This window comes from Canis lupus, chromosome 27, assembly GCF_003254725.2.
Source record: "Canis lupus dingo isolate Sandy chromosome 27, ASM325472v2, whole genome shotgun sequence".
NCBI classification, from domain to species: domain Eukaryota; kingdom Metazoa; phylum Chordata; class Mammalia; order Carnivora; family Canidae; genus Canis; species Canis lupus.
In genome coordinates this window covers 37,726,551-37,997,947 of record NC_064269.1, presented here as the reverse complement: position 1 = coordinate 37,997,947, position 271,397 = coordinate 37,726,551, and the positions used below count along the sequence as shown (strand labels likewise).

The window sequence follows — 271,397 nt, the reverse complement described above, 5'->3', positions numbered from 1 at the left end:
ACACCACCTCGGCCTCTGCCAGGCTCCAGGAGTCATCACACACTGTGCCCCAGGAGCCTTCGTGCAAAACCCCCACTCGCCGTGAGCACACCATGTCTCCTCCCCTCAGTCGGAGCTTCTCCTTGCCTGAAAAGGCAGCAGCACCTTCTGTTACTGTCCCCAGTGGGAAAGAAGGAGCCCTTGGGAGCCAACAGGGGAGGCAGGAGGAGCTGATGTACCTGTGCAGGGGCCAGCGGTCGGACAGCTCTTGGGTCTCACTCCTGCAGAAGCAGACAATGGGGAAGGGCTAGATCAGGGACAGCTGGGGGTGGTCTTGCCCCAAGTAAGATGATCTAAAGTGCTTGGCTCAGTCCAAATGACAAGTGTAAATAACAGGCTTCGTAATTAATCTAATGGACTGAGTTATTGAGACGCTCGCTTGCTAAATCATAGCCTTTATCACCATCTGCATTATTTTATCTATTTACTTGTTTATCACTTTCCACATTCCACAATAAACAAAATACAGATGTGTACATGCACACACACATACACACACACACACACAATCTCCACGAGAGCAAAGACCTTGCATGTCTTATTCACCAATGTGTTTCTGCTATTAGAACAGTACCTGGTATATTGTATGCATTCATTCAACAAGTGTGCATTGAGAAACTTTTTATAAATACTAGGTATAGGGGCTTGATAGTTATTGAATGAGTGAGTGAATAAAATACGATAAAACAATTCCTTTAAATTCTTGTTAATCAGTAAAATAACAAAGGAAATATAAATTTTTTATAATAAATTTATTTTTTATTGGTGTTCAATTTACCAACATACAGAATAACACCCAGTGCTCATCCCATCAAGTGCCCCCCTCAGTGCCCATCACCCATTCACCCCCACCCCTGCTCTCCTCCCCTTCCACCACCCCTAGTTCGTTTCCCAGAGTTAGGAGTCTTTATGTTCTGTCTCCCTTTCTTATATTTCCCACACATTACTTCTCCCTTCCCTTCTATTCCCTTTCACTATTATTTATATTCCCCAAATGAATGAGAACATATAATGTTTGTCCTTCTCCAATTGACTTACTTCACTCAGCATAACGTGGATGGAAGGAAATATAAATGAATCATAATGGTTTGTGGTAATAAATATTGCACATTAAGCAATAATTAGTTCAGGGCACCTGGGTGGCTCAGTGGTTGAGTGTATGCCTTCAGCTCAGGTGATGATCCTAGGGTCCTGGGATTGAGTCTCACATCAGGGTCCCCACAGGGATCCTGCTTCTCCCTCTGACTCTTTTTCTGTCTCTCAAGCATAAATAAATAAAAATATTTTTAAAAAAGAAATAATTAGTTCGTAAGTTCATAGGTCACATATCTAAAATATAATTCCTATTTAGTGCAATTTATACAACATCATTACACACAGTAAAATAAATTCAGACACAGTAAGGTTTTGAATGTTCTCTAATGAAACTATACAATTATTTATGGAAAATAAAACTTGATTAAAAGTAATTGTGGGATGAAGAATGTCATTTGAAGCATTGCATTATAGGCCGAAATCCTAGGGGCGCCTGGGTTGCTCAGTCAGTTAACTGACCAACTCTTGATTGCAGCTCAGATCATGATCTCAGGGTAGTGAGATCAAGCCCTGCATCAGGCTCTGTACTGGGTGTGGAGCCTGGTTAAGTTTCTCTCTCTCCCTCTTCTTCTGCCCCTCTCTGCTCATTCTCTCTCTCTCAAAAATAAACAAACAAATAAATGCATAAATAGGCAGAAATCCTAAAGGTAAAGCTTTATAGGTTTGATTATGTAACCTATCCCCTCAACGCATGCATAACCCTAAAACATTAATATCCAAAAATTGGGTAAGATATGTAAGACAAATAGTAAATGATGTTAGTTTATAAAGAATTCCTATAAGTAAGTAAGAAAATGAAAAACATTCTAGAGAAAAATATAAATGGTATGACAGACATTTTAGGGATATGAGATAAGAAAGAAGATAATATTTGTGTGTAGAGGGTAAATATGGGTAAAAAATACACGATATAATGCACTATGGCAATGTAATGAAGAAAAGTATGTTCTCAGTTAATGTTATTGAAAATTAAAGCTCCTGAAAACTATTCTGATGGGCTATTAGGCAATATATATCAGAGGCCTTTAGAATGTTACCTTGAGAAAATAATAATGACTTTTCTATTGGGTCAGTGTAGGTATTCATAAAAATATTATCACAACATTGTAATTGAAAACATAAATATGCAACAAATGGGATTAGATAAATAAGTTATGATTCAGTAGTACAGTGAAATACTGGCAACCATACAAATGACATAGAAGATGTTTTAATAGGACAGAAAGAAATGTAAAATCTATTGTTAATTTTGAAAGTATATATAAAATGGCATATAGGAACTTTATGATCCAAGTATGAGTGTGTGTGTGTGTGTGTGTGTGTGTATGCACATGTGTGTGTAGAGACTGAGATTTAGTGTTCAGAAAGAATCTAAAGGGAGTTGGAAGATTCTGACTTGTATTGTACAAACTCTGTAACATGTGCCAGGCTTGGGAAATATTTGATGCTCTTTGACAGCATGATAGCAAGGTTGAAATTTCACAAATAGATGAGGCAAACTCATGTGAACAGATGCTTTAATATGTGAACATACTCTTCAAAAATATGATTCTAAAAAATTCCAAGAAAAAATACACTTGATGAAATGTGATTTCTTTTTAGCCTAATGAGAAATCTATTCATTGTTCTCAGAACTGGAGAGGCCAACCTGAAATGAGGGCATCAATTTTATATTTTATTTTGAGTCTACTTCAACACCAAAGAGCCTGCAAAGCCTAAAAAAGGGGATCCCTGGGTGGTGCAGCGGTTTGGCGCCTGCCTTTGGCCCAGGGCGTGATCCTGGAGACCCGGGATCGAATCCCACGTCGGGCTCCCGGTGCGTGGAGCCTGCTTCTCCCTCTGCCTGTGTCTCTGCCTCTCTCTCTCTCTCTCAATGTATGTGTGACTATCATAAATAAATAAAAATTAAAAAAAAAAAAGCCTAAAAAAGGATAACCATCATTAGCACTCCAAACTCAAGGAACTGAAAGTTCCAAGAAATTGAACAAGGACCTGGGGAGCAGAACCTCTTGCTCTTGTTTGGAGGCATAGAATTTCCCCAACAAGAGAGACAGGGACTTGTGGTTGCAGGGGTTTGAAACAGGAGGAAATGTGGTTGAGGGAAGGGACAGAGAGATGAGGAACATTGCTAAAGCAGCCAGGGACCAAGGCCCATACCTGGAAAAGCTGGCTTTCTAGCCACGTGATTAGACTGTTCTCATTTCAGGAGCTCAAGCCCTGATAGTTTGCATTCCCCTGAGTCAGGGGCCCAACAGAGACATGATTTCAATTGGGACCTGAGGAAACTACAAGGGAGAAAATTTACCAAAGGACATTCCTAAGCACAGAGTTCTTCCTAAATGGCAGATCCATTAGGATGTCACAAAACAAACTTGAATACCCCTCATGAGCAGAGGAATATTGACCAAAAGAGGCACATCCTGATGTCTGTAAGGCTAGATCCCTCTTCTGCTTTCAAGGCTAATATCAATCCATCTAAGAGCACCTGCATTTGGTATCATTTTTCTCTAGTGCACAATGAGGTTGGAGGATGATCAGTCCAAGAAGTAAGAAGGGAGAACATTATAGGCAAGAAGACAAAGTTCTGCCAAGAACCCAATGCTGGAGAAAGACCACAGTAAAGCAGAAAAACATCTGAGCTATAGATTTGTGGGGAAGAAAAAGAAAGTCAAAGTCAGGCTTATAGTGTCACTATAGTTCATATTGGGAGAACTGTCTTTATAGGCAGAAAGGTTTCCATATCTGCTCTATCATATACATATACACACATATCATCCTCACCACTACCACCTCCATCACCAAATCTAGCAATTTGTCTTAGAGAGTTATCTAAAAAAATTGACTTTTACCAGGCAGACATAATCTTACACATTTGGCCTTCACACATTCTTCAGACTCCCCTTCACTTGATTACTCTACTCCTCTCCCTGCCCCCTCTCTCATGTACATGCCCATAGTCTAAAGAGTAACAAAGAGTATAGGAAGGACAGACTGATCAGAGATCCAGGCTGTGTAGTCTCTCAGCCATAACCCACTATGAGAAGCCTTGGAAATGATCTGAGCTTTTAGGTGACTGGGGCTAACTCAGAAAACAAACTTTATATGTCTGCAACATCTCACTGCTGAACTTGAAAAACAGAGTCCTTTTCCACAAGAGGAAAATCAACATTCATTGTCACTAAAGACCACATTTGGTTAAAATCAAATACTTGATAAAAAGGCATTGTCTTTACAGTCCCAGGGATCATCTCCCCAGAGACTTTGAGCTAATCCAATATCTCTGCTGAATTGAAGAAGTGAGGCTATGCTTACCTTGAGCACTCACCAGGACCCTGAGGAGGAGAAAAGCAATTCTTTGGAGAAAGCAGAATCCAGTCATGGTTGTTTAGGTGGTAAACAAAAAGTTGAGATGGACAACAAGGAGACATGATTATTGGGTCTTAGCATTGGCTTCCTCTGATTTCTGGATGGTAAGTGAAAGCCTTGTAAAGATCCAGGGCTCCTGAGGTCAACAAGAATGAAGTAGGTCTTTCTTCTCTATCATATTATTGAGAACTTTTTGCCTCCAAGACTATCATGGCCAGCATACATGTCACCAAGGAATAAACTGTACTTCCCCAGGACATGTGGCCTACATATTACAAATCAGTTACAAAATGAATCCCTATTTTACACAGTGGCAATCTGTTCCTGACAATCTAGTCTTTAGTGGTTAGAAGATACATGCCCTCCTATGCTTAGGTCCTCTTTTCAACATTTCTGTCTCTATGACTCTCCTCCCTTTCTTCTGTTCATTTTCATATAAATCAGCTAGTCTACTTTCACACTCTTTCCAGGTCTCTGAGTAAGTAAATAAGATGGCTATCATTACAGTCCTTGGAAATGAAGTCAGTTTTACACAACTTGCTTATCATATCCTTGCTGTCAACAAAACAAGTACTTGTCATGTATTCACTTTTTTAAAAAGTTACTTTTTGAGATATCATTGACATATAATATTGTGTACACTTAGGTGTATTGATTTGGTATGTTTATATAATGCAATAGGATTACTACCATAACATTAGGTAACATTTCTATCATATCACATAATTATACTTTCTTTTTTGTGGTGGAAACAATTAAGATTAGTCTCTTAGCAACTTCGAAGTTCATAACACAGTATTGTTATCTATGACCACTATGCTGTACATGAGTTCTCCAGAATTTACCACTGGTTGCAAGTTTGTTCCCTTAAACCACATCTTCCTAATTCTCCCAACCCACATCCTCTAGTATGCACCACTGTACTCTCTGCTTATAAGAATTTGATTTTTTTTTGACTCCACAAACAAGTGATATCACACAGTATTTGTATTTCTCTCTGACTTATCTCAGTTAGCATAATGCCCTTTTCCCATGTAGTTTCATTTATTGTTTTTTGCTTTTGTTGCTTGCTCTTTTGATGTAATATTTTAAAAACATCATTGTTTGCCAAGACCAATGTCAAGGAACTTATTTCCCATTTTTTTTTTCTTCTAGGAGTTTCACTCTATCAGTCTTGTGTCAAAGTTTTTATTTCATTTTGAGTTAATTTCTCATTGATGTAAGACAGAAGTTCAAATTCACTTTTCTGCATGTCGTTAACCAGTATTCCCAACACCATTTGTAGAAGAGATAACTTCTTCCCCATTGAGTGTTCTTGGCTCCCTTGTCAAATATTAGTTGATGATATATGTAGAAATATATTTCTGAGCACTATATTCTGTTCCATTTTTCTGTGTGTTTTTATAATAGTACTGTATTGCTTAAATTACTATAGCATTGTAATATAGTTTGAAATCAGAAAGTGTGATATGTCTTTGTTCTTTCTCGTAATTGCTTTGTCTAATTGGGGTCTTTTGTGATTTCATATGAATCTCAGAATTGTTTTTTTCTATTTCTGTGAAAATGCCATTGGGATTTTGATAGGGATTGTGTTTAATCTAAAGATGACTTTGAGTAGTATGAACATTTTAACAATATTACTTCTTCCAATCCAATGAACACAGGAGATCTTTTCAACTGTTTGTGTTTTTTTCTTTTGTCAATGTCCCATAGTTTTCAGAGTAGATATCCTTCAATTTCTTGGTTAAATTTATTCCTAAGTATTTTATTGTTTTTGATGCTATTATAAATAGAATCCATTTCTTTATTTATTTTTCAGGAAATTCACTGTTAGTGTATAGAAATTACTAATTTTTGAAAAAAAAAAGAAATTACTAATTTTTGTATGTTAATTTTGAATATTACAGCTTTACTGAACTCATTGATGAGATGTAATCATTTTTTGGTTGAGTCTTTAGGATTTTCTACATAAAAATCATGTCATCTGAAAATAAAGATAATTTTATTTTTTCCTTTCAGATTTGGATAATATTTCTTTTTTCTTGCTTGATTGCTCTGGCTAGGACTTCCAATAGTATGTTGTATAGGAGTGGTGAGAGTGGGCACCCATGTCTTGTTCCTGATCTTAGAGAAAAAGCTTTTAGCTCTTCACTATTGAGTATGATGTTAGTTGTGGGCTTGTCATATATGGATTTTTTAAGGTTGAGTTATATTCCATATCTGATTTATTAAAAATTTTTTTAAAATTTTTATTTATTATTTATGATAGTCACACACAGAGAGAGAGAGAGGCAGAGACACAGGCAGAGGGAGAAGCAGGCTCCATGCACCGGGAGCCCGACGCGGGATTCGATCCCGGGTTTCCAGGATCGCGCCCTGGGCCAAAGGCAGGCGCCAAACCGCTGCGCCACCCAGGGATCCCTGATTTATTGAAAATTTTTATTATGAATGCATAGGTGTTAAATTTTGTCAAATGCTTTTTCTGTATCTATTGAAATGATCATATGATTTTATGGTTCTTTTCTTTCATTCTATTAATATGATGCTTCATATTTACTGATTCGAGGTTATTGACCATCCTTACATCCCAAAGACAAATCTCACTTGTTCATGATGAATGATCATTTTAATGTGCTGCTGAATTTGCTTTGCTAGTATTTTGCTGAGAATTTTGCATCTATATTCATCAGGGATATTGACCTTAGTTCTCTTTTCTAGTAATGTTCTTTTCTATTTGAGGTATCAGGAAATCCTGCAGGATTTCAACCAGTACCACTATTTGGAGTCCTGTAAAGTGTTTAACTTATTGATATGGGATCTTGAACCACACTGCTTCAGACCAAGAGTTCCATTTTATGGCAAAGGAGATTTGGCAGGGGTTATGTGACTGTAGGATCCAAGGACTCTATCATCTATCCACTGACAAGAGTGATGGAAATGTTTATTGAAGATGTAGCTAAAATCCAGCTTGGAGATGATACCCTGCAAGGATGGGGCCCACCATCCACAGTAGAATATATATTCTCAAAATCAGTTACCATTTTATGGTCCCCCATGATATAGCCAACAGGTAAGGATACACGGATCCAAGAATCAGTGGAAATAGGAGTGGCAATGCTTACCTTCATTCTCAGTGGTCCCCTTGAAGTATTTGGGATTTCCATCTTCCAAGTCCAAGCTTTGTAGATTTAGAAGCTCTGGTTCCCAGAAGGAAAAATGATCTACCAGGTGCCACAGTAAGCATCACATTAAACTTTAAGCTATGGCTGTTTTCCAGTCACATCAGGATATTCATGACAAATTATCAACAAGCAAGAAAACAGTAACCTCATTACTGGGGTAAATGATCCTAATTATCAGGACGAGGAGAACTGCTGCACAATAAGTGCAGACAAGAATATACTTGGCACCTATATTTGAGTATCTCTTGGCATTCCCTTATCTCATTTTGATAGTTTGGTGCCAGAGTTTTAGATCCCTCAGGGTGAGGGTCAGGATCACCCCACCAGCTAAGCTACCTAGATGAGCAGAGGTGCTAATAAAGAATGAAGGAAATCTAGAATGTGGTAGAGGTGGGAGATGTTGATTTATAGTTATGGACTCAAGACCCAACTGCAGTGGAGGGAGTCTGTAGCTTGTCTTAACCTTCCTCTTACAGATTACTCCAGAAAAAGAAACATACAGCAAGATTATTCTCATACTGAATGCATAAGGTGAATGAACTGGAGAGATGCAAAAGATGGCTGTGGTGGAGGCTGTTATGTGACATTCTTTCTGACTAAGGCATTCATTTCCCAGCTGCTGTAAGTGCTGGTGGCTGTCCTCTCCTTGGGACCTCATCCCATGACTCAGTGCCTGGGTCCCTTTGTCTCTATTTGGGACAACTACAAAGGACCACCGCAGCTCCCTGTGGTATCAACTGAGCCTCTGTGTGACTACATTATATTTCAACTTATCCTTCTGTCTAATCTGCCTCCTTTGGTCTCCTAAAAGAGTATTCCTCAATAAATTTCCTGTCCTCACATCGTCATCTTTTTTGTTGTTTTGTTTTTGTTTTGTTTTTCTCACATCGTCATCTTAAGCCTATTTTCTGGGGGTACTCAACTTGTAACAGCTATTTCTTTATAGTGAAAAGTTTCAGAATGACTACTTAAAGTGTTAGTTCTTGGTCCTTATTTTGGTATCAGGTATGAAGCTTTGGAAGAGTTGGCTCAGAGCTTACTAATGTGTGCATTTCTATAAGCTCTAAGGTAATATTGATATCCTGCGTTTTGGGTCACTGCAGGTCACAGACTACTGGTGTCAATTCTATTGAGAATCCCAAAAAAGATTAAACAATTTGCTTTTATTATACAACTCATGATGCTGTGCAGGATGTATTTATACAGAATAGTGGATTCCTGAAGATGTGGTTTCTCTTTTCTCTACTTTCTATCATGGAGTGCATATAACCCCTCTGGCTATTTGGAGAGGCTGTATTTGGTCTGGGGAATGGAAATGTCTGGTGGGTTGAGGTGCAGTACAGGGGTAGCCAGTATTCCTCACAAGCCAGTGCTTGCAGTCACTGTAAGACAAACTGTAAGGGCAAAGAGAATCCTTGAGTGATGTTGTTTGATGAGTGAGAGGGGGTTATAGACTGAAACTCTGTAAAGGAAAATAGTTTTGATAATTTTGGGGATGAGTTATATATTGGATTGAATAGTATTGCCCCCAAATTCATGCCCATTCATAACTTCAGAGTATGACCTTATTTTGAATAGCATCTCTGTAGATATAGTCAAATTAAGATGACGTCATGTTGAATTATGCTGGGCTGTAAGCCAATAACTGGTGCCCTTATAAGAAAAGGGACATTGAGATCCCTGGGTGGCGCAGCGGTTTGGCGCCTGCCTTTGGCCCAGGGCGCGATCATGGAGTCCCGGGATCGAATCCCACATCGGGCTCCCGGTGCATGGAGCCTGCTTCTCCCTCTGCCTGTGTCTCTGCCTCTTTCTCTCTCTCTGTGTGACTATCATAAAAAAAAAAAAGAAAGAAAAGGGACATTTAGATACAGCACAGAGAAGAACACTGTGTGAAGATCAAAGGCACATAAGGAAAATGTCATGTGACTAAGGAGGCTGAGATTGGAGTGATGAATTTACAAGCAAAGAATGCCAAATGTTGACAAAACCCACCAGACATTAGGCAATACCTAATACTTAATACCTCCTGAGAGAGCATGGTTCTGCTGACACTTTGATTTTGGACTGCTAGTCTCCAGAACTGGGAGACAATAAATTCTTGTTGTTATGCAGTTTGTGGCAATTTGCTATGGCAGCTGTAGAAAACTTCGTAGGAATGTAAAAATGCTCTTTCAAAAAGTGCTTCAATGGAACTATAAGAGTTCTTATACCAGGTGAGGCTCTGTACCTAAATTGATGGGTTTCTCCACACACTCGAAAGAGGGAAACCTTGGGCACCTCAGGAACAGGGTGAAGGAGTGGGCATAGTTGTCCTGGTGATAACTAGACAACCGTAAGCCCTTTCTTTACTGCCCAGGCAATAGGGAAAATCTGCCTCCTATTCACTTGGATACAGTGTTCCTTTCTTTTTGTTCCACATGAAAGGAGAGATATTCTAAGATTCTCTTTGGTGCACACATTTTAGACAAGATTGGATGTGCCCTAAGGAAACTTTGACCCTTCAGGAAAAGATCAGGAGTCCCTTTTTTGGGAAATTTTTTCCTTCCTTGGGTTTACTTACAATAGAAAATTTGGGAAAACAAACCACTTGCCATGCATGTGTGTCTTGTTTGCTTTGGGAATATTCTTATCCTAAATAAGAGAGCTCTGAGCTTTCTCTCTCTCTGCTCTAATGTGGCTGAGCTCTATCCTTGGAAAGGGCATTGGATATAGTGCTTCTGAACCTATGAGTCTGTGGCAATTTGAAGTTTCCTAATATTCCTTAGCATTCTCTCATGTAACTTCACAGGATAGTACTTGATGGTGTTGAGCTCCCAGCAGAGCAAAGGCCAAGCCCATACCAGCTAGGCTCTCACAATCTCCCCATTGTGCCTGTGCTATGACTTCACCAACCTGAAAACCCAACAGGTGACAGTATGGGCAGGATTTCCCCATGTCCTTTCCCACCCCGAGGATATGTTTTTTTCAGACTCCAATTTAGGCTCAGATCCTGGCCCTGGAATCTTCTTTGTGACGGGTATCCTCATTTTCATCTTTGGGCCCTGTATCTTCCTTTTTCTCATTTTCCTGATGATTCAGCAATGCAAAAAGAAAATAAAGTGCCAAGGTAAGCTCTAAAAAGGAGATGAGTATGAGAAGAGCTTGTGGGCAGTGGATGAGAAGGGACCCATTGTTATGTGGGATACTGAAGGTGCCTCTTGTCCTTATTACATTTTCTGGAAAATTGTCCTTGTACTGCTCTGGACTTGAAGCTTCAATGACCTTGAACTAGGAGGGCCAAATAAATATGGAATTATATAGGACAGTAACGAGTTCAGCACCAGGGATAGGGACACAGGTTAGGACTAGATCAGGATATGCCCATAAAGCATGAACAAGAAAATGGCTCTGATGAGCTGAGAGCAGCCCCATAGATTTCAAAGATGGCTTTATGGGAAGGTGTTTGAGGATGTGAGCCTCTGACTCAGAACCTTTGTATCAATCTTGCCTGCTTATAAATATTATCTATATGAGGACATTGATATGATTATGAAACTAAGGAGGAGAAACAGCTGGAGTCACGTGGATGTCCCCACCCTCTCCAGCACGTTCTGGCCATAAAGCACCATCTGGGGTGATTCATAGCATCTGTGGGTGCAACTTCTATACATGGCATTTCTGTATCCCTCCTCAGAACCATATCTTTTCTCCATGCTCTAAGGCTATCAGCAGTTTTCTCTGATCCCCAGTGAACACTAAGTCTTCTCTCTGGAAGGAAATTATTTCAGCCTGGGGTTCTGTTCTGAACCCTTATTTAGTTTTCACATGTGCAAATTTATCTTTTCTTGTCTGTTCTTGGAAAGCTTACCTGACAGATAATTCTGTGGCTAAGCTGCCACTGTGTGCCAAAGAGTATGAAGACAAAGTTGGTTTGGACATGTTGTAGACAAGGCAGGCCAATCTGATCTTGGGATTGGGGTCAAGGTAAGGAGGTCTGTTTGGAAGAGACACTGAAGGAGGAATAGAGCCTTGGGAGATTGCAATCTCAGGCCTCCAAGAGGGCAAGTCTGGTTTCCTGGGGACCATTCTCTGAGGAACTGAATTACTGTTTCTCCAGCTTGCTTATATGTGTACATAGCTACTCTGATAGTTTCAAGCATATGTTCATATGGTATTTCTCAAACCAAGATATCTGGTTCAACAAAACATTGTAAAGCCTCAGGATGAGAGATAAGTGAGAAATATCATTTTACTGAAATACATTAGGATTTTGTGAAAATTTTGGTGTTTTATGGAGATAATGCTGCCACAATTTTTTAAGCTGATATATAGACCAATTATCCAGAATGTCTTTAATTATAGATCCTGGATTATTGTACTTGAAAGGAATTGCATAGTCAAATACTATTAAATAAATAAAGTAACCAAAAGTAGATAAGGTGTGACTTTCTCAAAGTTATGCAAGAAGTCACTATTAGATCCAGAATGACCCTATTCTGATTCCTGGGGTTAGGTCCTCTCTACCTATATGCACCACCAGAGGCCGTAGCCTGTTAGTAGAGAGAAAGAGAGAGATGGTCTAGAATAAAGCTACAAAAATGAAGGATTTTCTGTATCTAAAATTCTACCTGAGACTTACTTACATAGAATGGATGTGATGGACCTGTTTGGGGTCACCCTCATGAACATGTGATATATGCAATTACCCAGCTTCCCAAACTAAGAAGGATCTCACACTCGGTTTGTTGTCCTCCTGTTGCTACCTTGAACTTCTTGATAATGTGTGAATAAGAGGCTCTGTATTTTGTTTTGTACCAGGCCCCACAAATTGTATAATCCAAAGAATAGTCCTCACAGACAAGTAAAAAAATAGTCCCTTATATACAAGTAAAAGAATATTTCTTATTTAGAACCAGAATTATATTTCCAAGTAATTTCAGTTATTTCTTGATATCTTTAGGGAGGATGGGAATAGACTGGAATCCGTGAAAAAGACTTTCCTGCAGTTATAGCCATGCATGTATTTTTTGATGCTGTGATCCTATTTTCCCAATCACAATAATCACATAGATTACCAAAAGATTTTGGGGGGTAATTCAAAATGTGACAAAGTGGGAATTGTAGTTAAAATGGCAAAAAATTGATGTTCAACTACATTTTGATATTTTATGGCTACTAAGATATTTAGATTACTCTGCTAAGTTATGTGTCTTCATAGGGACAAGTTTTGGGTGAAGGGCAGGAATTACTCCATATTGATTGATTGGTTTCATAATTTTCTGGGCCCAATGGAAAATGAAAATGTGGGATTCCTTGTTCAAAAATTATTAAGACTTTGAAGATGGCTGAGAGTGAGATTAGGCCAAGCACAGGGCCATCCTTAAGATGCAGTTACATGTTCATGAAGCTTTATCCATACAACTACAGAGTTGGAAGACCTAATGAATCATCTGCTACCATAGCCTGTGAGAAGGTGATGGGATCACTTGGCAGGAGAAATACAGTAGAAGCTGAAGCAACTCTATCCATCAGAGGACTTTCAGGAAAGCCTGAGATTATCCTTGTGGACATTTGGGAAATCAGGATCTGGTCCCTAAGTGACCTTATGGGACAGGTGGTAACAGAGTTGTACCTTCCTGTCACCAAATTCCTGTTTATTCAGCCCAATCTAATAGGGAAAAGTAGGATACTTACTATTCCTTTCTCCAGGTTCATGTCTTTCCTGTTTATATTGGCTGACTCTTCACAGAGTTCTTTAGCCTCTATACAGAGATTTCCTAGACAATGATCTGAAATCACCAGTTTGTATTTGATGGCTTCCCTGATGTGTTTTATATTGTGCAGAAATCATCTCAATCTGGGTCCCTGGGGATGCTGCATTTTCCTCTTGCGAATGACTCTGATACCTCTAGAGGGCTCTGTTTAGTCTTCAAGATATAATTATAACTAGGCCCTAAATTTGCTCTTGCAGATTGGTTTTCACATCCTTCATGGAATGAATGTGTGGAAGAGGAGAAACTCCTGAGTGAAGATGCACTTGTATGTGAGGATACTGAGATTAGAGGCACCGGGGTGTCATATGAAGAACAAATATGCCTGTATTGAAACTCCTGTTACATTTTGGTCCAGACTAGAGGTCCAGAAAGTAGCACTGTCTATATCCAGATAAGATAGTGCCAACTTGTGTTCCATTTCTATATAAATTGTCCTTTCAGACCAGTTCTGTGTTATCAAGAAATCTTTGTGAATATTTAGAGACTTTAACACAAACTGCTTTTATAGAATTCATACCCCAAACTGCTTTAATCCAAACACATTTTCTTCCCCTGAGTGAAATCCTAGGTGATTGATCCACGCTCAGACTGAAGCAGATGCTGAATCCAGCTCCGGATCTGAGATTTCTTTCCTCAGGATGACTTCACAGTGAAAACATGTGAATATTCCAGAAATGTTCTAATTACATCATCTTTTCTTACATAATTTCAGCCCCTCCCCCCATGGACTTCAGAATGTGATTTCATGGGAGTGGGGGGATAGATGTGTGTATTTCAGAAATATCTTAAATATTTGTAAAAATAAACAAATCTGAAAACTTCTCAGAGGCATAATTGGAATAGTAAAGCACAAAATTCACTTGGAAGTGGAATGTTTTTGTGTTAACTTTATGACTTTGGCTGTGAAGATATCTAAACCTCATCTTGCTTCTAAACCTGATATGCCTTTTCATGGTTGAGTTATTGGGTTACTAGGTATAGCACACACAAGTTTAATTAAAATAAATATTATTTCCTGTGTCCTCAGTCCAGTAATCTTTGAAAATATAAATTGGTTCAAGTTACCCCATAGGTGAGATATCTTATAGGATATGATTTGAGAAGACTATCCACATTCACCATGACTATAACATGCTGAGGGAATAATAATGGCCCAACTCCTAATCAACCATCACTAAACCTGACTCTAATCCAGCTTCCAGCATTCCCAATATTCACCAAGAGATATGTAATTTCTGATCTTTTTTGATAGCCTGGGGAAGTGAGAACAGGTGCATGACATCTTGGAAAATAGTTGTTATAAGTAGTATACTGTTTCTATAAAATTACTCTCTACAACACTATGTCTGAATTACTTGTTTTGAAGAAATTAAGTAACCCCTTAGATTCAAGCTAGGAATATTGGAAGGTCAAATGATAAGTCCTGAAAAGGAAAAAGTACCCACTTTCACTCCCAAATTCCATCTGAATGTGTGCTTATCCATCAAAGGGAAAAAGAATGAAATCCCTTATTTCTGGCCTGCTGTGTTAAAGTCAACAGGATCACATGTGATATATACAGTCTCATATATACAATATGAGACTCATCTTCTGAGGTTCCTGAGAAAAATCATTAGAGCTCACACATCTGCTGGGGACTGATAGACCATCTACATATAATGTGCTCAAGTTCTCAAGTCCTTTGGAAAATAAGAAATGAAATAATTTGAATCATTAGCTCTGCATACTGTTCCCAGTATTTCTAATGGTTCTTGAGTGAATTTAGGCTATCATCCTTCTCACTACTACATCCTTAAAGAGTCCTTTTGTTGAATTCTCCATCACTGTTTTCTTCCTTTTTTTCCTATGCCTCTTATCTTCTTGCTGTCTCATTTCATCAAATGTAGGAGATTTTGCTGCTTCTTCCTCCTCCAAAACATTATTATCAAAAGCTTATGTAATCAGCATTTGCTGAAATTTAGTGTTGAGGGAAGCAGTGAGGAGGGAAGGTAGCCTGGTGAAAGATGCAAATAATTGCCCAATTTGACATCATCTTTTTTTTTTAAGAGAGAATCTTAAGCATGCTCCATGCCCAGTGCAGAGCCTGTCACAGGGCTCAATCCTCCAACCCTGAGATCATGATCTGAGCCCAAATCCAGTGCTTAACAGACTCATCTACCCAGGTGCCCTTAACTTGATCTATAAATTAACAATATTTTATGTAGTTTGGCTCAAAAATACAAATATTTATATTACCCTCTCAAAATATTTCTTCTTCAATGGGATGGTTTGTTTTATGTACCCCCGATCCTATTACTGCCAAAATGATAAAAGAAACAGGGGCTGCCAATTCCCAAAATCCACTCTGGAGAAATAATAGAGATAAAAGGGAAATGAACATCCAAAGAATTAAACACACTAGAATGAGACCTTTTCCTGAGCAGACTGAAACCTAGATTGAATTGGTGACCTGAGAACAGTGGACTGGGCAGAGGGTGGTCAATGCCTGCAACCCTGGTAGAGAGCTGTCAGGGGAAGAAACGAGAGTGTAAACAGGAGACAAATTCTGATCTTGCATTCCCCACAATTTGTTTTATTACTTATTCTAATTTCATAGACACAGAAATCTGTGTCAGTGATCCAAGCTACTCACTGTGCCCATGACTCCTATTAGGCAGGTACAAAAGTGCTACTGAGGTAAAAAGTTAAAGAAAACAATGAAGAAATAAATAATAGGATAAATATAGATGAAGAACAAATTGCTGATTTGAAAAATCAATTTCAGGGATGCCTAGGTGGCTCAGTTGCCCACCCTCTCTCTCTCAAATAAATAAATAAAATCTTTAAAAGAAAAGAAATATCAATTTCAGTAATTTTCCAAGAAGGAATGAGAAATATACAAAGACATAGAAAATATAAAATGCTAAGGGAGATGGAGATAGAAGAAAAGCCCTGGCATATACTTAAGAAGGGTCTTGGAAGTAAGAAACACAAAATTAGAGGGGAAGAAGGCACTGAATAATAATAATAATAATTCTATCAATAGAAACTTCACGGAATAAAAAGAATAAGTAAGGTCTCATTTTGGAAGCACTTATAGATTGGCACTGAAGTAAGATAAGGAAAAATGTTCACATGCAGACAAACTATAGAGAAGTTTAAAAAAAAAAAAACCACCAAAGTAAAATTTCCAGAAGAAAGAGACCATCTTCTGCCAAGGAACAAGAATCCGATTGACTCTAAACTTCTCAGTAGCAACATTACTACGAGACAAAGTAATATTTTTTTAGTTTTATTAAGTTATCTCTACACCCCAGGTGGGACATGAACTCACAACCCAGAGATCAAGAGCCGCACACTCCTCAGACTGAGCCAGCCAGGTGCCCCAAAGTATTATCTTAAAAGAAGCAAGAACATTTAATTTGGAATTGTATGTGGAGCAAAAATATCATCCCTAAGTGAGAATGAAATACGCTATATAAGCCACAATTTTATGAAATATATAAAGCTGCTATTAACATAAGAAGAAACGATGAAATTGAATCTAACAATAAAGGCCTAGATAGTTTTATTGGTAAGTTTCATCAAGCTCTCAAGCAATAGTTACTATTTTATACCAAAAAAAAAAAAAAAAAAAAAAAAAAAAAAAAAAAAACAAGCAGCAGAGAATAAAGATAAAGGGGGGGAAAGTCCCAGCTTATTTAAAAAGCCTAGTATAGTATTAATTTTACTTTTTTATGGAGTGATAAATATACAGAGAGTAAATGTCATAAATGTCACAACCCAAGAATTGTTACATACCTATATGTGCATATATATGTATGCTGAAGAATATTTTCTGTGGCACAAGTTTCTCTCATGCCTGCCTCCCCTGCTTAGCATTCTATTGACCTCTTACCATTATAGATTAGTTTTGGCTGTTTTTGACCTGTTTGAACAGTGAGAATTCTTTTTTGCCTGCCCTCTTTCACAAAACAGCATACCTATGAGATTCAGAGGTATGCATATAACAGTATTTCTTTGAAATTGCTATCCAATATTCCTAGGGTGCTTGGATGGTTCCATTGGTTAAGCGTCCAACTGTTGATCTTAGCTCAGGTCTTGATATCAGGGTTGTGAGTTCAAGCCCCACATTGGGTTCCACACTTAAAAAAATTGCTAATATTTTAATGCAAGACACCATCACAATTTATTTATTTATTCTACAGTGTTTTGAGCATTGAATTACTTTCAGTGACTATTATAAATAGAGCTGATAAGGAAGATTAATGGGAAAGCAAAAAAATGAGTTCCTCTATCTACCATTTATATAAAGATATTCATATTAGCAGATATTACCCAAAGTTGATGAAAGCTATTTTTTTTTTTTGAGAATTCTCAGAAAAGGAACTGCTGCGTTATAGGGTATAAATAAAGCTCCAATGACTGAAACTAAAGATATGGAGATCTATAAACTGTCTTACAAGGAATTCAGAGAATTTATTATTTATTTATTTATTTATTTATTTATTTATTTTTCCCAAGTTTTAATTTAAATTGCAGCTAGTTAAAAGAATTCAGAGAAAGCTTCTTAAAGAAATTCATGAGCCACAAAAAACACAAATAATCAACAAGTAAAGAAAATTAGAAAAACAATGCATAAATGAACAAGTTCAACATAGAAATCATTAAAAATAGAAATTCCTTTTTTTTGTATTTTTTTTTTATTGGAGTTCGATTTGCCAACCAACATATAGTATAGCAGCCAGTGCTCATCCCGTCAAGTGCCCCCCTCAGTGCCCGTCACCCAGTCACCCCCAGCCCCCGCCCACCTCCTTTTCCACCACCTCTTGTTCATTTCTCAGAGTTAGGAGTCTCTCATGTTCTGTCTCCCTTTCTGATATTTCCCACTCATTTTCTCTCCTTTCCCCTTTATTCCCTTTCACTATTTTTTATATTCGCTGTATGAGTGAAACCATATAATGTTTGTCCTTCTCCGATTGACTTACTTCACTCAGCATAATACCCTCCAGGTCCATCCACATTGAAGCAAATGGTGGGTATTCATCTCTTCTGATGGCTGAGTAATCTGACATTGTATACATAGACCACATCTTTATCCATTCATCTGTCGATGGACACCGAGGCTCTTTCCACAGTTTGGCTATTGTGGACATGGCTGCTATAAACATTGGGGTGCAGGTGTCTCGGTTTTTCATTGCAATAAACAGAAATTCTTAAATTAAGGAACACAAGGACTGGGATGCCTGGATGGCTCAGTGGTTGAGCGTCTGCCTCAGTGGTTGAGCCCTACCATGGCTCAGGGCATGATTCTGGAGTGCCAGGATCGAGTCCCACATTGGGCTCCCTGCATGGAGCCTGCTTCTCCCTCTGCCTCTCTCTCTGTGTCTCTCATTAATAAATAAATAAAATCTTTTAAAAAATTCAATTCTCTTTAAAAAAAAAAAAAAGGAACACAATGACTACACTGAAGAATTCAATAAAAAATTTCAATAGCAGAATCAGTCAAGCAGAATGGTTGGGTGGATTAAAAAAACAAGGCCCAACTATATACTGCCTACAAGAGACATGGACTGAAAGTGAAGGAATGGAAAAAGGTATTCCATTTAATGGAAACCAAAAAAGAGCAGCAGGGTAGCTATGTTTATATCAGACAAAATAGTCTATTAGCAAAAACTGTAATAAGAAAAAGAGAAGGTCATTATAAATGATAATGGGTCAATTCATCAAGAGGTTATGACAATTATAATTATATATCCACCCAACATCAGAGCACCTAAATATTTAAGCACATACAGATCTGAAGGGGTAATACAATCATACTAGGGATTTAAACAATGGATAGATCTCCAACAAAAAATTGATAAGGAAATAATGGACTTGAACTGTATGTTGGACAAAAGGGGCCTAAAAATAATGCAGAACATTCCATCTAACAGCAGCATATGCCCATTCTTCTCGAGTATGTGGCACACTTTCCAGAGTAGATCATACATCACAAATCAGTATGAGTAAATTTAAGATGATTGAAATCACACCAAGTATCTTTCTCAGTCAAAATTTTACAATAGGAGAAGAGTTCTTAGCTAATGAAAGACTTGCAAATTGATTATATTGGCCTCCTCCCACCGAATGAGGGTTCTAAACATGTTTTGGGTTGTGTGGACACTGGGTCTGACCTAGCCCAAACTCTCCCTGTTGTCATGTACACCAAGCTGCCACCAATAGGGTTTTAGAAAAGCTGAGTACCATCCATGGATACAGCATCAAAGAGATAGTGATTGAGGGTCACATTTCAAAGATATTGAATGGAGATTTCATATTCCCTATAACCCACAAGCAGCAGACTTGCTAGAAAGGAAAAATGGAATATTAAGGTACCAAATTATTAATAGGTAAAACCACATTTGCTATATGGTGGAATAAAGTACTGTTCCGGGCTTTAGTACATTTAAATGACCAACCAGTAGGGCCTACTGTCCCACATGCCAGACTGGGAACTCCAGCTGAGGCACCTAATATTGTGAAGGTATGGAAGTCACAAGAGACAGCCACTGCCTTGACTTTCACCGAAGATCAATGTGCAATGCTGCTGAAAACACTATGCTCCAACACACCTGGGAAAGGAATTATCTACTGGAATTTACACTGGGACATCCTACCAGGGTAGGATGGATGAGTTACTTTGTACCCCTGGGTGAAGGGGAACTACTTAGTCTCTGCGGGGATCCCATTATCTTTGCTGCAAGCTTGTTAAAATGCAATATAGTTGGAATGGAACATGTCCCACTGAAAGAAGGGAATAGGTGGGGTCCTGGTCTGGCATATCCTACCCCAGTCCAGTTCCTCACACCTGGTAGTGCAGCCTCCATCAATCAACATGTATGGTTCACACAACCAGGTCACATTTCTAAAGCTGCCAACCTCCCTCTCTTCAGGACAAGGGGGGGAGCATTTTATTTTCCCACTGGTGTGATCATTTTGGTGTGTCTTCGTCCCCTCCATTGGCCTATGGAATATTATAACTCACCCAGCAAGCCTTGAATGATAGCCAACAAAGCTTGTCCTTACCCAACACTGACATGTCTCTGAGGAGAAAAGCTATCCAAAGGCTCATGAGCCTTCCTTCTGTGTGAGGGCATCAACACAAACAAAATAACATAGTCATGTAGATTTTAGTGTAGTTATTAGTGATGGTAACAGTAAAATAATACCAACATTTTTTTTGTTTCAGCTTCTAGACATTAATTCTTATCCTGGTAAGTCTTTAAAAAAGCTTGGGTTCAAGAATTTAATTTCTGAGACTCAACCAGAAATGAAGCCAATAAAGGCCCACAGGCATCTTAGTTCTCTGTTTATACTCCTCGAAACTGGGAAGTCACTTGGACCCTCAGGAGCTCAACACCTGTTAGTGCCATTTGTTTAATAGCTATTTTTCTTCTCTAAAATTCTATGAGGAATCCTCTGATTTTCCCAGCCCATAAGGACCCTTGCCTTTTCAGTCTGGGATTTTATTTCCTCAGCTGGGTGAGAAACCCCCTGAGGGCAGTATTAATGCCTTGGATTTCTTTTCTTTCTTTCTTTCTTTTTTTTTTTTTTTTTTTTTAAGATTTTATTTATTTATTCATGAAAGACACACGGAGAGAGGCAGAAACATAGGCAGAGGGAGAAGCAGGCTCCCTCCAGGGAGCCTGTTCCGGGATTTGATCCCAGGACCCTGGGACCACAACTTGAGCCAAAGGCAGATGCTCAACCACTGAACCACCCAGGTGCCCCAAGACCTTGGATTTCTTGTGCAAGCCAGCACTGGGTACAGTTTTTGTTCTTAGGCAGTATTGTGGTGTCAATGACTTCTCTTTGTTGTTCTGAGTGAGCAAGAGGAAGGACCTTTGTGGACCTTGAGAGGAAGGACATACTCATGGCAGATAGAGATTAGGCATGAAGGCTCCTGGAGATGGTCCATAACAAGCCTTGGGTGCTGGCAAAGACTGTGTAAGCACACACGCATCTTGTCAGGGGGTGTGTACTAGTCATGTTAGAGAAGGAGGAGTTCAGACCAGGATCTGAGATCCTTGTGTGCAGGGGGAGTGCTGCCCGGATGGCGTGTCTCCTGTGGCAGGGGGCTGGGAATCTATAGGAAGAGTGGCTTGAAGCATGAGACTATTTCTGCCATCAGGTGCTCTTTTGAATGGGGGAGAATTGATTGATCTAAGTTCTTTGAAACATGTTCGTTGGATTTGTGTAGTAGCATAGGAATCAGGAACTATTAAAAGAACAGTGATATTCAGAGAAACCCTGCAGCCTAATGTTCTGTTTAATTTAGAAGAACGTAGCCCCCATCATAGAAAATAAACTCTTCCCTCCCATTGACATTGATTCATGGGAGAGGTTCCCATGATCCTTGTGATGCACAGTCCTGACATGATGAGCATACAGAGTATTTCAGAGCTTCTAGGGAAGGGTCTGAAATCTCTCCTCAGGAAAATTTGGTCTTTCGACTTAGACATCATTCTGCTGACAAAGATTAGCTCCAGGGCTGTGAAGTGTAGGGAAGTAGTTCCTGTGAATGGGTAAGGTTCCCATGCAATGAACCACACATTCTGAATATGTGAGTAGCAATCTACCTCCCTGCTATAGTCTGTCCTGATAGTCTAGTATTTTTGGTTCAAGAGAGCTGCAGTAGAAGGGAAACTCCCGGAGAGTCCTTGTTTCTATACAACATGTATAGAATGAGACTTAGCCAATCCCCATCCAGATCCTCATCACTCCTATTGTGCCAGAAGCTGTGACTTCATCACCTTGATCACCTAGGAGGTGAGAGAGCTGGGGCAGGGAATTCCCTGTCATTTCTCAAATCTCAATGGCGGAGGTTGAACCAGGGGCCAGTTTACTGCCAAATGGCGTTCCTTGGCTCTATGCCCTGTTTGCTATGCTTTTTGTGTTTTTTCTCTTTGTCATGTTCTCTCCCTTTTTACTTGAGATAGACCAACATATAAAGAAATGTAAGTACCATGATGGGGGTGGGGGGGGGGGCATAGGGCTTAGGAGAACTGTACCAGAGAGAGTATGTATAGAGGGAGGAGAAGGTATACATTATAAGGTGAGGAACATGGAAACAATGACCGCTCTTCTATGGGCTAAAGGTCTTGGAAACAATATATATGACAGAAGTACCCAGGAAACACAGGTCAGGACTGGACTAGGCAGCCCATTTGTGGTACACCTGTGGAGGTATAAGGAGGTATCTAGGGCCCTGCCTGAGTTGACATAAGGCTCAGGTATAAGGATATAGGAAATCCTGTGGAATCTGGGACTATGTGAAGGAATTTCCAGATGCTGGTCTCTGATCCACCATGCTTTGTCTCAGTCTTGCTTAGATGCAGGTATTCTCTGCGTAAGGTTGTGCGTAAGGATAAAGAAAATGAGATAAAGATGGACCATCTGGGAAGGCCAGGTGAGTATTCTTCGCCCTTCACTTCTGGGCTCTTTATCTCCATAAACTGGCAACTCTAGTTACTTCCATGGTCCATGTGTGAGGTGGCTAAGAACTCTACACTCAAATCTTGTCTCAGTGAGACAGTCCCCTCATATTCTGTTTAGCGTAAGTTTTCTGTCTTCTCTCTAGGGAGAACATTTTTCAAGTGTAAGTTTGGTTCTGAGCCCCCATTAACTTCATAATCTAGGGTCTCCTGTAGGTGAAATAGTTTCTCTTTTCTCATATGTTCCTGTGATATATCTCCTCTTATCAGGGTTTTCTCTCAAGTGATTCAGTGACAAAGTTATCATTTTTTTCATGCTAGCCCATGAAAATAAAGGACTTTATAGGGATAGAATCATACAAACAGTTCAAGGAAACTGGAAGTCCATTGTTCTGGGGGACATTCTGAGCACTGGGTGACCATAATTCCTGCAAATTGTGTACTTGCCTCTCTAGGTAAGGTGAACTCTTCTCCTTTGTGCTTTTCTGTGATTCCCTTGTGAGATTACAGAAAGAGAACACACCAGATTCTTGGCTTTGTAGTCCTTCAACTCAGATATCATTGAGTTCCTCATATCTACCATATGACTCCTTCAATATGAATATTACATATTAAGCTTTTGTTTTCTCTGGTGAAAGTTGTGGGCTATTTGTTGAGGATTGACTTTTAAAAGCCTATGTAACATCTCTCATTATATGATTATTATAACAATTATTATATAATAATGCAACTATTATATAGAAGTAACATTATATATAGCTTTATTATTAGGTGGGATTTCTGCACACATATGTTGAGAATCAGGCCAAAGCACAAGAAAAGGATGGTCACTGAGAAATCTTTTTCAGCTTAAAATAGTTCTTATAAACTCACCTCAAGAAAAAATAACCTCAAAAAAAAAAAAAAGAAAAAAGAAAAGAAAAGAAACAATAACCTCCTGTGACATGTATTTCCCAGACTATGGGTCAAGAGTCATATATACAGTCCTTTGTGACAGGGTTTTTCTGAGTGGTTAATGTTGTATGGAAGATTTTTTAATCTGTATCTCTTTCACTGTTCTGCTGTCCAAAATGGGAATGCCATTCTGTTGGGTCACAGGTATAATTAAACAATTTTCTTCTTGTTCTAGGCTGTCCTTTGGAGTCACCAAGGAGAGAAGTTCTGGGAAGGAAGGAAGATGAGGTGGGAAAAGATCTCTCACTACTTGTGAGGGTAGCAAGAGACGCCAGAGGTTCTGAAGTTGAGATCTGTACTCCTGGACCATCAATTTGAGAGTGGCTAAGCCTGCAAGGAATCACCTGTGACATCATATGCGAGATACAAGAGGGCTTCTTAGACCCTCGTTATGTATGTTTATACTGGAAAAAAAAAAGATAATAAATATTTGAGACTCTCAGAAAAGTTCTATAATACCAGGAATTTTTTGTTGAACTTATAGTTTCTTATACTCAGTTGCTTATAGTCAATCCAAATCTCAAATTTTCCACTTCCAGGTGAAATCCCAGGTGAATGACTTATGCTATCTTATTCTCCTAAAGCAACATGTAGAGTCATTCTTTCAGGAGAATAAAAGCTCATGGTCCCTATTAGACTAAGCAAGCACTTAATCCAGGGCCATGGCTGAGTCGTCCTTCTCTCTATCCAAGATTATCATGTGGCTAATTCATCTGAGCATTCTAAAATGTTCTGTCCAGATAGTTTTCTTATGTAAGTGCCATGCTCCTTTTACACCTTACAGTAGAATATAGGTTCATGAGGACAGATGCATAGAGAAGGAATTAATATAGATTATCTCTTTCTATCCAAAGCCTCATGCCCGCCTCCCAATGCTTTATAATCAAGTAAAACTATTTTTATCTAAGTTCCTCCACATAATTCTCTCATTCTTACCTACCACATTTATCTACTTAACTGCTCTTCCTCTCTGTTCTCCTCTTTTAACCATTTTTGTCATGATAGGTCAATAAGAATCCATGTAGAATTTTCTAGTTGGAGAGGTGTATAAGAGACTGTGGAGAGAGAGAAAGAGAAGAGGGAAGGAGGAGTTGGAGGAAGGACAAAAGAGGGAGGAGTGGGGAGAGGGGAGAAAGAAGGGAAGGCAAGGAAGAGGAGGAGAGGGATATCTAAGAGGCCAGGAATAGGCTGTTTTGAGTATCAATAGAAATTCAATAGAAATCAATAGAAAAGTCTGGCACTATCAGAACAGTTAGGTGAGGGATTTCTGCACTGAATGGGAAGTTAAAATTGTCTGGAAAAGTCCTTTTATTGTCTAATAATTACAATAATTTTTTTTATTTTTTATTTTTTTAATTACAATAATTTTTGATAAGGAACTGTTAAATCCCAATTCACTTTGATGTTGATAAAACTATGTGGATATCTATTAAGATGCTATTCAAAATGGCTGGGGTAGTTATTTGTTTTTTTGTGTCTGCATCTTTTTCTTTGGAGGAGGAGTCTCTTGGTATGTTCTTTTTTTTTTTTTTTTCTTCACAAATGCTCTTGCAGTTTCTGGGGACATTTCTTTTTTTCCTCATTTTTCATTTTATTCTCTTTTTATGGATTATTAACTTTTATTGTTTCTTTTTTAATATCTGATTGTTAAAAAAAAGTTTAAAATTTTTCTTGTCTTCGTCTCTGGGCTTATGTATGTTTTTCCTTTCTGATTTTTAAATTTCTGATTATTTCCTTCTGAGTCGGATTTCTTTCACTTTCTCTTTTTTCTTATCTGCCCAACAAATCTCTTGCAAATATTTCATTCTTCATGTTTCACTACTTTGGAATGAGAGAATACAACTCTAAGGCCCTATTTCCCTGCTCCCCAAAACATAATCCTTCCCAGTGTTGGATGAATTTAAGGAGACCCAGGGCTCTAAAATTAGATATCAAATAGAAAGTCCTCTAGGTATTTAAAGCAGGAAGTGGTTTACTACAGGAAATTATGTGCTTACAAAATCCTCATCATGAAGTTTCAAAAACCCCAGGAAACCACCACTAAAGGTCACCATGCTGCAAAACCAAGGCTGGCAATTTTCAGGGCAAGTACAAAAGCCCCTACAAAATGAAATTGCCAGTAGACAGGATAACCCAGCATGGTGACCTAGCCCGGATTCCACCTGTATGGGCTATGGGAAGTGTAGTGCTCAGTCTTCCATCCCCTGCTGTTCAGGGATATTCCAGCCTTTGTTGTTCAGGAATTGGTATGAGGTAATGCAGCTCAGTTGCCTGCCTATCCAGTGCAAAGAGAAGCTCTCTGCTTACGTTCAGGAGAAAACCTAATGATGACATGACAATTCTTAGCTTCTTTTTCGGTTCTCCACAGGGATTCTTCTGGCTGCTGGGTAAGAGGGCTTAACAATTGCCCAAGATGAGATCCTATCCTTTTGACATTAATTCCAAGGAGGAAAACCCATCGTCTTTCTCACCTTTCTATAATCATACCACAATCACAATAGCTTTCCATTTATTTTCCCCAAATCTTAGTTATTTAAACCTATATATCTTCATGTGTGTTCTGTTCTATACATCAACAGTCTTAATGTCCTTCCCAGAAAGCTATTGCTCTTTCAAATTGCTCCCTGAGTGGTAATATGCCTGACTTATTAATAGATATACATTGTAACTCAACCTCTGGGTCTTAAGTTGAGACTTACACTAGCCTAATAGTTTTCTTCCTGAGCAAAGGTAGTTACTTCCCTTGCATTTGTACAAAGAGTTCATCATGGTTCATTTCCAAGTCGAAAGGAATAATCTCTTCTGCTAATGATGCCCTGGAATAACAGTTCCAGAAAGTTGTTCACTCCTCAATTACCACTCTGTTGAAAAAATAATCCTAAATATCAAATTTTAAAAAGGTTCCATTAAACTTTTATTATTATTGTCTTTCTATATAATCTTCATATACATTTAAATATCAAAAACCCCACTTTTTTCTCCTTTAACTACTAGTATTAAAGGAGTAGTATACTAGTTATCTTAGGCCATTAAATTAATCTTAAAATTTCAAACATTGGTTTTATTATTTATTTATTTTGAGAGAGAGACAGAGAGGTAGAGACGGACAGAGGGAAAGGCAGAGAGAGTATCTTAAGCAGACTTCTCACTGATCACAGAACCTGACGTGGAGCTCAATCTCACAGCCCTGAGCTCATGACCTGAGCCAGAATCAAGAGTTGGGCACCCAACCGACAGAGTCACTCAGGTGCCCCTCAAACATTGTTTTTAAATGGAAAGGCAAATATTTGTTTTTTAAATATTTCTTTTGTGATTATAAAATGGTATTTTTCCCCAAAGTTTATCTAGATGAGGTGACACAAACAGACTTTATATTTAAAAGAATAAAAATATCGAAGAGTTCTGCATCAAGAGGAAAGGCCTTTTTCATATCTCAATACATCTTTTAAAAATCTAGGTTAAGACACCTTCAATTTCTGAGAATGTTCTCAAAATGAAGCCCCTCAAGGCATGCAGGCATTTTCTGTTTCCATCTCCTGTAATCAGGGAGCCACTTTGAGTCTCAGGAGATCATTGCCTGTTCCGTTTGTTTAATAGTTATTTTTCTTCTTTAACATTCTATGAAGAATCCTCTAATTTTCTCAGCCCATAATGACCCTTGCCTTTTTGGTCTGGGGTTTTTATTTCCTCAGAGGGGTGAGAAGCTTCCAGGATTAAGGCTTCATATTTCTTGTCCAAGCCATCACTGGGCACTGTTTTTGTGTAATAAGTTAAAACTTTGGAGGTATTGCTTCAGAGAAAATTCCATTTGTGAGCAAGGCTGTGTTCATGTACCAGTTAATGCTATGGCCTTATCCCTTGACTCTCTCCTCAGTGTTCCAGAGCCACTGCCAAGGGGCAAGGGAATGTATTCTGGTGATGTTCAGAGTAACGCCTCTGCCAAATAATTTGTTTAGTTCAGAAGACAACATTATAATTATCTCAGAAAATAAAGATTTCCCTCCCCTGATGCCTGTGACTGGGGAGATGGCCCACAATCAATAGGATACACATTCCTGACAGGAATTAGTACACTGAGACAGGGAATTCTGGAGCTTCTAGGGAAAGATATGGATTTTCTGTTCAGGAACATTTGATATTTCTTCCCTTTCCAACTTAGATTTCCTTTTCTCTAAATAAAGCTGGTCCTAATTCTGAGGTGTCTGAGGAAACAGGCCACTCCCTTTGTATACAGACATGATTCCAATGCAGTATTGTGTATGAGTCTTCCCTCCTCTGCACTGTGTTTAGATATGCTAGTGTTTGGGGTGGGGTGTTGCCCCCTATCTTTGCAGAAGCGAAGATAACTGATTTTCCTCAGTGTTTGGTTTTTGAAAGGCTTGGCCAATCCCCACTGAGACATTCATTATTCCCATTGTTGCTGAAACTGTGACCTCATCATCTTGTCACTCAGGAGGTGACAGAGCTGGGACAGAGAATTCCTTTATCTTTATTCACATCTTCATGGGTGGGTTTGAATCAGGCACCGGCTTTCATCTGAATGTGGCCTTTTGGCTCTATATCCTCTTTACCATGACTGTTCTTTCCATCATCTTTTTCTTATTTTCCCCTTCTTCAGTGAAGCTGATGAACACATAAGGAAATGCAAGTCTTAATGTGCAGCCTAGAAGAGGAGGGAGAGATCCACTAAAACGTGAGGTACTTGAAAATATGTTCCTTACTACATGATCTGGGAGAACAATTCTTATCTCTGAGCTTTAAAGCTTTTCAATGACCCCGGGCTAAGAGTTCTTAGAAACCATACTGTCATGTATGTTGGAAATACTTGATGGACAGAGGTCAGGACTGGGCCAGGAAGTCAGTGCCTGGTATGCCTGTGGAGGGTGAGGAAATATGTGGGTCCCTGACTGAGCTGAGCCTAATGCCCAGGTTTAAGAATATGAAAAACTCCATAGAATCTGGGGATCTATGAGACAGTTGCCAGGAACTTGCTCCTGATCCAGGGAACTTTGTCTTAGTCTTGCTCAGATACAGATGCACCCTGCATAATGCTGTGTATAAGAATAAAGAGGACAACATTATAAAGATGGACTGTTTGGGAAGGCCAGGTAAGTATTCTTTGCCTTTAACCTCTTTTTCTGCACAAAAAGCTGGTAGCTCTGGTGGGTTCCAAAGCCCACAAACTAGGTAGTTTAGACATGCACAAACCTGGTCTTGGTGAGAGGGTCTGCAAATAATCTCCCCTTCCTTCTTCAGAGCGTTCTTTCTAGTGAGAACATTTGCCAAACTGAGTTTTTGTTCTGAGCTGCCATTAACTCCTATGGGTGGAAACTTGTCTCCTTTTTGTCTATTTCTGTGATGTTTCTATTAAAGGGCCCTTTTAACTCCTATGAAATTTTTCCATATTATGTTAACAGTGAAAGGAAATGAAAGATTCCTTTTCAGGAATTCATAACCAAGCAGTAGTTGTAAATTTGATTTTGAAATAGAAATAAAGATAGAAGGATTCTGGCATCTGTAGAGATGAGACCTTTAGAAAAAAATTGAAAATGATTCTGATCATCTGTTGACCATAGCTCCCACAAACTGTGTACATGAGGCAGCCTACCTCTCCAGGTAGGGTCAGTTCTCCCATCCTTTGTGTGTTCCATGACTCTTCATGGCATCACAGAGAGAGAACACACCAGATTCTTGAGTTCTCTGTGTCTACCATATCTTACACTTGGTATGAATATTACATGTTCTGCCGATGCTCTGACCAAGTTTCCCTCACACAAAATTGAAATGTCTGGTATATAAAAGGCTCTTGTATTGCTTTGATGTCAGTAAAACAGATGGGAAATAAATTTTTGGTGGGATAAATGGTTGGATTTAAGAATATTTTTCATCAACTCAAGAGAAGAGTGGTTAGACCATGTGTTTGTATTTGTCCCATTCCCAACATAACCAAAGTGTATGGTGGTATTAATTGTAAACAACCACAACGTCTATCCCAACATTGCCATTAAGTAAATGAGAACATAAAATTTGTTATTGTAGTTGGAGAAGTTAAGTGAATTGCCCCAAATTTCATGTGAAGTCACTGTAGCTCTCGGTCATTTATATAAATGTCTCCACTTTCCCAATTCGTGTTTCACTTCACCACTCTACTACCGTCCTTGAGACCTTTGCTTGCCCATAGAGCCCAACGTAGAACAACAATAGCTCAAGTGATAATTTTAAAAGAGTCAAATGGGTGGCTTTGTCTAGGATTTTTCCCTATTGAAGCAATGAGAGGTATTGCCCTCGTGGAGGGATGAAGAGACACAGCTTTATCATCCACGGCCTCTTGTAAGTGGCCAAGGAAAGCTGAAGTTAGTACAACTATCCTTTCTGAGAATTCAGAATCTGAGTAGCTCCTATCTCTCTTTTACATCAGCTTTGCCCTTTGCAAGGCATTACTGTCATCCCCCTTTATCCTCACAGAGGCTGGCTAAAGCTTGGGTTCAGTGGTTATCCCTCTCTCCTGCCTCATTCTTGGTCACAGATGCACACATTCTTAAATTCAAATGTTAGTTCCTTGGAGTGTCACAATTTTTTTGTGTTAACTCTATGTGTGATAAAGTGTGGGTAATTAGTTTAGATACTAAAATACTGGCACATTTGTGATATGTTTAATCCTTATAATTTTGATTAAAACCTTCCTGATATGTAGTTTCAATAGTTAGACATCAGATTTTAGGAGAACATTATCACAAATTTTCTTTCTTTCTTTTTTTAAGATTTTATTTATTTATTCATGAGAGATACAGAGAGAGAGAGGCAGAGACACAGGCAGAGGGAGGAGAAGCAGGCTCCATGTAGGGAGCCCGACTTGGGACTCGATCCTGGGACTCCAGGATCATGCCCTGGGCAGAAGGCAGGCACTAAACCATTGAGCCCACAAATTTTCTTATTCACACACAGAAAGTTAGAGCTAGGTGAGACCACCAAAAATATAAACTCCCATTTTTCCATTTACAGATGAGAAAACTCTCTTTTCCTCTTAGTTGTATGGATGAGAGTTGCATGGTTTTTGGTGACTTTATTCATGAAGCTCAAGTAATCACTACTATTGGGGAATAAACAAGGCTGAGGTTATCCACATGGAAATTTTGGCAAATCAGGAGAGGAATGAGGGATCTCCGGAGAATAGAGCTATGTTTTCCTACCTTCCATTCCTTGTGAATTTATTCATGTTTTGCAAAGTGATATGTTTGCATCTCTATCCTTATGTTTTTATTGATTATGTAGATAGGGAGATAGTTCTATAGTTGTTATCTGGCTATATCTCTTATGGTAATTACTTACCAGAATATGGTCCATGAGCCACATATTTCTATCCTGATATAAAGGCTGTGAGATATTTGTTGATACCCTGAAATATCTGCAATCTGAGTCTCTTGAAATTGTGTCTGCCTAAATAGGGTTCTGTCATTTTGCTGCATTAAGCTGAACCAAGGAGTGTTCCTTTTGCTTTAGGCCATCCTCTTCAGCCTCCAGGGAGAGAAGCTCTGAGAGGAGAGGAAGCTGAGATGAGACAAGATCACTCACTGTGAAGGTGGTAGGAGACAGAACCCAGGAAGTCTGCCCTGTAACATCAGTTTGACAGTGGCTAAACCTGTAAGGGATCCTCTGTGATGTCATGTTTCAGGCAGGAAAGAGCTTCTCAGACCCTCTTTATCTATTTGTACTGAAATGAAATGGATAATAAACACTTAGATATTCTCAGAAAAGTGCTATGTTATAAGGAATTCTTTGCAGAATATCTATCCTCTTTCATATTAATTCTTTTAATAAATCAAAATCCCAAACACACTTCTGTTGTCCTACATGAAGGAACTGTGTTACTTCATTTCTCAAGGCAGCATGTGGTTTTACTCGTCCAGGTGAAGAGATGCTCATGGTTTTTATCAGAATAAGAAGACGCTGAATCCGGGACCAGAACCGAGCCCTTCCTCCATCCACCCAAAATGATTTCACTGCCAAATCGTACATATTCTAAAGTGTTTTGCCCAGATTAGCACTTTCTTGTACAAATGTCATTCTGCTCTCCTGTCGTACAATGGAATATTGTTTCAAGGATAGATGCGTGGGGAAGGAGTTTGCTGCAGCTTTTAGGGTCTCATTCCTCCCTAAACCTCTTGTCCTCCCCCCCCAAATATTACTCCTCTATTACCAAGTTAAACTAATTTTATCTCTCTTCCACATAAGCACACACTTCTTCATCTTCACCTACCACATACATTTGTTTACCAAGTCCTACTGTTTCTTTGCTCTTGCTCTCTGTCCACCTTCCTTAACCAAAGGCAATATCTTTGTCATGGTCCTGAAGCACTCTATTGTTTGCCTGTGCAATTATAACAGCTCCACAATTCAGATTATGGAACTAAACTGTCCCCTTTTCATGCTATGCTCCACATTTCATTATAGTTAGCCTAAAAATCATGTTTCACCATGTCCTTGCTTTCTAAAAAGGTTTCTGTTGGCTCTTCACCAACTCTATCTGTGCTTTTATACTTTGGCATCTACCGGATCCACTTCCAGACTGAAAAAGAATGAAGATTCCCTGATGCAATCTCTGTAATTTTGAAGAAGCATATTTTAAGAAGCACATGTGACAAAGACTCTTTGCTCACTCCAAAATCTGTGCTTTTCTTCATCCTGAGCAAATGGCTTTTTAGCAAGAGATTATGCTTCTTAACTTACCCTGCAACAAGTAGCAGCAATGTGATAAATGTTAACCAATGGAATGCTAACAAATGATCCATGTTAAATCCATATCATTGGCTAAAAGGAAAATGTTTTCTCTGTTCTTGAGGTGGAAAGGGAACCAACTGAGGTCACCTTAGAAGTCCTGTTTATTTTATTATTTTTAAAAGATTTTATTTATTTGTTCATGAGAGACGGAGAGAGAGGCAGAGACATAGACAGAGGGAGAAGCAGGCTCCATATGGGTAGCCCAATGAGGGACTTGATCCCTGAACCCTGGGATCATGACCTGAACCAAAGGCAGAAGCTCAACCACCCAGGGACCCCAGAAGCCCTGTGTAGAGGAAGGAGAACAGCTTTTCTAGCCAGGATTCTTGGGGTAATTTGTAGAGTAGAGGCCACCTCTTGCCCCTGCACATTTCCCTTAGGGAGAATAAACTTCTTTGTTCATTAATCACCATATTTTTTGTCTTCTTTCTTAGAGTTGCCTGGCCTTTACTATAACTTTACATTCTTCTGTTCATGATGTTTAGTATATCACAAGAACTGTTGACCCAGGGTTTCAAACACCACCGTTCTTAAAGGACCACCACAATCTGACTCACCTAACATGTAGCTTAGGCACCAACAGTATACACACACACACACACACACACACACACATACACACACACACACACATTTTACTATTACCTGAGCACTGTAGTCCTTTACTCAATTTTTTTAAACTTATTTAACTTATTTAACTTATTTTCATACCAGTGTGCATTATTCCTTTCCCTGAATGGTCTTCCCTTATAAATGTCCCGTACCTTTCCTTTTTCTCAGATATTCTTTTTTCACTTAAGAGTTTACCTTAAAAACTGTTGGATCAAAGAGGGCCAAAAAATGTTTAAAGCTTAAAAACAAAATTAATTTGGCTTTCACTTGCATAGCAGATTTATTTGGTGCTGCTGGCTAATGGAACTTCTTCCCATCCTATGATTCTTCCACCCACTTGGGTGGTCAGTCATCTGTATTCACTCTGTGAAAAGGAGAAAGAGGATGAACAATGCATAGAAGTGGGCCACATTCTATTGGTGACACTCAGTCACATAATCACACTTATTTGTAATAAATGCTGAGAAATATAGATGGAGTATATACTAAAAATCATATTATTTATAAGAAGGGGACAGAATATGGTGTACCACTAACGATCTTGTTAAGATGAAAGAGGACAATGTATAAAGAACTCCTCACCTTGACATATCACAAACTGTTGAAAAACAAAGAGAAAAATCTCAAAAACAGCAAAAGAAATATGATTTACCATGTATTAGAACACTATGATTTCTACTAGAGTTAATGGAAGTTCAAATGCAAATTATGTAGTACGAGTGAAGAATCCTTATCTCACATAAATGAACAATATACATTCACTTATATTCTAGATACAGATAAACAAAAGACTGAAAACATTCTAAAACATTAGCAGTAATTGTTGGTAGAATTATTAGCGTTTATTATTGCCCTTTTAGTATTTTCCACATTTTTTATGAAATATGTATTCATTTTCTAATAAAAGAACTAAAGTTTCCATAAATAGAAATATATCAACAGGGACACCTGGGTGCCTCAGTGGTTAAGTGTCTGCCTTTGGCTCAGGTTGTGATCCCAGAATCCTGGGATTGAGTCTCTCATCAGGCTCCCTGTGGAAAGCCTGCCTCTCCCTCTGCCTTTGTCTCACTTCTCTCTGTCTCTCATGAATAAATAAAATAAAATCTTAATATATATATGTATATGTATATATATCAGCAATTTTAAATAGGAAAACTTTTAGTGAAGGACAAAATGTTAATTAAACATATCTTAATAGGTCAGCATTAAATTTTATTTATTTATTTATTTATTTATTTATTTATTTATTTATTTATTTATTTATTATTTTAGCATTAAATTTTAATATTTAAACTCTCTACTACATTTCCTCACAATATTTACTGCAAACGTAATGCATGGCTAGGTCCTGGGATTTACAACAAATCTAAGGGATGAAGATTTTGCTCTCTCTTAAGAAGAAACTTTCAAAACAAGCTTCTCTCTTGGAACTGGGATAATTATTCTTTCTGACCAGATTCATAGACCAAAATATCCTGATTTACAAAATCCCTCACTCCTTGAAAGCAGAGACCCTAAATGAACAAAAGCTGTTTGGAGGCTTAAAGATTTAAAATTTTCCCTTATTGGGGCACCTGGCTGGCTTAGTTGGAACAGCATGGGACTCTAGATCTTGGGGTTGTGAGTTTGGAGTTGTGAGTTCAAGCCCCACATTGGGTATAGAGATTGCTAAAAAAATAAATAAACTTAAAAAAATAAAAATTTCCTTTATCATAATCTAGTCTTCATTTTCTCTATTACATCCCTTATAAGAGCTCCATGAAGCCTCTTGCTTTTTTCAAAATTATTTTACTTTTGAGACTGTAATTTGTTACAATGACTATGGGAAGAACAATATACTTAAAATCTGAGAAAGTTAAGCTAGAAGCAAGGGCAACTGACGAAACTCATCATGAATAAATCTAATAGGGATAAAAATAAAGATGACAATTCTGATATTCAATTTTGAAAATGGTGCTTTCTACATTCAAGTCTCTATTTCCATAGAGAAACTACACACACTTGAACCATAAGAACAGCCATTAGTTGGCCTCAAATAATGTTTTTCATTATTCAGTTTATTATAGTAGAAGTCTTAGTGATTGTCTTAGGCAGTTCAGGCTACTATATCAGAATACCACAAACTGGGTGGCTTATAAAAAGAGAAATTTATTTTTCAAGTTCTGGAGGTTGGAAGCCTGACATCCAGGTGGCAGCATGGTCAGGTTCTGGTGAAGGCCTTCTTTCAGGTTGTAGACTGCCAACCTCTCACTGTTATCCTCACATGGTGAAAAGAGAGTAAGAGTGTTCTCTGTGATCCCTTTTATAAGGGCACTAATTCTTGCCATAGGCCCTACTTCCTAATGCCACCATCTTGGGAGTTAAGATTTCAGTATACCAATATGGTGGGGTGGGGGGAACAGGTAACAAACATTTTGTCCATAACAATGATACAAGTAATTTAACTTTTATTATTATCAGTCTTTATCAGTTTAGCTGTTCTTTTATTGCTCGGTAAATATTGTTTGGACCAGCTTTCTATAGGGTAAGTTGACTTCCTCCTCTTCATTCAAAAGTTACTATTTCTATCAAAGACATTTGGAGGCTGATATGAAATTATAAAAGAAGGGACAATAAGTTCCTATTCTAGAAGATTTTATTTATTTATTTATTTGTTTGAGAGAGAGAGAGATAGCACAAGGGGAGGAGGGGCAGAGGGAGAAGCAGACTCTTGTCTGAGCACAGACCCCTCGGGGGGCGCGATCCCAGGACCCCAGGATCATGACTTGACCTGAAGGCAGATGCTTAACCAACTGAGCCACCCAGGCACTTCAATAAGTTCCTATTCTGAATAAAGCTGCTTGTATATATATATGAAGATGAACACACAAACAGCCCCCCCCCCCCCCCCCCCGCATACACCCCTCCGCACAAAGAATTGATCACTTAGGACAGATTTAAGTGGTCTTCTTTTTTAATATTACCTTCTATGCCAAGATCTTAAGCAATTTTCTTCATGCCTTGGTAGTAAGAATTCTGAGTCCCAGGATGCGAAAACAACTTACTTGACAAAGAAAGTTAAATAACATCAGAGTGAAAGAGGAAGGCAAAATTATATATAGTTTTGCTTTTGAAATTTTTCTGGAAATTAATCTTTAAAAAGTCTTTAGTTTAGACTCTAGTAATTCTGAATTTATGATTAATGGGGTTTAGACAGGGCAAAGATGCTCCTTTGTTTCATATGATAACTGAGTACAGGTACTCCCTGTACCTCTGAATATGTATTTGGAGATAGGGACTTTAAAGAGGAAATTAGGTAAAATGAGGCCATCTGGGTGAGCCCTAATCCAAGATGACTGACATCCTTGCAAGAAAGGAAGATTAAGAGGAGGCGGGGCAAGATGGCAGAAGAGTAGGGTCCCCAAGTCACCTGTCTCCACCAAATTACCTAGAAAACCTTCCAATCATCCTGAAAATCTATGAATTCGGCCTGAGAATTAAAGAGAGAACACCTGGAATGCTACAGTGAGAAGAGTTCGCGCTTCTATCAAGGTAGGAAGACGGGGAAAAAGAAATAAAGAAACAAAGGCCTCCAAGGGGGAGGGGCCCGCGAGGAGCCGGGCTGAGGCCGGGGCGAGTGTCCCCAGGACAGGAGAGCCCCGTCCCGGAGGAGCAGGAGCTGCACCGACCTTCCCGGGCGGAAAGGGGCTCGCAGGGAGTTGGAGCAGGACCCAGGAGGGCGGGGATGCCCTCAGGCTCCCTGGGGCAGTAAGAGACACCTGCGCCCCGGGAGGAGAGTGCGCCGAGCTCCCTAAGGGCTGCAGCGCGCACGGCGGGACCCGGAGCAGCTCGGGGGGCTCGGGGGCGGCTCCGCGGAGGGGGCTGCGGGGCGGGAGCGCGACTCCAACAGCGCAGGCCCCGGAGCACAGGGCGCCGGGACACAGCCCAGGATCCTGCCTCCCCCCGGGACAGGCAGAGGCCGGGAGGGCCCAGGACAGCGAGGACGCTCCTGCCCCAGCTGAGCACATCAGCGGCCCCGCCCCGGAGCCTCCAGGCCCTGCAGACCGAGAGCTTCGTGGTTCCTGCCGGAGCTGAATCCAGGTTTCCAGAGCTGGCCCCGCCACTAGGGCTGTTGCTCCTGGGGCCTCACGGGGTAAACAACCCCCACTGAGCCCTGCACCAGGCAGGGGCAGAGCAGCTCCCCCAAGTGCTAACACCTGAAAATCAGCACAACAGGCCCCTCCCCCAGAAGACCAGCTAGACGGACAAGTGTCAGGGGAAGCCAAGGGACTTAAAGTACACAGAATCAGAAGATACTTCCCCGTGGTTCTTTTGTTTTGTTTTGTTTTGTTTTGCTTTTTGATTTGTTTCCTTCCCCCACCCCCTGTTTTTTTCCTTTCTTTCTTTTTCTTTCTCTTCTTCTTTTTTTTCGTTTTTTTCTTCCCTTTTTTTTTCCTCTTTCTCTTTTCTTTCCTTCTTTCTCTCCTCTCTTTTTCTCCTTTTCCCAATACAACTTGCTTTTGGCCACTCTGCACTGAGCAAAATGACTAGAAGGAAAACCTCACCTCAAAAGAAAGAATCAGAAACAGTCCTCTCTCCCACAGAGTTACAAAATTTGGATTACAATTCGATGTCAGAAAGCCAATTCAGAAGCACTATTATACAGCTACTGGTGGCTCTAGAAAAAAGCATAAAAGACTCAAGAGACTTCATGACTGCAGAATTTAGATCCAATCAGGCAGAAATTAAAAATCAATTGAATGAGATGCAATCCAAACTAGAAGTCCTAATGACGAGGGTTAATGAGGTGGAAGAACGAGTGAGTGACATAGAAGACAAGTTGATAGCAAAGAGGGAAACTGAGGAAAAAAGAGACAAACAAAAGACCATGAAGATAGATTAAGGGAAATAAACGACAGCCTGAGGAAGAAAAACTTACATTTAATTGGTGTTCCCGAGGGTGCCGAAAGGGCCAGAAGGGCCAGAATATGTATTTGAACAAATTCTAGCTGAAAACTTTCCTAATCTGGGAAGGGAAACAGGCATTCAGATCCAGGAAATAGAAAGATCCCCCCCTAAAATCAATAAAAACCATTCAACACCTCGACATTTAATAGTGAAGCTTGCAAATTCCAAAGATGAAGAGAAGATCCTTAAAGCCGCAAGAGGCAAGAAATCCCTGACTTTTATGGGGAGGAGTATTAGAGTAACAGCAGACCTCTCCACAGAGACCTGGCAGGCCAGAAAGGGCTGGCAGGATATATTCAGGGTCCTAAATGAGAAGAACATGCAACCAAGAATCCTTTATCCAGCAAGGCTCTCATTCAAAATGGAAGGAGAGATAAAGAGCTTCCAAGACAGGCAGCAACTGAAAGAATATGTGACCTCCAAACCAGCTCTGCAAGAAATTTTAAGGGGGACTCTTAAAATTCCCCTTTAAGAAGAAGTTCAGTGGAACAATCCACAAAAACAAGGACTGAATAGATATCATGATGACACTAAACTCATATCTCTCAATAGTAACTCTGAATGTGAACGGGCTTAATGACCCCATCAAAAGGCGCAGGGTTTCAGACTGGATAAAAAAGCAGGACCCATCTATTTGCTGTCTACAAGAGACTCATTTTAGACAGAAGGACACCTACAGCCTGAAAATAAAAGGTTGGAGAACCATTTACCATTTGAATGGTCCTCAAAAGAAAGCAGGGGTAGCCATCCTTATATCAGATAAACTAAAATTTACCCCAAAGACTGTAGTGAGAGATGAAGAGGGACACTATATCATACTTAAAGGATCTATTCAACAAGAGGACTGAACAATCCTCAATATATATGCCCCGAATGTGGGAGCTGCCAAATATATAAATCAATTATTAGCCAAAGTGAAGAAATACTTAGATAATAATACACTTATACTTGGTGACTTCAATCTAGCTCTTTCTATACTCGATAGGTCTTCTAAGCATAACATCTCCAAAGAAACGAGAGCTTTAAATGATACACTGGACCAGATGGATTTCACAGATATCTACAGAACTTTACATCCAAACTCAACTGAATACACATTCTTCTCAAGTGCACATGGAACTTTCTCCAGAATACACCACATACTGGGTCACAAATCGGGTCTGAACCGATACCAAAAGATTGGGATCGTCCCCTGCATATTCTCAGACCATAATGCCTTGAAATTAGAACTAAATCACAACAAGAAGTTTGGAAGGACCTCAAACACGTGGAGGTTAAGGACCATCCTGCTAAAAGATGAAAGGGTCAATCAGGAAATTAAGGAAGAATTAAAAAGATTCATGGAAACTAATGAGAATGAAGATACAACCGCTCAAAATCTTTGGGATGCAGCAAAAGCAGTCCTAAGGGGGAAATACATCGCAATACAAGCATCCATTCAAAAACTGGAAAGATCTCAAATACAAAAGCTAACCTTACACATAAAGGAGCTAGAGAAAAAACAGCAAATAGATCTTACACCCAGGAGAAGAAGGGAGTTAATAAAGATTCGAGCAGAACTCAACGAAATCGAGACCAGAAGAACTGTGGAACAGATCAACAGAACCAGGAGTTGGTTCTTTGAAAGAATTAATAAGATAGATAAACCGTTAGCCAGCCTTATTAAAAAAAGAGAGAGAAGACTCAAATTAATAAAATCATGAATGAGAAAGGAGAGATCACTACCAACACCAAGGAAATACAAACGATTTTAAAAACATATTATGAACAGCTATACGCCAATAAATTAGGAAATCTAGACGAAATGGACACATTCCTGGAAAGCCACATACTACCAAAACTGGAACAGGAAGAAATAGAAAACCTTAACAGGCCAATAACCAGGGAGGAAATTGAAGCAGTCATCAAAAACCTCCCAAGACACAAGAGTCCAGGGCCAGATGGCTTCCCAGGGGAATTCTATCAAACGTTTAAAGAAGAAACCATACTTATTCTCCTAAAGCTGTTTGGAAAGATAGAAAGAGATGGAGTACTTCCAAATTCGTTCTATGAGGCCAGCATCACCTTAATTCTAAAACCAGACAAAGACCCCACCAAAAAGGAGAATTATACACCAACATCCCTGATGAACATGGATGCAAAAACTCTCAACAAGATACTGGCCAATAGGATCCAACAGTACATTAAGAAAATTATCCACCATGACCAAGTAGGATTTATCCCCGGGATGCAAGGCTGGTTCAACACCCGTAAAACAATCAATGTGATTCATCATATCAGCAAGAGAAAAACCAAGAACCATATGATCCTCTCATTAGATGCAGAGAAAGCATTTGACAAAATACAGCATCCATTTCTGATCAAAACTCTTCAGAGTGTAGGAATAGAGGGAACATTCCTCTACATCTTAAAAGCCATCTATGAAAAGCCCACGGCAAATATCATTCTCAATGGGGAAGCACTGGGAGCCTTTCCCCTAAGATCAGGAACACGACAGGGATGTCCACTCTCACCACAGCTATTCAACATAGTACTGGAAGTCCTAGCCTCAGCAATCAGACAACAAAAAGACATTAAAGGCATTCAAATTGGCAAAGAAGAAGTCAAACTCTCCCTCTTCGCCGATGACATGATACTCTACATAGAAAACCCAAAAGTCTCCACCCCAAGATTGCTAGAACTCATACAGCAATTCGGTAGCGTGGCAGGATACAAAATCAATGCCCAGAAATCAGTGGCATTTCTATACACTAACAATGAGACTGAAGGAAGAGAAATTAAGGAGTCAATCCCATTTACAATTCCACCCAAAAGCATAAGATACCTAGGAATAAACCTAACCAAAGATGTAAAGGATCTATACCCTCAAAACTACAGAACACTTCTGAAAGAAATTGAGGAAGACACAAAGAGATGGAAAAATATTCCATGCTCATGGATTGGCAGAATTAATATTGTGAAAATGTCAATGTTACCCAGGGCAATTTACACGTTTAATGCAATCCCTATCAAAATACCATGGACTTTCTTCAGAGAGTTAGAACAAATTATTTTAAGATTTGTGTGGAATCAGAAAAGACCCCGAATAGCCAGGGGAATTTTAAAAAAGAAAACCATATCTGGGGGCATCACAATGCCAGATTTCAGGTTGTACTACAAAGCTGTGGTCATCAAGACAGTGTGGTACTGGCACAAAAACAGACACATAGATCAATGGAACAGAATAGAGAACCCAGAAGTGGACCCTGAACTTTATGGTCAACTAATATTCGATAAAGGAGGAAAGACTATCCATTGGAAGAAAGACAGTCTCTTCAATAAATGGTGCTGGGAAAATTGGACATCCACATGCAGAAGAATGAAACTAGACCACTCCCTTTCACCATACACAAAGATAAACTCAAAATGGATGAAAGATCTAAATGTGAGACAAGATTCCATCAAAATCCTAGAGAAGAATACAGGCAACACCCTTTTTGAACTCGGCCACAGTAACTTCTTGCAAGATACATCCACGAAGGCAAAAGAATCAAAAGCAAAAATGAACTATTGGGACTTCATCAAGATAAGAAGCTTTTGCACAGCAAAGGATACAGTCAACAAAACTAAAAGACAACCTACAGAATGGGAGAAGATATTTGCAAATGACATATCAGATAAAGGGCTAGTTTCCAAGATCTATAAAGAAGTTACTAAACTCAACACCAAAGAAACAAACAATCCAATCATGAAATGGGCAAAAGACATGAAGAGAAATCTCACAGAGGAAGACATAGACATGGCCAACATGCACATGAGAAAATGCTTTGCATCACTTGCCATCAGGGAAATACAAATCAAAACCACAATGAGATACCACCTCACACCAGTGAGAATGGGGAAAATTAACAAGGCAGGAAACCACAAATGTTGGAGAGGATGCAGAGAAAAGGGAACCCTCTTACGCTGTTGGTAGGAATGTGAACTGGTGCAGCCACTCTGGAAAACTGTGTGGAGGTTCCTCAAAGAGTTAAAAATAGACCTGCCCTACGACCCAGCAATTGCACTGTTGGGGATTTACCCCAAAGATTCAGATGCAATGAAACGCCGGGACACCGGCACCCCGATGTTTCTAGCAGCAATGTCCACGATAGCCAAACTGTAGAAGGATCCTCGGTGTCCATCGAAAGATGAATGGATAAAGAAGATGTGGTTTATGTATACAATGGAATATTCCTCAGCCATTAGAAATGACAAATACCCACCATTTGCTTCAACGTGGATGGAACTGGAGGGTATTATGCTGAGTGAAGTAAGTCAATCGGAGAAGGACAAACATTATATGTTCTCATTCATTTGGGGAATATAAATAATAGTGAAAGGGAATATAAGGGAAGGGAGAAGAAATGTGTGGGAAATATCAGAAAGGGAGACAGAACGTAAAGACTGCTAACTCTGGGAAACGAACTAGGGGTGGTAGAAGGGGAGGAGGACGGGGGGTGGGAGTGAATGAGTGACGGGCACTGGGGGTTATTCTGTATGTTAGTAAATTGAACACCAATAAAAATAAATTAAAAAAATAAAATAAAATAAGATAAAAAACAAACAACCAACCAAAAAAAAAAAAAAAAAGAAAGGAAGATTAGGACACAAAAACACCCAGACCAAGGGGTGAATATGTGAGGACACAGAGATATGGTGGTATATATAAACCTTATCTATAAACCAGTGAGAGGCTTCCAAAGAAACTAAAACTGCTGACACTTTTATCTCAGACTTCTAGCCTATAAAACTGTGAGAAAATATATTTATGTTATTTAAACCTCTCAGTCTATGGTATTTTATAATGGCAGCCTTGGCTCACTGATAGACTATGCACAATAATAAACTAAACAGAATTCCTGAGGAAAAATGTTTTCTAACATAGAAACTTAATTTTAAGTCTGTTAAAAATAACATTTGTAGTATCTATTTGCAAAGAATAATTGTGCTAATACAAATTACTGGTTATTAAAATTGGTTTAGAATAATCTAGACTTAATCCTTTGTCCTTCACATCATATAGATGGAAACATAAGGTACACATTTAAAGAATACATTTCAGTTTAAACTTTTCAATGAGTTTTTCCAGATAGAGAAATTAATATCATCATCAATAAATAAGGAATGGCATATGACTAGGAAGGAGGCTGCAACCATATATACAATTAAGTTCCAGTATTACTTAGAATAGTAACTACTACATCATATCTGATCTAGTTACCATCTAAATGGTTTTCATGTACTTCATCTCTAATTTTTCTTTTTTTCCTTTCGTAAGAAATATTTATTTCTTTATTTTAGAGATGAGTGGAGGGAGGGGCCGAAGGAGTGGGAGAGAGAAGCCCAAGCAGACTCCAAGGTCAGTGTGGAGCCTGATGTGAGGCTCAATCCCAAGATCCTGAAATCATGACCTGGGCCGAAAACAAGAGTCAGATGCCCAACCAACTGAGCCACCCAGGTACCCCTTGCCTCTGATTTTTCTAACATTTTTCTCTTATTTTGGTAATTTATTTTTGAGAGGAAAAGGAAAAAGAGAAATGCAAGCTCATTCACTTGAGTGCTTGGGTCAAATCTGGAATAGTTTTATGCTGATGATGCCTGAATATTCTATAACAAAAATCAGGAGATATGACTTACATCTGCACCCTAGTATTTATCCCCATAAAAACATTCAGAACTGGTCCTGGATGACATAAGAATGAGCTTTTCAGAATTGCTACTTTACCCATGCTGGGAATTAGAAAGTTTTCTCAATGCCATTTTTAAAGCATCTAGTGCTTTCTAGTGCAGTGCTTTCCACAAGTTCATTTCCTTTCTCCATTATGCTTGGACCACCTACTCTACTCTGGGTGCAGGTAATGAATGAATGATCAGATCTCATTAAACTTTCTGATTCCTTGACACCTTAACAAAAATCATGAACAAGCTGTAATTTTAATAAGTGATGATCTGAGAACTTGAGAGAAAACATGGCTCTTTTCACAGCAGAACTCTATGTTGACTTTGACTTTCTTTCTCATTGGGTACTGTTAAGTGTTTTAGAATTGCTCTTTGGGGATCCCTGGGTGGCGCAGCGGTTTGGCGCCTGCCTTTGGCCCAAGGCGCGATCCTGGAGACCCGGGATCGAATCCCACATTCGGGCTCCCGGTGCATGGAGCCTGCTTCTCCCTCTGCCTGTGTCTCTGCCTCTTTCTCTCTCTCTCTGTGACTATCATAAATAAATAAAAATTTAAAAAAAATTTAGAATTGCTCTTTATAAATATATAAATATCTGTGTATATATTTTTGAATATGTGTATATATATGTTATATATATGACATTGTATAATGAGCACTGTTTTTCTAAATCTTCAGAGCTTGTTTATTATGCTAATGATTTCTTATCAGACAAAGCCACCTACATTTAACAAATATTGAGCCCATATCATGTGGTAGGCACTGGAGATTAAAACAATAAAGAGCAATTTCAGTGCACTGAATCTGGATTGTACTTAAGAGAAGGAAGTGTGAATATCCTATCCTGTGTAACAAAAATAAAAAGAACTCCTGGAAAGTTATTAATGAGTAGTATTCAAAGCTGAGATCTAATTATCCTCTTCCTTAGTGATAGACTATCCACAACTTCAGCCAATGCTCAGAAACCAGTCCTGATAAATTCTGTAAGCTTTCTATAAGAATAACTTCCTCATCACTCATACTCTTCCAGAAGGAAACTTTGAATGTTTAAAAGACTGAGGATATAAATCGGTCCTATAATATACATGGTAACATTAAGATAGGGGAAAAAAAAGGATGCCAAATTCGGTGAGAGTAGATCTGTGTGTTGAGTTTCATTGATCGAGTAATACCTCTCAAATTACCCAGTAAGCTTAAGAAGCCCGAAGTCATTTTGAGGCTTCCAAGGCAGGAGGAACTTCCAGCAAGCAGAGCTATCATGGATGCTGATGCCATCTAAAAAAAAGGCAAAATTATCTGTATTACCTAGTAGGAGAATACTTCCCTACAGAGGGAGGAACTGTTAGGTGCAGTCTTTGAGCAGCTCGGAAAATACAATAGAGCAAGAAATGCATATCACATAACTAATGATCATGCTCAGATATTGTTTCCTTTTTCTGTCTTTTTTTTTTGTCAGTCTTTTTTTTAATTGGAGTTCAATTTGCCAACATATAGCATAACACCCAGTGCTCAGCCCATCAAGTGCCCCCCTCAGTGCCCATCACCCAGTCACCCTCACCCCCTGCCCACCTCCCTTTCCACCACCCCTTGTTCATTTCCCAGAGTTAGGAGTCTCTCATGTTCTGTCTCTTTCTGATATCTCCCACTCATTTCTCTCCTTTCCTCTTTATTCCCTTTCACTATTTTTTTATATTCCCCAAATGAATGAGACCATATAATGTTTGTCCTTCTCCGATTGACTTACTTCACTCAGCATAATACCCTCCAGTTCCATCCACGTCGAAGCAAATGGTGGGTATTAGTCATTTCTAATGGCTGAGTAATATTCCATTGTATACGTAGACCACATCTTCTTTATCCATTCATCTTTCGATGGACACCGAGGCTCCTTCTACAGTTTGGCTATTGTGGACATTGCTGCTAGAAACATCGGGGTGCAGGTGTCCCAGCATTTCATTGCATCTGTATCTTTGGGGTAAATCCCCAGCAGTGCAATTGCTGGGTCGTAGGGCAGATCTATTTTTAAATCTTTGAGGAATCTCCACACAGTTTTCCAGAGTGGTTGTACCAGTTCACATTCCCACCAACAGTGCAAGAGTGTTCCCCTTTCTCCACATCCTCTCCAACATTTGTGGTTTCCTGCCTTGTTAATTTTCCCCATTCTCACTGGTGTGAGGTGGTATCTCATTGTGGTTTTGATTTGTATTTCCCTGATGGCAAGTGATGCGGAGCATTTTCTCATGTGCATGTTGGCCATGTCTGTCTTCCTCTGTGAGATTTCTCTTCATGTCTTTTGCCCATTTCATGATTGGATTGTTTGTTTCTTTGCTGTTGAGTTTAATAAGTTCTTTATAGATCTTAGATACTAGCCCTTTATCTGATACGTCATTTGCAAATATTTTCTCCCATTCTATAGGTTGTCTTTTAGTTTTGTTGACTGTTTCTTTTGCTGTGCAGAAGCTTCTTATCTTGATGAAGTCCCAATAATTCATTTTTGCCTTTGTTTCTCTTGCCTTCTTGGATGTATCTTGCAAGAAGTTGCTGTGGCCAAGTTCAAAAAGGGTGTTGTCTGTGTTTTCCTCTAGGATTTTGATGGAATCTTATCTCACATTTAGATCTTTCATCTATTTTGAGTTTATCTTTGTGTATGGTGAAAGAGAATGGTCCAGTTTCATTCATCTGCTTGTGGATGTCCAATTTTCCCAGCATCATTTATGTAAGAGACTGTCTTTTTTCCAGTGGATAGTCTTTCCTGCTTTGTCGAATATTAGTTGACCATAAAGTTGAGGGTCCACTTCTGGATTCTCTATTCTGTTCCATTGATCTATGTGTCTGTTTTTGTGCCAGTACCACACTGTCTTGATGACCACAGCTTTGTAATACAACCTGAAATCTAGTATTGTGATGCCCCCACCTACGGTTTTCTTTGATAATATTCCCCTGGCTACTCAGGGTCTTTTCTGATTCCACACAAATCTTAAGATGATTTGTTCCAACTCTCTGAAGAAAGTCCATGGTATTTTGATACGGATTGCATTAAATGTGTAAATTGCCCTGGGTAACATTGACATTTTCACAATATCAATTCTTCCAATCCATGAGCATGGAATATTTTTCCATCTCTTTGTGTCTTCCTCAATTTCTTTCAGAAGTGTTCTATAGTTTTTAGGGTATAGATCCTTTACCTCTTTGGTTAGGTTTATTCCTAGGTATCTTATGCTTTTGGGTGGAATTATAAATGGGATTGACTCCTTAATTTCTCTTTCTTCAGTCTCATTGTTAGTGTATAGAAATGCCACTGATTTCTGGGCATTGATTTTATATGCTGCCACACTGCCAAATTGCTGTATGAGTTCTAGCAATCTTGGGGTGGAGACTTTTGGGTTTTCTATGTACAGTATCATGTCATCTGTGAAGAGGGAGAGTTTGACTTCTTCTTTGCCAATTTGAATTCCTTTTATTTATTTATTTTGTTGTTGTTGTCTGATTGCTGAGGCTAGGACTTCCAATACTATGTTGAATAGCAGTGGTGAGAGTGGACATCCCTGTCTTGTTCCTGATCTTAGGGGAAAGGCTCCCAGTGCTTCCCCATTGAGAATGATATTTGCTGTGGGCTTTTCGTAGATGGCTTTTAAGATGCTGGGGAATGTTCCCTCTATCCCTACACTCTGAAGAGTTTTGATCAGGAATGGATGCTGTATTTTGTCAAATGTTTTCTTTGCATCTATTGAGAGGATCATATGGTTCTTGGTTTTTCTCTTGCTGATATGATCAATCACATCAATTGCTTTATGAGTGTTGAACCAGCCTTGCATCCCAGGGATAAATCCCACTTGGTCATGGTGAATAATCTTCTTAATGTATTGTTGGATCCTATTGGCTAGTATCTTGTTGAGAGTTTTTGCATCCATGTTCATCAGGGATGTTGGTGTGTAATTCTTCTTCTTGGTGGGGTCTTTGTGTGGTTTTGGAATTAAGGTGATGCTGGCCTCATAGAATGAGTTTGGAAGTACTCCATCTCTTTCTATCTTTCGGAACATCTTTAGTAGAATAGGTATGATTTCTTTTTTAAAAGTTTGATAGAATTCCCCTGGGAAGCCATCTGGCCCTGGACTTTTGTGTCTTGGGAGGCTTTTAATGACTGCTTCAATTTCCTCCCTAGTTATCAGCCTGTTCATGTTTTCTATTTCTTCCTGTTCCAGTTTTGGTAGTTTGTGGTTTTCCAGCAATGTGTCCATTTCTTCTAGATTGCCTAATTGATTGGCGTATAGCTGTTTGTAATAAGTTTTCAAGATTGTATGTATTTCCTTGGTTTTGGTGGTGAACTTTCATTTCTCATTCATGATTTTATTAATTAGAGTCTTCTCTCTCTTCTTTTTAATAAGGCTGGCTAATGGTTTATCTATCTTATTAATTCTTTCAAAGAACCAACTCCTGGTTTTGTTAATCTGTTCCACAGTTCTTCTGGTCTCTATTTCGTTGAGTTCTGCTCAAATCTTTATTAACTCTCTTCTTCTGCTGGGTGTAGGATCTATTTGCTGTTTTTTCTCTAGCTCCTTTAGGTGCAAGGTTAGTTTTTGTATTTGAGTTCTTTCCAGTTTTTGGATGGACACTTGTATTGTGATGTATTTCCCCCTCAGGACTGCTTTGGCTGTATCCCAAAGATTTTGAACAGCTGTATCTTCATTCTCATTAGTTTCCATGAATCTTTTTAATTCTTCTATAATTTCTTGGTTGACCCTTTCATCTTTCAGCAGGATGGTCCTTAACCTCCACATGTTTGAAATTCTTCCAAACTTCTTGTGATTTAGTTCTAATTTCAAAGCATTATGGTCTGAAAATATGCAGGGGATGATCCCAATCTTTTAGTATCAGTTAAGACCTGATTTGTGACCCAGTATGTGGTCTATTCTGGAGAAAGTTCCATGTGCACTTGAGAAGAATGTGTATTCAGTTGCATTTGGATGTAAAGTTCTGTAAATATCAGTGAAATCCATCTGGTCCAGTGTATCATTTAAAGCTCTTGTTTCTTTGGAGATGTTGTGCTTAGAAGATCTGTCAATTGTAGAAAGCACTACATTCAAGTCACTAAGTATAAGTGTATTATAATCTAAGTATGTCTTAACTTTGGTTATTAATTTATTGATATACTTGGCAGCTCCCACATTCGGGCATAAATATTGATGATTGTTAGGTCCTCTTGTTGGATAGATCCTTTAAGTATGATATAGTGTCCCTCTTCATCTCTTACTACAGTCTTTGGGATAAACTTTAATTTATCTGATATAAGGATGGCTACCCCTGCTTTCTTTTGAGGACCATTTGAATGGTAAATGGTCCTCCAACCTTTTATTTTCAGGCTGTAGGTGTCCTTATGTCTAAAATGAGTCTCTTGTAGACAGCAAATATATGGGTCCTGCTTTTTTATCCAGTCTGAAGCCCTGCACCTTTTGATGGGGTCATTAAGTGCATTCACATTCAGAGTTACTCTTGAAAGATATGAATTTACTGTCATCATGATACCTATTCAGTCCCTGTTTTTGTGGATTGTTCCCTTGGACTTCCTCTTTCTATTACAGAGTCCCCCTTAGTATTTCTTGCAGAGCTGGCTTGGTGGTCAGATATTCTTTCAGTTTCTGCCTATCTTGGAAGCTCTTTATCTCTCCTTCTATTCTGAATGAGAGCCTTGCTGCATAAAGTATTCTTGGCTGTAGGTTCTTTCTCATTTAGGGCCCTGAATATATCCTGCCAGCCCTTTCTGGCCTGACAGGTCTCTGTGGAGAGGTCTGCTATTAATCTAATATTTCTCCCCATAAAAGTTAGAGATTCCTTATCACTTGCTGCTTTAAGGATCTTCTCTTTATCTTTGGAATTTGCAAGTTTCACTATTAAATGTCAAGGTGTTGAGCGGTTTTTATTGATTTTAGGGGGGGATCTCTCTATCTCCTGGATCTGAATGCCTTTTTCCCCTCCCAGGTTGGGAAAGTTCTCAGCTATGATTTGTTCAAATACATATTCTGGACCTTTGTCCCTTTTGGCGCCCTCGGGAACCCCAATTAAACATAGATTTTTCCTTCTGAGGCTGTCATTTATTTCCCTTAACCTATCCTCATGATCTTTTCATTGTTCTTCTCTTTTTTCCTCAGTTTCCCTCCTTGCCATCAACTTGTCTTCTATGTCACTCACTTGTTCTTCTACCTCATTAACCCTCATTGTTAGGACCTCTAGTTTGGATTGCATCTCATTTAATTGATTTTTAATTTCTGCCTGATTAGATCTAAATTCTGCAGTCATGAAGTCTCTTGAATCCTTTATGCTTTTTTTCTAGAGCCACCAGTAGCTTTATAATAGTGCTTCTGAATTGGCTTTCTGACATTGAATTGTAATCCAAATTTTGTAACTCTGGGAGAGAGGACTGTTTCTGATTCTTTCTTTTGAGGTGAGTTTTTCCTTCTAGTCATTTTGCTCAGTGCAGAGTGGCCAAAAACAAGTTGTACTGGAAAAAGGAGAAAAAGAGAGAAGAGAGAAAAAAAAAGAAGAAGAAGAAGAAAAAAAAAAAGAGGAAAAAAGGGGGGAAGCAAACAAAAGAAAAAAAAAACAAGGGGGAGTATCCTCTGATTCTATATGTTGTAAATCCCTCGACTTCCCCTGGAATTTTCCAGTGCTGCTTGGTCAATAACTTGTTTTTCCCCTGTCCTTCTAGCTGGTCTTCTGGGGGAGGGGCCTGCTGTGCTGATTCTCAGGTGTGGGCACTTGGGGGGAGCTGCTCAGCCCCCTGCCTGGTGCACGGCTCAGTGGGAGTTGTTTATACTGTTTATCCTGTGAGGCCACTGTGAGGCTCAGTGGGAGTTGTTTATCCTGAGACCACAGGAGGAACACCAACAGTGGCGGCGGCCAGCTCTCCAGCCCTGGAGTCAGCTCCCGTAGTAACTACCACAACTCCCAGTCCGCAGGGGCCTGGATGCTCCCGGAGCGAGGCCACCGATCTGCACAGCTCGGGGCTGCCTGGCAGCAGGAGCGTCCTTGCTGCCCTATGTCCTCCCGGCCTCTGCCTGTCCTGGGGGGAGCGCCGGATCTTGGGGTGTGTCCCCCAGTGCCCTGGGCTCTGGGACCGCACAGCCCCCTCCAGTGGGAGCTGCTGCCTGAGCCAATGCGGAGCTACTCCTGGGCCAAACCATGCCCACGCTTCAGCCCTTTAGGGAGCTGGGCCGGTGTGTGGCCGGCTCTCCCCTGGCGCACAGGTCCTCTGTTAGTGCCCCTGGGAGCCTGAGGGCATCCCTGCCCCTCCTGGGAGCCTGCCTGAGCTCCCTGTGAGCTCCTTTCCATCGGGGAAGATTGATGAAGCTCCTGCTTCTCCAGGACTGGGCTTTCCTGTCCTGGGGGCACTTGCCCCGGGCCTTAGCCTGGCTCCTCCCGGGGCCCCTCCCCCTTGGATGCTTTTTTATTTCTTTATTTTTTCCCCGGCTTCCTACCTTGATAGAAGTGTGAACTCTTCCCACTGTAGCATTCCAGGCTGTTCTCTCTTTAAATCTCAGACCGAATTCATAGGTTTTCAGGATGATTTGAAAGTTATCTAGGTAATTTGATGGGGACAGGTGACTTGGAGACCCTACTCTGCCCTCATCTTGCCTCCTCCCCCAGATATTGTTTCCAAGTAAAACATTTAATTACCAAATTTAAAAGGGTAAACCATTAAGCCAGTATCATCGATAAAAGTGAAGTTATAATTAGATGATCAGATTTGCTCCCAAGCCTAAATATATATCACAGCCTAAATATATATCACAGTCCTGTTCATAGCAGAATCAAGAGTGATGAAGAATTGCCCATAGATGGAGACATTTAAATAACTGAGTATTAAGGTTGACTATGACTGGATCTATTAAGAGTGACTGTCTTAACTTCTGGCTTCCCATCTGGCATTTAAGAAGCTTGGATGTCGTGCAGCCCGGGTGGCTCAGCGGTTTGGCGCCTGCCTTTGGCCCAGGGTGTGACCCTGGAGACCCAGGATCGAATCCCACGTCAGGCTCCCTGCGTGGAGCCTGCTTCTCCCTCTGCCTGTGTCTGTGCCTCTCTGTGTGTGTGTCTCTGTCATGAATAAATAAAGAAAATCTTTAAAAAAAAAGAAGCTTGGAGGTCATCATTGCTATTCATACAACAAGAAAAAAGCTGAACAAATTGAAAACCAACAACTTTTTCTGGATTTGCCAGAGCATAGAAGTTGCAGGGCAAACTGCTGCCCCCCAAATTAGAGACTGGTAGGCAGAGGGAGATCACAACTTACTGGAATAGAAGTCCAGGAGCAGAAAGCTCTGTGGGAGCCAGTACAGTGAAGGAACACCGAAACTGCTATTGACAAATTGCTGGAGGCTCATTGTGGACAAACTTGAATGTTAAGGACTTCAGGGGTCCCACACTTCTGTGAGTTTTACCTTTAGGAGCTCTATCAGCTTCTCACAGTGAAGATGAGAGAAAAATCCCCTTGTGATTTCAAGCAGGAATAAAAGGAAAAGTAGCCATTTTGAAATATGCCTGGAACATTTGGGTTTTTTTTTCTTTTTTCTAATTTAAACAAACAAAAATTTTTAACAAGGTCTGCCCTTAAGGGAAACTAATCAGAACCTAATGGACTGGAATTTTACCAGAGCCTAAAAGACCTGGGGGAAGAGTAATACTCAACTTCAGCCCCATCTGGCCTTCCTGTCTCATCTAAGAAAGAAAGAATACCTGAGGACACAGGCTCACTAAAAATTTGAGACTAAATCATAGGCCTGCAGAATGATTCCCCTCCCTGCCCCCACATTACTGTGGCATCACTGGGCTGCTAAATACTAACAAGGGATTACAACTGAAAGAACTGCACATATGAGACATTATTGATGAAGAAGTCACTAAGGAACCCCAAAGATATAGGATCCAAAAACACTGATGGAAATTTTAGCCTCTGACACCTATAGTTTATAGTTAACAGTCAACACGGTTTAACCTCTAGCCAGATAAACATAAAACCATACACTAAAGGCTTATTTGCCTCAATTCCTTTTACCTAGAACATCACATCTGGCTTTCAAGAAAAGATTACAAGGCACACTGAAAGATAAAAATATAGTTTGAAAAGACAGAACAAGCATCAGAATGAGACTTAAATTATGGCAGAGGGATTAGAATGGTCAGACTAGGAATTTAAAATGACTATGATTGAGGCACCCAGGTTGTTCAGTTGGTTAAGTGTCCAACTCTTGATTTCAGCTCAGGTCATGATCTCAGGGTCCTGTGATCTGGCCCCACCTTGGGCTCTGCAGTTAGTGGGGAGTCTGCTTGAGAAGTCTCTCTCTCTGCCCATCCCTCTCACCCCTCCTCCTACCCCCACCCCTTATTCACGTGCTCTCTGTCTAAAAATAAATAAATAGGGACCTTGGGTGGCTCAGCAGTTGAGCATGTGCCTTTGGCTCAGGGTGTGGTCCCAGGGTCCCAGTATTGAGTCCTGCATTGGGCTCCCTGCATGGAGCCTGCTTCTCCCTCTGCCTGTGTCTCTGCCTCTCCCTCTGTGTCTCCCATGAATAAATAAATAAATAAATCTTAAAAAATAAATATTTAAAAAAAATAAAATAACTGATTAAGATGTTAATGGCTCAAATGGAAAAAGTGGATAACTGCAAAAGCATATGGATAATGTAACCAGAAATAGAATTCTAAGAAAAAGTAAAAAATAAATACTAGAAATTAACAACACTGCAATAGTTATGCCTAACGGGCAGGGTCAGGAGATAAAAAACCAAAGGATTCTCTCATGCTTCCTGGTTCTTCCTTTCCTGGTCTTCTGGCCAGTAAGAATTGGAAAAGAAGAATTAAAATAATTTCTGTTTGCAGATGACATGGTCTTTTATGTAGAAAACACTATAGGCTGCACAAAACAAAAAACAAAAAGCAACAAACATCAAAACAACAAAAAAAAACAAACCCAACTTTTCAGAGCTAATAAATTCAGTCAAGTGTCAGGATACAAAATTAACATGCAAGTACTAGCTGTTTTTCTTTGCACCACGATGATCTAGCTGAAAGAAAATTAAGAAAACATTTATGACATCCCATTTTTTATAGCATCCAAAATAATAACATACTTTAGGAATAAATTTAACCAAGGAGTAAAAGATCTGTACCCTAAGAAGTATAAAACATTGACGAAAATGATAAAGGATAGTTGGAAGGCAGGTAGGCAGGGACAAGTGACCCCCTGCCCTAAGAGAAAAACCACCCTTAAAAGGATTTTACACCATCCTGGAAGGAGGCCTCCACCCTTTCCCATGTAATATATGGGTGACAAAAATCTGATTGGATGGGAATCCCTGAGTGGCTCAGTGGTTTAGCGCCTGCCTTTGGCCCAGGGCATGATCCTGGAGTCCTGGGATCGAGTCCCACATCAGGCTCCCTGCATGGAGCCTGCTTCTCCCTCTGCCTGTGTCTCTGCCTCTCTCTCTCCTCTGTGTCTTTCATGAATAAATAAATAAAATGTTAAAAAAAATCTGATTGGATGTCAGGCACAGGGAGGATTAGTCAGATTAAAACAGTCTGCTAATAAGTCTATAGAAATCCCAAGACTTAGAAACTCCAGTGGCAACCCTCTGGGTCCCCTCCCTCTTTGGGAGCTTTGTACTATCACTCAATAAATTTTGCTCCACTATACTCGAGAAGCCTTGCTTTGCTGACCACCACTGCCTGGTCTGCCTCTTCATTCTTTGAAGTGGTGTGACCAAGAACCGCAGGTATCAAGGGAAGAAATCCTGTAACAAAAGGAGTTGAGGAAGGCACAGATGAATATGGAGATACTCATGTTTATGGATCAGAAGAATGACTATTGTTAAAATGTTCATACTAACAAAAACCATGTATAGATTAGGTACAATTTTATCAAAATCCCAATGGCATTTTTCACAGAAATAGAAAAATAATCCTACAATTGTATGGAACCATAAGATCCCATAGCCAAAACAACCATGAGGGCAAAAAAAAAAGCCGAAGGCATCACACTTCCTGATTTCAAACTATATTACAAAGCTATAGTTAGTAATTAAAACATATAGTAATTGCATAAAAACAGACATACAAACCAGTGGAATAGAATAGGGAGCCCAGAAATAAACACAAACATATATAGTCAACTAAGTTTCATGCAGGTAGCCAAGAATATACAATGGAGAAAGAATGGTCTTTTTAAATATTTAAACGGTGTTAGCAGATCTGGATATTTATATGCAAAAAAAAAAAAAAAGGTGGGGGGGGGGAGAAAGAATGAGAAATTGGACCCTTATTTTACACCATACACAAAAATCAACCTAAAATGGATTAAAATATATAAAAATAAGACCTGCAGCTATGAACCTCTTAGAAGAAAAGAAACATTGACCTTGGCAATGATTTTTTGGCTATGACACCAAAAGCTCAGGTCAGGTAATAAAATAAAAAATAAGTAAAATTATATTAAACTTAAAAGCTTTTGCCCACAAAAGGAAAAAACAATCAACAAAATGAAAAGACAATCTATGAATTGGGAAATTCTTTTGGTATCATTTGCAAACTATATATCTGATAAGGGGTTAATACCCAAAATATATAAGGAACTCATACAACCGAATAGCAAAACAGAAACAAAACCAATTTAAAAAATAGGCAAAGGATATAGATAGACTTCTTTTCCAAAGAAGACCAAAGGCCAACAAATATATGAAAAAGTTTTCAACATCACCAATTATCAGGGAAATGCAAATCAAAACCACAATGAGATGTCATCCCACACCTGTTTGGATGGCAATTATTGAAGTGACAAGATAATAGGTATTGGTAAGGATGTGGAGAAAAGGCAACCTTTGTACTCTGTGAGTGAGAATGTAAATTGGTACAACCATTATGTAAATGGTTCTATTCTTAAAAATAGTACTCCTGTAAGATCCAGCAGTCCCTTTTCTGGGTGTGTATCCAAATAATAATAATAATAATAATAATAATAATAATAATATATATGATAATAATTATTATTATTATTTGTATTTTAAGCAGCTTTATTGAGATGAAATTTTCTTTTTCATTCTATGTCCTATGGTATCCATAGAATGTTAAATCAGTATCTGGAAGAGATATCTGCTTTTATGTTCATTGCAGATCCCATTATTCACAATAGAATAATGTGAATAATCCCTTTATTTACAATAACCAAGGAATGGATGCAACATAAGTTTTTGTCAACAGATAAATGGATAAAGATGCTTATATATGTGTGAACATATATGAATATTATTTTTTATATGAATGTTATTCAATTTTTAAAAAGAAGATCCTACCATTTATGATAACATGGATGAAACTTGAGGACATTATGCTAAATGAAACTGAGGACATTATGCCAAGTTAAATAACCCAGATAAATGTATTCTGTGTATGAAAGAGCATGAACCATTGGGGGACAAGTGTCAATTTGTAATAGACTCCATGGTATTCCCCAAAGATCCTGGCTTCCAGATATCCATGTACTTATGTAATTTCTTCCTTTTGGTGATTCACTTCTAATCAACAGAAGAGAAAAGAAATAATGGAAAGTCACTTCTGAAATTAGGTTATAAAGACTGTTTCTTCTGTCTTAAGTTGTCTCTCTTACTCTTTTGTGTTTTTACTCTTTCAAAATAAAAATTAAAAACTACATTAAAAATTATACTAAATTCAGCAAAAATATTTATTTATTTTAAAGATTTTATTTGTTTATTCAGGAGAGACACACAGAGAGAGGCAGAGACAGGCAGAGGGAGAAGGAGGCTCCCTGTGGGGAACCCAATGTGGGACCTGATCCCATGACCCTGGGATCATGACCTGAGCCAAAGGCCAATGCTCAATGACTGAGCCACCTAGATGTCCCCAGAAAAAATATTTAGAAAGTCAATAAACTTTAGGTTTACCTACAGTTAAGTTTGGTTTGAAATAGAGAAATCTGATTATTACAAACCACATAATAGATTCAGGGCTAAAACATCCATTTAATCATTTCAATGATATAGTAAAATAATTTGATAAAAATTTTTCATAAACTAGGGATAAAAATAAACTCCCTCCTTCTAAGAGATATCTGACAAAAACATATAGCAATAATAATCCTAAAAAGGGATCATTGGAAGTATTCCCTGTAAATCACACACAGGAAAAAAATATCTTTTTTCATGTTTCTTTCTTTTTTTTTTTTTTTCTCATTAAACTTTTGTTTTAATGGGTCTCAAAATTCTGTGACAGATTTTTGGTCGTTGTTTCCATTAAAAAGTACTGATTTTAAAAACTAATAACTTAAAACTGCCACACACGCACAAAAAAAAAAAAACAAAAACAAAAAACAAATGGTCCACAAAACATTCTCCTTTCCTTCTGAAGGTTTTACGATGCATTGTTATCATTAACCAGTCTTTTACTATTAAACTTAAATGGCCAATTGACACAAACAGTTCTGAGATCGTTCTTCCACCACTGATTAAGACTGGGGTGGCAGGTATTGGGGATAATATTCATTTAGCCTTCTGAGCTTTCTGGGCAGACTTGGTGACTTTGCCAGCTCCAGCTGCCTTCTTGTCCACTGCTTTGATGACACCCACAGCAACCGTCTGTCTCATGTCACGAACAGCAAAACGGCCCAGAGAAGGATAGTCAGAGAAGCTCTCAACACACATAGGTTTGCCAGGAACCATATCAACAATGGCAGCATCCCCAGATTTCAAGAACTTGGGACCATCTTCCAGCTTCTTTCCAGAACGACGATCTATCTTTTCCTTCAGCTCAGCAAACTTGCAAGCAATGTGAGCTGTGTGACAATCCAGCACAGGTGCATATCCAGCACTGATTTGGCCTGGATGGTTCAGGATAATCACCTGAGCTGTGAAGCCAGCTGCTTCCATTAGTGGGTCATTTTTGCTGTCACCAGCCACGTTGCCACGACGAACATCTTTGACAGATACGTTCTTGACATTGAAGCCCACATTGTCCCCAGGAAGAGCCTCACTCAAAGCTTCATGGTGCATTTCAACAGACTTTACTTCAGTTGTAACATTGACTGGAGCAAAGGTGACCACCATGCCAGGCTTAAGAACACCAGTCTCCACTCGACCCACTGGGACAGTACCAATACCACCAATTTTGTAGACGTCTTGGAGAGGCAGACGCAAGGGCTTATCAGTTGGACGGTTGGTGGCAGAATGCAATCCAGGGCTTCAAGCAGTGTGGTTCCGCTGGCATTCCCATCTTTACGGGTGACTTTCCATCCCTTGAACCAAGGCATGTTAGCACTTGGCTCCAGCATGTTGTCACCATTCCAACCAGAAATTGGCACAAATGCTACTGTGTCGGGCTCGTAGCCAATTTTCTTAATGTAGGTGCTGACTTCTTTAACGATTTCCTCGTATCTCTTCTGGCTGTAGGGTGGTTCAGTGGAATCCATTTTGTTAACACCAACAATTGGTTGTTTTACACCCAGTGTGTAAGCCAGAAGGGCATGCTCACGGGTCTGCCCATTCTTGGAGATACCTGCTTCAAATTCACCAACACCAGCAACAATCAGGACAGCACAGTGAGCCTGAGATGTGCCTGTAATCATGTTTTTGATAAAGTCTCTGTGTCCTGGGGCATCAATGATGGTCACATAATACTTGCTGGTCTCGAATTTCCACAGGGAGATATCAATGGTGATACCACGTTCACGTTCAGCTTTCAGTTTATCCAAGACCCAGGCATACTTGAAGGAGCCTTTTCCCATCTCAGCAGCCTCCTTCTCAAATTTTTCGATAGTTCTTTTGTCGATCCCACCACATTTGTAGATCAGATGGCCAGTAGTGGTAGACTTGCCCGAATCTACGTGTCCAATGACGACGATGTTGATGTGAGTCTTCTCCTTTCCCATTTTGGTTTAGGTTTAGCGGTGGTTTTCACGACACCTGTGTTCTGGCGGCAAACCCGTTGCGAAAAAAAAAGCCTTTTTCATGTTTCTATTTAACATTATACTGGAAATTCTGACCAGTGCAATAAACCAAGAAAAATAAATTAAAAGCTTAAGAATTGTAGAGAAAGAAACTGAATTGTCTTTATTTCAGATACAGTTTTTTTTGCTTACAAATGTATGTCCAACACATTTTTAGATATAATAAGAAAGCTGTGTGAGGAATTGACTAGAATCAATATACCAAAATAATAATAACAACCATTGCATTTTTCTGTTTTCATTTCAGCCAGTGAATATAACTGAAAATATATACTGTTTATAATGGCAATACAATTACTGATGGCAAAGAATTAATCTAACAAAAATAAGAAAGATCCAAATCCAAAGAATTATATAACAAAAACAAAAACACTTGAATGGGCTACATATGGCATATTCACTAACAAAAAAGTACCCATATTCTAAAATTTAATTCTTCCCCAACTAGGTTATAAATTCAGTATCAATGAAAATGCTAACATGTGAATTTAGGAACTTGTCAAGCAGATTCCAACATTTATATGGAAAAGTAAAAAAGTGAGAATTGGCAGAACATTTCTAAATAAAGGGAATGCATTTGATGTACCTCACCTAGTATATATGAAAACATTAGAAACCAAAAGTAATTAAAATAGTGGAGTATTGATGTAAGTATACACAGCTGACTAATTGGAAGAAAATGAATTGCCTCTAAGAGACACACTATATGAAACTACAATATATAATATAGATAGTATTTCAAATTAACATAAAAAGGAGTCCATACAGTAAATTATGTGAAGAAAATTTATTACTTATTCGAAAAAATGAAGTTAGATCAGTATATTATTACATGAGTTCAAAAATCTAATTTGGGGGGCACCTGGGTGGCACAGTCAGTTAAGCATCTGACTCTTGGTTTTGGCTCAGATTATGATCTCAGGGTCATGAGATTGAGCCCTGAATTGGACTCCATGCTCAGTGCTTTCTCTTCAAGTGAATAAATAAATCTTAAAAAAAAAAGTTTTAATATTAAAGAAAGAAATAATTCCTGGATCCTATTATACATGCCTCAGAAGTATACTAATGATGTAAAGACAGATCTGTTCATTGGAAATCAGAAGATGGTAAAATTAAGTTACTGGCATTAGAAAGAAGAAGTCATTATAAAAGCTGAGGTTGTGTTTCCCTTGTTACTTCTTTGTCACGTTAGCATATGAAACAGCAAAGGAAGTTAAAGAATCTGCCTGAAAGCTCTCACAGAGTAAGGGGAACTGCAAACTGCCATCCTAAACTTCAAAAAGATTCAGATTTTGTGTGAAAAGGTTTGTGTGGACTTTACTTAAAAGGTAAACTATGTCATCGGGTTTGTTTATTTTAGCATATAAATTACAACTGGCTGTGGTAAAGGGCTTAGGTGGAAATTACAAGACTCACAGCTGGATTTTCTTTCTTTCTTTCTTTCTTTCTTTCTTTCTTTCTTTCTTTCTTTCTTTCTTTCTTTCTTTCTTTCTCTTTTCTTTCTATAATTTTATTTGTTTATTTGAGAGAGAGAGATAGCATGAGCAGGGTAAGGGGCAGAGGGAGAAGCAGACCCCCTGAGCAAGGAGCCCAATGTGGGGATCCCAGGACTCCAGCATCATGACCTGAATCTAAGGCAGATGCTTAACTGATTGAGCCACCCAGGTGCCCCTAAACATTGGACTCTTGATCTCAGCTCAGGTCTTGGTCTCAGGGTTGCAAATTCAAGCCCTGAGTTGGACTCCATGTGGGCATGGAGCCTACTTGAAGAGGAAGAAGAAGAAAAAGAAAAAGAAGAAGAAGAACAAGAAGAAGCAGCAGCCATCTGATTAAATCTCAGTGCTTGCTAGATATAAGATAGCTATACCTCTGATGTTGTCTCTTTTTCTCAGAGCAGAGGTAAATGACCAAGCCAGAAACAGGGAGAACTTTTTCTGGAAAAGCTGGAGATGAAATAAATATTGGAGAAGAAAATAAAAAAGAAGTGTTGGAGAAATATAATTTATGATCTAGCACAATGTCATATGATATAAAGAATGGAGGATGCAAAGGGAGGGTACTGAAACTTGGTCTGGTACCTTGTTTCTCAGCCACAACTTCCTGAAATTTTCAAAATACAGGGTGACTGGAACCATTTTCACTTCTTTGAAATTTTCAAGTTGACACAATCCAGAGTAAACTACAACAGATAAATAAGTGAAGTGTGAACTAAAAACATAGAACAACAAATACCTGGTTGTTGGGGTCCTTTGAAAAAACATACGTACTGATACTTGCCACCACAACAAATGTGCTCTGCTTTAGGCTTCCTCCATTTCCAGTCTCCCAAAGTTATCTCTCTCAGATTCTTGGTAACAATTCCTGATCTAAATGTTTGGGTCTCTTTCTCACCTTTATAATGAACAGGTATGTTGAATGTGATAACTTTCTCTTTGGGTAGTAGCTGGATACTCTGCTTTGACGTCTCTCATAAGGCTGTAATCCAGTTGTCACCTAGGCTGTGGTTCGCTTAAATCTTTCACTTAAAGATTTGACTGAAGAAAGATCTGCTTCCATGGTCACTTATTGATTGAATTGTGTCCTCCCCAAATTTATAGGTTGAAACTCTAACACACAATGTGATTGCATTTGGAGATAGGGCCACCAGGAAGATAATTAAGGTTAAATTGGATTATAAATGTAGGGCCCCAAACCAATAGGATTGGTGTCCTTATACAAAGAGGAGGAGATCCCAGAGAGCTGTCTTTTTTGCATGCATACAGGGGAAAGGCTGTGTGAGAACTTGATGAGAAGGTAACCATCTGCAAGGCAGGAAGAACTCTCACTACACACCAAGTTTCCCGACACCTTGATCATGGATTTCTAGTCTCCTGAAATGTGAGAAAATAAATTTCAGTTGTTTAGGACACCCAATCCATAGTATTTTGTTATGCAGCCAAGCAGACTAACACAGTCACTAATAAGATTGTTGGCAGGATTCAGTGTGTTATGGGATGTTGTATTTGAGAAATGCTATTTCTTGCTCAGACAGAGGCTGCATTTAGTTCCTTGCCATATTGACCTCTCCATAGAGAGAGAGTCTGAACTCTTGCAGCATGAAAGATAGAATACTACAAAGATGTAATTGTGGTCTTTTATAACTGAATCTTCAAAGTGACATCTCAGCATTTTTTGCCATATTTTTTTTCATTAGAAGCAAGTCATTAGGTTCAGCCCACCCACAAGGGGGGGGGATTACACAAGGCATAATTACTTGAAGACATAATTGGGGAATATTTGGGGAAGAATCAACAACAAGGACTGAACAAGATAGAACAGGATGTCCAAAAACTGCAGGATAATATGAAATAGTACAACATACTTATAATTGGAATACCAGGAGTAAAATCATGATGAAACTAGGCAGAAGAAATAATGATCAAGAATTACTTGATTGATTACTAATTATCTAATGATAGACACCAACCACAGGTCCAACATACTCAAAGGACACCAAGTGGAACCCTCTTGCTCGGTTGGTGGAAATGCAAACTGGTACAGCCACTCTGGAAAACTGTGTGGAGGTTCCTCAAAGAGTTAAAAATAGAGATATCCTATGACCCAGCAATTGCACTGCTGGGAATTTACCCCAAAGATACAGATGCAGTGAAACAGCAGGACACCTGCACCCCAATGTTTATAGCAGCAACATCCCCAATAACCAAACTATGGAAGGAGCCTCGGTGTCCACCAAAAGACGAATAGATAAAGAAGATGTGGTCTATGTATACAATGGAATATTACTCAGCCATTAGAAATGATGAATACCCACCATTTACTTCAACATGGATGGAACTGGAGGGTATTATGCTGGGTGAAGTAAGTCAATTGGAAAAGGACAAACATTATATGGTTTCACTCATATGGGGAATATAAAAAGTAGTGAAAGGGATTAAGGGAAAGGAGAAAAAATGAGTGGGAAAAATCAGAAAGGGTGACAGAACATGAGAGATTCCTAACTCTGGGAAACGAACAAGAGGTAGTGGAAGGGGAGGTGGGCAGGGGGATGGGGTGACTGGGTGATGGGCACTGAGGGGGGCACTTGACGGGATGAGCACTGGATGGCTATACTATATGTTGGCAAATCGAACTCCAATTAAAAAAAAATATACAAAAAAAAAAGGACACCAAATAAGATGAGAACACACCACACACTACTATACTTTGTATCCTATGTTCAATTGAGAAAGAAAGAAAGAGAGAGGGTGAGAAAGTTGAAGTCAACCAGAGAAAAACTGACATGAATTAGTGTTTCCCTATTCTTTGGGTATATATCCAGTAGTGGAATTACTAGTTTATATGATAGTTCTATTTTTAATTTCTTGAGGAATTTCCATATTGTTTTCCACAGTGGCTGCACCAGTTTACATTCTCACCAACAGTGCAGGAGGATTCCTTTTTCTCCACATCCTCACCAACACTTGTTTCTTGCATTTTTTATTTTAGCCATTCTGACAGGTGTGAGGTGATACCCCATTGTGGTTTAGATTTACATTTCCCAGATGATGAGTGATGTTGAGCATCTGTTCAGGTGTCTGTTGACCATCTGTATTTCTTTGGAAAAATGTCTTTTCATGTCTTCTGCCCAATTTTAATTAGATTATCTATTTTTATGTGTATGTTGAGTTGCATAAGTTCTTTAAATATTTCGGATATTAATCCTTATCAGATATGTCATTTTCAAATATATTTTCCCATTCAGTAGATTGTCTTTTAGTTTTCTTGATTATTTCCTTTGTTGTGCACAAGCTTTTCATTTTGATGTAGTCTTAATAATTTATTTTTGCTTTTTTTTCCCTTGCCTCAGGAGAAATATCTAGAAAAATGTTGTTTTGGTTGATGCTAGAGAAATTACTGTCTCTTCTCCCTTCTAAGATTTTTATGGTTTCAGGTATCACATTAAATGGTCTTTAATTCAGTTTAAATTTATTTTTGTATATGGTATAAGAAAGTGGTCCAGTGTCGTTCTTTTGCACATAGCTTTCCAGTATTTCCAACACAGTTTGTTAAAGACACTGTCTTTTTCCAATTGCATATTCTTGCCTCCTTTGCCAAATATTAATTGGCCATATATTCATGGGCTTGTTTCTGGGCTCTCTGTTCTGTTCCATTGTCAATGGATCTGTTTTTGTGCCAGTACCATACTGTTTGAATTATTACAGCTTTGTACTATATCTTGAAATCTGGAATTGTGATACCTCCAGTTTATTCTTTTAAAGATTGCTTTGGTTATTTGGGGTCTTTTGTGGTCCCATACAAATTTTAAGAGTATTTGTTCTAGCTCTGTAAAAAATGCTGGTGGTATTTTGATAGAGATTGCAGAAAATGTGTAGATTGCTTTGGATAGTATGGACATTTTCACAATATTTATGCTTCAATTCATTAGCATACAATGTCTTTCCATTTCTTTGTGTCATCTTCAATTTTTTTCATCAATATTTTATAGTTTTCAGAGTATAGGTCTTTCTTTTTTAAGAGATTTTATTTATTTATTTGACAGAGATAGAGAGCACAGGCAGCGGGAGGAGGATAGGGAGAGGGTGAAGCAGACTCCTCATGAGCAGGGAGTCCAACAAGGGGCTCAATCCCAGGACCCTGGGATCATGACCTGAGCCAAAGGTAGACACATAACTGACTGAACCACACAGGCACCCCAAGTACAAGTCTTTCGTCAACTTGGCTAAGTTTATTCCTAGGTATTTTATTATTTTTGGTGTGATTGTAAATGGGATTGTTTTCTTATTTTCTCTTTCTGCTACTTCATTATTAGTGTATAGAATGCAACAGATTTCTGGACATTAGTTTTGTACCCTGTGACCTTACTGAATTTATTTATCAATTCTAGTAGTTTTTTTGGTAGAGTCTTTGGAGTTTTCAATATATAGTATCATGTCATCTGCAAATAGTGAAAGTTTTATTTCTTCCTCACCAATGTGGATGCCTTTCATTTCTGTATGCTGTCTGATGGCTGTGGCTAGGACTTCCAGTACTATGTTGAATAAAAGTGGTGAGAGTGGACATCTTTGTCTTGTTTCTGATCTTAGGGGAAAAGCACTCAGTTTTTCACCATTGAGTATGATGTTAGCTATGTTTTTTTCATATATTATTACAAAAATAATATTTTATTATGTTAATATATATTCCCTCTAAACTTACTTTGTTGAGGGCTTTTATCATGAATGGATGTTTTACTTTGTCACATACTTTTTCTGTATCTATTGAGATAATCATATGATTTTCATCCTTTCTCTTGTTGATAATATGAATCATCATGTTGATTTATTTGCAAATATTGTACCACACTTTCATCCTGGAAATAAATCCCATTTGACTGTGGCAAATGATTTTTTTAAAAGATTTTATTTATTTATTCATAAGAGACACTGAGAGGCAGAGACATAGGGAGAGGGAGAAGGAGACTCCCTGGGTGGAGGCCAATGCAGGACTTGATCCCAGCCCCCAGGAACATGACCTGAGGTGAAGGCACATGCTCAAATGAGCAAATTATTATTTTAATGGGGTTCCTGCAAATGATTTTTTAATGTATTGTTGAATTTGGTTTGCTAATATTTTGCGGGTTTTTCTTTGTTTTTTTTTGTGCATTTTTTAAATTGGAGTTCAATTTGCCAACATATACTATCACAGCTAGTTCTCATCCCGTCAAGTGCCCCCCTCAGTGCCCATCACCCAATCACCCCATCCCCCTGCCCACCTCCCCTTCCACTACCCCTTGTTCATTTCCCAGAGTTAGGAGTCTCTCATGTTCTGTCACCCTCTCTGATATTTTCCACTCATTTACTCTCCTTTTCCCTATAATCCCTTTCACTATTTTTTATATTCCCCGGATGAGTGAGACCATATAATGTTTGTCCTTCTCCGATTGACTTACTTCACTCAGCATAATACCCTCCAGTTCCATCCATGTCCAAGCAAATGGTGGGTATTCATCTTCATTCCTAATGGCTGAGTAATATTCCATTGTATATGTAGACCACAGCTTCTTTATCCATTCATCTTTCGATGGAAACCAAGGCTCCTTCCACAGTTTAGCTATTGTGGACATGGCTGCTATAAACATTGGGGTGCAGGTGTCCTGCCGTTTCACTACTTCTGTATCTTTGGGGTAAATCCCCAGCAGTGCAATTGCTGGGTCGTAGGGCAAGTCTGTTTTTAACTCTTTGAGGAAACTCCACACTGTTTTCCAGAATGGCTGTACCAGTTCACATTCCCACCAACAGTGCAAGAGGGTTCTCCCTTCCCTACATCCTCTCCAACATTTGTTGTTTCCTGTCTTGTTAATTTTCCCCATTCTCACTGGTGTGAGGTGGTATCTCATTGTGGTTTTGATTTGTATTTCCCTGATGGCAACAGGACTGCTTTTGCTGTATCCCAAAGATTTTGAATTGTTATATCTTCATTTTCATTAGTTTCCATGAATCTTTTTAATTCTTCTCTAATTTCCTGGTTGACCCTTTCATCTTTTAGTAGGATGCCCTTTAACCTCCACTTGTTTGAGTTTCTTCTTGTGATTTCTTCTTGTGATTTAGTTCTAGTTTCAAAGCATTATGGCCTGAAAATATGTAGGGGACAATCTCAATTTTTTGGTATGGGTTGAGACCTGATTTCTGACCCAGCATGTGGTCTACTGAGAAAGTTCCATATGAACTTGAGAAGATTGTGTATTCAGTTGTGTTCAAATAGAAAATTCTGTATATATCTGTGAAATCCATCTTGCCCAGTGTATCAATTAAACCCCTTGTTTCTTTGGTGATGTTGTGCCTTGAAAATCTGTGATTTGCAGGAAGTACTGTGTTGATGTCTCCTACTGTTAGTGTATTATTATCTAAGTATGTCTTTACTTTGGTTATTAATTGATTGATATACTTGGCAGCTCCCACATTAGGGGCATAAATATTCATGATTGTTAGGTTTTCTTGTTGGATAGACCCTTTAAGTATGATGTAGTGTCCTTCTTCATCTCTTACTACGGTCTCTGGGATAAACTAATTTATCTGATATGAGGATTGCTACCCCTGCTTTCTTTTAAGAATAATTTGAATAATGAATTGGTCTCCAACCTTTCATTTTCAGGCTGGAGGTGTCTTTAGGTCTAAAATGAGTCTCTTGTAGACAGCAGATAGATGGATCTTGCTTTTTTATCCAGTCTGAAACCCTGTGTCTTTTGATGGGATCATTAAGGCCATTCATGTTCAGAGTAACTATTGAAAGATATAAATTGAGTGTCATCGTAATATCTATTCAGTCCCTGTTTTTGTGGATTGTTTCTTTGGCTTCCTCTTTCTTTTATAGGTCCTCCTTAATATTTCTTGCAGAGCTGGTTTGGTGGTCACATATTCTTTCAGTTTCTGCCTATCTTGTAAGCTCTTTATTTCTCCTTCTATTCTGAATGAGAGCCTTGCTGGATAGAGTATTCTTGGCTTCATGTTCTTCTCATTTAGGACCCTGAATATATCCTGCCGGCCCTTTCTGGCCTGCCAGGTCTCTGTGGAGAGGTCTGCTATTAATCTGATATTTCTCCCCATATAAGTTAAGAATCTCTTGTCTCTTGCTGCTTTAAGGATTTCCTTTTATCTTTGGAATTTGCACGTTTCACTATTAAATGTCAAAGTGTTGAATGGTTTTTATTGATTTGGGGGGAGACCTCTCTATCTCCTCGATCTATCTCCTGAATGCCTGTTTCCCTCCCCAAATTAGGGAAGTTCTCAGGTATGATTTGTTCAGATATGCTTTCTGGCCCTCTGTCCTTCTTGGCATTTTCTGGAACCCCAATTATATGCAGATTCTTCCTTTTGAGGCTATCATTTATTTCCCTTAACCTTTCCTCATGGTCTCTTAATTGTTTATCTCTTTTTTCCTCAGCTTCATTCCTTGCCATCAACTTGTCTTCTATGTTACTCACTCTTTCTTCCACCTCATTAACCCTCATCATTAGGACATCCAGTTTGGATTGCATCTCATTTAATTGAGTTTTAATTTCGGCCTGATTAGATCTAAATTCTGCAGTCATGAAGTCTGTAGAATCCTTTATGCTTTCTTTCCAGAGCCACCATATATTTGTGCTTCTGAATTGGCTTTCTGACATCGAATTGTAATCCATATTCTGTAACTCTGTGGCAGAGAGTACTGTTTCTGCTTCTTTCTTTTGTGGTGAATTCTTCCTTTTAGTCATTTTGTTCAGTACAGATGGACTGTAAGAGTGGGCTGAGTCAAGAATATCAACCACAACCTAAGTAAATTTCACCTTAGTTGATTCTTACTAGAAGTGAAAACCCTTCTTCTGTAGTGTTCTGGCTGTTCTCCCTTTAAATCTCAGGTTGAATTTGTAAAGTGTTCAGGATGTTTTGAAAGTTACCTAGGTAAGTTGGTGGGGCCAGTTGAGTTGAGGACCCCTACTCTTCCACCATCTTGCTAGTTTTTTTGAGGATTTTCGCATCTATGTACATCAGATATTGGCCTGTAGTTGTGTGTGTGTGTGTGTGTGTGTGTGTGTGTGTGTGTGTGTGATTTCTTTACATGGCTTTGATGTCAGAATACTGCTGGCCTCAAAGAATGATTTTGGAAATTTTCCTTTATCTTCTATTTTTTGGAAAAGTTTTAGAAGGATAGGTATTAACTCTTCTTTAAACATTTGGTAAAATTCACCTGTGAAAGTATATGGCCCTGGACTTTTGTTTGTTGGGAGTTTTTTTGATTACTGATTCAGTGTAATTGCTGGCAATTGGTCTGTTCAAATTTTTTATTTCTTCTTGATTAGTTTTGGTAGGTTATATGTTTTTAGGAATTGGTCCATTTCTTCTAAGTTGTGCAGTTGGTTGGAATATAATTTTTCATAATCTCATAATATTTTGTATTTCTGTGGCATCAGTCATTATTTCTTCCCTTTCAGTTCTGATTTTATTGAGTCCTCTGTGTGTGTGTGTGTGTGTGTGTGTGTGTGTAAGGATGAGTCTGGCTAAAAGTTTATCAATTTTGTTGATTTTTTCAAAGAACCAGGTTTCATTGATCTGTTCCATTCCTCCTCTTCTTCTTCTTCTTCTTCTTCTTCTTCTTCTTCTTCTTCTTCTTCTTCTTCTTCTTCTTCTTCTTCTTCTTTTTAAGATTTTTCATTTATTTATTCAGAGAGAGAGAGGCAGAGACACAGGCAGAGGGAGAAGCAAGCTCCATGCAGGGAGCTCCACGTGGGACTCAATCCCGGGTCTCCAGGATCAGGCCCCGGGATGCAGGTGGCACTAAACCACTGCACCACCGGGGCTGCCCCTGTTCCATTCTTTTTTATTTTTTAAAGTTTCCATTTCATTCTTTCCGCTCTGATCTTTATTATTTTCTTTCTTCTACTGGTTAGTCCTTTTTCCAGCTCAGTTAAGTATAAAGTTAGGTTTTTTATTTGTGATTTTTCTTGCTTCTTGAAGTAAGGTTGTACTGCCATAAATTTTCCTTTTCAAACAGCTTTTGCTATACCCCAAAGATTTTAAACTGTTGTATTTTAATTTTTATTTATCTCCATGTACTTTAAAAATTTTCCTCTTTGATTTCTTGGTTTATCCACTCTTTGTTTAATGGCATGTTGTAAACCTCCATGTATTTGTGTTCTTTTTCAGATTTTTTTTCTTGTGGTTGATTACTAGTTCCATGCATGGCATTGTGGCCAGAAAATATGCATAATATGACTTCAACTTTTTGAACTTGTTGAGACTTGTTATGTGGCCTAATACATGATCTATTCTAGAGAATGTTCCATGTACACTTGAAAAGAATATTATTCTGCTGTTTTGGGGATAAAATATTCTGAAGATAACTGTTAGATCCATTTGGTCCAATGTGTTATTCAAAGCCACTGTTTACTTGTTGATTTTCTGTTTGGATGATCTACTCATTAACAGACATTTTCATTAACAAAATCCCCTACTATTGTATTACTATCAATTACTTCCTCTATGCTTGTTATTAGCTGCTTTATTATTTCAGTGCTCTCATGTCGAGCATAAATATTTACAATTGTTATATCTTCCTGTCCCTCTTTGTCTCTTGTTAAGTGTTTTAAAGACTGTTTTGTTCAATATAAGTATTCCTACCCCAGCTTTCTTTTCATTTCCATTTGCATGATAAATGCTTTTCCATCCTGTCACTTTCAATCTGCCTGTGTTTTTAGGTCTTTAGGTCTGAAATGAGTCTGGCATAGGCAGGATATAGATTTTTTTTTTAAATCCATTTCATCACTCTACGTCTTTTGATTGGAGCATTTTGTCCATTGTATTCAAACCAATTATTGATAGGTATGTACTTACTGTCATTTGTTACTTGTTTTGTGGTTGTTTTTGAAGTTCTCTGTTTCTCCTGCTCTCTTCTCTCATGGTTTGCTATTTTCTTTAGTGATAGATTTGGATTCCTTTCTCTTTATTTTTTGCATATCTATTACTGGCTTTTTAAAATATTTTATTTATTTATTCATGAAAGACACGGAGAGTGGAGGGGGGGGACGGGGGCGGGGGTCAGAGACACAGGCAGAGGTAGAAGCAGGCTCCATGCAGGGACTCCATCCTGGGACTCCAGGATCATGCCCTGGGCCAAAGGTAGATGCTACACCACTAAGCCACCAAGGGACTCCCCTATTACTGGTTTTGATTTGTGGTTACTATCCAGTTTGTATATAACATCTTCTGCATCATGCAGTCTATGTTTAGTTGATGGTCATTTTTACTCCTCTCCCCACCATGTTTTAGGTATGTGATGCCATACTTTTTACATCGTTTTATTTTGTGAATCTCTTCACTGACTTTTATAGGTATACTTAAATTTTTTTTACTACTTTTGTGCTTCCTGATTTTCTTCCTACTACTTGTGGTCTTTCTTTACCACCTAAAGGATCCCCTTTAGATTTTTTTTTACAAGAAATGTAGGGCTAGATTAGTGGTGATGAATTCCTTTAGCTTTTATTTGTCTGGGAAACTCTTTATCTCTCCTTCTATTCTGAATGATAACCTCGCTGGATGTGGTATTTTTGGCTATAGATGTTTTCCTTTCAGTACTTTGAATATATCATGCCACTCCTTTCTGGCCTGCAAAGTTTGTGCTGAAAATCAGCTGATAGACTTATGGGGTTTCTGTTGTATATAACTGCTTTCTTTTCTCTTGCTGCTTTTAAAATTCAGAGAACATTATTTTTTAACCAAGTGATTTAAGTGGCCGAGTAATACCGACATGAAAAATGAGAGCATTTGAGCATCTTGAGAAAGTTAGACGGGACAGAGAAACATAGGCAAAAGTTGAAAGGACAATTTTGCTAATACAGATTTGGTCCTTTTTTCTGTGGATGTGGCCCATACTCTACTCTTGGCCTATTTCATCAGAGCAAACAGGTTCTCTACAAATAGTAACAGCATCACAAATTACACTTGAATGGGTATAAAAGAATGAAGTTTGGAAATGTCTTCACCCCATGAAAACTGAATTTCACTTCAAAAGTTGGCATATACCATACCATGGTTAAAAGCATGGCCTCTAGAACCAGAGTATCCAGCCTCAGATTTCAGCGTTGTCACTTACTAGTTGCATGTTTTGGGCAAGTTATTTAACTACTGTGTCCTTCAGTTTTTCCAAATCTAAAATGGGTATTAAACTCACAAATTACTGTGAGGATTTAGTTGTAAACTCATGTAAAACATTTAAAGTAGTTTCTGGTGTTAACACACGTTAACTATTATTACATGGAGTAGAATTTCACCATCCAGGGGACATGTTGAGCAACAGAAAGGGGAGGGTGCATTACTATTAATATATGCATATAATAATTTCTCTCAAAAAATTGTGAAAATTCTGGAAGTACCATCATAATTTTCATTTACCCCCCCATTTGTGTATTAATAACAAAGTGTTTTAACAATTAATGTCTCATACATAATTTTGATAAAATAAATCTAAATATAGGTAGAAATTCTATTCATATTATATATTATTGTAAAGTATGCACATAAATATTTATGTTAATTATTATATAGGTGGGTTTCCTATAAGTGTATCCTATAATTTGATACCTATTATATATAATTATTTATTATTGTAAATTCCAGACATATATTTGATGTAAATATATTAAATCATTTAATCATTCATGGTTTTATTCAACAATACTTACTAAGCACCTACTATTTGTCAGGTATTGCACATTAAATACTCAATTATATGCCATAAACTATTCCCCTAATTACAAGTCAGGTAATACATATTTGTGAGTAAATACATATATATATTAATGTGTTATTGAAAAGAGGAAGGAAATAATGGCAAGTGAGCCAAATTTCATGGTTCCACAATATAGTAGCTTTGAAGTCCTGAATGCCAGAAAAGAGTGTAGGCAATATCAGAATACTGAGAAAAGGCTACCAATCAATTTGCATCTAACACTGGGATATTTAACAAAAGACTCTGAGCTTAATGTTGAATTGGTATGTCTTTCTTTAAATATTATCTTCTGGGAAGGTTGGATGGCTCAGTCAGTTGAGTGTCTGCTTTTGGCTCAGGTCATGATCCAGAAGTCTCTGGATGAAGCCCCGTGTCAGTCTCCCCTGTTAGGGAAATCTTCTTTATCCTCTCCCCCTCCTCCCTCTCTCTCTTGCTCTCTCTCTCTCTCAAATAAATAAATAAATAAATAAATAAATAAATAATAATTTTTAAAAAATTATCTTCTATGCTAATACGTAATATGGATATATGATTTTTAGTAAAACATGAATTTTCATTATAACTTACATTTATATAGAAAAGACGTAATTTACACATTCATTTCAGTTTTAGTTACAATGTCCTAAGGAACAAGGAAGTGACTCATTGAGTCTTTGTACCTTTACCAGGTGTTGCTGTGCATATTTTGTCAGTGACCAGAATTACAATAACAAAAAACAATTAAGAACCAATGAGATTCATGCCTTGTAGAGGTAACAAATATTATTAACCTTTCAATAATCATTAACTGTCACTTTCTTAAAAAAAACTAAGGAAAAACAAATTTGTTTTGGTAATAAGAAGAAAATTATTGCTTGAACCAAAATAGAAAACATAGATTATATGCAGATGGAAACACTGTCAAATGAAAAGGCATCATGTTATATTTATGAAAGCCTTAAAAAAGTCAGAAAACCTACTCAGAGATTCATAAATCAAGAGCAAAATGTTGGGGCAGCCCGGGTGACTCAGCGGTTTAGCGCCGCTGTCAGCCCAGGGCGTGATCCCGGAGACCAGGGATCGAGTCCCACATCAGGCTTCCTGCATGGAGCCTGCTTCTCCCTCTGCCGGTGTCTCTGCCTCTCTCTCTCTCTCTCTCTGTCTCTATGAATAAATAAATAAAATCTTAAAAAATAAAAAGAGCAAGATGTTAAGGCAAATTCAAATCAGCAATATTCCTTTTTATTTATTCCCCTTGAAAGTCTTATAAACAACTTTTAATAGTCACATTCACCAATTTAATTTTTATAAATTCAGCAGCAGTCTTTGGGATACTGGGAGACAAAGGATTGTATTGTAATCTTCAGTGAATGAGGTGGATTCTTGCTCCATTCCGTAGTTCGGGTTTTCATCAAGGGATCTTAAAGGCTAAAGAGAAACCATAAATAGAAAAACTGTTATTTTCCTCTTTACACATACTTGCACGGAAGAATTACATTGTAATATAATATGTTATATTACAACACACACACACACACACACACACACACACACACTCACATGTATTATAAAGCATACTACATCCCTGAACAGAAAACTTAAATGCAATGCTTTGCAAACTTCAGCATGCATAAGAGTTATTTCTATTTCATAGAACTATGTTGACAGCCCAAAGTACCATTTTTTAAAAGTATCCCCATGTGATTCTGAAGCAGTGATTCAGCAGTGATTTCTCTTTAAGGAAAAAGTAGTTTAATCCTTATTCATTATAGAATAATATTCATATGTTCAAGGTTATAAATCAAAAGTCATTTGTAGTCCTAATCTACAAAGCTGTTCAATTTTTAATGTTCCTATATACATATATACACATATAATCTTATAGGTGTAAACATTTAATTATATTTGATATAATGGAATATAATGGAATGATACTGCATTTTTGTGGATTGTTTTTCCTTCTTCAGTTGGCCATACCATAATTTTTTAGCCACTGCCATTCATGCCGTTTCCAGCCTTTTGCCATTATTAACAATGCTATAAAAAGAAATCATTATATATAAGTTCTTACATACTAGTGGCTTAATCTGTATGGAAGAAACTCTCAGGGGTAGAATTTTGCATGAAAGGATCTGCGGAGCATTTTAAAAATGTTTCATAGTTGTTTCCAGATGGCTTTCTGCAAAGGCTACCACACTTCCCACTTCCAATTAGCAATGTTTCAAATTACGATTTTCTCTGTATTTCTACCAGCAATAAATATTGGTGCTGTTTTAAATTTTTGGTGCTCTGATTTACATAAAGTGACATCTCAGTGTTAATTGTAATTTGAATCGCCTGAACATACTGGTGAATTTGAGCATTTATAAATATCTATTTGTCATTTGAAATTTATTCTGTGTGGACTGTCTTTTCATAGCTTTGACCAGTGATGATCCATCAGAGGCTATTTTTTTTTTATTGGTGTTCAATTTACTAACATACAGAATAACCCCCAGTGCCCGTCACCCATTCACTCCCACCCCCCGCCCTCCTCCCCTTCTACCACCCCTAGTTCGTTTCCCAGAGTTAGCAGTCTTTACGTTCTGTCTCCCTTTCTGATATTTCCCACACATTTCTTCCCCCTTCCCTTATTCCCTTTCACTATTATTTATATTCCCCAAATGAATAAGAACATATAATGTTTGTCCTTCTCTGACTGACTTACTTCACTCAGCATAATACCCTCCAGCAGAGGCTATTTTTTAACAATTGTTAAGATATATATAGATATCTATATATATAGATAGATAGATGCATATATATGTATGTTGATACATGTGTATATTTATCATTTTCAAGCTATATAGAATTTATTACCTTATATGTGTGTATGTGTATATATATGATTTAATACTTTACATTTATATACTTTTAAGAGTCCCAGCTTTAATCCTGTGTCTCAATTTCTATTTCCTATTTCCACAAAAAAACCCATACTTTGGTAAATATCATTTCTAACTATACAGTCCTCCCAAATTGTTTCTTTTTAAAATAGAAACTATATCCACTACCTCATTTCACCATCTTTTCTTTTTGATGTATAACTTAACAAATTTCTTACCTATTCACTATTTTCTTCTGTTTTACTTTCTGCATGAGAGCAAATTATGAAATGTAAATCTGATTGTGTCTTGCCCCAGCTTAATTTTTCAAAGCCCATTGCCTCCCTCCCTAACAGTCCCTAAAATAAAATATGAATGTGAATATATAGCAGACAAGGCCATTCATTATAAGGCTCTATGCAGCTTGCCTTTTCAGCTTAGATTCTCACCACTTCCTTTCTTTGAGATTTACATTAAACAATCATGTCTTTGTCAATAGTATCTTTTATTTATGAACCTTCGGTGCTCAGAACACCACTTGTCACCATAAATATGTTCAATACATATTTTTAAAGATTTTTATTTTTAACTAATATCTATCTACACCCAGTGTGGGGCCCAAATTTACAACCTTGAGAGCAAAAGCTGCACGCTCTACCAACTGAGGCAGCCAGGCACAGCAGCTCAATACATATTTTTGAATGAAAAACTCCTTACTATTTCCCAACGATGTGGTTCTTTTCTATGCTTCCATACTTTGTACATGCTATGTCCTTGCACTAAAATTGTCTACCTTTCAATCATTTGATGTTTATTTACCTTGAATATCACATCTTCAGAATCTCCTCCAATTTCTCAGGAAAACTTTCTATCTTGTACTACCTTTACCATAACATGAATTATACAAGTGTTGATATGTCTTTTCTTTTTCCCAAAATGACCATTATAATATCTTGAAAAGATTTATTCATGTTAATGTACCCAGTTTCTCCTTAGCTCCATGATGTACCATTGTTATTGCTTAGAATATATAAATAAGAGTTGAGGTGCCTGGATGGCACAGTTGGTTGTGCATCTGACTCTTGATTTCAGCTCAGGTCATGATCTCAGGGTTGTGGGATTGAGCCCTGAGTCAGGCTCCATGCTCAGCTGGGAATCTGCTTGGGATTCTCTCCCTCTCTCTCCCTCTGCCTCTCCCCTCACTCTCTCTCTCTGTCTCAAGTAAATAAATCTTTAAAAATAATAATATATAACTAAGAGTTGGATAACAGTCACATTTATAAAGAGCTGTTATCTATTCTGAATATGGATATACATACATACATAAATATATATACAAATGTATGAAAGTATGTGTATACACATTCTTTCTTTTTGTTCTAATACTAGAGGAGTTCTCAATTTTCAAAAAAATGCACCTGTTTTGAACAACATAAATAAATTCTCCTCACTCACCTCCCTGGGTTAGAATTCTCATCTTCCTTTTCAGTGTACCTCAAAATGGTCTTCTTTTCATCCAGAAATAGGAAGAGATTTAGACACAGAAATTAGCCCAGCATCATTAAAATCATCTGACTCATTGGGATATTCTGAAAGGAAGAAAATAATTACTGGGAAATAAATCAGACCTCCCCTCAAGGGCCTTAGAACCTCTTTGAACATTGAAATGCATTGCCCACAATTAGGAAGGCAAACAAGTGTGATTTATGGGGCATAGGAAGCCTTTTCCATGCCTTAAATATGTTTTCCTGACATAGTTGCAGCAAATAGCAAGCCTCTGGGATTGAAGAAGTGAGGCAGGCATTTTTAGAAGGTAAGGAATACTGAGAAAGTGTTGAGCCTTCATGAAGCAAGTGGGTATTGGACTATTTCTTCCAACTCAGCAGAATTAGTCTACACAGAGGCAGAATCAGTGCATTGGTGCTAAACAGAAATTGGAGCACAAAGAAAGCAGAATGACATAATGGGAAATAGTGACGGCTTCTATGGGATAAACATGTAGGAAGGTTAAATTTTTAGATTTTTAGAGGAAAATATTCATAAATATCAAGTTAGAGAAAGGAAAATAGCAGGACATAAGAATGGAAAGAATTGGGAAAGAGATGTGAAAAAGTGAAACCTTTTAGATTAATTTGTTTCAGTAAAATGAGGTCCAAGTCATAGTATTCTACTTGCATGGTTCTTGTACCTCCACCAGTAATAATCACAAACCTGTAGGCCAGATTGTACGACTGCAGTTTTTATGTTCTCTAAGAGTCACTTGTAATTCATTCCTGCCTTTCTTCCCTATATGCAGCATGTTTCCAATTACATGTTTGAGATTTCTTTCCACTGCTAAAATAGAATGCCTCAGCTGCAACTGTAGCTGCTGGTCTGAACCCTAGGGCTGTAAGACCCTCAAAGAACCCACAGACCTGAGGAAGTCAGCACGTCCAGATCATCTGCTTTCAGGGAAGAATTCATTTCCCGGTATTGAATTTGGTGGACAGAATTCTCTCCTCTCAAGGAAACTGACAACAGAGGTCTTAGGTTAGGGATCAGCAGATCATAATAAAACTTATCCTCCCTCCTAGTGCTTTTACCCAACAATGCAAACATACTCCATCTTGATCCACGCCCTCGTCTTGTTTCCATCCTTTCTACTACCAAGCTTTTCCCTTATAATGCCACAAACTCAAGTGCAGTAGGGTAAGGTGAAACCTCCCCTTTTGCCATCGTATTACACCCTAGTTTCACCCCCTGAGCAAGTGGCAGTCTTCTCTAATTCATTGGAGCTTTAAAAAATAAATCTCTCTGAAATCTATCCATTCTCTCTTTTCCATGCTCATTATCAAGTCCTTTCCATTTTCATGTCAACTATTTCAAAATTCTACCTTGCCAATAATGTGGTCTTCCTTCAACCCTTCACAATCCTGTCATCAAATAGAACTTTCAAAAAAAAAACAGCTTGACTATTTTACCCACCCCCAACATAATACTCTTTGACTATTAATCTTACTATGGGGTATGTGACTTCATACTTTGCTCCCCCCTCCTTCTGCAACCTTATAAGTAGCTTCTCTCCTTGAACTCAACCTTTACTTCCCCTCAAAATGACACATGCACCATCCTTGAAGCTTCACTAGATTTGTACATGTTTTTCTCTTTCCCTGTAATGCACCTAATTGAGTTTTTTGAACTTGATTTTCAAAATGTCTCAAAAGCCTCCTAAAAGCCTCCAATTCTCCCTCTGCTCCCCCATTAATTACTGCCTTCTCTATTCCACTTTTGCTCCTTATACATATTAACATGCAATACAACATGGCACTTTATTTGTTTGCATATATATCTCTTCCACTAGAAATTCCACAAAGACTGAAACATTTGACTATCAATGTCTGTATCTTCATAGCCCAGTACATCGTTTAACAGAACAGTTAAATGAGTACTAAGTATATAGTTGGAGCAGATAAATATTTGGGCAATAAAGGATTCCTCCTAAACCATATAAGCATATTCATTCTAAACTATCAATTCTATGGTGTCCCAAGTAATACACAGATAGAATACAAGAATCCTCAACCAACCCAAACCCCTTTCTCCTCTGAAATCTTGTTTCCTCTTTTGGAGAAACTGTTTAAACCTCTTCTAGGTCCCATCCTTTTGGCTGTTTGATTCTTGAGTCTAATATGTGTACATTTGTGTTTTATATGTATATGCAGTGAGATAATATGTATTTTATCCCAAGAACCTTCTTATCCCATAGAGACATTAGATAGACCATAACTTGGCTCAGACCTGTAAGCCGCTGTTGCTGTCTTCGCCTTTGAGTCCACAAGAGGAGAGCGATGAGAAAGGCCAGCAGAATGACACCAAAGATCCCCAATGCAACAAGGGATGAGTGACCTAAGTGCAAGTAAGTATCACAGGAGATGATGTCTTAGCTAACAGACTGAGGTCCCTGGTCCCACCCCTCTCTTTGATATAGGATGGCTGAAATAAGTTTCCCAATCCTCAGGATGACCTCTAACCCAAAGTCTCTTAACAAAAAGGATTGTAAATAATACAGACAATTGGACCCGTGGTCATAAATCGCATGATATACCTCTAGGATTTGATGATCTTTGGGCCATTGCAATTTCTGTAGGAGAAAAGAGAAGGAGACTCAATTTGGGGAGTAATGTGTAGAACAAATATTTCTATTTTTTATATGAGCCTTTGGTGCCTCTCAACCAGGTCAACTACTCCTTCCCACCTAAAATGAGGATCCCCTTGTCTTTATGCCTTCTGTTTGGACATGCATAGAAGTTATGTGCTTTCCCTTGGTGAAGGCCAAGGTGTAACAACAGATGTTCTCATTGTTGTTCTCATTTCCAATTCCTTCAGATTGGAAAATCATCATTCTCTCCCCACCAGATCCCTGTGCACATGTGTCCAGTCTTTACACATTGCATGTCACTTCCCACCCTTTTTTGCTGCCAGAGATGCCAGCTCACTCCAGGCTCCCGGCACTCACCTGAGCACCTCACAGCAGCATCTTCCTTGTGGCCACAGTCACTGTGCCCCCAGGGTCTAGCAGGACAATCCCACAAGGAAGACTCATTCCCTTTGCACTTCACGTCATTGAGCCATATAGGCCCAGTCCCCTGACCAAATGCTGCCTCTTTTAGTGCTTCTAATGCTGGGCCACAGCCCAGCTGTCGACACACCACTTGTGCATCTTCAAGGTCCCAGGAGTCATCGCACACTGTCCCCCAGGAACCTCCGTGCCAGAGCTCCACACGTCCAGAACAATTAGAGGTTCCTTCTTGAAGTCTTATCTTGTCTGAAAAAATCACAGACACCTAGATCATTTCTGAAGAATAAAAACTTCTAAAAGCTCACAGAGGGAATGAAAGATTGGAAATTTTTCTTGAATCTCTATTTTAATACTTTGCTTATTTAATGTGTACTTGAGAATATATTTTAACAACATTTATCCTTTATGAAAGTATATGTCCTTTTGGCAAACTGGATGTATTTCATCCTGGACACAATAACATTAGTGTGATTTAGGAAATGTGGAATAAGGTTAACACTCTATGATATTAATTTTTCTCAAAGAGAAAAAGGTTTAGGAGATTGTCAGGTACATAAAAAACCTCTTCAAGGGTAAGAAGATGGAGAAGGGTGAAATACTTCAGGATTGATTTTTTTTTAACTGCTTCCCTTCTTATATTGGTAAAGCAAGATAATATTTGAAAGAAAAGTGGGAAAGGTAAGGTAAGGTTTAATAGCCAAATACTGAATTATATATCTTTTGCTCCTCATTTGTTCTCAGAGAAAACAATTGAATAAACCTTTCAAGAAGGCCATGTAGAGTGCAATGCTTCTTGGACAACTAATCCGTGATCCTGAATATCTATAAGCCAAATTAAATGAAACTAATTACATCATCTGGGTAGAATAGGTGGCAGAGGTTATTCATTCCTACTTAATGAGATCAGAAGATGATAATGGAATTACAACATGGAATTCTCATACAGGCCACCAGATACTCACTGGCACATGTGATCCAGGTCTCCTCTGAAGAACTGGCCACTCTCTGTTTCCATGGAGAAGATGGGCACTGCCATAAGGTGTCAGGTCCTTTTGGACACTGGACATTGTCCACCCACATGTGCCTGGACATGGGCTTGTCTGAAGATGCAGGGTTGATGCTCCCCTTGTCTGCACAACCCAGTTGCCTGCATACCACCTCCACAGTGGTTGCAGACATATTACTCTTGCCAACGCTGCCCCAAGCTCCATTGTAAAAAACTTCAAGACGCCCTGCACAGATGTCTCTGCTGGTTTCATCAATCAGTCTGAGAGACATGAACTCTGGGGTGAAATACAGAGTTAGTAGTTTCACATCTTCTCTCTGAAGATTCACAGGACTCCCTCCCTCCCTTTATTCTATGATAATGGTTTTAAAAATAGGCACAATATGTCAATTGCTAGTAACTCTTTGGTAACTTTTGGATGATTTTCTACACTAAATATGGTATAGTTCTGTAAATAGCTTATGGTTTTCTAGTATTGCGTTTTGTGCTTAGGGACCCATTTAGAAGGCCACCAATGATTCTAAATTGATTTCTAAATCTTAATCGAGCACTCAGAGCCTTTTACATCAATTGCATAGTTTAGGTTTGTCTCACTAAATTACTGCAATTTTAGCCTCAAGAAACTTATCTCATTAATTTTCTTTGCAGCTTTCTTGACAGTTAAAACTTAGTAAGATACTCAGACACTAAAATGAGGTGTATATTACCTTAAAATGAAATTTTTCCTTTTCTGACTCTTCAGTTGTCTGCCTATGTCCTCCACCAGTTTATGTCATTAAATGTGCATGATATCAAATGTGCATGATATCAAATTACTTCTGGCAGATAGAATTTTTCACTTCCCTAAGTAACTGAGTCATACTTCTGTTTTCCCCAGTCTGTTACCACTGAATATAGTTTTCTACTTCACAATAGTTTCCAAAGCTTGTCATGTATACAGAACAAAAGAAGAACAAAAGCATAACTTAGCCTCTTATGATCATTTTTGCTCCTACAAAAAGTAAGTTTCATTTGCCTGTCATAAAAAAATTACTTGGGTATGGCAATTATCTTTTGCTCTGTAGAATGTAGTGCTGGATTTTTTTCTTGTCCCTTTTAATTTACTTCTTTATACAGTGATATCAAGTGGTGCACTGAATGTAGCTCCATATATATTTATAAAAGATTTCTCTATCTTAGTTTTGCTGTCATGTTCATGATATGGAAGCCGATGTCTGTATTTTTCTCTCTCTGATGTTACCCTACCTTGCACATGGGATAGCATTAATCAATCAAATCCACACTTCTGGACCCTGACTCTAACAATAGTTCCCTCTAAACCTGCTTTCCAGGGAATTTTCTCAGGTTAATATCTTTCACTTCCTGGGGCCCCTTCTCAGTCCCTCTTGGGTAATTGTGACCAGAGATTATGTGCAGAACTCACCTGAGCAGATAACTCCTGCATCCTCCTTATGTCTGCAGTTGTGTTGCCCCCAGCCGTGTGAGCGGCATTGCCAGATATGAGATTCCTTTCCATTACAGTTCACCTCGTCCAGCCAGATGGGCCCTGTTCCTTCCCTAAAATGAGCAGAGCCAGTGGCATTAATGGCCACTCCACAGCCCAGCTGTCTGCACACCACATGGGCATCACTCAGGTCCCAGCTGTCATCACAGATGGTGCCCCAGGAGCCCTCATGGTAGACCTCTATTCTCCCAGCACAGCGACCGCCTCCATTTACCAGGCGAAGTTGCCCACTCGCTGGAAAGAGAAAATAAAATATTAATATTGCAATATTAATAAAATGCACTCTTAAGGATTAAGATCATTTTTATAGATTGGCCACTGATTCTCACCAATACAAGCAACAGCACTTTCTTCCGAAGTGGTAGATCTTGTTGGGTCCAGAGATGTTGAATTGCATGGGGATAGCGTCTGGCTCTGATTTCCTGCAAACACCAAATTGCTCAGTCATACAAGGTACAGCAAAGTTAGGGTGAGGAAGGGAGAACTGATAGAGCGTCAGACAGATGAGTTGAGAACAAACAGCTTCAGAGGGAGGGGAAGATGGTAGGTCAACCTGGCTAGGAATAAATCAGGTGCTTTGAGAAGGGCCAGTACATGGTAAGCACCAGGTAGGTAATTATGAGGTTTGTGAAAATTAAGTTTACTTTCCTTCTAAAAAGACACGTGAGGTTGATATCCTAGCATGCTCATGATCCCTTAAAATAGATCATGCCCTTTGGCTTTTGTCCTTCATCCCTGTAGATACACCTGCTCTAAAGGCATGCCACCATGAGAAGGGCTCATCATTGGCTGTCCTTCAGCCGCTTACCTGAGCAGATTACAGAGGCCACTTGCCCAGCAGAACACAGCGTCGCGCCCAGAGCAGTTACAGGGCAATCTCCCATGTGCTGCTCAGTCCCAGTGCAGTGAAACATGTGCCTCCAGATCTGACCACTTCCTTTCCCAAAATGTGCTCCTCCCGGAATAGAAAGGGCAACTCCACATTTGAGCTGCTGACAGAAAACATGGGCATCTTCTATGTCCCAGTGAGAGTTGCAGAGGGATCCCCAGTTCCCAAGTATCTTGAGCTCCACTCTTCCTTCACACGGGGACTGGCCATTCACCAAGCGGATTTCCGTGTATCCTGGAAGGAGATGGGGCTTTTAAAAAGATGTCTGTGATTACCTAACCCCACCCTCCTCGTGGTATGGGAACATATTGAACAAGTTCTCTGGGTCTCACTTGAGCAGACGACTCCAACATCCCTGCTGTGGCTACAGGTCCCATCTGGGCGAGAGGCTACTGAACAGAGTGAAAGATGGGACTCCTGCCCCTCACACTGGAATTCTTCAGCCCAGATCTGTCCATTTCCTTCTCCAAAGTGAGCTCCCCCTAGGATGGAGATGACTGTGCCACACTGTAACTCTCTGCACAGCACACTGGCAGCTTCCAAAGAGAAGTCGGAATCACAGACGGTGCCCCATGTGTCACCATGTTTCACTTCAACACGACCAGAGCAGGGAATATCTCCTCCAACTAGTCTGGGTTCCCTGTGGGCTTTTTTGAAAAAATAATAATATTTCAGTGAGAAATGCCATGATTCCCAGACTTACCTTCATGATGGGACTGGAAAGGGGAGGCCGGGATGTTTGATGATTTTCCATACTTGTTCCCCTTGGCTTTTCTGCCTAGAGTTGGGCATAGCAAATTCTAGATCTCCCCATTCCTTACTGGACCAATTCATCTGAGAGAATTTTAGAACCTTGCTTCTTGGCGTCAACCATCCCCAGAAGCATGATAACTCTTTCCTTTTAATATTTGTGTACATTATTCCTAAAACCATAAATTATATATATATATATATATATATATATATATATATATATATATCTTCTCTTTTTATTTTTTAGCTCTATATTCCACTCTGTACCCATCGCAGTCTGGTGTTGGCCCCAGCCTTTCTGAATGGTTTTATATAAAGTGTTGCAATATACTTCTTGTTTTCAAATTGAACCTGGGATTTCTTCTTCCTTTTGATATATGTTACACTTGATACATGAGATACTCCTGTTTTCTCCTTCCTGTCTAAACCTGCTTTACCAGAACCTTTCATATATTTCCTGACCAAAATTCTATCCTCAACTCCCTCACCTTCTCTTAACTGCCAATAAATATATTTTCATATATATGTTTTAAATTTCATAAACATACCTACTTGGACATCAGAATATAAGGTGTTCAAAATTGAAGGAATTATTTTACTGACATGGCCACATCTTCTTTACTCAATTAATGATATCCAGACCAAATTAGAATCACTTAAAATTGAACCACTTCTTTATCTCACTTCTTTATCTCATAATTAATGGTAATGATAATGACAGTAGTGAACATTACATGAGCACTTATTTTATCTATGGCACTTTATTAAATATCGAACAAACATAATTTCACTTAATCTTTACAATCTCCTCAGGGGATAATTATTAACATCATTCCAATTTTACAGACAAGGAAACTGAAACAGAGAGGTGTAGTAATTTGCTTTGATCATATAGAGAGTTACAGAAGGAGCAGAATTTAAAGGTCTACAGTATGTTCCAGAGCCTAGAATCCTGACCCTCACAATACACTGCTCATGTTAAAAATCACCAAGGTTGTCAGTCCTCCAGGATATTTCTCCTCCTTATTTGTTGCTACTATTTTTTTTAAAGACATTTATTTATTTGAGAGACAGAGAGAGAAGAGAGTGAGCAGAGGAGGAGCAGAGGGATAATGAGAGAGAGAATCTCAAGCTGACTCCCCACTGAGTGTGGAGCCGGACTTGGGGCTCGATCTCATCACCCTGAGATCAAAGTCTGAGCCAAAACCAAGAGTAAGATGCTTAAATGACTGAGCCACCCAGGAATCCCTGTTGCTACTGCTTTAATGTAATTTGTCATCATATGTCTTGTAAACCTTTGCAAGTCTAAGTAATCTTATTTCTAAGCCCTCTTTCTAATATATCTTTGGCATGACCACAGATATGTTATTACACTTCAAGTATTTTCACATGATTTCTTTGTCTTTGGGGCAGACTATTCAATGCATCTTTGCTATTTATGCAATAATTTATCCTTTCAGCAAATAGTTTTAAGGACCTACAATATTTTAGACATTCAGGTGGGCTAAAAAGTATGTCACATTTCAGTCCATCAGTGAAAATAGATACTACTTCTACTACTACTAATAATTGTAACCATAGCAGTTAACAGGTATTGGTCACTTGCTGTGTAATTCCTGTGAGGCAGGCATTATTATACTACCATTTTTCTTTTGAGGAAATTGAAGCACAGAGAGCTTTGATAGATTCTCCAATGTCACCCATCTATTAAAATTAAAGAGAGATGATAAATACTAAATCTTAACATTCTTTAAAATACTTTATGATGTCACCTTTAAAGCTTTCATGTCTATTACTTTATCAATTGTACCTGATGCTCCAGCCTTAAAGAATCCTGGTCATGCTATTCTTCTGTGCTTCTGCAGAAACTTACTCTCCATTTATAATGTTTTTCCCAACCTATGTACCTGGGGAAAAGCTACTTCTTTTCAAGGCTGCTCAATTTCTTATTGATCACCCTTGCCCTCAAGAACACAGGTGAGCATAAGACATACATGTTCAAATAATGATAAGTCCAGGGGCACCTTGGTGGCTCAATTGGTTAAGTGTCTGCCTTCGGCTCAGGTCATAATCTCAGGGCCATAAGACAGCCCTATGATGGGCTCTGGGTGTATAGCCTACTAAGATTGTCTCTCTCCTTCTGCCCCTCCCTTGCTCTCCCTCTTTAAAAAAGAAATAAAATTAAATGAAAATAAAGGATATAGTCATGAAATAGCATGGTGTAATTGAGGAATTATAAATAATTTAGTATGGATGGGATTTAAAACCTAAAGACACCAGAAATAAAGCTAAAGAAATGGAGCTCAGATTTTAAGACACTCTGCCAAATTGAGGAATACAATCATCAAGGTAAGTAAGAGTTTCTTTTAACATACTCAGAGATAATTCAAATTATTTGGGAACTACAAACTATTTCCTTTAATTTTTTAAAGAAAGAAAGTGCATTTGAAGGACCTTCTAAAGGGCATCCATCTTTTAGAAATGCCTACTGTCAAACATCACTAATTCCCTTGACATTACTCTCAGTATGACACAGATATCCTATCAGTACTTGCCACTTTCCAAAATTGTTTCAGATCTGACTATATTCTGTATTGTAGCAGTATAAAATACCCCAGCATGTCAAAATTTCACCACTTACCCATTTAATATGTAAAAGCAAGTTTCTATCCAAAAGTGAGTTGAAGAACATACTTTCTAAACACAGCTTCAAGTTTAAAGCATATAATGCCCCTACCCCACAAATAATGAAAAATTCTTGAGTTGAGTCCTTAATTTCTTCTTGTTATATCATTATTTGAGCATGAAATTCCTCTAAGATATCATTAGCTAGTATTGATCTGATCCGATTCCACTTTGGGAGAGATCTAAACTTTATTTTAAATAAAGGCAGTTTCTTAGACTGAGCCCAAGTCACCTTTCTTGTAACCTCTTGCTCTCTCATCTGGATCAAAATAAAACACAGCCTGTGTGAAAACAAACCAAAAAGTTAAACCAAACTAAATAATTTTCTCTCTCATGGTGAAAATGTGTTAAACACTTGAAAACAGGTCCTACTATAAAGATCCTCTTGCTTCCTTTTTCCTAAAATGTTTGAATCCTGGGCAAAGGGAAATTCTTCCATGTAGAAATGACTTTAAGATTCCGTTCCAGCTTTTTTTTCTTCATAAATCTGTTAGTAATACATTAATCTACACCACGAGTTGACTTCTTTATATCATTTATTCTGTGTACATCGTTAGAATATTCAAAATTTACTCCTTTAAGAGATTTCTTTCCTGCTAAACCTTTTTATTTTATTATAAAAGCCATTTATTTGATTTTTGTACCTGTACTTAGCTTCTTTGATCAATAACTTAAACTTCCCCCTGGCATAAGTAACTGAATTTGTATTTCCTTCTTTCTCTAGAATTAAATAAATGAAGACATGAAGAACAAACATGAGAAAGAATGCATTAGAATTACTTCCTTTTGTTTAGTAATAGATAAAATACACAGTATGATTTAAATAAGCATTAACACATTTTTATCATTTATTCCTTTCTAGACTATGAAGAAGTCTAAATCATTTTAGTATCAAAATGATTTCTCAAACCTTAGTAAATACAGCACAACTCATATGAACTGTTTAAGTTCTGATGGTCTCTATGACCCATGCACAGCCATCACAAACAAAATGTCTGGGATTCAAAGTAATTTTGTAGCAAATTTTCTTAGACCTGTTTGTGGCTGTTTGTAGAAACTGCACATCAGAGATAAAATGTTGCTTTATCCTTCTAGGCTTCCTGCTTTATTGAGTTTTTGGTTCTTTTCAGCCCTAAAGCCCTGTGCTCCACAAAACTAAGAACTTTAAGAATCTAAACAGATCATGGAATTTGTAGTTTGAACTTCACAGGCACAGAGATAGTATTCCATGATTTCCCCCACTGGAAATCTTCTGAAAGAATCAAGAAATCAAGAAATAAAATTATTAAAAAAAAAAAGAAATAAAATTATAGGTGGGGGCTGGGTGGCTCGGTTAAGTGACCAACTCTTGTTTTTTTTGGCTCGGGTCATGATCTCATGGGTCATGGAATGGAGTTCCACTTCCTGCTCCCCACTCAGTGGGAAGTCTGCTTGGGATTCTCTCCCCTGGCCCCTCTCCCATCCTCTCTCATAAATAAATCTTTAAAAAAAGAAACAAAATTACACATTCTATTTCTAACAAAACAAGAAGAGTGCTAAAACCTATTGTACCCATGTAAGTAGAAGAGCTTCTAAAAACTACACAAATATACAAAATATATACACAATACACAATATAACAAAATAGTTTACAAAAGAAGGCAAAGAATACACATGACACTTAGCAAAAAAATATATATGTGTGTGTATACACACACACACAGATATATATAGTTCTGTAAACAAAAGGGCTCCCCTATAGCTGCAAATTTACACTACTTGGGATTTTGATTAAATGTAGTTGAATAGAATCTTAAATAATTCAGAATATTTTACCAAAACTAAAGTGCTCAAGTAATAAAACCTAAATTTTGGATGTGGTTGAATGGAATGGATGGATAAAATATATAATAACTCAGATATTATAGTCTGGAAAGCTAATGCCTTGTTATTCATGGTAAGATATTGGACACATGTCACCTTGAAAAGAAAACCATGTACTCATTGAAGTTGAAAAATCAGGGAACATAATCACAGAAGAAAAAATTGAAAAAAAAAATCAGAATGTTAGCATGACATAAATCCTCCTTGCCATTTCAGCACTTCTAAGAGAGATGAACTCAGATTTGAAGTAGCCACACTGCAAGAAAAAAATGGAAGGAAAAATACCAATTTCATAAGGGAAGTATGCTCTGCCAGCAGCTGCTATACATAACTAATTGAGAGACCTATAATTTGGAACTTGCAGAATTGAAAAAAAAAAAAAATAGAACCCTAAGTATACAATCCCCCAAACTGAGGTGGTAATAAAACTGTAGGCTTAGCAGAAAATAGAATTCACACTCCACATACAAAGAATGAGCCTCCCAGCAAAGACAGGAGTCAGGTCTTGTTTTTCCTCCCAAACCCCTGGTTGCAAATGACCTTAGGGAGTGGCCAATAAATTAAGAGGAAGCTGGTCACAGCATAGGTCAACGCTTATACATATATTCCTTGATTGTGGTTATTTTCAGATGGCATTAGATGAAAGAAAATCAACTAGAAGTGTGCTGTTTGGAGAGAATTGTTTCACTACTTTGAGGACAGCTGACAGCAGCCAATGGTAACTCAACCTGTAAAGCAATCCAGGGGTCCCTGAACCAATGTCAGCAGAGAGTGAGCTGTGAAAGGTGTGCAGCCCCCAAACTGCACTCAGCTATGGCTCTGGAGAGCATGCAATAGAAGGAACTGGCCTGAGAATAGCATCTGGGCCTATGAAGGACAAGGAACAGAGGACAGCTTCTCAGATGGCAGAACCTGGTCTACCAGATGGGCTCACTAGGGAACTCACTCAGTTTTAGGACAACTTATCATTCCTGACCAATAGGATTTGATAATTGCCACAGAAAAATAATTCTAGGTACTTCTTGGTGACCATAGAACCACCCAAACAGCCTTAAGCTGCTTACCTATTTCACTTGTTTTAGTGAGAAAGGAGTAAACTTTTTCTTTATCTACTCTTATTTGGATTTCTTTTGGATGCTGCTGGACTTAATACTAACTAATATAAAATACAATTAATAGGAAAATAATTAGAAAAAATGATCAGACATACAATTATGCTATGCATGCCCAAACGAAGCCCAAGCGAAGTCCCCCAAAAAGTTGTGTAGAGAAATATAGTTCATAGTTAGTTGTAGCATAATACATGAGTTATTTTTAAAATAAATCTGAATTCTATGATGAATACAAGTGATGCACCTAGAACAAATGATTCATAAAGGTTGAAAATAAGAGAATAGAAAGTAAATGAAGCAAAAATTGTGATATTAATATCAGATGAGTTTGATTCAGAACAAAAATCATTCAACCATAGAAAAAGGGGAAACTTTATAATACCAAAAAAGAACAATTCACAATGACCACATTACAACTGTAGGTAGATCTATGTCCCAGATTCACAGAGCATCAGTTCATCAATTATATGATACAGTCACTGGTATACCCAGTAGAAAACCTATAATGTATTTATATTAATAACTAGGAAAGAATCAACATTAACTAGGCACTGAACTCAAGAAGTTAAATCAGTAGTAAATCAGAAAGGAATTAATAGATAGAGAAACAAATTTTAATGAATTAGGAAATGAAAACAACATTAATCTTAAAAAATCCAAATGCTGGTTCATTTAAAAAAAAAAAAGCAAAGCAAAGCTAATTTTACCTGATGAAAGAAATTAAAAATATAAAGTCACGGTAATAAATGATAAGAAGAGAAATGTATAGATAGAGAAGTCATTTCAGAAAGGTCTTTAAATATTGATATGAAATTATGGTCAGGATATTTTACTAAGTAAATACTAAGGTACAGAACAGTTAGAGCACTTGGGTGGCTCAGTGGTGAGTGTCTGCCTTGGTTCAGGTTGTGATCCTGGGGTGCTGGGATCCATTTCCCACAGGGAGCCTGCTTCTCCCTCTGTCTATGCCTCTGTCTCTCTCTGTCTCTCATGAATAAAACAATAAAGTCTTTAAAAATTAAAGAACAGTTTACATAATATGCCACGATTTGAGCAACAAAATGAACTAAAACTTATATATGGATTTGTTCGTATTTAAATAAAGTATCTCATAAAGAACATATGAATACCCCAGCCATGTAAATTGTCTGTGAAGAGTAGAATCAGATGCTAGGGATATCTTTCAGGAAGAGCTTCTTACACTTTCATTTCAGAGTGTGAACCATAAAACAAGAACAAGAACAAAATGGACACATGACAACACACAAACACAAAAACCCTCAAAATGTGAATATACTGCTTAATCAAGAAATCTCTTTAAAAAAAGAAAGAAAAGGGACGCCTGGGTGGCTCAGTTGTTGAGCGCCTGCCTTTGGATCAGGGTGTGATCCTGGAGTCCCGGGATCGAGTCCTGCATTGGGCTCCCTGCATGGAGCCTGCTTCTCTCTCTGCCTCTCTTTCTTTGTGTCTCTCGTGAATAAATAAATAAATAAATAAATAAATAAATAAATAAATAAATTATAATAAATAAAAAAGGAAAGAAGAACGGTTGAAAAGCAGATATGTATATTCTAATTTGTATCTTAAAAGATTATCTTTTTCCAGTCAGAGGATAATTTCTACGTAACTAGAAGAGACATAATTTATAACAACAGAGAAAGCACCTAGGAGCACATCTAAGGTTAGGATGTATCTAGGGTAAAGCCATTGGTTAGTGGACATACAGCATCATAGGACTGCATCTCTACATGTTTAATGGTTTTACTTATATGTTGCTTTCCCTAAAGTCTTTCTTTTACCATATTAATAATAGTTATGTCAATATGTTACCTTACAATTGTTGAAAAGGCATCACTTTTCAACAACATTAGCATGTGTATAAATGTGATTAGCATAAAATACAAGAGATTATCTGTAAGCCAGGCCAACTCACAGTTTACCTAGGAACTTCTAAAAGAGGTTGCAGTGAAATACACAAAAACATTCAGAAAGAAGAAATTCTTACATAGAAAGATAGCCTAAGGTTCAGTCATGCCAGTTTATCCAACATACTTTTAAAATCTTTTGGTAACATTCCCATGGAAGACATATTTAAGTTCTACCTTCAAAATTTTAATCCTTCTTAACCTTTCATACTTCCATGGATTTAAGAATGACTCAACTGTTTTGTTTTGTTTCTTAACAAACCAGCATAGGGAAAAGAAGAGAGAGAAAGGTAAACCAAGAAACAGATTCTGAACTACAGAGAACAAACTAATGGTTACCAGAGAGGGGGATGGGGCAGATGGGATTAAAGAGGGCACTTGTGAAGAGCACTGGGTATTGAATGTAAGTGTTGAATAGTTAATTGTACATCAGAAACTAATAATACACTGTTATGTTAACTAACTTTTAAAAAAACATATTTTATTTAAATTCAATTTGCCAACATATAGTATAACACCCAGTGCTCATCCCATCAAGTGCCCTCCTTAGTGCCCGTCACCCAGCCACCCCATCCCCCCACTCCCTCCCCCTCCACACTAACTTACTTTTTAAAAAGATTTTATTTATTTATTTAGAGAGACCATGCAAGCAAGCTGGGGGAGAGGCAAAGAAAGAGGGAGAGAGAATCCCAAGCAGACTCCACCCCAAGCACAACGCAGGGCCAATCTCATGAACCTGAGATCATGACCTAAGCTGAAATCAAGAGTTGGATGCTCAGCCAATTAAGTCATCCAGGCGCTCCCTTAACTGTTATTTAAATAAAAAACAAAAACAAGGGCAGGGCACCTGGGTAATGCAGTCAGTGAAACATCCGACTCAGTTTCAGCTCAGGTCATGATCTCAGGGTCATGGGATTGAGCTCCATGCTCCAGGGGGAGTCTGATTGGGATTGTCTCTCCCTCTCCCTCTGCCCCTCCCTCCACATGCTCTGTCTCTCTCAAATAAATATATAATCTTTAAAAGAAAAAAAAAAACACAAAAGCTAAAGTGAACAAAAACAAGTCACACCTGTGACCAAGGCACAAAATGAATTATAATTTCGACAGAAACTCCCATGATGGAATAGGTATTTTCTGATTTCTCAAGTGAGATCTAGTCATAAGGACCAATGTTTCTCATCAGTTTCAAGGATCTTACTAGAAACTTATACTCTTGGAATTCAGCTTCTTAGCATGTTCATTGAAAGTCTTACCTGAGGGGAACCTGGATGGCACAGTGGTTGAGCATCTGCCTTCAGCTCAGGTCATGATCCTGGGTCCTGGGGTCAAGTCCCACATGGGGCTCCCCACAAGGAGCTGCTTCTCCCTCTGCCTATGTCTCTGCCTCTCTCTCTGTGTCTCTCATGAATAAAGACACAAAATCTTAAAAAAGAAAATAAAGTCTTACCTGAGCAGGTAACTTTAGCTTCTTCATAGTGATCACAGCTCAGTCCACCCCACTGCCAGTTCTTGCAGTCCCAAAGGGAAGTTTCATTGCCACTACAGCGGCTTAAAAACAGCCATGTGTTTGTTGCCTTAACTTTGGAATAACGCTGATAGGACGTTTTGAGAGCAGATCCACATCCCAACTGCTTGCAAACCACATCGGCTTCTTTCAGTCCCCAGCCTCTATCACATACTTTCCCTAGCAGTTTCTGAATTTCAACCTCCACTGTCCCAGCACAGCGGCTGCCTCCACCGACAAGTCTCAGCTCCAGGTCTGATCCATCTGCAAATGAAACATAAACTTAGTTTACAGATGCATCTGGAAGTTAGCTCCCAAAGGATGTATTTTTTATCTTGTTCCTTCCCAGATACTGAGGCACTGGAAATCATGGCTTATCCATCTCCTGGCTTTTTATTTATTTATTTTTTTTCTCCTGGCTTTTTAAACAGCCACTATGGGCCATGAATTTGGTCAGAAACAGGATTATAGTTTCAAGGGTTAATAAAAATTGTCAATGGCAAAGAAATATGAGCAAGACAGAGATTTCTCTAAAAAGACATAACATTTTGTGTCTCAGAGCTCCAGGTAGACTTAGAATCTGAAATGTGGTTCCTAATAGCAGCCTGAATAATTACTGCAGGAAACAGACAACCCTCCAAACTAGTCAAATAAAGAATGAGGATGCTGGATGGTTCGGTTGGTCAAGTGTCCATCTCTTGGTTTTGGCTCAGGTTGTGTTCTTGGAGTCCTGATCTCAAGGTTGTGGGATCAAGCTCCATGTTGGTTTCTTTTTTTTTATTTTTTATAATTTTTTTTAAATTTTTATTTATTTATGATAGTCACAGAGAGAGAGAGAGAGAGGCAGAGACACAGGCAGAGGGAGAAGCAGGCTCCATGCACCGGGAGCCCGACGTGGGATTCGATCCCGGGTCTCCAGGATCACGCCCTGGGCCAAAGGCAGGCGCTAAACCACTGCGCCACCCAGGGATCCCTCCATGTTGGTTTCTGTGCTCAGTGTAGAGTCTGCTTGAAGATTCTCCTTCCCCCTCCCCACCAACACTTGTGCTCAATCTCTCTCTCTCTTTCTCTCTAGATAGATAGATAAAATCTGTTTAAAAAGAATGCGTTTAAGATTCCTTACAACAAGGAAATTATTAGATATTACTATCTCTCACATCTCATATTCATCCTTACTCCTAAAGAACACAGGTCTTTCCTTCACTGTTTTTCTTTTCACTTACCAGAACATGTCACACCAGCATCTTCATTATGATTGCAATAATGCTTTCCCCATTCATGGTGTCTACACTGCCAGAGAGCAGATTCGTCTCCTTGGCAGGAAAGATTGTCAAGCCAAATGTGTCCACTTCCCTCACTGGCGTTAACTCGACCAATGGCGGTGACAGCAGTTGGGCATCCCAGTTGTTTACATACCACAGCAGCATCATTACTATCCCAGCCATCATCACACACTGTCCCCCATTCCCCTTGGAATTTTACTTCTAATCTTCCTGAACATTCAGTGACTCCATCTACCAGTCTCAGGCTCAGATCTGCTCCATCTGTAAGAGGGACACAAAACAAATCAGTGATAAAAAAACAAGAATAAGGGGGAATATAAGCAGACACAGAGAAAACAGTGATATAATACCACTGAAAATCATTAAAGGTGGAGAAAGAATGGCTTAGGCAAGAAGACAGTACTTTTCAGACTGGCTAGTATCAAAAAGATAAGAAATAAGTCTTGGTGAGAAAGGGGAATCCTCTTGCACTGTTGGTGGGAATGCAAACTGGTGCAGCCATTATGGAAAACAGTATGGAGGTTCCTCAAAAAATTACAAATAGAACTACCTTATGATCCACAACTTGCACTAAGGGTATTTACCCAAAAAATACAAAAGCACTAATTTGAAGGGATGTACACATCCCTATGTTTATAGCAGTATTATTTACAACAGCCAAATTATGGAAGCAACCCAAGTGCCTGTTGAAAGATGAGTAGATATAGAAGGTGTGGTATATTATATTATATTATTATTCAGCCATAAAAAATGAAATCTTGCCATTTGCAATAACATGGATGGAGTTAGGATAATGCTAAGTAAAATAAGTCAGTCAGAGAAAGACAAATACCACATGATTTCATTTATATGTGGAACTTAAGAAACAAAACAAATAAGCAAAGGAAAAAAAGAGAGAGGTAGAGAGAGAGAGAAACCAACTCTTTTTTTTTTTTATTAGAAAACTGTAGGTAACTTTAATAAAATCACTTCAAGAATATAATTTGGTTGTAAAACCAATACAATGAGCTCTAAAAATTTTTCTATTCAGTTAATAAAGTCATCTGTAAATACTGTAATATGTTCATATTCACAAAATCTGAATGAAAAGCAAACACAACTTTCCATTTTACCGTGTTAGCATGGTAATTCAAAATTCACTTTGAAGGGACCCAAGAAGCCAACTCTTAACTATAGAGAACAAGTTAGCGGTTGCTGGAGGGGAAGACGGTGGGGGGATGGGCGAAAGAGGTGAAGGAGTTAAGAGCACACTTATAATGATGAGCCCAGAGTAATGTGTAGAATTGCTGAATCACTAATTTGTACACTTGAAACTAATATAACACTGTATGTTAATTATACTGCAATTAAAATAAAAAACAATAAAAATACTAAAAATAGAAATACCATATGATCCAGTAATTCCACTATTGGCTATCATCCAAAGAAAAAGAAAATGCTAATTTGAAAACAATATATGTACTTCTATGTTTATTGCAGCATTATTTACAATAGTTGGGATATGGAAGCAGCCCAAGTATCCATCAATAGATGAAATGGATAAAGAAGATGTGGTATATGTATGTGTATATATAATGGAATATTACTCAGCCATAAAAAAGAATGAGATCTTGCTATTTGTAACATGGATGGACCTACAGGGTATAATGTTAAGTGAAATAAGTCAGACAAAGAAAGGCAAATATCATATGATTTCATTTATGTGTGGAGTCTAAAAAACAAAACAAATGAAAGGACTCTTAACTATAGAGAACAAATTGGTGGTTGCCAGGGGTGAGGTGGGCAAGGGGATGGGTGAAATAGATAAAGGGGATGAAGAGGTACACATTCCCAGTTATAAAATAAATAAGTCAGAGAGATGAAAAGTATAGCATAAGGAATATAGTCAATAAAACTGTAATAACTTGTATGGCAACAGATGGTGACCACACTTATTGTGGTGAATGGCAAGTAATTTATAGAATTATTGAAGCAATATGTTGTACACCTGAAACCAATATAACATTTATGTTAACGATGCTTCAATAATAATTTTTTTAAAGGGAATTTTCAGGACAGAGAGCATGTACCATAAAAAGAGTTTCTGGGGCACCTGGCCAGCCCAGTTGATTAAGCATCTGACCTTGGCTCAGGTCTTGTCTCAGCATCCCCACTCAACAGAGTCTGCTTCTTCCTCTCCCTTTGCCCCACTCCCCTCAAATAAATAAAATCTTAAAAAAAAAAAAAGGTTCCTAACAAGAGATGCAGGGGCTCAATTTTATCTAGAGATTTGTTTGTTTTACTATCACAGAGTTTTTCTTAGAATTGTTTTTTTCTAGTTAAATATACGTTCGCATGTGTAGGTGGTACTCATACACTCAGGCCCAGGACTCAACATTGACTTTTGCCTCTGACTGCATTACCTATCTATAACTACCTGGTTTGTGTTATATGCCTGGTCCCTTTGTGACCAGTTCCTTAGTCAAAAAGCTAACAAAGAGAAAGGGGACCTAATCACTACCACTTTCATCTTCCCCCAATCTATATTCCTCAAAAAACAGAGCTTGATCCTGAGCAATATCTTACAATAAATAAGTTGCTCCTTTCCACTGGCAGTTTTAGTTTTTGCTGCTATAATACTGTCTATTGTGAGTCCTCAGCATTGAGAAGAAATGTGCTGATTGGGGACCGAGAAAGCTTTTGGTGGATAAATGGGAATGGAAGGCAATTCCTCTGCTTTTTTCTATCCCAAATCCCTTTTGCTTTCTTCAGCTAACAAAATCCATCTTTTTTGTAGGAATCCCATTCTTTATGGTTCAAACAATAGATGGTCATGTTGTCCAGCAACAAAAGGCCAATTTAAGAAATAGTAAAAGGACCAGAACCCCCATGACATTGTTTCAATGTTTGAATCTAGCTATGTATGAAGCCAACTGTACCTCCTGGATGTCCCAGTTTTCTGAGTCAATATTCTCTTCCCTTAAAGTTAATTTGAATGGAGTTTTCTTCATTTGAAAAAAAAAAAGATATCTGATGAATACAGGGACATTTTTACTCTATTTTATTTTTCTGAATGCTCTCTGGGATTCAGGACATGCTGGATCTGCTTCAAACTAAGAACTCAAGTGAAAAAAGGAGTGTCGCCCCTTCCCATATAAATCCACTGTCCCTGTGCAAGCATGGTGCATGAAAGTCTCTAGACACAGAGTCTGTTCATACCATAGCACTAGCATAATTTAGGTTTTAATAGAAAACCAAACTACTTTTTAACATTTGATTCTGTGAATTTGAACTAATATTTTGGGAAGGGGCAGGTTAAACTCTGCAGATAGAGGTTAATAAAGGCTGTGATTTGTTTTTAAAACTCATCCCCTCCCTGGGTGGCGGAGCGGTTTGGCGCCTGCCTTTGGCCCAGGGAGACCTGGGATTGAGTCCCACATCAGGCTCCCGGTGCATGGAGCCTGCTTCTCCCTCTGCCTGTGTCTCTGTCTCTCTCTCTCTGTGTGATGATCATAAATAAATTAAAAAAAAATTAAAAAAAAGAAAAAACTCATCCCCAAAGCACAACTTGCTAGTTAAGCTATTTTTTTTCTTTTTCTTTTTCTTCTCTTTTTCTGGGGGGAATAGGGGAGGAGGGAGGATTGGATTATTCTCTGAACACCTCCTTCTATCCTCATGACTTGGGTCTTGATTTCACTGTTCATCCTTACTCCCTAACCTAGTTATTTTCATTTCAGTTAAAGAAAAATCTCCACAGGTATCAGATGGGGAACCTGAAATTAGGTCACAATTAGGTGATTGAGGAAGCAGGCTTCATTATGTTGGGAAGAGTTCAGGCTTTTAAGAACCTTTCCCCCTTTCTTTTGTCCTCTCAGGAAGCACCGAATGAACCCAGATCAATCCTTACCCAAGCAAATCACTCCAACATCCTCAGCGTGATCACAGTTATGCTTTCCCCATCCTTCATGCTTGCAGTTCCAGAGAGCTGACTCATTTCCACTGCACACAAGATCATCAAACCAGATTGGCCCAGAACCTTCTCCAAAATTAGCTGAACCAGAGAAACTGACAGCACTTCCACATTCGAGCTGTTTACAAACCACAGAAGCATGATCTATGTTGAAGTTGTCATCACACACTGTTCCCCACTGTCCCTGGAACTTGACTTCTATTCTGCCAGAACACTGGTTTCCGCCGTTCATCAACCTCATCTCCAAACTGGATCCATCTAGAGTGGGGTAAAGACCGGAAGTCAGAAGTGACATTCTTTCAGAAGTGATTTTTAAAAATAAGATTCCTCTGGACACTTGAGATTTGATGCTGTCCTTAAAAATGATGCCCCATTTTGGAATCTTCCCATCTGTACATACTGGGGAATTTTCATCTTTTAAAGACCAGCTAGAAATTAAGGCTTTCATCTATGTCTACTTACCAAGGAAAATGTTTTACAGATTAAATTTGCTTTCTGTTTTGTTTTATTTCCTTCCATTATTAAGACAAAATAAGCACTCTTTTATGTAGAAATTGACAAATTTGTCTCAAAGCACTTACTTTAAAAAACTAGAAAAAATTAAATTAGTCCATCCAACAAAGTAGCAAAAATGGCAAACATTAAAAACATTTAAAAAATGTCATTTGCCGAACATTAAAAACCTTTATTTTAATCTTTCTTTATCACAAACAGTCAGAGCATGACGAATTGTCTGAAGTTGAGTGTAAAATTAGAAAACAATAAAAAGAGAAAAATAAAAATGCCTGAGCATGGACAACTGTTTGCAAAAGCATCCTGTACTATACCAAATTAATAAAAATTGAGGAAAAAATATCAAGAGAATTCATTTCTCACCAATCTCCTCTTTGAATCAAAGCTTCCCCCCACCTCCAAAGCATCTGGTACAATTTTTAGCAAAGAACAGCTTTTTTCATAAAGGAAATTCCCTCTATACATGTTTCCCTAGATTTTCTATGAGGACTAATATATCTGAAAAAAAATTTGGGATGAAATCTGGGGACACATGAAAAACAAGAACTGCTTATGCTTGAGCAAGTGTTTAGAGGCTCTTTTTTTGAGAGAGGAATTTACTTTTAAAAGCTCTACATACCAGGCAAAGACCTCTACTTAACAGGATTTTTTATTCTGGACAATTAATAACCATATAAATAATAGTTCACAATTAAGTATGTGTCTGGTGTTCTGAGTGTATCACATATGCTATTAGTCTTCACAACATTAAGCATTATGTATTCTTTCCATTATCCCTACTCCACAGATAAGCATTCTCAGTTTCCATAATTGTCATAGGATCATACACCTAGAAAATCATAGAGCCAGGATGTGAAAAGAAAAAGCAGTCTAACACTAGTGTTTATTCTCCTGACTATTATACTGTGTTGTCCCTGTGTGTGTGATAATAGTAAAATCTCCCAAGAGGCAGAGGCTCTGAGGATTGAGCATCAGTCAGGGTGGGGAAAATACAGCCTCTGAAACCTCATGAAACTAAGAAGTCCTTGAGTGGCTACATATACACCAATTGGAGCATTAGCTGTATAAATTTCAAAAAACAAATTTGATTAATTCTATCCTTAAGTATGAAAAAAACAGAAAACAAGAGTTAAAAGTGTTACACTGATGTCTTAGCTTAAACAGTGAGCTCTGTAGGTTGCAATGATTTTAGTAAGAGCCTGGCAAGATTTTATTTATTTATGTATTTGAAAGAGAGAGAGAGAGAGAGGAGGAGGAGGAGGAGCAGAGGGAGAGGGACAAGCAGACTCCCCACTGAGCATGGCGCTCGCTCTGGGGCTCTATTCCACCACCCTGAGATCATGACCTGAGCCAAAATCAAGTCTGATGCTCAATCGACTGAGTCACTCAGGTGCCCCCAAGCCTGGCAAGATTTATTATGATTTTTAACTTTACCGTAGATGTGTGACATAGATGTTACTATTGTTATTCCTATCTTCCCCTTGTAATGATTAACAATAAAAAACAAGAGGAGTAGGAGCAGGAGGAAGTGGAGGAGTTGGAAGGGGGAGGATGGAAGGAAGAAGGAAAAAGAAGAGCTCTAATGTATTAAAACACTGAGTTTTCAGAACCTGAAGTTCAGAAAAAATTAACAACTTGCTCAAAATAACATTCATGAGGTGCTGAACTGGAATTTAGTTCCGCATCTTTCTAGACACTAGCCTGTATTGTACCCAGTACACCACAATACAGGGGGAGAGATTAGTCCTTTCTAAAATCTCCTCCTTGGAGGAGATGGCCTCTAAGAAAGAGGAAAGCCAGTGAAAGGAACAAGGAGAAATGGGAAGTCCAGGAATCTGAATTGGGTCTTAACTATGACCTCATGATTTACAGCAAAAAGGTGTGACACAAAGCTTTCAGAGTTACTGTAAGGTCAATGGAGATAAAGTTCATGAAATTTTTTCTAAATTAAAACCACCATGGGGCACCTGGGTGGTTCAGTCAGTTAGGCATTTGACTCTTGGTTTCTGCTCAGGTCATGATCTCAGGGTCTTGGGATGGAACCTATGTTGAGCTCCGTGCTCAGCAGAGAGTCTGCTTGAGCATTCTATTTACTTTCTCTCCCTCTCCTTCTGCCCTTCCCCCTGCTTGCTCACTCTCTTTAAAATAAAATAAATAAATAATTTTTAATAGTCTTTTTTTTAATTTATTTATGATAGTCACACACACAGAGAGAGAGAGGCAGAAACACAGGCAGAGGGAGAAGCAGGCTCCATGCACCGGGAGCCCGATGTGGGATTCGATCCTGGGACTCCAGGATCGCTCCCTGGGCCAAAGGCAGGTGCCAAACCGCTGCACCACCCAGGGATCCCAATAATTTTTTTTTAAACCCAGAACAAACCACCATGTAAATGAAATGAACAGCACTGTACACTGGAAAAAAGCAATTCTACTCTGCAAAACATCCTTCCTGCAGCAAAAGGTTAGTGCTAGGAATATTTACTTTTTGATTCATTAAATTGATTATCAGTTAAGGGACAAAAAGGTTAATGCACAAAAGCAGCATGTTACTGAGAAGGAAGACAAAGAATTGACTTAGATATGATATTTTTATATGGGAGTAGAAACTAACGGTGGGATTACTGGCTCTCAAATTGAAGCTGGTCACTCCTGGACTACAATATTCAGAATCTCCTTTTTTTTTCTAATGGGATGTGTCATGCATTGTCTGGTCTTTTAGCAATAGATTGGGTGATTTTATATATGAACTAGGAAACTCACAGAAAAGTGCTCCTTTTCGTTTTTAGGCCATCTACATATTTTTTTCCCCCACAAAGCATTTGACTTCTGCAAGTCCTACCTGAACAGGTTACTCCAGCATCCTGTTGATGACTGCAGTTGTGCTTTCCCCATCCATCATGTTTGCAGTCCCAGAGAGCAGATTCATTCCCTCGACAAGAAACATGATCCATCCAGATTCGTCCAGAGCCTGCCCTGGAATTGGCCCATCCAGCGGCTTTGATAGCAGTGGGACATCCCAGCTGCCTGCAAATCACAGAGACTTCATCCATGCCCCAGCCATTATTACACACCGTTCCCCACTCCTCCTGGACTTTCACTTCCACTCTCCCGGAGCAATTGTCTTCACCATCCGTTAGCCTCATCTCTTTATCTGCTCTCCCTGCAGCAACAGGTGAAGGCAGCAATTGGTCAGGATCCAAAGAGCAAGCAGGGGATTATTATTCCCTGGATTACTTATTTATTTTTCCAAGCTAAAGGTCAGAAACATCCCCAGACTCATTAATGGTACGAGAGGAGAATGCTATTTTGTAGGAACAAAAATCAGCATCACAGGCTTCAGATGAAGCAAGGATGCAAAATCGGTAAAGCTAAGTAACACAGTTCTGAGATTTTTTTATAAAGTCGATTTATATAATCTCCATAGAGTTTACTATGTAAATAATATATTACAAAATTTTATAGATAGGAGCGATGTAAGTTTCTCCAAATTCCTAAGAGCCATAAAAAGAAGGTTCATGATGCAGATGAAAAGACCAGTCTTAAGGAATTTAACACCCATTACACACATATACGAAAAACACCATGAATTTTTAAAATACTAGTTGAAATCTGGCTGAAAGTTTTCTACTTTATTAAATGGGAGTTGAGATGGAGATATTTTCCTATTTTTTCCTACCATAAAATAATCCCTTGTCCCTCCTTCCCCCCAGACTCCAAATGTCTCAGCTCCCACCCTCTGATTACTTTAACCAACAGGAAACTGTGGTCTCTCTGATATATTGCTGGCTTCCCTCAATACATCTTAAGGTAAAATTTGGCATTTGAATTTTTAAAAGTTGTTCCTAAAATTCCACTTTATCCCAATAATTCTGAGCTTTTTCCTCTGTTTTGTTTCCTATGTTTTAGGTAGGCATTATTCAAATTTAGGCAAATGTACTTTTTTTTTTTCCTGTGAAAGTTTATTTTATCTTGGAGGAAACCATGCCTCAAGTTCATATTTTGGTGTTGCATGGTTAGGACCTCATTTTGTGCTTTTAATATCTGATCCTTTGAAATCATGAAGCATGTTTTCAGATGCTGTTGAGCCTTCAGAATTATTTGCGTTTGACCAAGCACTCACCAAGAGAATTGGTCATCAAACAGGTACTGAGAATGGAGACCACAGCCACAGCAGAGGGACACAAGAGGGCAAAACATCTTCTAAAGTCTGTGAAAAAAGAAACAAAAAAAGAACAAAAGTATTGCCTTCCCCAAAAGCAACTTTGGAGAAGACAGATGATTTCAAAGTTTTGAGATTAACAAGGAAAGTTGAGTGAAGACAAAGAATTCTTCTTTCTAAATGGCAAGGTGGACGGGAAACACACATACCTGGGATCACATAGTCTCAGTGAAATAGCTCTGGAAATGTTTGTGGTTAGAGGCGACTCAGCAGTGAGGAATTAAGAGCAAATTGGGGACAGAAAAGAATTTCAAGAGCAGAGCTAAAAACCTAGAAAATTGAGAAAGCATCCATGAAGCTTAGCAGGGGCAGGTCCCCCTACCAGGCCAAAACAATATTCAACTACTGAGGTCCCCGACTCCAAGCCCACTGGATCCAGACAGTTAGGTGGTAAATTTCACAAGGGAATGGATTCTATCAGGCTCAGCACTATTTCGCCAGTACCTGGCACAGTGCATGCTAAATAGTAGCTGAACATCGGTGGAATGAAGTGGTAAGGTTTATATTTGAAAAAAAACAAAATACTGGATCTTATCCCCAGATATAGCATAAAACTCTAAAGCTTTCATTACTCTCTCTTCTTATTCTTACCTTAACCCAACACTCACGCAACAGTAAGAATGCTTTGGTAGCCACATAAGAACATGCACTTTGGTATAAGTTACTAAAGTGTGGCCTTAGGACTTGTGCTTTCATGTGGCATGCTATACTGCCATAAGAAAGCTTTGAGGGATGCCTGACTGGCTCAGTGGTTGAGCATCTGTCTTCAGTTCAGGTCATGATCCTGGGTCCTAGGATCAAGTTCCGCATCAGGCTCCCCATAGAGCCTGCTTCTCCCTCTGCCTGTGTCTCTGCCTCTCTCTCTGTGTCTGTCATGAATAAATAAATAAAATCTCTAAAAATAAATAAATAAAATAAAAATTTTAAGATTAAAAAGCTTTGAAAAAATTTAAAATGCTAAATGAGTTTAACATATCCATATAAATTATGAAGTAGATTTCAGCCCTCAGGGATGTTATTTTAAATTCCCCTGCGTGATCAACTTTCAGTCAATATTCCTTCCCGTATGGTCTATCTTTTCTAAGAATTATTGTCATACTCAATAAAATTCAGTTCATTTCAGCTCCTTAACTTCACCTCAGCAGTTTTACAAACCTGATGCCATATCTAATCTTTCTTTTTTTTTTTCTAATGCCAAATCTAATCTTTATCTCCTATCTTCAATTGTGAATCTACAGCAGACACAAGTCACTGCCACCAAAGCTTAATGACCATTTTCCACTCCTTACTCTCTTGATGCCAATTACTATTAAATAAGATCCATTGACTATTAACTTTTTACTGCATTAAAAGGTAAATGTATAATAAATGAGAAATGTTTACCAGCAGATCCAGAGTTTCCATGTGGGACCATTCTGAGTTTGTCCAGTCCAGAGTTTTAATGATTTCTAAATCTTCTTGTATTATTCCTTAGAAGTGTTCTGCTAAAGAGGACCACTAAGAATTCTAAAAATCATCTCATTTCCACAAGACAAAGCAAAGCAAAACACAACAGAAAACCCCAGAAAGGCTACATAAAGGAGGTGGAGTCAATCAACGAAAAAAGGGAAGTCATTCACAAACTGAGGTTCCCTTTCATACTCATGTTTTCTTCAATTTGGGACATGAAACAACCAAAAGAAATTGAGAAACACTACAGATTTACAAAAATTAAGGGGAAATACTAATGCATGTTCCGTTGCTATTGAAATGAATATTTAGATTTCCATACTTTGTTTTGGAGTAATATATTAGAAATAAAAATGACTATCACTGTGCAGTTATGTCAAAAACTAAAGTGAAATAAGCAAAACATAATTAAATAATGTTTTATCAGTTTCATCACTTTTAATACTATTACCATAATCAAATGAGCTGAATGAATAATTTTGTGTAGACCATCTACAGAAGGCATTTGCTTTCTCTTTTCTAATGAGATGAAGAGTAACAATAAAATTAGCCATGACCATTACAGATTCTACAAATGGTGCAATAAAAATTTATAAGACGTAATTTTAGCTCTGAATAACTCAAATTCAGTGAAAGAAACACATACTGTGAGCAATAATCCAGAGCGATTCAAAGCACAGAGTGAAAAATAAAGAAAAACAGGGTCATATCAACTGGGAGACAGAAATGAATAGTCAGAAAACTCTTTTCTGTGAGAAGGTGCTTAAATTGTGTCCTAAATAATGAGGACTTTGCCCCCAAAGAAAAAAGATAAAAATATTTAAAGTATAAGAAAAGACATATACCAAACAATACAGGCATGTAAAAACATGGAAATTCGATGGTCCCTGATGGGATAAACATTCTCTGGTAATAGTGGTGCGCCAGAAGGGGGAGTTTAAGAAGCATCTCCAGTCTTGCAAGGAGACACTCACTATAATCCAGTGAAAAAGGTCACTCTGGCTTCTTTCTATTCCTTGGACACGACTAACCTCTTACACACATTGTTCCTTTTGTGTGTACTACTTTCTGCCACTGTCCTTCCTGAGCTCTTAGTCTTCTGTCTTTTATGTCTTTGGTTAAACACGACTTCACTAGGTAAAATAACTTGAACCTTGAATTATTCCAGAAACTGTGCACTCATGGCAACCTGTACATTGAGGATTATAACAACTCATACTTTTTATAATTATTTATTGGTCATCTTACTTGCTAGTTCTAAAACACAAAGGATAAGAAACATGTCTTCTTTTTCAACAAGACATTCACCAGCCCTTGCGGATAGCACTTGATAATACCTGTTCTCTGTTACTGTGACAAATGTTGTTGATAATGCTGTTACTGTTGCAGAGGTAAACAAGGGTTATATGAAAAAGGACATCATGTACCAGACTAGAGAATTTGAATTTTATATTATAAAAACCTATTCCTTGGCGTGGAAACTCTTTCAATGCAGTAAACTAAAGCAATCATGGGACTTAACTTGTTAGTTTCTCATCTTTTATGGATCACTGTCCTTTGTTGCCTGATATTCAGTGTCTAATAAATTGTCATTTTGGGACACCTGCATGGCTCAGTGGTTAAGCGTCTCCCACAGTCCTGGGATTGAGTCCCACATCGGGCTTCCCGCAGGGAGCCTGCTTCTCCCTCTGCCTATGTCTCTGCCTCTCTCTGTGTCTCTCGTGAATAAATAAATAAAATCTTAAAAAAACAAAAAGAAAATTGTCATTTCACCTATTTTATCCGTTTTCCAGTTGTTTCAGGTGGGAGAATAAATGCACTTCCTTTTTCTTCATCTTTAATGCAAGCAGAAATTTTTTGCTCACTAAGATTTTTGTCTTTTGAAGTTTGCACTGGTCTGTTCTTTCCATTCCTCTACTATTTATTTCAATTGGGCTCTCCTTATACTCTTAGTAGATTTAAAAAATAGGATTCTACAGTCACTGCATTGTACTCTTGCTCTCATTTCTATTACCACTCCTGCCTCCAATCATCCTCAATATTGCTTCCGAGATTAAACGTAAAATACAAAGCATCTTGGGGTGCCTGGGTGGTGCAGTCAGCTAAGCGTCTGACCCTTGGTTTCGGCTCAGGTCATTATCTCAGGGTCATGAGATATAGCTCTGAGTTGGGCTCTGTGCTCAGCAGAGAGTCTTCTTGAGACTCTCTCCCTCTGCCCTTCCCCCAACTTGCTTTCTCTCTCTAAAATAACTTAATTAAAAAAACACACACAAAAAAAACATTTTTTGATACTCCAATTTTGAAAACCACTTACTGTCATTATTATTCTATCATATAATTTGTACTTTGAAAATTGTAACGCATACTTTATATAATTATTGTTCATCTTACTTGCTAGTTTTAAGATACCAAGGATAGGAAGAGTGTCTTCTTTTTCAAAAGTTGAACATATGACTCTCTATTTGTTATTTCTTGTCACTTTCATTTTTTTCCCTTTGTCCTTCAACAAAGGACAAAGGATGCTGCCTGTACCCTTTTTTCTTCCCAGCCCTTGTGATGGACCAGCACTCCAATATATTTGAGGAAGATTCTCAAATATGCATACATGCAGCCTTGTAAAACGAGTTTTGCCTGCTTGTGTTTTTAAATTACCTAAATGACATGTTGTAATTAAAAAATAAGAAGGACACCTGGGTGGCATAGTCAGTTTAGCATCTGAGATGTCAGCTCAGGGCATAATCTCAAGATCCTGAGATCAAGCCCTGCATCCAATGTGGAAACTGCTTAAGATTCTCTTTCTCCCTCTCCCTCTGATCCTCCCCCCACCCCTCTCTCTAAAAAAAGGGGGGGGGGATGCACAGTCAGTTAAGTATCCGATTCTTAATTGTGGCAAAGGTCATGATCTCAGGGACTTGGGATAGAGCTCTGCATTGGGCCCCCCTCTCAGTGGGGAGTCTGCTTGTATCCCTCTCTCTCTGCCCCTCTCCCCACCCCCACCCCTGGATCTCACTCTCTGTCTCTAAAATAAATAAATCTTTTTAAAATACCCAGTGGACTGAAATTAGAAATCAATAACAAAAGTATCTCTGGAAAACTTTGAATACCTGAAAACTAAACAGCTCACTTTTAATAATCCGATGGTCAAAGAAGAAACCAAAAGGGAATTAAGGGCAACCCGGGTGGCTCAGCGGTTTAGCGCCGCCTTCAGCCCAGGGCGTGATCCTGGAGTCCTGGGATCGAGTCCCATGTCGGTCTCCCTGCATGGAGCCTGCTTCTCCCTCTGCCTCTCTCTGTGTGTCTCTCGTGAATGAATGAATAAATAAATCTTTTTAAAAAGGGAATTTAAAAATATTTAAGAATAAATAAAAATGCATAGAAAACACATCAAACTTTGTAGGGTGTAATTAAATTCTACATAAGGGGAAATTTATAGCACATGACTCCTAAATTAAGAAAGACATGACAAATAAATGGCACCAACTGTCACCTTAAAAAAAAGAAGAGAACTGGCATATCCCTCTCCAGCCAGTAACCTTTACGTGCCCTGGGTCAGCTTTTAGCTCGTGATAGTGTATCACCCCCAATGTGTAATGTAGTTCTAATGTCTGGAGGCCAGCAGCTCAACTGGGCACTTTATACCCTTTAGCTGGGTGAGCTGTTAAAACTGCATGCCTACCTCTCTCAGTCACCCCCATATCCTCCATTCCCCAGTGGTTTTGGAAAGGAAGATGAGGACCACCTCCCTCCTCTGTGACCAGTCCCCTACGACACCTCCATTTACTTAACTCACAGTGGTGCTCACTTGCTTGGAAGCAGTGGTTGCCCTCCTGTACATGATTTCTCTAAACATAATAGGACAGGGCATTGTTGTCATCTGTATCAGTGAGAAAAGTCTCAGACTAATGGCAGAAATTTGCACTTTGCATATGTGAGTTTTAGGTTGTGAAACCTAAGATCCTCATTTATTAATGGAATGTCTGATTTCTTTGCTTTGCTTTGTTTTGGTTTGGTTTTTTGTTTGTTTGTTTATTTGTTTGTGGTCTTCTTGCTCTATTTTGTGGCGCTGGAAGAGATTCAATTATTCTGACATGGGGTCCTTTCCATAAGAGGTACTTCTGAAGGTGGGATATAGGGTTGAAGAAACCTAACCACCCTCTAAAATCATAGCTCTCCAGTGACCTTTAAAGAAAGATGGTCTCTAGGACTTAACAAAATCATTACAGTAGCCTAGTGCTTTTCTTGGAAGCCTTTTTAGGGAAGGATGCGAAAGGTTTTTCAGTAATTATGCCCTTTAAGTTTTTAGAGTATTGAGGTTTAGGAATTTTGAGGGGATGAGAATGCCTGTTTGGGGACTGACTTGTAGATAAAAGATTTTCTTTTTATTTTGTCCTCATCATTTCTTTCCATGTAGCTTCCTACTGGCCCAACTTGGGCCCGGTGCTTTGTTTTTGGTTTTGCTTTGCTTTATCATTGGTTCATTCCGCTCCCAATTAGTGAAGTAAGATGAATTTCAATCCTTACATAATATGATACAAAAATTAACTCAGAATGGATCAGAAACATAAATTGAAGACCTAAAACCACAAAACTTTTCAAAGAAAATAGAGGAGAAAATCTCTGTAACCTTAGGTTCCATAAAGAGTTTCTTTCTTTCTTTTTTTTTTTTAAGATTTTATTTATTTATTCATGAGAGACACAGAGAGAGAGGCAGAGACATAGGCAGAGGGAGAAGCAGGCTTCCCATGGGGAGCCTGATGGGGGACTCGATGTTGGGATCATGCCTGAGCTTGAAGGCAGACACTCAACCACTGAGCCACCTAGATGCCTCTCTACAAAGATTTTCTAATACTAAAAGCATGAGTCGGGATCCCTGGGTGGCGCAGTGGTTTTGCGCCTGCCTTTGGCCCAGGGCGCGATCCTGGAGACCCGGGATCGAATCCCACATCGGGTTCCCGGTGCATGGAGCCTGCTTCTCCCTCTGCCTGTGTCTCTGCCTCTCTCTCTCTCTCTCTCTCTCTGTGACTATCATAAATAAATAAAAATTAAAAAATAAATTAATTAATAAAGCATGAGTCATAAAACAACAATTTGATAAATTGGACAGCATCAAAACTTAAAAATTCTGTTCCTCAAAATCACAAAAGAATGAAAGCCAAGCCATAGAGTAAGAGAGAAAATACTTGCAAATCATGTATTTGATACAGGACTTATATTCAAAATTTTTCAAAATTTATAAAGAATTCTCAAAACTCAATAATATGAAAACAACCATCCTTATTTTAAAGGAAAAACAAAAGTTTTGCACTTCACCAAAGAATTTACATGATGGTGAATAAGCACACGGAGTGATTCTCAGCATCATTAGTCCTTAAAGAAATGCAAATTGAGAAATCCACGATGAGATACAACTTATTTACCTATTTGAATGGCTAAAATTATAGAGACTGCTATGCCTAATGTTGTTGAGAATATTGAGGGAATGGGACTGTCCTATAGTCTTAAAGGGAATTTGAATAATTTATCCACTTTAAAACAGTTTGACAGGCTTTATTTTTTTAAACATTAAACAAACTCTTGAGTTTCTACTTAAGAGAAATAGTAACAGGGAAGCCTGGGTGGCTTAATGGTTGAGTGTCTGCCTTTGGCTCAGGGCATGATCTGGGAAGGGAGGATTGAGTCCTGTATCGGGATCCCTGCATGGAGCCTGCTTCTCTCTCTGCCTATGTCTCTGCCTCTCTCTCCCTGAGTCTTTCATGAATAAATAAATAAAATCTTTAAAAAGGAGAGAGAGAGAAATGGTAACATATGTTCATTTAATGATTTACTCATGAATGCCATATGAATGTTTTATTCATAATAGACAAAAACTAGAAACAAACCAATGTCTTTTAACTGGTGAATGGGTTAACAAGCAGAAGAATGAACTACTGATGCATGCTACCACAAAAATGACTCACACTTTGTGATTCTACTTCTACAGAATTCTGGAAAGTGCAAACCAGTCCATTGTGACTGGAAGCAGTGGTTGCTTAGGGGTAGATTGGGAAGCAGGAATTACAATAGGGGATAATTATGATGAAACTTTTTGGGGCAAGTAATATGTTCATTGTCTTGACTGTGTTGATGGCTTTAGGTATACATCTATATCAAAGCTAAAAAGCTGAGTAAGTCCGTACAGCTTAGTGTATGTCAATTATACATCAATACAACTGTTTAGTAAATTTTAGTGAGCAATTATTAGCGGAAGATAAAGGAAAGGAAGAAGCCAGCCCCATCTTCCAGGTTTACAACTCATGGTGCAAGGCAAACCCTCCAGCGAGAGTCAGGTTTGGGGGAACTGGATATGTTAAAAAAATGTAAGTGGATCTGGATGTTAGAACAGAATTTGGTAAGGAAATCTGTGACATTTTTACACAACCCTGTGCATGACAGATAGAAGAAGGAAGACAAATAGAGAAGGAGGGTGGCACCAGATTTTGAAACTTCTTTTGAATTTTGAGATTTGGGGCTTGTGAGTAAGGCCACTGTGCCCATATTCTCATTGTATCCCTTCTATAAATGAAGTCATTAGCTTCATCTACTGTCTTATGATGAAATAAGCTTTACTGTGGTGTTTTTTTTTTTTGTTTGTTTGTTTTGTTTTGTTTTTATGATAGTCACACAGAGAGAGAGAGAGAGAGGCAGAGACATAGGCAGAGGGAGAAGCAGGCTCCATGCTCCGGGAGCCCGACGTGGGATTCGATCCTGGGTCTCCAGGATCGGGCCCTGGGCCAAAGGCAGGCGCCAAACCGCTGCGCCACCCAGGGATCCCTTTACTGTGGTGTTTTAAATCTCTACATATAAATTGCAGGTTTATAGTATGATTATGCAAGTTAGGAACAAATTCATGCATTTTCCTTAGTCTCCCACCACCCACCCATAGAGAATATCTGTGTTCTCTTCCTAAGGTGACTTTTCTTTTCTTTAGGTTCTACCAGTCATTGAATAAGCAGTCACACTGATTATCTAGTCTTTGTTGCATTATGGAGAATGGCTATCTGCACTTGACTATCCTTTTTGATAGAGTAGTTTCAGATTTTTCAATTATTATTTTTTAGCCTTTCTGGAATGTTCTTCATCCCTTGCATCTGATTTTCTTTTCCCTTCAAAACCCCAGAGTGCAATGTCTTCTGACTCCTTTATGTTCTTGGCCCTCACTCAATTTTTTCACTTAATATTCCAGCATACTGAGCACAAATTTAAACTACATGTTTGCAAACTCATCATTTACATTGAACGTATAAATTGTGCATGTTGCATATGATTAGTCCACTGCAGACTGCTTATTGACTAATAGCTGGCTTTGATTCCATCATATTCTGATTTTTTTTCCCCAGTCCTAGTAACTGGACTTCTGCTTTGCTCTAGCCTTGTGAAACCACTGTCATGTACCAATTCCAGGAATTTGTTTCAGATGCTCTATTTATGCTTCACTTACTATCTTGATTACCTCTCCAAATCAACGAATTGCAAGATATTGTCTTCATACTATTTTACTACCAACCAGAGATTGGATATCTTTCTCTTTAGTCTAACAGGTGCTATGGCTAAGCTATCCAATATCCCAGGTTTTATGGTTTATAACTAGCCTATATTACTCCCCTATTGAGTCTAAATTATTTTTCTCTACAAAGTAACATGATAAATGCCCCTATACATTTATAGCCTCCTGAAAACTATCAATTTCTTAGCCTTTATTTTGTTCATGAAGCTGGTCAAACATAACTGCACTCTATGTACAGAATATTTTTTGAATTACATGTTATGGATATTCCCACACTGATCTTTCTCCTTGTTCGCAATCTTTTCTTGCTCTTTCTCCACATCTCCTGTAATAGAAACCTTTTGCTCTAACCCTGGACTCTGACTTTATCCCTGGGAGCTTAGATTTCATGTTGTACTCAATACCCTCAGCATTTGATATTTGAGTTTCCCAGTGTTCCTCAGCATAGACTTGCAATTTCAAGCTTTTCCCTTTTTTTATTTTTTAAAAAGATTTTATTTATTTATTCATGAAAGACAGAGTGAGAGAGAGAGGCAGAGACATAGGCAGAGAGAGGAGCAGGCTCCATTCAGGAAGCCCGGTGTGGGACCGGATCCCGGAACTCCGGGATCACGCCTTGATCCAAAGGCAGACGTTCAACCACTGAGCTACCCAGGTGTCCCTAAGAGTTTCCTTTTTAGAATTTATTTGTAAAAAATAAAGCAGTTTATACTCACAATTTGCTTTCCTTTCATCCAACTGGATCCAGTTCAATATGGCTTCTACTCCATATTTTATACTTTTGCATTTAATAAACAAATATATTTAAATGCTATTTATATCAAGTATTCTGTTAGTTTCTTGGAATACATTAGAAATTAATTCATTCAAGGTTTCTAATCTCATTGAACATATAGCCTAGAAGGAATGATAGACATAAACATAAGCCAATAAATTGTTCTGTGTAAGAGAGGGCAGGAGCACAGCAAGGGGACTTAACATCCTGCAAACAATTCTAAAGGATTTGTATGACACTCAGGAAAATTTTCCTTTAAGTTGAGCTCTGAAGGATCAGTTAGACAGCTACAATGGAAAAGTAGAACGTTTTCCAGGCACAAAGAAAAACATTTTTAAAGTTCAGGAGGGAGGTAAGAAAAGGACTGATGCACTGAAGGAACTAAAAATCCAGTATAATTGCAATAAAGAAACAGGATGAGATTGGCATTTGATGAGTACAGAGGCAGGGCAGAAACAGATCTCATAGAACATTTAAGGCCATGTTTAGGAGTTTTTCATTAAGGGCATAAAGAAGATCCTGAGTGGTTGCAAACAGAGTAGTAATATATCAGATTTCTGTTTCAACGATTATTCTGGCTACATTATAAAAAGAGCTTGCAAAAAGGCAAAAAGATAAAAAAAAAAAAAGCTTGTAATAATGCTAAATAGGAGGCTTACAGAGTTGAGTAAGAATGATATATGGTGTGGATGATGGGATGTGATAGTGGGTTCATCTGTATTTAATTATTCCTATAAACAAATGACTGACTAAGTTAATAAATAAAGTATATATGTGTACCAATAATGACAGAGTTCCACAGCCCAAGGATTATCACTGATTCAACTGTATGTACTTGAGATCCAAAAATGGAGGGAGAAGAAAACAAGTGGATATGGGCAAAATACATGCTGGTAGTTTAAAAGATAAACTTAGATGGTTGATGATGAGGGGTGAGAGGATTCAGCATGATGTACTGAACAGCCAATAAGGTTGTCATTAACTATGGTAAGGAATGCTGAAGCAATATACATGCAATTAAGAACTATAGAGGAGCAAACTAGACTGGAGATGTAAATTTTGAAGGGTTTAGCTGCCAATAGAAGATGTAAAGATCAAAGAGATCACTTATCCCAAGAGCATGGGCAGTGTTGAACATCCAAGAAACTCCAACATGGAATGGTGAGACAGAGAAGAAACAGTTATCCAGAGAAACAGAGAAGGGATGAAAATACTTTTGGAGAGTGAGGCCCTATAATCATGAAAAGAAAATATTAGGAACAAAAAAAGAGAACAGTCCATGTGTCAAATGACTTGACATATCAAATGAGGTGAAGACTGAAAAGACTTTTTTGGACTTGTGATGTTGAGGTGAATACTGATTTGATGTAGGATTTCAGTGAAGTAATTTTATTTTTGTGTCTGAAATAAACAGGTGACACAGCACAAATTGGGGGAGAGTAAGTGCATAACAAAACAGAAGGTTCAGATGAGGGCTGAGATTATTATTTAAAATTATTCCTGTCTAAAAAAAAAAATTATTCCTGTCTATTCAATTTATTTCCAGCAGTGATCACAGCCAGGGGAGGTAAATAAGACGAGCAATAGGAGCAGAGCAAAATCCAGCCTCAATGTCTCTCTGGGTCACCCACTCAGAACTTCCTCTTCATTGTGTAACAATTCATCATTATTACTAATTCCAGAAGCATTTACACTGCAATTCTACCAGGAAAAGGCTACTTCCCATTCTTTCCATCCCACCTTTTTTTTTTTTTTTAAGCAGACCATTGCATAAATAATTTCCAGTCCCTGTGAAAACATTCTAAAGAAACGCTAGAGATGACAAGTTCTTGTCTTACCCTTAACTGGTCACTGCAATTTCCAGGAACACACACAGTGTGGCTGAAAGGAGACTCAAAGGTTAGTGGTTTCAGGAAGGGGAATAATATGTGTCTTGAAGGAATGTAAAAAAAGTTCAACTTGTGTGGCCTCAGAAATTAAGAGAGGGAAGATTATTTTTAGCTTCTCAACAGACAAGTGAGGAGAAAAACCACCACCTGGAGCAGATGAAAAGCCCCACATAATTGCATTGATTTGGTCCTAACACCATAGCATGGGTGGAACTCCAGTGGGACCTGTAGAAACAGGAAAGGGTTTACAGATTTAAGCAATGCCCTGTGCTGAGACATGAACAGAATCACCATGAATAGGAGTTTAGGGGCACCTGGGGTGGCTCTGTGGGTTAAGCATTTGACTTCAGCTCAGGTCATGATACTGGGGTCCTGGGACTGAGCACCGCATGGGCTCCCTGCTCAGCAGGGAGTCTGCTTCTCCCTCTCCCTCTGACCCTCCTCCTTGCTTGTGCTCTCTCGCTCTCTCTCTCTGTCTCAAATAAATAAATAGAATCTTTTAAAAGAATGACAGGAGTTTGAATTCTTGGACTGCTAGTTGAACTGGTAAGAAAAGGGGGAGAAGCCTGAGTTCTGTTAATTTGCCACAGTACTGGAAGATCATTCAAGCTACCTGCATCCTTAAAAGACACCGTTGAAATCTGCATGCATATTTGAGGTTTATACCAAGTTCCACAACACTCTAAATCTTACTTCTTAGTATGTGAGAAATACTATATTTTAGAATCTTTTGCCTGTTTACTATTTTTAATTTAGAAAAATAGTTCCATAGAAATTTTTTTATTTGCTTTTTCTCTTACTTGACCCCCATTCAAACGTCTAATCAAACATGACTTTACCTTCTAGTCACTTTTTTACCAAACATTCCCTACAACTTACTTTGTGTTTATATATTTTTTAAAAATCAATAATTTTTACTAGAATGGCTTGCAGATATTAAAAACTTCATCTTTGGGTGAGGAGATATTTATAACATTTAACCATATGGATAAAACAATTTTTGAAATACATCAGATTTTACCTTTTAAAACATAAGGCTAGGGATCCCTGGGTGGCGCAGCGGTTTAGCGCCTGCCTTTGGCCCAGGGCGCGATCCTGGAGACCCAGGATCGAATCCCACGTCGGGCTCCCGGTGCATGGAGCCTGCTTCTCCCTCTGCCTGTGTCTCTGCCTCTCTCTCTCTCTCTCACTGTGTGCCTATCATAAAAAAATAAATAAATAATAAATAAATAAAACATAAGGCTAAAATATATAGTGTCTGAAGCAACTTTACCTAGGGAAAAACTTTATCCAAAGCAGAATATGTTATGGGGAAAAAAGGCATTGAGCTGATTCTCTTTTTTTCTTTTTAAAGATTTTATTTATTTATTCATGAGAGACACAGACAAAGAGAGAGGCAGAGACACAGGCAGAGGGAAAGGCAGGCTCCATGCAGGGAGCCCGATGCAGAACTCGATCCCGGGACTGCAGGATCACGTCCTGGGCCGAAGGCAGGCGCCAAACCGCTGAGCCACCCAGGGATCCCCAGAGCTGATTCTGAGATAAAAATATAAATATTATGTTGAGTAATAACATATAAATTCATTAATATCTGTTAATAATCTAACAAAAATTTCTTTACCAAATAAATAGCTAATAGCAAGTGAAACTCTGGGAAGGTAAAGAAAAGCTCAGTTCTTAAAAAGCCAAGATTTTGGAATAAAACACAGAAGAAGGTAGGACTGTGTCACTAAGATCTGTAAGGAAGGGACGCTGGGGTGGCTTGGTGGTGAGAGTCTGCCTTTGTCTAAAGGCATGATCATGGAGTTCTGGGATTGAGGCCAGCATCCCGCTCCCCCTAGGGAGCCTGCTTCTCCCTCTGCCTATGTCTCTGCCTCTCTCTCTGTGTCTCTCATGAATAAATAAATAAAATCTTTTAAAAAAACCTGTAAGGAAAATTGCTAAGGACAGAAAATGTCAATAGGCAGGTAGGCTATAAACCCTAGAACAATAGGGTTGTAATTATAAAAGTTATAAAAAACAAAATTTAGTTTTACAAAATGAATCACAGGAGTTAAAAGCCTCTCATATATCAGCAACTTTTTGAGCCTGGCAAATAATATTAAGCACTAAATGAAAATATGTTTACTGACTAAATGAATAAAAGAATGTATTTTAGTTTCAAAGTATTTTATTTAAAACTTTTTTATACAATCTTTCATTTGGTCTTGTTCTAAGATAACATCTGAGTATACCATGATGAAAATGTTAACTTAATAGATCTGTTAGAACATCCATTCTGTAACTTAGTTAATGTAACTTGGGCTATGCCAGCAACTGTGGTAAGTGCAAGAAATAAAATTAAAATGGTCCTTATCCTCAAAGAATTTACAATCTAATTTAGAGCATAGCCAATTACAATGTCCTAAGATGTATATACAAAATTATATGAGAGGATTTTTTTAAAGGGGAATCTATTAACTCTGCTCTTGGTACTTAAGGGTTCAAAACAAATTCTGGTTCAATAACTGAGAACTCTATTTTAAATGATGATATGAGTGAATTAGTAGTAAAATGAAAGAAAACTAGAAAATATTTAAGAGTATTATTATTTTTTTAAAGATTTTAAAAATGAGGGCACTTTCTTTGATTCATCAAAGTATGCTGATGCTATACACATGCAAGAAAGTAGGATTACCAGTGTGAGTGGGTTACAGGATAGGATATACAGAAGAGAAAACAGACATTGCAGTAGTCTTTTTACTTCCTGGAAAATGATAAGGTCTGGAAAATGGGTATCAAAATTGGGAAGAATTAGACCTTTTCTTTCAAAATTAAGAAAAAGTTATTTTAATAATCAGATATAGAGGAGCACCTGGGTGACAGAGTTGTTTAAGTGGCTATTGTTTTCAGCTTCTAAGGGTGATCTTAGGGTCCTGAGATTGAGCCCTGGTGGGGCTGGGCACTCAGTGGGGAGTCTGCTTAGGATTCTTTCTCCCACTCCTTCTGCCCCTCTCACTCAAGCTTTTTTTCTCTCTCTCTAAAATAACTAAATATTTTTTAAAAAATAAGATATTGAACATGAAGAAGCAAAACATTCCCAGGGACATAGGGGAATAGTAAGTCCTGAACTCTGATGTGTAATGAACAAAAGGAAGGAAACAAAGGCTTTAGTGAAAATCAAGCCAACCTTCTCTGCTAACAATTGCAGATGACCCATTCTTTACTCAGGTGATGTGTTGTACATTTGCAGGCAGGTTGCCTCATTTATTCTTGCCAACTACCTTGTGAAGAAATAATTTCTTCATCTTGCCTTAGAATACCAAGGCTTGGTTACTCTGTAAAAGAATAAGGATTAAAACTCACATTTTGTCTTCAAGCCCATTTTCCTTTCCATTTCAACATCTCCTCCTCGGAGTTAAAACACCTTTTGAACTCTTCATAAAAAGATCCCTAAATTTTTCAGGCAAGGCAAAAGCAAATTGCACAGTGACTTTCCATCCTGAAGAACACAATTCCAAAGACCAGAAACTTTCAATTAGGTTGAGAGAGTTGGATAGAAGGGAAAATCTACATTCCTAGCAAAACTTACATCCTTAAAAAAGTACCAGTACAAATGGGCAAATTTTAACTTGGTGGAGTTCTGAGGTATTTGTATTTTTTCTTATTGTAAGTACTCTTGGGATAAGGATGTTGTCACTTATTTTTGGTAAAATTAATATTTTCTCTAGAAAAAAAGTAGCAGTAAGTTAAGTGAGAACCAAACTTCATCTTCCTATTGAGTTTCAAAAGTGGTAAGTGGGCTCTATGTTCACAATTGTACAATTGCCTTATATTTGTCACAATTGTACAATTGCCTTATATTTTGTCAGCATAGAATTGAATGTTTTCATAAGTGGATTTTTTAAGGAGTATAATGTTCTTCCCTTTTTGAAAGCAGCTGTTTGCAAAAACCAGGAACATCATACCCAGTTATTTGCTGAAAATCTCAGTCTTATATTCCATAATAAGAATTGGGTACAAAATGTACACAACACAGACTTTCCCCCAACCATGTGTTCACTATTAAATCCTTCAGTCCAAGAAATTTAAGATTTCACTTAAAGATATAGATTTTAAGGAAGTAAATGGACAAATATGCCAATTTAAATATTCAGAGTTATTTAGCATAATGAAAAATTTGAAAAAAATTTTTATCTTCAAATTTAAATTTATTAAGACATTCAGATGTCTGTCAGTCTACATCCAAATTTGCTACTAAAAATAAAATAAAGTTACATCCCACATTAGGAATATCAAGTCTGAAAAACACTTTTTGAGCCAAGCCTATTGCATAAATAAATGACTAGTTTCTTTTCATATCAAAATTCCCATAAAAAATTACATTCCCCCCTCCCCAGTTCTACCTTTTGCCATGATGAATGTAAAAATTTAAATATGACACATCCTTGTCAAAGAAAAGGGTGCAAAGTCTATTAACAGCTTTAAAATTGGCATTTGTAGAGTGTGATCATACAGTTATGTACTCATTCCCAAAGTGCAAATATTGCCAAAAATTTAACACTGTTTTGATTCAGTTGCAAGCATGTATCCAATAAGAAGAGAAAGTTGTCAGCAAAATTTAGGACATCTAGGTATGCCTGGATGGCTCAGTCAGTTATGTGTCCAACTCTTGATTTTGACTCAGATCATGATCTCAGGATTGTGGGATTGAGCCCTGTGTTAGGCTCCCTACTGAGCATGGAGCCTGCTTGAGAGTCTCTCTCTCTCTCCCTCTGCCTTTAATCCCTGCTCACACTCTCTCTCTCTTAAAAAAAAAAAAAAAGAAATTTAGAACATCCATTCAATGGAATACTATGCAGCTGTTAAAAAGAATAATAGCACATTTTTCTGTATGGACTTGCAAAATCCATGCTATTTTATAAGTGAGAAAATCAGGATACAGAATATTATAGTATGATTACATTTTATAAATGTCTGCAAATCTTTGTACACATACTGTTATGCATATACTAAAAGTTCTGAAGTAATCAAACAAAAAATTGAGTTGTATTTATATTTATGACTGATATGCTACATATTTTATTTGTATATTAATGGTAAAGGAGCACCTTTTTAAAATAGTATGGGGCCCTCTAATTTCTTCATTTCTTCAATCACTTACTTAAGAAATATTTACTGATCATCCAGTAGATGCTAGTCTCTGGGACAGATAATATGAATTCATAGATGAACAAAGGGCCATAAACGAGAAAATCAGCAACTACAAGAGTGTGGCATAGATTTGGAGGGCAATGTATATGAGTACTTTAAATATCTCATAGCATCAACAGGGTAAAGGAAGCTCTGTCCTCTGCTAAATCTGAAGCTGCATCAATAGTAGTCATGCAGATAAGGGAGGAAATATTCCAGGAATAGAGATAAGTAGTACAAAGTTGTATTTTGAAGTTGTATGAATGAACTGTAAGCTATCTAAAGACACAGAAGGATTTAAATTTGGAAGTTAGGAACTAAAAAAACAAGCAAATAATCGTGACTTTGCATGGAAGATGAGAATGTAATAAAAGAGTTTAGTAAAAAAAAAAAAAGTTTAGTCAGAGAAATAGGGTTGTATTTGAAAGATAGAAAAATAACTCAGAAACAGAATGAAGAACAATATGGAAAACAGTATGCATAGCTCAAGTAAACACAAAATCTCCACACAACTAAAGTCAACTCTTTTTAAAAAAAATACTCAAGCATCTATAATTTGAGCCTTTACCTGTGATCATGCAAGGAATTTTAACCCCATGCCTAAAATTTCTGAAACTCTTCAGTGGATGTTTACATGTTTTAATGACTTCTCAATCTACCTCTCCTACCTTCTTTAGGATCACTTCTGTTCTTTTGTCATGTTTCTTCCCCATATTTCTGCTAATAACTCTCAATAAAGATTTAAAGAAATCACAGGAAAACAAAATAGAAACTTAAAATTGACTATCAGATCGTTCTTGCCTTGTGTGCATTAACCCTGCCTGTTCATAGGGGCTCCCACAATATGTACTGCTTCTCAAACTTGTTTCTACTCAGACCAGAGGCCTCTCTCTGACAATACTTCTTTACCAGGTCCCAGCACTCCTAAGAGCAAGAAAAAGAAAAACAATAACCCATAATCACTTTGCCAAATAGTAATCTTGACACCCATTGAAAAGGATTCTTTTGCTTTATTTGCAGAGCTTTTCCTAGGAATTTTAGCTAAGTGTCTTTAACTTTTGTAATCAGAGGGTAATGGGTTTTTCCAGATAAATGAACCCCAAAATGACTTGCACAATTCCTGGAATATTAAAGTAACCATAGAGAGCTTTTAAACCAATAATTTTTTCTGTATTTGCCACACAAGTAATTCAAGAACAAATGATACTAAGGGAGACCCTGGGTGGCTCAGTCAGTTAAGCATCCAACTTGATCTCAACTCAGGTCTTGATCTCAGGGTTGTGGGTTCAAGTCCTATCCAAGCCCAGCATGGAGTCTACTGAAAAAAAAAAAAAAAGGAAGAAGAAGAAGAAGAAAAAGAAAAAGAAAAATTAATATCTCTCAAAAAAGAGAAAGAGAGAGAGAAAGGAGGAAATACTAAGGGTGAATTAAAGTGGGGTGGTGTATGTTGAGACAAAACTAACAGATATAAGAATAAAGAAAAACTAATGGAGTTGTGTGGAGGACTTCCAGCTTTTCTGCCAAACAACTGGGTTACAAAGGAAGGTTTAAGGATCTTCTATGTGACTGCAATTACTGATACATGAATTTCATTATATGTTTTAGAGCCCCATATGAGATTAAGATTATTCTGGGAAAGTTAAGTCCCCAGGAGTCTGGCATTATAGAGTGGATACTGAAAAAGAAAGTGAAAATTGTCAAAATACAGATAGAAGAATTATTCATATGGTTCATGACCTATTAATCAATTCAATTTACATATACACAAACAAGTGCCCAAACAGTAACTACCAAAGATTGATACCTTTGATTAAAAGGTTAAATAGGGGCACCTGGGTGGCTCAGGCGGTTAAATGTCTGACTCTTGATTTCAGCTCAGGTCATTATGTCAGAGTTGTGAGACAGAGCCCCACATCGGGACTCCCTGCTGAGATTGGAGCTTGCTTAAAGATTCGCTCTCCCTCTCTCTCTGCCCCTCCCCCATGTCACACACACACACTCTCTCTCTCTCTCAAAAACAAGTTGATAAAAAGTAAAAATGTGATGGATATATCATTTGCAGATATGTCAGATACAGTATTATTTCATTCATATGTGGAATTTAAGAAACAAAACAAAAAAGCAAAAGGAAAAAAAAAAGAGGCAAACCAAGAAACAGACTCTTACCCATAAAGAACAAATTGATGGCTACCAGAGGGGAGGTGGATGAGAGGATGGGTGAAGTAGGTGATGGAGATTAAGGAAGGAAATTGTCGTTAGGAGCACTGGCTGTTTTATGGAAGTTTGGAATGAATATATTGAACACTTGAAACTAATATTACACTGTATGTTGACTAACTTGAATTTAAATAAAATTTCTTTTAGTAAAAAAAAATGTGATGGAAATCTTAAAGAGGTGTTAAAGAGGTGGCACAAAAATAAATCATTGTAATTATTTTGTGACAGCTTTTCTGATTAAGATAAATGATATCCATTATGTTGACTACCGAATAAAGAATTTGACTTAGATGCTAGAAAAGAATTGTTAGGGAACCAGTATGAAATGCTGGTTAGGAAATGCGCCACTTAGGAAATGCGCCAATGTACTGCTGTGAAGTCTGAATAGAATATTTCTTGGAGCTGGTTCTGATTCAGATTCAAACTCAGTTCTAATTCTTTATGCATAGCCCACTCCATAAAGGAAATTATTTTTTTTCATAAAGGAAATTAAAGGAGCAATCTGAAATAGGCATTACGATATTCCAGTGGAACACTCCTGATCTATTATTAGACATTACAGGATGTAAATAGGGGAAATCCATGGGTTACCAATACAGATCTTCGGTTTTCACTGTCATATGAAAGGCAGGCATGTTGATGGCAACACCACCAATTTTTGTTCTTTTGATCAAAAGTCTTGATATCATCATTGATTCCTCTCTTTCACCCACATTGCATATCCAATTCTTTGAGAATTGTATCACTTTATCAATTGTATCACTTTAATTGTATCACTATTTGTATTACTTTATATTTTTTAAAAAGATTTATTTATTTATTTTAAAGAGAGAGTGTGCACAGATGAGCAGGGGGAGGGGCAGAGGGAGAGAATCTTCAAGCAGACTCCCAGCTGAGCAAAGAACCCAACATGGGACCTGATCCCACTACCCATGAAATCATGACCTGAGCCAAAACCAACTCAGATGCCTAACCAACTGAGCCACTCAGGTGTTTCTATTCGTATCACTTTAAAAATAGATATCTGTTACAATCACTTTGGTCAGAGTCCCCATCAACTCATGACTATCCTGCCTCATCCTAACTCCCTTTACCCCTCCCAAGTATCTATTTTCAACTAGCTAACCAGGGTGAATCGTTTAACTTTATGTCAGGTCATAACATTCATTTGTTCAAAATTCTCCAAAGGTTCCCTATCTCACTTAGTAAGATCTTAACCACTTATAATGATCTATAGAGGACTAACCAGCTCCCACCACCACCACCACTCTCCTCATATCTCTGAATTGACTTTGACTCTTTCCCTACTGTTTAGTCTCCTGCCATACTATTGGCCTCCTATTGCCCCCCAAAGCACACCAAGTGTAGTCCTGCCTTGAGGCCATTGTGCCCAGTTGTTTCCTTTGTCTACAACATTAAATTCTCTCACCATCAAATCTCACTTGAATTTCTTAGTGAGTCTTTCCCATAATTATTTTTAAAAATAATTCCTTGGGGCAACTGGGTGGCTCAGTTAAGTGTCAGGTCATGATCTCAGGGTCCTGGGATCAAACCCCACATCAGGTTCCATGCTCATGGGGAGCCTGCTTCTCCCTCTCTTCCCTGCTCATCCTCTCTACCTCTCTTTCCCTCAAGTAAATGAAATATTTTTTTAAAAATAAAATAAAAAATAATTCCTCATCACTGTCTCTGCTGCTGTATTTATTTTTCTTTTTGTCTACAAAATTTTTACATTCTTGCATACAATATAATTTATTTATTTATTTGTCCTTTTTTTTTTCTTCTTCGGGATATCAGCCTTTCCCCTTCCTGACTAGCCACATCTGAACATATATGATCCCTATGGGGAGGGAATTCATGCTCTGGTATATTCCAAGCACTTCATAAACTACTTGGTACAATTTTTGAGACTAATAGGAGTCAATTATGACTTTTTCTTAATCAGCCAGTGCCAGATACTGCAATTAGTATAATTCATAACAGTCTGACCACTGCATTGAACAATGAATGCTATTCATTGATACTAACACTTGATTGAGGGTGACAGAAAGAGCCGTATGGCACTGCACCTTAAACCACTTTATGGGACATCATTAGTTTAATTTTAAAATTAGTGACATTAATCATATCCCTTGGGACCCCTTTTCAAAAGTGTTTAAAGAACCATCATTAGTTCAGATATTTTAGCTCTCGCACCCTTATAGGAACTGTCCCTATGCAGTTAAATAAATATTTCATTAATGGATAGAATATGAATTAATATGAATTAAGTGAAGAATTGTTTCTATAAAGATGGAGCATTTTGGGAAAATGAGTCACTAAAAAGATATTTTTGGATTAAATATGAATAAAAATCTTTAAAGATTAGCAAAAATCCTAAAAATCTGGGCAGATTTCACATACAAATTGTTTGAAAAAAAATATGTTTAAGCTCTGACTCTATTTGAAACAATCTTAAACTGGTTATCTTAAATAATGCTTTATAGATGTAAGATTATTCAAGAATAAGGAGGCAAAAACCAATAAAAAAGTAATAACCTTGGCCTTATCAAAGGACTGGAGAATGAATGTACATTTACATGTTTTTAGTTTTATATACTCTTTCATACAGATTTTATTTTCTCAACCATCTGAGAGTTAAGACATGATGTTCATTTTCTCCTAAATAGCTCCTTAAAACAGGCAAGTATTTCCTATTTCTTTATGTTTTCTAAAAATAATGATATTCTCTTTCATAACCACAGTACAATTATGAAAATCAGGAGAAATTTATAGAGTCAAGACATTAGCATGGGAACTATACATTATTTAATCTGCAAACCTTAATCATATTTTGCTAATTTCCTCAATAATATCTTCTATAGCACAAGAAAATCCCATTTGCTTTCATCATTTGGTTAAGTGATGTCTACAAGTTTCTCCACTATATAAATTTATGATTTTTCCTTTTGTGCTCAAGTAATCTGTGGAAAGACACTTTGAGAATATGTAAATATTCTTCTTCCCCTACCCTCCCAACTACCACCTGGTCTACTTTCCAATATCATTTTATACAGTTACCATGTCTTTTTTTTAAAGATTTTATTTATTTATTCATGAGATACACACAGAGGGAAGCAGAGACATAGGCAGAGGGAGAAGCAAGCTTCTTGCAGGAAGCCTCATGCAGGACTCGATCCCAGGACCCTGGGATCATGACCTGAGCTGAAGGCAGACACTCAACCACTGAACCACTGAGTTGCCCCTAGTTACCATGTCTTTTTGGTTTTCTTTAATCTAAAATAGTTCAGCAATGTTTCTTTGTCTTTGAATATATTAATAGTTTTGAAAAGTGCATGGCAATTATTTTATAAAATATCTATCAGTTTGGGTTTTTTATATTTTATAATAATTAACACTCAGTTATGAATACATGTTATAATTTTTAAAATTTCATTTAAATTCAATTAGCCAACATATAGTACATCATTAGTTTCAGATGTAGAGTTCAGTAATTCATCAGTTGCATATAACACCCATGCTCATCATATCATGTGCCCTTCTTAATCCCCATCACTCAGTTATCATGGACATTTTTCACACAACTGGAACAAATAATCCCAAAATTTGTATGGAACTAGAAAAATCCCTGAATAGCCACGGGCATGTTGAAAAAGAAAACCAAAGTTGGTGGCATCACAATTTCAGACTTCAAGCTCTATTACAAAGCTGTGATCATCAAGACAGTATGGTATTGGCACAAAAACAGATATATAGATCAACGTGAAAGAGTAGAGAACCCAGAAGTGGACCCTCACCTCTATGGTCAATTAATTTTTGACAAAGCAGGAAAGAATATTCAATGGAAAAAGACAGTCTCTTCTTCAACAAATGGTATTGAGAAAATTGAACAGCCACATGTACAAGAATGAAACTTACATCATATACAGAGATAAGCTCAAAATTGATGAAAGACCTAAACGTGAGACAAGAATCCATCAAAATACCTAGAGGAGAACATAAACTCTTCAACTTTGGCCACAGCAACTTCTTGCTAGACACATCTCCAAAGCAAGGGAAACAAAAGCAAAAATGAACTATTGGGACTTCATTAAGATAAAAAGCTTCTGCACAGCAAAGGAAGTAGTCAACAAAACTAAAAGACAACCTACAGAATAGGAGAAGATAAAGGGCTAGTATCCCAGATCTATAAAGAACTTATCAAACTCAACACCCCAAAACCCAATAATCAGTCAATAAATGGGCAGAAGACATGAATATTTCTCCAAAGAAGAATACAAATGCCGACATGTTATAATTTTTAAAGTCCAATCCATTTAACTGAGAGGCTTTTTCCAATAAAATTGTACTCTTTGTGTTTAATAATTACTTACCAGGATTTTGTTATGATTATTTTATTTTATTTGTGCACTAACAAAAATTGTAATAACAATGACTTCAGAAGAATCAGAGTTAGGTATTTAAAAAATTCTCAGGGGGCACCTGGGTGGCTCAGTGGTTGAGCATCTGCCTTTGGCTAAGGGTGTAATCCCAGGGTCCTAAGATCGAGTCCAACATTGGGCTCCATGTAGGGAGCCTACTTCTCCCTCTGCCTATGCCTCTGCCTCTCTGAATCTCTCACGAATAAATAACTAAAAATATTTTTTAAAAGTATAGTATGTATTCATAATTAATGTTATATGTTACTGTAATCTACAGGATTCAGCATAAATTTTTTCACAATGTTTTATAGATCAAAGTACTGAAAAATTTCATTCAGATAAATATGGAAACAGAAATAGAGAAAGTTTTGTTACAGCAATGCCATTTGATTTGTTGTTCTCCTTTTCAGTTATGTACCAAAAATTATACAAGAAACTATCATCAATTATTATTATCGATACCCCTTCAATTTTATTGAAAGCAAAGAAATGTAAATATTCTTTCAAATGTATTTGTCATCTATAAGTAGAGTAATCCCCTTTCTAAACATGCACCAGTATTTCATTTAGTGTTAATTGACCCAATGGAGTTTACAACACCCAGGAAATAAACTCAAGAGAAAAAAAAAGATATATATATATCTTTCTTTTATAGAGAAAGGCAATTTTGATGGAGAAGTTTGGAAAAGAGAAATTTTAGGCAAGTACATATGAAATTGAAGATTTAGACAATGAATCCCTTTATGCTATCTCTGTCAGCACAACCTTTGCAAACATCACCAAGATAACAGTACTCAAGTCTGAAAACGACTGAACTTAATCTTACAGAAGATCCTTTTTAATTTCTAAACATTTTATGAAACATAAATTCCAGGAAATTTGGAACAGTGCAATTTTTGCCAACTACTGGTAAGCAAATCACTGGGGTTTGTTACAGTAGTAAAAAAGATTCATATGAGTAAATGAGGTAACAGGGTATTTCAACTTCTATTGTTGAAAAAGTTAGTAAATATTATTAAACTATTTTACACTTTAAAGGGAACAGTTTGGAAGCCTTCAAGAGATTTGAGCAAAGGGCCTGTGATGGATTTGACTAGGCACATAGCTAACAATGATGAATTATGAATTATTTGGATCTGGTCAAAATCATTGTAGATACCAAAGATTTTAAATTATAATCATTAGTGATTGGAAAATTTTAGCTATGCACATCCCTATTTTTTTTTATAACTTGATTTAGTGCACATGAATTTAGACACAATAACACATGATTTTAAAATATTTCCTGGATAGGGATACCTGGGTGACTCATTGGTTGAGCATCTGCCTTTGGCTCAGGGCATGATCTCAGGGTCCCGGGATTGAATCCTGCTTCCTGCAGGAAGCCTGCTTCTCTCTCTGCCTGTATCTCTGCCTCTCTCTGTGTGTCTCTCATGAATAAACGAAATCTTTGAAAAAACCAAACACTTTTGTTAAGATCCACACTTCAAGAGGCATCCATACTGGAAAGGAAGAAATAAAACTTTTATGTCACTATTTGTGAATGACATAATACCCAAAATCAACAAAAAAATAGTAAAACTAATAAATGAACCCATTAAAGTCAGGATACAAATTAATACAGATATATGCTCCCCACAAGAAGTCTGCTTCTCCCTCTGCCTATGTCTTTGCCTTTCTCTGTGTGTCTCCATGAATAAATAAAATATAATAAAATTTTCCTGGAGAAAGGTGATCAAGCGGTACAAACCTTCAGTTATAAAATAAATAAGTATAAGGTATGTCATACATTTGTAACATGATATCTGTAGCTCACTTTGCTGTACAATATATATGAAGGTTGTTAGAGTAAATCCTAAGAGTTCTTGCCACAAAGAAAAACAATTTAAAAAATTTTCTTTTTATTGTATCTATATGAGATAATGGATGCTAACTAAACTTATGATAATCAATTCACAATATATGTAATTCAAACCATTATGTTTTGCACCTTAAACTTATACAGTGATGCATTTCAATTATATTTTGACACAACTGGAAAATAATATGTAAAATTAAAATATCTTCTGGATTATATTTAAGGGAAAATACTTATCTGCAAAAATATTTTATTATTTTTTGAATCCCTTGCATCTGGTTTTCTTTTCCCTTCAAAACCCCAGAGTGCAATGTCTTCTAACTCCTTTATGTTCTTGGTCCTCACTCAATATTGCCCTTGTTTTCATATTTTTTTCACTTAATATTCTTTTGATTCCATTATACTCTGATTCCCCCTCCCCAATTCCAGTAATTTACTCCAGTTTTGTGATAGCCTTTGTCAGGTACCAATTCAAATAATTTGTTTCATATGCTCTACTTAGGCTTCACTTGTACTCTCTTGGTTACCTCTTCAAAGTGCTGAGTGCTTCAAGACTAGGGATCCTACTTTACAACCAATATGTAGGAGACAGAAGCATGATATTGTCTTCATACTGTTTTCTTTTTTTTTTTAAAGACACATTTATTCAGCATCATGATCAGACTATTACATTTAGCAATCAACAGCATGGGTGCAAAAAAAAAATCTACATTATAATCCTTTGTTGGAATGCTTTACACTTTCCACAGAACAGAAACTAAAATAATCTGTTATACAATTAATCACAAATACAGTCCTCAAGTTTTTTGCCCATACACATGAGTATTGTCTAAAACATGTCTTCTTTGTAGCAGCTAGGCCCTGCCACCACTGTGCTTGGCTGAGTTCACAAATCTGTTGTAACCTATAGCTTCCTTGTCACTTCTCTGGCTCTCCTCTCCTGCTAAGCTTTGTTTCCTGGCGTAATTAAAACCTCTGCCACTGCCATAGCTGCTGCTGCTGCAACCACCATAGCCATCTTGGTTTCGTGGTTTGGCAAAGCATTGGTCTCCACCACCATAGAGGTCAGAGCTTCTGCCTCCAAAATTTCCTCCTTTCATGGGTCCAGAATTTGAGGATTGATTGTTGCAATTGCCAAAATCGTTATAGCTTCCACCACCTCCAAAGTTGCTTCCATCATCACCAAATCTGTTATAGCCATCTTCACTGCCACTGTATCCACCACCACCTCGACTGCCACCAAAACCACCTCGACCACTGAAGTTCCCTCCAGACCAAAGTTGTCATTCCCCCCAAAACCACCTCCATGACCACCATCAAAGTTTCCAGAACTACTTCAGCCTCTTTGGCTGGACGAAGCACTAGCCATCTCTTGCTTTGATAGGGCTTTCCTTACTTCACAGTTGTGGTCATTCACAGTATGGTATTTTTGAATGACAATCTTGTCTACAGAGTCATGGTCATCAAATGTCACAAAAGCAAAACCTCTCTTTTTGCCACTGCCTCGGTCAGTCATGATTTCAATCACTTCAATTTTCCCATACTGTTCAAAATAATATCTTAGATGATGTTCTTCAGTGTCTTCTTTAATGCCACCAACAAAAATCTTTTTCACAGTTAAGTGGGCACCAGGTCTTTGAGAATCTTCTTGTGAGACAGCCCTCTTTCGTTCCACAACTCTTCCATCCACCTTGTGTGGCCTTGCCTTCATGGCTGCATCCACCTCCTCCATGGTGGCATACATGACAAACCCAAAGCCTCTGGAGAGCTTGGTGTTGGGGTCTCTCATTGCCACACAGTCAATGAGCATTCCCCATTGCTCAAAATGGCTCCTTAGAGTCTCATAGGTTGTTTTGAAGCTCAAACCACTGATGAAGAAATTCCACAGCTGCTCAAGCTCTTTGAGAAACTCTGACTTAGACATGACGGCAGTGGGAGTGGAGACTTTAACGATGCTTACTTGGCAGCGTCCAGGGGGAGAAAGTTCATACTGTTTTCCTACCAGCCAGAGACTGGATCTTTTTCTCTTTACTCCAACAATTGCCATGGCTAAGCTATCTAATATCACAGTTTTATGGTTTACAACTGGACTATATTACTCCCATATTGAGTCTAAATTATTTTTCTCAACCAAGTAACATTATAAATGCCCTTACATATTTATGACCCCCCTGATAATTATGTTTAGCATTTTATTGGCTCCTTAAGCTAGTCAAACACAATCACACTCTATGTACGCAATAGCTATTGAATTATGTGTTATAGATAATCCCACACTGACCTCTCTCCTCATTCTTGATCTCATTCTTTCTCCACATCTGTAATATAAACCCTTTACTCCAAGCCTGGACTGATTTCATCATCTGTTAGCTTATTCATGTTGTACTTGACATCTTCAGCTTTTCATATTTGAGTTTCCCAATGTTCTTCAGCATAGACTTTCAACTCCTGCTTCTTTTTTTTTTAGAGTTCTTTGTGAGAAAGTAGTTTACCCTCACAGTGTGCTTTCCTTTCATCCAACTGAACTTGATACAATATGGTTTCTTTCCCACATTTTATGTTTTCACCTTTATTTAATAACTTACCTGCTGATCTCTAGAAAGAACTAGAAAAAACATGTTTGAACACCATACATCCTTGGTCTCAAGATATTAGAACTGCCTAGATCTATCCAGTCCTTGTAAGTAAATTGCCAGTCCTACAACTTATCAAAAGGACATTAGAATAAAATTAAGAGTTTTGAACGACAAGTCCAAGAACAAACATATTAATTTGTGTAAGGGCCACATAATCAGTCTCCTCTTTTTCCTCTTAATGTTTCTGTTATTTGTCCTGGTGATGGAAGGTGAAATAAGCTGAAAATTAGGAAGACATTTTTTAAAATGTAGATACTGGCTAAAGGATTTTATTTATATAAATGTTTGTCAAGGGACACTTGGGTGGCTCAGTGGTTGAGCATCTGCCTTTGGCTCAGGGCATGATCTCAGGGTCCCGGGATTGAATTCTGCATAGGGTTTCCTGCAGGAAGCCTGCCTCTCCCTCTGCCTGTGTCTCTGCCTCTCTCTGTGTGTCTGTCATGAATAAACAAAATCTTTGAAAAAACCAAATACTTTTGTTAAGATCCACACTTCAAGAGGCATCCATACAGGAAAGGAAGAAGTAAAACTTTTATGTCACTATTTGTGACATTATTTTCACAATTTCAAATAATTTGACAATTATTTTCAATTAATTGAAACCCCTGCTGCTTCTTAACTTTCCTCTCTGACATAATACCCTAAATCAACAAAAAACTAGTAAAACTAATAAATGAACCCATTAAAGTCAGGATACAAATTAACACACAGATATGCAGAAATAAACCTGAGTGACACACATTTGTATCTCATATATTGAATGAACAAAAAAAATCAGCTTTATGTTATGAAGGATTATTGGGTTAGACATGGAGTATCAACAGAAGGAAAAGCAACTCCTGAGAAGTTAGATATTTTGTCATCCTCAGTAGGTTTTCAGATGTTGTGGCCTTTATGAGATATGAACAAACAAATATGGGAAGTATGACAACATCAAATTATAATAGAAAGAGTTGAATAGCTTGGTGAAGTTAACAAGGTTTGTAGAATATTAAAACTGTTACATTATAATTAAAATCTGTATGGCAAGAAGTAAAGATGGTAATAGATGGTAGAGAAAAATAAATTTATAGGAGAAAGCTAAATCTGAGAAACTCTATTAGACAATTGAAGAGGACAAAAATGATCTATAGGGTATGAAGAGTAGAAATACAACCTAGGAAATAGAAGTCTTTTCTAATAAATGGGATAAAAGAAAATATCTGTCAAATATGTAATTGGAGTAATAAAACATTTCTAAATAGAGAAAGATAATGAAATATGTAGATTAAAATGGATCATTGTATTTTGGGAAATAAATAATAAAAAGAAAATCACACATATTAATTACTTCAACAACATGTCTTTACTACAAGGGGAAAAATAGGTAACCTATAAGCCAAAGGAACAAAACAACACTGACCTCAGACAGCAAGTGACAATGGATATGCAGTAATACACTGTTAAAATGTTTATGACCTGGGATCCCTGGGTGGCGCAGTGGTTTGGCACCTGCCTTTGGCCCAGGGTGCGATCCTGGAGACCTGGGATCAAATCCCATGTCGGGCTCCCGGTGCATGGAGCCTGCTTCTCCCTCTGCCTGTGTCTCTGCCTCTCTCTCTCTCTCTCTCTCTCTCTCTGCGTGTGACTATCATAAATAAATAAAAATTTAAAAAAATTTTGAATGTTTATGACCCAATAGTTCCACTCAATCAACTCATCTGTCATGTGCAAGGACAACAGAATATTTTAGTTATTTAATGTTTTTAAAAATGTATACTCACACACAATTCCAAAATTATTTCATAAAAGAAGAAACATAAATGAGTAATCAAGAAAGATATGGGAAAGCAGAACAGGAGGAAAGCAAGGGGAGACAGAAGAATATGTGTGTCAGCAGGGCTATGGGGTAAGTCCTTCTGGAATCAGCGAAACTAAGCGTGAGAGGAAATGCTGAGTTTATTACTTAGGAGAATTTGTGGTTGAATTTTTCACCTCTTGCCATGCTCTTCTTCCTTCCACAGCCCTCCTTCCCTGGCTACTGTCTCTAGGGTTAGCAAGGGAAGGAGAAAGTAAGCATGAAGAGGAAGTAAATTTGGAAGGAATGAGGAAATATAGTCAATGTGAGGACTATGACCTCTTCTTAAGCAGAGAAAGGAAGTAAAAGTGGGCAACTCTAAATTACAGCAATTAAAATGAAGGTTACAACGTGTTCACAAAGGCTCATGTGATTTGGAAGGCTCTGACTTTGGATTAAAAGACTGTTAATTTTCCATGTCATGTTTTGCTCTTATGACTATATTGTGGAACACTATTCAATTGACCTGACTTGAACATTACTGGTCCTTACACAGATGCAGTTGGCAGAAAAGGGGTTGTTAGCAAGAGTTGTGTAGGACAGGGGGCCAAGATTAAGCCCTTCAGACTGTTCCAAGATCTGAATACATTATGGTGCTATTTCATATACATACTTCAAAATAAGACTATGTTAAACATTTAAACACAAGTAAGGAAGCCCAATAAGATTCTAGATTATTTTCAACAATTACTCCTTCAATGGTTTGTTTCATATTTAGAATATGAAAAATTTCCCCCAATTGCATTAATTTGGCTATACCCTCAGCACATGTTTAGTCTGTTACATAAGCCTTTATTGGGATTGTACTCTAAATACTTTGCGTGTTGTCTAAATGTGAGCACAATGTGTCTCTCTTCCTTGATTCCTATCAGTGAAATTCACACATCCTTATTTAGAAAACCCCTGCTGCTTCTTAACTTTCCTCTCTGTAGGATTTCCTTGTTCTTTCCTAGGTCCTCATTTACGTTACTCATTTATGTTCCCATTTGATGTGCCCTGTCCTCTTATGTAGTTCCCACCATCTCTCACTTTCAAATAGGTCAAATTCTGTTAGTTCATAACAAATCTTGTATTTAGTTTATTCAGCTTGCTTACCTCTTTCTTTACTCTTCTAAGCCTACAAAAAAACTTGATTTACCAGAAAGGGTAACTTGTTTCCTTCTTCCTCTCTCTCTACCCTTAGACTGTTCCATAACTGTGTCCCAATGAGAGGGGCAACAATGAGTTGGCCTTATCCTATTTTGATGCCCCTCCTGCCTCATAAAAATGTTGTTGTTAACTAAGGCAATTATGATAAAGTGCTTACCACACTGAGACAAATCACACAAACATTAAAGTGTAGATCTGTTGTGTGTGCCCTGGAATGAGCTGGGAAAGATTGAATATGAGCATTTTATGCCATTGATACTCAACCCAATTTTGTTTTATGCCCTCTATATACATTGGGTTTAAGGCCCTATCATCAGATTGTAAAAAAGGAAAATGTAAAAAAGGAAGGGTTTAATACTCATTTTTGCAACATCAATAATGAAAAAATAAATAGTCCAAATATTTTAAAACTTTGAATATTTTGCTTCCTCTCTTTCCTCTTTACCTTTTTGCACATTTGGCATCTATAAAAAAAGATTCTATTGGGATGCCTGGGTGGCGCAGTGGTTAAGCATCTGCCTTCAGTCCAGGGTGTGATCCTGGGGACCCAGGATCGAGTCCTGCATCAGGATCCCTCAATGGAGCCTGCTTCTCCTTCTGCCTCTACCTGTGTCTCTGCCTCTCTCTGTGTGTCTCTCATTAATAAATAAATAATCTTTTTTAAAAAAAGAGTGTCAAACAGGTAAAGTGTAATTATGAAATTATGAACGTAGAACATGTAAACTGTACATTCAAGTTTCATATTTATCTTTAAAAATATATTATGTAGATAACTTTCCAATTTATTGTCTGGTATGTAAGAAGATTAGAAGATATCATTCTTGTCCTTACAATGAGAAAAGGGCAGAAAATCAACAACTCTTCTTAAGTCCTCAGAGAATTGAAGTCACATTGAAGTTGTCCCCAAAACTAGAGAGTCTGACAGGTAACAGAGAATCACAGCTTCCCAGAATCAGAAGTCCAGAATCAAAAGCCAGCAGTTGAAGCCAATATTCATAGAAACACTTTAAACTGTAATCGATGAAAGGCTCAAAGCTCAGTATAGACTAGCTTGAGAATCAAAAAAAAAAAAAAAATCTGAGAATCATCAGTTTTAAAGGAGCTTTCTTGAATTTAAATCTAAGAAGCCCTGCTGGAATCCTACTTTAAAAATCAAAGAAAAATCATCCTGTACACACAGCAGGGAGAGGGGGAAAGTAAACCATTTTGAAATATGCACAGAGCTTTCTTTTGTCCTTAACAAACTCTGTGCTTTAAGGGAAGCAATTTTACTCAAGCCTAATCTACTAGAGTTTTATTAAAGCCCAAGTAAACTAAGGGGGAAAAAAAGTCAACTCTAGATCCCTTTGCCTTCCATGCTGGGGAAAGGAAATACCAACTCAAGCTCACTAAAAGACTAAAACCTAGTCATAGAAAAAATAAAAAAAATAAATAAAAAATAAAACCTAGTCATAGGACATAGAATGCTTCCCTTCTTGCCACACCTCACCAATACATCAGGAGGGCTCCTGGGGATTATAGCTAAAACAATTGCAAGCCTTAGGAGCCTGGATGGCATAGTCAGTTTAGTGTCCAACTCTTGGTTTCAGCTCAGGTCAAAATCTCAGGGTCATGAGATTGAGCCCCACATCAGGCTCCATGCTCAGTGCAGAGTCTCCCTAAGACTCTCCCTCTCTCTTTGCCCCTCCCCACGACTCTTTCTCTAAAAATAAATGAATAATCTTTTTAAAATAACAAACACCTGCAGGCCTCCAACCCTAGTTTAAAAGTCTCTAAGAAAACTCAAAGGCAACAGGAAGACATTAACAAAGACACTAGGGGAAATCTTAGCTTCCAACACTGCACTACAGGAAATAGGAAACATGGTATAACTCCTAGCCAGATAAACTTAACATTTTACACTAAAAGTCTATCTACTTCATTTCCTTTTATGTGATACAACATGTCAAGCTCTCAACAACAAAAATTACAAGTCATGTTAAAAAGCAAAAATCAAGTCATCAAGCCAAAGTCAGCTATGGCAGAAATTTTAGAATTATTAGACTGGCAAATAAAAATAACTGGAAAAAATATGCAAGGACTGTAATGAAAAAGTGGGAAACATGCAAGAATAGATATGTAATGTAAGATATGAAAAAAATAATGTAACACAAGATGGAAATTCTAAGAAAAACTCAAAAGGAACTGTTAAAAATAAAAAACACTGTAACAGGTGCGTGCAGATGGCGTCGCCTGGGTCGTGAGCTGCTGCACGAGGGTATCGAAGGTGTGGTGAGAGACAATGGCCAAGAACAAACTAAGAGGACAGAAGTCCAGGAGTGTATTTCATATAGCCAGCCAAAAAAACTTTAAGTCTAAAAACAAAGCAAAACCAGTTACCACTAATCTTAAGAAGATAAACATTGTGAATGATGAAAAAGTTAACAGAGTGAATAAAGCTTTTGTAGATATACAAAAGGAACTTGCAAATTTCTCAAAAGGCCTTTCCCTTGAACCTCTGCAGAAACAGCTGATTCCTCAGCAGTGTCATGAAAATGAACCAGTTAATGTTGATGAAGCAACAAGATTAATGGCTCAGTTGTAATACACTGGAGATACATCAAATCCCCCCCAAAAGACCAATAAATTAAATGTTTTATACAAAAAAAAAAAAAAACACTGTAACAAATGAAAAATGCCCTTGGTGGGTTCATCAGTCCTAAATATGGCAAAGAACGAATCTTTGAGCTTGAAAATATGTTAATAAGAACTTTTAAAACTGAAAAAAAGAGAAACATGGAACAAAAGTTTTAAAATATCTAAATAAATGGAAATATATTTCATGTCCATGGATTGGAAAACTCAATATTATTAATAGATTGGCTCTTCCAAAATTGATCTATAGATTCAATGCAATCCCAAGTGTCATCCCAGCAAGTTACTTTGCAGATACTGACAAACTGGTTCTATAGTTTATATGAAGAAACAAAAGATCCAGAATGGTCAACACAATAGTGAAGAAGAACAAAGTCGGAAATGTACAACCTACCAAGACTGAATTAAGAAGAAATAGACGACTTGAAAGATCAATAACAAATGCAAAGATTGAATCAGTAATCAAAAACCTCTCAATAACAACAAAAGCCAAGGACAAAAAGCAAAAGTTTCACAGGTGAATCTTACTAAATATTTAAAGAATTCATACAACTATGTCATAAACCATGCAAACTTCCAAACTCATTTTATAAGGCCAGCATCACCTTAATACAAAGAAACTACAACAAAAGAAAACCATAGGGTAATATTCATAATGAACATATATAAAAACGCTCAACAAAATACTAGCAAAAGAAATTTGACAGCACATTGAAAGGATCATACACCATGACCTAGTAGAATTTATCCATAGGTTGCAAGGATGGTTCAACATATGCACACCAATCAATGAGTTATACTACAATAACAGATAAAGTGTCACCTGGGTGGCTCAGCAGTTGAGCATCTGCCTTTGGCTCAGGGTGTGATTCCAGTCTCAGGATTGAGTCCCACATTGGTGTCCCTTCGAAGAGCCTGCTTCTCCCTCTATGTCTCTGCCTCTCTCTGTGTGTATCTCATGAATAAACAAATAAAATCTTAAAAAAAAAAAACAATAACAGAATAAAGAAGAAATATCACATGATCATCCTGGCAGATGCCAAAAAAGCATTTGACAAAATTTAACACCTTTTTGAGATAAAAACTCCCAACAAATTAGATACAGAAAGAACTTACCTAAAAACAATAAAGGCCATATGTAAAAAGCCCATATCCAACATCATAGTAAATGATGAAAAGCTAAAAGCTATTAAGATATGGAATAAAGCAAAGATAATCATTCTCACCACTTCAAATCAACATACAAAAATCAGTAGAATTTTTTATTCATTAACAAAGAAATTTAAAAAAACAATCTAATTTACACTAATCTCAAAAAGAATAAGATGCTTGGGAATAAATTTAACAAAGGTGGTGAAAGACATGTACACCTAAAGCTATAAAACTTTGATAAAAACAATTCTAAAAGGTACAAAGAAATGGAAAGACATCTTTTGTTCATGAATTGGAAGAATTAATATAATTAAAGTCCATACTACCCAAAGTCATCTACAAATTCAATGCAACCCCTATCAAAATTCAATGGCAATTTTTACAGAAATGTCAACAGAATCCTAAAATTAATTTGGAACTAAAAGGACTCCAAATAGCCAAACCAATCTTGAAAAAGAACAAAGCTGAAGGCATCATTCTTCTTGATTTCAAAATATGTTACAAAGGTACAATAATCAAAATGGTATGACATTGGCATAAAAATAGATACACAGAGCCATATAACAGAATAAAGAACACAAAAGTGAATCAACACATTTACAGTCAACTGATCTTTGACAAGGATGCCAAGAATACACATGGAAAAAGGATAGCCTCTTCAATTCATGGTATTAGGAAAACTAGACATTCACATGCAAAAGAAAGAACATCTATCTTACATCACTCTCAAAAATTAACTCAAAATGAATGAAAGAAATATAAGGCCAAACCATAAAAAGCCCTGGAAGAAAGCAGAGGAAAAAATCTTCCTGACTTTGGCCTTGGCAATATGATCCAAAACACAGACAACAAAGCAAAAATGGACATGTGGGATTATATCTAACTAAAAAGTTTCTGCAGAAAATGAAAAGGCAATCTACAGATTGAGGGAAAAAATTACATATCTCTGATAAAGAGTTATATTCAAAACATATAAGGAATTCCTACAACTCAAATGATTTAAAATAGATAAAGGAACTGAATAGAAATTTTTCCAAAAAAGATATATAAGTGGCTGAGAGGTACATGAAAAGGTTCTCAACACTATTTATTATCAGAAAAACACAAATGAAAACCACAATGATCAATTCACACCTGTTAGAGTAGCTATTATCAAAAACCAAAAGATAAGTGTTGATATGGAGGAAATGGAACACTTAAGCACTGCTGGTGGGAATATAAATTGGTGCAGCCACTATAGAAAATAATGTAAAGTTTTCTCAAATCTTAGTTCTGGAAACATACCCAAAAGACATGAAGCAACCTAAACATCCATTGACAAATGAATGGATAAAGAAAATGTAGTATATTCATACAGTGGAATATTGTTCAGCCTTAAAGGAAATTCAGTAGTAAATAATATTGTGTTATATACTTGAAAATTTGCTAAAGGTAGATGTTAAGTATTCTTATCACAAGAAAATATGAATAATAATAAAGAAGACAAAGCAAAATTTTTAGAGAGAATGGATATATTAATAGCCTAGATTGTAGCCTAGATTTATAAGTAGATGGTATGGCACTTTTATGGGTATGGACTCATTAAGTTGTATACAGGAAATATGTACAACTTTTTGTATGTCAGTTATACCTCAATGAAATTATTTTTAAAAAGAAAAACAATAGATAAAATTAAAGAAACAAAAATTTGGTTCCTTAAGAATATCAACAAAGTTAACAAGTTGTTTAGCTAGACTAAAGGAAAAAGAGAGGACTCAAATTACTAAAATTAGAAATGAAAGCAAGACTATTACTAATAACCTGATAGAAATAAAAATAATTAAAGTAAAATGCTATGAACAACTGTACTTTAGCACATTATATAACCCAGAAGAAATAGACAAAATTCTAGAAACTTACGACTTATGAGGTTGCATATTATATGAAACCACTTCCATGACATTCTGGAAAACATAAAAACATAGGGATAGAAAACAGAAGGCATGGCAGAAGAGAAGCTAATTACAAAGGAGCATAAGGGCATTTTTGTTCTGATGAACCAGTTCTGATCTTGATTTGGGTGGGGGTTATACAACTCTATGCTTTTGTAAACACAGAACTATCCACTAAAAAAGGGAAGAATTTTACTGTATTTTATCTTAGTATGAGGATTTTTTTAAAAAGGTAAAACAATAAAGTTTTCAGTAGAAAACATAGCATTTTCAAGATATCAGAGTAAGTTGTTTCTTAAATAGGACACACACAACACTAACTTGAAAGGAAATAAACAAAAGTTTTAACAACATTCAGAAGAAAAGCCTCTGTGCATTAAATGATACTATTAAGAGAATGGAAAGGCATCCCTCACAGTGGGAGAAGACATTTGCAATTCACATATCTATAAAGGACTCCTCCAATTCAATAAGGAAAAGGCACGTAACTTACTAGAAAAATGAGCCAAAGACTTGAACAAGCACTTCACAAAAGACAATGTTCAAATAGCCAATAAATATTTGAAAATTGCTCAGTTTCATTAATCACCAGGGAAATACAAGCTAAATCCATATGCAATACAGCTACAGACCTAATCAGAATAGTTAAAATGAAAAACACCTGACAATGACAAGTGTGACAAGTGTTGTCAAATATGCAAAGGAAACAGATCTTTCATGTTATGGCAGTATAACTGATACATCAAAATACATGTACAAAATCATCATGATGGCACCACTTATAAAAGGCCCAACTTGAAAATCACCAGCATTAAAATGAAGCAATAAAATGTGCTGTATTTACACCAAGGAAAACTCTACAACAAAGAGAAGGAAAGAACCACAACTACACTCAACAATATAATAGGTAGATTTCACTAACAATATATAAAACAAAAAAAGTCCAGGTTTGAAAGATTCTATACTTTATCATTCATTTATATATGTTTCCAGAGCAAGCAAACTATATTGTTAGATGTTCAGATACTGGTTGCGCAATGGAAAATGGTAAGTGAATGAATGTACGAATGGGGCTTTTGGGATGTTTGTGTGGTTCTTTTCTCGATCTGAGTGACAATACTTGAGTGTATTCATTCTGTGAAATTCATAGAACTGAACAATGTGACTTGTGTACTTTTTCTATACATTTACACTCTAAAAATTAATTCAAAGTATACTAAAAATCTACTTGAGAAACTAGAAAAACAATTTTGAGTAACCTAAGAAGTTAGGAGGGGTTGCTGGGAATATTTCAGTCTGAATGCATCCCATTCCCCCTCCAATTTTAATTTCAACTCGTTCCATTCTCCTGACTGGAGCAGGAGCCAACACCTGCTGTCAGTAGGTTCTTCAAAGAACAAGTACGGTTTCAGCCTCCATAGTAATCCCCATAGGGTAAGTAGATACAAACCTGTCACTTCTCCATGTGAGATTTTTTTCAGATTCCCAGGGCAAGGATTAAGCATAGTGTTTTCTACAGAATGCTTGGCTTTCCAGTGACTGTGATGCCAGGGTTGAAGAAAGAGCCCTGCTATCTGTATGGCTTGTCTCTCAAGCTCTGAAAATCTGAAGAGGAGTATTGTTGGTTAGCTTTTCCAGAAGCAGATGTTGAGATACAGTTGAGTGTACAAATCATTTATTAAGGATTAATGTCTCTGAAAGGAAGCAAAGGGGCAGGGGTGTGAAAAACAAGATGGAATAAAGGAAGAAGTTAAACTATGATGCAGGCACTCCCAAAATCTCAACCATCTTGGTAAGGAAGGCCAGGGCAAGTATCAACTATTTAAGTATTGTAATAATAATTTGTCTGAAAACGTCTTTCTAGTTAATAGGAAGGGTAGTAAATTATAGAAACCACAGATGTCACACTCACAATAAACTTATTGGAAGAAAAGCACTCTTCACACCATCAGAATTTTTTATTAAAGTATATTTTTATGTTTAGTACTGAAGTATATGCTGAATATCACTAATCACTAGGAAATGCAAATCAGATCAGTAATTTAAGGCAAGAACTGCCTCATTCATTTTTTGGCACTCAGAATTGTGTTTGATGCTCAAAATATCTGGAATCAATGAAAAATTTCAAATGAGCAGCAGAATATAATGCAAATAAGAAATTGAAGCTGCTCTCCCAGTAAAAGTCATGAATCCTGAATGGTTAACCAGAAACAGATTTTGAAACTTGTAATAGGATTTGGGAAAGTTGACTTCAGGAAGAGCCTAACTGGGCACTTGGGAGATCAGCTAGACTAGCAGATACATACATCTCAGGGAGAAGTGATGAAGATTTACCTTTAAGCACTTATATTCAGATAGCTGTGGGAGTTCTATGACAGTTGGAACTATACTGTTGACACAGGTTGGTACATAGGTTGTAAAAAGAAGTAAATGCCACAGAGTTTAGCATGAGAGCAAGTGGGATAGCTATACAGAGGATTTAATAAACTGTAGGAAGAGGTTGGGAGATGCAATGGGGTTGGAAAGAGAGACTGGTATAAGGATAAGAGGTTAGCAGATGAAAGAACAGGAAATGTTATTCAGTGGGTATATTAATTTTGAACACTCTCCTAAGCTTTCTTTGGAGTTGTCCTCTCACCTAAGACCATTGAATGCCCTCACAGAGAATACCTAACAAGAGAAGAGCAGAAATTGTACAAAAGGGCTAAAACGGAATGACTATTCCTTCCCCCTGACACTACTTTGCTTTTGTCTTCCTAGATTCCAAGATGGCTGAGAGTACTAAGTTTTGGAGTATGGCCCCTATCATACTGAAGATGAGCAAAGACCCCACAAACTTCTACATAGGGCGACCACTGTGGTTCAGCATTACTTTTCTCTATATTTCGGTTGTGTATGTAGTGCAAAACATCTGGTTTGATCTGGTTCAAGACTTCCAGTGCCATGGAAACCTCTCCAAAGCCTGTCTAGCAGAATGCTATGAGAATCACTTCACGAGGCCTGTGTTTGGTGTTTGGTATGTGGTTGGCTTTGCCTTTTCCTCTGTCTTTTTTGTGATGGAGTTTTTTGTCTCCCAAAGTGTGCATAAGCAAACCAAGATATTTAAGAAGGAACATTTAGAAAAGAAGTCCATTAACACCAACAGCAATGTAGACCACATGGAGACAAACGAAGATGAAATTTTTGACTTATCCCGGGAAAAGCCCCTATTGGCAATGTATCTTGTCTACTTTCTCACACAGTTGTCCATACAGGTGATCTTCTTGGCCATTCTTATTCACTATCACCTACCACTGATTAAAAAACCCATTTGGTGCAGTACCCACATGTGTCATGGACCTTATGCATGTGTGGTATTGGGGACACAAGAAAAGATGATGTCCATCATACTTCTGGCTACACTCTCAGTGGTTATCATGATGTTTTGTATTATGTTCTTCCTGTACACCATTAACACATACCTAGTCATGGTACGTAAATCTGCCTGAGAAATATAGAGGCTCTTTAAAATCCTGATGGTAGCCTGATGATCACCACTGATTACAAAACATGGAATGATTACAGAGGAGCCCAGTAGCAGTCTTCTGCTGAAAAAAATATGTAGTTTATCATTGATCTCACATTCCCAGAACATTCTTCTCTTAGAAAAATAAACTTGGATGTGGGACAAGCTTGCTTTCTTCTCATCTGTGTAATCAATTTCTTTCCCAAATTAAAGTTAGAATAGGTTTCAGAATATTTCAAAGGGAGGAAATTTAAGGGCATTTCATCCTAGCAGTTTTGATATCTCAACACAATGAAATTTTAAGGACTATTTTTTTCCCATTTTGTTGAGTAGTCATTTAAGAGAAAGGTTAAGAGAACTTACATAATAGAATTTTAGAGGGAGGGACATAGTGTAAAATTACAGATAACTCAAACATCATAGCTTCTTTAACATAAAATAGTAGTTACTATTGACAGTGTTCTTAATATCTTCCAGGGTTTCCGACTTGAGTGAATTTAAGCACAGATGTTTCAAGGAGGTTCATATCATACATTTTGCCTAAGTGGAAAATATAAATGCATGAGAAAAAAAAGGAAATAGCATGTTCTTAAAGCTTTGAAGTATATGATTTAGGGAGAGAAAGAAAAATAACAAGTATATTTCTGTGCTTGTTCCATATCTTTTTTCCCTTCAGTACTTTATTTCATTACCAACTACTGACTTAGTTTTAGCAATCTGAACAAAGATATGTAGACGTGGTTAAATCTGAGATGCAAATTCTTCATAGAACCATTGAAGATTCTCCACATATACAACACATTGTATATTTTGAATAAATATTTGCAGATAAAATTCTTTAATGCAATATAGCTGTCCATTTAATAAAAGTAGCTTTAGAAATACCAGTATATCATATAAAGTAGTATTAGAAGAGGAAATAATTTTTCAAATTCTCTATACCCATTTAGAATACTAAAATTGAGGTCTTAAGAGCCAAGTTACACTTAAATGTTATGGAAAAAGACACATATGGGACCTAATTGCTTTTTTATGTTCCTTATTTATTTTAATATACACAACTTCATTCTTTTTGATGTACAGTTCTGGGTTTTGACAAATGCATAGAATAGAGTAACTATCACCATAGCCAAGATACCAAACAGTTGCATTAACCCTAATATTCCCCTCATGCTGTCCCTTTGAGTTAACCTCTCCCCCACCCAAAATGCTTGACAATTACTTATCCATGCTCCATATCTAGTTTTGCCATTTCCAGAATGTCACATAAATGAAATGCACAAAATATACAGTATTGAGTTGGGCTCAGTATTGAGTTTGCTTAGAATAATGCATTTAGGATTTATCTACACCATTGTATATCTCAAGTTTGTACTTTTTCAGGGTTAAGTGATAATGGATTTAGGATTTATCTACATCATTGTATGTCTCAAATTTGTACCTTTTCAAGGTTAAGTGATATTCATTGTATGAACTGCCACACTTTTTTTATCCATTCAACAGTGAAGGACATTTTGAGTTATATACAAAGTAGGCCATTGTGAAAAAACCACTATAGTTACTATAAGCGCTCATGTACAGGTTTTTACAGGAACATGAATTTTCATCTTTCTTAGGCAAATACTTTTGAATGGAATCATGGAGTATTTGCCCAAGGAATCTGGTTCTGCCCAAGAAATATGACTGTAAATGTATCACTTTATAAGAAGCTGCCAAACTGTTTTCCAAAGTGATTATACCATTTTGATTCTCACCAACAATATATGAAAGCCTCATATATTTTGTGTTAATCTTTGTGGAAATTATAAAATATGTAGAGCTAGGTTATTGGGGTTTTTTACCATATGAAAAAAACAGAAACATTTGTTGAAATAACTATCATTTCTTCATCGAATTGTCTTTGTTCATTTCAAAGATCAGTTGACTATATTTGGATAGGCCCAGTACTACATTCTCAATTCTGTTTTAGCAGTTTGCCAAGTTTTTATAGCTAACTTGTTATTTTTTTTTAAGATTTTATTTATTTATTCAAAGGAGACACAGAGAGAGACAGAGAGAGAAGCAAGCTCCCTATGGGGAGCCTGATGTGGGACTTGATCCCAGGACCCCAGGATCACTACCTGAGCTAATGACAGATGCTCAACCACTCGGCCACCCAGGTGTTCCTATAGCGAACCTGTTAGAAACAGAATTTGGACCCAAGGCATCTCATCCTAGAGGCTTAGCTCTTAACCACTGCAATATATTGTCTCTCCTATTGCCATTTGGCAGAAAATATCAAACATTTTAGGAGAAAAATCAATAAATGAATAAAACTCCCTTGACAGTAAACTTCTACTTTCACTTGTTTGAACTTTCCTTCATGCCAATTTTCATCCATTCCAAATTTGGACTATAAAGTCAAGAAAAAAACCTCTGGCTTATGTAGCTTCCTTCCATGATTTATAGCAAATCCTGCTTCTCAGGACCAACAACATTTATTTAAGCTTTTATATCTGACCCAAAAGTATGTTCCAAATTCCATATGAAAGTATAGAGCAGGCATGAATGGTCATTCACAGCTCTAGTTATGAACTCGTTTCCTATACTTGATCTTATGTTTCATCCTGTCCAGCTTCTAACTCTCCCTGCTTCACATCTTGAACTTTGCATCAAGCTCCATTTTCTCAGCAATATCCAGCTCTCTTTGGATTTTTGGTTCCCCTGCTTCTGGCTCTGTCTCACCTCCCTGTCTCTGGCTTCTTGGAGTAAATCCTCTTTTGGCTTGGTTGATGCTTGGACTCACCACTGCAAATAACGTATTCAACAGAGTCTTACTTCAAAAAGGTATTGTCCAGTATGGTTCCAATAACTAGAGTGCCATGCCCCAACCACATAACTGTTTTCAATCTTACAAACTCCATGAACTCTATTTGTTTGTGGTTTATAATCAGCTATACTGTTAATTTTTGATGTAATTGGTCATATAGTTTTCAAGTCCTTCACAATGGATTAGATAGAACAGGTCTGAAGATGTTGAAAGGAGAAAAAAACTCCAAGAAGTGATATCAATGAAAAGAAAGCCATCAACAGTGATACATCAAAAAATACAGCTATTTCAGTCTGAAATTAAATAGCAAAGGAGTGAACAATCTTACACACGTCAACATCCCATTTCATTATAGTTCCAACAGTGTACAGCAAACATCATTTATAATGATGACTCTGGGTAGTTAAAAAATGTCAAATTATATTCAGTATAGTCTGATTAAGAAAGAACGAATGAAAATAAATAACATTTTTATATTCACCAAAGTATTAAAAGCAGCAAAACAAAACAAAACGCTTAAAAGCACCTTATAACAGTAACTAAGTTGTTAGAAAGATTCACCTGGAGAAAAAAGACTATAGTCTATGAAAATAGATAAAGAAATGAGAAAGAGTAGCCTTGGTTTTCTCCTGTCAAACATAAGAAATTTCACAGAACATTAGCATTAGACAAGGCATTAGATGGATCGTGGTAAAAAAAAAAAAAAAGACCACTCCACAATTATGAACACACAACAAAAGCATAAAAGCATAACCATAAAAACCACACTATTCAAACCACAAAAATGACCATGCGTTCCCTCTATACTAGTTAATATGAAATGACAATAATGGTTAATAGAAATGACTACTTCTTCTCTACTACCTAAAACTTTAGCCTCTCTCTAGTTTTTCTTCCTTCCAGAAGAGATTTATTAAAATACACAATCATACAATTATTTTCCTTTCTTGCCAGCATCCAATCCAGAGCAAAGCCCTGCATCCAGAGCAAACTCTCCCTCAAATCACCCAGCACAGGCTCAAATCCTATAATAAATAATTTCTAACACCCCCATATGAAGTATCACAAGGTGGTGTGCATTTTCCCTCACTGCAAAGAAAGATAAATGCAACTTGTTTAACTTCAGGTATGTTCATGGTGGTTTATGAATGGAGGATATTGACAGAGGGCCCCATGGTTTAAGAGACTGGTTAAGAGACTGCTGTCCAGGGATGAGCACTGGGTGTTATACTGTATGTTGGTAAATTGAATTTAAATTTTATAATAAATAAATAAATAAATAAATAAACTGCTGTCCTTTGAATCCTAGCTTCACCCAATCAATGGCTATGTAAATTAAGCAAATTAAACTTCCTCAGCCTCAGCACCCTTACTTGTAAAAAAAGGAGGGGAAGGGACGGGGAGTAAAGACTATTTCTTTTACAAGCTGGGTTGAGAATTAAATGAGAGAATATATGCGTATCTGTTGCCTTATTTTATTTTTTTAAGGTTTATTTATTTATGATAGACGGAGAGAGAGAGAGAGGGAGAAGCAGGCTCCATGCCGGGAGCCCAACATGGGACTCGATCCCAGGACTCCAGGATAGAGCCCTGGGCCGAAGACAGGCACTAAACCGCTGAGCCACCCAGGGATCCCTGTTGCCTTATTTTAGCTGTTAGAATACCTAACTGAAATAGACTTTAAAAATAGAAGTTAGTATTGGTCCCACACAACAACTTTAGTCTGAGGTGGTCTAAGAGTTCAGAGTGGCATGTCAAATTTGACATGTCAAAATGCTTCACATCTTTCCACTGGGGCTTCTTCCTGTGTCCTCAGCTACAACCCATGGTCGTGGATGGTGTGGCCATTAGAAGTGCCCAAGGGAAAAATAAAAATTAGAAATATCTGGGGTAATGAGAATGGTGAAAATTAACAAGACAGGAAACAACAAATGTTGGAGAGGATGTGTAGAAAAGGGAATCCTCTTGCACTGTTGGTGGGAATGTGAACTGGTGCAGCCACCCTGGAAAACTGTGTGGAGGTTCCTCAAAGAGTTAAAAATAGACCTGCCCTACGACCCAGCAATTGCACTGCTGGGGATTTACCCCAAAGATACAGATGCAATGAAACGCCGGGACACCTGCACCCCGATGTTTATAGCAGCAATGTCCACAATAGCCAAACTGTGGAAGGAGCCTTGGTGTCTATCGTAAGATGAATGGATAAAGAAGATGTGGTTTATGTATACAATGGAATGTTACTCAGCCATTAGAAACGACAAATACCCACCATTTGCTTTGACGTGGATGGAACTGGAGGGTATTGTGCTGAGTGAAGTAAGTCAGTCGGAGAAGGACCGACATTATATGGTTTCATTCCTTTGGGGAATATAAAAAATAGTGAAAGGGAATAAAGAGGAAAGGAGAGAAAATGAGTGGGAAATATCAGAGAGGTTAACAGAACGTGAGAGACTCCTAACTCTAGGAAACGAACAAGGGGTAGTAGAAGGAGAGGCTGACGGGGGTTGGGGTGACTGGGTGACAGGCACTGAGGGGGGCACTTGATGGGATGAGCCCTGGGTGATATATGCTATATGTTGGCAAATTGAACTCCAATTTAAAAAAAAGAAATATCTGGGTTAAGAATTAAAATTAAATTCTTGGATCTTGATAAATGATAAATTATATAAGATCAGAATCTAAGTTCATATTCATTAGATAAAACATTTTGGACAGTGAAGTGTCCTCTCAGCAGTGGAAAATCAGGCTAATCTTTAATGATCAATGACATAGACAAGCCTTATAAATCTATGACATCCCAGTTCTTACATTCCTCAGAAAGATTGCCTTTAAGTATCCACAGGATTAAAACTTTCTGCCTCAATCAACATGTCAGAGGGAATTAACATCCTACCATAGAAAACCCCTTTTTAGGCCTTCAAAACCTCTCTAAAATACAACAGCAGAAAATACAAAAGGAAGTCCTTGTTAATTTCTAACAAAGCCATGAGAAGTCAGGGAGTCAGAATTAGGCAGGGACGACAGATGTGGTACAGTTACAAGAAACAGATATGTCTTAAGGGGATCTAACAGTGGTGATCAACGGTGCTAGGGTGTGTCTAGCAAAGAAGGAGCATGATTTGGTTGAGGGTATGGGATGAAGCATCAGGTAAGAAGGAGCAGAAAAATGACAGGTGGCAGGTGTTGTTGTAATAAACTTTAGCAACTTAGTAATTGTGCTGAGCACATCTCTTGTTGCCATATGGAGACCTGACTACGAAGATAGTATATTCTGAAGCGTTTTTATTGTTCTGATGAGAAGCTGAAGTCCATTCATTAGCACTGTTCTCACTTCTCTCCTGTTTCACTCTTCACCAGAAATTACCGTCCTTGAAAAGTAAATGGCCTCTGGTTCTGCATCTGCCTTCTATTAGTACCAAGGCAATAGGTGAAAAATATGTTTGGAATCATGCAAACCTCTAGGGGCAGGTAAACGTCCTCATTAAGCCTGAGACTTCAAAAGAGTCCTGAGCTGGGAAATTGCACTCTCTGTTGCATTATCAACAAAACCAAGGCCTCTGGCAGTTCAGATTATTGCCTAGCCCAAGAGGCTGAATAAATTAGGAAAGCTAAAAAAAAGTAAAAAGTAACTCTGACAAGTTACTGCGACCCAGAAAGCTTTGCAAGGTCACTAATGTAACAAACTGAGATCAATTAAAAGCAGTAAAAATAAAAATCAAACTACAGATTCCAAGAACATTTTATTCTAAAAGTCTTCATGATAGGCTTTTTATTTTATTTTATTTTTTTAAGATTTATTTATTTATTTATTTATTTATTTATTTATTTATGATAGACACAGAGAGAGAGAGAGAGAAAGAGAGAGAGAGAGAGAGGCAGAGACACAGGAGGAAGGAGAAGCAGGCTCCATGCAGGGAGCCCAACGCGGGACTCCATCCCGGGACTCCAGGATCGCGCCCTGGGCCAAAGGCAGGCGCCAAACCGCTGCGCCACCCAGGATCCCCCATGATAGGCTTTTAAAAAAGTAACTTTAGACTTTTTTTAAATAAATTGTGAATACAAAAAAAAAAAAATTGTGAATACAGCGGAGTTCCCGTATACCCTTTACCCAACTTCTCTTTTGTTAATATCTTACAGAACCATCAACTATTTATCAAAAGAGGGGCACTTGGGTGGGTCAGTGGTTGAGCGTCTGCCTTTGGCTCAGGTTGTGATCCTGGGGTCCTGGAATCGAGTCCTGCTCAGGCTCCCCACAGGGAGCCTGCTTCTCCCTCTCTCATGAATAAATAAATAAAATCCTTAAAGAATATATTTATCCAAAGAAATGCTGGTACATCGTAATATTGGTATAATACTGTTAACCAAATTTAAAACTTATTCAAATTTCACCAGTTTCTCCATTGCTTCTCTGCTTAAGATCTGATCCAGGATTGCACATTGGATTTAGTTTTGTCCTGTCTCCTTAGTTTCTTCCAACCTCTGACAATTCCTCAGTTCTCCCTTGTCCGCATGATTTGGAAGGATGCCCATCCATTATTTTGTACAATGTGCCTCAGGGTGGACTTCCCGGGTAATTTCTCATTATGAGATGAAGGTTATGCACTATTGGGTGGATGCCGCAAAGCTCATGTGATTCTCAGCACACCATATCACCATCAAGGAGTACTGGATCCTAATATGTATTACTGGTGATACTAGCCTTAATCAATCCGTGAAGGTCAACAGCAGGCTTGTTATCATCCTTTTTATAGATGAAGAAAGAGAGGCTTAATGAGAAAAACAAGTTCAATTATTCAGCCTAAATGCAGGGTCTGACTCTAAAGTTCATGGACTTTCCAAAATTTACCACTTTGTTCCTCTTTAGTTAGAACTATAGTGAAAATCCTACTCCTCCCCACCCCCCCTTTTTTTTTTTACTTCTCCTCTAAGATCCCTAGGTGAGTAAAGCTGACTGAACTATTGCTCATCATGTGTTTCTATGTGCTTTCAGAGTTCTAGAAAAAGTGAAAATATAATTCAAATAAAAACATTAGATTAAGAGACAAGGTCTTTCAATGAAAAGGGGTCTTGTCCTTTCTTCTCAGTCAGATTTATGTTTTCTGATGATCCTTAGGCAATCATAATTTTGTATTTGGGGCAGTAAAAACAGACAAAGAAATAAAACCAAAACAATGCTGTTGAATGTGGATATTAATATTTTCATCATAGAGAGATTTGGACACAGGCTGAGAAACAAAACTAAACACTTTTGAAAGAAATTTTCTTCAGAAAATCAGTAACAATAATTTTAATTTACCTCACCCCCATGTTTCCCCCATCAATTATATACCTGAAATAATCACTGTACCTGTTCTTAGAATTATCATATAGAATGGACTTCATATTCCATTGGAAAGAACTCTAGTCCATGGAATTAAAATGTTATACAAAAAACCAACTGAACATATTATATAGTAAATGTAAAATTGTTTTCAATCAAATTATATCTGTTTATATTTTCTCATAGCCAGAATATATTTCTTACATTGGAATAAATTAATGTATAAGTGCACCATCTCACACAAAGCTTCAAATTGTTCCTGGGTTTTTCTCACATTTGGACAAAGCTATCCTCAAATCACTGAGTTGAGCACTCCATTACAGGGGAAAAAGACTGACTAATCTCTCTTCAGAGTGTCCTGAGGGAGAGAACTTGAAACTATAAAGGATTTGAAAGAGTGTGGCCAGTTCATTCACTAAGTCATAAATATTTTTCAAGTTAATATAACAGAGCGATCATAAGCACGGGGGCCAGACTAACTGAGTTCAAATCCTGGCTTAATATACTAGTTGTGAGATCTTGACTAAATTATTGAGTCTTTATGGAGTGCCTAGGTGGCTCAGTCAGTTAAGCATCTGACTCTTGATTTCAACTCAGGTTGATCTCAGGGTGGTTAGATCGAGCCCCACCTCAGTTTCTGTGTTTAGGGTGGAGTCTGCTTGGGATCGTCTCCCTCTGTCCCTCCCCCCTCTAAAAATATTATTTAGTCTTTCTACATCACCATTTCCTCATTTGTAAAATAGAGAAAACAATGGTCTACCTCGAATCTGTAAGATGGGGATTACAATAGTAATCCCCTCAAATGTTGTAATGAAGAGCAAAAACAAGGAAATATCTGTAAAACACACACACATAGGTTTTGTAGACAGTTACACACAGAGCAACAGTGAGTCCTACTTTGGCTGGGACACTCTTGATTATTCCTATTGTCCTAGAATAATTATTAGCTGGGTCTCTGGTTCAATCTAGAAAGAGCCCCGGTTTGGAAAATAAATTATATAGCCATCCTAGTTACCAAGCACATAGTAAATACTATATAACCATTAGTTATTATCAAAACTTAGTCCTGAGAATTGGAGATTCTTAGCAGTGAAAAGTAACATCAATGAAACTCTGTCCTTGTGGATTTTTTATTCTAGTCAGGAGACATAACCAACCATCAAAATCAATCAGTAAAATAAATGTTAGATGGTGATAAATATAACGGCATTCAACAGCAACTGAATTTCTGGAAACTGCCATTTAGCTTACCTTCCCAAATGTATCAATAGGGGTTTTTTTTAAAGATTTTATTTTGTTTTTAGAGATAGAGAGTGTAAGTGGGGGGAGGAGCAGAGCAAGAGGGAGAGAATCCCAAGCAGATTTCACATTGAGCACAGAGCTCAGCATGAGACTTGATCCCACAACCCTGAGATTATGACCTGAGCAGAAACCAAGAGTTTCATGGTAACCGACTACACGACGCAGGCACCTTTATCAGTAGGATTTTTATACTTGTTTGAATAAAGAAGTATTAATTCAAAATGTGTTAAAGACCTAAATGTATGATCAGAAGCCATAAAACTCCTAGAAGAAAACATACGAGAAAAACTCCTTGACATGGGTTTCGGCTATTATTTTTTTGACAATGTCACCTAAAGTGCAAACTACAAAAGAAAAAATGAACAAGTGGAAGTACATCAAACTAAAAAGCTTCTGCACAACAAAAGAAACAATAAAAATGAAAAGACAACCTAAGGAATGGGAAAAAATAATTGCAAATAATATAACAGATAAAGAGGTTAAAATCCAAAATATATAAAGAACTCATACAACTCAATAATTCAATTTTAAATGGGCAAAGGACCTGAACAGACATTTTTCCAAAAAAGATATATGAGTGGCCAACAGGTACATGAAAAAGTGCTCAACATTGCTAATCATTAGGAAAATGCAAATCCAGAGCACAGAATCACCTCCTCTCTATTAAAATGGTTGTCATCAAAAACACAAGAGATAACAAATGCTGGCAAGGATGTGGAGAAAAAGGAATCTTCGCGCACTGATGGTGGAAGTGTAAATTGGTGCAGCGACTATGGAAACAGTATGAAGTTTCTTCGAAAAGTTAAAAATAGAACTACCCTATGATCCAGCAATTCCACTTCTGGGTATTTATCTGAAGAAAATGAAAACATTAACTTAAAAAGATATCTGCACCCCTATGTTCACTGCAGCTTAGCTTTATTTACAATAGTCAAGTCATGGAAACAACCTAAGTGTCCAAGGATAAATGGATAAATAAAAAGTGATATATGTGATACATAATCCACATACATGCACACACTAGAATATTCTTCAGCTGTGAAACAGAGGAATTCTACTTCTTACAACAACACGGATGAACCGGAGGGTATTATGCTAAGTGAAGTAAGTAAGATGGAGAAAGACAAATACTGAATGATCTCATTTATATGTGGAATCTAAGAAAGAGAGAGAGATCAGAGATAGAAAATATATAGAAAGATATAAAAAAAGATATCAGATTTGTGGTCACCAGAGGTTGGTGGTGGGGGCAAATGGGATTGGATGAAAGTAGTCAAAAGGCACAAACTTCCAGTTATAAGATAAAAATTATTAGGAGTGTAATGTACAACATGATGACTATATTTAATACTGCTGTATGGTATATATAAAATTTTAAAAGAGTAAATTCGAAGAGTTCTCACAAGGAAAAAAACACTTTTTTTCCCATTTTTTTTGTATCTATGTGAGATGACAGATGTTAACTGAACTTATTGTGGTCATTTCACAATATACGTAAGTAAAATCATTATGCTGTACACCTTAAATTTATACAGTGTTTATGTTAATCATATCTCAATAAAACTGGAAAGAAAGAAATAGAATAGGGGTTGTAATAAAGCAAAAATGTTGAGGACATGACTACTAGGTTGAGTTAAAAGGAGGAGATTAGAAGAAAAACCAAGAAAATTGAGACTCAGTTTGAGATTATCACAGTAAAAGTTCCTTCCAAATGGCAGACTTCCCACAACAGATAATCCAATCCCCTCACCCCAATCTTCCTGTGGTGGACTGTTGGTTGTATCCCCAAATCCATTCTTCCCTTCTTCCTGACATTTGGTAGAGGCCCAACTTTCTGGTTTTCTTAAATCTTAAGTGTGGCCATATGATTGAATACTTGACAATACCTGAGTGAAAGAACAAATACAATTTTGACCTTGTTTTTCCTGAAAGGAAATTACTTGTCCTGAACTTCCTTATTTTCTCTTCCTATGGGCTGGACCATGAATAGGGCAATGACCCCAGTTTGACCATGCAGACAAGAACAATGACTAGGACAGGCTTTACCAACATGGTTCCAGAGAATTCCTTAAAGAAAATTATTTGAATGACCATTTTTTCAATTCTCCCAAGCATAGTACATAGGTAAGACTACTTTATTTGCATAGGAAGTAAGTTAATTAATCACACAAGATGAATGTATTGGGCATTAATTCTCTTCCAGGGCTTCATTCTCTCCCAGAATTGGTTGAGAGGAAATGGTGGAGCTCTGAGATGAAGGGAACTTGAATCTTTGAATCACCTCATAAAGCAGGACTACCTGGCTAATTCAGACACGCCAGGCTGGTACTCTCATAGAGAAATAAAATTCCTATTTTAATTAGTCCCCATATAGTATTTATATGCAAAGATGCATATATATAATATAAATACTATATGCATCTTTGTTACTTCAGTGTAGAATTTATTCTCACTACCAAACATCCTTTCTTACTTCTTTTAAGGAGAATACATCTCACGGCATTGTAGTATATTGAGGTAGGGCAGATTGATTCAACATTCACTCATAAGTGGTTGGATACTTAGGTATTTTTACCCTTAGTCAATAAATGATTTTTGAATGAAAAAATCATTTCTGGATATCGACTGGGTATCAACTCTGAATCTAATTTGTCCCCTAACAAACAGTAGAAAGATAGAGTAAATTATTTATTTCTCTGACCGAACTTGTTACCATCACTTTCATATTTGCTTCTAGTGATAGATCATGATGATGTAATTAGTTATGATATCACAGGAACTGAGTACATTCATAAAGAAGGATGAAAAGGATAGAAGCCACACGGACCATAATAGGATAAGATGAAAAGTATGAAGAAGGAGTGCTTATGAGATCAGAGAGAAGAGAGAAATAGTAAAAAGAAAAATGAAAAATAGACAAAGCAGACTAATTCTTGGTAAACAAGGCAAAAAGCTGTGAGAAGCTAGAAAAACTTCGAGTTTAGTAGTTGTATTCAACAAGTGGTTCTACATCCTAACAAGAACCTCAAAGTCTCAGTGGCTTAAAACCATTTTAAAAATGTATTTCTTGGGGCTCCTGGATGGCTCAGTTAGTTAAGCACCCATCTCTTGATTTCAGCTGGGGTCATGATCTCAAGGTTGTGACATTGAGCCCCATGTCACACTCCACGCTCAGCACAAGGTCTGCTTGAGATTCTCTTTCCCTTTCCCTCTGCTCCTTCCTCTCTAAAATAAATGAAATCTTTTAAAAAATATATTCTTAGATTTTTTTATTTAAATTCAATTAATTAGCATATAGTGTATTATTAGTTTCAGACATAGAGTTCAGTGATTCATCAGTTGCATATAACACCCAGTGCTCATCACATCAAGTGCCCTCCTTAATGCCCATCACCCAGTTACCCCATCCCTCCACCTACCTCCCCTCCAGCAGCTTTCTGTTTGTTTCCTATGATTGAGAGAGTCTCTTATGGTTTGTCTCCCTCTCTGATTTCAACTTATTTTATTTTTCCCTCCCTTCCCCTATGATTGTCTGTTCTGTTCCTCAAATTTCACATATGAATGAAATTATATGATAATTCTTTCTCTGATTGACTTAATTTGCTTAGCATAATACCTTCTAGTCCCATTCACGTTGTTGCAAATGGTAAGATTTCATTTTTATGAAGGCTGAGTAGTATTCCATTGTGTGTGTGTGTGTGTGTGTGTGTGTGTGTATTACGTCTTCTTTATCCATTCATCTATTGATGGACATCTGGGCTCTTTCCATAGTTTAGTTATTGTGGACATTGCTGCTATGAACATTGGAGTCCAGGTGCACCTTTGTGTCCTTTGGGTAAATACCTAGTAGTGCAATTGCTGGGTCATAGGGTAGCTCTATTTTTAACTTTTTGAGGTCCCCCTATACTGTTTTCCAGAGTGGCTGCATCAGCTTGCCTTTCCACCAGTGGAAGAGGGTTCCCCTTTCTCCACATCCTCGCCAACACTTATCACTTCCTGACTTGTTCATTTTAGCCATTCTGACTGATGTGAAGTGGTATCTCAGTATTGATTTGTATTTCCCTGATGCCAAGTAATGTGGAGCATTTCTTCATGTGCCTGTTGGCCATTTGTTGTCTTATTTGGAGAAATATATGTTCATGTCTTCTGCCCATTTCTTGACTGGACTATTTGGGTTTTGGGTGTTGAGTTTGATAAGTTCTTTATAGATTTTGGATACTAGCCCTCTATCTAATAAGATATTTGTAAATATCTTCTCCCAATCTGTAAGTTCCTTTTTAGTTTTGTTGACTGTTTCCTTTGCTGTACAAAAGCTTTTTATCTTGATGAAGTCCCAACAGTTCATTAAAAAAGTTTATTTCTTATCCACATTACATACCCAGCAAGGATCAGTGGTGAGAGTAGTACAAAGCTCTACTTCACAGTTATACAAAGAGTTAGGCTGATGGACATTCTATTATTAATTGGTGTCAACATCTCAGCACCAGTTCTCAGATTTTGCTACAGCCAGGGGAATGAGTACTGAAGAGTCTCATCACTAATTTAATTATCTTTTCTTGGATAAATACTTAGAAGTAGAATGGCTGAGTCATTTTAAGCATATGTCTAACTTTTTAAGAACTTATCCAGTGTTTTTGCAAAGAGATTATTATTTTACATTCTCAGCAACAATACTTGAAAGTTTCAGTTTCTCTACATTGTTAACAATATTGGCATAGTCAAATTTTAAAATTATACATTCTAAAAGATACATAGTGATATTTCATTAAGGTTTTGATTTACATTTCTCTGATAACTAGTGGTGCAGAGCTTCTTCTCATCTGCTTCTTTACTATTTGTGTATCTTTTTTGGTGAAATGTCTAGTTCAAGTCTTCTGCCATTTTTAAAAATTGCATTATATTTTTACTTCAGTTCTGAGAGTTCTTTATATATCTGGATACAAGTTTTTTATCAGATATGTAACTTGCAAATATTTTCCCTTAACCTTTGCCTTATCTTTCACTTCCTTAATAGTGTCATTTGAAGAGCAAATATTAACTAAAATGCTCCTTTTAGGCTGCTGAAATGTTGAGAATGTAAGCAATTTTGGATTGCTTTTATGATGACACTAGGTTTTTCTTAACTTTATGCCCTCTCTCTCCCAGGTGATGATTGATGCTACAATAAAAGTACTCTTACAGCTTGGAGAGCTAAAGCAACTTCATTATTGGACTGACCTCATGACATGAGAGAAGCTGTCATGGATCTCCTTTCTCTGGGCTTAATGACAGGGTGGAGATTAGAATTACTCAAAATAAAAAGAACCATAAGAATAAAAAAAGGTGGAAAAATCTTGGGACAAATCAATTGGATGATAGCATGCAGATGGTTGATTAAAAGTGGCATAAAACACTTAGGATCCATTTTTTTTTTCTCTAATACCATTCTCTAACAAAATGTACAAGGGTTCCTCAGAGAAATGGATGGTTCCAGGACTAGAGCAGGATATATACGAGACGAGTACCTTATACTGTCAGAAAGTAAGAAAATGCTCAAACACAATAGTTGGCATATGTCAAAGGGACACAGGAGTCAATTGAACAGCTCCCAATGTCTGAAGCTAGAAGACTTGACCAACAAAGTAATGTGACCTCAAACTGTATCCCCCCCCTAAAAAAAAACTATATCCTGTAGTAGAAAGCAAATGTCCATAAGTCTATGTTGATACAAACAAATGATTGAATAAATGATTTGATGTGGGAGAATAGAAAAATATCCTATGCAGAAGAATCCCAAGTCATTTATGTAGATACATCACCTTCAAGGAGATGGAATATAACTCCCTGAATGTAAGCCAGATATAGTGACTTATTTCCAAAAAGCACAGTATAAGAAGGAAGAAAAAAGAAGAATTTCACTGTGAAGAAACCTGACACTCCTCAGCCAGTTGCTCAAGGTCAACATCAATAGTGATGTCTTATTGATAGTCAGTACTCTTGACATTATTTGATGAGAACAGCACTTTGCTTTTGTTGTTTTACCTCGAAAAACTCATAAACCTAGTCTCATCATGAGAAAAGTATCAATCTAACCCCAATTGAAGAATATTTTGCAAAACATCTGATCTGACCAATGCTCCTCAAAACTGTCAAGGTCACCAAGAAAAGTCTGAGAAACTGTCATAGCCAAGGATCCTAATGGGATCCTGGAACAGAAAAGGGGCATTAGGCAAACCTAAGGAAATTTGAATGAAGTATGGGATTATTATTATTATTATTATTATTATTATTATTCATGAGAGACAGAGAGAGAGAGAGAGGCAGAGACACAGGTAGAGAGAGAGAGAGAGAGGCAGAGACACAGGTAGAGGGAGAAGCATGCAGGGAGCCCGACATGGGACTCCATCCCGGGTCTCTGGGATCACACCCTGGGCTGAAGGTGGCACTAAACCGCTGAGCCACCTGGGCTGCCCAGTATGGGTTTTTCTTAATAATAATTGTCAATATTTGTCTATTACTTATGACAAATATGCCATATTGTTGTAAGATATTAATAATTGGGGAACTGGATGTGGGACATATGGGAACTATCTGTATTATCTTCATAATTTTCAGTACATCTGTAACTATTCAAAAGCAAAAAGGGTATTTTCAAAGTTATTTTAAATATCTTTTGAAATGGCAACAGAGGGGCAGCCCGGGTGGCTCAGCGGTTTAGTGCCAGCTTCAGCCCAGGGCCTAATCCTAGAGTCTCAGGATCGAGTCCCACGTCAGGCTCCCTGCATGGAGCCTGCTTCTCCCTCCTCCTGTGTCTCTGCCTCTCTCTCTCTATCATAAATAAATAAATAAATAAATCTTAAAGAGAGAGAGAGAGAGATGGAGCAGCTATAAAAGTTTTAATGGGGGCAGCCTGGGTGGCTCAGAGGTTTAGCGCCACCTTCAGCCCAGGGTGTGATCCTGGAGACCTGGGATCGAGTCCCACATCAGGCTCCCTGCATGGAGCCTGCTTCTCCCTCTGCCTGCGTCTCTGACTCCGTCTCTGTCTCTCATGAATAAATAGTATCTTAAAAAAAAAAAAAAAGTTTTAATGAATCCCTATAAAAGATTATTTGGTTCTGCTAGTCCCACCAACTCCTCAAACTACTAAAAGGACCACAACAGATTTGTTCAATGTATCTTAACCTTGATTTTAAAACCTGATGATTGCATGACGAGTAAAAGGGTATATAGTATCTTTAGAGCCAGTGTGAATTACAACAGTTCAAGATAAAGGAGAGGATTACGACTCTAAGTAGCAGGTGGTCCAGGATCTCCTGGCATGGTCCCCAGCAGAAGACACGAGACCATATGCATTGGTATGGGTAAAATGATCTGAGAGTGGTGAAGAAATTTTATTGGGACTGCTGGACACTGATGCTTGGTGTACTGTCCCTACCTAAACCTGCCAATGAAAAGCAAAAGGTCAATGTAATTAAATTAAGAAAATATAGGTGGTGCAATTGTAGAAAGTTTGCAGGTAACAGTATGACCAACTAGAAATTTGTGAATGAAAGAAATTATGTTTGCTTCATCCCCCCTAGAGTGTGTTATAAAGAGGGATGTGATGTCTAAATGGAAGACTTTTGCCTCATCCAAACCACTAGGAAAGAGATGTAAAAACTTGCTCCTCGTGCTAGTTTAATTGGTCTTGCTAGATGTATTTATCCAATTTTGTGTGTCTTTTATTCTAGGAAAATCCCTTTAGAAAAAAAAAAAAGAAAATCCCTTTAGAAACAGAAATATCTACAGGTTGATAGAAAACCAGTTACTGAGAGTCAGCTCACACCCAGTGTAGAGCACATGTAGAAAATAAAAACACTATATATAAGAAGAGGTTTTAACAAAAGGAATTTAAATACATATGTGCTAAAATGTCAGGATGACTGACATTCCTATAGTTTCTTGAAGTAGCCTTTTGAGGTCTACACTAAATGAGACATCTGTATCTCAGTGTGTCTGTAAAAGTGAAGGATACCTCAGCTCACTCAGTGGACATAAGCCTGGAAAGAACATGGCATGCAATCAACTGGCTCTGATGTAAAAGCTTAATTAAATTAAATTAAATTAATTTAATTTAATTTAATTTAATTTAATTTAGTGTAATATAATTTAATTCAAAAGCTTGATTTAATTAGTTCTGATTTAAAATAATATAGAGGACTGGACCATGGTGAGTTGCCCCAAAAGGCAAAGCCTGCCCATCCATGAGGCATTAGAAAAGCATAAAACAGAAATAAAGTCCAAGACTAAGAAAACACTTGCTAACAAACAGAAAGGGACCAGTAACAGAGTAATGTATCCTGCTGAAGAAAACTTTAGCAACTTCATAATTATGCCTAGGGATCAGCCTCCTCAGAGAATATACTTGAGCAATTAGCCTAACACCAATGCAAGAGTTGATACTTCCCACTGGTGTTATGCTATATGTTGGCAAATTGAACTCCAATAAAAAGAAATTAAAAAAAAAAAAGAGTTGATACTTCCCCACAGGGCCTGTTGACTTCCATTGTTCTTGATGAAAACTTTTAATCACATCATTAACATTACTCTCACTCCCACCCCTCCTTTTTTTTTTTTTCCTCTATTTTCAACTTCAGAAGAAAATTACAGTTCTGAAGAAATTCCTGCCCTGTGGCTCTGCACCTGCTTTCAATTAGAATAGAGATAATGGATGAAAAGTACATTTGGTATGTGCCAACCCTCTAGAGGCATCTGCTTTGGCAAATAAAAGGCCAGGAGAGTTGTGAGTGGGAATTCTAGCCTACTCCTTCAAGCTTCATCATGCCTGAAGTTTCACATTGCTGCCTCTGGAAGTTGATACTGAAGTCAATAAGTCATCAAGTGCAAGGAGTTAAAAGCTAAAAACTTTGAATCACCAAGCCAAAGCCATGAACTCATGTAGTAAATTTGGTTAAAATGGTCAATCCAATAGGGGTATAAAAAAAATGAAAGAGGCAAACATTTTTAGATCAAATGATTTCATTTTGTTGATTGGTAAATTTATTTCAAACAAGAATATTCTAGATCCTATTTCTGTTGAACCATTCTGGGAGCACAAGTTTACATAAAACACCAATTCTTTTTCTCTTTGAACAAGAACAAAACTATTACATAAGATAACCTATCCTGTCCCAATCCCTCAAAATCTAAATTTGAGGAAAAGTTTATGGATTGAGATTGATAATTTACTACCTAAAACTAGTAAAACCTCTGTTATACAAAACTAGATTCAAAGAGAAAACTGTTAGGCATTATTTCTGGGCATTAACGAACTAATATGTCACAGCAAAAACTATCCAATTGGAAAAGCAAAGTTGAAGACCAGGTAAATACTTCCCTCAGTGATGTATGTGAGCAGCTCCAGGTAGACTTTATACTTGCCTCAGTGGCCAAATAGCTAACATTTCACTATTAAAAATTAAGAAAATATATTTGGAAAGATAATGGTTATTCATTTCCACTTTGAAAGAAGTCAGGACATCACAAAATAACTGGTCGTCTTGAAAAATATGAGAGGAACTGAAAGAGAAAAAGGAAAAAGTTCACCTACTCTTCAAATTGTCCTAAGTCTTTGGAACAATCTATGAACAAAAAAGAAATACTGAGTTAGGGACACAAGGGGCTAGGCAAGGCTAGGTAGGGGGCCACAGAAGCAGGCTCACAAAATCCCAAGAAGGCTGAGGTGTAAGGAAACCAGAGATAAAGGAACAAGCCAGACCACCCTGCCCTAGGTGTGGGCTGGGAGGTATCTTTTTATGACAATCATCTGTGACCAACAATAGAATAACCAGACCCCAAAGAGGAAGTAAGCCATTAAAGTTGTTATCACTAGTCCTTAGTCAGTGGTGATATCAGTGGATATATTAAAAGGATTTAGCTTCCTTGATTAGGTTCTTAATAAAAGACAACCCTATAAGTCCTCAGGGGCAACCCTGTTGGGACCCCCTCTCACTTCTGAGAACTTTCTCTGTATCTTTACTTAATAAACTTCTGTCCCTTTACTCACTCTCCTGTGTCTGAGAGATTCATTCTTCGATTCCGTGAGACAAGAACCAAGCTCTCTCGTATCAATACAATTGATTGTTAAACAACATGGATTTGAACTACATGGGTCCACTTATATATGGATATTTTAAGATAGATATAATACTGTGCTGTAAATGTATTTTCTTTATGATTTTCATAATCACATTTTCTTTTCTCTAGCTTTATTATAAAAATATAGTATATTAGACATATAACATACAAAATACATGTAAATGAATTATGTTACTGGCAAGGCTTTCAATCAGTAGTACCCTAGTAGTAGTTAAGCTTTTGGGGAGTCAAAAGTTATACATGGATTTTCCACTGCACAGGGGTTCACCACCCCTAACCCCTACGTTGTTCAAGAGCCAAACGTATGGCTCCCATGTTCGGTGAAATTAAACTGTATTCTCAAAATTTATTTCATTTTTTAAAGATTTGATTTATTCATGAGAGACACAGAGAGGCAGAGACATACGCAGAGCGAGAAGCAGGCAGGCTCCCTCTGGGGACCCCGATGTGGGACTCGATCCCGGGACCTCAAGGTCACAACCTGAGCCAAAAGCAGACGCTCAACCACTGAGCCATCCAAGCATCCCTGTATTCTTAAAATTTAGAACATGAAAAAGATTCTGGGAAAAAAAAGTTCTGCTGTAAAGGAGCCCTTTCATCAAAAGTTAGGGACGCCTGTGTGGCTGGCTCGGTGGTGAAAGCGCCTGCCTTCGGCTCAGGGCATGATCCTCGATTCCTGGGATGGAGTCCCACGTCAGGCTTCCTGCATGGAGCCTGCTTCTCCCTCCGCCTGTGTCTCTGCCTCTTTCTCTGTGTCTCTCATGAATAAATAAATAAAATCTTAAAAAAAAAAAGTAGCATTAATTATCATAACCAAAGGAAAAAATTTAAAAACAAAGAATTGTTGCAAAGCTAACTCATTGGGTTCAAACCTGAGTTCTAAGTATGTCAAGTGGAGTAATGAAAATGCTTACCAAGGAATTTAGACACTTAGCTTATTGTTAAAATTTTGCCATTACCCAGTTGAGCATTCTTTTTTTTTATGATTTCTTTATTTTACTGAAATGCATTTGACATATAACACTGTATAAATTTAAGGTGTACAATATATTGATTTGATACATTTTCTATACTGTAACATTAGCGCCTCCATCACATTGAGTAATAATCATTAAGACTCTCATGGAGTCTTTTTTTGTGGTTGGAACAATTAAGTTCTAGACTCTTACCAAGTTTAGTGATTATAATATGCTATTATTGTCTATAATCACTGTGCTGAGTTCTTGAATAAATATAATTCAATTCCCATCTTTGTAAAATATATATAATCACACCTCATAGGAATGGCACAAGCATTGAATGGAAAAAGCCTTGTGAAAGCATTTGGAAAATTCAAACTTCCATAAAAACATAAGACTATGATGTTAGTGTCAATATTAATAATAATGATGAAATATATTGAGGCTTTACAAGAATTACTTTATTTAATCCTATAGCATTCCAATAAAAAAAAAAGGTATCATTAGCCCTGTCAGTTCCTAGAAGGAACTGAGATTTACAGTCTTTGGGTTGCAAGACAATGTCAAATACATGGCATTAGTATTTAAGAAACTGAAATAACATTGAAACATATCTTATAAAATCACATTTCTGATAAAGATAAAATATCTGTTCAAGAAGTCAATCTAGGGCCACCCAGGTAGCTCAGTGGGCTAAGCGTCCAACTCTTGATTTCAGCTCAGGTCATGATCTCAGGGTTGTGAGACTGAGTCTTGCGTTGGGCTCCATGCTTAGTGTGGAGCCTATTTCAGATTATCTCTCTCCCTCTCCCTCTGCTCCTGTCCAGCGTCTGTGCATGCTTTCTCCATCACTTTAAAAAAAATAGTCAATCGGTATGCTTGAAAATAATTTTTTGATTTATTGGTTTTTTGGGAGTCACAAAAGTAATACCAGCCCTTTGTTACAAGAAAAATAATATAAAAGTGTATAAAGAGGGATCCCTGGGTGGCGCAGCGGTTTGGCGCCTGCCTTTGGCCCAGGGTGCGATCCTGGAGACCCAGGATCGAATCCCACATCAGGCTCCCGGTGCATGGAGCCTGCTTCTCCCTCTGCCTGTGTCTCTGCCTCTCTCTCTCTCTCTCTCTGTGACTATCATAAATAAATAAAAATTAAAAAAAAAAATTTAAAAAAAAAAAAAATAAAAGTGTATAAAGACAGGATTAATGATAATGATGTTAAAACATGATGCATAGCAGTAGATTGGGTAAACAGTGTTCTGAGAACTTATATTAAATGAACTAATATTCCAAAAAAACTGATTAATGATAAGCACTACTTTATAAGCAAAAATTTTATTTAACTATCAATAGAAACACAAAAAGATTGTCACAAGTGTACAGATTGATGAATTTTCATGAAATTAACATACCTACATAACCAATATGCAGGTAAGAACACAAAAATGACACCACCACAGAAGACACCCTTGTGTCCTCAGATATCTCTCTCTCCCCAGGGTAACCATTTATATTGACTCTTTACACTGCAGATTATTTTGGCCTGTTTTGAAACTTTCAATAATACTTGCAATCATGCTTGCTATGTAATAGGTTGTGCCTGGACTCTTTACTCAACATAATTGTGATAGTCACTTCATGGTGTTTTCTGTAGTTCAAGTTCAGTCATTTTAACTTCTGTGTGGTATTCCATTTGTGAATCTACTACCTTTTTAAAAGATTTCTTTATTGAGAGAGAGAGAGAGCAAGTGGGGGACAGAGAGAGACAAGTAGACCTTACACTGAGCACAGAGCTTGATGTGGGGCTCAATCTCATGACCCTGAGATCATGACCTGAGCTGAAATCAAGAGTTGGACACTCAACCAACTGAGCCCCCCAGGTGCCCTGTGAATCTACTACTTTTGACGGACATTTAGATGGTTTCCAGTTTGGACCTACTGCAAAATGCTGCTAAGGACATTTTTATACATTACTTTAGGTGAACATTTGTATGCTTTCCTGTTGAGTTTGCACCTAGGAATGGAAGAGCTGTGTCAAAAGATATTTCTATGTGCCACTTTAGCAGGCACGGCCAAAGAGTTTTCCAAAGTGCCTGTACCATCAGCAGCAAATAAAAATATATATAATTATATATAACATCAAGTTGTTCCATGTTCTTTCCAATGCATGGTACTGCCTGCTTTTGTTGATACATTGGTATTCTTGCGGGCAGGTAGTGGTAGTGGTATATTGTAGTTTTAATTTACATGTCTTGATGGATAACAAAGTTGAGCATATTTCATTTATTTATTGGCCATTTGAATATGCTTTTGTGTAATGTCTGAGTTTTTAATCATTTTTCTACTGGATTGTCTTGTTGACTTGTGGAAGTTCTTTATATATCCTAGATATGAGTCCCTTGCTGAATACATATTTTTCACTACCTTTACACTGTGAGGCTTGTTCTTTACTCTCTTAAAGGTATCTTTGATTAATAGAAGTTAAAAATTTTTATATAGTCCAATTAATTAATATTGTTCTTTATGGTAAGTGATTTTTGTATACTTTAAAAACAACTTTCAGGGCAGCCCGGGTGGCTCAGCGGTTTGGTGTTGCCTTCAGCCCAGGGCCTGATCCTGGAGTCCTCGGATCGAGTCCCATGTCGGGCTCCCTGCATGGAGCCCGCTTCTCCCTCTGCCTGTGTCTCTGCCTCTCTCTCTCAATCTCTGTGTCTCTCATGAATAAATAAATAAAACATTTTTAAAAATAAATAATAAATAAATAAATAAATAAATAAATAAAAACAACTTTCTGTATGCCAAATTTATGGAGTTAGTATGTATCTAATCATTTTGTCTAAAAGCATCATTAAGGGGTGCCTGGTTGGCTCATTCAGTTAAGCCCCTGACTCTTGGTTTTGGCTCAGGTCAAAGTCTTAGGCTCATAAGATTGAGCCCCAAGTCAGGCTCCATGTTCAGCACAGTCTGCTTAAGATTATTTCCCCTACTCCCTTTCCCTCTCCCTTTATTACTCACCCCTACTTCACATGCCCTCTTTCTCTCTCAAATACATACATAAATGAAATTTTTAAAAAAGTAACTATCACTGATTTATTTTTACCATTAAGGTCAATCATACATCTGAATTTAGGCATAAGGATTCTTTTTTAACATAATAAACACTTTATTTTTAAATTTTGATATAATTGACATATAACATCATTTTAGTTTCATGTATACAGCACAATGATTTAATATTTATACATATTGCTAAAAGATCACCACAGTAAGTCTCCTAAATATTCATCATCACACACAGTTACAAATTTTGTTTTCTTGTGATGAAAACTTTTAACATCTATTTTCTTTGCAACTTTCAAATGTAAATACAGCATTATTAACTATGGTCACCATGTTATATGTTACATCCCCAGGACTTATTTATTTTATAGCTGGAAGTTATACTTCTTAGCTCTCTTCACCCATTTTACCTCCACACCACTAATCTGTTCTCTGTATTCATGAGCTTAGGTTTGTTTTTATGTTTGTATTTTTTTAATTTTAGATTCCACATATAAGTAAGATTATACAGTATATATCTTTCTCCACCTGACATATTTTACTTAGTGTAAGGCTCTCCAAAGTCCATCCATGTTGTCACAAATGGCAAGATTTCCTTCTTCTTTATGGCTGAGTAATATTCCATTGTGTATATACAGACCACTTTTTCATCATCCATTCATCAATGGACAGATTCTCTTGTTCCATAGGGATAACCAAAGACATATAGTGAAAAGTGTATCCTTACTGTATAGGAATGACACTTTTCTCATAAATCAGATAAATGTGTGAGTCTTTCTGGATGGCATAATCTATCTACTGGTTTACTTATCTGTACTTAGGTAAATGCTATGCTGGTTAGATTACTGTCATTTTATAATAGGTCTAATATCTAACAGTGTATGTGCCCCCACTCCATGTCCTTATGTCCTTATCCACTGAGATCACCTTATCTGTTTTATACCATTTACATTTACATATATGTTTTGGAATAACTTTGTCAACACACACACACACACGTACACACACACACACAACTTTGCTGGAATTTTCCCTGAGAATATTTTGAATTCATATATGAGTTTGTAGGAAATTGATATTTTTAAGTATTTTGAGGATTGATATTTAATATATTGAGTAATCCATAAACATGTATATCCTTCTATTTCCAGTGCCTATTTGTCTTCTGGTAAGAAGTCAGTTTTGGTCTTAGTTTTGTTCCTTTCAAGAAAAAATGTATTATTTTCTTTCAGATGTTGTTAAGATTTTCCTTTTGCTTCAATTTTCATCAATTTTATTAAAATGTAGCTAAGAGTCAGTTTTTTAAATATTTTATTTATTTGACACAGAGTGAGAGAGAGAGCATGAGCACAAGCAGGGGGAGTGGCAGGGAGAGGGAAAAGCAGACTCCCTGCTGAGCAGAGAGCAGGCTCTGGATCCAAGGATCTTGGGATCATGACCTGAGCTGAATTTAAGAGTCAGATGCTTAATCGACTGAGCCACCCAGGCACTCTCCTAAGAGTAGTTTTATTATTGTTTATCCTGTTTGAGAATTTTAGCACTTCTTGAATTTATCCATGAGTTAGTTTACTTCATAATTTGGGGGAAATTCTTAGCTATTTTCTCTTTTTTTATAAAGCTTTAATTTATTTATTCATGAGAGACACAGAGAGAGAGGCAGAGACACAGAGGGAGAAGCAGGCTCCATGCAGGGAGCTTGAAGTGGAACTGGATCTCAGGACCCTGGGACTTGATCCCTTGATCCCAGGACCCTGGGACCACAACCTGAGCCAAAGGCAGATGCTCAACACGTGAGCCACCTAGGAGTCCCTAGACATTTCTTTGCAAAAATTGCTTCTCCCTGATTTTCTTTCTTTTTTCTTCTGAAATTCCAAAGTAATGCATGTTAGACTTTTCACTATGTCTAATATGTCTCTCAAACTTCTTTCTATGTTTTCTTTTATTCTCTCTGTCCTTCATTCTGGACATGTTATATTGGTGTGGCTTCCAGTTTACTGTGTCTAATTTGTTCTTAAAACTAGCCCTTGAGTTCCTCATTTGAGGTATTGTGTTCTTCCACAACTAGAATTTCCATCTCTCCAGGGAAATGTTTTCAATTTCGCCTCTCTTTTCGTTGACTTACTTAACTATCTAGATCACACTTATTTTAAAGTCTTTATGTTAATTTCAATATTCTGATCACCTGTGGATTACCTGTGTTTATTGGACCCTTTATCTTGGTTTTCAGTCATTTCAGCATATAAAAACCAGAGAGAGTCCATGTGATATCTTTTTCTCTGGCAGACAGATTAGAGTGGGGTTAGAACACTTCAATCCAAATGAGATGCTGAGCTGAGTTGAGTGTAGGTCTCATTTTTGCTAAAGAACAGCCTATCTCTATTCGTCCTGTTCCTGAGATAGTCCTCCAAGGCTTTCAACTGAAAGCTTAGTATGTTCACTAGAGACCTTTTTGGTGAGCTCTAGAATCAAATCTTTGTCTCTTTAACATCACTAGGCTACAAAAACTTCTATTTTTCAGAAGACTTTGGGTTATTTTATTGTATCTGGCCCTGGCATGGTTCAGAATTTGCCCAATATTTTAAGGAGGAAATTGGCTATAGTGATAGGCACTATTGTACTCACTTTATAGAAGGAGATGTTAAGGCACAGAGAGGTTAGGTTATTGGAAAAGTCATACATGTTAGTTAATGGCTGAACTGGGATTCTAATTTAGAGAGTTTGGCTCAAGATACTAATTATTATCCTCTTCCCTATCTTAACCCCCTAAAATAACAAATATTAATATGAGTTATGAGTGATTCAATTTGCTAACTGTAACATACTTCTTTTTCTCAAATTTATTATAGTTGATTTATCTCTACCTTCTACTTGTATTTTTTGGAATTAACAATATAGTATGAACATCCATCCTGGCCAATATTCTTCTGAAAGTGTTCAGAGATTAGCCAAACACAATACTCAATACTCAAGGTATGCTCTTTCCTTCAAAGTAAAGATGATGACAATTATCACTGTAATTGGTCCTTTGACTCTTTATATTTAAGAATAATATTGTAACTTTTTGCTTTATTTTATATAGCTTTGTTTGGTCGGATAAAATAAACATAGTTATTCTTGAGCTTTTTCCTAGCCTCAGATCCCTAAATGTCTCAGGAGGGATCACGTATACAACTGATCTTCATTTCTCATGTATTTATAAATTCACTTATTTGCTAAAATGTACTTGCAAACTTAAAGTCAGTACTCAAGGGTTCTGGATGGGAGGTGAGTAGCGGGATGGGGTAATTGGGTGATGGGCATTAAGGAAGACACGGGATATGATGACCACCAGGTGTTATAGGCAACTGGTAAATTATTGAACTCTGCATCTGAAACTAATGATGTCCTTACTATATGCTGGCTAATTGAATTTAAATTTAAATAAATAGATAAATAAATGAAAAGGAGTGGAAAATACAGCCTTCCAGTTACAGAATGATAGGTCATGGGAATAAAAGGGACAACACAGGGAATATAATCAGTGATATTGTAACAGCATTGCATGACAGATGGTAGGTAGATACACTAGTGAGTAAAGCATAATGTATATGTTGAATCACTATGTTGTACACCTGAAACTAAGGTAACATTGTATGTCAAATATACTAAAAAAAATATTTAACTATGAAAAAATAAAAATAAAATCAATACTCATGAGACTTTCACGGCCATTCATGGACATGCACAGAGTGACAAAAATTTGAGTTGCCTGAGGCACATGTTACCAGGCAGAGGGCAAGCTAGCTGACGCTCTGCCTTTTTGTCTACCCTCCCCTACACTAAACAAGTATCCTTTTTGTGGTACATTTAGTGCAGTGGAGTTTTTTTTGTGTGTGTATTTTTGTGCTTCTCTGTTGGTGAGGTCACTGTCTAAAATGCTCCTTTACATGCAGGGCTGATGTGCTGTCTGTTGTTCCTAAGCGGAAAAGCTGTGATGTGCCTAATGGAGAAAATACGTGTGTTGGATAAACTTCCTTAGGCATGAGCTATGCTGCTGTTGGCAGTTAATGAATCTTATTATGACAGTGAACCATTAATATATACTTAATACAGTGCCTTTAAAGAGAAAACAGATATATTGATCAGTTGACCAAAAAAAATGTGACCCAAGGTTCACAGACAGCTAACTCTATATTTCCTCTAAGAGCAATGGTTTGGTATTCACTAATACTGTGTTCTCAGTGACTTTACACAATATAATTACCGTGAATAAACGACACATGCACACACACACACGTACCGATGTTCTATCAACCCAAATTAATTGTTATTTTCCCAACAGAAAAGAAAAAAAACTAAATTAAAGGTAAATTTTTTTCTTGGAAATCTATATCCTAAAATATAGAGTAAGTTTAAAGTTTGCTTAATGTAGATTTTTATGCTATAATTTAATGTTAACATACAAATATGTCATGGCATTTCATAATAAGCACCCTGAATTCCAAAAGAAATGGAGAAGAAATGATTTGGCAGCAATCTAGAGCCACAAGAGGGCATCATCACCCTAGGGATGAGACTCAAAACACCAAATGATTTATAAGAAAGTATTTTACCTGCATTTACAATCTATCCTCTTCTGATCGTTTATCTTGTCGATCACATAGCATTTATAATTCTTAAAACATTAGTTGGCACTTTGTAGCCATCCAATAAATACTTTCTTGACTCAGTGAATGAGAATCATATAGAGTTAAAAATACTGAAGAAGAAAAAAAAATACTGAAGAAGCACTTTGGTTTATGAAATTTAGATTTTCTATTTTCCGTCTCTGTAAGTGGGTAAGAAATGAGCTCAACAAGACAAATGTGAAAGGAAAATAGACCTATTTCATGATAAACTGGGGCCTTAGTGACATTGTGAAAGAGGAGATCTCCTCTAGAAGACACCATGACCCTGTAATGCTGGGTTTCATTGATCCTACCAGACAGGCCCCTATCCAAAAAAATCACAGCAAAATTTACTCTGGCAGGAAAGCTCATGCAACCAACAAATCTGGAAAATAAAGATGTTACCATGCTATGCTCCTCAGTCAAATTCAAATTTTCATGTCCATTTAACAAGAATGGGCAGAGGCACATTTTACAGCTAGGAAGGCTGATTATCTAAATGTTGCCCTGCCAAGTTTTGTAGGGACCTACAAGAGGGATTTTGTAGGGAAATTGTTTGTTTTTCTGTTAACTCTTTTTTTAAAAAAAGATTTTATTTATTTCTTTATTCATAAGAGACATAGAGAGAGGCAGAGACATAGGCAGAGGGAGAAGCAGGCTCCCTGTGGGAGCCTGATGTGAGACTTGATCACCTGATTCCAGGACCCTAGGACCACAACCTGAGCCAAAGGCAGATGCTCAACCACTGAGCCACCCAGGTGCCTTTTTTTTTTTTTTTTTTTTTTTTTTTTCTTTGTAAGTTGGGAAGACCAGAGAGAAGAGAGATAGAATCTCAAGTAGGCTTCACACCGAGGGCAGAGACCCAGTGCTGGGCTCTATCCCACAACCGTGAGATCATGACCTGAGCTGAAATCAAGAGTCGGATGCTCAACCTACTGAACCCAGCAAATCTTGAGCCACACAGAAAAACCCTGTTTTTCTGTTAACTCTTAGATTAACACCATCATGAACAGATGCATACACATCTTCACAAAGAGCTGCCAGATTTAGCGATTAAAAATATATGACACACATTGAACCGTGCATCCTGTATCCCATCTGGTAACCCTACCTTCGCACCAGCCTTTAAGGTGCTGCCTTAATTAGGTTAGGAGCTGAGAAAAGAAGAGAAGGGAAACCACTTCATGCTACATATTAGTTAACGACTTGGGGATAGGGAAGGGAGCACCAGAACATAATGATGTTATAAGCCCAGTGTGAGGTTATGTTCTTAGAGCATAAATGTGGTAAATTTGGTTGGAATGAAAGTTTGCCTTCTGAATTTCCCCAGCATTGCACAACACCGCTCCATTAAAGTACCTCTATAATTTATGCCTGCATTTGGAATTTCAACACTTACTACGAAACAATTACAAATTAGGCAGGGTGATAAATGTGGGCCAACAACAATGAACAAATAGACATTGTCTTGCACTCATGAGTGATACATTCTGGCAAGGGAAATAAGCAGTACTTACACAATTAAATATTTCATTACAACTGTGAAAATTCCCTTCCTCTCCCACCTCCCCTCCCCACGCTCTCTGCTCCCCACACAAAAGTGTAGAGACAGAAGAGTGTGTCCGAAGTACACACTGATCTGTTTAAAAACTAGTACAGATGAGATGGAAATATATAAGTACAAAGGAAACTAAAAATAAGAAGAAGAAATAAAATCCAACCATGTTACAGTAACTCTAAAATTAAGATCAACAAAACACTGAGAATCAGGGAACAGTCTCAAACTAACACAAAATTTCAGTTGAGAAATAAACTTTTAGCTAATTGCCTATATAGCCATTTCCTAAAAGATCGAATTACTTTTAAAAAGGTGGACAAGATATTTATATATTCACCTTCCTATATAATAGGGATGGTACCAAATAGCCAACTGAGCAGCTCTCTTCTTATAAATGTTCAGGCCAAAAATCTGGACTGCTGGAGTCATCCTTAACTCCTATTTTCCCTGATAATTCATATCAATCCATCAGCACTCCTACTGGTTTATCATTCAAAACATATCTGCAATTTTAATACTTCTTATCATCTTTACCACCTTGGCCTAAGATGGCATCATCTCTCATAGGGTTTATAATTATTATTATAAGCATAAAAGATTTCCCTAAGCTGTCTTTTTCCCCCCTCAGTGCAGCAACTGGAGAGGTCTTGTGAAAAGGTAACTCACACTGTGACACTGCTCTTTGCAACAACTCCAGTGGCTTCCAACAGAAATCAGAGTAACGCTGGAGAGAATCCTTAAAAGGGAGGCCAAGTCTCTCAGAGATCCTGCCCTCCATGGCCTCTGAGATCATTTGCCTTTCTTCCAGGAAGAATTTTCTCTCTCCTTTCCTACTTTATTTGTTACCCATGTTATTTATCATCTAATATGCTACATGTTTTACTTAAAATTTTTGTGATACTGTTAATTGTTTCTCCACTTACAGAAAATATTTACCATAAAAGCAAGGATTTTTATCTGCCTTCACTTCACTTCAGTATTCCTAGAACCTAAAAGAACACCTGAATCAATAAATGCTTGTTGAAAGAATAAATAATAACTCTCAGCTGTGTGTGTGTGTGTGTGTGTGTGTGTGTGTGTGTGTGTAGTGATGTAAGAACCCATTTCATAACCCTTTTGCATATTCCCAATGGACTCCTGGGTGGTCAGCTATCTCTTTCTCTCCATAAAATATATGGATAATAGGTATCTCCCATCCTAATTTAAAAATCCCTTTATACAGTCTAAAGTATGTAATTACCCCCTCTAAATGTGGTTTTTGGACTGGTTTACAACTAGAACTTGTTTTGTCTCAGGAGAAGTGTCAGCATTTTCATTCAAACACTGTCTCTAAGAAATTCAATTAAAATAAGAATATGGCAGGGCAAGAGGAATGTAAAGTCTTGATCACAGTCAGTTAAAACTGAAGGAAATAGCTTGGAAAGAAAATAGAAAAGTACTGTAAACATTGAAAAAATGAAATTATCTCTCTTTTAAAATTAAGATGATATACAAATAGTAAAATCTATTGCATGATAAGTTCTTAGAATTAATCAATAAAATTTATAATAGAAACATAGAAATGCAAATTTCCAATAAATACATAAACATATACTCTTCACCAGTGAAGAGGAAAATGTAAATTAAGATAGTGGTAAAATGACTCATACTGTGAAAAGTCTAGCTGAAGATAACTGATAGCAGAAGTCCCAAATCCTTCCTTGTATGAATTTGGGAGACACGGGAAGAACCAGATCATTCTTGGCAGATATTGACATTTCATAATTATATTGACTAATTGGCTTGAGGTAGGAAGCCTGGAGCACCCCCTCCTGCCATGACACCATGATGTGTCCCAATTTGTTCTCCATTCATGTATGCTTTTTTTTTTTTTTTTACCCTGATTAGTTTATTTTTTGGTATGCTATTCTCAAACATTAATTTAGAACTTGATGCCATTCTATAGTGTTAGTGCTGGGTAAAGATGATTTCAAACCTCTTAAGGAAGACACGGTAAGATATTTGTATGACCAGGCTGCCAAAGACATGACCTGGGAAGAATCTCCTTAAAAATATCATGACATTGGGGATCCCTGGGCGGCTCAATGGTTTAGCGCCTGCCTTTGGCCCAGGGCGCAATCCTGGAGTCCCGGGATCGAGTCCCGCGTCAGGCTCCTGGCATGGAGCCTGCTTCTCCCTCCTCCTGTGTCTCTGCCTCTCTCTCTCTCTCTATGTCTATCATAAATAATAAATAAATATTTAAAATATATATCATGACAAAGAGACTCCTAACTCTGGGAAATGAACAAGGGGCAGTGGAAGAGGAGGTGGGCGGGGGGATGGGGTGACTGGATGATGATCACTGAGAGGGGCACTTGATGGGATGAGCACTGGGTGTTATACTATATGTTGGCAAATTGAACTCGAATAAAAAAATATACATAAAAAATATCATGATAAGAACTAAAGGAATTACAAAGGTGAAAAACAGATCAATGTTGATCCCTACCCTTACTCCCAAGGTAGACATGAGATAAGACTCATTTTCTAAATTATCGGAGAAAAAAATATTTTAACAGAACTAGTTTGGAATTACTTATCTATATTATTATGTTCCATTATAGAAGGAGATGGATTACATAGATGTTTACGGTAATAATCTTGTTTCAGAAATATTTAAGGAAGACAATGGCCCTTCCTAAAGCCTGATCAGGCAAAAAGAAAGTGTGAGGCCTAGGCTATGTTTCTGATGGTATCTCAGCCATTATTGTGGCCCCAATGTTTTATTTCCTATGACAGCCCTATTTCATTAGTAGCAGATTCAGTATCATTACAGATGTGAGGCTGGGAAATGATCACAATGAAACCATTACACTGTATAATTGTGTTAGCTGTTTCATTTTTTCTTCTTCTCTAAAGGCCTATCATGTGCTTGCCTCACAAAGAAAATTCATGCATCTGGGAAAACTGCAGCAGGCTGTGTTTGCCTGGGTTTACCTCTGAGATTATTTTTAACTGACTTTGGATTTTCTAGAGGATTTATGTAAACCTGAAATTGGGTAATAAAATTGTAAAACAAACCAACAAAAAAACCCAACACAGTAGGTTGGACAATTATTTCACATAAACCATTCAATTGTTGGGTGGAAGTTTGCTGGAACAAAGGATTGAAGAGTTTGGGTCTTGGCATTAAAGAAGAAAAGCAGACATGTTTGGTTTGGGGATAAAATTCTAAGTAAGTGCTCTCTCTAGCTACAAGTACAATGATTCCTATTTTTCAACAATTTATCTTACTTTGCTGAAACATTCTTTGATTTCTCCCCTACCCTCTGTGCATTTTCTTTCACAATCTGTGCCCATCAAGGCTTCAAAGCCCATTTCAACTATTTCCAAAGGAGCTATTGGATGTACCAGAAATTTAAATTTATTACGAAGGTTGTAATTTTATTCTACTACTGATGAAATGCTAAAACTAAAAATTAATAAAGTACATCCTCACTGTCAAAATAAAGAAAAAGAAAACTTAAAATGTTCATAAAGCCACTGGCGGTCATGTCAAGGGCCTCTCAATAAAATTTCACTTTGCATGTTTTGATTGCTTGGAACGTCTTGGGAAAGTGCTATATATTACATTGATTTTTGTTCCACTGTAGTCTTCTATGAAATGTCATTTTACATGTGTATCTTAATTCCTATGAACTTCATTCTTTCCTGAGATACATATAGTGATGTAGTATTTGAAATGCAATGACTATTATTAAGACTTAAGATTGCCATTGGTATGGCAAGCTCACTTACCTTTTTTTTAATTTTTTTTTTAATTTTTTTTTTTAATTTTTTTTTTTTTTTTTTATGATAGTCACAGAGAGAGAGAGAGAGAGAGGCAGAGATACAGGCAGAGGGAGAAGCAGGCTTCATGCACCGGGAGCCCGACGTGGGACTCCATCCCGGGTCTCCAGGATCACGCCCTGGGTCAAAGGCAGGCGCTAAACCGCTGCGCCACCCAGGGATCCCCCAAGCTCACTTACTTTTTAAACTCTGTTCACACCTGAAGATTTAGTTTTCCCTCATGTTTAACATCTTGTCTGATTTTCCAATATTTACACTTTGATTTTTATTCTCAATATGTGCACTGTTCACAAACCATATAAAGAAAATGTGTCCTCTGCAGCCAATTAAGCTGACTGTGCTCTTTCCCCATGGGGGCCCAGTGTGCCAGGGCTGCAAACAGTAGCCTCCTTGGTATTGTATGCAGCCTGTTGATGGTATGGGTTGCCCTAAGCAGCCTTGGAGACAGCCCTTTCCAGTGGACTTTGAGGTCTGACCTCATGCCAAATCCAATTAGGCTGCAGACAGTCATGTAGGGTGCCTTTGGAAAGCCCCAGGGCACAGTAGCCAGGGGCCACATTGGCCAAGTCATCATGTCCATCTGCACGAAGCTGCAGAACAAAGAGCATGTGATTGAGGCCCTATACAGGGCCAAGTTCAAGTTCCCTGACTGCCAGAAGATCCATAGCTCTAAGAAGTGGGGCTACACTAAGTTTAATGTGGACGGATTTGAAGACATGGTGGCTGAAAAGCAGCTCATTCCCGATGGTTGTGGTATTAAATACATCCCTAATCGTGGCTTCCTGGACAAATGGTGGGCTCTGCACTCGTGACAGCCTCCACACCGCCCCCTCCCTATTCATGCCCACCAAGAAATCCTACTTCCTGTCAAAAAAAAAAAAAAAAGTGTTCTTTGCCATTAATTTTCTGTGTATTAGACAGGGTCCTCCAGGGAACCCTGAAGTTAATAAGGAGTTGGTTCATGCAATTATAGAGGCTGGGATGTCTCACAATCTTCCACTTGTAAGCTGGAGACCCAGGAGAGCTGATGGTGTCCAAGTCCAAAGGTCTGAGAATCAGGGGAGCTGATGGTGTCAGTTTCAGTCAAGGGCAGGAGAAAGACAATGTCTTAGAAAAGGTCACCTTCTCCCTTCCTCTGCCTTTCATTCTATTCGGGTTCTCAACAGATTGGATAACACCCACCCATTGGAGAAGGCAATCTGCTTTGCTACAACCATTGACTCAAATTCTAATGTCACCAGGAAAAACTCTCACAGACACACTCAGAAGTAATGTTTTGCTAAATATCTCAGTACTCCATGATACAGTCAAGTCAACATCTAAAACGAAGCATCACATTCTGTTAATTTACACATTTACACAATACTACTATTTAGATTCCCTGTGCTTATGACAGCAATACCATCCTGGCACATATCTCTTCTTTTCTCCTTGTCCCTCCAGACTATTCAGAGGGACTTTTTTTTTTTTTAACTTAAGTCAGGTTATACCACTTTTTGGCTCATAACCCTATAATTGTTCTCCATTTCAATGTGACAAAAGCCAGTCCTTAAAATTGCCTTCAGGTCCCCACATGATCTAGCCACCTAGTTTCCTCCTTTCCCCTGACCCTTCTTCCCTCTCTGCTTCTCTGAGGCCTCTTTGGTATGATTCATAGTCCACTTACTCTTGATTACTGTAACCATAATTATACCTCTGCCTGTAATGCTGTTCCCAACATAGTCACATGGCTTATTCCCCAACAACGTTCTCCAACTGATTTCAAAATCCATTGATGATTCCTGACTGAAACAATTGTTAAAATTAGAGATCAATGCAAAGCCACAATTTTATAATTCTGTCATTTCTTGCATATTTAGCAGCTTGCATTCTTCCAGGAAGAAGAGCCCCCATGTCCTCCCCCCACCCATATTTTGAGTAACTTAATGGACTCTAGATTCTGTTTTTAATTAAATGTTTTATAATTCATTGTTGGCTTTTTTTGTGCTTAAATTTCCCTATATTTGGCTAGTATGACTCTCTTCGAGTTGATTCCCTCATCCATTTGTTCAGTTTTTGAACATGTCTTTGCTTTCTGCACAAAATAAGATGGTCTGGGCTTGCCATATACCTTCCCTGTGTCAGACCTACAATTGCCCATTTCTCCAAGAAACTCCAGTTCACTTTGGTAAGAAATGGTGCCTAAGAGCCACTGCCTAAGGATGAAGTGCTCTAGCCATTACAGTGTCACTGTTTTTTCTTTTTCTTTGTTCTTAAAAGTTCTTTATATTAGTTCTTTATACTGAATTTTACAAATATTTCTCTTATTTTCTCATTTGTCTCTTGTCACTGCAGATAGTGTTTTTATAGGTTATGTAGCATCTGGATTTTGAGGTTTTTAAAAAAATATTTTATTTATTAATTCATGAGAGACACACAGAGGGAGAGGCAGAGACACAGGCAGAGGGAGAGGTAGGCTCCATGCAAGGATCCCGATGTGGGACCCCATCCCAGGACACCAGGATCACATCCTGAGCCAAATGCAGATGCTCAACCACTGAACCACCCAGGTGTCCCTGGATTTTGACTTTTAATTGGTCACAGTTAAGTTCCCAGACTTGGGGGGCACCTGGGATAGAGCCTTGCCTGGGGCTCTCTGCTCAGTGGGGAGTCTCCTTGTCTCCCTTTACCTCTGTCCCTGACCCCACTTGTGTGCACGCTCTCTCAAATAAATAAGTAAATAAAATTTAAAAAGTCCATTTTGAGATGGCACTTTTATATTTTTAAGTACTTGTATTAACTTCTAAATTTTTGTTCTTTCCATTTGTTTCTGTGTCTCCTTTTGTGCCCATAACACAGTGTTTTAGATACAGAGGCTTTATAATGTGCTTTAATATCTGAAAGGACTAATTCCTGTTTATGGCTCTTTTCCTTTCTACACAGTATTCTGTATATTTTTTATGATATGAATTTCAGAGTCTTTTTTTGTTGTTTTTGTTTTGTTTTTGTTTTGCTTAAAGAAAAAATCATGTTGTTTGTGTTGGGATTGTGCTAAATTTCTATGTTAATTTAAGAAGAGTTGACATCCAGGCACCTGGGTGTTTCAATAAGTTGAGTGTCTGCCTTCAGCTCAGGTTATGATCCCAGGATCCTGGGATCAAGCCCAGCATCGGGCTCCGTACTCAGTGTGGAGTCTCCCTCTCCCTCTCCCCCTGCCTCTCCCTCTTGCTCATGTGCTCTCTATCAAATAAATAGATAAAATCTTTTTTTAAAAATTGACTTCCACAAACAAGGGGTATTGTTCCACTTGTTCACATCCATGTTCAGAGGTGTGCTGAAGTCTTTCTTAAATGTTTTTTTTTACATATCCTGTTATGTTTATTTCCAGGAATTGTATCTTATCTGTTGCTATTGTAAATGGGGTTTTCTCTTCTGCCTGGTTATGTTAGAATACACTTTAACTTTGTATGCTCATTTTCTATTCTCTCTTACTAAACCTGTTTCATTGTTTGCATCCTTGATTCTCTTGGATGTTTTAGGTATACTACATTTCATCTGCTAATAGAGATAGTTTTGTATCTTCTTTTCCAATTGCCAGGTTTCTTGTTATTTTCCTTCTAAAAAAATTGCATAGGGCCATACTTCCAATATAGTATTAAACAGTAATGGAAGTAAGTGAGGCTTCTTGCCTTGTTCTTGACCTTAGAGGGAATGACATAGTGTCTCCCTATTAAGAAGCTGGCTTTGGGGATTACCAGGCTATACTTTTCCAAATGTTTGTGTGAAGAATGGATATTAAATTTTGTTAAGATCCTTAAAAGCTGAAGACAACTTATGAAGATAAATAACTTTTCTCTTTGATGAAGAACATACAGTGAAAGAATATTGAAAAATATAAATGGAGTTTAAGAAGCATAGAATAAGACTTTTATATATCTGTAAGGAGAGGAGATAGAGATTAGAAGAGACAAAATAGTTTTTTAAATGTCTGAGAATTTTCCAAAAATAGTAAAAGTTACTCTACATATTTAGAAAGACAAGAATAACCTAGACATGATTAAGAAAAGTAATCTAACACTTGGTTATGTCACTGTGAAATTGTGGATTCCAAAGAAAAGGGGAAGTAAAATGACAATTTCATTATGAATCAAGGAATTATAATATAAGACAAAATGAAATACCACTTCACAATCTCCAGGTGACAAAATTAACACAACACCCTGACAATGGTAAAGATGTGGAACAATGGGAACTTATAGAAACAGCTGTTGAAAGTTCAAATTTAGAATTTAGAAATAGAAGTTAGAAAGCAATTTGATATTTCCTAGCAAAAAATACCCTATGACACAGAAATTCCACTTCTAGAGAAATAGTACACATATAAACAGATTTGTACAAGAATAGAATAGCATCATTTGCAATAGGAAAAAAAAAAGGAAATAGACCAAATAGCTATTTTGAGGAGAATTTGCTAGTTTATATTATATTCTTACATAGTGAGATATAATATGCAGCCATGACAAAGAATGTAATAAAACAATATCACATACAACTACATGCATAAATCCTTAAAACAGGTTTTTAAAATATTGAAAATTACAGAAGAATGTATACAGTATTAATATAAAGTTGAAAAACAGCCAAAATTCAACAATATATTTTTAAGGGATGGAAAGCTATTTTCAAAGCAAGGAAATGATGAACACAATTTTTTGGGAGTGGGGGTAAGAAAACAATTTATTCAATGACAGAGGTATGGTTAAAGTAAACCAATACATATTACGTTGCTATCGAAATTACATTCTGAATACTATATAGCAAGAATGAAAATTATATGTGAATTAAATGCTATGAAAATTGAGATGTAGCTACTATTAACATTTTTTTATCTCTAGTGTATTTTACTTTTTTACATTTGCTTCTATTTAAGTTCAATTTGCCAACATATAGTATAACATCCAGTGCACATCTCAAGTGCCCGTCACCCAGTTACCTCATCTCCCCACCCACCTCCCCTTCAGCAATCCTTTGTTCATTTCCCAGAGTTAGAAGTCTCTCATGGTTTGTCTCTCTCTCTCTAATTTTTCCCACTCAGTTCCCCTCCTTTCCCTTATAATCCCTTTCACTACTTCTTATATTCCACGTATGAGTGGAACCATATGATGATTGTCCTTCTCTGATTGACTTACTTCACTCAGCATAATACCCTCCAGTTCCATCCACATTGAAGCAAATGATGGGTATTCACCCTTTCTAATGGCTGAGTAATATTCCATTGTACATATATAGACCACTTCTTCTATATCCATTCATCTGTTGAAGGACATCATGGCTCCTTCCACTTTGGCTATTGTAGACATTGCTGCTATAAACATTGGGGTGCAGGTGTCCTGCTGTTTCACTGCTTCTGTATCTTTGGGGTAAATCCCCAGCAGTGCAATTGCTGGGTCATAGGGTATCTCTATTTTTAACTCTTTGAGGAATCTCCACTCTCTTTTCCAGAGTGGCTGTACCAGTTCACATTCCCACCAACAGTGCAAGAGGGTTCCCCTTTCTCTACAACCTCTCCAACATTTGTTATTTCCTGTCTTGTTAATTTTCCCCATTCTCACTGGGGTGAGGTGGTATCTCACTGTGGTTTTGATTTGTATTTCCCTGATGGCCAGTGACGCAGAGCATTTTCTCATGTGCTTGTTGGCTATGTCTATGTCTTCCTCTGTGAGGTTTCTGTTCATGTCTTTTGCCCATTTCATGATTGGATTATTTGTTTCTTTGGTGTTGAGTTTAATAAGTTCTTTATAGATCTTGGAAACTAGCCCTTTACCTGATTACGTCATTTGCAAATATCTTCTCCCATTCTGTAGGTTGTCTTTTAGTTTTGTTGGCTGTTTCTTTTGCTGTGCAGAAGCTTTTTATCTTGATTAAGTCCCAATAATTTATTTTTGTTTTTGTTTCCCTTGCCTTCATAGATGTATCATGCAAGAAGTTGCTGTGGCCAAGTTCAAAAAAGGTGTTGCCTGTGTTCTCCTCTAGGATTTTGATGGAATCTTGTCTCACATTTAGATCTTTCATCCATTTTGAGTTTATCTTTGTATATGGTATAAGGGAATGGTCTAGTTTCATTCTTCTGCATGTGGCTGTCCAATTTTCCCAGCACCATTTATTGAAGAGGCTGTCCTTTTTTACAGTGGATAGTCTTTCCTGCTTTGTCAAATATGAGTTGACCATATTGTTCAGGGCCCATTTCTGGATTCTCTATTCTGTTCCATTGATCTATATGGTTTTTGTGCCGATACCACACTGTCTTGATGATCACAGCTTTGTATTACAACTTGAAATCCAGCATTGTGATGCCCCTGGCATTGGTTTTCTTTTTCAATATTCCTCTGGCTATTCAGGGTCTTTTCTGATTCCACACAAATCTTAAGATGACTTGTTCCAACTCTCTGAAGAAAGTCCATGATATTTTGATAGGAATTGCATTGAATGTGTAAATTGCCCTGGGTAGAATTGACATTTTCACAATATTAATTCTTCCAATCCATGAGCATGGAATATTTTCCATCTCTCTGTGTCTTCCTCAATTTTTTTTCAGAAGTGTTCTGTAGTTTTTAAGGTATAGATCCTTTACCTCTTTGGTTAGGTATATTCCTAGGTATCTTATGCTTTTGGATGCAATTGTAAATGGAATTGATTCCTTAATTTCTCTTCCTTCAGTCTCATTGTTAGTGTATAGAAATGCCACTGATTTCTGGACATTGATTTTGTATCCTGCCACACTACCGAATTGCTGTATCAGTTCTAGCAATTTTGGGGTGGAGTCCTTTGGGTTTTCTATATACAGTATCATGTCATCTGCAAAGAGGGAGAGTTTGACTTCTTCTTTGTCAATTTGAATTTTATTTCTTTTTGTTGTTCTTTTTGTTTTGTGCTCAGGCTAGGACTTCTAGTACTATGTTGAATAGCAGTGGTAAGAGTGGACATCCCTGTCGTGTTCCTGATCTTAGAGGAAAGGCTCTCAGTTTTTCCCCATTGAGAATGATATTTGCTGTGGGCTTTTCATAGATGACTTTTAAGATGCTGAGGAAATTTCCCTCTATCCCTACACTCTGAAGAGTTTTGATCAGGAATGGGTGCTGTATTTTGTCAAATGCTTTCTCTGCATCTATTGAGAGGATCATATGGTTCTTGTTTTTTCTCTTATTGATATGATCTATCACACTGGTTGCTTTACAGGTGTTGAACCAGCCTTGCATCCCGGGGATAAATCCCCCTTGGCCATGGTGAATAATCTCTTAATGCACTGCTGGATCTTATTGACTGTATCTTGGTGAGAATTTTTGCATCCATGTTCATCAGGGATATGCAAAAATAATTCTCCTTTTTGATGGGGTCTTTGTCAGGTTTTGGGAATCAAGGTAATGCTGGCCTCATAAAATGAGTTTGGAAGTATTACATCCCTTTCTATCCTTTGGAACAGCTTTAGTAGAATAGGTATTATTTATTCTTTAAAAGTTTGTTAGAATTCACCTGGGAAGCCATCTGGCCCTGGACTTTTGTGTCTTGGGAGGTTTTTGATGACAGCTTCAATTTCCTCACTGCTTATTGGCCTGTTCAGGTTTTCTATTTCTTCATGTTCCAGAAATGCATCCATTTCTTCTAGATTGACTAATTTGTTGGCATATAGCTGCTCATGATACGTTTTTAAAATTACCTGTATTTCCTTGCTGTTGATTGTGATCTCTTCTCTTTCATTTATGATTTTATTAATTTGGGTCTTTTCTCTTTTCTTTTTAATAAGACTGGCTAGGGGCTCATCTATCTTATTAATTCTCTCCAAGAACCAGCTCCTGGTTTTGTTGATCTGTTCTACAGTTCTTCTGGTCTCCATGTCATTGAGTTCTGCTCAAATCTTTATTATCTCTCTTCTTCTGCTTAGTTTAGGCTTTACTTGCTGTTCTTTCCCCAATTCCTTTAGGTGCAAGGTTAGCTTGTGTCTATAAGTTTTTTACAATTTTTTGAAGGAGGCTTGTATTATGATGTATTTCCCTTTTAGGACTGCTTTTGCTGTATCCCAAAGATTTTGAATGGTTGTATCTTCATTCTCATTAGTTTCTATGAATCTTTTTAATTCTTCTCTAATTTCTGATTGCCCTATTCATCTTTTAGTCTTTTAGTAGGATGTTCTTCAACCTCCATGTGTTTGAGTTTCTTCCAAATTTCTTCTTGTGGTGCTCGCTTCGGCAGCACATATACCAAATTTCTTCTTGTGATTGAGTTCTAGTTTCAAAGCATTGTGGTCTAAAAATATGCATGGGAAAATCCCAATATTTTGGTATCAGTTGAGACCTGATTTGTGACCCAGTATGTGGTCTATTCCAGAGAAAGTTCCATGTGCACTTGAAAAGAATGTGCATACAGTTGCATTCAGATGGAAAGTTCTGTATATATCTGCAAAATCTATTTGATTCAGTGTATCATTTAAGGCCCTTAGTTTCTTTGAGGATGTTCTGCTTGGAATATCTGTCATTTGCTAAAAGTGCCATGTTGAAGTTTCCTACTTAGCATATTATTATCTAAGTATCTCCTTACTTTGGTTGTTAATTGATTGATATACTTGGCAGCCTCCACATTAGTGGCATAAATATTCATGATTGTTAGGTCTTTTTGTTGGATAGACCCTTTAAGTATGATGTGGTGTCCTTCCTCATCTCTTACTACAGTCTTTGGTATAGACTCTAATTTATCTGATATGAAGATTGCTACCCCAGCTTTCTTTAGAGGACATTTGAAAGGTAATTGGTTCTCCACCCCTTCCTTTTCAAACTGGAGGTGTCCTTAGGTCTAAAATGAGTCTCTTGTAGGCAGTAGATAGATGGGTCTTGCTTTTTTATCCAGTCTGATACCCTGCGTCTTTTGATGTGATCATTTAGCCCATTCACGTTCAGAGTAACTATCAAAAGATATGAATTTAGTGTCATCGGATTACCTATTCAATCCCTGTTTTTGTGGATTGTTTCTTTGGCTTCTTCTTTCTTTTACAGGATTCCCCCTTAATATTTCTTGCAGAGCTGGTTTGGTGGTCACATAGTCTTTCAGTTTCTGCCTATCTTGGAAGCTCTTTATCTCTCCTTCTATTCTGAATGAGAGCCTTGCTGGATAGAGTATTCTTGGCTGCATGTTCTTCTCATTTATGACCCTGAATATATCCTGCCAGCCCTTTCTGGCCTGCCAGGTCTCTGTGGAGAGGTCTGCTGTTAATATGATATTTCTCCCCATATAAGTTAGGGATCTCTTGTCTCTCATGCTTTAAGGATTTTCTCTTTATCTTTGAAATTTGCAAGTTTTGCTATAAAATGTCAAGGTGTTGAACAATTTTTATCGATTTTGGGGGGAAGGGGAACCTCTCTATCTCTGGGATCTGAATGCCTGTTTCCTTCCCCAGATTTGGGAAGTTCTCAGCTATGATTTATTCAAATATACTTTGTGGTGCTCTCTCTCTCTCAGCCTCTTCTGGAATCCCAATTAGACCTATATTCTTCCTTCTCAAGCTATCATTTATTTCCCTAAGCCTTTCCTCGTGGGCTCTTAATTGTTTTCTCTCTTTATTCCTCAGCTTCCTTCCTTTCCATCAACTTGTCTTCTATGTCATTCACTCTCTCTTCCACCTCATTAACTCTAGCTGTTAGAACATCCAGTTTGGGTCATCTCATTTAATCTATTTTTAATTTCTGCCTGATTAGATCTCAATTCTGTTTTAACAAAGTCTCTAGAGTCCTTTACACTTTTTTCCCAGAGCCATCAGTAGCTTTATAATTATACTTCTGAATGGAATTTCTGACGTTGTATCTAAATCAAAATTCTGCAACTCTGTGGCAGAGAGTATTGTTTCTGTTTTTTTGTTTTGTGGTGAATTCTTCCTTTTAGTCATTTTGTCCAGTGCAGAGTGGTTGTAGGAGTGGGCTGAGTCAAAAATATCCAACCATGTCCTAAGTAAAATATACTCTAGATGATTCTGAAGAGGCCAGAGACCTGAAAATGAAAAAAAAAAAAAAGAACTGAGGGATCCCTGGGTGGCGCAGTGGTTTGGCGCCTGCCTTTGGCCCAGGGCGCGATCCTGGAGACCCAGGATCGAATCCCACATCGGGCTCCTGGTGCATGGAGGCTGCTTCTCCCTCTGCCTGTGTCTCTGCCTCTCTCTCTCTCTGTGAGACTATCATAAATAAATAAAAATTAAAAAAAAAAGAACTGAACAAAATAAAACAAAAGGACTACTAAAGTGAAAAACAAATTATAAAACAAAGTAGTAAAAATAAAAAACCAAAAATCAAAAACGAAGAAGAAGAAAAAAGAAAAGTAAAGACAAGAAAAGAGAAAATAAAGGCGGGGGGGATGGTGGTGGTGAGGAAGTGGTAGTGGAGGGAGAATGTAGTCTACCTGAGGGGTCCTAGAGGGTGATCTTCTTGGTTCTGAGTGTATTTTGCTTTGTATGTTAGAAGATGCTCAATCCAAAATTTATATAAACCAACAGTACTTATATAAATCCCAACATTGACCACAAAAAAAAAAAAAAACATAAACAATATAAAAGACGGGGGCAGAATGGGAAGGAGGAGAGAATATAATTTCACAGAATGAACCAACACAGTTTTCCACTTAGTTCTGGGTATATTTTGGTCGTGTGTTAGAAGGTACTAAGTTCCACCATTTTAAAACAGAACGAGGCAGAAAAAACCAAAAAACTAATACCCATATCTTGTATATCACCAAAATTAAATTGAACATGTTTAAGGGAGTCCAGAAGTGAAATATATATCTAAGACAGTAATTGTAGGGCAGCCTGGTGGCTCAGTGGTTTGGTGCAGCCTTCGGCCCAGGGCCTGATCCTAGAGAACTGGGATCAAGTCCGTGACAGGCTCCCTGCATGGAGCCTGCTTCTCCCTCTGCCTGTCTCTCTGCCTGTCTCTCTGCCTTTCTCTCTCTCTCTCTCTCTCTCTCTCTGTTTCTCATGAATAAATAAATAAAATATTTTTTAAAAAATTTAAAAAAAAACAGTAATTGTAGATATACAAAAGTCAAAAAGGAAAAAACTTCAAAGAGTTGGTAAAATATTGTAGTTAAGGTGGGAAAATAAAAAATATTGGAAAATTTTAGTCTGATATAAAAACAGGTATTAATGGAAAAAGAAAAAGAAAAAGAAAAAAAAGACTAATTCTATATGCTATTTTCCCTTAGTCCTGGAGCTTTCCAATGCTTCTTGATCAGTAAACTGGCTTTCCCTTTGTACGTCCAGCAGTTCTTCTGGGGGAGGGTCTGCTGTGCTGATTCTCTGCTGGGCCTGGGCAGAGATGCCCCGCCCCCTTGCCAGGTGTTGGGCTCAGGGTGAGCTGTTAATCCTGTGAGGCCTTTGTTCCCTCGAGGCCCCTCCTCTCCCAGGCACGAGGTGAAACAAAGAGGGAAACAAATGACAGCAGCCAGATTTCCAGCTCTGGAGTCGAGCTCCCCCAGAGCAACTAACTGCAGTCTCCCAGTCCACACTGGCCCAGACGCCCCCGAGGGCAGGCACGGGCACGCTGATCCACACACCTTGCGGGGCGCCCAGTGACAGTTGGGTTCTCGCTTTCCTGTGCCCTCCCCGCTCAGCCTGTCCCGGGGGAATGAAGGATCGCGGGTTCTGTCTGCCTGAGCGCCCTGGGAGCCAGGGCCCCTGTGCCACTGGACCCAAGCTCCCAGGGACCGCCTCTCCCGAACGGATGGCTACAGCCACCTCCGCCCCGGCGGCCTCTCGGAGCGGCCCACCTCACCGACTGGCTTCCCCAGAGCCCGATTTCCCGGCTAAGCACTTTTCCCTCAGGGGAAGCTCCAGCGCAGACTTTTTAAAAGTTCCCGCTTCTCCAGGGCTGGGCCTTCCTGCCCCGGAGGCTTTGGCCTCTGCGCTTAGCTCTGCTAGTCCCGGTCCCCCTCCCGCACTTTATTCTTTTTTATTTTTTTCACCTTCCTACCTTCTTAGGAGCAAAAACTTTTCTCTCTCTAGCGTTCTAGCTGTTCTCTCTTAAAGTCTCAGGTTGAATTCGTAGGTATTCAGGATGTTTTGAAAGTTATCTAGGTGAGGGGGACAGAACAGGAGAGACCCCTAACTCTGGGAAATGAACAAGGGGTGGTGGAAGGGGAGGTGGGCGGGGGGTGGGGGTGACTGGGTGACGGGCACTGAGGGGGGCAACTGATGGGATGAGCACTGGGTGATGTGCTATATGTTGGCCTATAGAACTCCAACAAAAAATTAAAAAAAAAAAAAGGAAGTTATCTAGGTAAGTTGTGGGACCAGATGAGTTGAAGACCCCTACTCTACCGCCACCTTGCCCCTCCCTCCATGAACACAAAATTTAGAGTAGAGCTTCCCTCTAGAGACCTGCAGGGGGCAGAATGTGGTGAGGGAAAGGACATCCCTGGAGAATGGAACTTCATTAGATACGAATACTTTTTTTTTTTTTTTAAGATTTTATTTATTTATCTGAGAGAGAGAAAGAGCACAAGCAAAGAGGGGGAGGAGCAAGGGAGATAGAGAAGCAGACACTCCCCACCCCCACAACCCCTCAAACCACCCCCTTCCTGCTGAGCAGGACGCCCAACTTGGGTTGGATGCTAGGACCCTGGGATCAGGACCTGAGCCAAAGGTGGATACTTAACCAACTGAACCACCCAGGTGCCTACGTACTTTAGCAAGATGGTTATTAAAAAGGTGTTCATATAATGAAAATTCTTTAACCAGTATGTGAAAATTATCTATACTTTTAGATGTACTATATTACAAAATAATTGGAGCATCTGCGTGGTTCAGTCGGTTAAACGTCTGCCTTCAGCTCAGGTCATGATCCCAAAGTCCTGGAATCGAGCCCCAGGTCCCAGCTTCCTGCTCAGTGGGGAACCAGCTTATCCCTCTCCCTCTGCCTCTTTCCACTACATGTGCACGTGCATGCTCTCTTTTTCTCTCTCTCTCAAATAAATAATAAATAAAATCTAAAAAAAAAAAAAAAAAACTGAAATAATAAATTTAGGTACTTTGTAAAGGACCATTGGATGATGAAGTATTCTGCATTAACCATGAATTGATTGCTGTGTAAAATGCCCCTTACCATCTATTTTGACTTGTGAACATTTGGTTTGAAACACATATTTGGGGCAGCCCGGATGGCCCAGCGGTTTAGCACTGCCTTCAACCCGGGATGTGATCCTGGAGATCCTGGAGATCCTGGAGATTCCTGGAGATTCCTGGAGACCAGGAATGTAAGATAACAATTGTGCTTAAAAGCACCTGGATGGGGCAACCCAGGTGGCTCAGCAGTTTGGCACCGCCTTGGGCCCAGGGCCTGATCCTCGAGACCTGGGATCGAGTCCCACGTCAGGCTCCCGGCATGGAGCCTACTTCTCCCTCTGCCTGTGTCTCTGCCTCTCTCTCTCTCTCTCTCTCTCTCTCTCTGTCTCTCTGTCTCTCATGAATAAATAAATAAAATCTTAAAAAGAAAAAAAAAAAAAGCACCTGGGTGACCTGTAGGACAATTCTTTCTGGGAGATGTAGTTTTCCAGTTGTTTATTTTTTTCTGGCAAGGGAATTCTTTTGTCCAGACCGTTTCTGATTATCCAGTAATAGATCAATCCCTCTATATAAGTCTTTTAAAGGCCAAGTTGCCTGGGACAGGAGTACACTGATCTTCCTCTGTTAGCTCTCCTCAGTTGCCATGTCATCATCTGTGTGGACACATAGACAAGTGCCACACACTCAATTTCTAGAGCTTAAGCTGGCGTTTGCTATGGTGGTCAGGGTCCTTGGTGGCCATGCCCCAAGTAATAACAGAAGCATTGGAAACAACTGATGCTCAGAAATTGCTATATCAGGTAAAAGTTTTGGGGGTTATTCTTAGAGCAAGAGTTATATGTCATTCAAAGTTCTGGAGCTTGAGAGGAATTGTGTTTGCACACAATATTGAACACAGTACAACTGTAAGACTAAGGCACATGGAATTAAAGGTATTCTTAGCCAAATCCATGCTCAATTGTCACCTTTTTTCTTTCTGTAACAAAATAGATTTCTTTTTTAAAAAGATGTACTTATATATTTTAGAATGAGGAGGAGGGTCAGCAGGAGAGGGAGAGTGAGAAGCTCAAGCAGAGTCCCTACACAGCAGGGAGCCCAACACAGGGCTCCATCACATGACCCAGAGATCATGACCTGACCTGAAATTAAGAGTTGATTGCTCAACTGACTGAGTCACTGGAGTCCCCAAAATAGATTTCTAACTAAAATTAAGATAAATTTGCCACTTTGATTATATGGAACTGAGTTGCTTCTGTTTGGCCATAAAATTTGTAGGAAAAGGAAGGAATAGTCCATTGGAATCTGCTTTGATGTGAGTAAGGCAAATTATACTCACAGTTTATTACCTGATGATAACGGAAAAGATTGTGTTTCAGAACTTGTGTTGGAAAGTTTCTACAAGTATATTTTGCATCTATTCACTGGAACTTATCACTTAAAAAGGGATAAAGCTTAGTTTTAAAAAACCAGAAAGAAGGTCAGCCAATTATGACAATGTAAGGTCACCTTCTCTAGAGCGAATCTTTCTATATTGGGGTTGTATATCAAGCACTGAATTGTAAGGTGTTGATAGAAGGAATAAATGTCTTCAGAAACATTTACTTTTTTCTTTTTTAAGATTTTATTTATTTATTCATGAGAGACACAGAGAGAGAGAGGCAGAGACACAGGCAGAGGGAGAAGCAGGCTTCATGCAGGGAGCCTGACGTGGGCCTTGATCCGGGATCTCCGGGATCACACCGTGGGCTGGAGGTGGCGCTAAGCCGCTGAGCCACTGGGGCTGCCCCAGAAACATTTCCATATAAATGGTAGAAATTTGACATTCTTGCAAGAGCCTAACCAAATGTTCAAGTGAATATTTATCAAATATGTGTTTCTTTTCTTTTTAAGATTTTATTTTTTATTTATTCATGAGAGGCACAGAGAGAGAAAGACGCAGAGACAGAGGCAGAGGGAGAAGCAGGCTCCATGCAGGAAGCCCGACATGGGACTCGATCCCAGGTCTTGAGGATCAGGCCCTGGGCCCAAGGCGGCGCCAAACTGCTGAGCCACCTGGGCTGCCCCATCCAGGTGCTTTTAACCACAATTGTTATCTTACATTCCTGGATCAAAAGTTCGTTTCTTGATTCATATCTAACCCATTACACATCTCACTACTGAAAATTAGGAAATTGTATACTGGATATCAGTGGGGAGGAGAGGAAAGAGAAAATGTCTGAAAATTCTGAGTATATTCAAAAGCAATCCTCTCGCATGAAGGATGCTCTTCTCTCTCTCAGTTGATCATTTCCCCACTTCTATTTCAGAGGGATCTGCCTTAAGCACTGTTTCCCTCAGTTCTCCCTAAGCTTGGATCCATATGTCATGTGGGTGTATGGAAGCACATTTAGACCACCCAAAGCTCACATTTCATCTTGTTTCATGTTTATGAATAGTTTATTGAGGGATAACTAAACATCACTAGCTTTCTACCACCAGAACTTAAAATGCCTTAAAATTTAATTTTTATTGGAATAAGAAGAAAAAGAGAGCTCCCAGAAAGGCAGCATATTTTTGAGCCCCATTATATTTTCACATGAATGATTTCATTTAATTTTCACCCTAACCCTTGTTCACCTGCTACATGTTGCTTAAAGATGAGAAAAATGTTATTCAAGGAAATGTTAATTGGATACACTGGAAGTCAGAGTCAGCCAGTAGGGGTATTGACATTGAACCTTGCTCTCTCTGACCCCACAGCTTTTTTCATCATGGCTTGCTGCCACAGTGACGACAGTGTCACTTGATTTAAAAAGCAATTGCCATTTTTGATAAAAAGCATTTATTTCATGCCACACTTTGGAATCTTTATCCACATTATTGTTCATTTCATATCAATGAAGATTGAAAGTTTCCAAAGCTGCCATGGCTTTGCCTTCGGTGCTCAGATAGGTGGGTATGAAAGCAATCCACACACTACAGATAATCAGCATGCTGAATGTGATTGTTTGGGGCTTACTGAAACTACTTGGTAGCCTTAGACCCAGAAAAGCAGTAGTCAAGGTCAGAAATGCTAGAAAGCCCAAGTTACCCAGAACACAATAGAAAACAGTGCTGGATACCTCGTTACACTGAAGGAAAACTTTGCCAGACTGATTGTGTGTCAATGTTAGGGAAAGATGGAGAAGTTCCCAGCCAGATCATGCAGATACATACTTGGATGAGGAAGCCCACTGTAGACTATAGCATTTAAGAATTAGATCACCAACCACATTCATAGTGTTTCCTGGTTTTATGGTTTTGAAGGCCACAGCGACAATGGAGGTCTTGGCTAAAATAGCAGAAATAACTATAGAAGCTATAACTCCAAAGAGTGTTTATCTCAAGACAAAGATTACCAGACTAGGCCAACCAATAAAAATCAAAGAATGGAAGAAGCAAAGCATTAAGGAAACAAGGAGGATATAACTGAGATTTTCAATTATTTGCTCTGATAATGCAAATATCATTATGTATGTCTCCATATTGGATAAACAGTCCTAAGATCAGAACAGTGGGGAGAGAAAAACCAATAGCCAGAAGGCCAGAACAGCTCCTAGAAGATTTTCATGGGACAAAAAAAAAAAAAAAAAAAAAGTCATAATTTCGGGGAGGCACTGATTTCTCTGTTTGGATGTGGATCTTCAGGACAATCCAATACTTAATACATATCTGAACAGGATACAGCTTGATTTATTATATCCCAGCAGTCATTCCCCCAATAGATGTATAAAGCAAATATATCTTAAACAGAGCCATATTTGAATTCTGAGATAAATATACCCAATTACATTCATTAGACCATAACACTGAAAAATAAAGATCTTCCTTAACAGGAGAGAAATCACCTATTAGACATTTGAATCCAAAATATCCAGAAAGAGTGAATTGAAATGAACACTGAAAGAGCAAGAATTTAGAAAGTACAGTGATACTGAGCAAAAAACATAGACTATATAAAAAATGTATTTGACAATGTATGAAAGGAAGAGAGAATACATTCCAAGAATTCTGAACTTTAATTACAGAAAACTTAAGAAATATGGAACCCTCTGCTTATTGAGTATCTTTATTATGATAAGGTTTTTTTGAAAGTTATAATTTGATTATGATAGCAGTTTTACAACAGATTTATCATCATTTAGTGCTTACAGTAAAAAATAACAATGAGTAGAAGAAACTTTATAAGTATACGTTTTGAAGAAATTGCAAAACAAGGACAATAGAGTACAAAGTTTTATCCATTAAGGTTTGACCTCATTCACACCGAAGAACAGTTATATACGACACAATTCATACTGGAAAAACAACTACAAATTCAAATGTGGGTTTGCACTGCCACAAATTTTGCCAAGAATATTGAAAAAATGTTGAAAAAATGTGGCTCAGTGGTTTAGTGCCGCCTTCAGCCCAGGGCCTGATCCTGGAGGCCTGGGATTGAGTCCCACATCGGGCTCCTTGCATGGAGCCTGCTTCTCCCTCTGCCTTTCTCTCTGTGTGTCTCTCATAAATAAATAAAATCTTTTTAAAAATATTTAAAAAATAAAAAATATGAATACCAAGCACTGGAGATTCCAAGAGAAAGACCACAGGCAATCTAACTTCCAGCTAGAGGGAAGGAGAAGCAAGAGTATTAGCCATACTATTACTAGGGTGTGTAGAGGGGCACCTGGTAGCTCAGTGGTTAAGCGTCTGCCTTTGGCTCAGGTCATGATTTGGGATTGAGCCCCGCATCAGGCTCCCAGTGGGGAGCTTGTGCTCTCTCTCTCACTGTCTCTCTCTGCTTATACTCTTGCTAGCTCTCTCTCTCTCTCTCTCTCAAATAAATAAATAAAAATCTTAAAAAAAAAAAACAGGTGTATGTGGAAATGTTCTAATAAGCATATTGAAATTATAAGCTCCTAATGAACAGCCGATGGCCATAATAATAAATCTGAACTTTATTTTAGAAGATGTGTGGAGAGATGCCTGGGTGGCTCAGAGGTTGAGTGCCTGCGTTGGCCCGGGGCATGATCCTGGGGTCCCGGGATTGAGTCCCATATCAGGCTCCCTGCATGGAGCCTGCTTCTCCCTCTGCCTATGTCTCTGCCTCTCTTTCTCTGTGTGTGTCTCTCATGAGTAAATAAATAAGATCTTAAAAAGAAAATAAAAGGTGTGTGGAGAGCTCTTGCTGGATTTAAATTATAGAAATAATATCGGATTTGCATTTTTGTAAGATCTTTCTACCAACCTCACTGCTTGTGGGTTATGAAGGAGATGGAATGTCTACTCACTGTCATTCTTTTGCTCAATCTAACATACCATGACCTTTGAAATGTGACTCCCAATCACTATAAGAGAGTATAGTACTTGGTTTCTTTAGTCCCCTAATGGTGACCACCTGGTTTGCACAGCAACGGGGGAAGCCTGGATTAAGCCAGATGCAGTGTCCACATTGACCAGGGCATATTTAGAACCCTCATTCAGTGGGAGGAGGCCAATATAATCAATTTGCCAGTCCCTCACCAGTGGGGGACTCTGATGAATGACTCCCAGCTTCTTTTGGCAGTTGCCTTGGGCATTATTTAGAACACACAGAACATGCTGCTTACTGCATTAACCAAGTCACTGCACTTGGAGGGCAGTTCCGCATTCCCGGCAATACACCATCCCGAGTGGTATGATGGCACTGTGACGGCCACTCTTTCTGTGCATCCAATCTGCTGTATCTACTGGAGGGTCAATAGCGAAGTTTCACACTTGAGCTAAGGACTCAGCTTCCTGATGGCCGGGCAGTGTCAGTGCTTTCTGAGCTAGGACATGAAAAACAGTGAGGGCCACTCAGGCTTTTGCAGATGGACCCAAGTGTCTTTTCACATATCCTGAGCCCCGTAAGGGTTTATTCATAATCATCCACCCTTTGGCTTTCCATTGTCCACACCATAGGGTTAATCCTTTTAGAGCAGGACAACAACTGTGTAAAGGGTTAACAGCCAGGGCACATAGTGATCACCATTGAGACTGCTCTGAGCTCAGCCCACTGGCTGCTATAGTTTGTTTCCATTTCCATGCAGACGGCATCCATTAATGGGTTGAATAGTGACAGCAGTCCATGTGGGCTGGCTTTCTTGACTAGACCCGTCTGTACACCATGCATCAGCAAGAATTTCCTTTGGCCCCTCTTCACAGGCTGCAAGGGCTGCCATAGAAATAGGGGCAGGTTGGGATGCCTAGGTGGTTCTGTGGCTGAGCATCTGCCTTTGGCTCAGGTCGTGATCCCTGGGTCCTGGGACGGAGTCCCACATCAGGCTCTCCAGAGGGAGCCTGCTTCTTCCTCTGCTTATGTCTCTGCCACTCTGTGTGTCTCATGAATAAATAAATAAAGTCTTAGGAGGAGGAGGGGGAGGAGAAGAAGAAATAGGGGCAGGCATCTGGAGGATTTAAATACTCACAAGAGGGATCCCTGGGTGGCGCAGTGGTTTAGCGCCTGCCTTTGGCCCAGGGCGCGATCCTGGAGACCCGGGATCGAATCCCACGTCAGGCTCCCGGTGCATGGAGCCTGCTTCTCCCTCTGCCTGTGTCTCTGCCTTTCTCTCTCTCTCTCTGTGACTATCATAAATAAATAAAAATTAAAAAAAAAAAAAAAGCTTTAAAAAAATAAATAAATAAATAAATACTCACAAGACCCAGTACCACCCCCCTTTCTAGAGACAGGGCTGGTGACATGGTGCTCCTCCGCTACAAAGAGACAAGTCACTTAATTCAAAGCAGGGGTTTAAGCCATGGCTGAGGTTGTTCAATGGAATATGTTCTCAACCCACCCCTTAGCAAGCAGAAAAGTTCTCACCACAATGTACTGTACCTTCGTGAGAGGTTCCATCTGGAGGAACACTGTGTATATCATTAGGAGCTGAGGCTCCATGGGAGTATATTGGGTTTCTGTCCCCTTCCAGAGCTGGGACTAAAATCCTAGGGCTACTCTCCCCTTCTGTTGGCTCTGCCACAGTGCCTAACCCATACCTCCCAGAGTCATAGATGCGTCTAACTCAAACACCAGTCCTGCTTGGGAGATACCCAGATATTTAATACATGCCTCGCTCGTACTTTTGCTTTCTCAAAGGCAGTTTGCTTCTCTGATTCCCAGTCCCACACACGCCCTTTCTTTACCAGGTGACATAAAGGATGGAAGCACTGTGCCTGGTGGGGAATAAAAGTCCTCCACAACCCCAAAATCCGTACCAAGGCTTGCGCCTCTTTCACATTCTTAGGGGTTGGATAGGCTTACATCTTATCAATCACAGTTTCTGGGACAAGGTGGTGTCACTAGCTGGACCCCAAGACCTGACCTTTACTGCCCACCTGCTTGTACTCACTGACCATTGTCCCACATTTTACCTTAAGTTCTTTCCAGCTTCTCTCTTCATTTAGGCAAATGGAAACCCAAACCACCCTTCAAGGAAGAGGCTGCCCTGACAAGACCTCCAGCCAGCGCAGATCACCCAGACGCTTGATAGTGACCCCCACTCCTGTCTCACACATGGACCATGGAGTGACCTCTAGAATGACTTACAGTTACCTTTACTTTATTATAATACTAAAATCGCCACCCAAGGAGGACTACAAGCCTCCTTTACACAACATACAGCATGTATATAGAGTGTTACCTTTAGGCACACGTGCGGCCTTATGCCCGCCCCTACATACTATGGTGACAAGGCTTCCTTAACTAAATATTCACCTGAACCTTCAATAAAAGGAACCTACGCACCCTTGCTTGGCTGCTTGGCGGGAGTGGGAGGGGTCATGGCCTTGGAAGTTATTCCCTGTGATCTCATTTGCTGCAAATAAAGTTTACTTGTGAGACAACTCCACCTGGTGTATCTGTGGTTCACCAAGGATCAAACTCATGGTGGTTCGGTGACAGTGGGTCTGACCCAACCAGGAGAACTGCCAAAGAGCGGTGCCCAAGCCTTGAATTTCCTGTGGGTTCCTCCAGCAAACGTAGACTGTCTCCTAGCAGTTTGGAGGTTGCTAATTGCTATTCAAAATTTTCCTTTGGGGATCCCTGGGTGGCGCAGCGGTTTGGCGCCTGCCTTTGGCCCAGGGCGCGATCCTGGAGACCCGGGATCGAATCCCACGTCGGGCTCCCGGTGCATGGAGCCTGCTTCTCCCTCTGCCTGTGTCTCTGCCTCTCTCTCTCTCTCTGACTATCATAAATAAATTAAAAAAATAAATAAACCCACTGTTTAAAAACAACAACAACAACAACAAAATTTTCCTTTGTACTCGGGGTCTGAAGACCTGGGCCATTTTGTTTGTTTTCTCATCAATTGCCACAACATTCTCCTCTTTATTTTTGATGCTCTCTCGGAGACTCTACTTCTTAGCATCCGAATCCAGCTTTGTCACAGGTGTCTGGATCTCAATCTGAGGCATTCCAAGCCCTCCTACTTTTGCAGAACAGCGCACGAAGCACTCGGCGGATTACCCTGCTCCGCCGGCTGCGCCCTGAGCCCGCCCACGCCCGTCTCCACCGTCAGCTCCTCCCACCCCGCCCGCTCCCGCCGCGTTGGGCGCCGGTGGCGGCAGAGCGGCCCACAGTCAGGCCAGCCCTGCGGCGACCCAGCCGTAGGCCGCCCTCCGCCGCCGCCGCGGGCTGCCCGGTTTCTCCAAGAGCACAAGGCTGGCTGGCATTTGGGGCCCCCTGCTCGTGCGGTGGTTCGCAAGCACCTGCCATATGGGCCACCCCGCACAGAGGGCGCGGGCCAACCCAGGACTGCCCCCCGCCTCCCGCCTCCCGCCTCCCGCCTCCCGCCTCCCGCCTCCCGCCTCCCGCCTCCCGCCTCCCGCCTCCGCAGGCGTCCCTGGGCCGCGGCCCGTTCCTGTCCGTCCCCGGCCGGGGCTTGCCGCGTGTTCCCAAGCCTCTCGGGAGCCTCCTGCCTCAAATCCCAAACTCCCCCTTCCCTCGCCGCCGCCCCTTATGCAGAGGGCAGGGGCAGACCCCGGAAAGAGACAAGTTGCTCCAGGTTGTAGGGGGCAGTTTTGCTCGGCAAAGGGAATTTACATATGAGGCTTGCCTTGGGCAGCAGGGAGACGAAGGAGGGCCGGCCCCGGCCGCCAAATCTTAAGTTTGGTTTTTTACATTTTTATTTATTTATTTTTTAATTTAAATTCAATCTGCCAACATATAGTACAACACCCAGTGCTCATCCCATCAAGTGCCCTCTTCAATGCCCCTCACCCTGTCACCCCATCCCCCCAACCCATCTCCCCTTCCACAATCTTTTGTTTCCCAGAGTTAGGAGTCTCTCATGGTTTGTCTCCCTCTAATTTTTCCCACTCACTTCCCCTCCTTTTCCTTATAATCCCTTTCACTATTTCTTATGTTCCACGTATGAGTGAAACCATAGGATCATTGTCCTTTTCCGACTGACTTACTTCACTCAGCATAATACCCTCCAGTTCTATCCACGTGGAAGAAAATGTGGGTATTCATCTTTTTTGATGGCTGAGTAATATTCCACTGTGTGTGTGTGTGTGTGTGTGTGTGTGTGTACATATATACCACATCTTCTTTATCCATTCATCTGTGAAAGGACATCATGGCTCCCTCCACAGTTTGGCTATTGTGGACATTGCTGCTATGAGCTTTAGGGTGCAGGTGTCCCAATGTTTCACTATATCAGTATATTTGGGGTAAATCCCCAGTAGTTCAATTGCTGGGTCGTAGGGTAGCTCTCTTTTTAGCTTCCTGAGGAAACTCCACACTGTTTCCCAGAGTGGCTGCTTGCATTCCCACTGACAGTGCAAGAGAGTTTCCCTTTCTCCACATCCTCTCCAACATTGTTATTTTCTGTCTTGTTAATTTTAGCCATTCTCACTGATGACATACACATGGCCAGTAAGCAAATCCTAAAGTTTAAAGAGGCCTTGGTTGGGTTTGGTCTTGTACACCATGCAGGTGTTCTCAGCATCACGTGACTATCTCAAGGCCATGTTCTTGGGGCAGGCTCTGGGAGCAGGAGGGCAAGTAGAATCTACATTCCAGAGACAGGGGAGGGAATGAGGAGCCTCTGAGTGCCTGGATCCAGCACATGGGTCACCTCTCCTCAAGAACCTCCCCCAACAGCTATTTATCTTGTGACTATAATCAAATAAATTTACAAAGGGAGGGATGTAGTGCCTATGGCTTTAGGCTACTTTATTAGTCAGAATGTGCACATTCACAGAAGCCTTAGCTTCTAGCTTTGGAAGGCCAGATAGCTGAATGTGTATACTCATAGGTCATTATTGGAATTCCTTGACTTGTGTGTGATCATCATTCACAAAGGGAATTATCCTATTTAATCAATGTCAATACAATCTTTGCATTCTTTGGATTCATTGTCAATGCTTATAGATTTATTTAAGCTTAATCAGGCATTGGAAATATAAATTGAATTTTTAAATGTCTACATGATCTATATGTTGAAACTCCTTTCAGTGTGATAAAATACAAATCTATATGTATTATCAAGAATAAAAAGTTACAAGAGCACCTGGCTGGCTCAGCTGGTAAAGCATGCAATCTTGATTACAGGATCCTGAGTTTGAACCCCATGTTAGGCTTAGAACCTACCTAAAAGAATAAAATGCTACAATAATGGTTTTGAAAAAGTTGATAAATCTGTATACAAAGTCAAATACCAAGAATTTCATTAAAATTTTTAACTAATATTTAATATTTAACTAATATTAAATAGTTATGAAGAAGTTCTTTTTAGAATTTTTTAATGGGTTCAAAATGTGACTTTATTTCTTACATCTTAATGTAATGGAGCATGCCCTCTAACCTCTCCATCTTGGCTCAATTTACTCATCATTAAAATTAGATTAATAATAAGACCTCATTATGATCATTGTGCATTAGATGAGATTTGTGTAAATAGCTTAACCCACTGAGTGACATATATTAAAGAACAAATGAGTAGTACAGATAGATGGTAGCTGTCAGGTATTTCTTACACCACTGCTTCTTTTTCCTACTTGAATTACTATGATAATACCTTCATAAACAGGTACCATCTATCCCATCCACATTGCTTATACTCATTAAATATTTGGGGAGATATTATGTAAGGACACAAACTTGCAACTAGTAGAGAAATAACTCCTGAAGACTGAATGCACAGCATGGAGATTATAGTCAACAGTATTGTATTATAGACTTCCAAGTTGCTAAGAGACCAGAACTTACTGTACTCACCACGAAAAAGAAATAATAATTATAGGGCAGCCCGATGGCCCAGCGGTTTGGTGCCACCTTCAGCCCAGGGTGTGATCCTGGAGACCTGGGATGGAGTCCCATGTTGGGCTCCCTGCATGGATCCTGCTTCTCCCTCTGCCTGTGTCTCTGCCCCCCACCCCCTCTCTGTGTCTTTCATGAATAAATAAATAAAATCTTTAAAAAATAATAATAATAATTATAGGATGTGACAGAGGTGTTAGCTAATGCTGCAGTGGTAATCATCTTGCAATCTATAAATGTATCAAATCAACATGTTGTATACCTTTAACTTACCCAATGTTATATGTAAATTATATCTCAATAAAAATGTATGAATTGTTTAATTCCTATGTGAAATCCTATGTGTAGACAATGTGCATTTTTCCTTTGCTCTACTTTGTAAATTCAGGAAAAGGCTGTCAGAATTCCACGACTGCTCTTAAATCCAGGGTCTGTGGCCTTTTGATGGCAGACTCTGTGAAGGCCACTTTATTTTCTCAACTGCCTTTGGGAGAAAACCTACTCTCTAGTAAGGAAGCAAGCAGGAAATAGGGGGAAAATGGCACTAACCACTGAAATGAGAGGTCTGGGTCTTAAATCTTGTTCTGTCACTCAATATTTATGATCTCCAGCAAATAATCCCTCCTATTTGGGACATAGTATCATGTTTGTGAATGAATGTATTATATTAGATCACTGCATTGAGCTCCGACATTCTCCTCCATTCCCTGTGCATTTGCCTTTCTCTTGGTAAATATCATAGAGCTCACATAGTAAATCTCAAACATTTAAGGCCACTGTTGATTATAAACTGAGGAAAAAGATGATAATTGAATTTGTGATAGGAAATAACACTTTCCTTTATTGAGATATATAAGAAGCACAAGGGCAACATTATCAACGTATCAAAGATAGCTTCACAGAGAGGTTCTATTGCCAGAGGAAAGAGATTTGATTTTTCAGCTGCCAAAATACAGTGAGAGCTGACTGAAGCCCAAAGCAGAATTTTTAGAACCAGAGGCAGTAGCATCAAATTGGGACCAGCATGGGAAAAAGCAAATGAATAACTTGTTCTTGTCCCCCAAATAGAATTCATTAGGCCTTAGAAGATGCTTGCTTCTTTCATGTGTTTTACATGCTATTCCCGTGACTTTGCTCATCTCTGACTGAGTCTTCAAGAGACCTGTAGCAGCCTCTTCCCAATCTGCTCCCAACAGAACTAAACTGAAAGGGAGGGGATGGGAAAGGAGAGGTTGAGGGGGAAGGGAGGGTCAGGGAAGAGATAGCCCCACTTAATTGAAGGCTTGGGACCTGCATGCCAAGTAATTCACTAAGGAATGTGCATTATGATCTAATCATCATTACAGCTACCATTTCAAATAGTTATATCTTCATAATCTCTCTTCTAAAGTTCTTTTTTTTTTTTAATTAAAAAATACATAGGAAAGTTGGTAGTGAATACAAATACTAAAAAGGAGTGCAGATGTACCTGGGTGGCTGAGTTGGTTAAACGTCTGACTCGGTTTCAGCTTAGGTCATGATCTCAGGGTCATGAGATGGAACCCTGTGTTGGGCTCCCCTCTCAATGAAGAGTCTGCTTAAGATTCTCTCCCTCCCTCTCCCTCTGCCCCTCCTACTCATGCTCTTTCTCTCTCTCAAATAAATAAATAAATAAATAAATAAATAAATAAATAAATCTCTAAAGAAAATGAGGAGTACAATGTCTCATAGCTTTAATAAAATTTTTCAGAAAAATTTAAATAATATGCTTCACATACATTTATAAAATGTGAGCTAATAATACAAATGTAACAGAAATTAATTATAGCATTTAATCTTTGCAGAATACCTCTGAAAGACGTTAAAATCTTTAAAGATGAAATAAGTCATTTGTTTTGTTATTTAACTTCCATTTGGGTGACAGGTCTTTTAAGTTAAATTCTACATGGGAATTTTTCACATTTTACACAGATGAATTAACAGCAGAATATCAATTTTGCCATCTTGCAATTTCATAGGCAGAAAAGTTCCAAAATCTTGCTTAACAAAATTCATGGAAAATCATATTTGAAACAGAAAGAAATTCTTATTGTTGTTAAAGAGTAGCAATAAGAGATTCCAGAAGAGTAAAGTGTCCAAAAATATCTTGTTCTCTATTCTCCCACAGTGAAGAGGAAGTTTATATCACACAAAAATATAGCAGCATACTGATTGCATGAGTCATGTACCAGCTGCTCTGTCAAGCAATCAGTGCTCCCAAATGTAATGCCATTGTGTTACATTTACTTAATAAGGTTTAATATTCAATTGCAAAGAAAATTGCCTTCAGATAAAATTTTATATTTATGGTTATGGCTTATAATGTTATTCTATGATGAAAGCTCAAGTCAAATAATTATTTTTAACATTTGGCATGTATCATTGAGCCAAAAGATGTGCACCTGCAAATATATATAAAGGTAGCCATGACCTCATGTGTAAGAGGAAGGAAAAACTATAAATTATTTGTGCCTGGGTTATAGATTACAGAAAAAGTTTAAACAATAGAGTTAAGATAGATACCTAAATACATTGGTGACTATAAAAGTGATTTTTAAAACATAAAAATATTGCAGGTATGATCTCATTTGACCAAAAATAAGCAATATATTATATAAACTTGACTTAAGCTTGGAAAATGTCTCAAGGTATATACTTTAAGCATGTATACACATTGAGACATTAATGTATAGTATTAAGCTTGGTTGACTTTAGAAGGGTGCACTTAGCACAGATGGGAGTTCTTTTACTTGCCACATTTTTCTCGTACTATTGACAATAAAAATATTGCTTTTATAATTTGGAAAAAGTGACAAAGGATAAAATATACATGTATTTTGACTAGTAAGATATTAATTTGTTGATTATTAACATTAGTCAATTGCATGTTCATAAAATTAACATATAATTGTTTCTTGATATTTGTTATTACAGATTGATCATAATTAATAAATCATGGACTGTAGTCACTATGATTCATCATTTAATAATTCGTTTAACCCATCCACTAGATAATTTCTTTTTACCAGTCAAAAGCAATTGGCTGATAAAACCCATGTTAGATATGCATATCTTTTATAAAATATACATGTAGAATTTTTTAACTTTTAAAAAAAATCTACATAACTGTAAAATAAAGGATGCAGAAGAAATTGCGTAATACATCGAAACAATAAAAAGTCCCTTTGAGAACAAGGATATTTTCTAAGATGTGAAATCTGTGAGTCACAGTGTACTGATTACCAGGTCATATATGTATATTACTAATGCCTCCTGACACTTGTGAATTTTCATCAATAGAGACCAGTTTGATCCTGTTCTTAAGTATTTTTATGGAAGGGAGTGGAACACTACTACATCTACCTAACCTTCCAGAGAAACATTATATTTTCATGTCTAATTGAATTTTTTAAGATATAATTTATTTATTCATGAGAGACAGGGTGGAGGGGTGGGTGCAGAGCTATAAGTGGAGGGAGAAGTAGGCTCCCTGTGGGGTCCTGGGATCATGACCTGATCCAAAGGCAGATGCTCAACCACTGAGCCACCCAGGTGCCCCCCTGTCTAATTGAAATTGCTTCTTCTGACATTCAAATTTATTTCTCCTAATATAGGCACCAATACAAAACAAAAATCCTCAAATAATTCAGTAGAATAGAATGACACTATCTGCTGAGTCTTGAAGTTTCCGGAAGCTGTGTTTTGACATAGGAATGGAGCTGAATTTCAAAGTAGTCACACCACATGAGGTGATTCAGCTGGGATGGACCTGTGAGATTGCATAGTGGTGAGCACTTTGATAGAAGAGATATAAATCCACAATACAACATACACAAGCGTGAGAGAAATCAAGAAGGTTCAAGAGATGCCAGTGAAGGAGAAAGAAAAAACAAAGCCATAAAATAGGAAAAGGAATTCACATGGCTAAGTTGTAAATGCATGTACTGTATGCCTAGCTCTGTGCCAAGTGTGGTTCTGTCCCTTGTTAACAAATGTGTGGTGGTAAGGATGGAAAGTGAAATTGGAAATGTAGAGGTCGGCCTCACAAATGTCAAGGACAAACTAAAGGATGGGTGAGGTCTGAAGGAAAGTAGAGACATTTTATCCACCAAAACAAAACAGTATTTTTAAGCCCTTGGTGTATCTACAGGCTCAGCCCATTTCTGATGCTACTTAACCACCTCACCATTTCCCCATTTTGTGTTTCCTAAAATGAGAAGACAGACATGTCATCCAGTAAGTTCCCTTTTCTTTTCATCCTTATGCAATAAAGGAAACACTGACTGAAATGCAAAACCACAGAACATGTTCATATTATTATGTCTTAAGGTCACACTTCCTAAAAAAAAAAAAAAAAAAAAAAAGAAAAGAAAAGAAAAAGAAAAAAGATTCATTTTCCTTGAATCTTACTAACAAAGTACTTCTGGACTCAGAAACTGACAAGCGAAGGAGAGGGAGAGAGAGAGAGAGAAAATGAATTCATCCCAACCATCTATATCCCAAGGCACAGGTAAAATTTGCAACTCTCCCTTTCTATTGTAGATCTTTCCTTTGGGAAGAGGTGATAAATATTTTGAGGGATGGGACAATAGAAAAGTCTCCACCAGAGCAAAAGAAGGAAGACAGAGACAGAACCCAAGAGAGAAAGCTGAGGCAGTGGTCAGGGATGGTATATTATACTGAGGATCACTGACTGGATTCCAGGGAGAGCTAAATCAGACTGCTCTGCCCACCTTTTCCCTGTGTCGCCTTGGGCAAGTCACCTCACTTCTCTGGAACCCACTTTCCTTGTCTGTAAAATGTGTGTCAGGAAGGAGGAGGAGGGGAACCACTAGAAGATGGCCTACATTTTATCTGAATTGATTTACAGAGGGCTTGGGAAACGAGACACCAGGAAAAGGAGAGTAGGGAAGAAACAAGAAGAACAGAGAAGATGAGAGGGAGAAAGGGAAAGACAAAGAAGGGTCGAAACCTGAGAGGCTTAGGAAGGAAAAGTTGCACATCTCTCTCGGGTCATGAGTCTTAAGATTAGCAATGGTTTAGGGCAGCCTGGGTGGCTCAGCAGTTTAAGCGCCTGCCTTCAGCCCAGGGCATGATCCTAAGTCCTGGGATCAAGTCCCATGTTGGGCTCCCTGCATGGAGCCTGCTTCTCCCCCTACCTGTGTCTCTGCCTCTCTCTCTCTCTCTATCATGAATAAATAAATAAAATCTTTAAAAAAAAAAAAGATTAGCAATGGTTTATTCTAGTGGTTCCGAAAGATGGTTTCCAGACCAGTAGCTTTTGCAGCTTCTGGGAACTTGTTGGCTCCCTACCAGGTTTAATGAATTGTTAACTCTAGAGGTGAGGTGCCATCATCTGTGTTCCAACCAACTGTCTAAATGATTCTGATGCATGCTGAAGTTGGAGAATTACTCCATATAGAACAGTGCAAGTGGAAGGAAAGAAGTGGTTGAATAAGAATATCTTTTGTAGGGCACCTAGGAGGCTCAGTGGTTGAGCATCTACCTTATGTTCAGGTTGTGATCCCAGGGTCCTGGGATCAAGTCCCGTATCGGGCTCCTCACAGGGAGCCTGCTTCTCGCTCTTCCTGTGTCTCTGTGCCTCTCATGAATAAATAAGGTTTTTTAAACTTATTTAATTTAAAAATTTAATTAACTTTTTAATTTAATAATCTTAAAAAGAAAAAACAAATCTCTTTTGTATCTTGCAAGGGGAAGATTGACCATGTTTGCATATTTATTTCTACAGAGAGAGGATGCTTCTCTTCCCAAGTGCTCTTAAGGACAATTGCTGGGGTCTCCATTCTACTGCTAAGTGTCTGTTTTATCACCAGATGTCTTGGTGAGTTCTAAAGGGCAAGTTTAATCTCCCTGGTGAATATTAGGATAAACCTTTCTTGTTGCCTGGGGGTTCTTTTCTCCCCCAAAGGATATTTCTGTTCCACTTTCTTCCCTATTTCTCTGGAGATTATTGCTCAACTAGAATCCCAAATACTACAGAATGGTTACCCCATCTCAGCAACCTCTGACACATTTCTCATGATAGACATTTTTTTTCATCTCTTTGGTGGCCTTGAGTCTTCTCCTTTGTATTCCCTCCTATCATTAGGGTAAACTTCTCTATGGGATCCTAGCCAGAGACATGACAAAATCACTTTCTGAAAGAAAGGAAGGAAGGGTAGGCATAAGAGTGAAAACGTATTTGTTTTCTCTGGGTTTTGGGACCACAGATTGAGTACGTTTGTCTTCATAAATCAGGAAAACCATAAAATGTGAATTCCCTCAGGACGCCTGGTTGGCTTAGTGCTTGAGCATCTGCCTTCAGCTCAGAGTGTGATCCTGGAGTCCTGGGATCAAGTCCCACATCAGGCTCCTGCATGGAGCCTGCTTCTCCCTCTGCTTGTGTCTATGCCTCTCTTTCTGTGTCTCTCATGAATGAATAAATAGAATCTTTTTTTTTTTTAATGTGAATTCCTTCTTCTTTCTTTGAGTAAGTAAATCTCAGTGCCTCTCCATGTAGAAGGACAAAGAGTGTAAAAAAAGAAGGGAAAAAGAAAGAAGGAAAAGAAAAAAAATCATGATTATTGATACTTTTGTTTTAAATACAAAAATGATCAAATTTATTTTTTTTCAAGAGGAATGAACATTAACGCTGCCCCTTTCCTTACAGTGACATATCATAACTTTCAACTCTGTGACGAGAATAAGTTCCAGCTACATGAGGCTTTCATGGACTTCTCCTGCTCCAATGACGGATTGGGTATAATAGTCCTCAAATTTGAACATCAACATTTATATATCAACACTTTTTTTTTTTGGCTTCTAGATTGATTTGAGGATGAGTAAAGTAGTTGGAGGATGTCCTGTTTTTCAAAAACAAAATGTAAAATCTTGCCTGTACTATATGAGAATGCCGAGGAATTGGTGGTAAGAAGTTCAAGGAGATTTGGGGGATATGATAGAAAACTTTTAGAATAAATTTGATGTATGTCTGAACAGAAAATCTAGAAGTGGAAGATATTATCTTCAGAAATGCACTTTCATTTTACTCCTCACTTGCTTCCAATGAGGTGAAGGAGAAAAAAATATATATAGAATAGGGAATTTGGAAATCTCAAAAATATACTCCCAAAGTTCCTATATATATAGTCTTGTTCCAAGGCTTAGAAGAATGCTACATGGCGCTCCTCTGGGCTAGGACACTCATGGAAACTTCTCTCCTAGGTTCAGTCAAGAATTGCTGTCCGTCAGACTGGGTACATTTTCAATCTAGCTGCTACCTCTTTTCTACTAATACTATGTCCTGGACATCGAGTTTAAAAAACTGCTCCAACATGGGAGCTCATCTGGTTGTTATCAACACACAGGAGGAGCAGGTAGTTGGAGTGCATTGACTCCTCTGGTGTCAGTGTAACCTTCTTCATAGGATCTATTCTTTCTTCGTACATGTATATAGTGTTTAGCCCGCAATTACTATTTGTTAAATAAATGTATTAAAATGTGTGCTATTCCTACTATTTCTGTAAGTAGATACTACTCTATTTTCATTATCAGAAGAGCTTTTTTTAAAAAAGGCATTTCTGTGTTTAGCTTCTTTATCAGTAAGATGGGGAAAAAAGGGCTGGCAGTTCATTTTATGTTTTATTTTTCTTAAAGATTTATTTATTTATTTATGATAGACACACAGAGAGAGAAAGAGAGGCAGAGACACAGGCAGAGGGAGAAGCAGGCTCCATGCCGGGAGCCTGATGCGGGACTCGATCCCGGGACTCCAGGATCGTGCCCTGGGCCAAAGGCAGGCGCCAAACCGCCGAGCCCCCCGGGGATCACCTGGCAGTTCATTTTAGAATGGCTATTACGTTGATGAACATATCATATGATTATGTCAGATATGTCAAGGATATGTCTACTATCTTTAAGCTGCGATTAATAATGTTTATGATGTATATATACAGTAAATTTTGCTACAAATAACAGTAGATAAACTTTGAATGAGATATTGAGAACCTCCTTCTCTGTTAAAGATGTACGTTATGTATGTTTTTACCACCATAAAAAAAATTAGGAGAGAATTCTCCATGATCTTACAATTTCAGAGCCACTTATCTATCATCTGTAGTCTGGGTCCTGCTTTATCACTTTTAATAACAATTACCTTCAACATTTGTTCAAAATTGAAACAATTGATCTTTTTTTTTTTTTTTAATGTGTTGCTTCCATAGGAATTCCTTTTCTTTGCGAAACCTAAGAGGAAAGAGTTTTATATTGGACTGACAGACCAGGTGAAAGAGGGTCAATGGCAATGGGTAGATGGCACACCTTTCACAGAATCTCTGAGGTAATTTCTTTCTCGCAGAAGAATTTTAACGCTGTCTTAAATCTCGAAGTTAGACCATTGTTTAGGGTAGTTCTCAGAACCTCCTTCTGTTCCATGAGATATTTTCAGGTCAACTCTTGGTGATATTACATGCAAGAAGATAGATGAAGAAAGCATAAGGATCTAGTGCTCCCACTTTCTGAGACTATTTGAATAAAGGGTAAATAACAGATGAAAATAAGGAGAGGGTTAGAATTAAAGACTAATTCACTGGAAATGCAGCAGAGAGAAAGAGTGTAGTTCAGAGTCTTATGCCCCAAACTAGTAAATGAGACAAAAATAGTGATTTGAGAAAGCAGATTTATGGAGTGAAAGCATGGAAGCCCCTTGAAATAATGTCTCTTTTCTCTTTAATAATGACCTTACATCATTAGAGCACAACACTTTGGAGTTTTCAGTTTTTATCTCATTCATTATTTCATTTTTTAAAAAGATTTATTTATTTATTTATTCATGATAGACAGAGAGAGAGAGAGAGAGAGAGAGGCAGAGACACAGGAGGAGGGAGAAGCAGGTGCCATGCCGGGAGCCTGACGTGGGACTTGATCCCAGGACTCCAGGATCTCGCCTGGGCCAAAGGCAGGCGCTAAACCGCTGAGCCACCCAGGGATCCCCTCATTATTTCATTTTTACCTAAATTACACCATTCTGAGATACACTGACATTATCAATCTTCACTTAGCATTTGAGGAAATGAAAGGTCGAGATGGTTCAGGTCAGTCCTAAGAGAATAGTCCAGTTGGATGGAGACTTTAGAAAGTTGCTTCACAACAGCCCTGGAGCACCACTGAAGCATGTACCAAAGTTAACACCAACTTGATGTGTAATAAAGGGAACCAAATGTAAGATGTGATATTGAGTGCGAAGGAAACAAATCCATCAGAATATCAGTAACTTCTCATTATGAGCCTACATTCATGAGGGAGCATGACAAAATAGAAAGTCAGGAAGATCCAGTTCAGCTTCGCTACTCATAAACTCTATTGACTTAGACAAATGGTTCAGCTTTTCTGGGACTCCTTTTTCTCATCATTAAAATGGAGATTATAATGCCTAACTAACAAAACTGTTGTGAAGTTACACAGAACAAATGTAATTTGTCTAGCACATTAGGTCACTTGGATTCTTGTAGCTGGGATTTTAAATCTCCTGCATTACTCTCTTTTAGCTTCTGGGATGTAGGGGAGCCCAATAATATAGTTACAGTGGAGGACTGTGCCACCATTCGAGACTCTTCAAATCCAAGGAAAAACTGGAATGATGTTCCCTGTTTCTTCAACATGTTTCGGATTTGTGAAATGCCAGAAATAAATGTTTCAAGCAACAAAAAAAATTCTCTAAGAACAGAAAGCACAACTTAAATGCATAAATACGGAGGAAAAAGAGCATGAATATAACTCCAGCATGAGAGAAGTATGTGCTGCATGTGCTGCACTTAATGAGGACTTCATAGGGACTTCGTAAGGACTGTGTTGCTTTTGATATAAAATAAGTAGTTTTAAATGTTATAATTTGTGATACTGATTGACATGCATTTTTCTTCATATTAGTTTCAGGACTTCTCAAAACTCACCAAGCAATTCTCTAACAAATACTGGGAAAAGAAAAGAATGCTCCTTTTGGCAGGATTTGCTTCATTCATTTTTACCCCTGCCCAAGCATGTACCCTCAACTATGCTTTCCTGTACAGTGAGTAAGACTCCTTCAAGTCATGAAACTTACTCCTGCTCCAAAGACATGTGGACTTCTAGCTAAAGACCTTTACTGCGTCTCGCTAGGAGCAGGCCATGCTAAGCTTCAGCTCCAAACAGACTATTACTCAGTCTATTCAACACAGCACCTCCCTTTTCTCTTTATTCTCTTCCACTGAATAACTGAATCTCACCTGAATTTGTGGCTATTCCTCAGCTAGGGCCAGGGTCCAACAGTCAAATTGTTCTAAGAGAACATTCAGCTTGACAATTTCCTACCTCAAGCCTATTCACTTCTTGCATATTATTTTTTCAATACTGATAAGGTTACTCAAGAATATTTCAGGAACATAGCACCTTTAATAACCATGTTTCTTGCACACAGCTTGACAAAGAGACCCTCAAAATTCATACATCATTAATTCATGGACATTAATATAAAATATATTTTTCCTTACAAATGTTTATTCCTCTAAGGTATTAAGTGACCATATGTGGTTTTGAAACCAAAATGCCTTTAAACCAAAAGTCATTCAACCTAAAAGTAATCCAGTGTATGTATCTTCTACTTTCTAATTCCCTTTTTTCAAATTATAAACATCAATGAGGACACACTGAAAGACCTATGGAAATACTTTTGTTCACCATTGTTTCTCTGTAGGGTATAATTTGATATTTTAAATTTTACTTCAATACTGAAAGATATATGCAAGTATCAGTACACATTATTTCACCATACATTTATAATTTATTATACAATTAACTTTGTCTTCAAGTTCAGCAAGAAAAGAAACAATCAGAGTTTCGTGCTTAAAGTTATTTATCTGGAAAATTCTGAGGGGTAGATCATCTGGTTGAAACTATTTTAAAATATAATATTTTACAATAGGGCCTACAAAAATACTTAGATACCAGAAAAGCCAGAAGTTACAAAATATAAAAGAGTAAGTAATTATCTGTATTCCCAAGACAATATTCCCAAAGTAAACTATTGTTAAGATATAAATATTACCATTTGGGCCTCTGAATATTTTAAAGAAAAATCATTCTAATACATTTGGTAAAAATGATACATACTCATTATCAAAAATTTTTACAGATATGTTATACATATGTAAATATTATTCACAGCTGAATCTTGTACTGTATCATGATTATATTATATACTTCCTTAAAAACATTTTGCTTAGGGTGGGATCTGGAATGGAATCTTTTCTCTATGGAATCTTTTCTCTTAATGTATTCAAGAGGGTAATGTGACCTTGGCATCCTTTATTAAAAAACTGATTTTTGGTGCTGGAAAAAAAAAATTTTGCTTTTTGTATAGCTAATATTGGCAGTATTTGTTATTTATCCAGTTTTCTATGTACTGATTAATAATGCATCCCTTAACTATGCAGAATTGTACATCACCTCTTAATGTATTCAAATACAGTTTATCAGTCCCATATTTTCATGAGGAAAAGAAATCCTCTTGAAACTGTCTTCTTTTTCTGATCTGAACTAGGATTGTTCTCATGGTTTGTTTCACAGCCATTATTTTATTGATTTTTATTATATAATGGAAATATTTTTGCCACTTAAAGATTATTTCAGATTAGGATATACTAATATAATGAAATACTATTTGCTTATACGGAACAGGGTATAAAATATTTTCCAAACGGTATTTTTAAGTAAAAAATGCCAGATGTTTACCAAAAAAAAAAAAAAATCCAATTAAAAATGGGCAGAAGACATGAATAGACATTTCCCCAAAGAAAGAAGACATCCAGGTGGCCAACAGACACATGAAAATATGCTCAAAATTGCTCATCATCAGGGGAATACAAATAGAAAAAAACAATGAGATACCACTTCACACCTGTCAGGAGGCTAAACTCAAAAACAAAAGAAACAAGTGTTGGCAAGGATGTGGAGAAAAAGGAACCCTTTTGCACTGTTGGTGGGAGCACAAACCGGTGCAGCCACTGTGGAAAACAGTATGGTGGTTCCTCAAAAAATTAAAAATAGAACTACTCTATGATCTAGTAATCACACTCCTGGGTATTTACTCAAAGAATACAAAAACACTAATTCAAAGGTATATATGCATGCCTATGTTTATTGCAGCATTATCTACATAGCCTAACTACAGAAGTACCCAAGTTCTAATGGTACAGATACATTCTGCCCAGGTCTAATTATCCAGTGATAAATGGATAGTGAAGATGTGTCATATATACAACAGAATATAATTCAGCCATAAAAAAGGAAATCTTGCCATTTGCACAAGTGGATGGAGCTAGACAGTATTATGCTAAGCGAAATGAGTCAGCCAGAGAAAGATAAATACCATATGACCTCACTCATATGTGGAATTTAAGAAACAAAACAAATGAACAAAGGAAAAGAAAGAGAGAGAGAAACAAACCAAGAAACAGACTCTTAACTATAGAGAACAAACTGATGGTTACCAGAAGGGAGGTGGTAGGGAAAAGGGGAAAGAAGGGATGGGGATCAAAGAGTATACTTACCATGATGAAAAAACAAACAAAAACCTCTGAGATTTATGGGAGAAAAAAATGGCAAGATGTTTAAGATGATGTAGATAATGTTTCCATCAGTGTAAAAATAGTAGGTTATATACATACATACATTTATCTAACACATATTTAAACATATATGGAAATACATATAAGAAACTGATAATCAGGGGTGTCTGGGTGGCTCTGTGGTTGAACGTCTGCCTTTAGCTCAGGTTGTGATCCCAAGGTCCTGGGATCGAGTCCTGCATCAGGCTCCCCGCAGGGGGATCCTGCTTCTCCCTCTGCCTATGTCTTTGCCTCTCTGTGTGTGTCTCTCATGAATGAATAAATAAAATCTTTAAAAAAAAAAAACTATGATAATCATAGTTTCTCTGAAGAGGCATTTAAGAGACTGGAATTCAGTGTGGAAGATTTAACTTATACTTTTATTTATATTTTTTCCTGTTTGCCTTTTTAACACATCTTTCTTTTTCAAAGACAAAACCAGTTTTTAAATTTTGTAAGTGTTTCAAACTTCTAGGACTACCACAATGTCCTAATAAATTTTGCATTTATTTTTATGAAATTACTATCAGCTGCCTTAAAGAAATTATGAAGAATAGGAGAAGTGCTGTGAGACTTGGAAACATTGACAGGGGCTGAGGGTAGAAACAGGGAGACCAGTCAGAAGTCCACTGTAATAACCCAGGTAAGAAAGATGGTCTGTGCTGGTCACCATGAAGGTAATGAAAAATAATCAGACTGCAAGACATAGATTAGGGGGAGCCTGAGTGGCTCATTTCGCTGAGCATTAGACTCTTGATTTCAGTTCAGGTCATGACTTCGGGGTTGTGAGATTGAGCCTCACAATCCCATGTCAGGACTTGTGCTTGGTGGGGAATCTGCTTGAGATTCTCTCTCTTCCTCTGCTCCTCCTCTCTTTCTCTCTCTCAAATAAGTAAATATTTTTTAAAAATTTAATGAGTTTGTCATATTTGGAGTAAAAAAAAAAAGGCATACCACTACCAGTTGGAATACCTCATGTTTGAATCTTAAAAGCTAAGAATCTGAGTAGAGGAAAACAAAGACTAAGAGACTGCATCATTGGAGCCACTCTGTTCAATATGTAATTGATGCACACCAGTTGAAAAGTAAATGCTCTGATATAGTATCAAGAAAGCAAAGTTAATGAAAACAAATTCTCATAGTAAAGATGAGTCCCGCCACCATACCACACAAAAACACATTATCTTGAATGAACAGAACAAAAATAAATAAGGCTACCCTAACTGAAAATGTTCTACTCTCCCAGCATGTTTTCTCTGTTCCAATGGTACAGGTACATTCTGCCTGAATCTAATTGGTTCTTCTTTTCTGTCCCATCACAATGACTCCTTTGGAAGTTTTTAGTTGAATGCTGTTCCAGGTAACTTACAAATCCTTCTTGTCTCAAAGTTACAAGGAAAATCATTCAAGGCCCATTTGTCTTGAGCATTAACAAGGACAACACAATTTTCTTTCTGATTGTTGGGTTCATCCTCATGCCGAAATCTGAAATGAAAAAAAAAAACAAACATATATATGTGTGTGTGTGCGTGTGTGTGTGTGTGTGAGGGTCAGGGGACATGCATAGAAAATCCCTCTGGTGAAAATTTTAGAGCTGCACTGTCTGATAGAAGTATTGTAGTATATTAGTATAAAGGTTACACAACACATGGTATTCTATTCTGAGTAAGCATTTCTACATCAGTATACTCCAGCCCAAATGATTTCTGCTTACTATTTTCTCACCTTTACCTATAAAGCTCTTTCACCCCAGTCAATATACTCACAAAATATCTGGTTTAAATGGTGTTTTGTCCACCGACGACCACAGGCCTTCATGGTTCTCATGAATAAGTCCCAGGAAATATGAAAACTGTCTATCCAAAAATTGAATAATAAAGTTCTGCATAAAAATAGAAATTTTTATAAGTATATTTGCATTTGTTATTTAATAACTGTTATGTTAGGAAAAGAGGGAAAAGATCTAGATTACCAGCTAAGCACAAAAGCACTGTCTTCAGTAAGATCTGCTTTCAAACCCTGCCTCTCCCATATATTGTGTAATGTTAGTAAGTGCTCTAATCTCACCAAACCCAACACTTCTCATCTTCAAAAGGGACCACTCTACTACTTCACAGAGTTTCTGTGAAGAGTTAGTGAGATCAGACTTGCAAATCCCTTAGCACAGTGCTTAATAGGATCCAAATTTTTAAACTTTCATTTTTAAAATTGCCTTCTTTAATTGCTTGTGTATTAAATTAAGTTCCATTTTATTCAAAGAGTCAGTGAGCCTATAGGTTGCAAAGCCATTGGAACAGAATCCTCCAGGAAACCCCCCAAACTTAGGAAAGGGTAGACTATGAGCTCTTGTTCATATATGGATGTATATTAGATGAGGAAACACATTTGTTTTTAAAGAACTGAATTAAACTTAAGAATTCTTTTAAATTTAGAATTACAACCATACGACTGAATTATTTTTCCTATGCTTTCTCCTAAGAAGCTATTTCAGTCCTGATTAAACCATTCATTTATTCACTTACTTACCAAACATTTTATCAAGACCTATCCAGTGTGCTTAGCACTGTGCAGGACTTTGGAGATGCAAAGATTAGAAAAGCAGGGCCCCACCCTCTACCAAGTGAATGGGCAGAGAACAGATAAGCTCAGAGCTATTATCACACAATGCACAAAGTACACGGAAGCATCTCCAAATTAGAACAGGGAGGATGGAGAAGGGAAGGTGGTCAGGATACTTTTCTGGAGGAAATGACACAAAAATCATATCTGGAAAGACCAGACATTGGCCAGATGAAGAAAAAGGAGAGAGAAAGATAAAAGAGATGAAGCAAAGGCATAGACGCAGAGCAGAGAAATTCCTTTTTCTCTGCAAAGAGATTCAAATGAACAGAGAGACAGATGGGAGCCTCCTAACATACCAGCTCAGCTTCTGTGCTGATGGTGGCCAAGTGAGCCCCCATACTCGTGCAGTTCCTTTCACTCTCAGCCCAGGTCTTGTTGTCATTAAGAGGAAGATAGCAGTTGGACTGGAAGGCTCTCCAGCCAAAAGGACAGCAACTGCCCCTGCTCCCTGGTGAGAAATTAAAACAAAAATCACTTACAAAGGAGCATTTCATCTGTAACAGATTGCATAGCTATGCTGTTAACTATACAGTTAATATTTTGGGGAATAATACCAGGATTCACAAAATCATTCGTTCCCCCTCTTTCAAAAATCCTGAAAATTACATTTCTAAATATTTTTTGAACAAAAGTATCTGAATCACATAGTGACTATAAGAAAATTACAAGATATTCTCTTAGAAGACATCATCATTTTTCAATGTCCCTACATCTATTTGCTTCATATATGAAGTGTTTCTAAAACAAAGCCTTTTGCAGGAAATTTTATCTAAAGGGGGTAAAGAACCTATAGAACTCTCAAGGGTTTCCTCATCCTCCCAAATGAGGTTTTACAAGTTCCCGCATAATAAAAGAGAGAAAGTCACTTCAGCAAAGCTCTCTATTCTAGCAGGAAACAGTCCTTAAGATACACCTGAATCAAAAGAAAATAGAATTAAATTAGTATTATGTTTTGGATTTCTGGAAATGGACCTTAGACGTGTAGTTATATTCTCCAGTTATACAACTGATTACAGTCATGAGAAATCTATTCCTATTTATTGACATTCCCTCTTGCACCAGATACTCATCTTATGATTTAATCTCTCTTGGTTTACTACTGATAACTTTATTTATTTTTTTTTAAGATTTTATTTATTTATTCATGAGAGACAGAGAGACAGAGAGAGAGAGAGAGAGAGAGAGAGAGGCAGAGACACAGGCAGAGGGAGAAGCAGGCTCCATGCAGGGAGCCCGATGTGGGACTTGATCCCAGGTCTCTAGGATCAGGCCCTGGGCTGAAGGTGGTGCTAAACAGCTGAGCCACCAGGGCTGCTCAGTACTGATAACTTTAAATCCAGATCATGAACCTGAATGGAAATGGAAGAAAGAAATAAATTCTCCTGTGCCCTTTGCTATCTGTACCTTTCAATTTTGATATCTCTCTGGTACATATCAGCTTCGTGTGGTACTCTGGTAACTTGAACACTCCCATGCCTTTACTGCAGCGTAGAAAGTTGTGATGAGTCACTGTCAAAAGGGAAAAGAGTTAGCTTTTTTGGTTTTGTTTTGTTGTTGTTGTTGCTTTAGTTTTCTTTTCTTCTATAACCATTTAATTAGGGAAATGGGAGTTGGTCACTCTGATCTTTCTCTTCTCCTGAGTTAAGGTAACTATCCCCTATTCTTACTTCCCAGGTCCTTTGTTCCAGCTCCAGGTGAATAGGTTGAAAAGAATTGTTGAAATTTAATATTTTTAGTATCATATTATCCATGTTGTGCTTTATGGTAGTAGTTCTGCAAACCTTCATGTGTATATGCTTTTAAGCATATTTTTCTATCAGAATATGTGTTCGAGTGGAGATTTTTAGTGAACACCAGGATAGTTCTGCCAAGTTTTACGAGCTATATACATTTATTGGTCTTTTACGTATTTTTACTTTGAGGGGTGCCTGGTTGGCTCACTTGGTTGAGCATCTGACTTGATTTTGGCTCAGATCATGGTCTCAGGGTTGTGTGATCCAGCCCCACATTGGGCTCTGTGCTGGGCATGGAGCCTGTTTAAGTTTCTCTCTCTCTCTCTCTCTCTCTCCCTCAACCCTCCACCTCTCCCCACTCATACACACTCTCTCCCTTAAAAAATATAAATAAATATTTTTACTTTGAAATATAACTGAGTGCAAAAAAAAAAAAAAGAAATATAACTGAGTGCAAAGAAGTGAAAAACACAAATGTACAGTTTATCAAATTATTGAAAAGTGACCACTTCAGGTAACAACAACCCAGCTTAAGAAACACAGTATTGCCAACACCCCCAGATGGCCTTCACATCCCAAATACAACCCACTTCCTCTCTCTTAAAGATAACTATGCCATGGCTTTTAAAGTAATCACTTTGTGCTTTGCTTCACAATTTTACCACTTAATAACATATCCCTAAGCCATACAGATCACATTTGACTACTTTTGAACTTTAAATAAATAAAATCATAAAATATGTACTCTTTTGGTTCTGCTTTTGCTCAGTGTAATTTCTGAAATTTATCTATATTGTTACATACAACCATAATCCATTCATTTTTATTGCTATAAAGTGATCTACTGTCTTAATGAATTAAAATATATTTATATATTCTTCTGGTAGATATTTGCATTGCTCCCAGTGTTTGACTATTATGAATTATACCACTTTTGAACATTTTGACCATGCATCCTAGAGCACAGAAGCATGCATCTCTGTAGGATACATGCCTAGGAGTGGAATTGCTGGTTGTAGGATATATATATTGCCAACTATGATAGTGGCAAAGTTTTCTTTCTTTTTTTTTAATTGGAGTTCAATTTGCCAACATATAGCATATCACCCAGTGTGGCAAAGTTTTCCAAGCTGGTTGTACTGCTCTATGCTCCCATCGGCAGCAACTCATCAGAGGTCCAGTTGCTCCACACCATCATCAACATTTCATAGTACCAGACTTTTTAATTCTTGCCATCCTAGTATTGTGCAGTGGTATCTCATTGTGAGTTGAATTTTCATTTCCCTGAAACCTAATGAGGTTGACATTTTTGTATGTGTTTATTAAACATTTCCAATTTCTTTTCTATAGTACCTGTTCAAAATTTTGCCTACTTTTCTGCTGTATTGTCAGGAGTTTTTCCTATTGATTTGAAAGTATTGTTTATATATACTGTACACTAATTTTTAATCATTACATGCATTACAAACACCTCCTATGGCTGTTTTCCTTCTTGATATTTCTTTTTTTTAAATTTTTATTTATTTTTGATAGTCAGACACACAGAGAGAGAGAGAGAGAGGCAGAGACACAGGCAGAGGGAGAAGCAGGCTCCATGCACCGGGAGCCCGACGTGGGATTTGATCCCCGGTCTCCAGGATCACGCCCTGGGCCAAAGGCAGGCGCTAAACCACTGCACCACCCAGGGATCCCCTTTCTTGATATTTCTGTTGCACAGTATTCTTACTTTATTTTCTCCATTGGCTAGCACGAGTAAGAAATCATTCTCTGCCTTGAGGATAAATATATTCTCCATTTATCTTCTAAAAAGCACTACTGATTTGCTTTTCACATTTTGGCCAATAATCCACCTCGGGTTGATTTTGTACATAATACAAGACAGGAGACCAATTTCACTTTTTGAATAAGGATACTCAATGGTCCTCTAGCACATGAACTGAACAAAATTGTCCTTTCCTGATAACTGCAGTATCCCCTTCTGTTTTATATAAAGAGTTCATACATGCAGGATCTGTAACTAAGCTCTCTATTCCTCTCCTCTGGTCTATTTATCTGTACTTGCACCTATACAATATTACCATAATTATAATAACTTTATACAAGGTCTTGCTATTAGAAAGAACAAATCTTTCAATTGTTCTTCTTTTCAAAACCAGACTACAGTCCATCTGAAAACTGGGTTGTTGCTGGTTACTGTTTACTGATAAGATGCAGCCCTTTATAATCTCAGTCAAAAATGGGGCATGATTTACTACAGTCACCAACCTTCGTATGTATAGAAAAGAGTTTGACTCCCATTTTTCATTCTCTGACACGAGACAGTACCATCAAAGGTTAAAAATGCAGCTCTGGATTTTAAAGTCAAGACCCTAAAAAGCAGTATGGATTGAAATATTGGGAGAAAATCAAAATAACAAAAGGCTTAGAGAAACTTTTTGAAAGTTGTTTGGGGAAATAATTCACAGAGTTTCATTTCTGTTAATAACTTACCCAAACAATTTGCAATAAAACAAGCACTGAGAAGTGAGATGAAAAAAACAGCAGTGGCCCAAGGGATCAGCTGCAGATGCTGGCCTCCTACTAGGATAAAAGGAAAGATAAATAAATATATTGTCTCCTCAGCCACAAGAACTCGGGAAAATATTCTACTGAAGAGCAAGCTAAATATGAAATCATAATACTTTAGATCTAGAGGAGAGCTTAAAGATTTCCTCCTGAATAAATCAATTTTAGAGCTTACTGATAAAAACATACATACATACATAAAAAATATGAACAATTTTTTAGAATGGAAAGTCTTTATAAGACAGAAAACCTGAAAATCATAAAAAATTGATAATTTGGGTCCATAAAATTAAAACATCTATATAACACAAAAAAATGTTGAAACACAAGGGACATATGAAAGAAAAATTTGTCACAATATTAATGTCTAGACTGTATAGAGAATTTCAAAAATCAGTTTGAAAACTAAGCAAAAATCTGACCAGGAAATTTGCTGAAAATTTAATTTGCTAAAATTATAAACAGTCATTAAACAAAAAAGTATGCTCAAAGAAATGTAAACTACAATATTATGGTATAATTTTTCACATATGAGATTTTTAAAAGAAAATAGAAAATACACAGTGTCAGCAAGATTGAGGAGAGATAAACTCTTCTGGTGAGGAAATACATGCTTATGCTAAACTATAAATTAGAAAGCCGTTAGATCAAGTTAGCAGCACTTACCAACTTTTTTTTAAAGATTTTATTTATTCATGAGAGACACAGAGAGAGAGGCAGAGACACAGGCAGAGGGAGAAGCAGGCTCCATGCAGGGAGCCCAACGTGGGACTCCATCTCAGGTCTCCAGGATCATGCCCTGGGCCAAAGGCAGGCACTCAACCGCTGAGCCACCCAGACATCCCAAGCACTTATCAATTTTTAAATGAATTACATTTGCCACAACAATTTCAATTCTAGAGCTCTATCATTTAGAAATAAGTGAACTGAAAAAAATTAAAATAAAATTAAATAAAATAAATAAAAAGAAATAAATGAACTGGATGTCCGGGTGGCTCAGTTAGTTAAGTATCTGCCTGAATCTCAGGTCATGATCTCAGGGTCCTGGGATGGAGCCCCACATCAAAAGTCAAAAGGTGGGCTCCCTGCTGAGCAGGAAGTCTGCTTCTCACTCTCCCTCTGCCTCCCTCTCTCCCACTTGCTCATGTGTGCTCTCTCTCTATGTCTCTCAAATAAATAAATAAATAAATAAATAAATAAATAAATAAATAAAATCTTTTTTTAAAAAAGGAATAACTGAACTTATTTATATGGAAGGATATTCAATGTAGCACTTTTGGAAGTAGAAAAAAGCACCAGAAACCAATTATTGCATGTGCATTATTAATAGTAAATATTCTGAATTATGATGAATTTCTATGATGGAATTCTTCACAGTGATTAAAATAATCCTATATATTTGTGTGTATTGACAGTAAAAGTCTTCAAGACATTTTATATTGTTACATAAAAAGGTGTATGTCAGGGCAGGCTGCGTGGCTCAGTGGTTTAGCGCCGCCCTCAGTCCAGGGCATGATCCTGGAGTCCCAGGATCGAGTCCCTCTGCCTGTAAATAAAATCTTTAAAAAAAATGTATTTCAGGACCAGTGTACAATGTGGTCCCATTGAAGGCTGCCATGGTGGAGTGATGAGGTGAAGCAAAAATATTAATTTAAAAATTACGTATTTCACATTTTTCCTATTTCCCAAAAATATGGCTTAATATTCTTGTAATACAAAGATATTGTGTCCTTTAAGTACAGCTTAAAATGGGATAAAGTCAGAGCCTCAGGTAAACTGAGCCTTATTCAGTGTGTTTTGTATATCTTCCTTCTTCCTCTTGCCTTTAAAAGAATCTTCCTAAATTACTCTCTTTCTTCCCATCTTTTTTTTTTCTGTATAATTTATCTTCTTTCTTGGCCGAATTTATGTTTCACAAAGAAGTTTCTCTTACCCAACATATTTGAATCTATGAGCTTCCTCTTCACCAAAGTCTTTGACATTTCCTTTAACTCTTCCTCCTCATCATCTTCAATCTTCACAACTATTAACTACTAACAATTCGTATTTTTAAATCTTAGTTGTAATGATATTTGTCTCCTTAAAACTGAGAGGAGAGAATGTACTCACGTTTATTTTGAGGTTCTGCTTGCCCCATCATGGGTTAAATCTCTTGCTGTCCTGTGGTTGGGAGAACTAGAGCTTCTCTTACTTCTTCCCCAAGTGTGTGTTTCTGTGGGTAAAGGAGTAAACCATCAGAAATACTTGAGACCGAACACTAATGTTACTTATTCTGGTAAGATCAGAAAGTTCCCTAAATAAAAGACAAGTCAAAAGAAGAAGTATTTTCAAAGACAGGTTCCCTTGATTCACTCTGGGAGACAGCAAAGGCAAAAGGAAATTGGGAAAGCAACACCCAAAAACTGCCAGTAGAAATTTCCACTAAGTATGTTGAGATCACTAGATGAGTGTGTAATGTGACATTTCTCAATGTGTTTTCACTCATTCAAACAAAAAGTTTAGCAATTCAATACCCTAAGAGAATAATCATTATGCCTAATGAAACTTTAATAAGCATTCCTTCATCTCTCTTTTCTCATTTATGGATGCTATATTTTCAAAGGTAATTACAGGCTGGAGGTAAATTCTGCCTTAAAAAGTACTCTGAGGGATCCCTGGGTCGCACAGCGGTTTAGCGCCTGCCTTTGGCCCAGGGCGCGATTCTGGAGACCCGGGATCGAATCCCACATTGGGCTCCAGGTGCATGGAGCCTGCTTCTCCCTCTGCCTATGTCTCTGCCTCTCTCTCTGTGTGTGACTATCATAAATAAATAAAAATTAAAAAAAAAAAGTACTCTGAAAAAAAGCTCTCTGAGCTGAGTAAGTTGTGTGCAAGATAGCAAAAGACAATGTGAGCATCGAGCTGAAGCTTTTATTTTTATTTTTTTTTTGAGCTGAAGCTTTTAATGTACACAGTGTACATATATTGTATGGAAAGACACAGGAACTTTTGTTTTGGAATTGAGAAGAGGATGGTGGAGCTATTGATTAAATCCCCAAATCCTCCTACAGGAGAGAAAAATAAGCTTGTTAAGGCAAAGGCAAATGAAATGTAACATTCTGTGATAAAGACAGCATCAGGGTCCCTGACTTCTTCTACAGTACTGTCCTAGACTGAATGTTTGTGTTCCCATCCATGCTGGCATCATGATCTCAAATGTTCCAGCCTCTAGAACTGTGAGAAATAAATGCCTGTTTTTTAAGCCACCAATCTATGGTATTTTGTTAGAGCAGCCTGAGATCACAAAAACAAGTATCTAGCATCTTAGAGAGCCTTCCTAAATTCCGTCTTCAGAATATGGCCCTTCTGCATTCTTGCTTAAGCTACAATATTACTTTAAGTATACCTACATATATATATTTAGTGAACTTGAATGACGTACTACTTTGCTATGTTAAGCTGGAAATAGGAGGAAGTAAAACTACATATTTGACAACACATATATTTTTCAACACTGTCACAACCCAAAGTATTCCCACAGCAATAACAGTATTTACCCACACACTCTCATAAACAACCCTAGAAACTAGATCTTTGTCTAAAGTAAAATGTGTTGGGACACCTGGGTGGCTCAGTGGTTGAGCATCTGCCTTCGGCTCAGGTCATGATCCTGGGGTCCTGGAATCGAGTCCTGCATCAGGCTCCCCACAGGGAGCCTGCTTCTCCCTCTGCATATGTCTCTGTCTGTCTGTCTGTCTCTCTCTCTCTCTGTGTCTCTTATGAATAAATAAATAAAATCTTAAAAAAATAAAGTAATATGTGTTTGTGGCACCTGAGTGGTTCAGTGGTTGAGCATCTGCCTCTGGCTCAGGGCATGATCCCAGGGTCCTGGAATTGAGTCCTGCATCAGGCTCCCTACAGGGAGCCTGCTTCTCCCCTCTGCCTATGCTCCTCTCTCATGAATAAATAAATAAAAATCTCTTTAAAAAAATAAAGTAATATGTGTTCTTTATTAAAAGAATCTAGAGTCCTAGAGGATATATAAATCCCACCTAGAACAAGAAAAAATAAACCACATCTGGCATATTTTGTGTCCCCAGAAAACAAACATGATTTCAAACACATGAGAGACACTCTGCTCTAGAAAGTTTCCTGAGCCAAATGAAACGCTGTGTCCAGATATAGTTAAGATCACAAAAATACAGGGTTGCCCACGTGGATCAGTTGGTAAAGCAAGTGTCCGACTCTTAATTTCAGCTCAGGTCATGACCTCAGGTTGTGGGATCGAGCCCTGCATTGGGCTCTGCACCCAGCAGGGAGTCTGCTTGAGATTCTCTCTCCCTCTGCCTCCGAGCTCTCTCTCTAAAATAAATGAATATATATATTTTAAATAGCTATAGCATCAACAACTTCTAAATCGATGGAGACACAATAAAAATGTAAATGATGACATCAAAAATGTAAAAAGAGGGAGAGTAAAAGATGGAGTTTTGGCATGGAAGCAAAGTTAAATTGCTATCAACATAAAATAGACTGTTATATATTCAAGATATTTTATGTAAACCTCATTGGAATCACAAAGTAAAAATCTAAAATATAAACTAAGATAAAGAGAAAGGAATCAAAGCATACCACTACAGAAAATCACTGATTGCAAAGGAAAGCATAAAGAAAGGAAGAAAAAAAATGGAACCATAAAACACAGAAAACAATAAGATGGCATTAACAAGTCCTTGCCTATCAATAATTACTCTCATTGTTAATGAATTGAGTTCTCTAATCAAAGGCATAGAGTGGCTGGATGGTTAAAAAACAAGACCTAACTATATGCTGAGTACAAGAGATTCACCTCAGCTCCAAACATATACAGAGATTCAAAATAAAGAGATAGCAAAAGATACTCTATGCAAGCAAAAACAAAAAGTATCCATCCTAATATAAGACAATATAAACTTTAAGCCCAAAATGGTAACAAGAGACAAAGATAGTTATTATATAATGGCAAAAGGTCAATACATCAAGAAGATAAAACAAACAAATATACATATATGCACACAACATCAGAGCATCTATAATATTTCAAGAAAGTATAAAAAGACCCAAAGAGAGAAATAGGAAATAACACAATAATAGTAGGGTTCTCAATTGCTCACTTTCAACAAGATCACTGAGACAGAAAATCAATAAAAAAACAATGTACTTGAAAATAACTTTAGAGCAAATGAACCCAAGAGACAAATCCAGAATTTTCCATCCAATAGCAGTAGAATATACATTCTTCTCAAGTGCAAATGGAATACTTTCTTCCAAAATTTAAAGAATTAATGGAAATCCTCAAACTTTTCCAAAAAAAATGAAAAGGAGGAAACACTCCCAAATTCATTTTATGAGGATAGCATTACTCTGATACAATAGCCAGATAAAGATACTACAAGAAAAGAGAACTATAGACCATTATCCCTGATAAATATAGATACAAAAAAACTCAACAAAATATAGCAAACCAAATTCAACAGCACATTAAAAAAAATCATTCATCATGATTAAATAGGAATAATACCTGGGATATAAGGATGGTTCAGCAAATGTAAATCAATAAATGTAATGCACCATATTAATAGGATAAAAGATAAAAATCATATGATAATCTCAATAGATGCAGAAAAAGCATTTGACAAACTACAACATTCTTTTATGATAAAAATGCTCAAAAATTAAGTATAGAAGGAATATACTTCAACACAATAAAGGTCATATATGACAAAACCATAGCTAACATCATAATCAATGGTGAACAGGTGAAAGTTTTTTCTCTAAGATCAGAAATAAGACAAAGGTACCCCCTCTTACCACTCTTATTCAACACAACATTAGAAGTCTTAGCCAGAGCAATCAGGGAAAACAAATCAAAGGTATCCAAAGAAAAGGAACAAGCAAAATTGCTTTTATTTATATTTGATCCCATATATAAAACAATCCTAAGAATCCCAATGAAAAACTTCTAGAATTAATTAACATATTCGATAAAGTTGTAAGATACACAATTATCTTACAGAAAATAATTGTGTTTCTATAGACCACCAACAAAACATCTGAAAAAGAAATAAAGAAAACAATTCCATTCACAATAGCATCAAAAACACTAAAATAATTAGGAATAAATCTAACCAAGGAAGTAAAATAACTGCACAGAAAACTACAAGACTTTGATGAAAAAAATTAAGGAGGACACAAACAAATGGAAAGATACCCTGTATTCATGGATCAGGAGAATTAATATTGTTAAAATGTCTACACACATTTTATACATATAAATCATCTATAGATTCAATGCAATCCTTATCAAAATCCCAATGACATTTTTCACAAAAATAAAAAAATTATACTAAAATTTGTATGGCACAACAAAAGACTCTAAATAGCCAAAGCAACCTTGAGAAAAAAAGAACAAAACTGGAAAATAACACTTCCTGATTTCAAATTATACTACAAAGCTAAGTAATGAAAACTGTGGCACTGGCATTAAAATAGACACATAGATCAATGGAGTCAGATAGGAAGCCCAGAAACTCCTGCACCTATGGTCAACAAATATTTGACAAGGAAGCCAAGAATAGTCAATGGAGATAGAACCATCCCTTCAAAATAGTGTTAGGAAAAGTGGATAGCCACAAGTGTAAGAATGTGGTTCTTACACTTATCTTACACTACTTATAAAAATGAACTGAAAATGGAGTAAAGACTTTAAGAATATCTGAAACTATAAAACTCCCAGAAAAAAAAACATAGGGATAAAATTCCTTGACATTGTTGTCAGCAATGATTTCCTGGATATGAAAGCAAACACACAAGCAGCAAAAGCAAAGGATAAATAAGTAGGATGACCTCCAATTTAAAAGCTTTCTGCTTTTTTAAAAAGCCTTTTTTTCAGATATTCAAAAACATTTATTAATAAAATGAAAAGGTAACTTACAAAATGGAGGAAAACATTTACAAAACACATATCTAGTACAGCATTAACATCTAAAAAATATAAAGAACTTGGGACGCCTGGGTGGCTCAGCAGTTTTGCGCCTGCCTTCGGCCAAGGGCATGATCCTGAAGTCTCAGGATGGAGTCCGCATCAGGCTCCCTGCATGGAGCCTGCCTCTCTCTTTCTCTCTCTCTCTCTCCGTGTCTCTAATGAATAAATAAAATAAAATAAATAGATAGATAGATAGATAGATAGAACTAATACAATTCAATAGCAAAAACCCCTAACAGTCCAATTTAAAAACAGGCAGAGGAACTGAATCATCTCCAAAGAAGACATACCGATTGCCGGGAGGCACATGAAAAGGTGCTCGACATCACTAATCATCAGGGAAATGCAAATCAAAACCACAGTGGAAAAAAAAAAAAAAGCACAATGACATACCACCTCACACCTGTTAAAATTAAGGTTATATAAAGAAGACAAGAGATAACGACTGTTGACAAGGATCTGGAGAAAAAGGAACCCTAGAGCACTGCTGGTAAGAATGTAAATTGGTACAGCTACTATGGAAAAGTGTGGAAGTTCCTCAAAAAATTATAAATAAACCTACCAATGATCCAGTAATACCACTTATGTTTTCATATCTAAAGAAACTGAAATTAGAATATTGTAGGGATATCTATAGCATTACTCAGAACAGCCAAGATATGGAAACAACCTAAGTGTCCATCAACAGATGAATGGATAAGGAAGATATGGTATAAATATGCAATGGAATATTATTCAAACATGAGAAGGAAGGAAATCCTGCCATTTGCAACCATTCGGATGGACATTGAGGACATTATGCTAAGTGAGTTAAGTCAGGTAGAAAAAGATAAGTACTATATGATATTACTTATGTATGGAATAAAAAACTGACAAACTGAGGAACAGAGAGTAGAATGGTAGTCACCAAGGGTTGGTGAGTGGGGGAAATGGGGAGATACTGGTCAAAGGTACAAACTTCCAGTTATGAGATTAACAGTCTAATGTACAACATGTTAAGTATAGCTAAAAATATTATATATACTTGAATGGTACTTAAAAAATAGATTTTAAACATTTGCCACACAAAAGAAATGGCAAATATGTGACAGGATGCAGGTGGTAGCTAACACTACAGTGGTAATCATCTTGCTATTTGTAAATGCATCAAATTGTATACCTTAAAATTACACAATGTTCTATGTCAACTATATCTCAATAACACTGAGGGGAAATTTTTGCATCCATACAACAGAATATATTTGGCAATAAAAAGGAATGAAATACTGCTACATGCTACAATATGGATGAATCTTAACAACATTATGCTAAGCGAAAGCGAACAACAAAAGACCACATATTGTGTGATTCCATTTATATGAAGTGTCCAGATTGGGAAAATTCATAAATACAAAAAGTAGATTAGTGATTCCTTGGGCAGGGCATGGTGGTATAGATTTTGGAGTAATGACTAAGCAGTGTAAAGTGTCTTCTTGGGTAATGATATGTTCTAAAATTGATTGTGATGAAAGTTGCATAAATCTGTGAATATGCAAAAAAGCCACTGATCTATATACTTTAATTTTTTTTTATTTATTTATGATAGTTACAGAGAGAGAGAGAGAGAGGCAGAGACATAGGCAGAGGGAGAAGCAGGCTCCATGCACCGGGAGCCTGATGTGGGATTCGATCCCGGGTCTCCAGGATCGCACCCTGGGCCAAAGGCAGGCGCCAAACCACTGTGCCACCCAGGGATCCCTGATCTATATACTTTAAATGACTGGGTTATATGGAATGTAAATTATATCTCAATAAAGCTCTAAAGAAAAAAGATTTACTCTACATCTGAATGTCTACCGACTCATGAACAAATAAATAAAATGTGCTGTATTTATAAATGAAATATTACTTAGCAATAAAAAAGTATAAAATATTGACATATAAACAACCTCAGAAACACCATGCTAAGATAAAAAGTCAGACACAAAAAATACATATTGTTAATTTTTTAAAATGAAATATCTACAAAAGGCAAATCCATAGATTATATAGTGAGGAAATTAGTGGTTGCCAGGGACCAGGAGTGGGAATGAGGGGTAACTGTAAATAGGCACAAGAAATCTTTTTGGTGGGCAGCCTGGGTGGCTCAGCAGTTTAGCGCCGCCTTCAGCCCAGGGCCTGAGCCTGGAGACCCGGGATTGAGTCCTACATCGGGCTCCCTGAATGAAGCCTGCTTCTCCCTCTGCCTGTGTCTCTGCCTCTCTCTCTCTCTGTGTCTCTCATGAATAAATAAATAAAATCTTTAAAAAAAAAACTTTTTGGAGTGATGAAAAAGTTCTATATCTGTATTGTGGAAATGGTTTTACAACTCTACAAATTTTCTAAAAATCACTGAATTATATACTTAAAACACCTTATGGTATATAAAGTATACCACAATAAAGCTGTCTTATAATAATAATAATAACAATAACAACTTTAAATGGAATAGACTAAATTATCCAACCAAAAGACATAGGAGTAGCTAAATGGATAAAACAAAATTACATGCGGCCTCTAAGAGACTCCAGCTCTAAGGACACCCTCAATCTGAAAGTAAAGAGATGAAAAGAGATACTCCATGCAAATGGAAATGAAAAGAGAGTAGGTTGTAGCTATTCTTAGACAAAATAGTTTCTAAGACAAAGACTATAATAAGAAATAGCAAAAGTCAAAATAAAATGAATAAAGGAGTCAATTCAACAAGAGGATATAACATTTGTAAATATATATGCAACCAACACAGGCTCACCTAAATATATAAAGCAGATATTAACAGACCTGAAGGGAGAAATAGGCAGCAGTACAGTAATAGCTGGAGACTTCAATGCCCCACTTTCAACAATGGATTGCTTACCCAGGCAGAAAATCAATAAGGAAACATTGAACTTAAATGACACATGGACCTAGCACACATGTACAGAACATTCCATCCAAGAGCAGCATAATATACATTCTTCCCAAGTGTACAGGGAACATTCTCTAGGAGAAATCACATGTTAGGCTGGCTACAAAACAAGTCTTAATAAGACTGAAATCATATTAAGCATCTTTTCTGGCCACAATGGCATAAATCTAGAAATCAATTGCAAGAAAAAACCTGAAATTCACAAATATATAAGGTTAAACAACATGTTATACATACGTACTATTCTTTGAGCTACTCTATGTATTTTGATTGGGGAATGTAGTTCTTTTCTTTTAAAGAAATCGTTATTATTTGATTGTGGCATACTTCACATACCATAAAATAATGTTTTAACCAATGGATCAAGAGGAAATTAAAAAAAGAAATCAAACTAAAAATTAAAATGTCTTGAAACAAGTGAAAATGGAAATATAACATAAAAAACTCTTGGGATGTGCAAAAGCAGTTTTAATATAGGGAAGTTCACAGCAATAAATATCTACATGATAAAAGATATTATTTCTTGGAAGTAAAAGCAAGAACAAAAAAAGGATAAACATCCTTTAAAAAGTGATATGAAGGGGCACCTAGGTGGCTCAGTCAGTTGAATGTCCAACTCTTGTTTTTGGCTCAGGTCATGATCTAAGGATTGTGAGATTGTCTCACATCAGGCTCTGCACTAAGTAGGAAGTTTGGGATTTTCTCTCTCCCGCTCCTTCTTTCTCTTCCACTGCTTACACTCAAATAAATAAATAAATAAATAAATAAATAAAATCGGTTTTTTTTTTTAATGATATGAAAATCAAATCAGGCTACTAAGTTCATTAAGATGTTGGTCAGACAACCCTTCCAAATAAGCAAACCAATGTGTGGCAATCAGGCCCAGAAATGGAGATGAGTCTATGGAATGCAAGCCAGAGAAGTTTGTTAGAGTGAGGGATCCAGGATAATCTGTTATTCAGAATGTCACCGTGCATTATTGCAAAGCCTGTTAGTTGAGAAAATTCTGAGCTGCACATTCTTTTGGGTTGTACAATCTCTTCCATACTATGGGTTTCAGTTTTTGCCATTTTCACTATAATGGCTTTAGTCAGACTGTCCCACAGTATCTCATAGATGAATTATTACTCTAAAGTGAAAGAAACATTTCAACTCCAAATCTTGTGTCAAAACTTAGCAAAGAAATAGTTGTTTGCATTCAAAGTGTCTGGACTCAGCCTGATGATGAAACCTGAAAAAGAGAAATAGGAAATACGTAACAGGGAAATTCCTGATGAAGAAACCAGGGCCAGGAAGGTAATGGAAATAAAAACGAATCAGTTGATTAGTTGCAAATATTTGGAAAGTATCTACTATGTGCTAAGCTCTTTGTAGTTTGTGGGAATACAACAGGGAATACAACAGGAATACAATACAACATTGTCTTTCACCAGTTCCACAGTGTACCTATTATGTACCAGGGACTTTTCTAGGCATTGGGGAAAAGGCCATGGGCAAAATAGGTCCAAATTGTCCATCCTCCTAATGCTGACACTGTATTATGGTAAAACAGATTTTCAACAAATGCTTATATATTTAATGAATACTGCCCAGAAAGAATTACCAGGTAATAATGAAGAAAAATGGGAACACATGGGATCCCTGGGTGGTGCAGTGGTTTGGCGCTTGCCTTTGGCCCAGGGCGGGATCCTGGAGACCCAGGATTGAATTCCACATCGGGCTCCCGGTGCATGGAGCCTGCTTCTCCCTCTGCCTAAGTCTCTGCCTCTCTCTCTCTCTCTCTCTCTGTGTGTGTGTGTGACTATCATTAAAAAAAAAAAAAAAAAAAATGGGAGCACATAACTCAGAATGGGGCTGAAATAGGGATGTAGAGGAAGGAAAGAAGGCACCCTGAAGGAAGGGATGATGTAGAAGTTTGAATAGGACTTGTCTGTCCCACCACATCCCACAAGTGCTGGGAGATTTAAAGACAATATGAGATTGCATAGTTAGTAATAACCCACTAATTAGATGAAACAGGATCTCATTCAAATGTGACAGAGACTCAGTATTTTTCAAGATATTTCTCTCATTCTTTGTCCTAAAATAATACAAGAAGTGAATACGTAAAAATGGCAAACTAATGCTCACAGACTCAAAGTATTTTTAAAAGATTGAGCATCAAGAAAGGACCCTAAACTCTACCAGAGAGAAAAAATAATGCAGATTTACTCAAAAGAAATACATAAAGTTGATCTTTGACTTCTTACCATTATAACTGGGTATTAGGAATAATGTAATTACACCTTCATAGGTCACTGGGCCTACGTTTTCTCACTTCAGGGAAGGTATTTGGTACAGGGACAAAAAGAAAAAAATCCTGATGATATCTCTTTTTCCCCTTTTTTTTCAGAAGATGGTGATACTTAGAGTGATTCATCTAAAAGGCAAATAAAGAGATAGAAGGGGAGATTTCCAAAGACTTAGATGTGAACACAAGTTGTCACATTCCAGTAACCCTAAGGACTTGTACTCTGCATCTTGACAGAGATACCCAAAGTGGATAGACCTCAGAGAAGAAAAACTGTTTAGTTCACTGAGAGAAACTGAACTGTTGTCACAGAAAATCTGATGCCATCCACTACCCAGATCCCAGACAGATTCAAACAATGGGACAAGCTGTGGTGACCCCATTGCACTACCGATTAAGAGTCCCTCTTTCTTTTACTGCACAACACATAAGCTTCCTGGATCCTTCTGCAATAGCAGTGAGGGAAAAGGAGCCCCAAGATGACTGAGACTGAGTTTCCTACCAGGCTGGCATACCAGAATCTCAGAATCAGATTTATTTGTACTTAAAACTGTGAAATTACTCACACATTTAAGTTTGTAGACAAAGAGTTATGACCACAACAACAAAGAAAAAGGCACAATGTACAAGAAACAGTAGGTCTAACCAGGAAAGCCAGGAAGGGAAGTCCTTGAATGGCCACTGTGAATAGCAATGGGTCCACTATGGGGCAGTAGGAGGAGGGCTCTGGAAACACCAGATTAAAGCTGAATGCCATGTAAGAGGCACACTAATTGGAAGGGTTGAAAAATAAGAGCATAACAGAAACAGGATATCTAATAAAAGGCAATTAACAATACTAGGGGGGAAAGCTGTATGAGAAAGTAGAGTCCAATTAGGAAGCAAATTAAAATGTAGCTCGAGTTAAAATAACTTCTAGAATCTAAGCAAGTAGAATCCATTTGACCTGGGTGAAAGGCTCAATCTCCTCTAAATAAATCAGAATTAAGACATAGGACCCATACATTATCTTAGCATTCGTCATGATTTACAAAATGTAAATGTAAATTATTCTTAATACTCTGTTTTGATGAAGATAGCCATTATAAACAAGGGAGTAAAACAAATTTGGCTTTTTTTACAGTCTTCAGTTATGACAGTTCAAAAACCACGGGCTTTTCACGTTAATGAAGAAGATGAACTATATCCACAGTTTCCAAAGCAGGAAATACCTCAGGGATTTCTCAAACAATAAAGTATTTTGGGCACCTGGGTGGCTTAGAGGTTGAGCCACTGCCTTTGGCCTGATTCCTGGGTCCTGGGATCCAGTCCTGCATCAGGCTCCCCACACAGTCTACTTCTCCCTCTGCCAGTGTCTCTGCCTCTCTGTGTGTGTGTCTCATGAATAAACAAAATCTTTAAAAAAAAAAAAAATTTTTTTTAAAAGAGCCTACTGTCAGAGCGTGCACGGTCCCAGCTGCCCCAACCAACATACTTCAGCACGATCCACATTGTGGCGGTGCCTGGAATACCGATGCATGCCAGAATAGGAGACTCATGTGGCTGTATCTCAAATGTTGGGAACTGATTGTTGCACAGAAGTGTAAGAGAGCGGAGAAAGCCATGCTAGAGAAGCTTCTCTAGAGAGCAAGAGTGAAGTCCGTCTGCAGCGATGCTGTGGCATGGACCTTTGCCTCTTTCCTTCTGCGACGTGCACAGGCGGCCACCTTTCAGCACAGCATTCTGCTCCGGCCACCCTCTGAGCAGGACAGGGGGTTTCTTCCTTGACCCTCTCTCTTTAGGTACCAAGGATGCAATTTCCAGGGAGGATTTTTTTTTTTTAAGCTGTACTATTTTATTAGGCAGAACAATATAACCTCATAGCTGCAAGGAAAGATTGTTTTTAAGAAAGTCAACTACAGTATTGATCCTCGCTGTAAGTAGTTTTCTATTTTTATCACTCCCTAAATAAATTCCGGTTTTTTCCTCAAATTACTTTTCTCTCTCCTAGAATTATATTTAGAAGTTGACAGGTAATGGATAAAACTGCCTAAAGATAATAACAGAAAATAACAATATTATTGAGGTTTTGTGCTGGTGGGAGGGTCTCTCTTACCACAGGGGAAGGATGTGTTTTTTGTATCCAGTTGATACCTTGGTATGTGTTTGGGATTTGACTTGTGTCTGTACCTAGTAAGCACATATTATTTATTAGCAATGATATAAAATTTAAAAAAAAGTTTGCCATTTTAAAAGCAAAAGAAAAAAAACATAAAATATTTGTATCCATAAAATATTTATTTTTAAAAAACTTCCATAAAAGATTTATCCATAAAATATTTATTTTAAAAAATTTCTTCCAGCTGATCAATGACCATCGTTAACACTCTGACTGTGGTCTTGAAATGCTATTTTCCACTAAGAGAAAGCCGAGTTTCTCATAAGAACGGATGATTGCATGTCTGGGGGAAGGAATGTAGAGATGAACCTGGAACCATTCCAAATAGCAAGGAAGTTACCAAACAGTTCTCCACTCATGTTAAAAATATTCAGAAGTCAACCTAATGAGTCTTTCTCTGGTCAAAAGTTATTATTTGACCTTTAATATGAAGAATTCCAATGGATTGACACCCATCAAATATCTTTAAATCCATGAGTTTAAAATGTTAACATATGAACTAATTGAACTATCTTATAAGAGTTCCAGAGAACAAATTCATGAACGTTGATAGTAAGTAAATTGAAAGAATCAAGTATACATCCTGTGTTTCTTAGATGAAATGTTACAGGTACAATAGTTAAAAGGGAAAAATCTCTTACTAAAAGCATTCCAAGTGATAAAGGACAAAGAAATTATACACTTACAATATCAGCATTTTGGAACCCAGTGAATTAATGGATCTAGTCATCAACAGCCACCAGTGGCCACTAGTGACTACTAACATCACAAAAAGAGAAAAAATGTGATAGAGTAATGTCGCTGCTGGGTAATGAAATTCTTACTTTTGAAAAGAAAATAAGTCACAAAATTATTCATTTTGAATAGAATTATGGCTTTTGAAAGGGTTGATAGTATAATAAAAGCTAAAGATAGAATGACATATTAAGACAAATTACCATAATTTAAGAATACCAAAGATAGAAGGAGTATTTTTTAAAATCCCAGAGAAAAAGAACAAATCTCCTACAGAGGAAGAAAAGTCTGATTTACCTCATGTTTCTCAATAGTAACATTGGATGCAAGAAGACAGTGGAATAATATTTTTAATTTATTTTTTAAAAAGTATTTGGGGATGGGACGCCTAGATGGCTCAACAGTTAAGGATCTGCCTTCAGCTCAGGGTGTGATCTCAGGGTCCCAGGATCGAGCCCAGCGTCATGTTCCTTGCTCAATGGGGAGCCTGCTTCTCTCCCTCCCTCAGCCTGCCCCTCCTCCTGCTGTGCTCTTTCTGTCAAATAAATAAATAAAATCTTTTTAAAAAAAGTATTTGGGATGCCTGGGTGGCTCAGTGGTTGAGTGTCTCTGCCTTTGGCTTAAGGCGTGATCCTGGAGTCCCTGGATCGAGTCCCACATTGGGCTCCCTGCATGGAGCCTGTTTCTTCTCTGCCTATGTCTCTGCCTCTCTACGTGTGTGTGTCTCTCATGAATAAATAAAATCTTTTAAAAAAAGTATTTGGATTCTAAAATTTATATCCAGCCAAATAGTCTTTTATATACAAGAACACTATAAGAATATTCTTACCCAAATACATCTATCACTGAAAATACTCACAAAGATACCCTTAAAATATAAGTAAATGCAGCCAAAGGCTGCCAGAGATATGAGAAGGGAGAATCAAACATTTTAATAAAATTTATTGTTTTATAAAATGACCTGATTTTAGTGAAGTTTGTTGTTGTCTCAGAAAAACCTAAGACCAAAGAAATTTTTAAAGGAATATATATCTGTAACAATCTAAAAGTTTAATTACAGACAATAGCAACATGGAGCCCAGGGGGGAAAAAAAGCTAGAATGTGCTGACATTGCTTGTCTTTTTAAGGAGAAATATAAAGACATTGATAAGTATGTTAGTCATTACTTACGTTTGTCAAATATTCTAGTTTTACTATCTTCTGATCATATGAGATGATTTTACTTCTCAGTCTCTGAAGGTAAGTGGAGCCTTGTAGCTCATTTTGGCCAATGATATGTGACATATGTCACTTTCAGGCCAAATATTTAATACTGATGAGAGACCCTCCAGAGCTTTCTTTCCCCAAGAATTATTGCCATTATTCCATAGAGTGGATCTTCTATCTGTTCTGGCTGCCAAGTGAAGAGAATGATAATGTAGAATCTAGCCAGTTGAAATTGATACATGGCATGAGAAAGAAACATTTTAGTTTTGTTTTGGTATAATTGTTTTCCACAGTATAATATTCTCTATCCTGACTAACACAATGTCTAAAAAATTAATAAGAGCAATAATCACAAGCATGAATCTGAGGTTAAGAGTATCCACCACAGGCCAAAAATAGAATGTAACTTTTTAAAATAAGAAAATATTTTGGGGCACCTGGGTGGCTCCGTGGTTGAGCATCTGCCTTTGATTCCAGTCATGATGCCAGAGTTCTGGGATTGAGTCCCACATCAGGCTCCCCACAGGGAGCCTGCTTCTCCCTCTGCCTATATCTCTGCCTCTTTTTTCTGTGCCTCTCATGAGTAGATAAATAAAATCTTTTAAAAAATATATTTTGACTAACCTAATGAAGAGCAGGAAGCACTTTTTAAAAAGAAATAAAATTGAAAAAAGTACACTGGAAATATGAAATAACAATGATAATTCAGTATCAAATGATCACAATAAATAGAAATGGGTTAAACTTACTATTTTTTTAAAAACAGAAAAAAGAAAGAAACGAAAAGAAAACTTCAAGTTGGATCTAAGGCTGATGTCTACAAAAGACATGTAAAACATCAAAAAATATTGAAAGAATGAAATGAAAGAAAAAAGACAATAGAAAGAAAGATATATTCAGGCAATGTGAACTAAAGAAAGTTTGAGTATCAGTTTTAAGTTCTAATAAAATAGAACTCAATACAAAATAATATTATAAGTGATAAAGAAGTGTTACAAGTGTTAAAGTGTTATAAGCATTAAAGGAGCCATAGAAGAAGATTTAATACTAATAGTAGAAAGAGAGAGACTCAAAATATATGACAGAACAACTGACAGACGTAGAAGGAGAAATAGATAAATCAAAACTTGTAGTTGGAGACATTAGCACGTTTTTCTGAACTGGTAGACTAAGCACACTAAAACTAAGCAGAGACATCAAATATCTAACCAATCCAAGTAATAAGCTTAAATATTAACCCATTCTTATTCACACACAGCAAAGAATTCTTTTTTAACTTCTATAATTTTTTTGTAGATGTTATTTTTTAAAGCAGTTTTAGTTTCACAGTGAAAATACAGAGTTCTACATATTCCTTCCGGAAACATACATGCAACCTTCCCCATCATAAACATCCTACACTAGTGTGGTACATTTATTAAAATCAATGAGCCAACATTGCCATATAATAATCAATGTCCATAGTTTATATTAGGATTAGCTCTTTGTGTCATATACATTTAAAGGATTTTGACAAATGCATAATGATGTGTATCAATCATTAAAAGATGTATAGTTTCACTGCTCTAAAAATCTTGTGCTCCATTTATTTATCTCTCCCTCCCCTCTGCAACCATGGCAACCACTGATCTTTTTACTCTCTTCAAAGTTTTGCTTTTTTTCAGAATTTCATATAGTTGGAATCATATAGTATATTGTCTTTTAGGATTGGCTTCTTCCACTTAGTAATATGACTTCAAGTTTTCTCCATCTCCTCTCATAACTTGATAGCTCATATCTTTTTAGCTCTAAATAATATTCCATTCACTGGCTGTACCATAGTTTATTTATCCATCTGCATATTGAAAGGGCATCTTGACTACTTCCAGGCTTTGGTGAGTATGAACAAAACTGCTATCAACATTTGTGTGTAGGTTTTTGTATTCACAGAAGTTTTCAACTTATTTCAGTAAATAACTTGGAATGTAGTTACTGGATTATGTTTAACTTTATAAGAGAATTCCAAACTATCTTTGAAAGTACCCAGTAACAGGGTCACCTGGGTGGTTCAGTGGTTGAGCATCTGCCTTTGGCTCAGGGCATGATCCCAGAGTCCTGGGATCAAGTCCCACATCAGGCTCCCTACAGGGAGCCTGCTTCTCCCTCTGCCTATGTGTCTGCCTCTCTTTCTGTATTTCTTAGGAATAAATAAATTAAATCTTTTATAAAAGAAAGAAAGTGGGATCCCTGGGTGGCGCAGCGGTTTAGCGCCTGCCTTTGGCCCAAGGCGCGATCCTGGAGACCCGGGATCTAATCCCACGTCGGGCTCCCGGTGCATGGAGCCTGCTTCTCCCTCTGCCTATGTCTCTGCCTGTCTCTCTCTCTCTCTCTCTCTGTGACTATCATAAAAAAAAAAAAAGAAATGAAAGTATCCAGTAATAAACCTTTGTATATATAGTCAGATGATTATTAGTAAGGGTGCCAAAACCATTCAATGGGGGGGGGGGGTTCAATTTTCAACAAATGATGTTGGGAAACTGGATATCCACATGCAAAAGAATGAGGTTGGACCCCTACCTTACACTGTACACAAAAATTACTCAAAAGTAATGAAAGACCAAAACATAAGAACTAAAACCATAAAACTCTTAGAATAAAATGAGGAAAGCTTTATGACATTGTATTTGGCAATGGTTTTTTTGGATATGACACTGAAAACACAAGCAACAAAAATACATAAATTTAAGACTATTGTACATTAAAAGACATAATCAACACAGTGAAAAGACAACCCATGTAATGGGAGAAAATATTTCAAGTCATATATCTGATAAGGGGATTAATAGTATAAAATACTTCCTTCAATTCAATAACAGAAAACAACCCAATTAAGGGATCCCTGGGTGGCGCAGCGGTTTGGCGCCTGCCTTTGGCTCAGGGCGTGATCCTGGAGACCCGGGATCGAATCCCACATCGGGCTCCTGGTGCATGGAGCCTGCTTCTCCCTCTGCCTGTGTCTCTGCCTCTCTCTCTCTCTCTCTCTCTCTGTGACTATCATAAATAAATAAAAATTAAAAAAAAAAAGGGTCATGTCCCCATTTAAAAAAAAAAAAAGAAAGAAAGAAAACAACCCAATTAAAAAATAGTGGATGTGGATAGACATTCCTCCCAAAAGGATATACAAAGGATAAAGAAGCACTTGGAAAGCTATTCAACATCACTAATCATTAGGAAAATGCAAGTCAAAACCACAGCGAGGGGTACCTGGGTGGCTTAGTCTGTTAAGTACCTGCATTCAGCTCAGGTCATGATCCTAGAGTACCAGGATCAAGCCTAGCATCAGGCTCCTTACTCAGCAGAGAGCCTGCTTCTCCCTCTGTCCCTTGTGCTCACTCACTCTCTCAAATAATAAATAAAATATTTTGAAAAACAGAAGCAAAAACCACAATGTAAAGTATCACTTTACACCCATTAGGACAGCTACTACCAAAAAAGAAAAGAAAAGAATATGTGTTGACAAGGATGTGGAACCTTTGTGAACTACTGGTGGGAATGTGGAAAATACATGGCAGCTTCTCAAAATATTAAAAATTGAATGACTGAATTATGCACTTATTTGACTTGTGAGCATATACTCAAAAGAATTAAAAGTAGGTCTCTAAGAGATACTGGTACACCCATGTTCGTAACATCATTATTCACAATAATCAAAAGGCAAAAACAACCCAAATGTTCATCAGTGTATGAATGAATAAACAAATTGTATATGCATACACTAGAATATTATTTAGACTTTAAAAAGAAGAAAATTCTATTAGGGCATCTAGGTGATTCAGTTGGTTAAGCATCTGACTCCTGGTTTCAGCTCAGGTCATGATTTCAGAATCCTGAGATCAAGCCCTGGTTTGGGCTCCATGCTCAGCAGAGAGTCTGCTTGAGATTTTCCTCCCTCTCCTTCTACCCCTCACCCACTCATGCTTGCTCTCTCTCTCTCTCTCAAATAAATAAATATGGGCTCCTGAGTGGCTCAGCTGGTTAAGGGTCTAACTCTTGATTTCAGCTCAGGTCATGATCTTAGTGTCATAAGATTGAGCCCATGTCCAGCTCCGCACTCAGGGTGGAGTCTGCTCAAGATTCTCTCTCTCTCCCTCTGCTCCTCTTCCTGCTCTCTCTCTCTCTCTCTCTCTCTCCTTCTTTCAAAGTAAAAAAACCTTTTAATTAAATTAAATTAATAAATAAAACTAAAGAAAGAAGAAAATTCTGACACATACTACAACATGGATGAAACTTGAGGCCATTATTCTAAGTGAAAATAAGCCAGTCACAAAAAGACAAATACTGTCTGATTCAATTTATGTGAGATACCTAAAGTAGTGAAATTTATATAGACAAAAAGTAGAATAGTGGCTCCCAGAGGTTGGAGGATGGGAGGAAGGGGAAGTTATTGTTTGATGAGTATAAACTTTTAATTTTGGAAGATAAAAAGCTCTGGAGATTTATAGTGATAGTGCAAAAAAAAAAATGTAAATGTATCTAACACCACTGAACAGTACACTTAAAAATGGTTAAGATGAGGGGTGCCTGGATGGTACAGTTAGTTAAGTGTCTGAGTCTTGGTTTCCACTGAGGTCATTGATGTCAGGGTCCTAGGATCAAGCCCTGTGTTGAGCTCCATGCTCAGTGTAGAGTCTGATTGAGATTCTTTCTCCCTCTCCCTCTGCCTCTCCCACTTGTACACTCTGTCTAAAATAAATAAATAAACCTTTTCTTTAAGTGGTTAAGGTGAGTACATTTTATGATATGTGTATTTTGCCACAATTAAAATTTGTGGGGTTTTTTAAAGACTTATTTATTTATTATTTTAGAGAGAAAAAAGAGTAGGCAAGTAGGTGGGGGGCATAGGGAGAGGGAGGGAGAGAATCTCAAGTGGACTTCCCTCTGAGCACAGAGTCTGACTGGGGATTGATCTCATGACCCTGAGATCATGACCTGAGCTGAAATCAAGAGTCAGATGCTCAACCAACTGAGCCACCCAGGTGCCCTGCAATTTAAGAAAAAAAAAAATCTAAATTACAATACATCTCAAAATTTATCCAAGGAAGTTAAAATGCACTTAAAGGAAAATTTATAAAATACTTAAGGTGATCATTAAGAGAAATTTATAATATAATGATTGAGAAAACAATTTGACACCAAACAACACTAACTGGACATCTTTGACTCTAATTAGCTTTACCCTGGATAATTTAAATATATTCATCAAAAATTCATTCATTCATTCATCAAGAAACTCAACTGAGTAAAACATTCTTTTTAACAAGTTGAAAAAATGAAGGAAGGAGGGTAAGAGAGAGGGAAGAAGGGAAAGAGAAAAGAAAGAAAAGAGGGAAAGAAGGAAGTTGGGAAGGAAGGAAATAAGGAGGGAGGCAGGGAAAAGGAAAGAAAAATACTAAAGATAAGGAGAGAAGTCCATACAATAGAAAATAAAAGTGGAGAAATTAGCGAAACTAAAAGGTTATTTATCCAAAAGGTTAATAAGATAGCAGAATTTCAGTAAGACTTATCAAGAAAGTAAAAAATTAAATTAAAATGGAATAAACAGGAAAAAAATAACTATTGATAGAGATTTCAAAATAATTGAATCTCTTTGGAGTAACAATTTGCTAAAGCCTTTTTTAAATAGATGAAATGGAAAAAATTCTAGGCAAATATAGGATGTTAAACTTGAGGCAAATATAAACAGAAAACTTGAATGGATAGATATGGACGTGCCCTACCAAATACTATGAATATGACAAAGCTGTAGGAAAACAACAACAGTATTTTATTGGCACAGAAAAATAGGGCAGCCTGGGTGGCTCAGTGGTTTAGTGCTGCCTTCAGCCCAGGGTGTGATCCTGGAGACCCGGGATCAAGTCCCACTCAGGCTCCCTGTATGGAGCCTGCTTCTCCCTCTGCCTGTGTCTCTGCCTCTGTGTGTGTGTGTGTGTGTGTGTGTGTGTGTATCTCATGAATAGATAAATAAAATTTTTAAACAAAAGAAAAATAGATGAATGGAACAGAATGGAAAAGGCTTTGAGTTACGTATATGAGAATCAATATATGATAAATGAGCCACCACATATCAATGGAAAGAACACAAGTTTTATTATAGACTATTGAGATACTTAGTTATCTAACCAAGTAATAAAGTCAAGTTCTCAAGATTAGATATAAATCATTACCTCTCCACAGGCCTGGAATCAGAAACCATGAAGACAAATTGCAGATAGGGAAATTGAAAAGACAATCATAGAGAGTTTCTAAAATATAAGAGGGAATTTTAAAAGATATGTATATTTAAGAGATAGGAGATGTTGCACATGCCCTAAAGAAATAAGTATGGGAAACATATGAAGCCAAATATCAAAGGCAATGGTTCCCAGACTTGCCTTCAAATTGGTAATAAGTGAGGAGCTTTAAAACAAAACCAATACTTGGGTACCACTCCCACAGATTCTGATTTAATTGGTCTGGGATGAGTATTGGACTTCAGAATTTAAAAAATATCATCAGGGGCAAGCTAAATTTGAGACCCACAACTCCAAGGTAAAAAGTGTGGAAGGACAATTTATGCTAATGGAGTACCAGGAAAGACAACAATGAGTGGGTGCTTAGAGGAAGGCAGCACTCATGACTCATTGGAAAAAACTCATCTGGTAGAACCCCACTTTCATGAAAGTGAAGTGAATACAGTTGTTATTTGAAAAAAATTCTATTGGACAAATGATGTATTTTTTCTATATATAAATCTTACATAGAGGAAGAAAGAATGAAGGGGAAAACACTTAATAGATATCAAACAAAAATATCCTAAGAAAATATGATCATTATGAGAGAACTGGAAGACTTTTTTTTTTGAAGACTTTCTTTAGAAACATGGAAATTCTAGAGATTAAAAAGATGAAATATCTGAAATAAAATTTTCATTGGATAGAATTAATACCATATTAGACAATGAAGAATAGATGAGTTAATTTGAAGACACAGCAATAGAACTTATCCAAAATGTTTTCACAGAGAGAAAAAAGACTAAAATAAATGAACATATCAGAGACTTGTGGAGTAATATCAAAAAGTCTGATACACATATTTGGAGTCCCACAAAAGGGGCCAGGAAAGCTATTTGACTAAAAATATAACTGAAATTTTTCCAAATTAGATTAAAACTATAAACATACAGATGCGAAAAGCTTAATGAACCCAAGCAGTATGAACATGAACACACACACACACACACACACACACACAGATATACACACACAATCAAGGTATATCATAATCAAATTGCTTTTAAGAAAAAAAAAAGCACTATGGTCAACTAATATTCGACAAAACAGAAAAGACTATCCACTGGAGAAAGGACAGCCTCTTCAATAAATGGAGCTGGGAAAATTGGACAGCCATATGCAGAAGAATGAAACTAGACCATTCTCTTACACCATACACAAATATAAACTGAAAATGGGTGAAAGATCTAAATGTAAGACAAGAATCCATCAAAATCCTAGAGGAGAACACAGGCAACACCCTTTTTGAACTTGGCCACAGCAACTTCTTGCAAGATACATCTATGAAGGCAAGGGAAACAAAAGCAAAAATGAACTCTTGGGACTTAAGATAAGAAGCCTCTGCACAGCAAAAGAAACAGTCAACAAAACTAAAAGACAACCTACAGAATGGGATAAGATATTTGCAAATGACCTATCAGATAAAGGGCTAGTATCTAAGATCTATAAAGAACTTATTAAATTCAGCAGGAAAGAAACAAACAATCCAATCATGAAATGGGCAAAAGACATGAACAGAAATTTCACCAAAGAAGACATAGACATGGCCAACAAACACATGAGAAAATGCTCTGCATCACTTGCCATCAGGGAAATACAAATCAAAACCACAATGAGATACCACCTCACACCAGTGAGAATGGGGAAAATTAACAAGACAGGAAACAACAAATGTTGGAGAGGATGTGGAGAAAGCGGAACCCTCTTGCACTGTTGGTGGGAATGTGAACGGTTACAGCCACTCTGGAAAAGAGAGTGGAGGTTCCTCAAGGAGTTAAAAATAGAACTGCCCTATGACCCAGCAATTGCACTGCTGGGGATTTACCCCAAAGATACAGATGCAATGAAACGGCAGGACACCTGCACCCCGATGTTTATAGCAGCAAATTCCACAAGAGCCAAACTGTGGAAGAAGCCTCAGTGCCCATCGAAAGATGAATGGATAAAGAAGCTCTGGCCTAGGTTGTCTTTTAGTTTTTGATGGATTCTTGTCTCACATTTAGATCTTTCACCCATTTTCAGTTTATATTTGTGTATGCTGTAAAAGAATGGTCTAGTTTCATTCTTCTGCACGTGGCTGTCCAATTTTCCCAGCACCATTTATTGAAGAGCCTGTCCTTTCTCCAGTGGATAGTCTTTCCTGCTTTGTCGAATATTAGTTGACCATAGAGTTGAGGACCCATTTCTGGATTCTCTATTCTGTTCCATTGATCTATGTGTCTGTTTTTGTGCAGTACCACACTGTCTTGATGATCACAGCTTTGTAGTACAACCTAATATCTGGCAACATCTCCAAAGAAACAAGAGCTTTAAATGATACACTGGACCAGATGGATTTCACAGATATTTACACTACTTAACAAAAACACAACTGAATACACATTCTTCTCAAGTGCACATGGAACTTTCTCCAGAATAGACCACATACTGGGTCACAAATCAGGTCTTAACTGATACCAAAAGATTGGGATCATCCCCTGCATATTTTCAGACCATAATGCTTTGAAACTAGAACTAAATCACAAGAAGATATTTGGAAGAAATTCAAACATGTGGAGGTTAAAGACCATCCTGCTAAAAGATAAAAGGGTCAACCAGGAAATTAGAGAAGAATTAAAAAGATTCATGGAAACTAATGAGAATGAAGATACAACCGTTCAAAATCTTTGGGATACAGCAAAAGCAGTCCTGAGGGGGAAATACATCACAATACAAGCATCCCTCAAAAAAGTGGAAAGAACTCAAATACAAAAACTAACCTTGCACCTAAAAGAGCCGGAGAAAGAAAAGCCAATAAAACCTACACCCAGCAGAAGAAGAGAGTTAGTAAAGATTCAAGCAGAACTCAATAAAATAGAGACCAGAAGAACTGTGAAACAGATCAACAAAACCAGGAGTTGGTTCTTTGAAAGAATTAATAAGATAGATAAACCATTAGCCAGCCTTATTAAAAACAAAAAGGACTCTAATTAATAAAATCATGAATGAAAAAGGAGAGATCACCACCAATACCAAGGAAATACAATTTTTAAAACTTATTATGAGCAGCCATACGCCAATAAATTAGGCAATCTAGAAGAAATGGACGCATTTCTGGAAAGCCACAAACTACCAAAACTGGAACAGGAAGAAATAGAAAACCTTAACAGGCCAATAACCAGGGAGGAAATTGAAGCAGTCATCAAAAACCTCCCAAGACACAAAAGTCCAGGGCCAGATGGCTTCCCAGGGGAATTCTATCAAACGTCTAAAGAACAATACCTAATTCTACTAAAGCTGTTCCAAACTCATTCTATGAGGCCAGCATCACCTTAATTCCAAAACCAGACAAAGACCCACCGAAAAGGAGAATTATAGACCAATATCCCTGATGAACATGGATGCAAAAATTCTCAACAAGGGGATCCCTGGGTGGCGCAGCGGGGATCCCTGGGTGGCGCAGCGGTTTGGCGCCTGCCTTTGGCCCAGGGCGCGATCCTGGAGACCTGGGATCGAATCCCACATCGGGCTCCCGGTGCATGGAGCCTGCTTCTCCCTCTGCCTGTGTCTCTGCCTCTCTCTCTCTCTCTCTCTCTCTCTCTCTCTCTCTGTGTGTGTGACTATCATAAATAAATAAATTGAAAAAAAATTAAAAAAAATATTAAAAAAAAAAAATTCTCAACAAGATACTAGCCAATAGGATCCAACAGTACATTAAGATTATTCACCATGACCAAGTGGGATTTATCCCCGGGATGCAAGGCTGGTTCACACTCGTAAAGCAATCAATGTGATAGATCACATCAACAAGAGAAAAACCAAGAACCCTATGATCCTCTCAATAGATGCAGAGAAAGCATTTGACAAAATACAGCATCCATTCCTGATCAAAACTCTTCAGAATGTAGGGATAGAAGGAACATTCCCCAGCATCTTAAAAGGCATCTATGAAAAGCCCACAGCAAATATCATTCTCAATTGGGAAACACTGGGAGTCTTTCCCTTAAGATCAGGAACACGACAGGGATGTCCACTCTCACCACTGCTATTCAACATAGTACTGGAAGTCCTAGCCTCAGCAATCAGGCAACAAAAAGAAATAAAAGGCATTCAAATTGGCAAAGAAGTCAAACTCTCCCTCTTTGCAGATGACATGACACTGTATATAGAACACCCAAAAGATTCCACCCCAAAGTTGCTAGAATTCATACAGCAATTTGGCAGTGTGGCAGGATGCAAAATCAATGCCCAGAAGTCAGTGGCATTTCTATACACTAACAATGAGCCTGAAGAAAGAGAAATTAAGGAGTCAATCCCATTTACAATTGCACCCAAAAGCATAAGATACCTAGGAATAAACCTAACTAAAGAGGTAAAGGATCTATACCCTAAAAACTACAGAACACTTCTGAAAGAAATTGAGGAAGACACAAAGAGATGGAAAAATATTCCATGTCATGGATTGGAAGAATTGATATTGTGAAAATGTCAATGCTACCCAGGGCAATTTACACATTTAATGCAATTCCTATCAAAATATCATGGACTTTCTTCAGAGAGTTGGAACAAATCATCTTAAGATTTGTGTGGAATCAGAAAAGACCTCAAATAGCCAGGGGAATATTAAAAAAGAAAACCATATCTGGGGCATCACAATGCCAGATTTCAGGTTGTAATATAAATAGTTACCCTGCTTCTAAAGAATATAATCTGTGGTAGGAGGTGGGATTTGGGATAGGATGTTACCTTCGGAATTAATATACTTGGTTTTGTTTCTGGCTCATTCTGATCTTAAGGAAGTAATTTAATCTCCCCAGTAGTATATTCTTCATCTATCAAAAATAGAAATCATAATAAGGTCTCCAAATAGAACACAAGATTGTGTGACAAATAAGACAATGTACACTTAAAAATTTTTTAAGCAAAAATAAATAGTATTGTTATATTATTACCCTACCAGAATTGAACATAGATATTTAAATTTGTATTAACTGGAGAAAAATTTAATCGAAGTGTCTATATGTGTTTAGAGGCAGCAAAATGTAATGGCTAAGAGCACTACCCTCTTTGGAGTTAGATAGACATGGAGTTGAACATAGTTCATCTTATTAGGTTTTGACATTGGGAAAGTTATTCAATTTTTAACCAGTACAATGAGTTCTGAAAAATAAGTTTCATGAAGTGATATAATACATGCACTTAGTAGAGCTTAATAACTGTTATCATTATTATAATTGCTAAAATTAGTATTAATTGTCACTACTAATAAAATTTCCCTAAACTGAGCCACTTACATTGGCCAAGAAAACAAGCCAAAATACCAACAAGTTTCCAAGAGGGAGGGATTCCTAACCCACCCATCTCAGATAGTATTATTTTATCCTTTTTCTTTTCTTTTTTTTTTTTTAAAGAATTCTACCAGACATTTTTTTTTTATTTATTTATGATAGTCACACAGAGAGAGAGAGAGAGAGAGAGAGAGAGAGGCAGAGACCTAGGCAGAGGGCTCATGCACCGGGAGCCCGACGTGGGATTCGATGCCGGGTCTCCAGGATCGTGCCCTGGGCCAAAGGCAGGCGCTAAACCGCTGCGCGACCCAGGGATCCCCTCTTTTCTTTTTTTAAATCAAGAGACAGAACTCTTTTTATATTACACTTTTTTTTTGCACTTTTAATCACTTTTTAATTTTATAATTTTGGATGTGTTTCATCTCATTTATGATTATTTAACAGTGAAATTGCATTTGGGTTATCAAATTTTAAATTTCCCTATTCTAAGTAGTATTTCTCTAAGAAGTAGGAAATTACTTGTAAAAGTCAAACATAAAGGAATGCTTATTAGATTTTAATGGTAGTGATTAATTTCTTTTAAAAAATTGTTAGTCTAAATTTTCCATTTGGACCTTTATATTACCTTTTTGATCAGTCTAGATCGTTTTCCCATAAATAATTTTACTGAGGTAAAGTGCAATTAATTTAGAATTAAATTTTAATTGAACCTGTAAGCTTAAGGAGAATTTTCTGTATAATATCCTGAGATTCTCTAATATAAAGCCAATATTCCAGGGGAGGAGGACTACTCCTCAGACAAGTTTAATTATATAACACATAGGTAAGTTTCCTATGCTTAGGAAACTTTCCTATGCTTTCCTATGAAACAATGTGAATATAGTTGACACTACTGATATGTACATTTAAAAACTGTTCAGTGGTGCCTGGTGGCTCAGTTGGTTAAAAGTGCCCAAGTCTTGATTTCAGCTCAGCTCTTGATCTCAGGGTTGCGAATTCAAGCCCCTCTTTGGGGTCCACGCCCAACAAACAGACAAAAAACAGTTCAGATTGTAAATACTGTATTTTCTTCCACAACAACAAAAAAATTAATGAAAAATAAAGAAAAGTAGCTGCTCTGCTTCTGTGATCACCACCAAATAAACGAGCACCCATTGCAACACGGTTCTGCTCATTCTTTGACCAAAAATTCTGTTCAGTAGAAATTAAGTAGCAGCGGGAACCAAAGGATTTCCAAGTACTTGGGCAACATGCCCAGGTATTTCCTGTGTTTCATGAAAGAGAAGATGAATGCAAGATGGCATAAATAAGATTAAAGTATATATTATACACAAAATTCCAAGGATCTGCATTTGTTTTCTAGAGATGGGTTTCTCATTTCATGTGTTTACTGTTTCCCTGGATTATATAATTTGCTTTTAAATATTCTTTAGCATTAAGACTTCAATATTTACTAGGGTTTACCTGCATAATTTCTCTGGATTTTTTGCTCAAGTTTTTTTTCCCAGTTCTTCAAGTCCTTTATACATTAGAAGCATCAAGTTCTAACTAACTCAAGTGATTAATTTTAGCATATATATATATATGCCTAAATAAGAAGTCATTTAGATTTGTTGAGGTTTGAGTATTTTTAAAGCTATTATATTATATTTGGTCTTCTTGGGCTTTATTTTTCAATCCACATTGCTAAGATTCATATATGTTGTTGTACGTAGGTCTATTTTATTTATTTTTTATTTTGTTATATCCTTATATATTAGTGATGAGAAACAATGTATAGACTTTTTTATCCTTTTTAACATTATGAATTGAATAAAATATATAGACCATATCTATTTCATTTTAATATTAGCCACTTTTAAAAATCTATCTCAATTATGTATTCTGTTCATTATTAAAGATCACTTTTCATAAAACTCAACACGTATTAACGTATTATTTTAATTTAAAAAGTTGAATTTGATAAACTGGGTTGTGGGGATAGTCTGTCAATTAAATTATATACTGCAAACATTTTTCATATGATGACCATGAAATCTCCAGCTCTGAGATTGACAAAAATATTGAAAGCTGTGATGAACAGAAGCACTTGTCAAAAAAAAAAAAAAGAAGCACTTGTCAAAAAGGTACACTCACATTAATAATATTTTATTTTCCCAATTGTTCTGAGAATAATGGCTGATCAAGGTACTTTGTAAGCATTAAAAAACAAAGGTAATTAATAGTTAAATAACTTACTAAAACCTTGCTTTAGTGTACCTCCTCGAAATTGAGAAAACAAATGACTACTGACTAGGAAATAACAAACCCTTTACAAACTATTCTATTTATTATTCTTTACCTTCAATAACATTGAAGAATAATCTAACTAAATTCGCTGTTAATACACCATTACAAATAATTTTTGATGACAGAATACTCTATGATTTTTGGCAAATAACTGAAAAAGTTCAAAAACTGGAGATAGTCTAATAAATCGCCTTCTATTCCTATCTATATAAGTAAGATTTATCAATATGCATCACTAAAAAGTAGGAATAGAATTGATGTTGAATTCTCTCTCAATGTAGTAATATTTGAATACACTGGATTAAGAGATGAGTTTCTGGGATGCCTGGGTGGCTCAGTGGTTGAGCATCTGCCTTGGGCTCAGGGCTGACCTCGGGGTCCTGGGATCGAGTCCCACATTGGGCTCCCTGCATGGAGCCTGCTTCTCCCTCTGCCTATGTCTCTGCCTCTCTCTCCGTGTCTCTCATGAATAAATAAAATCTTTTGAGGGATCCCCGGGTGGCTCAGCGGTTTAGTGCCTGCCTTCGGCTCAGGGCGTGATCCTGGAGTCCCAGGATCGAGTCCCACATCGGGCTCCCTGCATGGAGCCTGCCTCTCTCTCTCTCTCTCTCTCTCTCTGTCTCTCATGAATAAGTAAATAAAATCTTTAAAAATAAATAAATAAATAAATAAATAAATAAATAAATAAATAAAAATAAAATCTTTTGAAAGAAAAAAAGAGAGATGAGTTTCTAACAGTTTTACTTTGTTGGTAATGATTTATCAAAATTTATAATAAAGATATATTTTGAATATTCTATCCTCATAATAATTTTGATGATAAGTCAATCCAGAAGAAATTTTATAACATGTAAAGTCCAATGTTCCTTAGGAAATAAAAGTATCAAATATATACTTATATTACATATTTTAGAAAATTGGGGAAGTATGATATAAATATTAGTTGAAGGGGAAAAGAATAAAACATACAACGGTTAAGGAATACATGTTCATTTTTTTATGAATGATGGTAGTAGGGGTAACACTTCTGTAATAGTAATTAATCACTAGTAGATAGGTTTTAAAAAGAGATATAAGAGTTCTTTAAATGTCAATATTTATAATATTTTAGAACTTAAAGCCTTTCTTTTTTAAAAAAGATTTTATTTATTTATTAGAGAGAGAGAGCAAGAGTGAGAGAGCACAAGCAGGGGGAGCAGCAGAGGGAGAGGGAGAATTTAATCAATACCCATCTCATTCATTTCAGAGCATTCCAAAAGCAAAAGCTAAAGCTCCACCTGCTGCTTGCAAGAAGGCATTCTTTAAAACTCTAGTTGCAAGTATGTCTCCAGAGGACAGGAGGAAGACTATCCTGATAGAATTTCATTCTGGCTCTTCAGAAGGGCCAGCTCCATAATCATTTGACAAAAGAACCCCAATGTGACAAGAGAACCAGACGTCAGGGAGAGTAAAGAAAATTATCCCTCTCCTCATACACAATATTCTTGCCAAATAGCAAAAAAGAGAAAATTGCCACATCTCACAGAAATAAAACTTCTGTCTTCTTTTAACCCCTCATAGGTTTCTCCATAGAGCAGAGGATCAGATTATTTAGTTCTTAAAGTAGCAAGAGTCTGAAATCTATTTGGATTTTTTTTCTTGGCAGGAGTAAGGCCATAAAGACTACTACCAACATGCACTTTGCCTCTCTTTGGCTTTTTTCAGTAGACGTAGTGTGAGGCAGACAATGATTCTGAAATGTCCTAATTCTTCACAAATGAATTTACCAGGACTATATTTTAGAGTGAGGGCAGTTTCATCCTGAGCCATGTCCCAAGATCCAAACTGACAAGTAATAAAGCTAATACTTGGAATGGAGAAGGCTATTATTGAGAACCTTAGATATCAAAAAGAAGATTTTATCCATTTAATAAGGGTGAGGATAATGTGAAGCAAGAACTGTTATGAGGGACACCTGGGTGGCTCAGTGGTTGAGTGCCTGCCTTTGGCTCAGGTCATGATCCGGGGGTCCTGGGATCAAGTCCCACATCAGGCTCCCCACGGGGAGCCTGTTTTTCCCTCTGCTTATGTATGTCTCTGCCTCTCTCTGTGTCTCTTATGAATAAATAAATAAAATGTTAAAAAAAAAAAAAAAAAAGAACTGTTATGAAGTGTGCCTGGGTGGCTCAGTTGGCTAAGCATCTGCCTTCCGCTCAGGTCATGATCCCAGGGTCCTGGGACCAACTCTACCCATGTTGGGCTCCCTGCTCAGGGCAGGGAGCCTGCTTCTCCTTCTCCCTCTGCCCCTCTCCACCAGTCATGCCCTCTCTCTCTCTGTCTCAAATAAATAAATAAAATCTTAAAGCAAAAAGAAATTAGGAACTATTATGAATAACTTCTAGTGTTGGCTTGAGTAAATTACATAGTGTATGTTGGTAGCATTATTGAGATTAAGAAGTGAGGAGGAAAAATTGTTTTGAGGGTGAATGCAGAGCCTGATATGAACATGTAAGTGTGGAGATATCTTAAAGCAGAGGCTTTATTAAAAAAAAAAAAAAAAGAATAAACCAATATTGAGATCAACCCTGACCTCTCTCTGAGAACAGGGAAAGTCTGGTTAGACATCGCAACACCTTACCTGCTATGCTTGTCCCTTCACTGAAGCAGGTTAAATGTGAATGTTATGTTTGTAGTTCAAACAGCCTCTTGCCAGTTTTGCCATATGTAAAATGGTAAGTCACTGTGAAGGAAGAAGAAGGATTAGTATTCATCATTTTCTTTTTTTTACCATACAGCCTCATCCTTTATATATCTGTGCCAAGCTGACTTGCTTCCAACCACTACCATCCTCTCTCTAGGCAAGCTCTATAAAGACCATACTGAAATACTACCTGTTTGTATTCATCTATCTTGTTTGTTTATATGCCCACACACTTATTTTTGGTTCTTCCCCCACTGAAATTAAAGTTCCATATTCCAGGGCAGAGATTTTTATGTTTTCCACATCAATCAACTTCAAACACCTAAACAGTGATAGTCACAAAGTAACCAATAGCTATTTGTTAACTCTATTTGAAACATCACTAGCTCACGTGCGGCCCTGCATGATCTGTGGAAAGACCGGGTGGAGCGATAGGCCGGGGTCTCCGCGATGCCCGGACAGGCCACCAGGACCCAAGCCAAGCGCAGGGGGCTCGGGACCACAGGACGACCAGCAACACAACAAAACTGCTCCGACAGACGTTTTTTAAAGGAAAAAAATATGTGTATCTTGAAAGCTATTTAAAAATACACCTACTTAGAAACAAAAAAAATTTTTTTTAATTTTCTCTTTAATTTTAATAATCCTGAATCCAGTTTACAGATTATTTTGGGTTCTTTTTTACAATAAATTTATTTTTTATTGTTGTTCAATTTACCAACATACAGTATAACACCCAGTGCTCATCCCGTCAAGTGCCCCCCTTAGTGCCTGTCACCGATTCACCCCCACCACCCCCCCCCCCGCCCTCCTCCCCTTCCACCACCCCTAGTTCATTTCCCAGAGTTAGGAGTCTTCATGTTCTGTCTCCCTTTCTGATATTTCCCACACATTTCTTCTCCCTTCCCTTATATTCCCTTTCACTATTATTTATATTCCCCAAATGAATGAGAACATATAATGTTTGTCCTTCTCCGATTGACTTACTTCACTCAGCATAATACCCTCCAGTTCCATCCACGTTGAAGCAAATGGTGGGTATTTGTCGTTTCTAATGGCTGAGGAATATTCCATGGTATACATAAACCACATCTTCTTTATCCATTCATCTTTCCATGGACACCGAGGCTCCTTCCACAGTTTGGCTATCGTGGCCATTGCTGCTATAAACATCGGGGAGCAAGTGTCCCGGCGTTTCACTGCATCTGTATCTTTGGGGTAAATCCCCAACAGTGCAATTGCTGGGTCGTAGGGCAGGTCTATTTTTAACTCTTTGAGGAACCTCCACACAGTTTTCCAGAGTGGCTGCACCAGTTCACATTCCCACCAACAGTGTAAGAGGGTTCCCTTTTCTACACATCCTCTCCAACATTTGTGGTTTCCTGCCTTGTTAATTTGCCCCATTCTCACTGGTGTGAGGTGGTATCTCATTGTGGTTTTGATTTGTATTTCCCTGATGGCAAGTGATGCAGAGCATTTTCTCATGTGCGTGTAGGCCATGTCTATGTCTTCCTCTGTGAGATTTCTCTTCATGTCTTTTGCCCATTTCATGATTGGATTGTTTGTTTCTTTGGTGTTGAGTTTAATAAGTTCTTTGTAGATCTTGGAAACTAGCCCTTTATCTGATATGTCATTTGCAAATATCTTCTCCCATTCTGTAGGTTGTCTTTGAGTTTTGTTGACTGTATCCTTTGCTGTGCAAAAGCTTATCTTGATGAAGTCCCAATAGTTCATTTTTGCTTTTGTTTCTTTTGCCTTCGTGGATGTATCTTGCAAGAAGTTACTGTGGCTGAGTTCAAAAAGGGTGTTGCCTGTGTTCTCCTCTAGGATTTTGATGGAATCTTGTCTCACATTTAGATCTTTCATCCATTTTGAGTTTATCTTTGTGTATGGTGAAAAAGAGTGGTCTAGTTTCATTATTCTGCATGTGGATGTCCAGTTTTCCCAGCACCATTTATTGAAGAGACTGTCTTTCTTCGAATGGATGGTCTTTCCTCATTTATCAAACATTAGTTGACCATAAAGTTCAGGGTCCACTTCTGGGTTCTCTATTCTGTTCCATTGATCTATGTGTCTGTTTTTGTGCCAGTACCACACTGTCTTGACCACAGCTTTGTAGTACAACCTGAAATCTGGCATTGTGATGCCCCCAGATATGGTTTTCTTTTTCTTTTTTTTTTTTTCTGGTTTTCTTTTTTAAAATTCCCCTGGGTATTCAGGGTCTTTTCTGATTCCACACAAATCTTAAAATAATTTGTTCTAACTCTCTGAAGAAAGTCCATGGTATTTTGAAAGGGATTGCATTAAATGTGTAAATTGCCCTGGGTAGCATTGACATTTTCACAATATTAATTCTTCCAATCCATGAGCATGGAATATTTTCCATCTCTTTGTGTCTTCCTCAACTTCTTTCAGAAGTGTTCTGTAGTTTTTAGGGTATAGATCCTTTACCTCTTTAGTTAGGTTTATTCCTAGGTATCTTATGCTTTTGGGTGCAATTGTAAATGGGATTGACTCCTTAATTTCTCTTTCTTCAGGCTCATTGTTAGTGTATAGAAATGCCACTGACTTCTGGGCATTGATTTTGTATCCTGCCACGCTACCGAATTGCTGTATGAGTTCTAGCAATCTTGGGGTGGAAGCTTTTGGGTTTTCTATGTAGAGTATCATGTCATCGGCAAAGAGGGAGAGTTTGACTTCTTCTTTGCCAATTTGAATGCCTTTAATGTCTTTTTGTTATCTGATTGCTGAGGCTAGGACTTCTAGTACTATGTTGAATAGCAGTGGTGAGAGTGGACATCCCTGTCTTGTTCCTGATCTTAGGGGAAAGGCTCTCAGTTTTTCCACATTGAGAATGATATTTGCTGTGGGCTTTTCATAGATAGCTTTTAAGATGCTGGGGAATGTTCCTTCTATCCCTACACTCTGAAGAGTTTTGATCAGGAATGGATGCTGTATTTTGTCAAATGCTTTCTCTGCATCTAATGAGAGGATCATATGGTTCTTGGTTTTTCTCTTGTTGATATGATGAATCACATTGATTTACTGGTGTTGAACCAGCCTTGTGTCCCCGGGATAAATCCTACTTGGTCATGGTGAATAGTCTTCTTAATGTATTGTTGGATCCTATTGGCTAGTATCTTGTTGAGAATTTTTGCATCCATGTTCATCAGGGATATTGGTCTGTAATTCTCCTTTTTGGTTAGGTCTTTGTCTGGTTTTGGAATTAAGGTGATGCTGGCCTCATAGAACGAATTTGGAAGTACTCCATCTCTTTCTATCTTTCCAAACAGCTTTAGTAGAATAGGTATGGTTTCTTCTTTAAACGTTTGGTAGAGTTCCCCTGGGAAGTCATCTGGCCCTGGACTTTTGTGTCTTGGGAGGTTTTTGATGACTGCTTCAATTTCCTCCCTGGTTATTGGCCTGTTAAGGTTTTCTATTTCTTCCTGTTCCAGTTTTGGTAGTTTGTGGCTTTGCAGGAATGCGTCCGTTTCTTCTAGATTGCCTAATTTATTGGCGTATAGCTGTTCATAATATGTTTTTAAAATCGTTTGTATTTCCTTGGTGTTGGTGGTGATCTCTCCTTTCTCATTCATGATTTTATTAATTAGAGTCTTCTCTCTCTTCTTTTTAATAAGGCTGGCTAATGGTTTATCTATCTTATTAATTCTTTCAAAGAACCAACTCCTGGTTCTGTTTATCTGTTCCACAGTTCTTCTGGTCTCGATTTCGTTGAGTTCTGCTCGAATCTTTATTAACTCTCTTCTGCTGGGTGTAGGATCTATTTGCTGTTTTTTCTCTAGCTCCTTTATGTGTAAGGTTAGCTTTTGTATTTGAGTTCTTTCCAGTTTTTGAATGGATGCTTCTATTGCGATATATTTCCCCCTCAGGACTGCTTTTGCTGCATCCCAAAGATTTTTAACAGTCGTATCTTCATTCTCATTAGTTTCCATGAATCTTTTTAATTCTTCCTTAATTTCCTGGTTGACCCTTTCATCTTTTAGCAAGATGGTCCTTAACCTCCACATGTTTGAGGCAGTTTACAGATTATTTTGATATTTTCTATTATTAGTTGTACAGACAAATATATGAGGTAAATAACCAAGAGGAGCCTTTAAACATTTAGACATTTTAAATGTCTCAGATAAATATTAACTTTTATGCTCAAGGATGTGTTCTTTAAGCAAGACCTGTTCTCTCCCAGGTCCTGCCATGATTCTTCACTTACTCTTTATTGTCTTTCTACTACTAAAGCTCAATACTGTCAAACCTTTATGTCTTGGGGTCCTGAATATCTGCTTCCTTTAATGAAATAACTGTTCCTAAATCTCCTTCTCTTTTGCACTTGGTCATGAAAAGTAAAGCAGATTTTAACTTAGGTAATAATTGTGTTTTAATAAAGACTGTGGGGGAAAAAAAGATTGATTTGATTTACATCTCAGAAGGAACTTCAAACATAGCCCATTTGACATAGGAAGTCACTTTCACTCCCTTCCAGACTATTCAATACTATTTTTTAAAAGATTTTTTTATTCATTCATTGGAGAGAGACACAGAACACAAGCAGAGGAAGAGGCAGAAGGAAAGGGAGAAGTAGACTCCCCATTGAGCTGGGAGCTCAATGTGGGGCTCGGTCCCAGGACCTGGAGATCATGACCTGAGCCAAAGGCATATGCTCAACCATTTGAGCCACCCAAGTGCCCCCAATACTACTTTTAATTACCTTATCAGCAAGTAGAAAACCACACTGTAGCTTAAAAAGCAAAAAGATCTTTGTAACTTACCACAAAATGAACTTAAAATATTTGGAAGTAAATTGAACAATATCTTCAATATTTTTTAATTTAAATTCAATTTGCTAACATATTATCTTCAATATTTCATTTGAAAACCTTTGCTTCTCATGCTGGGAAAGACTCCCACATGAAAAATCAAGGAGCCTAATCTATATTATGATTATAAAATTAATTATAGTTGCACTCTCAAAATAGGGTTTTTGTACCTAGAGAACATGCAATCACTAGGGAAGCCAGTAGTGGAAGACAGTGTATTAGAGGGAGTCTACAACTAACACACATTCATATGTGAGGTCACGTGTGGGGAAAGTGCCAATACAACCAGTAGATCTGGATAAGGGAAGAAAACTTCATATGCCCTAAAAGAAATTTATTTGTGGATTTCAATTAAGTGTTCACAAGTAAACTTTCACATTGAATTTTAGGGAAAGCTTAATCCATGTATTGAACAGTGTCTTAGGAAGTAAGTAAAAGTCTGATTGACTAGATATAGCTTCAGTGATAAGGGTTAATATAGAAATTACATAAAGATCCACAAACATTGTTCAGGAATATGATTGCAAAATGGAAGATTCTGGAATCTATCTGCAAAAGTGGTGAAATATTCTTATTACATCAAGACCAATATTGGGAATAGTTTAGTAATCTTTTATTATCTCCCTGATTAGGAAAGAGGGAGCTTGAAAGGAGTATAACATCAGACACAGCCTTCATTAACATAGTCTCTAGAATGTAGATCTTTCTCTTTATTAATATCACAAATATCTCCACATTCTCAAGTGAGGAGTCTTAAACACAAAAAAATCCCTGCTATGGATAGATGCATATTGAATTCAACAAGCTTTTAAAGTTATGGGATAGATACAGCTAATGATAAAATTGATATTGAGAACCCCAGAAAATGTTCCCTGGGGCTGGTTAGAAATGCAACAACTCAAAGGGAGAGGGAGAAGTGGTTATAAAATATCTCCATCTGTTTCCAGTTCGCCTCAGATTATAGAAACACAAACCCAAGGACTAACTCACTTCATGCTCCAAAGAAAACAATTCTTATAAACCTTATATATATATAGGAAAATCAATTTAAAGACCTATTTGCTTCCTTGTCCATCTCAAATGTATGCTCCCCAAGTCACTTTTTACTCTTGACCATTGGCAACCCTGTGCTCCATTCTTTGGTCCTTATACATTTCTAGATTATAGTAGCAAGCCTTTGAATAAAGAGCTGAGTAGGAGGAAAGGCAAAAAAGTGTAATACACCAAAATAAAATGTAAAGCAAAAATTGATAGGGAGAGAGTGAGATTATACCAAAAGCAGATCTGTGGGTAGGTTCAGGTCAGATGTATAGACAAACACAGGACATTTCAGTCTAATAAGGGAGTAATGCAGTATCTAGCAATGGAAAAGATAATAACGGATTGAAAATAAAATCACATACTATTACAGTCAAAGTGCATATTGTTCTTTTGGCTTGAACTCCTTTAAAGGGGATATCAGGAGTCAATCAGCAATTTGAACCAAATCCCTTTTCAAGAAAGCAGCACTAGATTGCCCTTTTGAAAATTATTGTCCATGGTTGAACTAAGTAGACCCAGTTTGAGTCTCTTGTTTACAAATTGAGATAAAGACAATAAATCAACAGTTGGTGGCAAGCACTATTTTCTAAGAGATTTTTAGACTCAGATATTTTTCCACACAAATGTGTATATTTCTTATATACAGACGCACATGTACAAGATACATAGCGTCTCATTATTTTCAATTTATGAGATCATTATTGTTGTTTCTTATTACTACAGGCTGATAAGAAATTTTCTATAAGTCATTCCTGGGATGATCCTTTGGGATTATATCAAGATTCTGTGGATTACCTAATTACAAGAAATTGGGGGAAGAATGGCTGATCATTGTTCATGGATCCAGATTGGTTATGTGCCTCACGTCAAGTGCCATGATAGCTCCCCAATGCTTTGAAACCAACTTTCTCCAACTAGTTTTTGTTGTTGTTCTTGTTGTTACAAAGGTTGGTCTACAATAAAATAGTTCTCCATTACTAGAAGTGGAACAGTTTATTTGTGTAACCTTAAATGATTTTGTTTTTCTTTACCCCTTATCAGAGGACTATAGTAGTGAACTTAATGTGTTGGGAAACTGAAATCAACCCAGATGAATAATGAAACTTTTCTGGGCCACTAATCCATTTGAAATTCTAATGAAAATTTCAGATCCATTTAAAGAATTTTTTCACAAATGCACTAACAAAAATTGTATATTTTTATTGAAAACTCATTTCGCTTGGCCAACAGACACATCAAAAGATGTTCAGCATTACTAATCATCAGGAAAATGCAAGTCAAAACCACAATTAGATACCACCTTACACCTGCCAGAAATGGCTAGAATCAGAGACAAGAAATAACAAGTGTTTGCGAGAACATGAACAAAAGGGAACTCTTGTGCACTGTTAGTGGAAATATAAATTGCTACAGCCATTGTGGAAAAAAGTATGGCAGTTCCTCAAAAAATTAAAGATAGAAATATCACATGATCCAGTAATTCCACTACTAGGTATTTAGCCAAAGAAATAAAAACACTAACTTAAAGGGACATAAGCATCCCTGTGTTTATTGCAGCATTATTTACAATAGCCAAGTTATGGAATCAGCTCAAGTGTCCCTCCATAAGTAAATGGATAAGGAAAATGTGGTGGGTGGGTGTGTACACACACACACACACACACACACACACACAGAGGAATATTAAAAAGCCATAAAAAATGAAATCCTGCCATTTGAGACAATGTGGATGGACCTAGAAGGTATTATGCTAAGTGAAACAAATCAGACTGAGAAAGGCACATACCATATGAGTCCACTCATATATAGAATCTAAAACAAACAAAATCACTGAACTGTGCTCTAAAAATGTTAGCTTCTTCCTTTACACTATTGAATCTCAATAAAGTTTGGTCACTAAAAATAATATACTGTTTTATATCAGTCAAGATCTAATCAGGCTTAAATAATTAGAAAATTTATTAGCTTTAGTTATTAAAAAGCCAGAGTAGAATATGCTTCAGGAATAGTTGATTCAGTGGCTCAACAATACCCTTAAGAAACCAGATTCTTGGGATCCCTGGGTGGCGCAGTGGTTTGGCGCCTGCCTTTGGCCCAGGGCGCGATCCTGGAGTCCCGGGATCGAATCCCACGTCGGGCTCCCGGTGCATGGAGCCTGCTTCTCCCTCTGCCTGTGTCTCTGCCTCTCTCTCTCTCTGTGTGTGACTATCATAAATAAATAAAGAAAAAAATATTAAGAAAAAAAAAGAAAAGAAAAGAAACCAGATTCTTAAAAAAAAAGAAACCAGATTCTTTCCATTGTCTTACTTTGCCATCCATGGTGTTCCTGTCATCCTAAAGCTAATTCCCCTCATAGTGATAGAATGACTATCAGTAGCAGGCAGAACTACATATTTCTCTGTTCCTATTCTTTGGGAAATGAAGATTAGCTTCCTGAATCATCGGGGAACATGGAGAGGTGATTCGTTGACAAACTTGCAATTTGTGCCTTTTTCTAAACCAACCCCTAGGGTAACTGTTTTGATTGCCTTGGACTAATCAGTATGCACTCAGAGCTGAAAGGTCACAAGGTATCTGGGCTATATGAAAGTGACTCTCTAAACATCAAAGTTCTGTTTCTAAGGAAGAAGGTATAAATAGACCAACAATATACACCACAGTCCTAAACACAGGTTCTTTTATTATATAGTTCCATAATAAATTTAACTGGTGCAGTTAATAATTTTAACTGGTGCACAGCATTTCATTGTGTAGAGAGAATGTGATGAATTTAATCAAATACTTATACTGGGCTTAATACAGTTGGATTGTTATATTATTTCTTCCATCCTTGAGTCACTGAATTCATCTTTGACAAAGTAGGTACGATGGATGATTTCCACTTAGACCAACAGACCAATAGACCCTGAAGAGTTGTCATGTAGCAGCAGATTCCCACCTTCAGAGAAATCATCCAGGCTGATTGTTTTAACTCCAATGGGCAGAAGTATTTTTCCCAGTACTGAAGAGTCCACGGTTTCTGCCTCTTTTCCATTTACAAAGTGGCAGGTTGGCTAAAAGGGCTGTAAGTGTTGGTAGATTTGTTTATATGTTTATTTGGTTTTAATAGCAACCATAAAGTTGAAGATAGGGCCTAAAATTCTAAGTATATTTCACTCATAGTTGCTTAAATATATCTTCATAAACCAATATATAAACACACTTTCTTCAAATACTTTTGCCTGTAGCCAGTATTTTCCTTTTACCTCAAAGAGAACAATTACCTGAACTTTAATCAAGCATTTTAAAATCCACCTTCTAGAACAGTGGAAAACAATTTTTGGTCATCCTTAATATTTAATAATACTTCATTTTTGTTTGGTCATATTTAATACTTTAAGAACCACATATCCATGATGTAATATAATACACCTACTACATAAAAATTAAATTGTATAAAAAATAAACACTTCAATTTTGCATTTAATAATAAAATTAATCTCCTCTCACTTTAAAACTGTGAATCTTTTTAGAGACAGCAATGTAATTGAATATGCCTCATTATTTTGCAAAATCTGATTCAAAAATAATATAATTCAATGGTGTTTCTGGTATACCTTGCTGAATAATAAACCCACCCCAAAACTTAGTGGCTTAAAGCAACAATCTTATTTTTCACAATTCTGTCTACTGATTTGAAATCAACTGGATGGCTCTTCATTTTAATATCACTCCTTAAACACAAATCTTACATAAACTCTGTTACCTACAATCTTGATTTAGTGGTGCTTTATAGAAAATTAAAGAAAATAGGATCTGGATCACTTTCATAAAATGTAAGGTGGAGGTGAGAGAAAAGTTCCAGCAGTGACTTAATATCACCAATTCTCCCTTGCACTTCAGCTCAAGCACACCCTGTATCCGGTAATCAAAAGCATTTAATAAAGTGGTTCTCTTTGCCCTTCATTCTAACCCCATATTATTGAAATAATAGTGGGAAAAGCTCTTTGTAAGCAGTTTCCCTAGAATTCTTCCAGAATTGTAAGTTGCTCTCCAAGAAGTAAACTGGTAAATTCTACATACTATGGATAAGAACAGATCTGGATAAAAAGAACTTCTTTAGATACAGTCAGGAAATGACTGGCAAATGTAATTACTCAGTTGCATCAAGATAATCAGGGAATGATCTCAAGAAGTCACACTGGGAGAGCCATGCCTAAAATCAGCTTTATTCTGATCAATTATAATTAGCATATGAAAGTAATGAATAACAGACTTTTTTGTAAATTTGATATACTTGTATATTGTAGCAGAAACAAAATGATCAGTAAGAACTTCAGTGAAAAGGGGAACACAAACAAACCGTGAGCTATTTTGAGTGGCAATCTACACATAGAAACCTTATAAAACTTAAGCAAAGAAAAAAAACTATTAGAATACCTAACGACTATAAATCCATGTCAACTCACTAGTAATAACTTCTAATTCTAAATCTCTAATATTCAATTTCTGATTTCCCTTTGACTGTACCCTGATGTTAAATAAAGTCCAAGACTGATCAGAGAATGTTAAGATCTCCAAATATTCTACTGGGACAAAGCTGGAACTTAACTTCCATTGATGTGTATTATATCCAAACTGTCACATAATACGCTTCAGTTAAAAGTAATAAATATATCTGAGAGAAATGGAAAGTAATAGTTGGAATTATTTTGCTTTTGACCAACCTCATGAGAAAAAAAAAATCCAGACAGATGGAGGAACCTCATCATATATCAATCTCTAACTCCTTAGCACTCAGACAAAAATTAGAAAAGAATTTTCATGCTCCATGTGTCTGCAAAAGGGTCTCTACACACGAAGGAACAAATGAATGGATGTGCACACTGATTCTATCATAAATGGAATAGGTGACAGCCTACTGAAAAATGCTATGGAGATTCCTTACACAAGACTAACACATGACTAAAAAGAGCAAATTAGCTATCTCTGTAATGGTGGGTACCAATTCAACCACAGTTTTATGTAGAATGTTCCCATTCATAAGTAGATCTTCTTCATCTTGCAAAGCAACTTGTGGTGTCCATTACAAGGAACATCATTCCAGCCCCATTGTCTTGAAAAATAATGAAAATGTAGCATGACACAATGCTCATCAAGATTACTGGGTTCACCTGAGTGCCAAAATCTGAAAGGGAAAAAATGGATGAGGTTGTTTCTTCAAACAGTGTTTTGAAAAGGGTTAGAGGCACAGCAAGGGAGGGGGCTGGGACTGAACTGTGTGAAAGTCAAGGTCAGATATGCCCAAATCATTCACTTCTCCAATTCTCATGCAGTTTCTTCTCTACCAGAAGCTCTGGCATTTCTCTCAAAAATGTATATCACCTAGTATTGTGTCATCTTATTGCATTAAGCATTCTCCTAGCAGATAGCCCTTCTATTTGTCCGTCATTATGTCCTATTTCCAGGGGACTGCCAGTCCATAAGCTCCCTTAAATGATGAAAAAAAAAAAAAAGATTTCATCCCAGTCTCAAGTATCTTTGTAGTTTGTTTCCATAATACATATGTATATACATATATATGTGTATATACATATATATATATTGCTTTTGGAGTCCAAAGAACTAGTTAAAATCTCTAAATCTGCTAAAATCCCTGTTATCTTGGACATATAATTTAATTTCCCTGATTTCTATATCTAAAAAATAGAGACTCTAGTCATATTCCTATATGTGTCACACAGTGATATGAAGATCAAAGGTGGTATTGTACTAAAATGCACTAAAGTATTAAAAGAGTTTTTAAAAAACCTACATAAATATGAGATATTAACTATCAGAATTTAGCTTATTTGCTTTTTGAGAAATAGTAAGTCAATAATTAGCCATGATCTTAATTGACATAAATTTTTATGTTTAGAGATATAATGTAGTGACTGAAAGTACAGATTTCAGCATCAAATAGGGCTGGATTTGAGGATCATTTGGTGCCAATGCTGGATAACATTTGCTGAGTTATCTAAACACTCTAAGCTCAATTTCCTCATATCTACAGTAGGAAAAATAATAATGTGTGTTTCACAGAGTTCCTGTGATGATTAAATGAAATAATAAATAAAATTATTTAACCCAAGAGTTAAAAGAAGAGTAAGCTATTTTATTTTCACATCTGATAGTTGGAACACTCTAAAATCCTTGCATGATCCAGCGCTCAGGGTTCCTTTACCTAATTCTGTACTCACGTGACACTTTCATTGTATGGTGTTTGATCAACCCATTGCTAATCTCTTTTTCCCTTTGGATCTGATAGCCCTATGTAATAAGCAGAATATATATATCCAGGTTCTGGGAGATAAATCCAAAGGAAGAAAAGAAAGGAGTTATATAGCCTTTAGAGCACTGAGGTAGAACTGAGTTCTTTACAACCTTATGGAGAAGAGAAGAAAAGGAAAGGATCCATGAAGAGCCATACTGGGGCCCTGCCCAGGAGCCTCAGTCCTCTCTGGCTAAACCAGAGCAGGATCAAAGACATCACTCGTAAGCACAATGCTTGGCTCAGTCTGCTCAGGCTGCTATAACAACATACTACAAACTGGATAGCTTATAAACAAGTTTCTTTCTTATAGTTCTGAAGGTTGGAAATCTCAGATCAGGGTGCTAGCATGGTAAGGTGAAGGCTCTCCTCCTGGTTCGTAGCTTTTTTCTCACTATGTCTTCACATGGTAGAAGGGGCAAGGTAGCTATGTGGGATCTCTTTTATAAGAACACAAATCCCATTCACGAGGGTTTCACCCTCAGTACCTAAGCACCTCTCAATGACCCTGCCTCCAGATACCACCATCTTTGGGGGTCAGGATTTCACCATATGAAGCTTGGGGGGGACATAAACATTCAGAATATAGTAACGTTCAACACAAATGGAAGCAATTTTCTAGCCATGATCATAGTGAATTTTCATCTCAGATTCACTTCCCTCTTTCACTAAGAGGTGGTATTCTTCAAAGTCATGCATTAGAAGATTTTTGCACATTAAATCATTTTCCTTTCATAACTTCTTTAACTTCATTCTTGATTGCCGATTGTGACCCTTCATTATTGAACTCCGCTCTGATATAATAATACCCCTTCTCAGTGAAATAGTTAATAATTTATAAAATATTTAATATAAATATATTTCAAACTAAAATATTTTCATTCTTCTATTCAAACCCCATATATTATATTTCAAATGCCCCAATTAATTTTGGGAGAGATTAGTTTTATGAAACCAGGAAGAAGGTGTAGCACGTGAAGGCTTAAGTAGCCTTTCCTATCAGTTTTACTAAAAGCCTTCTGCCACACCACCAATATTCCAAAACAGTGAAAACCTCCTTAGACAAGAGATGTATACAATAACCAGCGGACCGTTGACTCCATCATCTATTAGAAAGTACCTGTTCATCCTTGGTGTTAATCACCAGCAGGTCAGCCTTCATTTCTGAGCTGTTCCTCTCACTCTCAGTCCAATTTCTTGGTGTAGTAGAAATAAAAGTAGCAGTTGGAACTAAATGACTTCCAATCCTTTGGGCAGCAGCTCCAATCTTTCTCTGTATTGACAGAAGGCCAGAGATGTCCAATATAAAAGAAAAAATTTAAGTGTGTGTATTATTAAAATTAAGGACCAAGGAAGACCTCATGGAAACTGGAATTTGCATCTTCACCAAGAAGTGATAAGTAGCCCACCCATCAGGTGTCAAGGAGATCAAGTCTACCTACATCAGGCAGTAACTTCTCCCTTGCCAGAGTGGTGTCAGGAAAAGCCAGCTAAAACATAGGACTTAGGTAAGACGCAGACTCAGAATATTACACAAAAATGTCTAGGTTTCAATGGAAAATGATCCATCACACCATGAATTACAAATTCTCAAAATTAATTTTTTAAAAAAGAAAATAAATACATGCCAGTATCAAGATAAGAGAAATATTAGGATTATCTCACAAATATTTTAAAGAAATCATGACAAAGATGCTTCAACAAGAAAGTACAAACAAGTTTGAACCAAATGAAAGAAAAGAATGCCTCAGAAAAGAAATAGAAAATCTAAAAAAAAAAAAAGAAAAAAAAAAAAGAAAATCTCAGCCACAGATTACAGATATAAATGATAAAATAAAAACAAGGAAGCCACATGGGTAAAAGGCAATCATAGTTCAGCCACAAAAGGAGGGCACATGCAGCCCAGACAAAGGACATTCCTGGTATACCTGCTCCTGGTAACCAGGAGGTATTATGCTACAGGGAACAACAGGATCTCTTCTACACAAGGCCTGCTTTTAAGACCAGGAGACACAGATGGCCTACCTAACACATAGACACAAACACAGAGAGTCAGACAAAATAAGGAGACAGAGGAATATGTCCTCAATGAAAGAGCAAGACAAAATCACTGTAAAAGAGCTAAATGAAATGGAGATAAACAATATTCCTGGCAAGAATTCAAAGTAATGGTAATAAAGATACTCATTGGACTTGAGAAGAGTGGATGAGCTCAGTGAGAACCTCAACAATAAGACAGAAAACATAAAAAAGAAGCCATCAGAAATGAAGAATTCAATAATTGAAAAGAAAAATACACTAGAAGGGATCAACATATTAAATTATGCAGGAGAAGAAATCAACAATCTGGATGATAGGGTAATGGAAAGCAACCAAGCTGAACAGAAAAAATAAATAATAATAATAATAAATGAGAATAGGTTAAGGGAACTCCTCATCAAGCATAATAACGTTTACATTATATGGTCCCAGAAGTAGGCGAGAGAGAAAAGGGGGCAGAAAACTTACTTGAAGAAATAATGCTGAAAATTTCCCTAATACGCAGAAGGACATGGATATCCCAGTCAGGAAGCATACAGATCCCCTACAAGATTAATGTAAGATCCACATAATAATTAAAATACCAAAATGTAATAATAGAGAATATTAAAAGAGAAAAGAAAGCTAACATACAAAGGAAATCCTGTAAGGCTATCAGCTGGCTTTTCAGCAGAAACTTTCCTGGCCAGAAGAAAAGAGCATGATATATTCAAAGTGCTAGAAAGAAAAACACCTATGACCAAGAATACCCAAGAATACTCCATCATTCAGAATTGAAAGAGAGAGAGTTTCCCAGACAAATTAAGTTAAAGGAATTCATCACCACTAAACCAGCCTTAGAAGAAATGTTAAAGGGACTTCTTTAAGTGGAAAGGAAAGGCCATAACTACAAGGAAGAAAATTATGAAAGGAAAAAATGTCACTGGTAAAGGCAAACATATGGCAAAGATTTAATTAATAACCTATAAAGCCAGTATAGAGGTTAAAACAAGAAGAAGTAAAATCAATTATGAAAATCAGTCAAGGGATACACAAAATTAAAAGATGCAAGACATATCATATATATTAAAATGTGAAGGAGTAAAAATTTAGTACTTTCAGAATGTGTTTGAACTTAAGCAACCATCAAATTAACATAGGCCCCCTGCTCAGTAAGGAGTCTGTTCCTCCCTATCCCTCTGCCTCTCCCCTAGCTTGTGCTCTCTCTCCTGTCTTGCTCACACTCTCTTTCAAATAAGTAAAATCTTTAAAAAAATAAAGAAAGAAGAGAGAGAGAAAAAAAAACAGGGTATCAATGCCTATATGAGAAAAAGAGACTTGAAAACAAGTAGCAGGAGATAAAGAAGGGCATACTTCCACCATTATGTAACGATAAAGGGACCAATCCAACAAGAGGACATAGCAGTTGTAAATATTTATGCATCCAACATAGGAGCACCTAAATACATAAAGCAAATAATAACAGACATAAAGAAATTGACAGTAATACAATAATAGTATGGGTCTTCAACACCCCACTCACATCAATGGATAGGTCATCCAGATAGAAAATCAACAAGGAAACAGTGGTCTTAACTAACTTTAGACCAAATGAATCTAACAGATATATATAGAACATTCCATCCAAAAACTACAGAATATACATTCTTTTCAAGTACATATGAAGCATTCTCCAGAATAGATCACATGGCCACAGAACAAGATTCAATAAATTTCAGAAAATAAATAAATACATTTCAGAAGACTGAAATCATATCAAGCACCTTTTCCAATCATAACAATATAATACTAAAGATCAATTATGAGAAAAAACTGGAAAAAATAAACATGCAAAAGCTAAACAACATGCTACTAAACAATGAATGGGCCAATGAAGAAATTAAAGAGGAAATCTAAAAATGCAAGAAGACAAATGAAAATGAAACACAACCTCGAAAATCTTTAGGATGCAGTAAAAGCAGTTCTAAGAGGGAAGTATATAATGATACAGGATTATCTCAAGAAACAAGAAAAATCTCAAGTAAACAACCTAAACTTACCCCTAAAGGAACTAGAAAAAGAAGAACAAATAAAGCCCAAAAGCTAATAGGAGGAAGGAAACAGAGACTAAAAAAATAGAAAAGCTCAATAAAACCAAGAGCTGGTTCTTTGAAAAGATAAACAAAATTGATAAACCTTTAGCCAGACTTATCAAGAAAAAGAGAGAGGACTCAACAAAAGAAATAAGAGGAGAAATAACTGACACCACAGAAATACAAAGAATTATATGAGAATATTATGAAAAACTGCAAAACCTAGAAGAAACAGATAGATTCCTAGAAACATATAATCTTCCAAAACTGAACCAGGAAGAAATAGAAAATTTGAATAGACCAATTATTAATAACAAAATTGAATTGATAACCAAAAGACTCCCAAGAAAAAAAATCCAGGACCAGATGGCTCTATAGGTGAACTCCACCAAACATTTAAAGAAAAATTAATATCTATTCTTCCAAACTATTCCAAAAAATAGAAAAGGAAGGAAAACTTCCAAATTTACCCTATAAGGCCAGCATTACCCTGATACCAATACCAGACAAAGACACTTAAAAAAAAAATCACTATAGGCCAGTATCTCTGATGAACAGAGATGCAAAATTCCTCAATAGAATATTAGCAACCTGATTTCAACAATGAATTAAAAGGATCATTTACCACAATCAAGTGGGATTTATTCTAGGAAAGCAAGGGTGATACATGATGTTAATTAGAAGAAGGATAAAAGCCATATATCATCTCAACAGATGCAGAAAAAGTATTTGACAAAATATAACATCTGTTCATGACAAAACTCTCAACAAAGTGGGTTTACAGGACATGTATCTCAACATAATAAAGGCCAAATATGACAAACCCTCAGGTAACAACATTAATCAATGATGAAAAATAAAAACCTTTTCCTATAAGATCAGGAACAAGATGAGGATGTCCAGTCTCACCACATTTATTCAACATTGTACTGGAAATCCTAGCTGCAGCAATCAGACAGGAAAAAGAAATGAAAGGCCTCCAGGTTAGTAAGGAAGAAGTAAAACTGTCACTATCTGCAGCTGACATACTACATATGAAAAATCCTAAAGACCACCAAAAAACTATCAGAATCAATAAATAAATTCATTAAAGTTGTAGGATACAAAACTAATATATTGTATTATATATATGTTATATTTCTATACAATAATAATAAAATATCAGAAAGAAAAATTAAGAAAACAATTCCAATAACACTGGAACCAGAAAGAATAAATTATCTAAGAATAAGTTTAATTAAATCAGTAGAAGACCTATACGTAACTAGAAGACACTGATTAAAAAAAATGAAGATGACACTAATGTAGATATACTATGCTCATGACTCAGGAGAATTAATACTGTTAAAATGTCCATTCTACCCAAAGCAATCTGCAGATTCAATGTAATCCCTATCAAAATAACAACAGCATTTTCCACAAAACTAGAACAAATAATCCTAAAATTTTATGGAACCACAAAAGACCTGGAATACCCAAAACAATCGTAAAAAAGAAGAACAAAGCTGAGGGTGCCTGTGTGCCTCAGTTGGTAAGCGTCTGCCTTCAGCTCCCCACATCCGCTCCCTGCTGAGCAGGGAGCCTGTTTCTCCCTCTCCCTTTGTTGGTCCCACTTGTACTCTCTCATTCTTGCTCTCTCATAAATAAATTGAATGAATGAATGAATGAATGAATAAATAAATAAATGAATAAATAAATAAATGAATAAATAAATAAATTTTTAAAAAAGAACAACAAGGCTGGAGGTATCACAATTTCAGATTTCCAGATACACTACAAAACTATTATAATAAGAACAGTATGGTATTGGCACAAAAATACCCACATAGGCC

The 271,397-nt window shown here is 37.5% G+C and overlaps 5 protein-coding genes, 2 long non-coding RNA genes, 1 other non-coding gene and 2 pseudogenes across 28 annotated transcripts; 6 read left to right on the top strand and 4 right to left on the bottom strand.

The window, feature by feature from the left end:
• The first annotated feature begins 10,360 nt into the window (after window positions 1-10,360).
• On the top strand, window positions 10,361-13,880 carry LOC125753800 (uncharacterized). Its single transcript, XR_007406375.1, has 2 exons — window positions 10,361-10,788; window positions 13,633-13,880. It is a non-coding gene; the product is annotated as an uncharacterized LOC125753800 (long non-coding RNA).
• Window positions 13,881-28,232: 14,352 nt separating this feature from the next.
• On the top strand, window positions 28,233-98,039 carry LOC112675386 (uncharacterized). Of its 5 annotated transcripts, none has more exons than XR_007406372.1 (5): window positions 28,233-28,354; window positions 28,466-28,545; window positions 28,866-28,955; window positions 78,710-78,859; window positions 80,264-81,706. It is a non-coding gene; the product is annotated as an uncharacterized LOC112675386 (long non-coding RNA). The 5 variants fall into 5 exon arrangements; XR_007406373.1 differs by lacking the exon at window positions 28,233-28,354 and adding an exon at window positions 43,507-43,663 and having other exon boundaries at window positions 28,361-28,545; XR_007406374.1 differs by lacking the exons at window positions 28,233-28,354; window positions 80,264-81,706 and adding an exon at window positions 97,901-98,039 and having other exon boundaries at window positions 28,361-28,545.
• Window positions 73,321-104,312, bottom strand: CD163 (CD163 molecule). Of its 3 annotated transcripts, none has more exons than XM_025471989.3 (17): window positions 104,111-104,312; window positions 102,629-102,715; window positions 101,348-101,668; window positions 97,933-98,253; window positions 93,987-94,307; window positions 92,707-93,027; window positions 83,254-83,568; window positions 82,841-83,155; window positions 82,362-82,454; window positions 81,952-82,266; window positions 80,485-80,805; window positions 79,460-79,768; window positions 79,049-79,084; window positions 78,742-78,849; window positions 77,379-77,474; window positions 76,420-76,553; window positions 73,321-73,528 (listed from the first exon to the last, which is right to left on the bottom strand). In XM_025471989.3, exons 1-16 carry the CDS (start codon window positions 104,139-104,141, stop codon window positions 76,477-76,479), a joined length of 3,387 nt encoding a protein of 1,128 aa, XP_025327774.3. In that variant the 5' UTR covers window positions 104,142-104,312; the 3' UTR covers window positions 73,321-73,528; window positions 76,420-76,476. The 3 variants fall into 3 exon arrangements, with proteins under 3 accessions (XP_025327774.3, XP_048958393.1, XP_048958394.1); XM_049102436.1 differs by having other exon boundaries at window positions 76,420-76,472; XM_049102437.1 differs by having other exon boundaries at window positions 76,420-76,469.
• Window positions 104,313-118,104: 13,792 nt separating this feature from the next.
• On the top strand, window positions 118,105-143,065 carry LOC112675387 (gap junction beta-6 protein-like). 7 transcript variants are annotated; one of them, XM_049102434.1, is made up of 2 exons: window positions 118,105-118,156; window positions 142,151-143,065. In XM_049102434.1, the coding sequence occupies exon 2, from the start codon at window positions 142,159-142,161 to the stop codon at window positions 142,876-142,878; it is 720 nt and encodes a 239-aa protein (XP_048958391.1). In that variant the 5' UTR covers window positions 118,105-118,156; window positions 142,151-142,158; the 3' UTR covers window positions 142,879-143,065. The 7 variants fall into 7 exon arrangements, with proteins under 7 accessions (XP_048958391.1, XP_025327780.1, XP_025327781.1 ...); XM_025471995.3 differs by lacking the exon at window positions 118,105-118,156 and adding an exon at window positions 140,703-140,824; XM_025471996.3 differs by lacking the exon at window positions 118,105-118,156 and adding an exon at window positions 140,999-141,182.
• LOC112675314 (heterogeneous nuclear ribonucleoprotein A1-like) lies at window positions 120,381-129,975 on the bottom strand (annotated as a pseudogene).
• LOC112675318 (ribosomal biogenesis factor) lies at window positions 135,889-136,323 on the top strand. The gene has a single exon (XM_025471869.3). It carries the CDS (start codon window positions 135,955-135,957, stop codon window positions 136,255-136,257), a length of 303 nt encoding a protein of 100 aa, XP_025327654.1. The 5' UTR covers window positions 135,889-135,954; the 3' UTR covers window positions 136,258-136,323.
• A 33,741-nt stretch (window positions 143,066-176,806) lies between the features above and the next one.
• LOC112675403 (small nucleolar RNA SNORA70) lies at window positions 176,807-176,940 on the top strand. The gene has a single exon (XR_003145875.2). It is a non-coding gene; the product is annotated as a small nucleolar RNA SNORA70 (small nucleolar RNA).
• Window positions 176,941-205,219: 28,279 nt separating this feature from the next.
• Window positions 205,220-212,416, top strand: LOC112675388 (C-type lectin domain family 4 member E-like). The gene is made up of 6 exons (XM_025471997.3): window positions 205,220-205,374; window positions 206,614-206,706; window positions 207,535-207,624; window positions 208,089-208,240; window positions 209,087-209,202; window positions 210,410-212,416. Exons 1-6 carry the CDS (start codon window positions 205,338-205,340, stop codon window positions 210,600-210,602), a joined length of 681 nt encoding a protein of 226 aa, XP_025327782.1. The 5' UTR covers window positions 205,220-205,337; the 3' UTR covers window positions 210,603-212,416.
• Window positions 212,417-214,540: 2,124 nt separating this feature from the next.
• On the bottom strand, window positions 214,541-253,326 carry CLEC4D (C-type lectin domain family 4 member D). Of its 9 annotated transcripts, none has more exons than XM_025472001.3 (8): window positions 253,226-253,326; window positions 247,778-247,863; window positions 222,535-222,637; window positions 220,351-220,440; window positions 217,532-217,636; window positions 216,424-216,575; window positions 215,272-215,387; window positions 214,541-214,990 (listed from the first exon to the last, which is right to left on the bottom strand). In XM_025472001.3, exons 3-8 carry the CDS (start codon window positions 222,563-222,565, stop codon window positions 214,846-214,848), a joined length of 639 nt encoding a protein of 212 aa, XP_025327786.3. In that variant the 5' UTR covers window positions 222,566-222,637; window positions 247,778-247,863; window positions 253,226-253,326; the 3' UTR covers window positions 214,541-214,845. The 9 variants fall into 9 exon arrangements, with proteins under 9 accessions (XP_025327786.3, XP_025327789.3, XP_025327784.3 ...); XM_025472004.3 differs by having other exon boundaries at window positions 220,351-220,437; XM_025471999.3 differs by lacking the exon at window positions 247,778-247,863 and adding an exon at window positions 236,709-236,931.
• Window positions 253,327-263,349: 10,023 nt separating this feature from the next.
• Window positions 263,350-271,397, bottom strand: part of LOC112675315 (C-type lectin domain family 4 member A-like) — a 16,354-nt pseudogene continuing 8,306 nt past the window's right edge.

Bases quoted from the DNA above. Each gene is read 5' to 3' on its own strand.
- LOC112675388 (XM_025471997.3), top strand. From the start codon at position 205,338: ATGAATTCATCCCAACCATCTATATCCCAAGGCACAG. The intron at 206,707-207,534 runs GTGAGTTCTAAA...CTTTCCTTACAG, and splicing joins TTTTATCACCAGATGTCTTG to TGACATATCATAACTTTCAA. The intron at 208,241-209,086 runs GTAGTTGGAGTG...TTGCTTCCATAG, and splicing joins TCAACACACAGGAGGAGCAG to GAATTCCTTTTCTTTGCGAA.
- CD163 (XM_025471989.3), bottom strand. From the start codon at position 104,141: ATGGTCCCACATGGAAACTCTGGATCTGCTG. The intron at 82,455-82,840 runs GTAAGCGGCTGA...TGGTGTTTGCAG, and splicing joins GGCCTCTGTAATCTGCTCAG to GAAATCAGAGCCAGACGCTA. The intron at 80,806-81,951 runs GTGAGTTCTGCA...ATTTCACCCCAG, and splicing joins TGCAGGAGTTATCTGCTCAG to AGTTCATGTCTCTCAGACTG.
- LOC112675387 (XM_025471992.3), top strand. From the start codon at position 141,903: ATGGGGTTGGAAAGAGAGACTGGTATAAGGATAAGAG. The intron at 141,940-142,150 runs GTTAGCAGATGA...TTGTCTTCCTAG, and splicing joins GACTGGTATAAGGATAAGAG to ATTCCAAGATGGCTGAGAGT.
- CLEC4D (XM_025472001.3), bottom strand. From the start codon at position 222,565: ATGATGGGGCAAGCAGAACCTCAAAATAAAC. The intron at 216,576-217,531 runs GTACAGATAGCA...ATTTCTCACCAG, and splicing joins AGAGATATCAAAATTGAAAG to GGAGCAGGGGCAGTTGCTGT. The intron at 214,991-215,271 runs GTGAGTATATTG...TTTTCATTTCAG, and splicing joins CCATTTAAACCAGATATTTT to ATTTCGGCATGAGGATGAAC.
- LOC112675318 (XM_025471869.3), top strand. From the start codon at position 135,955: ATGGCCAAGAACAAACTAAGAGGACAGAAGTCCAGGAGTGTATTTCAT.